Below are 249,114 nucleotides of genomic sequence, written 5' to 3'. Positions count from 1 at the left end.
CTTCCAAGTAAGGAGTCAATCTTAATCTTGATCTGAGACAGTTCTTGCTTGATTGTCAGGAGCTGATCGGATTTCACTTTGAAAAAAAAAACAGAAAAATAAGGAGGAACGATATTTATTATCATGATATTTAGTTCATTGTATAGCACTTTACACTGTTAGACTTTGCTGTAATTTTTACAGTTACAGTACTTACTACAAAATGCCCAGTAAATTACTATAATCTTTCTTTTTTACTGTTAATTACTGTAATATGTATTGCATTATGGGTATTTTTATGATGTAACATTGTAATTTACATTGTCATACTGTATTTTTGGAATTTACAGTACTCTACTGTTGACACAATCGCAGTAGTGCTACTGTATTTGAAGACTTTTATAAGTGAAAATATAAAAAATGTGTCACTTAAAATTTTGCATATAGAAACATTTTAAAAGTGTAATTGGAAACTGTTTAAGAAACAGGAAAAGGATAACTAAAGCCTGCGAGCGTGAAGCCAAATTTGAACTGACTACTGGTAAAGCGTATTTTAGTGTAAAAACCGCGAAGCTGGCAATCCTGGCCTGAGCACGACCGTTGGTCGAGCGACACCTGTGGGAATGAGCGGCTGACAGAAGGTAAGAACTGCTAAAAAAAACGTGTTTTCTGTTAAATACCTAACGAAACGTTAATAAGTCGGGTGTACTTTTAGTTTCGCTTTGTTAAAATTTCACTAAATATTAATGTTGCTGCTGAGGAGAATATTTCCCAAATTTAACATGCAACAGTGGAGCAGTAAAACTGCCAAAAGTTTGATATTACTGTCACAAAATGCAGTTTTAAGACATTTTAGGCGAGAATGTATGTTTTTAAAGTTCAAATCTGCAGTCGGTTAATAAAGATAATTGTTTGGACGAATTCGGAGATATGAGCTCCAGGCAGTCACCGGGCGCTCAGAGCTCATGTACCCCGCCCAACGCAGCCTCACCACGGCAAGTGCTTCTTTATTCACCGCTGGCTCTGTTGTCTCTGTAGCGGTTAACCATGAGATAAATTAATGAGATAATTAATCATGCTTATTTGTTTATGACAACCACAAAATCATTCAGACATTGCTACATGTAATATCAGGGTTTGTGTGTCTAAGTTTCGGGATTTTAGACGCTACAAATGAGTGTTTTAATCATGTTTTCATGATCGGTTTAAATCCGCTGGCTAAGCGGCTAATGTTTATGCACTTTATTTCGGTAATCTGCTGCTACATATAATAAAATAAGATATCGTTTGTGATTATTACAGGTCCATATCACTAACACAATGTGATGTCTCAGTATTATGCTGCTGTATTTATACATTTATTTGACGTTACATATTTATACTATACTAGTGGTGTTCAAACGGTTTATTCATTTGTACATTGTTGTATTGTTTCCAGAAACTACCTCAGATGCTCACAAGTGTATGTGGTCTTATGCTGCATAATAAAGGCAAAGAATCATCTGATGACTCCACTCCCTGACCGGAGTTCTGGCAGTCAGTAATATCCAAAACTTGCCTTCAGTGGGGCAATCCCCAACAATAATTCTAATATTAAAAAATCACATTATAACTATAACCCAATTTTTTGTTTTCAAAAACAGGAGCCTGAAATGGAACATTTAAGACATTTAAGCCTGCTCTGTGACATGGACTGTGAAAGCAGAGGAATATACAGTACAACTACCAGGTTGCAATCATTGCCATTCTTCTGTTGATGAGGTAGCCTACTTCAAGAAGAGGTACAATTCTTTATTTTGACAGCTGTAATAGCCCCTTTTAACTGTTTCTCTTAAATAGAAATGACTTGCAATATCTCATAGGCTTTACTTTTTGGGTTTGCAGCCAACATCCACCAAGATGCCTGAAGTGACAACACAGACCAAGTTATCATGCTAGGTATGAAAAAAAGTTAGTGACTACTGGTAATGTGCTGGTTTGTTCATTTTCATGGTGTATTTTGATGACTGCAACCTACATGATGGTCAGCGTTGAGGGCTAGGTCTTCTATGAAGCTATCCATCTGTATGTCTTCGTCAGTGCTTTTGCGGTCTTTTCGTCTCTGTTTGTGTTAATCTGGAGTATCAGCATGCACTATGCGGGTGATGGTACAGAGGTGAGTAATTCAATGCATAAACTATTATAGGTAATGGTACATATAATATATATATGAGTGATACATACATTGACTAATAAAGAGACAACATTCAGAGTAAAGTGTATTGCACAAGTCTCCTATGGCGTCCATATCAAGTGTCACATGCAAAACCTGCAGTTAACATTTGAGCACTTCTGGTTCCATTGCCCCAAATTCAAGGTTTTTTTAATGGGGTAAATGAAATAAGGTATGTGGTTAACAAAACCTGTAAATATTTTCACATCTTATTATACGGCATAGAACACACCAGCTCGCAATTGTTTAAAGCTTTACCTTACTCGCTTATTAGGGAACACGTTATTTTTGACGTTAAGTTTGAAAGTGTTGCTGAAGGCTTGGTGGTGGTGACATTGATGTTGATCAACTGTGGTATAGTCTGTTTATGGGTAGTTGACAAATTATTACGCAAATGTGTCCTATAGAGTGATGGCAAAAATCAAGAAAAAAACAAACAATGAAGATAAATCTCTCTTATACTATTTTATATTATAAATATTAATATTAATAACATAAAATTATGTAAAAAGTTTGTTTTCAAATTTTTGCTATGTCACACCATAGGACACGATTTATTCGTCAACTACTGTACCCGTATATCTTCATGTTAGCTTTTTATTTCTGCCGATTGTATTTAGGCTTCATATATGTGGTGTTATACATGTTATACATCTCTTTCATACATGTGGTGTTAATTTGTAAAGATGATCCTGATAGACAAAGCATGTAAGTGTCAAACCTTTGTTAATCACAGATCTAATTTTTTGCAATCTTTCAAATGTCTATGTAAAAAATCCAGTGGCTCTCGGTCGAGGGAACCAGTGCGGCACTAACTAAAAAAACATCATCCATGTGAGACTCTATTTTTCACACATAATTATTATTTTTAAAATATTAACAGAAAGAAAATGTGCTATGTTTTGTCTGATTTAAAGAATAACACAAGTTTGGTTCATATTCCAACTAATCACAAGTATGTGATAAACTGTATAAAGTTGGTGGTTTGAAGAAAATAAAAGAATATTTTGATTGTTGTATTTTATGCTGTTGCATAAATTGTTAGCCTGTCTGTTCATCGACAGTTTAAATGAGAGAAATCCATGACCATTTCTCACACATTTTCTTTTTGTTTCTCTTTAGATCATCTGTCTAGCAATGAACCGGTGCCAGTTCAACGCCAGAACAGAGATAAGCCTAGAATGGATCTCGCAAGCTTTGTGCCTGTAGTCTCATTAACATCATCCTGGTGTGTTTTGTTGTAATAGATTTTGAACCAAAATATTGGCTGTATTTACAGTGTTCAATCTATTGTTAGATTATTCTTAAAGATACTGTTATATTGTTATGATTTCATCAGTTGTCATCAGGCATTGTTGTATCACATTGTTCAACAAGCCATTATTAATGTATGTAACACATAATAATGTACTGAATAAAAATATTGTTGTACATGGACTTGTGTCACTTATTTTGAATTTATAAAATTTAACAGTATTCATGTAAACCAATCATTGAGATTTTGTACTGCTAGTGGCACATATTGTAAAATAATATGAAATACAATTATTATAAAGGAATGCATTTTACAATATTATTTAGCAAGTTATAATTGCAGTAAAGTTACTGTAGAGTTATAATACTGTGAAGCCAAATTGTGGTAAGGGTTTTATACTGTACAATGACATTACAGTATGGATATTATACTGTAAAAAGAAGTTGCAGTAAAGTCATATTACTGTAAGGTACATATACAGTTAAGCTGCTGTAAGGGGGAACTTACAGTAAGTCACTGGCAATAGTGCTGCCAGTGACTTACCGCAAAATTACAAGGAAAAATCTAACAGTGTAGTTATTAGTTTTAAAATGACTATGGTTGTCGGCAGACAGAAGCGTCATGGCTATACTCAAATGTTACTTGTGATTAAAAATGTATAAAATCTTTGACGGTTCTGTTACATGTTTATTGTGAGTCAGTCCAAGTGAGATCCTTCTTTCAACAGATCAATTTTTTAAACTTAATATTTTTTCTTTTTTAACTTAAATGGTTCTAACAGTTGAACGGAAATGAAGGACAAACCCATAAAGCAAAAAGAACCTGAAGATAGCCTTGTTATATAAGAAGAGCAGCTGGACATCTTTGGCTGGAAAGAGTTTTTCGTTCTGCGTGTTGAGAGAGCAACCACACGAGAATGTTTGATGGGTATGATAGCCCGAGGGGATGGTGCTAATCGCCCATGAATGTCAAAAACCCTGAAGAGAAAAGCAAACAGATATACATGTATGCATAAGTGTATTTGGGAATATGGATACCCCAATAAAATGAAACCATCTTTTGTAATAAGTTTCTGTACACAAATATTGAAAATGAAATATACATTACGCTGCATGTGCAAGATTTCATTCGAATACATTTTCATATCAAATGAGAGAAAATCTTAATTCTATATGCAAGAAAGTTTCGCAAAAGCGCACACCCTGTGCCCCAAAATAAAAAATAGCATTACAGTTTTTCCTTTATATTTTCTTATAATTGTAAAGGTGTTTGCTTGATCCACAGAGAACCAAGCTCTTTCAAATGAGCAGTAAAAGCAAACACATGAAAATGTCAGAGGAAGGATGGGCGACACGTCTCTGTTGCTCGGTTAATGACCCGGCAGCTTTCTGACATTCAGCTAATGTCTCACTGGAGAGGAGTGTTCATCATTAGCCTGAGCAAAGGATTGAAGTCAGACCGATTTGAACCATTAATTATGGTTACTAGCGATATCTCTTCCTCCAGTTTTTATTTTTTGCACAGTATAGGTCATAAGGGACTTAGGGGATCTAACTAAAACTCTAATGAACAAAAGCTCCAGCATTTACTGAAATACCAATGCAATGCTCTGAAATGATCCGTGTCTTAATGCATTTTCGTAAGTAAATGCAGCGTGCATACCTGTTATAAAAATCATCCCTGTAGAAATCATAATCAAATTCATAGCCACTGTAAAAAAACACACACACAAAAACATGTTACGGCAATTCACTGTTTACAATGGAGAAAATGCAGATGCATGGCTAAAAGCTTAACCTGTATAAGGAAAAGGGGTGTTTGGATCCCACTTTCGGCCTATAAGGACGGGACTCTCCAGCCATGTTAATATCTGTAAAAAAAAATGATTGCAGAAGAATTGTTTCCTTTTGAACCATAGTCTCGTTCTCGTAAATGCTTAGCACTGGCTGGTGATTATAATGGACTTGAAAAGCGTTAGAACTGCATAGGTACAATGGCACAGAATGAATGAATGATGGCTCTCATCATCCGACAGAGAGATGCTATCAGAGCAACAGCCTCCATTTCCCTCACTCAACACACACAGATGCACAATCATTCCCTGGTATCTTTCAAGGACACCCGGCACGTTATCCTGAAGGACGGGCTGCCTGAGTCCCTGACCACATCACAATTCAGAGCTTTAAGACATTTACAAGCAATTTCAGCCTTCACTCTGATGAAGCACAAAACAAAGCACTAAATCTGCAAGGAAAAGTAGTGCACTTTCAGAGTTTAGATTAGTCTCTGCCTGACTGAGCCAAATTCATTACGGAGGCATACGGACCTTTCAAGTGGACACATTCATGCTTGGAATGTATTTATAAGGGTGAGGACTCAAAACATTTGGCGAGCGAGAGGGTCAGAGTTTAATTAGAAAAGTAGACTGACATCAGATATATTGGAAAACAAAGAGAAAAGAAAAGGCAGGAGACGAAAAGTACAGTTCAATTTGTGCCATGATTTGGTTGTATTTTATGGGAACATGGCAGTTATACAAAGAGTAATTAAAAAAGGGTTTTAAAGATGGGGTAACATGCTATTTCTTTACACTGTTAAACGTGCTGGCTTCTCATGCTTAACATGGTCAACTTGTTAAAAAACGAGTTGGATTTACAGTATGATGTAGTATTTCTATGCTTGATACACTGCCCCAGCAATCCAACTTGTTTCGGAAAGTTTTTTATAAGAACTGGGATCCTATTCCTTTTATTGGGCAATTCTCCCATAAAAGCATGCCCACGGCAAGGCGAAAGAAATCGCCCGCCCACGCGCCAATCGACGAGCGATAGGAAGACCTGCTTATCAAGATTGACTGTGCTGTGGGCCGTTTCTCATGCGATAGTGAGAGAAGTCAGTAGTTTGTTTGTTCACGGCATTTCAGTGATGAATGTTATATAAACGGTGGATATAACGTTGGATTTGCAGATCGTTTGAAAATGATAGATGGCGCGGTCCCAGTGCTAAAAGATGCCGGACATGAACTGCACGCGGTAAGTCAAACTAAGTCATATGAAAAAAGGATTTATATACAGTATAGTGCCTCTTCTGCTTGGAATAATTTACAAAACATCTTAAAGCTGACTATGCTTCCGTCTTTAAATGAGTTCAAGACACTTTTAACAAATGATGTGTTTTGTTCCTTGATAATTTGTTGTTGTGAATTATGATTGTGTAAGGTGTTTTGTTGTATATTTGTTATATGTAGCTGCCGTCCTGGCAAGGTCACTCTTGTAAAAGAGATTTTATTCTCAATGAGTTTTTTACCCGGTTAAATAAAGAATGAATGAATATGTCTGTGTTTTGTTGGCAATCGCCGTGTACGTGCATAATGTAAACAACATGAAGGGATAAAACGATAATGTATTGTGTGCTAGTGCTGTAGTTCCGTCCCCCCTGCCTGCCTCTAGCAGCTCGTGTTTTTCCGGAAATAATCTTACAGCTGTATCTCTCTTTTATAAATTTAATCAAACTAAATACTCCTATAAGATACGACATATGCAATGAGATTGGCAGAAACTGCGTGTGTTACCCCATCTTTAATTACATTGACTAATAGTGTTTGAGGTTCAAACGTAGTACAAGTTTTCGTTAAACTAATTACTAACATACACAATTTAACATTTTTGTTGTGTTGTTATTAATATTTGTGTAAAATGTTCTAAGATAAGATAAGCCAAAAGTAGAAATAGATGGGGATAGTTCACCGAAAAATGAAAATTCTGTCATCATTTACTCACCATCTTGTTATTTCAAAGCTGTATGACTTTCTTTCTTCTGAAGAACACAAAAGAAGATATTTTGAGGAATATTGGTCACTGAACAACGGTGGTACACATTCACACTATTGTACGGACACAAAACCAATCGAAGTCAATGGGTACCGTTGTTGTTTGGTACCAACATTCTTCAAAACATCTTTTGTGTTCTGCAAGAGAAAGTCATACAGGTTTGAAATGACGAGGGTGAGTAAATGATGACAGAATTTTCATTTAACTTTCACTTTAAGGTGTAAGTTTTTTTTTTTTAAAGGACATTTTTATTTATTTTTGAATACTTTTATGTTCTGATATACTTCTGAATTAAAGTCATCTGCATTTTAGTTTTTAAAAACACCAAAGTGATTGATCTTCTTTGAATACACTAAAGAAAGAAAACGTGATTCCTGTCCCTTTAAATGATAATGCATTTAGGAAATCTAAAAATGATTTCTTTAGAGATGAAATGACCCAAAACACGATGCATTGCATCCTTCAACATTTCCAATCAACAAATGGTCCAGTGGCACGCCAGTATTCATTTAGTATGCCAACCATCTATATTTTATACATGGGCCATATCAATATGTTAATCTCTGTTTATCAATGTGCCTCTCTTAGTTAGTTCCTCTGTCAGTGCTCTGTCAGCGAGAAGATTGGCGTTTCTCTTAGTAATAGCCTCCGCTTAATGTCAGTGTGTCTGCCTGTCAGCTAAAGGGACTTTGGGAAGAGGCAGAGCTGAGTATTTAGAGTGATTCATTTGACAAGACATAACTGCCTGTGACAAGTCAGCATCTCTGGGATATAACTCGTGCTTAAAAGCTAAACGCGAATGAAATATCTGTTCTGATAAATCTCTGCGTGCACAGTGACCCAGGATATACCTGACTGAGATAGTAAGACCTTCAAGGACTTAAAGAGTCAATTTCTTCTGTTCAACACCAGCACTTACTTTATATTGTATAACACATTAAACATATACTGTAGTTCCATAGCTGATATCACATACATCCCATTGGCATTTGTGCACAGTACATTGTGGCATATCTTCCTTATGATCGTGTTTTTCTACACAACCTACTTATCAACCATTTTTTTGACTTTTTTTATTCATTCCTTTTGTTATGATGTACAAAGTAATTCAGTGACTGATCTACGCAACTGCCTGGAACTGTTTGTACTCTTGAGGACAAGTATCACATCCATTTGTAATGCAGCTCATTATCTCTAGTCCTTGCATGTGCACAGCCACAGAATTTTAGCTTGGTAACTTTGATGTGTCTTTTTCAATTAGCCAAATTCAAAACATTGATCATTATAGAGAACCGACAAAAACTGCAACATATACTGGGCAAGTGTGATTCTCAATGGGTGTTAACAAGTTAAAGCAGACAAAAGTAGTCAAATTTGATGAACAGCATAATAAAAAATAAGCGCACACACACGCACGCACGCACACACACACATGTTGGGTTTCCATGTTTTATGGGGACATTCCATAGACGCAATGGTTTTTATACTGTACAAACTGTATATCATATTCCCTACCCCTAACCCACAAAGTCACACACAACTGTCTGATCTTTTAGATTTTCAAAAAAGTTAATTCTGTATGATTTATAAGCTTGTTTCCTCATGGGGACAAAAAAATGTCCCCATACCGTAGGGTTTACCCTTCCCACACACACACACGCACGCACACACACACACACACACACACACACACACACACACACACACACACACACACACACACACACACACACACACACACACTTTGTCCTTTAAGACAGGTTACCATATCAACAGGAGTACCTTAGTTTACTTTACCCATTCAAAAGCTTTCAGTGTGGTTGAATAAAAAAAGTCCCTACTTAGTTTTATTCAATGGTTTCATTACAGAAATGTTTCATATGACTGACATCTGTTTTAAAGTCATTTTTTACCTCAAATAGGAGTAAACACTACAACTGCACATTTTCATTTTCAATCCCGAAGAGTTCTTCTGAGTTTCATTCCCGAATAACATTACATTAGATTTTTTTATTTTGATTGCATTATTATTCATCAAAAATATTTGTCAAATTTAATTTTAATTTTATTACAATTATCATTTAAACTAGTCAAAAAATAATCATAGTATCATAAATATTTTGAAAGATACTCACATCTGTCCCTGTAGCGTTTGCCTTTTTGCATTGTTCTTCTGTACATGTCCATCTGGTAGTGCATAATATATTTTGAGTCAGAAATGATTGCTTTCTCTTGAACTCACTTCAACGTAGTGTCACAGTGAGAGACTGACTGAATTGAGTTAAGCATATAGGCATGCACCATTTCAGACTGTACCACTTACACAGTCATGGGGGTGTTTACCAATATGCAACTATTGATTGATATTTAAAATAAAATATAAGTATTCATTAATTGGCAATCACTATCCAATAAATAAGGGTTCAAAATGTTATTTTCCACCAGGGAAAAAATCATTACTTCTTTGTACATATTTATCATATGTCTAAAACAATGATTTGATTTCAAATGCTTAAAAGGATCCCTGGGTATAGAGCGATGTATGGCTGTCTATATGAACAATGGCGTTGGCTTTATAATTGTGAAATAAAAAAAACACATAACTGTCACAGTATTCATAAACTTTGAAAAAATATTTTTACTTGGAGGCCGCCATTTTTTGGGGTCAGAATCCGTGATGTCAAATGGTTGCGACCTAAACCTGTTCTCTTTCGCAACAGCGAAGCACACACGTTTTCCCCTATAGTAAAATATGACACGTAAAACATAAGATCAGATATACAAACACACAGGGACAGTAGGTGGCGGTATGTCCTCTTGACACAAAATACATAAAAAACATAAAAGAAGAACGCGTTCAGTATTAGACGTCTGTTCAAGGTGAGCGTGCATTAAATCGTAGCTTTAAACTACTGCCTTTGAGACATTTAAGACTAATTAAGACATCAGCATCCATCATAATCGTATACTTTATACATTATGAGAATATACTGATAAACACAATAATAATGCTTGCGGTTTGGTTATTTATTCTGTATTAGAGCACACGTGAATATTAGCCCCCGTCAGCTAATGACCGAGGGAGAGAAGACAATACCGTTAGCCTACTGATGTAGATAAATCAACATCAAAAAGTCCAAATCTGGATAAAATGCATTGTATAATGGCTTAAACATCGTGTATATGATAAATTCGAAATGATTTTGGTTATTAATATGCATGTTTGTGTTGTTTCTGACAAACAATATTAAAATGTAGGAAAATACACCAAATAGCGTCTTTATTTTCTTTCTTTCTTCTAGCATCTTATATAAAAGGAGGAGCGACAACCAGGCCTGGACTTTACGTTATGTTTTATTATGTGTGACCGGCAGTCGACCGTGAGGGAGCATTTTACTTTCGTTTTGTTGTTTGTTTATTTTATTAAAGTTTTGTTGTTCAACGTTCGCCGGTTCCCTCCTCCTTCTTCCTTGCTGTGAACATTGTTAAACACACACACGCACACACACACATATGTAATATATATATATTATCCTACAGAACCTTATATTTACTGAAGAACTCATTAGTGTGTCGGTGTTTAGTTTGGCTGCCTAGCTGTGCGTGAAACCAGGTTACGTCATCGAAAAAGAACATGGCGGCCTCCTTAGGTTAAAATGAGTATTACATTTAGGGTTTTTTTAAGAGCTGAAAATATTTGATGTGTTTCTAACCACAAATGCTAGTAGTGTAGTGTAGTGTTAATTCTTAACAAAAAGCTATCAACGGTAGTTCATACTCTTATATTAGATTGCTTTTGGACTTCAAAAGCTGAGCATCCCACAGTTGCTGACGTTCATTTGAGAATCCTTAATAAGGATCGTAGTTACTGACATTATGTCTGGAGGCTATTCAAGCAGGAATATGCTTTTTCCTTTGAATTAAAGACAGGCTCTGAAATTGAAGACACTGAAAAACATCTGTCAGAGAGGTTTCCGTCTGCTGAGGAACACAAAGGCTAATAATAGTGGCTACACACACAAATTCCCTTTTGTTGTGTGTGACATTGATCTTCTTGTAAGAAAATAGCCTAATTGAGGGCAGTTTTGTTATACATGTTTTGAAATAATTTATAACATAGGTTTACATAATAGGTTTTTATAAATCTTGCTTTTAGACTTAAACAAATGTTTAGATAAATTCAGTGATGTCATCGTGGCATGGTATTTTAGTATTTTCCAGCATTTTAGTTTCTGTTTGCACTTTTGAGAAAAAGTGTGACAATAAGAGTATTTGCCACAATAAGCTGTTTATTTCATTTATAGTAGTATTTGATTATTTATATAATTTTTCTAGGTACAACCAAATTGTGATTGAGTTTGCTTAACTTGATGAAAAATGTAAAATCATAAATTGAATTGCCTTGTAAAACAAATTTGATAGTACTTAGCAAATATATTTTACAATGTATGATCTTTGCTTACTGACGTTTTCGTCATTCAGTAAAATGGCATAAAATAAAAAATACTGCATATTGCACATTATCTCTTTTCCAGTATTCAAAAAAATTAAGCGAACAAGTGAAACGTTAAAAAGGTACTTGTGTCGAAAGACTTATTTTCTTTTGACAGCAGTTTGCTCACCTACACTTACTCTTGCTAACAGAAGAGGGCAGTAAAACATTGTGAATAAGGAAACAAAGTACTTATTCTCTCTCAAATCTCTCAATTGCACTCTTCAAATGCTAATTAATAATACTTTTATGATTACTAAGTATGTTTAAGGGTAAACTTTATTACGTTATTTACTGTACTGTTTCTAAACGATTTATTTTAATCAAAAACAGAATTTTGTACATTTTTATTTTTATTACCCTTCCTACATTTAAATGTTTTTAGCGAAAGTATGCATGTTGTGACAGATGGCTTGTGCCATATATTAGCCAGGCTCCTGACTGGAACTGGTGTAAGAAAGAAGCTGTGTCTTAAAAATGCATCTGTATCAGATAAAGCACACTCAGCAACAATTATTCAAGCCGAAGGACGCAGAATGTTATTTTCACAATTTTATACAATATGTTACATGGGATCCCTGTTCTGTCTCTTTGTTCACCTATAGGACCAGACAAGGGGAATCTAAAATATCTAAAAACACTGATATACAAAATAACAGTAACAACAAAGAGTATAACAAAAATCCAGCAAAGTAAATGACTGGTGTACAGTGCAGTTCAGTTTTTTGATGGATATTTATCAGGTAAGGAGAACTGCTATGACCTAAGATCAGAAGGTTCCCCCCTTCTTTGCTTTTCTCTTTTTACAGCTTTTCTCCTGATCTCATCCTCATCATTTCACCCTTCTCCTCCTGTTTCAGTGTAATACATTACATATGTAAAAAACAGACAAAAATGTCACATACCCAAGTTCTGTCCAGCAAGTACCCTGACGTTCTCGCCGGCCACAGCCGAGCGGGCGCACCTCTCGCTGGCATACTGAACGAAAGCAAAGCCCTTATGCACAGAGCATCCGTTGATCTTTCCATACTTGGCAAAAATCAGCTCAATGTCAGTCTTCTTGACAACAGCAGTGTTGAGGTTCCCAATAAACACTCTGGAATTCAGAGATCGAGGATCTGTCTTGTTTGTTATATTACTGGTTTGCATTCTCCCGGTCATCCTTCATTCAGGATGTCCTGAAACACACAAATAAACACACATATTAAAAAAATCGGTCTTTATTTACTATCCCACAAGTTGTTTGAAACGCATACGGCTGACTGATTCAAATTCAAAATTACGTTATTCCGTAAGGTTTTAAACTGAAACTACATTCCCATTACCTGACTAATCACCATGGTAACCGGCAGTGGGAATAAAACGTTTATGACCAAAAATGACGACAGATCAAAGTCTGCTTTATTGTCAATTATGCCACATGTACAGTACATAGAGGATTGAAATCGCGTTACTCTCAGTCCCATGGTGCATACAAATAACACTACACAGAATAAAAAAATATATAAAAATACAGACAAATACAGATTATTATATATATATGTAAAATACAACTTTTACAAGCAGGGATATTTAAAAAAAAGAAAAAGAAGGCTTTGTTTAACCTGTCAGAAGAGGTAGTTGAAGAGGGGCAGACCGATGCTGATTGAGGTAGTGAACAGTCCAATGCTGCATAAAGTGACTAGTGCCGGTCAGTGTATGTTGTGGAGGGGGGGTGGGGGGTGTGGGAGTGGAAGGACCATCGGATGAGGTCAGAGTTCAGTGGTGCATGGGGCAAGAGAGGGGAAGGGGGGCAGGGTGGGGTGATTGAAGCTTACTTATGGCTGTCAGACACATATTCTGAAAATTCACACCCTGTCCTAAACACAGCCACACACATAATGACACAAAATATAGACCTCCCCCCACATCCTCTGTATACATTTTCACACATTTTTCCTCCTAATATTATCCAGTTTGTCTACAAAAAATAAAAGGCATTGTTTGCCAAGCACTATTTTTGCATCTCAAACAACAACACTCACTTCACAATCCCTTCATATACATTAGGCTGGATGTCGATGTTAACAGGGCAGCAGTCAGGAGGAGCTGTGAGGAATCTACAGAATGTGAGAAATCTGTGAGGTGTGAAGAAGTTAAGACTTCACACTCGAAAAAAGTTTTAAAAAAAGAGGTTTCTCGCATTCACTGCAGGTGATAAAGTGTTTCATCAGGATTCCCACCTTCTCTGGCTTAATTTAGATACAATACTGTATAAGCCACAGGATGATAAAAGCAGAGAAGTTTCTGAGGCTCAGCTCATATATGGATCTGAAAGAAAGTAACAACAAAATTCAAGGAGTTTGTCTTAAAGGGATAGTTCACCCAAAGATGAAAATTCAGTCATCATTTACTCACCTTCGAGTTGTTCCAGATCTGTATAAATGTCTTTGTTCTGATTAACACAGAGAAAGATATTTGGAAGAATGCTTATAACCACACAGATTTTGCCCACCATTGACTCCCATTACTTGTTGAACACAAAAGAAGACATTTTGAAGAATGTAGGACAGCAAACTATTGTAATTTTTCCTACTATGGGAGTCTATGGGGGCAAAATCTGTCTGGTTACAAGCATTCTTCCAAATATCTTTATCTGTGTTCATCAGAACAAAGACATTTCTACAGATTTGGAACAACTCAAAGGTAAGTAAATGATAACAGTATGAAGTATTCCTTTAAAGTCTAGGAAACACGGGAGCGATCGATGCCCAACCTAATCTCACGAGACTTTGTACGCATTTTACGAGGTGGCTAATTCGTATGAGTTTGTATGATGTGAATAATTATAAGAAAAATGCAATATTGTAGCCCCTCCCCTAACCCCACCATAAGATGGTACATATTCATATGAAAAATAAAATATTATACGTATATACGTAAAATGTTGTGTTGTGATGCCAGCCAATTACAAAACTTTATTTCAATCACTAAACTCTTTGTCACCGGCAACATCTTATAATTACTTATAAAGCCTTAAACGGTTTAGCTCCTACCTACAAAACATAGCTTCTATTACACTCCTCTCCTACCCATCACGCTCTCTAAGATCTCAAAACTCTGGACTTTTGATAACAAAAAGAATAACTAAATCCACCAAAGGGGGTAGAGCTTTCTCATACGTAGCACCTAAACTCTGGAATAGCCTTCCCGATATTATTCGGGGGTTAGACACACTCTCCCAATTTAAATCTAGATAAAAGACACATCTTTTCAGCCAAGCAATCACTTAATGCATAATATGCTAAATAAACAAATAAATTCATGAACAGCAGCTACGCTAATTAGTCTCTTTCTGCCCTCCTTCCCCACCTCGGGATTCCCAGAGATTACGCCAGGTCCAGATGAACATCACATGCCAATCCCAAACTAAAGATTACGCCAGCTCCAGTTGAACATCCCGTGCCATCCTCCTGCAAGAGCCTGCGGACTGACTGACCATCCCAGCTCCGGCTCAGGAAATTCCCCCACCAACAGCAAAGAAGGACTACTTGTTGTCAAATTATTGCTGTACAGTATTTACAATACTTAGTATTTAATGCTGAATTTACATCACATGACAGCAGTTTGAAGTTATAGCACTCAGCTACATTATGCTATTTATATCTAATACAGAGGGGACCTGGCCCTCCCGGCTGAGACCGGCTTCTCCCAAGGTTTTTTTCTCCATTTATTTATCATTGGAGTTTGGGTTCCTCACCACAGGGCCGTGTTGCTATATTAGATTATTTTAAAGGTTCGGTAAATTCCATTAACATTGCTTTATTAGAATGATCTTACTTGTTCTACAAACACCTGTTCAACAGAACAAACAAAATTATAAAGTAAGTTTTCCTACTATGGTGGTCAATGGGTTCCAAGAACTGTTTGGTTATAAGCATTCTTCCAAATATCTTTCTCTCTGTATATCTGAACAAAGACATTTATACAGATTTGGAAGAACTCGAAGGTGAGTAAATTACAGAATTTTTATTTTTGGGTGAACCATCCCTTTAACACAAAATTAAAGGTCCACTATATGCAATTTAGCGTTGTGAATTGCACACTAAAGAGAGAACACTGCTCATTTACCACAGTAGCACAAACAAAAACTTTAGAATTTCAGATCATCCGACTGACACAGAATCCATTTAATCTCTGAAAATCAGTCAATCCCACTGACTCTCAGTGCACAAAATCATTTCTTCAGAAGCACTGACGCATGAACACTTTTCACTTCCTTCCTTGTGTTAACAATAACTTCTCACAGTGGGCTGACATGGCAGAGCTCAGGTAGAGTGACTGGGCATAACATTTCTATTCTCTTTTAAACCCCATCACTATAGTTTCACAGAGCCTGTGCACATTCTATTATTCTGTTATAAATTCCCATTCAGACCCAACAACACTCTGACTCACACTGTACAGCACATCACACTTAGGTCAGTACTGAATGTACAAGAACAAAGATTATTTTGACTTGTTACACTGAATCACATAAATATAATTCTTCAGATATCATATATATATAAAATGTATTCAGGCAATGACTAGTTAGTGGGTAACACAAAAGACTGAGTTGATAAGAGACAATACAGGGTCAATTCAAAGCTAATTTCCATGAATAGAACAGATGAAGCCTGAATAGATTCAAAACATCTTTTCAACTCCTAATGGTGACAAATACAATACGTTTTCAATTTATGTGTGCCAAACAATGGAGACAATTGTTCTGCTGACACAGAAGGGGCATTATGTGTAATATCAGTATATAAATGTTCCCTTTTGATTAATCATATTTTTGCCTCTCCAAAAACATCATAAGAAAAGATCATATAAGAGAAGATGTATAAAATATTTTGAACAGGCCAGAAATTTCTCCAAAATGTAAAAATTGACTTGTGCTCAATTTACTGTTATATTAGATGATGTTTTAGCTTTGAAGAAGACTCTGAAATTCTGTCCAGGTATCACATGGTAGATACTCTGGTCCCTCCTAGAATTTACAATGAGAGATAAGCTTTGCTTGGGGAAAGGATATTTCATGGCTGGTTTCTTCCACCTGCCTGTTGACTGACACAGTCTGAATAGTAAATCTTGCTTCTTCAGAATAATACACATCTTCCTCATTACAAGAATAATATTGATAAAAAAATAGTTTTGCAGCATCTTATCTAGCTGAGGACACAGACTGGTTTGTATGCTTCGGGACATTTTGCAAAAGGAATTTAGGACTGATGTCAAGACTAACTGCAACAGGATGAAAATTAAAAATAACAAAAATGATTTTAGAATTTGATGTTAAGGGGCTATAACCAAATCACGCATTAAAGGACATTTTGTCGAACTCACTGTAAGAAGTTTACGGTAGGCTACTTACGGTAAACAAGATTTTCAGTCTTCAGGAGAATGTCAAGTGTGAAAACGTGACTGACACTGTCGTGAAATAGCCAACATAACTTCATTACATAACAAAAGTTAGTTCATAAAATGAACATAATCACAAAAAGAAATTGTTTATAATGTCTTACATGACTATAATTTAAAATAAAATGAAATATCATCTAGAAAAACTAGCAAGGTTCAGTACTTTAAACTGTTGAAGCAACTCATGATTTAAAATCATGCTTACTGTTAAACAAATACTTTAGGCCCACAACGTCAATATAATCAAAAAAGTAGCAAAGAAGTCTTTTTTTTTACAAAATACTATATCATCTATAATTAAGAAATTCTGATAAAACGAACCGAAAGCAAAAACCTGATTAAAATTTTGAGATCTAGAGAAACATTTAGAAATTGGAAACCAACAGATGTAAAAATAATACACAGGAGTTACTTACCAGTCAAAGAGTCTGAGCATGAAGCGAGATGATGAGCAAGTGCAGAATGAACTGAGCTTAGCCTCTCGATCGCTCACATCTCCTCAGCCTCTGACTGCATCATGTGACATCAGACTGCTGCTCGGGCTATTACACACATACATGCATGGTCATTGTAAAATAAACTCATTTGCATTTTTTAAGCAAATAAAAATATATATTTCTTAAATATTTAGTATAAGAATAAGGCAGATTAATATACTATTATATTACAGGACAAATGGACCTAATATGTGAAATCAAATCATATCATATCATCACTTTCGTTTACACCACATTTCATAAATACTTTTTGTGATTTTCTTACCTTTAATACTTATAATGTGTTATGTTTATAATAAATGTTTATACTTTTACATTTACATTTAGTCATTTAGTAGACGCTTTTATCCAAAGCGACTTACAAATGAGGTAAACCATGGAAGCAACTGGAACAACATAAGGACAACAAAAAGCATAAGTGCAATAAAACTGGTCTCATATACCGCAGTATACAAAGCTACTTTTTTTTTTGAAAGAGTAGAAAAAAGATCGAAGATGGAAGAGATGTGTTTTCAGCTGATTCTTAAAGATGGCTACAGAATCTGCTGATCTTGTAGTAGCGGGCAGATCATTCCATAAATGTGGAACCGATCCAGAGAAGGTACGTGAGAGAGATTGTTTACCTTTTTTGGATGGCACCACAACACGTTGTTTGTTTGCAGAGCGTAGGGATCTGGTGGGTACATAAGTCTGCATTAGCGAGTGAAGATAAGGGGGTGCCAAATCAGTGGTGGTCTGGTAGGCCAAGAGCAAAGTCTTGAATTTGATGCGAGCGACTATAGGGAGCCAATGTAACTTAATGAAGAGAGGAGTGATGTGTGCTCTCTTCGGTTCATTGAATACCACTCTTGCCGCTGCATTCTGGATCATCTGTAAAGGTTTGGTTGTGCAAGCTGTAAATCCAGCCAGTAGTGCATTGCAGTAGTCTAGTCTGGACAGAATAAGAACCTGGACTAGGACTTGCGTAGCATGCTCGGATAGGAAAAGTCTATTTTTCTTAATATTGTAGAGGATGAATCTGCAGGACGGTGCTGGCAACCTGATCTGTGAAGTTTAGCTGATCATCGATCACCACTCCCAGGTTTCTGGCCGTTCTGGAAGATGTGATGGTTGATGGGCCCAGTTGAATGGAGAAATTCCAAAGATTAATCTTTGTGTCGGCCGGGATTACAAGCAAGGTTTTTTTGCAAGGTTCAGCTGCAGGTGATGGTCCTTCATCCAGAGTGAGATGTCGGCTAGGCATGCTGAAATGCGTGCAGAAACAGTCGGATCGTCAGGCTGAAATGACAGGTGGAGTTGTGTATCATCCGCATAGCAGTGATAGGAAAAGCCATGTTTCCGAATGACAGAGCCTAGGGATGTCATGTATACAGAAAAGAGCAACGGTCCAAGCACTGAGCCCTGAGGCACCCCTGTATCGAGATGTTGGGACTCAAAGACCTCACCTCTCCAGGATACTCTAAATGATCTACCTGAGAGGTAAGACCTGAACCATTGTAGCACCATTCCAGAGACACCCATAGCCTTGAGGGTCGACAGGAGGATGTGGTGGTTAACGGTGTCAAAGGCAGCAGATAGATCCAGTAGTATAAGTACAGATGAGTTAGAGGTGGCTCTTGCCAGTCTCAGGGCTTCAATGACAGAGAGCAGCGCAGTCTCAGTGGAATGACCGCTCTTGAAACCAGACTGGTTGCTGTCCAGGAGGTTGTTCTGCGTCAGAAACTATGAGAGCTGGTTACATACAACACCTTCAAGAGTTTTAGCAATGAAGGGGAGGAGAGATACCGGTTTGTAGTTATCTAACAGTGCAGGATTAAGAGTGGGTTTCTTCAGTAGTGGGGTAATACTGGCCTCTTTGAAGACTGTGGAAAATGTACCAGTGGTGAGAGACGAGTTGATAATGTGGGTCAGAGCAGGAACAACCAATGGAGAGATGGCCTGGTAGAGATGAGTGGGGATGGGATGTAACGGGCAGTTAGTTGGGTGGTTAGAAGACATGAACTTGGAAACGACATCTTCAGATAGAAGAGAGATAGAGGAGGGCGAGCATGTGTCGGGGGTTTGGGCGTGATCAAGAGGCAGCGGCACAGAAAACTGACTAGATGTAAGAGGGCATAAACTGTCTAAGCTGGAGGTTAGTGTGCAGCAAAGAGTGTCTTTTACTAAAATTTTCTAATAAAAATAAGTGCTAGATTTTTATTCATGATAAAAAAATCATCATATACGTATAATTATGAAAAAAGTGTGATATGTGCTTTAAAGGGATACTTCACCCTAAAATGAAAATTCTGTCATCATTTTCTCACCTTCCAGTTGTTCCAAATCTGTATACATTTCTTTGTTCTGATGAACACAGAGAAAGATATTTGGAAGAATGCTTATAACCAGACAGATTTTGCCCCCATTGAGTACCATAGTAGGAAAAAATACAATGGTAGTCAAAAGTGCCCCAGAACTGTTTGCTTTCCTACATTCTTCAAAATGTCTTTTGTGTTCATAACCCCAGTTTTATCATCCCTTCACTGGTTACCCATTAAGTATCGTATTGACTTTAAAGTTCTTTTAATTACTTATAAAGCCCTAAACGGTTTAGCCCCTACCTACATAAAAGAGCTTCTATCTTATTACAAGCCATCACGTTCTCTAGGATCTCAAAACTCTGGACTTTTGATAACACCTAGAATAACTAAATCCACCAAAGGGGGTAGAGCTTTCTCATACATAGCACCTAAACTCTGGAATAGCCTTCCCGATACTATTCGAGGGTCTGACACACTCTCCCAATTTAAATCTAGATTAAACACACATCTTTTCAGCCAAGCATTCACTTAATGCATAATATGTTAAATTAATTAATTAATTAATGAACAGCAGCTACGCTAATTATTCTCTTTTTGCCCTCCTTCCCCGCCTCGGGTTGCCCATCCTGAGGTATGGAGAGATTACGCCAGGACCAGATCTGAACATCCTGTGCCAACCTCCTGCAAGAGCCTGCGGACTGAGTGACCATCCCAGCTCCATCTCAAGCAATTCCATCACCACCCAAGAGCAAAGACGGACAACTTGTCTCATTAATGCGAAATTTACAATGATTAGTATTAAATGCTAAACTTACATCACATGACAGCAGTTTGAAGTTATAGCTGCACTCAGTTACATTATGCCATTATTATTTTCCCTGCTTATAACATTCCTCTGTTACCTGATATCGATAAAGAAATAAAAAAAGAACAAATTAGACCCAGTTTCAACAAATGAAACTTCCTAAATCACAACTAATAAACTCTCCCTATTCTTCATAAACATTTACTCAGTAACTTTTAATCAAAGTCACTGAGTGCAGCTGTGACACGTCAGAGGGGAACTGGCCCTCCCGGCTGAGACTGGTTTCTCCCGAGGATTTATTTATAATTGGAGTTTGGGTTCCATGCCACAGGGCATTGTTGGCTGGCTTGCTCACTGGGAGACTGCATTCATTAGATATTATTAGATATTATTTACAAGAATGATCTTGCTTGTTCAATAAAAAACACCATGCACTGTGCTGTGTTTTACATTTTCTGTGTTTTTCTCCTGTAAACTGCTTTGGAACAATCCACATTGTGAAAAGCACGATATAAATGAAATTGAATTGAATTGTGTTCAACAGAACAAAAAATGATAAAGTAATTTTTCCTACTATGGGGGCCAAATCTGTTTGGTTAAAAGCATTCTTCCAAATTTCTCGGAGGTGAGTAAATGATGAATTTTCATTTTTGGGTGAAGTATCCCTTTAATGTAGTAAAGTAAAACATTTTTTTACAAATAAAATATTATCAACCTCCGGACAAATCTATATTTAATTATCTTTAATAAATTAGGGCTAAGTGTAGGTTTCCCGGGTTACTAACTAACTCCATACAGTATGAGGGATTTTTCATTTTACTTATTTGCACTTTTGTTGTGGAAAGTGAGACTATTTTAGTCACATTATGGTTCCTGCATGATTTTTTAATTTACATTGTAAAATTTTCTATAACTTTATTATGCACTACTCCACTAATTTACAGTAAAAATGTAATTTAGAAATTCAACAAATTCAGAATTACATTTTTCCCTATATTAAACTAGGTCTTTAGAGTAATAATAAAAATGGATTCAGCCACTCTAACTTTTTCATAGATTCCAGAACAGCAACAAGACTACAACCTTATCTTAAATTGAATCTTTGAGAATAACCTGAAACTTATAAACCAATAGTTCAGAATGTTCCTTGTGGATTTTCAAGCCTGTCCTTTAAATCATGATTGTTACACTGTGTCATCACATGCTTCAGCAGTTGCATGAGGAAGCTGTGTGCATCTTTTATATACGCACAGCACTGACAATCTCCTCCATAAACACAACAGCATTTGAATATGTTGTAATGTCAACAATTTAACTTTAAATAAACACATATGTTAACTGATAAAACAATAAACAAATATCCAAAGATGCACGAATAGAAAGAAGTCATTTTAACATTTGCAGACATATGACCATCCCACCTTCAGGTGATTTTAAGATGAATGCAATATATAATTTCGAAAGGCTGCGTCCTTGAGTCCTCTGGAGGCTACATCATCCTCTTAAGGTCATCAACGAAGAATTAAACGAAGATTTCCAGTGAAAGTAGGACATAATCAAAGGTCGCAGAGTATCCTACTTGCTTTTCTGAAATAAGACAGCCTCAATGACGTATGCAGCCTTCCGGAATAAGTCACATCTAAGATTTACAGCAGGCAACATGTAAGACAAAATAATACAAGACACACTCATAATTATTTACACGTGACAGAAGCTGTGTCCCAATTCGGGTGCTGCAACCTTCTAAGGTCGTGGACTTAAAAACGAGCACGCAGCCTCAAAAGTCCAAGAACCGAACTGAAATGAGAAGGTCTAGCCTGGCAGTGGATTTCCTAATTGCGTCACCTGCTGCTCATGTTGCGTGGCGACAGCGGCAGAACAAAACAGCCCAACAGTATATTAAATTAACCAACCTAATCAATTTAAAACACAATAATGCACCAATAATGTTAATTAACAACATCATATATAATATTAAAACACTTAAATGGACCGTTTTTGTGAATTACATACTTTTATTTAACTAAAGTTTTGAATGATTATTTACAGCCGTTACAGGCGCGCAATGAATCTCGGGATAGCCGAGGCTGTAAAGGACTAAATCCTTGATGTTTCGAGTCAGATCTGTGGGCGTGGCTTGTTGGTTTTGACTAAATCTTTGGTGTTTCAAGTCTTACGAAACCTTTACCCTAACCCACACCCTAACCCTACCCTTACTCTAACCATCTAAACTACCTATGGTTGTTAAAATTGACGAAAAAACACGTTTGGGTGACGACGTCAGACTCGAAACACCAAGGATTTAGTGAGAGCCGTAAAGGCTGCATTCGTTCTTTCCTTAAAAACAACCCGGAAATAAGGTCGCATTTTGGGGCTGCATTTGAAGCAACCTTGGAATCGGGACAGCCTTACCAGCCTTCAGTCGCGCTGCTGTGGCGCAATCGGTCTTAAAATGCAGCCTTCGAAGCACGCAGCCCCCAGAGAAACATATTCAGGTGTAAGTGATTATTATCAGAACTCAAGCAAGAGCGCCCCCACATGGTTGGTGTTGGCATCATCAGCTTCCTGGATATAAAAGCCACAAGTTACAGGAGCAGCAGGTACTGTACTCATTTCAAACTGCACCACGACTTTGCCTGTGGGTTGTTATATCGAATTTTGAACACTATTAAACATACTATGCAATTTAGGAAAATTATATTCCTATTTACAAGGAGAAAGACATTTTATTCCTACTGGCCACATTTCACTTAAACCAATTGAAACAGTAAGTATAATTTATGGAATCATAATTTTGGTAATTCTTATTTTCTTTAAAGAATTAAGTTTTTGGAATACAAACTCAATGACAGTGGTCACATTATAATAAAATAACTGCTGAATACAACACACAAATTTCTATTTGCTTATGTAGAGGACATATTTACCCTCATTACTCTCATCCATTTAATGACATTCAGCTGGTCCCTCGGGTATGCAGACCATGCAGGTACAGTCAGCACAAAGCAGACTCATGCTGGCTGAGCCATTAAGCCCTAAGTCTCATAGCTTTTCCTCTAACCCTTTTTAAACACAGGGCCAATTAACATGAGCCATAGCAGATATGCCAATGCTATGAAGGTGTTATATGCTGTTGTCTGCACTAGAGACTCTGTTAGTCAAACACAAGTTACCTGACACAATGAAATGTGTCAATGTCCAAGAAGTATAATTTTTATGTGCTTGATAGTTTTGTCTCAATGTTTCTTATTTTCTGTTACTTCTATGTAAACAGGGCCTTCTAATAGCACAATATTTACAGTGGAACACTCGCAATTGTTCTATTGAAATTTGTTCATTGTGCTGAAAATAAATGATATTACTTTTCCACAAAGACTCGCAGAATGATTTTTCACTGTATGTTCAGGCTCAAATATCTACTTATTGTACTTGTAACTTGTCATGGCAAAAGCATTTAATTTGTCAATTACTCAGGATCTTTATACACATCATGACATTAGTTCCTTGCCTTGTTATGTATGGCTTAAAGGGACAGTTGACCCAAAAATAAAAATTCTGTCATAATTTATTCACCTTCTATAGTTCAAAACCTGTACATGACTCTTTCTTCTGTGGGACACAAAAGAAGATATTTGTAGAAATGTCCATACAATGGAAGTCTATTAGGGTCAGTGTTGTTTGGTTACCCACATTCTTCAAAATATCTTCTTTTGTGTTCTGCAGAATTAAAGTCACCATGCAATGAAACAGCTAAATTCTAAGTGTTTCACACAGTGTTGCAGTGATTATTATAAATGATTTATCCGTGCACGCCATTATAATTTTTTTATTCATCTGCACTTGTAATCTTTAATCAAAAACGTTAAGCTCCTCTCCCCCTTTCAAAAAAAAGAGGTAGGACTATACTCACTGTCCAATGGCCAGGCATTTTTAGCCCTCCCCTGCACTTACAACAAACCAATCAAAAAGGGAAGGGCAAAATAAAGCCCCGCCCTACATTTTTTTTCTAATTTCAGAAGCCGTTTCACTCGGATACACGTCACGATACGGAAAAGAAGTCAATCGCAACTTCCATTTCATGATGACTCACTTTAAAGAAAATGTTAATAATCATGCCCCAAAAAGATTCTAACAACACCAACATTCTAAATTTAAGAATTTATTTTTTTAGAATAAGGAAACAAAGCATACATGCAAATGGACACGGAAGATAGAGACAATGTTTTTTTTTTTAATAAAAGTGACAGAAATTACATTAAATACAGATCGTATAACATAAATTCATAGTCATATATACCCTGAACCAACTATATATAATACATAAATACACAGAATGCTTCACATTACCATCAACAGAACTCCAAAGTCTAACAAAGAATCTATCCCACAAGTTTCCCAACATCTATCACAGACAAAATGAACAATACAGAAATAATTCTTGGGTGATCCTGAATCGCTTCTCTTGCACCGATCTGAAGTTCAGTCTTCATAACCAGACATCTATCCTTGCAAGTGTTCATTCATTCTCATCCAGTTTATACAGGAGGGTGTTTGCTTTCTCATTTCTTGTAGCCACCCACATATCCCCTCAGGAAGTCCTCGATTCGTGGAAGTGAATGCTCAGGAGCCGCATGATCTTGTTTCTGCTGGGCTGGATAATCTTTGTGCTCCTCGCCTGTGGGTTCTGCTCTACGCAGACGGCAATTGAAATCGATTTCGGGGTCACAGTCAGGGTGGGGCTCAATGATGTCATCTTTGGCTGTCTTAGCTGCTCCTGGTCCGGTGGCCGGCTGAGGGGCAAACTGCCCACAGTTAGGGTCATAAGGGTGGCAGTCAAGTTCCGAACCGGCCCTCGGGTCCTGATTCTCCACTGGTGTGCAGTCCTTATCGTAAAACACGTAACAGTCGTAACCTTCCTTGGTCTTCCCACGGATACCCAGTTGGTGACGGCTCTGATACTGGGGGACGACTGGAGGGGGTTTCATGAGAGCGGCAGCCCCGCCCATCAAACAGTACGGATCTTAGCGAGGATCGCAGGCCAGATTGTGTGGTGCCGGCTCACCTTTTGGAACGTAGATAGGTGATGTGAGTCCTGATAGCTTGCCAGCTGTAAGGGGGTTGCAGCCCTCATCATACAGCGGGTTGCAAAACTTATCTTTTGGGGCCTCGCCCTCGGCCGTTTTGGCTGCAGGTGCGGCTACGTTGGCGACGCAGAGGGGGTCAGTGGCGGGGTTACATCCAGGATACAGGTGATACAGACCTGAGGGTCCTCTGGCTACCAGCTTGTGCCGGCAGTAGGGGTCCATGGTGGGATCACAACCAAGATAACCATAAGAAGGCAGAGGGCTGAGAGAGGGCTTGTAGCCGTAGGCAGCACGCAGGTGATACTGCAAACACTCAGTGTCTGAAGGGTTGCAGATACGCAGGAGCTCCGCCCTCTTCTCCGCTGACAGGAAAGGCTCCATAACTGGCCAATAGTAGTAGGGGCTGGGTGCAGTTTTCAGCGGGAGGGGGAGTAGAGGGCTCAGGATCTTTGGCTCATTTTCAGCGTAGATGCAGTAGGGGTCGAGGTACGGGTTGCACGCCGTCACCGCTGCATGCTTTATGGGTAAAGGCATGACAAGCTTAGCTTTGGGCTTGCTGGTAGATTCTGCAATGCAGTCTGGGTCGTCTGAGTTGGCACAGGCTTTATAAATTTCGCTCAGGTGAGTGAGGTAATGGTTGAAAGAACGACCCTCTTCTACCCTGTGCTTATTCTGCAGATAGGCGAGGTACATGCGATCCATGCCCTCGACCTGTGGAGACATTCACAGAGAAAAACAAAAGCCGAATGTGTCAAATGAGTCATTTTAACTTGTGATTTGTCAGAAAACTAAACAGTGTGCCTTTATGTGACATCTAAATGAGAATTATTTATTTAATAGCCCAAAATATGCCATCCTGTGTGTGAAATCCAGGCTAATATCTTGGATAACAAGCATGAAAGTTTGATTTCAAGCATTAATTTCACAATTAATTTAATCTGTGACATGGTTTTACTCAGTCAGTATTTAATATATCAAGATTATATTTTCACAGAATGTTCTTTACATTATGTAGTATGATTGTATGTGGAAAACACAAATCACAAAAATAATTCTAGATCGAATCTTTATGGCAACAGTTACAGGTTGTAGGTTTATAATTTGAGGTAACTCACTCCCTCCTGGTTGTTGGACTCCATGTAGTATTTATACCAGCCCCAGAAATCAGGCTGGCTTCTGTAGTAAGCAATGTTCCTCTTGTTGCGTGTCATCTTATTTAATGGAGATACGCTGTCTGTCTTCCCCTCAGCAGCACCTCCCATAACTGAACCAGTACAAGACAAAAAGCAAAACTTAAAAACATTTTAAACATTTTTTATTTTGTTGCATATGATGCTGTTTGAGGCACTAAAAAGGACTACAGTGGCGGTGAAGTGTCATACTCATTTTGCACCGTAAATAATATTTAAAGTCCCAGCGAAATTAAAAATAACAATTCCTATTTTTTCATGAAATATTTTTTTTAAATGCGTGTTCCCTTATAATATTCAGTTGAAATCTGAAAATGCACTTCTGTCCTGTAATGACTATCCGTCTTAGGTCACGTATATGTTAGACGGCTTGGGCGGAGCATCAGTTAACTCCTCCCCTTCAACTGTCAGTCTGCTTCCACTTCCATTTCAAAATGCTGTTTTTATACATCCAATCATATCGCAGAGAAAGACGAAAACCACGCACACTATTTTTCTCATTCAAAATTCCATTTCACTCTGATATGCATCAAAATACGGAAGTAAAAACGATCGCAGTACATGTACATTCTGTGTAAAAATATAATCTTGTCAATTTTACAGTAGTTATGTTTTAATCGCTAGGTTTAACCGTTTGGGGGATGTTTGCTATTTTTATAATATGGAGCAATAATAAAGGCAGGTATGTCCAAACTTTGAGAAGTGTGATAAATAATAACGACAGAGGAGTTTTAATCATCATGTTATAAGTTTTATATAAGATATGGCAATGAGAAGGAAGTTTTCACATGTCAGACTTACTAATAGAGACAATGAATCACTTCATGGTGCTGTTGTGGTTCCATTTTTAAAACGTTCAGCATAATGATTCATGTTTAATGGCTGTTGCTTTGACGTGAGTGCTGTTAACTACACAGCTGATGATATAATTATATAAAAAAATCATACTTACCATTCTTGTCATCATGGTGCCCTACAGGGCCAGCACTCAGAAAGTCTGTGTTGGACAATAATAATAAAAAAGTTAAAATTGTTATGAACCAAAACCCACGCTGCTCAAATGGAGAAAAATGCCAACCAGCTACAGTTATGTGCCCCTATGAGTGCAAAGCAGGCATTTTCCTTTCATTCTGCCGATTACCATCTCTCCTCTTTGAGAGTGCTTTTTTAAGTGCTTCAATTTCCGGGACCCCCTGCAAGTCTACATGTTAAACTACAAAGAGATTGAAAACTAGCCCAGGGCTCCTGCTGTAATTACCATAGTGCTGTAAAATAAAATGAAGGACGTAAAATGTTTTGTACGTGCAAGATCATTTTTGTAATGTATCTTTACCACTAGTGGGTCTTTTTTTAAACGTTTATAGCCCGCAGAACAAAGTACAGTCGGCTGAATATTGTAAGGTTTGTACCTCCTGTTTTTCTGTGGAAAATGTTTCACTGACTGACAGATTTTACTGTAGGCCTACTTTACAAAAGGGTTTATGAAAAGGGTTTATCTTATACAGTATAAAGAACCCAACTCATGTAACAAATACCTTAAGACTTTACACGTAGTCGGTTTCATTATTATTGACTTTGCGCATTTATTTTTTATTAATTTTATTTGTTTATTTCATCTCGACAGTAGCATTGAGCTGCATAGTATTGTCTAGCTGAATGCAATCATCTTTGCTTTGTGAATGGCCACTTATGGCTAAAAAATAAATATGAGCGAATATGAGAGAAGCTGCATATTCTTCAAATAAAGTAAAAAATTATACTCACCACCTAAACGCTATCAATTACATATAGAGTTTCTATAAGTCTTAATCACTTTCTGAGATATGAGATATGAGTTATGTTATAATTGTATTTAAGTGCATATTTTTTCTTTAGTTTAAGCCTACCTGGCATTAAGACGGCAAGGGCAATTCCACAGATCACAACGGATAGAGAAAGCCTGCCCATTGTTGTTCTGTTACTGGCACCTAAAAACAAAAAACATCAAATCACAAGAGTGATCTTAAATACTGAATATTTAAATTAGTTGTTGCAGACACATCCAAACCATCTTACAGTGAATTTAAGGTATACAGTTTATCAGTATGCAGTATGTGTCTCCCTGGAAATCATATCTATGGCCTTTGCACTTAAAGGTATATTTCACCCCAAAAAATGAAAATTCTGTCTTCATTTACTCGAGTTGTTCCAAATCTGTATAAATTTCCTGGTTCTGATGAACTCAGAGAAAGATATTTGGAAGAATGCTTGAAACGAAACAGTTCTTGGCCACCATTGACTACCATAGTAGGAAAAACGACAATGGTAGTCAATGGTGGCCAAGAACTGTTAGCATTCTTCCAAATATCTTTCTCTGTGTTCATCAGAACAAAGAAATGTATACAGATATGGGACAACTCGAGGACGAGTAAATGATGACAAATCTCTCATTTTTTGGGTGAACTGTTCCTTTATTGCAATGATACCAGCAGACAGAAACACCTCTTGCAATTGCAATTCTGGTTATACTCTTTGTTAGTGTAAACACATAATATATGTAAATTTGCCAGTTCTGACTCCATTTTACGACATTTCATATCCCTAAAGTATTTTCTTTTTTTTAGAATAGGATGCAAAAACGAAGCAATCGCTTGTATCTTCATTTACAAAATTACAAATACATTATGGAATATACAACAGATATGACAATATGGCAGTTTACCTGAGAAGCAAAATAAGTCAAATACCAGTCAAATACAATGGGATATATATACAAGATCCCAAAATATAATGGTAAAATATATACATATTTTAGTAGCACATTGAAAGATCTCAGCACCTGCCAATTAGATAAAAAGAGAGTCATGTGATGTGTTCCTACCTGTTACAGCAGAAAGTTTTGAAGATGCTGTTAAATGGGCTCTGAAGGGGTGTACTCAACTCTTTAGCCAGCCTCTGCACTCCCCTCCAAACCCTCTGAGGTGCTGCCGTGCAGCGCAACAGCTTTAAGGAGCTCCATGATCATTAAGAACAAAAAGGCATGTCATATGTCAGGAGCGTGCTGTTACCCTTATTGGGATTGGCTCTCTCTAAAATCAGCTCATCCACCAATGGGAGTCCTGTAATTAGGAAGAAAAGCAGCAAGATCCAACTTGGTAGAAGGGGCCGGAGGGATGTAGAAATATTCAAGGAAGTACTCTTTTTACTGGTTGATGAATGGGGTGCCATCTGTCATAAACCTGAACTCTTCTCCTATTCTGGCAAATATTCATTTTGTTTGAGACAACATGTGCTGAGATCACTGTCAGATTTTATCACCCTAGTTTATGTTCTAAGTTCTAAAAAATTCTGTGTTTCTGAAAATCTAAAGAGTGTAGTGTAATAAAAGTCAAAACATAGATAGCACAACAACATAAAGCATGAAAAGACCCCAGCTGTAACCCCCCCTAAAGCAAACAGATTCCTGTCAACAATTTTCAGAAGGCAATTTCTTCACACTCTCTAAAGATTCTGCAGCAAAGAAGAAAAACTGTCTGCCGTGTTGGAAACTGACAGCAACTGAAGGCCAGAGGCTAACTGGACATTATAAAAGATCATGGTTGGGTCAGCAATCTAACATTACCACTTTTACGGCCCTAACATGATAGTTCTGCTTGATGGCTTGTCATATATCATATCAGGTAGTTTCTTGCAAAGACACTTGATTGCAGTCTGAATCTATAGTTAAATAGTGGAGTTTTTGTTTCATATGTGACATACACTCATTCATGAAGTTGATTTGGTATTTTATGTCATCGTATCCACTGAGATTCATTCATCATCTGTCATGATGATGGGACGGCCGGATCAGCACATCCACTGTTACACATATAATTAAACTTCTTACTGGCTGCAAACAGATGTTTCACACAGCACATAAACCTGCAATCCAAGCTGGAAGCAGATGAACACACCAAAATGATACGGCCTCATAATTTTAACATACCACATGTAGAAGAATGTGAGGTTCTCCTGGAGAACACCTGGAGCCAGAGAAGACTTTAGAAAAAGACAAACATTAAAAACCGTTGAATGTACTGAATGTATTTGGTTCGATGAAATAAATTGCTGCTACTAGCGTTCAACTTTATATATATGTATTGCTTTACAGCTTATGTCCACTAGAAAAATCATTTTTGCTCTATTATTGCAGAGAAGTTGATTTTATCATTTCAGGAGACATACAACTTTTTGAAAGGACTTAAAACAAATGGAAGAGAAATGTTTAAGGTTATATTGGAATTGTCATTTCTCAGTGAAAAACATTTAAGAAAAGAAATTTGCTTTCATCAAGAAACATCAAAAGATTTCAAAGAGAGGGCATTTCTTTTGACTATGGGAATGTACATGTTTTTACTTACACTTTCCACATTTTACAATTCCAATGTTGCTATATTTCACAAACTTTACAAGTGAGGTTTTTTTGTAAAGTCTGTTGCAGGACCATGGCAGGAAGGTCAAGGCAATAAAACTCATAGTGGTTCAGTCATGTCTTGAGTTTACAAGATTTGAGACAAGCTACATGTCCACAAATGTTTTTCTTTAAGAAAAACATAGCTTCTGTAAAATTATATGTTTGTGTCTCAGCCAACAACACAAAGTTTGCAGACAACAGTACAAAAAAAAACCCTCAAGACTCAAGATTCATGCTTGCTTTTAAGTTTCAAAGTTGTGATGGTTATTCAGTTAAACAGATAAAAGCATAAATGGATACATTTCTTCTCTGTGGGTAACGTGACTCATAAGAAATTTCATCTATGTATTCTTGTGTACTGCTGTTTACAAATCAGGATTCTTTAGTTTAGAATATTTTTAGAACTGTCTCTCTATTACAATATCTCAAACATTTGGTGTACAAAATAATAAAAAGGAAGGATTTTCAACTACAGTTTGCTGTGCTGTAAACGTTTTGTCTCTTTTATCTTAGTTTGTAGGGAAATGAAAAGTATGTCAGACACATAAGGAGCGTTTGGCTTCTTTGATTTTTATTTTGGCCCTAAGCCAGATATAACACCACATTAAAGAACTCACTTCACAAAGAAATGGTTCTGTAGTAAAAACACCTCCTGCTGGGGCTGAACCCCTAGAGGACCACAAGACATGCATTTCTTTTTTAACCGTTTCAGTGTGTTTAACTTTTAAAGTAACAATCTCTAAATTTCTTTCAGAACTTAAAACGTAAAACCAAACACATTTTTCTTAAAGACAAATGTTGTCCTAATCAACTCATTCATCATGTGTCCATACAATGGAAGTCAATGGGGTCCAATGTTGTTTGGTTACAGACTGTCTTCAAAATATCTTCTTTTGTGTTCTGCAGAAGAAAGTCATACAAGTTTTGCATGAGGGTGAATAAATGATGAAAAGTTCTCATATGGTATAAACATTATACCCCAAATCCCACATAGTGATTTACAGTCTGAAGCGTTAAAACTTGACTATGCTGCTGACTTTAGGAAATGTTTAGGTGATGTATGGTTGGTGTTGTTTGAGGTGCTCCACGGTGCTTAAAATGGGCAGTTTTATGGGGACTGAGTCTCCCCTTACCTGGTAAACCATCAGTGAAAGTGCTCCATTGTTTATTAGCATCTGGATAAAATTTAATATTACCTGTAATACTGAATTAGGTAACAAGCTATAGCTATATATTTGAAAACATTTAAGATCTTTTCAAACAAGTCAATTAATATACATGTCTTCAACTGTAATCCTCATCCTCAGGAAAGAAACGAAAGAAGAAATTAATGTTCAATCATACGGTTTTTAATTACATTCTTGATATTGTTTATGTACAACCATATTTTGCAGTCATATAAGGCAATCATATGTGCATGGCAGCAATCTAAAAGGAGACACATACAGTATAGGAAAAAGTACTATATTTAAATAAAAAAATCCAACTGACATTAATTCATATTTATTTTTAGACAGCATTCATTATGAGTGGCAAAAAAAAGAAGTGATTTGTGAAACCCATGTTCATTTAGTCACAGTCGGAAAGTGGCTGCTGATCCGTGTCAAACCAAAATTCATCATTAATAATACATCAGTAGTTTGTTAGAAATAATACATTTAGATATGCATTAAACACCAATCTCACTGTGAACAGAAATGTGGTCTTGGATATATCTTTAAGTAAAGAGGCATTTACGAATAATAGGCCAGGTCTCTTTCTTACAGAAAACAAATGGATAGTTCATCAAAGAATAAAACTTCTGTCATAAATGACTCACCCTCAAGTCATTCCACAACCGTAAGACCTTCATTTATTTTCTCTGAGTTAATTAGAAAATTAATGAGAAAATTAATTTGTGTTCTGAAGATGAACAAAGGTCTTACGGTTGTGGAGTGACTTGAGGGTGAGTAATTCATGACAGAATTTTCATTCTTTGGTGAACTATCACTTTGAAATATTCCTTATCAGAAAGATAAACAATAGATTACAGATTAACAGTTCATGGGGATTTGATATATTTTTGGTTATTACATTTGACTGAAAATGAACCCTTTAAATTAAGAGAATTAAATTAACTTGCTTATGAAATCAAATCTGTTCAGCTTTGGTGTGTGTTTGCTCTAGTGCCTTGTATCACTCTAAAGTAAGGTGCAAATAAAACAATACAAATCTAACAATAAACAAAACAGAACTATCCATGCAAGGGATTACATTAGCTTTTCAAAAATCCTTCATGAGAAAATAAAAAATAGAAAACAATGTCAAATAGAAATTTCTGCTGATTGTCTATTAGTGGGAGGCTTTAAGATGAAGAGAAAAACAATTTGGCAGCAAAACATGAAATATTCTGCATCTACCAGCCTTTTAACAGCTAAACATTACTCTGGTCCATAACCCTCTGGTCTTTGAAAGGTTGATGGGAAACATCTACAATAACCCACTCAAATGAAGCCACTATACACCCCCCCCCCCCCCATACAAATAACCTCCCTCCCCAGATGACTTTTATTTTTTATAGCAAATTAATTGAATCACACCAGCACAGTAAAAACAGTGGATATAACTCTGGACCATTCCCTGTAAACCTTCCCACCCACATCCCATCACAGAGGGAAGCGGAAACCCTCTAAATAAGATCAGTTTCGTCCCAGTAGTTTAGAGAGAAAGCCTGAAGGTTTACTTGGCTTAGACTGATTATTGCGGTCTGCCCTGTCCAGGCCCAGCTCCCCCTCCAGCTGTTCCAGCTCTGATTGGTCCAACAGCTCAAAGTCCTCTGCCTCGCTGTCTGATTCCTCAGCCAGTGCCTGGACCAGCGCTGGAGGTACGGCGGCCTCCAGACGTTCCTGCATTGCTGCCGTGACTGCTGCCGTAATCATGTCTCCTGCTAGCCTCTGCATAACCTCAAGGGGTTGGACTGTAGGTTCTTCTTCTGACTGTGTGGGCCCATACCTGCTGGGATGGGACAGAGGGGTGGGCATTCCAATGCTCAGATCTTCATCATCCTCTCCATTTGTCCCCAAGCCATTGTCCAGCGAGGGAAACTCAGGCAGTCCACCTGTGAAGACCTCCTCATCACTTCTCCGGTCTGAGTCTACGTTAGAAAATAGAAAATATTACAAAATAAATGATAGAAAACATTGACAGTCAAAAAGAACAATGAAGACCTAAACTTAATTTTTTTGCAGTATACTTTATGGCAACATAAGGCGGTTAGTCACAACATTTGATTTATGACACGATTCACAAATAACACATTCAGTTTCACAAAAAAGTAAAACGTTATTTATAAATAAATGACCCGTCAGAGAGTCTGTTTTGTCATTTGCTGATAACACACACAATGGTGACTTAGCAACATAAAAAATGTAAAATTTAAATATGCTGTATTTATTCATATTTTGTAATTGTATTATATTTTGATTATATTTTATTATAACACACAGCCGCATTTAATCAGCATTTCTAGATTCTAGATTATGGTCATTCCAGTCCAGTGTCTGTTGAATTTCAACAAAATGAAACCTCAGGAATGTGAAAGACTAACAGATTGACAAGACACATGAAAACTGTGATAAAAATCAAGGTTATCACATAAAAAATGGAACTTTTCCTAAATACATGTACAAATATTACTGTTGTATTGCTTAAAAGAGAAAATGAAGAGTTTTCTTCGCAGTATTTGAGGTCTGACAAAATACAGAGCATATTTTTTGTTATTTTGACCTGTTTCTCTAGTTTTCATTTTCTTAAGATAAATGCACATAGAAATAATCTTTTTATTTTAAATGTGGGAGAAATATTGTGAGTAGTTCACAGAATAAAGCAAACATTATCATTTTACCTGAACACATACCTGTAAATAGTAAATGTAAAAAAACTGAAAATAATTTTGAAATCGTCTCCTATTTTTTATTTGTTAATAAAATGTAGACTATATTGATTATATTAATTAATATATATTTTAATCTATTCATATATTTATTAATCGAACATGTTAACCAGTGCCAGAAGGTGACTGCACCTCTTAGACTTGACAAATCATTAAACTACAACACATACTTCATATTCACACACTACTGTACATGGCAAAACGTATACCAGATACCAGGCAGGTACCAAAACACTGCCAAAAACATGTACATGTAGAACATTTCATTAAAAAAACATTGGGTATTTTCAATATAGCACAGGTCTGGGTTTTGTGCAGGCCATTTCTTTAAGGAGCTCGACCGCAACATTTGGATATTGGGGATTGCACAGCTGTGTACACTTGATTATATGTGAAAGTCTGTACAGACTGTAGCTGAAATAGCTAATAGCATTCTTTTGGCCATTTTGTGTATATTTCTGAAAGATAATAGCGTTTACCGTCTGAGTTTTCTGTCTGAGGCGTGTGTCCCTCTGAAAGGTTAAATGTACCATTGTCAGTCCATGTTACTTCAGAGACCTCTGTGTCTGATATCGACAGCTCTTTGCACACGGTGGAGTCCATCTGAAAGAGATTGGTTCAATATCAGTTTATTCTCACATAGACAAATTGGGTAATGCTCACAGTTTTTAGTGGCTAATCATAAACATGTGAGTAATAATAGCCAGCCAGTTGTATGATAGCTGACCTTTGGGAAAAGGGAAGACAGATCCGCTTCAATGCTCTCTTTCTCGACTTGTGACTGAAGTATCCTTTTCTCTAGGGTATGAAAGGATAGTGGAGAATGCAAATCCGACATTACTGTTATGAACTTTATGAACAAATTTCCCCTGGTGCTGGTTTATGCTAGTCACCTCATCAAGGAAATAATGTAAAATTCAGATTTGTAACTGCTTCGCATTTACCGTTGTGTCTCCGAGACGTACCATGATTCTCCTTGATTTTCTGAAAAAACTCGCCCACTCCAAAGTCCAGTTTCTGCAGAACTGGTTCCAACCACATCCCAAACTCATGTGATGACACCAAGGGCCAGAGAAAAATGCCCAGCACTGGAGTAAACAGATGCAGAAACTATTCATGTGCGTGTCATGCTTACCAGTGTGTTTATGAACCTGCTGACGGCTGGGAACCAGAGACTGAGTGAATGTCGTCATAGTTACACTATTAGGAATCCACTATCACATGTCAGGTGTTCTAGTTCATTCTTGTGGTAAACCCAGGAAAGGGTGTTCACTTTGCCAATAGCAGCACGGATATAATAATTCTTAAACTTAAAGAGCTGAACAGTGCAAATGTTATTAACGTATGTGTATGTCAAGAAAATACTAAGGCACTTTACATAAGATAATAATTAGCGAGTGTTTTTGAGTAGAACCAACTTGGGCACTTACCTAAGATGTATGAAATAACAACCCCTGGAATGTAACGGCCAAGTATTGCCAGAAACGAACACATACTGCATACCAGCAGACAGAACTGTGGTAAGAGACAAATACAGCGTTTAATATTCCAGCACTGCTTCATACTGTACTGCACAAAGAGTCCACAGTCAATCCATCCGTACCTTGCCTGGATTCTGCTGTTTAAAAGAGGAAGTCTCCTCAAGGAATAGTTTGAAGCTCATCCAGGAGTCTGTGAATGGAGATCCTGATGCAGACTTGCCCTCCTGGACAGAGTCAATGACCTCCCAGCTAAAATTAAACACACCACATGACATCAATAACCATATTTATGAATTTAGACTTTGCTCTTTTTTTTTTATCTTGAACTTAACATGTGTTCAACGGTATATTAATGTTAAATAAATCTTTTTTGCTATTTCTTTACTCTTTCTTGGTTTTTGGAGTCACAGGAACCATTTGCTTTCTTTTAGTAATAGCAAACTTGAGGAAACTCTGTAGTGTGGAATCTAGGGCTGCAACAACTGTTGTCAACGAATTTCATTATCGATTAGTTGGTCTGTGACGTCACTCACTTGCGAGCTGCGCAGTTATAAATCAAGCGCGTCTTCTTCACTTTTAAATGTCCCTCCGTGCAGCATGAACTGCACAGTTTTAAAGTTAAACTTCTCTCTCCGTGCAGCACGAGGTGCGCAGTTTTAAAGTCGCGTGCAGCACGAGGTGCGCAGTTTTAAAGTCGCGCGCGTCTCTCCGTGCAGCGCGAGGTGCGCAGTTTTAACGTGTCTCTCCGTGCATGCGTCTCTCCGTGCAGCACAAGTTGCGCAGTTTTAAAGTCAAACTTGTCTCTCCGTGCGCGCGTCTCTCCGTGCAGCGCGACGAGGTGCGCAGTTTTAAAGTCGCGCGCATCTCTCCGTGCAGCGCGAGGTGCGCGGTTTTAAAGTCAAACTTGTCTCTCCGTGCAGCGCGAGGCGCGCAGTTTTAAAGTCGCGCGCATCTCTCCGTGCAGCGCGAGGTGCGCGGTTTTAAAGTCGCGCGCGTCTCTCTGTGCATCGCGAGGTGCGCAGTTTTAACGTGTCTCTCCGTGCATGCGTCTCTCTGTGCAGCACAAGTTGCGCAGTTTTAAAGTCAAACTTGTCTCTCCGTGCAGCGCGAGGAGCGCAGTTTTAAAGTCAAACGTGTTTTGTATGCATCTTTTAAAGCCGCGCAGTTTTAATGTTTAAAGGGGAGTTTTAAATTACTAAATTAAAGATTATATTTGTAAAACCCAATTTGTGGCGTTTGCACTTTGCAAAGTACATTATAGGTGAAATACCCTGATTTGGGGGTTTATTTATATCAGAGGTGGTAAGTAAGGAAGTACACTTTTTGTACTATACTTACGTATTATTTTTTCTGGATACTTTACTGTACTTCACTACATTTGAATGACAAATATCTCACTTTAAATGATACAAAAACATTTCTTTGGCCAACCGCCCCATCCCTCCCACGTTTGGGAGAGACTATTGTTGGCTGCTTATAATATGACACACCTGAATCAACTCAGCCTTGGTGTGTTAATTAGGAGACATCCACAACATTTTTGGAGAAGGCAAATGAGTTCAGTTGTGTATACTTTTCCCATCTCTGGTTTAGTCATTATAAGCAAAAGATCTAATTAAACTTTTTATCCGATTAATCGATTAATCGAAAAAATAATCGCCCAACTAATCGATTATCAAAAGAATCGTTAGTTGCAGCCCTAGTGGAATCTATGCTATACTGTAATGTGCATTGAGTTTAAGGTCATTACATGTTTTGGAATGTCCATACAAGATGTGTAACTACATTTTATTAAGACAAAGACATTATTAAATTAACAATTATGTTATGCCATATGGGTTATCTTGCACTTGGAGTCTTCAATCATATGAATGCACAAACAATTAAGCAAAAGATTTTTCAACAGACACTCATTGAAACACATTCAATTTTAGATTTAACTAAATCAGTTGAATTAAATGTCTATAACAACAGCATTACAGCGTGCAAGCTTTTGAAGATACCATAAGTGTGTACGGTGCATGTGTGAGATACTTCCCAGTCTTAGTTGTGATCCAGTTACAGCAATGAGCAAGAGGATTGTTTTCACTTAACACAACAATAGATTCATGTGATAATTGAAATCAAGTCGACTTGGACATACCTGATTTATAAATGGGCGGTCCATGCATTGAAATTCTTGCCTAATTTGAGGACGCGCCTTCTTTTATTGTTTCTATGATGCAAGATTTTATAATATTGATGTGGTACGCTGCACGTAAAGACCCTACTGACAGCTTAAGCTTGACAAACATTTTCACTTCGATAAATCACATATCAAATTTTCTTTGGACCCTTTGGGTTTACGTTACATCCGATGTAACATGGGGTGTTTAAATATGTTTTGTTTTGGAAACAAGATCATTTTTTCTAAAAAAAGAATCCAGCAGTGGGCCGCTAATAATAACAAATAAAAATAGAGTAGATATTTCATTGGTCAAACCTTGATCTTTTGGCTTTGAATGAATTAGCATGACTTTTGGGATGAGGCATCTGAGACTTTCTTGGCACCGGGTAAGCATCTATTAACAGGCAGCCTGTTAATGCCCTTTATCTTGTATTATGCCCCCTCACAGCTGTTGCCCTGCATTTCCCCTTGTCAAAAACACAACAAACAACGCCCTCTAGAGTGCCTAAATGTGTTCAAAAATATTAAACACAAATCAGGTGTGTTTAACAAAACATGCCAAGCAATTCGATTCTAGTTGTGTTTCCTGCAGGTCAAAAGGCTGTCACCTCTATCATTGCTGTAACATGTTTCCCCACCGGAGGTTTCCTATTAACGGGGGGCACATGGAGCGCGTGTGACTATGAGGCAACAGAGCTCACATTAGCATTTCACCATCGAGCATGTGGCTGATACGGATTATTTAGGAAAGAGAGCTTGCCCAACTCGGACCAGAGCTGATGACTGGAGACCAATGAGGTGTGATACCCACATGATGCTGTTGGCCTTGTAAAATCGTGGGGGGATTTAGTCACATTACATCTTTCGTTACGAGGTATAGATGGCTGTTTGGAAAAACTAATAGCTGACTGGTGCCATGTGGTGTTTGATGGTCGACACTATTTGAAATCAAACTGCTTGCCATTTTTCCTATTGGTAGCTTCTAAGTGAATATGTTGCCGACACTCACCAAAAAAATATAATTTCTTTAGAAGGTTTAAAGGTATAGTTCACCCAAAAATGAAAACTCTGTCATCATTGACTTGTGTTGTTTCAAACCTGTATACATTTCTTTGATCTGACAAGAAGAAACATTTGGACGAATGTTAGCAACTGACAGTTCTGGGACATCATTCACGACCATAGTAGGAACAATTATTGTATATTTCTTTGTTCTGTTGTACACAAAAGAATATTTTGAAGAATGTAGGAAAGCAAACAGTTCTGGGGCACCTTCGACTGCCATTTAAATTTTTTCTACCATGGTAGTCAATGGGGTATTTGCATACGGGTCGATGACGTACTTCAACTAAAATCTCAGCCAACAATGGCGTTTCGCTTCAGGATGCACATAGGATTATGATCAACAATATCTTTCTCTGTGTTCGACAGAACAAATACATTTATACAGGTTTGGAACAACTTGGTGAGTGATTCATGATAGAATTTTTATTTTTGGGTGAACTATCCCTTTAAGACTTGGTTATGACTTTTGTGAAGCACCTACAACAGGTGACTGTAGACTGTCTTATCCTTAAACAAGCCAAACGAAAAGCGCACTAATATAACGCTAAACAAACAGACCGACAGGAAAAAATCCACATTCTCGAAATATTTGCTAAATCGCAACAGAAAATTCAACAATGTTTTTAACTTGTCTACGGTTGTGCCCACAGCCAGAAACACACTGACAGGTTCCAGCCTGGCATACAAGCACGTATCAATAAGGTCCTTGTGACAATCATCGTGAAATTCCAGCAAGCATATGTTCCAAAACAAGGGCCTGTCATGGAAACCGCTCGGCCCCTGATGTATCTGATGCATGACTGACATTTACAATAATTCAGAACATTCGCATATCAGAAACGTGACACATTTAATGGATATGTTGGTACAGTATTAGCTTTCAAAAGTGATGGGAATCAAATAAGATTAAAAAATACGTATTAAGTATCGCTTGTTGATCAAATCTTATTTAAAAAAAAGTTCTGAGTTCTACATCTCTAGATAAACTAGTTCTAGTTCCTCTGAGGTTCCATTCAGATGATCCTGCGTATCCAAGTATCCAAACAACAACCCATCAATATCAGTACCTATATTTTTTAAATATTATCGTTTTTTACCTCAATGTTGAGCTATGGTCTTCTGCGGTCATCTCAAAAGCTCTAGGTTTCAGCATGAGAAGTGTTTAGACTGTACTTGTTTCAGAAGGTGAGTGTGTCAGCTCGAATCACAACCGAAGTGTTGCATGAAGCCACACCAGCTAGTGTTAATGTTAAGCGTGGCCTGAGCTTCACTATTTCAACTGGTCAAGTCTAAAAATACCATAGTCACATAGCATTCCTCAAGCAGACATCAGACAGATAGCGCTGGACAAGCTGGTGGGGGCATGAACACACACACGTACAAACACTCGAAATAATACCTCCCTTTTCATAGAATGAGACCCTCTGGGAAAAGTATTTTAAATGGGGATAATTTTCTTACGCAAAATAATCTCTAGATGGGTACTCATCTTGGAAATGATCCCTGAACTTGATTTTTCACACTTTTCTCTTAATAATCATCTCTTATTGGTTGAAGGATATTTGGTGCTTGTGACAAGAGGAGGTATTACATTATTTATTTATAAATTAATTTGAATCTAAAATTTGTATTCTCTGATAAGATCTATGAATAGCTCCATTAGTACAAAGATAACCCTTCAGATCTATATAACTTTATTACGTACTTATTTCCTAACTATAGTAATAGCATTATCTATTAATAGTCTTTTTATTATTTAGTCATTTGACTGTGATGAATAGTCTATGCCTGGTCAGTTGGTCAGCAGTTAACTCGTGCCAGTCAGACTTCCTCCAATGAGCTGCTGTGTGTCTAGACACACCTTTTGTTTCCTAGATATGTGATTGGCTTCTTGGTTGGGACACTAGAAAATCCTACCAATGAAAACAGCGAGGAAATGTAAAGTAAGATTATGATAAATCCTAAACACACAAACGGCTGTGTCATTCTGAAGACCCAACATGCCTCTCATGGACAAGCAACAGACTGTGACACAAACTCAAGTTTCACAATACTAAAGTCAACACATGTAACCAAACACGTTAGCGCATATCACAATGTACTGATAAACAAACACTCATCACTTTTATAAGGTATAATTGTTTATAGTGTATTATAATTTTAAGAACTTCCAGTGTAGACCACTGGTCCAGAGGCATTTCCGGTTTCATTTTTACTTATTTTATTTTTAAATCTTACATACATAATTAAATATGTAATAAATATAATAAAATTAATATATTTGATTAACATTTTGATTCGGTGAGAAATGTTCTGTTGGTTGTATTTTGTTCAAACATTTGTGTAGTGTTAAAAAACTGAAACAGGAACTTCTTCTGGACCAGCGTTGAACCAGCGATTGTTTACATCACCCGAAGCGGTCTATACTTTCGGCTCTCAGACCCTTTGATTTTTTATTATTATGTATCATATTTTTTCTTTTTGTGTTATTTAGTAATCATTTTGGGGGAATTATTATTAATGGGGTATATGCACATGGGACGATGACGTACTTCCGCTAAAATCTCAGCCAACTAGGTCACTTCCGCTCTCATAGCACTAAGGGGATTTTTCACTAAGTGATAACGATTTCGTTTAGTGAGAAAACGTTAAAATTTCGGCAAACCGACACCACTACGGGTGAGAATTGTTAAATGGATAGTTCATCCAAAAACGAAAATTCTGTCATCATTTACTCACACTCATGTAATTTCATACCTGTATAAATTTAAAGATATTTGGAAGAATGTTAGTCATTTTCAGTTCCGGGACATCATTGCCTACCTATTATCTATTATTATTTGTAAAAAATTACATTTACTTTAAAGTACGGCTGTCACAATAGGCCTACTAAATTTTTCTACACGATAATCCTGGCCAAAAGATTCATGATGCCATTATTATTTATATCTATTAAAATGTTTTTTTTATAATTTTGTTTATTTTGGTGAATGAACCACACTTAAAATATGAGTAAGGCAGAGAGAATGTTTGTAACCATTGTGGTTCTTAAGGCAAAACTTTAAACAGTTGTTGAATTTATTAAAATATTATCATATGTGTCAAATTAAAAATAATCACTGTTATTAGTGATAATTGTGGTTTTTCATATCACAGTTGGTCAATACTGGTACATTGTGAGACCCCTACTTTTGAAGTTGTCTTTACATTTTCTGTTTTCTTGGTCAAGTCACTTTATGCAAAACATATTTTTTTACCTCAATATTAATGTTTACTGTTCTATTATTTAACACTTACTTTTCTCAAAACTATGGCCTTTAACAAGAAAACAGGACTACAAATTAAAAGTTCTTTGACATACACAAACACAAAAAGTAGGGCGGTTCCTTGATCCCATTACTATGGAAGGACAGGGGGCAGAGGGGTCAGAGCGCAGGGGGAAGACAACTGTTTAAGCACGGCTCACATCAACAGCAGCAGGCAGAAACAAACAAGCTTAGGCAATGCAGCAGCTGTTCTTCAAGCAGCCGATGTTTAATGACGCCTGCCTCACATAAACACCACACTGAGACTTACTGAACTGGCATGTCCTCCCTGACGCACAACGGTGCCACTGCATTTGTTTTCATTATAACTACATAAACAATGACAGGGCAACTCTGGTCAGAGTACAGCATGGCACAACAACCGGATAAAAATAATAGAAAGCCGAAGGCCATTGATAAGGAGTATTGGATAAACTGATCAAGCATTACCTTAATTCAATACGTATACAAAATTAGACTGGCCCTTGAATAATTTCACATGCAAAAAAAGTGAATTAAAAATGTGTTTGTACATTTAGACATAATTTACAAACATGATGAAAAAGTTCAGCGTAGTTTTACGTGCTTTGAGCAGGTTTGCATTGATGTGTTTTTTTCAGGAACTAATCTTGATCCTCACAGTACCATGTGAACTCACTGCCAAACATCTCAAGAGCTCACATGATTGGCTTTATGAAGTGCTGCAGGTCATCAATAATGCCAATTAAAAGGAATAGACCACCCTCTAGTGGCTACAGGACGAACTGCAGAATACCCGAGAAACGCTTTTAAAAATACACAAAATGTTATGAAATAAATATCTTGCATTACGTGAAGTAAAGAGGTGTGCATGCTTTTAACCTACCTGCTTGTCATACTCCTCCATAAAGCAGCTCCTATAAACAGGAAAATCGAAATCAATGGGATCTGGCAGTAATATTCCAAATATAAACAGCAATAAGCGCAGCAGCAAACGCAAGCATGGGCTATGTGAGCTAAAGACATATATGTTTGGCTAGGAGCACAATTTTTGAGAGACAACCCAAACTGTTTAATTATAAGACAAATAGCTTGTACTAAGAACTAGAATGAGCAAGACAATTACAATTTCCCCTGAGACTGGTGACCAACATATCTATACTTGCTGCCATTCTTATGAGTCACCATAGTCGCTTGACACACAATGATGCTGTTATGGTTTGACACAAATCCACACCTCTTGATCTAAAAAGTGCCACATCTCTCATTAGCTGTATCTTCACTAGAACAGCCAGGCACAAAGAGATGATGCTGAACAATCGACATGGACTGAGCGACACCAACCTGTATGGAAAATGAAAACATATATAGTCATTTATACTCCACAGAGACACAACTGAAAAACCTGAAAGAAGACAAGAATTTTTATCAGACATGAACAAAAGTTATAAAAAGCCAAGATTGCCATCTGTCATCACAGTTTTAACAGCATTAAACACCAACTACAAACTCATGTCTTTATATTACAACGTGTGAACAATCTTTGGCATTTAAATCCAGGCTATTGCTTTGAGAGTGAAACTAAAACGGTTATTTGCCTAATTCCAGAAAGGAACACCAAGTTATTCCTGTTAACCTAAATACAGTTTATCCGCATTTATTCAAGCTTTCTTTGACATAATTTAGATCACGTAAATCATTGATACACTGGAAACTTTGCACTTGCATAATTGTATAGAATTGCATTCTATACCATTTTTATTTAATTTTAAAATGATTTTTTATTTATATTTTTGTGTATTTATTTAATAACAGTCGCTCAGTCTTTGGCACAATATTTTACTTATAGAAAAAAGCTGCATTCTAGTCCATTTCGACCACATAGGCTACACAGAGAGAATAGTCTAGGGGAAAATGCCTTTAGGGCTAGTTTGCCAATAACAGTTAGGCCTAATACTGATTTAGTTAGACTTAGATGTGTTGTATATTTGAATACTATAAAATATAAGCCGTATTTTTAATGCAACATTTTATTCAAACTTCAAAATTAAGATGTTTTAAACGTACGTCTATTACCTGCGCATTTTGCATTCAACAATAAGTGATGTCATAGAAATAATTGCACAAGGGAAATTACGCTGCGTCATGTGTCTCACCAAAAGACAATATTTGTAGTTGCGAAGAAAGCGGAAGTCCATAATGGTCTTTTCCAGTTAATCAGCTTTGATATTCGACAGAATGGATTAGTGCCTGCAGAGTGACAGACGCCCGTGGGATGCTCTTCCTCCTTCTCCGCCATCTCTCCACCTGACTTGAGCCCTGCGCTTTTACCCACCGGCTCCACCTCTGAGCCAAGCACGTGGTCACATCCACCCCGATGAGCCATAGCACACGAACGCGCGCCCGGTACAAGCACCTCGCGCGCACTGCCGCCTGCCGTCTGTTTTGTTGTTGTTTTGTCACTGACGTCACTCAGAGGCAGCCCCGGTTCCCATGACGTCATCGCCCAGTCAGCTGTCTGACTCCCATCTGGCTGTTCCTACCTATGATATCACGTAATGCACGGAATTAAAGCCAAATTAACGTACTGTGCGTCATAGTATTTTATATATGATTACCGTTTTCTTAATGCGTTGTTTTCATCTATTATTCTACATTTCAGCATTAGCCATCATTTTACTTTACATCATTAAAGCTTGAATCAATCTTTTGAATCTATTATTCTTTATATGATTTTCAAGTCAGGTCTAAACAATCAATTTTTTTTATTTTACAAGAATATCAGGAACAGCATGTGTAGCTTCTTTAACCATTAGGGCGCAGTGTGCATTACTGTAAAGTACTTACAGAAACAACCCTCACTATTATGCCTACAATGGAACAATTTACTATAATCTGTTTACCATTTACATAGTTCCTAATGTAACTGATTTGTTTAGTGACTATTATTTCAATTATTATTATTTTAAGTTACAAAAAGCTTTTTGAGACCAGGAGAAAGCAATTGTATTCAGCATGACCTCAATGTGAGCCTGGGCCTTAAAAACTGCTGGTCTCCATTGATTTCTATTGCATGGACACAAAACGAATGCAATTCAATTCAAATTTATTTATATAGCGCTTTTCACAATGTGCATTGTTCCAAAGCCGCTTTACAGGAGAAAATAAGAAAAACAGAAAAACACAGAAAAGGTCAAACACAGCACAGCGCATGGTGTTTATAGAACAAGCAAGATCATTCTAGTAAATAATATCTAATAAATGCATCCTCCCGGTGACCAAGCCAACACGGCCCTGTGGCGAGGAATCCAAACTCCAATGATAAATAAATGGAGAAAAAAACCTCGGGAGAAACCAGTCTCAGCCGGGAGGGCCAGGTCCCCTCTGATGTGTCACAGCTGCACTCAGTGACTTTGATTAAAAGTAAATGTTTATGAATAACAGAGAGAGCTTATTAGTTGTTATTTAGGAAATGTCATTTGTTGAAACTTATTAGGTCTAATTTTGTCTTATTTTGTGATCGATATCAGACAACAGAGGAATGTTCCCTATTCAATGGGGACCGACGGTTTTCTATTACCAACATTCTTCAAAATATCTTCTTTTGTGTTCTGCATAAGAAAGAAAGCCAGGTTTGAAATGACATCTAAAATAATGAATGAATTTTTGTGCAAACTATGCCTTTAATGTTGGACTGGTTTCAACAGGGAAGACTTCATTTCTCCAGTAACAAGCAACAGTAATAAAACACACAAGCAAACTGCATTTGCTGTGTATACAGTATGTCATTACTGTAGCTTGTGACTGAACAAATCAAGTCTCCTCTGTTGAAAGTCATTTAGCTCAAGAAAGCTTTCTCTGTCCCTGTCATTTAATAAATCTTATAAAACTCAGCAATTAAAGCGATGGCCTAATTTTTGATGCACTGCTGCACTGGCTGCTAATCAAGATTCCAAACAAAATAGCCATTTAACTATAGGCCTACATAATTAAAGACCTAAACATGTTTATGATCATTCATATTTTGCTTACATTCATGATTCGTCTTGTTTCCGATGAATAGTTTTTATAATTTGCATAGAGCAAGCAAAAAATAAGTACTGTGTGTACCGGAAAGAAGTGTAGTGCCACTAATTGGACTGAATTTCAGTGGTAACAAAAGCTCTGGCTAGAAAATTCCAGCCCTGGTTTTACAGGGCCTGCTTTGTTGCGGTAGTGTTTGTTCTCTACTGCTGTGTTAACAGTTATCTTTTCGGCGGTGGCCTCTCCCCACCATTCCACAGAGTGCAAGAAAGGTTCCGCAGCGCAAACCCGTCCAGAGCTGCACAGGACACCATCCAGACACCAGACGTGACAGCTGCTTCGCCACCATGTTCCCACACAGCTTTGACTACAACCAGCCGATGAGAAAGCGTTGAGAGGAAGATGACATGATGGGACAGTTCCCAGAGGATGTGATGGGTGGCTTCACCACCGAAGAACTGGAATGCAAGATCTGCTACTGTGCTTACAGCCTGTCAAGTCGACGTCCGAAGGTGCTTGAGTGCTGTCATTATCTGTGTGCCAAGTGCCTTGCAAAAATCCTTGATTTGGGTGAAGCGTCTCCCAATGCAGTGGTCTGCCCATTTTGCCGCTATATCACAGACCTTCCTGGAGAGGCCGTGGACAATCTACCAGATGAGTACAACCTGGTGACAGCACTTTCCATCCAGACACGGAAACATCAGAACCTGCTTGAGAGGCCGGGCGAGGTTCTCCTCAGCCCCAGACACCTTACTTCCCTGGTGGGTCACTCTGCCTCGGCCTCCCCGACTTCCATTCGTTCCAATTACGTGGTCATCACCATTATGGAACCTCAACAGGAGGCTGTTATACCACCTCCACGTAGGGATTACCGCTCTTCCAGTCTGGACTCCATGGCCTCCGTTACACAGAGATGGACAGTGTGGAACTGTGCAGCTCTCCTATGCCAGACATTAGCACGGGCTCTGGTTTGGCTGCTGGGTCTGCTCTATTTTAGCTCATTGCCTTTAGGTGTCTATCTACTAATCATGCAGGTTACAACGCTGGGGGTACTGCTGGTCAGTGTGGTTCCTATCAGTCTTCTCATTATTATGGTGTACGGCCTTTGCCAATGTCTCTGCCGTGAGCTTTGGGACTGTGTTCCAATGTAATAACCAAAGCAAAACATTTATATGGTGGATTTTTTGTGACTGGATGTGCCAATGGTCCTGCAGGTTTGTGGAGACTCATCATAAACGCAGAGCATGAATGAAATCTTGAGTACATTACATGTTTTGCGTACATCAAATTGAAATTATGAACAATAAATGAAATAGAAAAGTGCATAGATTTAATACAACAAAATGTTATCTACTTTGACTAAATGATCTACCACATTATGTTTAATAACAGTCTGTATATAATTGTTAAGTGTGCCTACTGAGAGGGAAACGAACAATTCAGTAACTCTTTGTATACTGTAGGTTTACTGATGTAAACCGTTTCTGTTAAAGAAAATAATAAAAATTTGGCTAGATATGTGAAGTCATTGCATGTGTTAACCTACAGCATATACTGAATTGTGAGTGGGTCATATTTTTATGAAAACACAACATAATTCTGTTATGTTTGATATCTTTGATGTTATGTTGTTATTCTATTTTACTTTGCGTGGATGTGTCAGAAGGTTTCAACTATCATTGACCGTTAATTTAACATGTGAATGTTGAATTCCACAAGAATGTTGGAAAATGCACTTTACAGATACAGTTTCCAGAAATATCTTACATTCCAAGACAAAGGTTAAAGATATCAGACATATTTGTCATTATGTCTAAGATCTAAATCACCTGGTACAGATTCTTGAACACAACATTCACAAAGTAACGAAAATAACAAAAATATGGGCGAAAACCCAGCTAAAGTCATTTTTTTGTGACTTACGGTTTTCTATGTAAAATCATAATGTAAAGAACTTTCTGTGAAAATATAATCTTGATATCTTTAATGTTGACTGAGTAAGACCATGTGAAAAACTGAAATCAAACGTTGATGCTCGTTATCTCAGAATCATATTTTGAGACTTTAGACTGGTTTTCACAGACTGGGTCACAATAATTACATTCCACCTTTACACACAAAAAATCAAAAGACTTGTTATGAAAATACTATTATTCACACATTTTATACAGTCTATTTCAATAAATGTTTGCTAAATGTTTATGTAAATGTTTGATGCTGCCCAACCTACAATAGCACTAGGCCTAACCCTGCCTTTAGTTTGTTTACTAATTTGCATGCTAAATCAATAAAACAAACACCAATACACAACAATCATAGTGTATAGTGAATTGACTTGATTCCTTTTGCTAAAAACGACTTAAAAAGTCTGATAGGCCTGTTTGATGTGTGGAAATGTTTGTCCTAACTCGTTCCACACCACTAACGTCCAATTATAATTACAGCCTAAGTTCAAAAATCAAAAGCTGAAATATGCAATTGTCGTGGTGCATTTCCCCTGCCACAACCACCTCGACCACCCATTACAACCTAGGTGTGAAGGTAGCTTGTGTCTAGTCATGTACCAAGTCCTCGAGGAAGTGTGACTGGACCTTGAAAGAACCAATCAGATCGCAGGATTTCGCACTAACAACAAACAAAAGATCGGGCTTCCCTCTGCTGCTGTCATTTTATCTCTTTAACCCCAGTTAGTTTGTCTGATCTGCTGCATGTCGTCTTGAAAATCAAGGATCAACTTTCTGGATGTCTGTTGTGTCTTTATTAGCTGCCGTTTTGGTGTATCGGTGTGATTCATATTCTCTAGCGTCTTGCTAACTCTATCAGTTCGCCTGTTTGTGGCTAATCGCAGTTAGCCGACTGGCTATCCGATCCGAATTAAACCATCTAAAATCTCAGCGGTGTCTGACAGTGGTCGCGTTTGCCACTGGACACAGTTAGAAAGCTGCCCAGCTAAAGATAGCTGGCAAGCTGTTGGTATTGAGGACAGAAATCGGATCGCGATGTCAGGACCGTCATCGGGCTGTGGGTTTCTAATGTCCGTTGTCGTCCACGGAGACTTGGCTCTCAACGAGCAGGAAAAAGAGCTCAACCAGCGACTTAGACGCCTTTATCCGGCCGTCAACGAACAGGAGACCCCTTTGCCCAGATCTTGGAGCCCCAAAGACAAATTCAGCTATATCGGCCTGTCTCAGAACAACCTCCGGGTGCATTATAAAGGTAACGTTAACGATGCTAACATCAACCGAGGACAAACAGCAGAATAGCAAGTTGTTTACAAGCTACACATTAAGGTCATTAGCGAGGTTAGCTCGTGTCGTTTTGCACAGTTGATTTATGATATTTAAAAGAAAATATTATTGGCTACACTGTGCTCGTTTTGTCCTTTGATCGAACTGGTTTGCTTCCCTTTTATGCTTAAAATCGTTATGAAATGGGGACGATCTTCGATCATCGAGCGTACTAATAGCCTATGTCCGATCAAACTAGTTAGTAACGCAGCATCTTGTTTCAAAATAGCCCCCCTTTAGCATAATTTAGCCTCATTCCTGGGCTGTAAATTAATTTAGCAAAAGTTAATAATAAACTACTGCTTTTGTGTGTGCGCGCGATGTTGTTTTACGTATAATATAATATATATCAATTGACATGTAGCAGTAGGAGTTGAACGATCTTGAAAGTATAAACTTCGTATACTGTAGCAAAGAAATGGTGGTGAGTTTTAGCAAGCAACGAAGATGCTTCAGTCATTTCCGGGAAGCGCTAAATAAGTTTCACTGCCGAAATTCAGTCATTGTGTGCAAAGGCCGTGTTTTCATAGAAATTGCCGATCTTCCTTGACCAGACTGTCAGTGAGCAAGCCTGGTGGATAAGATCCAGCAAGGCCTGTATATGTGCGCCTGCAGAGGCAGATTGTCTGCCACCGCATTTGTGTAAGGCTGTAATAGGAATATGGCAGATAAAGAAGAGCTGTAACTCGTTTGTGTAATACATGTAGTTGTTCAACAAGCTTCTGTAATACACTGATTTGGATTCTTGATGGCGGTCAGTGAAGTGTTTGCCACTTCCCTTAGCTGAGTCATAAAGGCAGGCCACAAAATTATTGAGAGTGCTGATGACAGGTAGAGTTCAGGTAGACGGACTTGTAGGCCAGATCTATTAAAATATTTTAATAAATCTATCACCTTGTGTGTTTATTCATTATATGATTATGTCTAAACTGCATGCCACCAATCTGTTGGTTATTAATTACCATGCATATTCAGATGAAATAAGCTGTGCCATTTAAAATTTGAATGCAAATGTGCTTTTGCCTGGCAAAATGTCATCAACTCCTATTATACGGGTCTCACGGCCAAAATATTGATTGTATTGTTTTTGATGACGGTACACTGTTACAAATGTTCCACATGCTCCTGGTAAGTGATGACAACTATAGAAAAACTTGTGTTACTGTCATCCAGGTCATGGAAAGACTCCAAAAGATGCTGCATCTGTCCGTGCAACACACCCTATTCCAGCTGCCTGTGGGGTCTATTACTTTGAGGTCAAAATCATCAGTAAAGGACGAGATGGGTAAGTAAAGGATATTTTTACTATAGTTTACAATTTGATTTATGATGATGAAGAGAATAATTTGGCCATTTGTTTTACTTATCTCAGTGTTTTTCCAAACCTGTATATACTATAAACCGTCATTGAACAGAGAATACCTGGATATTTCGCTTTTTTGTTAAATGGACAAAATAACAGCCTTCGTTTGGAATGACATTAAAGTGGAACTGTATTTTCAATAAAAAAAGAGCATCTAAATTTAAATTTGCTCACATTAATAGTACCATGGTATAGTGTAATTCTACCTAGCTTTCTTTAAATGCATTTTGTGTCTCATGATCAGGTACATGGGGATTGGCCTATCAGCTCAAGGTGTCAACATGAACAGACTCCCAGGTACAACAGATTTCAGATTTTAAAGATTCATTTTTATTTGTCACGGTATTAATACTTACATTTACTGCAACATAAGGTATGTTATGGGGTCAAATTGTGTCTGAAGTATTTGAGACACATTTTCTTCCTGATCCATTGAGGGACAGGGTTAGTAGTTTGGAGGAAGTTAGTTGGCATGTTAAGCTTGATGACACTGGGTGGTTCCTCTGTGGGGCTGCAGCTTGCCAGAGACATAAGAGCTGAGAGAGAGCTCAGTGATGTCTTCTAGGGGTGGGCGGTGCAACCAAAATCTCATTACATAATGAGTATTTTTTTCAGATTTAAATGAAAATAAAATTAAAACCGTAAGACTAAAAAGACAGATGAATACTATTAAATGGGTTAAAATCTAAATTCTAAGGGCCAGGGCCCGGTTGCATAAAGCACCTTAAGTGTAATTTTCCCTTAAGTGTGTCCTTAAGTATATCTCAAGTTTTACTTAAGTTATTCTCCTATTGTCTTTGGTAAAGGAAAATCACCCCTTAAGTGTCATACTTAAGGGAAAAACTTAAGGTGCTTTATGCAACCGGGCCCAGATCTGCTAAACGGTGCAAAATAGCACAAGAGTGCAATAAAAAAAAAATGCGCAGATGGGAGTGGAAATTTCTGAGGGTTTTACTACCAAAACACCGATGCAATATCGAATTCCCATAATGACGAACGCAATCTACTAGGAGCAGCGCAAGTGCTTTGGGCGTTAAATAAAGCTGCAAATACCAGTACAATAATGAGCACAAAACCTTAGTAAGTCGCGTACTTAGTAACGTACTTCGTAGTAATTCTCCTCCCATAAAATTTGCGTCTGAAGAGGAAACTCTTACATATGCATATGCATTAAGGTCAGTCGCAAAAACAGCCGTGTCCATGCCTTTTCAGCGCTAATTTTCACTGCGTGTCTTTAGTAAATACCGACACTAGTTTCTTAACGCCAAAAAGGCATTTATGCTCTCACAAGCTGTTAGTAAATCTGGCCCTAAATGTGGCAAATCTAAATTTAAAGGCGTGTTATAATAGCCAATATACACATCTGTGAATTTTCTATTGATGCTATAATTTGCTTGGCAACTGTACACTTGGCACAGCATGAAGCACAATTTCACATAATCCTTAATAACACGTGATTCCTCATCGGCTCACTCTGTATTTTTATATTATTTCGTGAATAATCTCTGTCACATGTAAATAGCAGAAATCAGTCATGCCCACTAATAGCAGCACGAATCTGTCTTATGTAAAATAAACGGTATTGCAGTCTTGTCAGCTGGCACATTTCTGCTAGTACATCTTATATACTGTCATACCGCCCTGCCTTACTCTTAGGTTGTGTTTTTCTTCTTCATTGTTGTCCAGAATGCAGTATGTTTACAATGTTCTGTCCTTAGGTTGGGATAAACACTCATATGGCTACCATGGGGACGACGGCCACTCTTTCTGCTCTTCTGGCACTGGGCAGCCTTATGGTCCCACGTTTACAACAGGCGACGTGATTGGCTGCTGTGTGAACCTTATTAACAATACCTGTTTCTACACAAAAAATGGCCACAGTCTAGGTATTAAACATAAATGAAACTACTTTGGTGAATATGCAGCGGAATAAATTCAATACAACGGAAGTGGAAATTATAATTCAAACTTGAAAGTACCTAAAAATGTCAATGAAATGTATTTGTGGCTTACATATGTTTCAATGTACGGAGATTGGGTTTGTTGGAAAAAAAACAACAAACGGACATTAAAGCAATTTCACAACTGTAAAAGATGTCATAACACCTAATATTTTTATTTTGGGGGTGTAAACTATTTAATATTTTAAAGAACACTTTCTGGTTCTAGAGAAGTCTGGTTCTAGTTATCCTTTAATTGTTGTTGTCTGCACACTTGTGCACAGTTTGTTTAATCAATGTAATAGGAATAGTATATTTGTTATTTAGGTTGTTAGCTTTTTAGATGATATCCACAGATTACATAGGAGGTATAGCAGCAGTTTTGGTCTTAAGCACATAATGAAATCCCACATTTAAACCGCTTTAATTGACTTTAATGATGCAATTGTCTGTTGTTATTTTTTCAGGGATTGCTTTTACAGATTTACCGGTAAGTCCTCTTTATATCTTGTTATTGTACATAATATTAGTCCTATTGTCTGTGTTAAGGTCATAGGGTAATCTGTTATTTGTTTTTTTGTTGACCGCTCCAACACGCCTCCATTTTAGATATTGTAGGGGAAACCATTAGCTATTGTTTTGTCTTTTCCTTCCTTGCTTTATTTTTCAAGATGATGGACTGACGGTCCCAAAGCATTTCTCTCACTGAATGAACAGAGGCCTGTTTGGGGCTAAAACAATAATCCATTGAGCAGAAAACACAGTTGGCTGATGACCAGCATTCATGTTACTCGGAGTACTTCTGTGAAGTATGTCAGTTTAGCAGCCCTGACCTTTCTTTCTATTGAGCCATGAGCACAGACCCTTTCAGTTTTTTTATGTGTGTTTGCCCCCTGAGCTGACCGCTAAAAACATTTTAATTATACAGTTTTATCTTGCATCCTTGCCCTTTTTTTGCCCCTTTTCTCTGTAACATTACCTGAAGTGTTCGAGTGGCCAAGTTGCATATGGTCTCTTATGTGTTAAACCTGAGCAGAGGCACAAATTTGTCTTATTGTGCTGATGTGTACATCATTACTTTATCTAGCGTATCTAAGTCAGTTGCTGTTGACTACACTACTGTCTAAACAAACAGATCTGATTTAATCTGATTGCGAAATGTCTGTCCTAAAGATCAGATTGAAACCAAACTGGATTTAAATGGAGTGTCAACAAACTTATCTGAGGGTAGTATAGGTATTCCTGTATAACAAGAAAGAAAATTTTAAAAGTTAAAGATTGAACTTCCTTTAACTTTAGAGGAGAAGTTAAATAAGCCTGTAAATGTAATCCACATTATTTCCTTTGCAGCCCAACCTGTACCCCACAGTGGGTCTACAGACCCCAGGAGAGGTCGTGGATGCCAACTTTGGGCAGCACCCATTTGTCTTTGATATTGAGGATTACATGCGTGAATGGAGAACCAAGATTCAAACCCAGATTGACCGCTTCCCCATTGGGGAGAGAGAGGGAGAATGGCAGGCCATGATTCAGAAGTGAGTACTTTCACTTTTTTGAGTACTTTTTAGTATGGTTGACATCGATTTAGTCAACTGATTGACATTTTTCTGCATATCTCTACAGTTCATGGTAATTTATTCGCTCTGTTCGGTATCTCTGTTTAGAATGGTGGCCTCATATCTGGTTCACCACAGCTACTGTGCCACCGCTGAAGCCTTCGCTAAATCAACTGACCAGGCCGTACATGAGGAACTTGCTTCTATCAAAAACAGACAGAGTCAGTTACATAACTAAAATCAAATCAAACGGATCGCTTTTAATTTTACTTTTAGCAATCAGGGTTGCTAACACAAAGGTTGAGGTTTATTTCAAAGTCAGTGATTTTACATTTGCGATTGCAGAGATCCAGAAGCTGGTCCTGTCTGGCAGAATGGGAGAGGCTATAGAGACCACTCAACAACTTTACCCCAACCTGCTAGAGATAAGCCCAGACCTTCTCTTCATGTTGAAGTGAGTCGGATGGGTGAAATACCGCCATAAATACGCTATGCATTGAGAATGTATTTATGAAGAGCGTGTTTGTCCATGTTCTTTTCCAGAGTCAGGCAGTTTATTGAGATGGTGAATGGCACTGACAGTGAGGTCAGGTGTCTGGGTGGGAGGAGCCCTAAGTCACAGGATAGTTACCCAGACTCCCCACGCCTCTTCAACAGCCCAGTTCACAAAGCCAGCAATGCCCAGGCCTACCAGACAGGTATCATACCAAAGAAGTGCATATGCAGTGGCAGTACATTAAATGAACATTGAAATCTTCAAAAATGTTCAAACAGAGCAGTATAACTGCGAAAGGGAGATGTTGTCATTGGTTCTTCATTGATCACATGTGCTTCCCTCTGTCTGTAGGTTTTGATAGTAATTACTGTAATGGAGTTTCATCAAGTAAAGGTCACACCGCAGCTCATAGTCACAAGCCGTGTCCCACTGCCCTGCCGAGCACCGATCTTGGGGTCCTGAATGGCAGTCGGGGCCAGCAGACCAGCGTGGGGTATGTCTTTGTTCCGTAGTACATAGAAATGTACAGATTTCACATTTTTATGTTGAGCTTAACAGTTTACTTAACTGCAGTACTTTTACAATATTTAAATTACAAATGGATAGCACAGCGGGCAATTATTGTTCATTATAAAATAGTTTTAAGGAAGGGTTGGGCAATTCTGTCCAAAATGATTTTTGTTAGGCTGGTTGAAGGTCTCTCCACATCCTGATGGCAATCACTAAGCAAAAAGTGGTCTAAAGATATTTTTTTAGTTTTTATAGTCTGTAGGACCAGCTAGCTGTTTGTCCAGATAGCAGGCTACCGTTAGCATTTTCCGAGAAGACAGCCTTTAACCACAAATTAAAATAATTTTCTCCCTTTCACCCTAAGCTGTATGACACACAAAGATACTGAATGGCTTCAGAAAGCTTAGAAAGTAGTCATAGGTTTGGAGAACAGTTGCCTCACAGTTAAGATGGCAATTCCAGCGTTATTGACATGACATAAAATAAAATGCTCAGAGAATGTATTTGTTACGAATATATTGAACCATCTTGTTTATATTTTACTAAACCCTTGAAGATAGAGTTTAAACTTTAGAAAAAACGTCAGTCTATAGGGCTTTTCACACTTGAAATCGTTAACACCGGGTTATTCTAAACCCCAGGTAAATGGAGTCCTGGGTTATCTGTTTCACGTTTCACACTGCTTATAATTTACCAGCGGATAAGAGATAACCCTGGTTATTCATAACCTGACAATTCACACTGTACATCACTAAACCCTGGGTTAACATTCTTATTTGCATATTTGCGGTGTCAACAGTCATGATTGGATAAATACTGCAGCGTCAAACTGACTGAATAAAAATACTGCTTGGTCCCTTTAAATAACCAAATACCTTGTTTTTCCGCATCCGGGGGAAAATTACGCCTCGCAAATCCTTTTTGGCTGTTTTAAGCCTCCTAAGACGTTACTTACTCAAATATATAAAAAAACTCAAAGGATTGTTTACACTGCGCACGGAGTTTCTGTGATTGTGCATAGCTTGTGAAATGAGGTAAGCGCTGTTCAGTTTTTTGGGTGTCCGTTGCTAAGCGTCTGGTCGTATCATTCTACCCCTGCTTGGTTTCACACTGCACACGTTTGGCACCGCAATGCAGGGTTAACCCTGCGAAAGCGGTGCTAACCCCGGGGTTTAGAATGACGATAACCCAGGGTTAAGCGTAGTGTGAAAAGCCCTTATGAAGTATGAACAAATTTTCTATTTAAAAAAATGGGAAATAAACATGCGTTATGGATGTGACAAAAATGGACACAGTTTTTTGAGACAACTAATTTTGTAGGATTATGTGAATTAAAATGCACGAACATAAAGCAATAATACCCAATGAATGGAGAAGGGATGCCTCTTTATAGAACATAAAATAGTTGCTTTATTTATTACATCTGTCCATTTATGAGGAATATGTACCGTTTTGGATGTGACAATCCTGAAAATGGCACTTACCTAACTATGAAAAATCATGCACTTTACAAACAAATGCTTTACAAACTTGAAGAGAGACCTCACATGGGTTGATATCTCTGCTGTTAGCATAGTAAAACTTTATTTTTTAATTGTAAGGTTGAAATTTTCACAGAATTGCCCAAAACATCTTAAAAAAAAAATAGTGCCACAAGTTTAGTTTTCGTTGCCTGTTTTCTTTAAGGTAGATGATGTCGTCGTCATTTTTGTGTTTTAAAATGTTGAATCTGTCTCGCAGCACTGAGGTGGAGATGGAGGTTGATCACTTCTCAAATGGGGTGTCTGAATCCTCTTCAAATGGATTTCTGAATGGCAGCTCTACACCCGGGGCAGAGCTGGAGGACTGTGATGCAGATATGGGTTAGTCTTACTCATAAAACAAACATCTATGGAAGTACCTGTGTAACGACCTGTATAAGATAGGACGACCATATGTGCCATTTTTCTCGGATATGTCCTGGCCAGGATTTCTAAGCTGCATCTCAGTTCGAAGGCTGCCTGCGACCTCCGGAGGTGGCCTTTTTCGGGCGCATACGTCATCGCGGTTCTCATTTGAGTAAACATTTTTTATCTTAAAACGTAATCATTGTAGTTTCATTATTACCTTGAAATGTAACTGTTGCTTTCCCAAAATAAAACCTGAAATAATAGAAAATAGAAATCCTGGCCAGGACGCGTCAGGAAAAAATGGCACGTATGGTCACCCTAGTGTAAGAAATCTAAACCCTCTGGTTAGTTGTATTATACAAATAAGTCAGACTGAATGTATAAAACTGTCTTTGCACAGAGGTGGACAGCACACAATCTAAGAGGCAGTTGTGCGGGGGGAGCCAGGCAGCCATTGAGAGAATGATCCAGTTTGGTCGAGAGCTACAGAGCATGAGCGAACACTTGCGGCGTGAACGGGGCAAGAATTCGGCCAATAAGAAGATGCTGAAGGTACTGACATCATAATACACATGTTCATATAAAGGTGTAGTTTGTACTGTCATTGAAGATAATCTTACATAAATTGCATTTAAACATTTTTAATGATTTAAACCCAGTATAAAATGTATGTCCTAAATAAAGTGTTTTTATTATCTTCATTCTTCTTGCAGGATGCGTTCAGTTTGCTGGCATATTCAGATCCATGGAACAGCCCTGTGGGATACCAGCTAGACTCCATCCAGAGAGAGCCTGTCTGCTCCACCCTCAACAGTGCAATATTAGGTACAGCTTTAGTGTTTCTGTATTTAAGACATTAATGTTTAGCCTGTACTATGTGCATCTTACATGGATGTTGTTTTTTATTTCCCGCAGAGACTCATAACCTGCCAAAGCAGCCTCCTTTGGCACTCGCCGTCGGCCAGGCAGCCCAGTGTCTGTCCATCATGGCTCGCACAGGCAGCGGATCCTGCGCCTTTGCATCAGTGGATGATTACCTGCACTAGCCCCAGGAGAATCATCCTCTCAAAAGATTACATGACCATCCCAGACTCCCAAAAAACTGGGGCCAGCTTTGAAACCGTGGCCTGATGAACTGAGCCTCCATGTGGCCAAACCCATCCTGGCTCTCTGATAGACTGGATCTTCTTCACCCAGGCCCAACCCGGCCTAAAGACACATTGGGAGAAGAGGGATCCTTCTAAATCCCAAATCATTATGGTCTTTATTTTCCTTTTGTCTCTTTTATTTTGGGGGGGAGGAGGTATTGGGTGGGTGGGGGGGGTTCAGCAGGCTCTGATTCTGTTTCCTTATTTACAAGGCATGAGGAAAATTATGACAATGTTATTATCAGTAAACTTGCATATAAGATATATTTGTTCTTGGTTGAAAGCTGGCAGAGTGAGAGGCCGAATTACTAAGGTCCCAGTGCAGTAAAACCCTGCTATTTTCAGGTCTCAGCTTGTGTACTTTACCATTAAAAATGAAAAAATATTGAAATTATATTAACACAAGGAGTGGAACATTTAGTTATTTTATATTGAAAACCTAACACTGCTGGAGTCATTCTTAGTGGTGGTACTTAGAATAGAGCATTAGTGTGAGCTGTATGAGTTACGCCCTTATTTGTGCAAGCGCACCCTCCCTCTGCCAACTGCACAGCAGGATTGTTCACACACTTTGATTTGTAATTGTATTGATGTCTATGGTCTTTTCATCCACCTCATCTTTTAAAGGTTCCTCCTATTCAGTCATTCTTTTGTCATCGTTGCCTGCACTGTTTCTGTGCGGTTCGGACAGGAACGTGGTAATATAAGGTCATATCTAGTCCAGGAGAGGGCAAGCCTGCTCCATTGTTTTATCTCCTCCTGTTTAAGCCCTAAGATCATCAGTACTTTTAAAACAAGGAGAATGGTACAGTATTGTCATCAACGCTGTCTTATCATTTTCAGTAATAAAACATAAATACCCAGTTAAACAAGATATCAGGTCTGTGTTTCGGGCAAACGAGGAACTGGCTGTTGTTGTACATTAGTGATAGTAAAACCAGCGAGTTCCTGTGTTTTAAATCAGGATTACTTTGAATCATAGCCGTACTGAGTGGCTCTTGTAATATAAACCTTTGAATTGTTTTAAAAGCTCTTTAAGTCAATCAACTACACATATCAGTCCTTACCTTAGTTTACATTTATTGAAGTACAGTAAACATTTGTATACTAGATACAAATAATTGTTTTATCTTTTCATTGAACAAAAAGTGTTCATCTTAAACTGCTGTGCTTGTTTGATGAGAAACCATCACAGTGCAGAAATAAATCATATGATTATATTGAACTGCATAAAGAAAGTTTAAAAGGAGGGTTTTCGTGTTAAATTTTTTTTGATGGAAGCGTTCTTCGGACACGATCTCTACGAGAAACAGTTAAACCGTGTACAATCCATTAACTCTTTCTCCTGTTTCAGGTCTCAGGAAGGACCCAGTTTCTGTTTGTGTCTAAATCTTTTGTTGGACTTCTCTGCCTTTTCTTTAAGGTCAGCACCTGTAGATAAACAAAGACAGCTCAGCCTACTGCTTTCCACAACTAATTCATGCTAAAGACAACACATACGAGTTGAACATGGAAATGCAACACTCACCTAATTTGTTATTTACAAACTCCACAGCTGCACCTTGATTTAAACCTCTTTTTCGATTAAGGGATAGAATCTCAGAATCTGAAGACACAACAAAACATTATTATGATCCAGGATTATTAAGAAATCTGTTTGAAATAAGAGTTAAACAGCAAGTGTCATGTTTTCTTACTAGTTGTTCTTTGGGTTCCTGGTCCATAAAGGCGAGATTGAATGAAGTCTGAGGCATGTTGCTGCAGTGATCTGGCAGATGAGTTGTCCTTCAGCCTCATCACACTGTAGCTGTCCTGTAAACTAAATCACATGGTGCACACTCACCATCTGTTACACTTTCAGTAAAATTACACTAACCGGTAAATCTTATTATACCTTTTGGAGATGGCCTCGGCCTCACTCTCATTAACTGTCTCTTCGTCATCTGTAAGACATCGTACTGTATTTGTGCCAAGGTTCTTTCAAGGTTTTTTTTTTTTTTGAAAAGTGAAAATGTAAAATTGTACAAAGATTTATTTTTATTTTTACCTTTGTTGTTGTCAGATGCTTTAGACTGTCTAAAATAATGAAGACATTTTAATGACATGACAAATAACAATAAGATAATGACAAATAATATAACCAATTCCGCTAACTTGTTAGACTTACTTTTGAGGTAATGTATCAAATTCTTCCAGAACATCTTCAGGAAGACACTTTTTTCTCTACAAAGCAACACAGAATTGATGTATGATTTGGCTTATGCAAGTGTTTAGGTTTGAACATGAACATTGAATGCTTACAGTGTTATTGGCAAACCATGCCATTGCTTAAGGTATGCATTACTTCCTGACCTTTTTCAGATCAGATTTAGTCGTGCTCTCAGATGTTTAGTATATAATTAAATATGGATTATGTCAAACCGAATACTTTCAATATAAAAAAAGAGGGAAAAACTATATAGAGAAAACAATGTTTACCTTTTGCTCTTGGAAAAGCTGCTGTCTTTTCCTTCGTTTCTCCTTCAATAGGAGTTTTTCTCTAAAGGTAAAGTGACACTTTTAGGAAACACACAAAACTGAAATGAGACGGACATGCCTCTGCTTGGTTTACTTGGAGTTGGCAAATCACCCACGTATGCATGACCGTCACATGTATGGCATTTTTAGGCATAAGTAAGAGATTGTTTAAGACCCTGCATCAGCTCATGTGCTTAGAGTAAGCCCAAATCACATACCTTTTATCTGACTCCAGCGCATCCTTGACGCTTTTCAACGCAGCACTTTTGGATTCATCAAAGGCGACCTCCTCGGGCAGTTCATCTTCACTGGACTCAAACTGAGTCTGAATTAATTCAGACATTCTGTAAAACTGTTTAAACTGACAAAAACTTGACTTCAGTGCCCACGTTGTAAGTGATTTGCCATGTTAAAAGCCAACAACATTAGACACACATTAAAGACAAACAAACCAAATCAGAAGTATCGCAGATATAGATGCTGCCATCTGCTGGTTCGGATGTCTCAGTTATATCTGGCCGTAAACAAACTGACACAAACGGCGCCGTTTATTATAGCTCATCTCAAACAAGCTAAAGCTTAAATATACAAAGCATATATTTCAGAGAGACAATTATACAAGCATAAAATATAAGCATTACCCATTTCTATTATTTATAAATAAAATTATTAGTCAAGTCTTAATTATTAGTCAAGTCTTTATCACTACTCTTAATAATAATCTCAATGTTTATTGTAAATTCTCATGGTTGATTATAGATAACATTTTTAACGTTTTTTAAATAAGAAAGTGGGAAAAATAAAAAAACGATTATTTTTCAGGTCGGATGTTTAACCAATCAGTGTTACCGACGTTTTGTGACAAGCGTGCGTGCGTGATTAGCCTCTGGTCCAAACCTTGGCCAAAACTACTCCAATAATAGCAATCAAATCGATTAGATACTTTTATTTTCATGTGATTTTTGCCTCGCACCTATAGACATGTTAGGTTTCGTTGTATTTATGCTTACATTCATCTGGTCGGCGACGGTAACGTTACCCTGCCTGGGCTATCCCGCGTCAGAAGCTCCGCCGGTGCAGCCCTGTCTCGCTCCGTTACAATGGGAGGGTCGTACCGTTGAATATGACCACAGCACAGGCAGAAACACACGGGCAGCGGTCTCCTACGATGCTCAGAATCAACAAATTAGGGTCCTGGAACAGAAGACAGGACACACACCATGCAAGAAGTACGCTTTAATAAAACATTACGTGTTCTCATCACTGTGCACTTTTGTGTTGATGCAGCACAAAACTCGAGCTGCTCATATTCATCTAGTTAAATGCTTTTTATTAAGGTCCAATGTGCTATAGGTGTATGTATGTATTATTATTATACTCTACTCATTCCAGTGTTTTGTTGTTGCGTAAGAGATGACGTCATAACAGTCAGAATCGTGTGCAAGTTTAAAGCTTAATGTTGTATTCTTATTTCCTTTAAGGTTCTACGAGTACATCTACCTGTACAAAAGTGGAGTGTATTTTCAGATTGAACAAGTTACTAAAAATTGTGCAAAACTCGCTCTAACCGAGGCCTGGGACCCTTATGACGTCCCTCTGAACTCCACATATGAGGATCAGTACTTCATTGGTGGACCTGGAGACACGATTGAGGTCCAAGAATGGTCTGATCGTAAACCAGCTCGCAAAAGTATGTGTACATATCATTTGTGGGGCATTTATTTAATTTTAGTCAGAAACTAAAGTTTTGAACTAGGACCTCAATCCTAATGCACAAATGACCTTCTTTTATTTCTGTCTACCGAAATAATAATGTAAGGAGCAAACCTCGTATAATGGTTTTTATGTGTTTCTCACAGATGAAGCCTGGGTGGGTGTGTACACTCTAAAGGACTGCTATCCCGTGCAGGAGACATACACCAAGAACAGCAGTGTGACAACGTCCACTCGCGTCTTTGACCTTCAGATGGGCATCAGTGACCCTGGGGTGTTCATTCCACCCAGCACCTGCCAATCAGCGCTGTCTGAGAAAATGGTGCCTGACTGCTGAACACCTCATTTATCTCTGCTCCTTATTAATAAACACCAGGGCTATGCGTTACATATACTCAATATACTCTAGATTAATCATAAAAAGTAGACTTACATCTTTGAAATGTACTGATATTACACTGCAAGGGAATGATTACAGTCACATAAACATAATTTGGTGCAATTACATTTCCCAAGAATATTCATATTCTGGTTTTACTGTCAATGTCATTGTTCTAAGCACAATTGTAACGTTGAAATATGGAAATGGTGTTTTGCTTCACCAGGGTGAACTAATTTAGCACTTTAATTTTAGAATTAATTATCAATTCAACTACATATTAAAATGATTTTTATTTTAGAAATAATCAGTCCGACTACTTTATTTCATTCTTTCTTTGAAGCAGATTTACTGTGTGACTGCTGCTTTTACATTTTGTTTTCAGGTAATTTGAATCCAATAAAATGCTGTTGTTACTACTGTTGTAAGTTTTTCTGGTTGATGAATCACTATTTGCCTTATTATTTGAAAACATAGAATTTTGTGTTGTTTACAGACAGTGTAGCCTACATGGAGCAATAAAACGTTTAATTAAAACCTGACTTTTATCTTTACATGATGTTTACGTTGCATCTTGAATTACTTTATTAATAACATATTTATGCTAGCAGAATATTTCATTGTCAAATAGGGAAATCGCGCTCTTATTCATGGTATATAACTAAATTATGAGTGAACTTCTCTGCCAGATATTTGTGGACATTAATATATGTTACAAAGGAATCTAAAACGTTTGTTGTTTGAGTCTTTCTTGTCTAAATTTGGAGTTGTTTGTACACCTGCCACAGTTCCGGATTGCACTACATATCCCAGAATTCCCTTTCCAAAACAACATCGCACTGTTTCCTGTCCGACTGAAACGAAAGTCATTAGATGGTGGTGCGAGAGTTTGGTGAACACAGATGATCGTTCAATGATCGCCTAAATACAACGATTTGCATAGGATTACAAACCAAGGTAAGTAACACGATCGCAAATTGGCGTTGTATTTTGAAATCAAAACGTGGCAGCAAAATCTCGGTGAACCGGAGCTTGTTAACAAGGCTGAATCAATACAGCCAAAGAGGATTGCTTGCTTACAGGATTCGTGATTGTTCATTATTTTTAACAGTTTTAAGATTTTAAGACTGTCATCTGTGGTGTGTAATTATGGCAGTGTGTCAGAGATTTAACATTATAGAAATCTGCCCTGCTTTCCCTGTTGTACGATAGTGTCATGCTAGCCTCTAGTATGCAAAATACTAATCAACGCTCCGAAACAATCAGTACACGTAATACACAATAAACACTCATACGTAATCCATCTTGTACCGTGTACAAAGTACATTACTCATAATTACTGTACTTTCATATTTTTGTCAATAGATGAAACGAACTAGGCCCGCTTGATGCCCATAGATATTAAATGATCCATTGATAACACTACAACATATATTTATTCATGTAAAGTGTTGACCAGTTAATCATAATAATAACAGCATTAAAAAATGAATTGTTGTGTTTCTTTTTAAGGCAGAAAAATCCGGTTGAACCAGACATGCAGTGTGGGAATGCAAACAATGAAGTCTTAAAAATGCCACTGCTGGTCGTTTTTCAGTAAATGACAGCAATAGGAGGAACTTGGCTAACAACAGACAGTCACTGTTCTATTAAACCCTCTGCTATGTTCTTCAGGGTTTTCTGGAACTTGATGTCGGACTAACCGGGCAAAAACATAAACAGTTACTTCTCATGATAGTTATCAGTAGAAAAATTAACCATTTGTTCAATTTAGTTACCGATCTTCTAATCCGAAAAGGTTATTCTAAAGGCGCATTCATTTTTATGTTATATTTATCCTGGTCTTTTTCGATTCAATCTTCAGCATTAGTATTTCCTCATTTGGTGTCTTGAAAAATGTCCACTTACTGACTGTGCAGGTTTTATAGTGGGGGTTTCGTTATCGTGACAGATCATGTGACACCCATACCTTTAAACATGTCCTGCCACTGTGTGAAATGTCTCCACTATCTGTGTGTTTCTTCAAAGCTGGTCATGACTGCAGAGTCGGACTTTCCGGAAAGCGGAATGGAGTGACATGATTGGATGAGACTGAGGAGTCATGGCCAGCCAGTGCAGCAGCAATGTGGGGGGTGCGGGCTCCATTCACTCCACTCCCCTTTCTGCCCGCATCGAGTCATATGAAGCAGGAGAAAAGAAGAGCATCTCAGATATTCGGAGAACCTTCTGCCTGTTTGTGACCTTTGACCTTTTGTTCGTCACTTTGCTGTGGATCATTGAGTTGAACGTATGTTGTAGCATCTCGTATCCCCTGGCTCTTGCTACCAGTATAATGTCACGAATGTTTAAATGACATCGTGTTGTAGAAATATGCAGCATATTCCTACCAGTTCAATAGTGACTTATTTGCACTTACATTCTGGTTAGATGAGCACAGATGAGATGTTTCTTTGTTTTGTCTGTCCTCCTCTAGGTCAATGGAGGTATACAACAGCAGCTGACGATAGAGGTGTTGAAGTATGACTACCACAAATCATTTTTTGATATATTTGTAAGTACTGTGCAATACTACCCGACATCCTTTTTTGAACGTACTGTAATTTTTACGGGCATTTTACCAGCATCTAAACCGTAAACGCTTTCCTGTTCAGTAGTTTATTCTCTGACTTAAAGGAGTAGTTCACCTTCAAAATGAACATTCTGTCATCATTTGCATGCCCTCTTGTCATTTCAAACCTGTAGAAAATGAATCTAACTATGTTAAGCATTTGACTGTTACTGTATGTTAATATGAAGCATTTTAAAACCGCTACCCAACATCATTGTCTACATGTTAAATGCAACAAATCCTTCATGTGATGTTGATAAACCAGCCCTTACAAGTACAGTACAGCAGCATGTCTTCCCTATAAACATATACACAATATGTTATACTGTATTTTAGAACTACATTATATTACATTGCTTATATTACATTTCCTACCATATCACATTTTTTGCAATATCTGTTGCTGTGTCCTCAGCTCTTGGCAGTGTTCCGTTTTGCAGCCTTGATTTTGGCGTATGCTGTATGTAAGCTGCGTCACTGGTGGGCTATTGCGGTAGGCAGACTTCTCCTTTACTTCTCACCACCCTCCACTAGAGGGCACTGTTGCTTAACTTTTTAACAAGCTGCACCACTTGACTCTGTTTTTTTCAATGGGTCTTTTTCTTTCATTGTTCAAAAAACGAACTGCTTAATCTCTACTATTAGATAAATAAAGTAATGTATGTTTAGATGTACTCATTATTGTAATGGTAACCGTATTGCCACATTTCTATATTACAGATAACTACAGCCATCACCACTGGTTTCTTAATAGTTAAAGTGATTCTGTCTAAGGTATGAGATGGTTTTCATACTATTTTTTTCCTTTTGCATTTCACATTCTATTTAGTTCACAATTACCAAAAATTCTACTCGTTGTCCAGCTTCTGTCTCAGGGGGCATTTGGGTACTTGTTACCCATCGTCTCCTTCATTCTGGCATGGATAGAGACGTGGCTCCTAGACTTTAAAGTCCTGCCGCAGGAGGCTGGTGATGAAATCAGTGAGAGTCAAACTTCTAATAACACAAATTAAACAAACATATAATAATAACTGCTTATGGGTGATAGTATAACTTAGCTCACTTTCATTTTGCATTTGTTCTTATGTAATTTTCATGATATTTAGCTAACACGTGTGTCCTGTGTGATAGGACATCTTTCAGTGCAGCATGCATCAGATCAAGAACCACTCTTATATCCAGGAAGGGCAGTTTCAGAAGGCCAGTTCTACTCCCCTCCTGAATCCATGGCAGGTAATGACTTGACCCTGATCTCTGATGAAACACATGAGTATCTTCTATAATATGTATTGCAAGTTATGTTTATGAATGTTATATCTAGTCTAGCCTTTTGCAATCGTGCAACAAATGGTTTGTATATCAAATCAAAGATTTTTTATTTAACACAGTGTTTTTGTTTGTGCGTGTGCGTGTGCGTGTGCGTGTGCGTGTGCGTGTGCGTGTGTGTGTGTGTGTGTGTGTGTGTGTGTGTGTGTGTGTGTGTGTGTGTGTGTGTGTGTGTGTGTGTGTGTGTGTGACCTTTAATTATAACAGTTAAACTGAACTCATGTTCTCACCCTGTTCACGTAACAGTAACTGACATATTTCTGAGAATTGCCGCCTTCATAGTTCAGGTGCACTGTGGTCAATGGTGGAGATATTAATGGATAATATATCTTGAGTTTATTACAGTGCACTTCAGTACAGTGTACAGCTAAAAAAGATTAATGCATAGATTTGATCATTTTATATACATTTATTATTATACGGGACTGAAATGTATATGAATAGTTTATTTGCAAAACAGATAAATGAGAAAAATCATGTTTTTGTGTTTTATTGTGTTGGTTAGCTATTTTTTTGAGTTATTATAAAAACATGATTTTTAAAAAAGTAAAAAAAAACGGAGTTATTGGTTTTTGCAAATATAAATGTAATGTTAGAATACAGTTCTAAAATAATTCAGAGACCACTCGAAAATTCAGTTTTTCTGATTTAATTATATGTTAACTATTTTGTCATTCTTTGAACTATTGACAGCATTTCTCCCAAATTGCAAATAAAAATATTTGCAGAAAATAACTGGACAAACGGGTCAAAATAACAAAAAAAAGTTTCCTCAGATCTCGAATGCTGCAAAGAAAACAAATTCATATTCATTTTTGAATAACAACACTAATGTTGTCACTAATTTTACATGTATTTAATGGAAGATAAGATGTCTTTCACATTGCTGTAGGGTGACTATGTTACTCCTTAGGTTTGCCTTTGCCACAATTCAACAGACAATAAAATGAATTGACAACAATACATGTAGAAATGCAGATTAAAGATAAATTTGAAGTGATCTCTGAATTTTATCCAGAACTGTATATATTTATTTTCAATTATATAAAAACACAATAAGCTGTTTGAGTACAATTTTGTACAGCTTTGATAAATTTCATGTTTTAACATCTCCAAGGCACATTTGCTTCAGATTTTATATAATATCACTCATGACTGGGATCACTACTATATACTAAAATATTAACCCAGGTTTTAGTTTTTTAATAGACATCCTTTTTATCTTGCTCTGATTACAAAATATTTCAGACAAGCACATCCAGAAATATTTTATTTTTTACAAAAGGCCTCTTTCGTGTTAACCCAGAGGCCAATGATATTCTTGACCTGGTTGATTGACATCTTTACTACATTCAACTACACTTTACTACAATCTTTACATTTGGCTCAGGCTTTTCTATGTTATCATAATCTTTGGGTAGATTGATAGATTGGTAGATTTAAATAAGAATGAAATCAGAATAAGAATTAAACCAGTAATGACCTCTGAGGCATCAGCTCTTTTGAATTGCTTTATGTATCTGTCATGTTTTAAATTTATATTACCGCGGGGTTTTCTTTAAAGAGCTTTTTCTTCTTTGTCCACATTGGGGTTTGGGTTCAAAGTCTGACTGACACCCTAAATGTATAGGGTTTTATCTACATAATGTTGTAGTTATTTCAACAATTTACAGCAAGTGATGTGTTGTAGATTTGAATGATCATACTGCATCTGCATCACAGGAACTGAATATGTATAAATATTTAAATGTTTATTTTAGTTTCATTTTGCATTTCGTTGCAAAAAATATATTAAAAAATCTGCTCATTGGTACCTGTATATTTTTTGACTGTCAGTTTTAACAGTAAACAGACATGTTGAGTTGGCCTGCAGTGAAGTAATATGTTCATTTCTTTAACACTAATTACAAAAAAATTAACCCTTATCACTAAAAACCTAAAACTCATCTTCTGTTTCTGTAGACTCTGATGAAGACCTTGATGATAAACATGATCTGGAGAAGCCCATTGTCTAGTAGGTATTAAAAGATATTCTTGTGTTCAATCAACTTTATTTTCTTCCTGTAAATAATACGATTTCTTTTATCCTTTTTTAACAGAAGCTCAGACCACTACTCAGAGTTCCGGGGTCTTACAACAGCCGTGTCCGGGGCTACTCATCTTGTCCTTGCTTGAGTTTGAGTTAATTGAATTAACCCAAGTCAAAGCTCTTAGTAAAATTTTGTTTTTTGTTTACGTCTTTATTTTTACCACGGAACAAAAAGCATTCTGTTAATTGTGCAGTGCTTATTAAAAAAGAATGAAGGATTTTAATGTGAACTATACAGTGTGTATATGTAAAGTCTATAATCTAGGGATGATATCGGAGCTCATCGCGAGGTTTTTGTTTACATGTTTATGTTGTTCTCAGCTCTGCTCCTGCACAGTCATTGCAGACCCACCGGTTCATGGTGTAAAATCCACATGTCTGCATTAAGTCTATAAAGGTTTTTTATGTCTTTGATTGCATACGCATCACTGGACAGGACCTCAATGTGAATAACAGTTTAAGTCTCAGGTCAGCACTGCCACTGATTACTGTGTGAAGATTTGCTGTTCTTTCTTTGATTCTCTCATGTTTTTTCTGTTTTAATGCCTTGTCTATCAGTCACTATAGTGTGTGGAATGAACATTGAGTGACAGGAGGCTTGATTTAAATATGATTTTGTTTACTTCCAATATAAAGGACTCGCCTCATTTTGCACGAAATATTCTTAAAGGAGGGATTTACAGTGTACGCATGACTAGTGATCTGATTTTATGTTTGTTTTGGGGTCATATCAGAAAGCATTCCTGAACACTGAACATCTTATGTTTACTTGTGCCACACTTACAGAATACGGGTCTATGTACCTGGTGCAGGTCTGGGACCTCCGGATTGCTTAAAACAGTTATCAGATCTGCTATCTTCATATGCACCCATAAAGCCTTGTATGTTGGACAATGTTAGTCTGTATTTCGTTCTGTATTAAAACAATTACCGTTTTTCTTAAGTGTGTGCCTTCATGTTATGCAATTTTGTTCATCAGTTTAATGCATGCATAGATAATGGATTGCTTTGCAATGAATGTGAAGATGAGAAAAACAAGTGCATCGGAAACTGTCGCTAAGAGTCAGTTTGCGCTCTCACGAATAGTGCAGTCAAACCTCCTTGCCCACAAATAACCGCTTAGATGAGCAAGACAAACACCCTGCAGCCGCTAATACATTATCAGCAAATCATGCTGTGGTTAAACTGGTGCATGTTTTCTTTCCAGCAAGCTTGTACATACCCGACCACATTTTCCTGCCACAGCAGTTTCGATCACCGTGGTGATGTTTTTAAATGTATGATCATTAAAAAAAATGATAACAGAAATGTATCGTGTACTGTTACTAATAAATGTAAACCATACACAAAGTGTATCTGAGATATTTATAGTAGCTTTCTTCGAACACATTTTTTCTTTTTTTTAATTATTTATTGTTATTTGTAAGTTTTCATTGTATTTTTCTTTGATTGACACGTTTAATGCACATATAATGGGAATTTGACCAATACTATTTCTGTTTTACTTAATGTGACTTTTTGTGCTACTTTAATACATGCTATGTAATTAATTAATGCATTGTTTCCTAAAAACAACTTACTAACTAGCTAGTAACTATGTAACTAGTATTTATTTCAATTTCACTTCAAGGTAATCTCTCAAACACTTTGTATTAACCTGTCATTTATCAGGTTCATTAAGCGTAATTTTTCAAAAACATTTGTTGGTTTTTAAACATAAATATGATTTTAAAATGTTTAGTAAATGTTATATATGCAAAAATAATTATCAGACTTTATTTTATTTACTTTATCAGGTTTTATTTTGTGAGTCAGAGGAAAGTTTCAGCAGAAGGACTAAAAATAAGAAAACATTGCAAACAAAAAGCAAAAACGCAGATTTCGCAAGAATGCATCAATTCTTAAAATCCCAATATTTCATTGCCTATTTTAAAGACTGCTATTTAAAATAACTATTTTCAAAAGCTGTTGGATAAAATAATGTTGAATAATCCAAGCAATTATCCAAAAGTGACAGAGTACTGTATAAACAAATATGAGCAACACTATGAAAGACAAAAATAATTAAAGAAAGATGACAAAATGTATAGAAAATAATATGCATCATTTTCATGAAAGTAATAAAATACCAGTAATTATTTTTGCTTGATGTTTTTTCTTTCATTTACTTGGCTTTTGAGAGCTTTCATCTTTCTTTCCAGCCTTTCTCTTGAGTAGAAATATACATACAGCTGCAAAATATACTCCGTTCTTCATGAGCATTATACCATATGCATAGACAAACAGATAGAAACTGGGTGTTTGATCCAAGCTTTCTGTTATAGGAAAAAGCACATTTATTATTGTTATTATTATTATTTACACATATTGCACATATCTATTTTTTATTTAAGTATACGTTTTGTTTATCCTCGCTTTGGCGTTTAGGCATCATATGGTTAAAATTAAGAAGTTAGACAATCCCATTTTTACATGTACTCACCTAAATTCTGTTTTGTGTTCTCGCTGGGTGGACATGTTGGATTCGGAGTGTCATCCTCAGGTTTTTTCTCTGAACTTTCGTCTTTATCTGAAATATGAAAGAAAAATTACTAAGAGACATATAGCCCATTAAAGCATATACATATATATATATATATATATATATATATATATGTAAAAGTTAATTACCTCGTTTTACTATAGCTGTTTTGGTTGTCTTTTTGTTTCCCTCATGTTCAACAATACATTGGTAATTGTTATTTTTGGCCGTGTCTTTATCCACAATCACCATACTTGTCACGAAAATTTCGTTGTTCTTTTCATCCCTCTGTTCTACAACATGTTCATTTGGCACTTCGTTCCAATTTCCTGACGAGCTCTCCGTTTTCCATGAGAATTTCACAAGGTCAGGAAACATACCGCTGGCTTGACATAACATAGTACTTTTTTTATCATGTTTTTCTGACGGTGAATATGCCGTTAGATCTGGCTCCACAGTCGTTTTGTCTTCAGAGAGAAAAACAGTAATATAACATCAATAAACTGTTAACCTGGAAGTATAGGCCTGTTAAAAAAATCGTACTTTTAACTTAGCCTACAGAATTACGTATTTCTATAAAAAAAATCCACGGTTTTTCTCACGGTTTTCTTTAAATGTCCATTTTCACTCAACCACGGTTTAAAACAAACCAGTATTTTATGAGTGCGGCTAAAGCTTAGATTTTACATAAATAAACAAGAACAAAGTCTGCGACACTGTTTCCTGTAGTTGTGTTCCAGATCCATAATGTTTGATCCAGCCGTGTTCACTTAGATTATTATTTTACAAAAACTTCTGAATAACACAAAACCTATACTGCATTGACCTCACTTAAAATTGTGGGTTGTTTTAAACCAAGGTTGTGTAAAATAAGGATAATTTGAAGAGTTTGGTTCCAAAATGACATAACTCCGTTTTTAAAGATTTTCAAAAATCATGTTTTTTATTGTGCATTCCAATCAATATCAACCAAACTCCAGTTGGTTTGTTTTGATTTAATCTATAATAACTCTAAAAAATAAATACACCTAACCAACACAATAAAACACAGTAAAAACATAACATAATAAAAAACATGATTTTTGATTTTTTTTTTAAAACGGAGTTATCTCGTTTCGGAACCAAACTTTTCATTTCTAGGTTTCTTTAACCCTAAACTTTTGGGTTTGTCCATATGTTTACCAACCATGGGCTTTAGAGTACAAATGTCAATTCATAATTTACACGAGTTTATAAACAAGATTCTTTTTCCTACCGTTAACTATCAGTCGTGTTCCAGATCCAAAGTGTTTGATCCAGTTGCCCACTCAGATTAATTCTATTACAAATACTTCTGAATAACACAGAACCTGCTAAATTCATCTAAAAAAAAATGCTGGCCTAGGTGTTGTTTCAACCAATGGATGGGTAAAATATGGATATTTTCTAGCTTAATGTAAATCAACGCCAAAATTGGAATTTACATCATTCTATAAACAAGAAGAATGTCGGACACGGTTTCTTACCGGAAACAATCAGCCGTGTTCCAGATCCAAAACGTTTGATATAGTAGCCCACCTCGATTAATTCTATTACAATTACTTCTGAATAACAAAACCCATTATCCTAGTACATCTTGGACGGTCTCAGATGTAATGCACCATTTTAACAGAATTCTCTTTTGTAAATAAATCCAGAATGACTGTGATTATAACTATTACTATCGAGGTCACTCCCATTCCTGACTGAAGCACAAATCATTTGGAAGAATAATTTCAAAAACCTTACAGGTGTTTAAAAATGGACTAGCAAAGAATATTTATATAACTTTTCCTTACCTGTCACATATAGCCTGGTGCCCGAACCGAAAACTTTCCTGTCTCCCACAGTAACTTCTGCCTCAACAAAAAGATGCTTCTTTTGCAGAAAGTATAGTAGTTGCCCTCAGATCACACCGATGTGCAAAATTCCTGTAGAGTTTCTATCACTTACTGTAACTAAGAAAGTAAAAAAATAAACCATTGTGTTTATTTTTAAAGTGTTTTATTTTCCAAGTTCCAGCAATAGTTGTTCGCTGCATGCATTATCATATTGCTGCCAGTAGGGGCTGCAATAGTTTGATTGATATATTTATTAAGGCTTACAATATAAAGCAACTCTGTAGCCTATGTCTACTCAGGATGACAATTAAAATGGGCCCCATTCGTACAGACTATATATTCGTGCAGTATTGATGAGACACCACAATGGTGTCACAGACCCCATGATTTCAAGTGATGGCCCTGCATCCATTAATCCAAACCAGTTCTCCTGCGTTTTTGAAAGTATAATTCCTGTTGATTCACTCAATCTTATGGTATATGTGTTTTGATTGTTCAGCAGCATGAGTTTTATTTTGTTCAAGGCTGTTGTGTCAAACATGCTTTAATTCTTGGATCTTGGTGTACTGTATTAGTGCCAGTTCTAGTTGAAGAATAGTCTACGCTCATATTTTATTTTTTTAATGTAAATGTGGTTGTGGTTACTGGTTTTTGATGACGGCAGGAAACTAGCAGTTTTTGAACAGGGTTTTAGCATTAATAATCACTGTGTCGCCTAAGATCCAACAAGCGCAATAATATATTGCAGAATGCTCTTTCTTTGTTTCATATATTTTCAAAACCATATTTGACCCTGTCTTATCTATTTTAAATGAATCAGCATTAGCATCATTGTAGGCAGCTCCATCACTGATCGATGCATATAAAATTCTCTTTAATGTTTCTCCCTCTTTTTGCTGATACCAGTGAATGTAATCATAGCAGTCTGAAGGGAAATGACAGTCTATAGACACTGTCTTTCGCTCAGATTTCACCACTGACATGCTCTGTACCAGCTTCGCATTTCCATTCACTAGAAGAAAGAAAAGCACACATTACACTAAATGATGGTCAGAACCATAAGACATAGCGACCAGCATGACTACTCATTTTTAATTAAACTATTAATAATTCTTCAAAAAAGTTTTTGTGATAAGAGAAAATGATGAAACAGTTAAAATTAAGATAGATAAATAATTACACAAACAAATAAATAATGAGAACTTAGCCTACCTCTATATATATGGTAAAAAAGCAAGAGAAAGGACAGCTGTAGAAGAGCCATGGTCAGAGAGAAACAGTCTGTCAAATCTTCTTGATTCTGGGGTGCGGGTGAAATTCATTTCTGTGAGTAACAACTGGGAGGTTGAGTTTCCGCCCTTGTGCTCAAGTTTCATCATGTACTCAAAACAATATCATACTGTTACCAACAGGGGCTACTCTAAGTCTTTCCTGTTATATACACCTGCTTTATCAACTTTTTGGTTTTTATGTTTGTCATAATTTACATTCCAGCAAGAGCCCATCCAGTACAATAATATAATATAACAACTTTTTAAATAACCATTTCATTTGATTTTATTCTGTTTTATTTTATTTTAGGCTATGAAAATGTTCAGCTCTCTGTTCCTAGCTCTGTCTGTCAATGGATCACCAGCTTTCTGACAGACAGGCAACAGCTAGTTAGAATTGGTAAATTTACATCCAACAGTACCATCAGCACTGGTGCACCCCAGGGATGTGTGCTCTCCCCACTGCTCTTCTCCCTGTACACCAACGACTGCACCTCTACTGACCCCTCTGTCAAGCTCCTGAAGTTCGCAGACGGCACTACAGTTATTGGCCTCATCCAGGACGGTGACGAGTCTGCTTACATGTGAGGTTGAGCAGCTGGCTGTCTGGTGCAGTCTTGGAGCTAAACACCTTAAAAACAGTGGAGATGATAGTGGACTTTAGGAGAAACACCCCGGCACTCACCATCATGAACAGCACTGTGGCCGCAGTAGAGTCATTCAGGTTCCTGGGCACCACCATCTCACAGGACCTAAAGTGGGACATTCACATTGAATCTATTGTCAAAAAGGCCCAGCAGAGGCTATACTTCCTTCGCCAGCTGAGGAAGTTCAACCTGCCACAGGAGCTGCTCTTACAGTTCTACTCAGCTGTCATTGAATACCTCTGCACTTCCATAACTGTCTGCTTCGGCTCAGCTGCAAAAACTGACCTCCAAAGACTACAACGGATAGTCCGGACTACTGAGCGAATCACTGGCACAATCCTCCCCAGTCTACAAGAACTGTACTCATCCAGAGTGAGTAAAAGAGCTCGCAAAATCACTCTGGACACCTCACACCCCGCACACTTTCTCTTTGAACTGCTGCCGTCTGGTTGGCGCTACAGAGCACTGAGCACCAAAACAGCCAGACATAGGAAAAGTTTCTTCCCTCAGGCAATCTAGATCATAAAAACACGTGCAATACACAACTATATACTCATATTTATTATACATGTTGATATAATATTCAGCTATCCACATTCCCCTGCATAACTTGTATATAACACAGTATCATTTGTATATAGCACATCTGTACATACAATATACTGTCTATTGTCCTTTTTTCTAATTGTCCTTTTTGTCAAATGTGTATTGTCTCTCACATATTTATTTTTGACGTTTTGTTCAGGTTGTGAGAACTATCTGAAGATGCAGGACACAAAAAATTCATACAAATAACTGGACAAACAAGAAAACATTTGAAGGAACATAACATACACAAACTAAAAACAAGAAAAGACAAAGGGCAACTGAAAGACAAGGCTATATACAGACAACAGGCGGAACAAGTGACCTACAGTAACAAAAGACACATGTGAAAATAATTGGTAACTATGGTAACAAGTGACAAAACAACCTTAGCAAGAAATTACTTTAACAAGAAATAAAAAACAAACACAAGAAACAAAGAACTAAACCTAAATATGACAAGAAGACGAATGAGTAAATGTTTTTGACTAATAGTTTAAACTTTTAATAATGCCTTTTTAATAATAAAAGGAATAATAACAAACTTAATAATGTGGATGTTTGGTGTTCTTTCATCATTAAATGTATTCCCTGTTGTCTTTTTATTTGGCCCCAGAGTGTTTCTGGACTTGTTATGATTACAATAAAGCATATGTTTTGTTAAAATACCCAAGTACTGAAATATGCTATATACCTGTATTTGTATTTCTGTATTCCTGTTATACTTTTAAGGAACAGACGCAATGACCTGTAGATCAAGGGTCACAGAATGACGGTTTCCTCTCTTCTTTGCTCTTGTCCTGTGTGATCACAGTGAACACATATAGACAGGGGCCTTTAGATAAGTGTTATGGTTTGTTTAGGAGAGAGTTTTTGTTCAGGGTTTCACACAATGTGCTGACTGAGACCCAGCAATCACAATAATATGTTGCTGAATGTTGTTAGGTCAGGTGGTTGATTTTTAAAAAAAATTTTTGACTTGGTCTTTTCTGATTTGAAGGATTCATCCCCAGATTCATTTTGTGTGAATCCATCTCTGATTTTTGAAGTCAGAATTTTTTTCTGATACCAGTGGATGCAATATGAACACTGTTGGAAATCACAATCTATGATGGCTAGTTTTCCCACTGATTTGCTGAGTGAGATTTTCTGCCGCAGCTCCACACCTCCAACCACGGAGAGAAACACAGATGAACTGTTAATGGAGGTTAAAATGCTATAATGGTAACAGAAAATGGTGACAAGGCTAAACAATTCCAAACTTACCTCCACATGTCAGGTAAATAAGCGTCACGGCCAGCCAGGGGAGTGACAAGGACGAGAACCCAGATGCAGGCAGAGGTTAACGAACAAGACTTTAATAAATGGACCAAAACAAAAACCCACGATGGGGTAACAAGGAGAGGACTAAATGATAAGACAGAACAAAACACTACCCACGGGCAAAAACAGGAGAACAAGAAACTAAATAAACTTAACACGACTGGGAACACTAAACTAAATGAACACAGCAACAAGACAGGGTAATTTAGACAAGGCTAGGAATACTTCACCAGGTTGTTGCACACGGCAAGACAGACAAGGTGTAGAAGGAAAAACGAACAGCACAGGACAGCAGACACAAGGGCATTAAATAAGGGAACTAACAAGGAAGATAACAATGGGCAGGTGTGGCTAATGAGACACAGGCGGGAAGCTAAAGGAGGAAACTAGAGGGGCGCCATGGGGCCAAAGACGAGACCTGAGAGAACTTCTACTGTTTCTCTGGGATGTGGGTTGTCTTCAGTTCTAGAGGTAATAAATGGGAGGCTGCAATGTTGCTAATTTCCTGTAGGGCTTATTCTTTTTTACCTTGTAAACAATACATAGTCTTATTTTTCTTCCTTGTTAACGTTAATTTTAAGGAAGATATTTTGAAGAAAGTTGGTAACCGAACAGCACTATTATATGGACACAAAACCAATGCAAGTGAATGGGAGCCAGTTAACAACATTCTTCAAAATATCTTCTTTTGTGTTCTGCAGAAGAAAGAAAGTCAGGTTTGAAATGACAAGAGGGTAAGTAAATGATGACAGAATTTACATTTTTGGGTGAACTATCCCTTTAACTTTGGGCCAGGAGCATGCATCGGATGAGACCATCTATACAAACATGCCTTACAAAAAACGTAACTGGTGTGCATTTTGAGAAAACAATGGCACAGATATTAAGAGACCACTTAAAAAATATTTTCAGTTTTTCTGAATTTACTAGTATGTGTTTAAGTAAAAAGATCATTTTTGAATAACGTTTCTGACCAATTTTCAAATAAAAATATTGTTTTTATTTGCATTTACCTGCAGAAAATTAAGACGGAACAAACTGGTCAAAATAACTAAAAAAAGATCCAATGTGTTCAGATCTTAAATACTGCGAAAAGTTCATATTCATGTTTAAACAACACAATACTTATGATTTACATACAGTATATTGTTCAAAAATGAATAATGGAAAAAACAGATTTTTTCCCGCAACTTTTTTTGCATTCTCTTGGTCTTTCACATTGCTTTCACTTTGTCACTTCTGAGGTTTGTTTTTCTGTAATTTAGCAGACACTGGACTGGAATTACCACAATACATGCAGAATGCTAAGTGGTCCAAGAGTGGTCTCTTAATCAATTCCGAAAATGTATTGAAAGTAATTTTTAGTTAAAATAGCTTAAACATGCATTTTGGGGGGGCGGAGTTTCTGCAGTTTTTGTGATGGGTTTGGGTTTTTGTACTCACTGTGCTGTATGAGTTCCTGTACCAGCAAGCACAGTAATAAACTGCTGAATGATCTTTTGTAAGTTTAGTGATTTTCAAAACAAAGTGATTTGATGCTTTCTTTTCTGATTTTATTGACTCAAAACCAGCGTCATTCTTTGTGTCTCCATTAATGATATCTGAGTACAGCATTCTCTTGAGGGTTTCTCCATCTTTCTGCTGATACCAGTGGATGTAGCTCCAGCAGTCTGAAGGGAAAAAACAGTCTATAATGGCTAACTTCTCTTCCGCTTTGGTCAGTGAGATTTTCTGTCGCAGCTCAAAGGCTTCAGCCCCTACAAAATCAATACATCAAGCTATTATTTCATAGAAACAGTACATTAGGTAAGATGTAAGAGTATTAACATTTAGTTATTTTAATTTTTTTATAACAAATAGTATGATATAGCCACATTCTAAAACACTTACCTCTGATTGTCAGATGAATAAAGACTAATAACTTCAGAACGCAACTCATGGTGACAGAGAGAGTCTAAAGCTGTGTCTATTCTTTAAGGAAATTCATTCCTATGTGAAACAAACAGGAAGTTATAGTTCATGACATGTGACATACCATGCTTACCTATTGTTATAGTGACTGGTATTACTAACTAATCTAAAGCAGTCCAAAGCATAATATGAATTAATTTATTCATTAGGTGCAGATTTGATGAGACCAAGCTGATTATTGTCCTTTGTCCCTCCTGCACCTTTTAAAATGTTTCATTAGAGAAATAACACCACCAAGACATGTTGTTCACGGCACACATTTACAACAGCAAGTTGTATATACAGTAGTTGTATGTTAGTGTTTAAGAGTATGGCTTTACTTGATTTAAAGTATGAATGCTATAATTTCTATTTCAACAGACATTTTGCTTGCTTGCTTGCTTGTGTGACACTCTGGTGACTATACTGTTAGAACTATTGCATGTGTTAATAATGCATTTCCCACGTGCTCTGTGTTACACATATACATTTGAAGTATATTTCTCTAAACTGTCATGGAGATACTTCTACAGAGATTATAGGCAGTTTTAAAGGGAAGGATTTCTTCCTTTTAAAATGAGAGATTTCCCAGCTGCTGAATTCATACAGCAACCTGGCCAAAGCATTTTTGTTAATGTAGTTCCCTTATTGTTTTTGTCCTTCTGCTTTATACAAAACATCAGTCTTCAAAACCAAAACATACTGACCGCACTCTCCTCATACTTTGCTTTTATTGCCTTTTCAACACAATGAAGTTCTGCAGTGAATTGCGTGTGTGTTGCTCAAGCTATCCTTTATTTGCATTCTTTACATTCTAAAATAGCTTTTGTGTTATATTTGATATCCATAAACCTAATCATATGTTGTTTATTTATAGCTATATTTCAAAACTTTCTCCTGTGTTTGAATTGCATATTTTCTGTAACCATTGCTACATTAAACTGTTTGTGGTTGCTCTGTTCATATCTGTTATTACTGTAATAACAGTTTGATTCTGGTTTCCTGTTGTGAGTTTCTCTCTAGGTTTTTGAATCTGAGGTAATAGTCTCACTGTGGCTGGCATCCCAGGATGCACAGTAATGCACACTGGCATGTTCCTTCTTTATTTCAATAAGCTTTATGTCATATGAATCTCTATCTTTTCCTTTTTTTTCAGCTAAAAATTAAGCAAACCCAGACTCACTGATGTAGAGAAGTCTTTTAATTTTAAGTGTGCCTCCATCTTTCTTGTGGTACCACTGGACATAATTATCAGAGCCCAGCAGTTACTTCACGTGTAAAGGACACTGTTTTCCCAGTTGACTTTACCCAGATTTTCTTACTTTGTTCCAATGTCAAACCTTCCACACCTGTGATTCAATAAACAGAAAATCAGTCATTTTAAATTAACAGTTACATTCATGTTGCATTAGCCTGATTCTGATGTACTTAGCATAAATCATCAAGAGGATAACATGATTATTACGTGATTATTAGCATCCTTTATATAGCTCTGAAAGAGTTTACACACAGTATGTTTTGTGAAACGTCTTGTACCACTCCTTCAGAGGTGTAAAGAGTATCTGAAAACCATACTTAAGTAAAAGTACAGATACCTTGCAGTGAAAATTACTCCATTACAAGTTACAAGTCACCAATTCCAAAACAACTTCAGTAAAAGTCTTTGAGTATCTGATTTGAACAGTACTTGAGTATTTTACTCATACTGAATGTAGGCTCAAAGCAGCACTAGTCCTCAACACTTAAGAGACACATCAGTGAAAAACTAGAAACAGTTGATTTGTGAGGAGAGCAATCGCATTTATTTTCTTAAATCATAATAAGACTGAACACCTCAAAATTGCCACAAATCATGGTCGACACCATAACCTACGTCATTACAAACACCCTAAGTCTCATTTAAGCTCAAGTGCTCATAAGTAAACCAAACTCCTTCAAAAAGGTCTCTTCAATATAACAGATAAATAAAATAATGTTAAGTAGAATTAAAAAGTCAAAGCCTTTTTGCACTGGACATGCTGGTTTGGGCCTCATCGCCAGCTGCAGTCATGTCCTCATTTCACATACACTGTTAGCCCTTACCTGCCATTTCTACAGTAATACATTGGCAACACTGTTGCCAGCTAGTTACTGTAGGTGTTTTACAGTAAACTACTGCAATGGCTGTTTGAAGACACATTATAAAGAATCTATTAACGCACTTAAGTCACACAGTCTTAGATGAACAAGTGTAAATAACAGATGAACACAATAAATCTGTCAAGATTTCACCAGAGGATAATTAAACACAAACATCAATAACATCTTCACATATTACAGACACCACTTTCACTTTATTTCTGTCATCTGTGTAAGATCTTATTGAGATTTAACTCTAGTTCATAGTGGTTCAATTATGTTTTAAGTCACCATTATGGCGATCAGTGTTTGCTTTGGTTGGACTCTTTGACTTTCTTGTAGCTTTAAAATGTACACTTATACAATAACACTGAAAGGGACTTTACAGGAACCGCAACTTTATGTTTGCTTAGTAACTGAAGATACATCTGAAAGAATCCAATCATTAAATAATAATAATATAGCATTTAAGATTTATTAAGATATGTTTGGTAAAGTGATTACATGTTATAATGGAAAGATCTCTGTCAGAAAATCTTTCTTTGCAATTGAGACCCAGTTAGACACTTGACATACAAACCTCATCATGAATGAGTTTTGTACTATGTACCCAGCATGCATTGCAGCATGTAGCTGTTCAGTTGATTGTCACCATTGTTGAGATTCATATGTGGATTGTTCATTTCTCTGTGTCCGACTCATTCTATAGGTTAATATTTTGTCTATATAGTGTGAGAGCACTTTTGAAAATTGAAATACTATACATTCTTTTTACTGGTTTACATCACTTCATGGCAATAGTCCCACCACATGGTCAAATTTTGAGCAAACATGTTTAGAGCACATTTAGGAAGAGTTAGTTTTAAAAACAAGAGCTTTTGTAGATGTGTGACCTACAGTAACTAGCTGGCAAGAGTGTTGCCAATATATTACTGTAGAAATAGCGGGTAAGGGCTAACCATGTATAAACCGCCAGCGATTGACATCTACCTGATACTGCACTCATATTCATATAAAGAAGCCATGTTGACAAGTTTTTGTAAGTTAGGGCAAAATCCACAAGATTGTAGTACCTTCAATGCCCTGTGAATGGCAATATTAATTATAAGATAGGTGTCATGCAAAATGTAATGTGTAATTGCATTAGTCATTACAAATGTAGTGGAGTAAAGAGTACATATACTTGTTCAAAAATGTAGTTAAGTAGAGAGTAAAAGTTGCTAATATCTTTAATACTCAGTACAACTACAAAGTAGCCAAAAAGATACTTAAGTAAAGTAACTAAGTACATTTACTCCAATACTTTACACCACTGCACTCCTTACATAGTTTTGCAATGAAATTGTATTTCTGAAATTTTTCATTTACACTGTCATGATGTCATTTCCTGAGGTGGAGTTATAATAAATGCTAATGCGTGTTTAATAGCAATAAGGAGGTAAAAGTGACTTTAATATTTATAAAGGACTTTACCATACCAGATTGTCACATCAGATGTTTGAACTGGATTTTCGTGAACATTTTGTAAGTAATTTACAATGCACCAACTTGGAGAGAGATGTAATGTTGAAATCCTCTTTCACAGCTCAATAGCACCCCACGGTGCTGGATATGATCAGTGTGTCAACAAACTTTGCGCAATACATTGCACTTTTTTAGCCTTTACTCTAAAGGTTATTGATATCACACAAACCAATAAATAAAAAACTTAATAAAATGCTCTTTTACATTTTAGAGTTTATAGAAGTCTTATTTTAGATGATAGAAATGTGTTTTTAACGTGCAAAATTTGTACCAACTCATGTTTTATATGATTATTTTCATGTCCACTACAATGGACAATAAAGCAACATACAGTACATTCTGTGTATTAATGTGAAATTGTTTGCATTATTGATAAAAATGGGATGAATGCTTGAAAAATGTGAGTACAGTATGTGTATTGTATGTCTGATGTCTATCATTGTAATTATGTTGTAACATTCTCACACCAAGAAGAAAAGACCAAAGCAGAAAAGACCACCCAACAGAGACTTTCCACACAATTTATATCATTGATCGTATCAAAATTTCTATCAGGAATATAATTCAATACTATAGATTTTATACTTACAGTGAACATGTAACATTAACACCCCTATTAAACCAATTTGTAATTCCACGATGGAGTGTTTTTTTCTGTAATGGTTCCTTAATGAAAAAATAAAGCAATGAAATACTTACAGTATACTGAATATAGTGCTAAATCTTTTGGTCTTTTTGTTCTTTTGTTTCTCAGCTTTTTGGCTGTTTTACTGTGATGATAGTTGTTGATTGACTCCTGAAAAACATAAAAATAAATATTTTGCTTCATAAGCACGACCACATAAGAAAAAGAGCTTTGGAGGAAGAGATAGGGTTTCTGCAGTTTTTGTGAAGTGTTTCAGTTTTCATACTCGCCGTGCTGACTGAGTAAGACCAAGCACAGTAATAAACTGCTGAATGGTCTTTTTTAAGTTTGGTGATCTTTAAAGCTAAATGATTTGATGCTCCCTTTTCTGATTTTATTGACTCAAAACCTCAAAATCATTCTTTGTGTCTCCATTACGAATATCAGAGTACAGCATTCTCTTGAGGGTTTCTCCATCTTTTTTGCTGATACCAGTGGATGTAGCTCCAGCAGTCTGAAGGGAAAAAACAGTCTATAATGGCTAACTTCTCTTCCGCTTTGGTCAGTGAGATTTTCTGTCGCAGCTCAAAGGCTTCGGCCCCTGCAAAACCAATATATCAAGCTATTAATTCATAACAACTGTATCAAGGAACATTCGATAAGATGTATTGGTATTAAAATTTTGTGGTTTTATTATGACAGAGCATTATGATCACCACTTATACTGGATATGACTGGCATGTCAAACAAACTTCATAGAAAGAAATATTGCACTTTTGTTACAGTAGCATTTACTTTAAATGTCATTAAGCTCAAAACAAACATACAAATCAAATGTAAATAAAATGCTTCAAATTATTGGAACTTGTAACTGGGTATATGAAAAATTAGCTTTGAGAGTTAGAATATATATATATATATATTCAAGCCTATGGCTTGAGATGCTGAGATGCTGAGAAAGGCTCCAGCTCTCTTGTGATCCTGCAGATGAACTGTGAATGGATGGATAGATATATGACCCGTGATGCGTGACATGTATGATATACATTTTACAATAATGATTGTATTATTAGAGGGTGTTGCATTGGTGTGTTTGAGGGACGTCATGAAATATCCTAATAAAGAAAAAACACTCAAAGAACAGTTTTCTGTCTTTTTTATCACAGTCGGGACAGTTCTCACACTGAGGAACAATGGTTTCTCCTGAACAGAGAAGTTATTAATAAATGTATTTAATATTTTAATATTAATTATATGTATTTATATGTATTTATTTGTATATTCGTTTGAACAAACAACACACACCAATGGGAGGTGTACATGGTGACCCTGTAATTATGATAATAAGAGAGTTTAAAAAACTTAAGGAAATCTAACTCAACTTTATACCTAGAAGAATAATATAAAGAATTTAATCAGAAGACATCAGTATAATGTTACATTTTCCCTTACAGGGGCCATGTAACATTAATACCCATGTTAAACCAGTCTTAATCTGACCCTATGTTTTTTTCTGTGCTGGTTCATTAAAGATACAGGAAAATAAAAATAGTCATCATTTATTCATTCGCATGTTTATTTAAAGCATGTGTATGAGTTTATTTCTGTGAAACATTCAAAAAGGGTAAAGATATTTTAAGAAATGTCTCAATGGTTTTATGTCCATACAATATACATTTTAAATTGTCTTTAGTCACAACATAATTCAGAAATTACATATTTCTAAAGAGTTCGCTGTTATTGTAAACTGTGAAAAGAATGAATAAGTAATCCTAAATGTTCCTTTAAATCCTAAATGTGTATGCATATAGTGCCTCTCTAGACACTGATAATAACGTGTAGTTGTGATAATATTTATTTTCACTGTCAAGTGTTGTTGAATGTTTGGCTTATTGAAGTGTTTTTGGGAGATCATATGTCAGAAGTTGACATCCTCTTTTTGGTTCCAACCTTCCTGTTTGTCATGAAAAATTATTTAGTTGTCGTTGACCTATCTATTCTTCTATACTGTTGAAGTGATAAGCTTTTAGCTTTTAGAAAGTGCAGAAAGTTTTGGAGAGGGGGGATGTCTCTTAAAAGTAAAGGTAAAGGTTCTTCACAGCGATGCCATTGAAGAACAATTTTTGGTTCTTCAAAGAACCATAAAAGTCTGTATAATCTTTTTCCACTATTAAAAACATTTGTGAAGCAAAAAAGTTCTGTGGATGTTTAAGTTTCTTTATGGAACCATACAGACAAAAATCGTTCTTCCATGCTATTGTGTCACCATAATTCTTTTTTTTAAGAGTGCAGCTGCAGCATTTACAATTCATGACCATCAACCTGATGACCTCATTTTGCTTTGGGAATACATACCTGTGTTTGAATGTATATTTTTATTTCTGTAACAATACCTGTTGTAGTAATTATTGTATGGTTGCTTTGCTCAGAGATTAGCTTTTGATATCTGTTTGATTCTGGTTTCCTGTTGTGAGTTTCTCTCAGGGTTTTTGTATTTGATGTTATAGTTTTGTCTCACCGTGGCTGCCATCCCAGCTTGCACAGTAATACACACCGGCATGTTCCTTCTTTATTGCATTAATTTTCAGCTCATATGAATTTCCTTTTTTCTCAGCTCCAAAATCTTTTGCTTCAATTGTGGGTACCCCTGAGTTACTGATGTAAAGAAGTCTTTTAAATGTCCCACCATCTTTCTTGTGGTACCAGTGGACATAACTAGGGCTCCCACCAGTAACCTCACATTTGAAGGTCACAGATTTTGATTGTAACTTTATCCATAACTTCGGGTCTTGTTTAAATGTCAAACCTTCAACCCCTGTGATTCAATAAAAAGAAAATCAGTCATTTTAAATAAACTTCATGTTTTACATTTTAAATTCATGTTACATTCGCTTGAGTCTGAAATACTTGCCGTAAATCATAAAGAGGATAACAGCCGACACGATTGTGAGCATCTTTCACTCAGTTATGTAAGAGGATATACAGTATATGCTTTATGAATTTTCTTTACACCTTCCTTTTTTTGCAACGATTTCTGAAATTGTCATTTGCACTTTGCTGACGTCATTTCCTGAGGTGGAGTTATACTAAACGCCAATGGCTTTTCTATAAGTATGTGATATAATTTGTACTTGTATCAAGAAGTCAACCTTAAAAATGACTTTGATACTTAAAAAGTGTTTTAAAATGTATCTTTTTTTACTACACTTGAATGTTACAGTGAACTGGATTTTCTTGAACGAACTGTAAGTAATTTACAAACTTGTGAATTTTTTTGTCAGCTCAATAGCACCACTCACTGCTGGAAATCTGCTTATCAAACTTTATATAACTTGCATGATTCTTATAATAGTATTTACTGAAAAAGTATTTAAGAGCAAACTAATGAAAAAGTAAATAAAAATGGCTTTTTGCATTGCTGTTCTGGAAGTGTTAACACTGTTCAGGAATTTTGTCCAAAATGATTAAAGGTTTAATGTGGGCAAATACATATGAAACTCAGCTTTAAAGAATTGCAAGGATCCTCTCTATATCCAAACGATAAAAGCTAATTCATACAAACTAAATCATAATATCTGTCAGTTAATGTGCGGTATGTGAGTACATTTTTTCACTGTGGTTGCTTGTGTCCCAGTAGGCACAGTAATAAACTGCAGCATGACTCAGTTGCGTGTTGCTTATTTTCAGATTATAAAGCTGTGTTTTATCCACAGTGAAGTCATTTGCTAGGAGATTGTTGGTGTCATGAGTGACAATACCAGTCGCACTGACATAGAGCAGTCTTGACAGGGCTTTACCCTCTTTCTTTTGGTACCAGTGGACATAGTTCCAAGATTGTAAATCATTCACTTTGCAGGGAAAGTATGACGTTTTCCCCACTGCCTTAACCAAAACTTGTTGATCTTGTTGTAAAGTCACTCCCAGGACAGCTGCTTAAAAATATCAATTTCAAGATTTGAAAAATTAAACAATATTTTGGTGTTAAATGTGACATGTTATCTTATTTGTAAGCCGGTTTTTGATGAAAGTGTGTACTAAATGAAAAAATGTAAATGTAGATTCAAATATCATATACCCCACTATGTATAAAAGAAGCCTGGTAAATGTTTAAATGTCAAATGTAAATGTACCTGGGATCTCTGAGAGGAAGAAAATATAAATGTATGCCAACATAGTTCATCCGGTTTAATGAGATGTTTGAGATGTGAAGCTCTATTTTATTCTTACAGTACAGCCTTGTATGGGATTCAAATTTCCTGACGTCATTTCCTGAGATCGACTAACCCGATTATGTACATTATATTTACTACAGTGTTTCACAATTTTAATCATCCCATTTCTAAATGACCTTCACTGTAACTTGAAGTGACCTTATTTGTTCCTTTAGCTTTTTTGCAGGTTGCACATTTTGAACATACTCTACTGTTATAAACCACTGCTGCACAACTGTTATTCATCTTATGTAGCCTGTTTATTAAAGCATATAGAATGCACCTGATCAGAGGTATGTCTAGCCTATTGATTACTATACAATGGTACGGTTTGCCATAAGGTGGGTAAATAACGTTTAAGACATGGATACATTTATTGAGATTTCAAAACAATTCATAATTACACTGGAGTGCCTAAACAACAGCATTACAACTAATATATGTCAAAAGTCTCCTCTTGAGACACTGCTGCTGATGTCTCTCCATATAAAACCCTTTTGCTGATGTCAACAGGTTTTTGTCAAGATTTCCTCTCTCTGTTAACACTGTGGTTGCCTGAACTCCAGAGCGCACAGTAATACATCCCCGCATCGTCAGACTTGAGGGGTGAGATGGCCAGGGTCACTAGACCTCGGCTTACAGTTACTGATCCAGTGAATCTGCGATCAAAACCGGCATCGTTTTTGCCTTTTGTCTCTCCTGCCCCGAAATGCATGATTCTCTCGAGACCTGCTCCTGATTTAGTTCTGTACACGTGGATGGCATTCGACTGAAGTGTCGACTTATCCACAGTGCATTTTATCCTGGCGGTTCTACCCGCGGGTTGTATGATTTGACGATCAGGATACGTGATCTGATTCATACATTCATCTACAAAAATAAGAGATACAGCGTCAACATATGCAGTTTGTTTAGGGCTTGTGTCGAGCCTATACACACAATTAGTATAATTGTAGAACAATGACTACGAAGGGAATACTAAAATCTCACCTATTAATACAAATAACAGCCAAAATATAATCATCCCGGGCATTGTGACACTACACCCTGTGTCGTTCAGAAAATTAATAATGAACCACATCCTCCGATCTAATGGTATTGATCATGGGGCTGTGCTGTGGCTTGTGACGTCATTGCCGCCAGAGCACTTTTCACAAGGATCTTAATAATTTCTTTTAGTTTTATATAGTGAAAGATTTGGTCAATTTCATATGCATATTATAGGCTCATATGGCTAAAAATGGCAGATTTGTTTACGTTTATTAACTGCAGGCCAATGGTTGATAAAAATGTAGTAACTTTATTTACTTTTTGCTAAGAAGCTAAAACTGATTAAAAAGTACATTTTGGAAATTGTTGTCGTTACTTATCTACAATTATTTTTGTTTTATTTATTATTTTTTTATCTATTCATCGTTATCTTTCAAACCCTGTTCTTTTGAAAACGTGTTAGTATTTATTTGTTGTTTGTAAATGTAAATTTACAAAAATGTAAAAAAATGTAAAAATGTAAAATGTAGATTTGTTATGTAAATGTTTTCCTTAGCTTTTAATAAAAAAATGAATACCCAATGACGATAAAAACCTGTAGAAACTAAACTAATTATAATAAATAAATAGTATAAATAAAATAAACTATTAACAAATTAATAATAATGTTGAGCAATTTCAGATCAAATTCAACCTACAAAATTGATGCTAGAAAAAATGCGTTTGAGAGTTAGGCTACCTGATGCTATTGCACCAAAATATCAAATCAAAGGAAATTTGTAAAGAAATGATTACTGTTTTATTAATTAAAAGTTAAAACCAAATCATTTTTGTGAAACTGTTCTTATAAAATGTAGCCTAATATTTTAAGAAATACGGAATGCAAATATATAGGCGGACGTATGCCTAATTATATCGCTCTCTGAATCTGAGATGATTATATAAATGAGTAGGCCTATACATAAGTTTGTAAACAAAACAAAAAGTGAATGAAATAACACGCTAGCCTATTTGAAACGGTCACAAAATAACTGTCTCCCCCTTGCGGGGCAACAAACAATACAATGCGCTTTGTCATGCAATGTTTTGTCTTTAGGGATAAATAAAAACATATCAGATCTTACATACCATGAAAATATTACTGTTACTGTACTTATACAGCAGATGATTCAGTAAAATTGCATAGTTGTATTTGTGTAGCTGCTGAAAGTCATTCATTCAGATTCAGCAGCTGAATGATCTTTTTCAAGTTTGGTGCTTTTCAAAACAAAGTGATTTGATGCTCTCATTTCTGATTTTATTGACTCAAAACCAGCGTCATTCTTTGTGTCTCCATTACTGTTATCTGAGTACAGCATTCTCGTGAAGATTTCTCCATCTTTTGCTGATACCTGTAGCTCCAGCAGTCTGAAGGGAAAAAACAGTCTATAACGGCTAACTTCTCTTCTTCTTTGGTCAGCGAGATTTTGTGTTGCAGCTCAAAGGGCCTCTTTAAAACCAAATAGCAGAAACAATATGATGGAACATTATGTACGACGTAATGGTAATAAAAAATGTGTGATTTTATTTATTTTTATTACAAAGGACATGGCCACATTTTAGAATACCTTTGCTTATCAGATAAATACAGAGAGAAACAAATAACTTCATGTTAACATTATCTTATTGGAAAGAATTTGGTTTAATAAGGAAGTTGTAGTGTAGTTGAGTTTGCTCAGAGATTATACGTAACAAGATGTTGCAGACAGTTCTAGTACTATGGGGGAAATGCAATGCCCAATATGACCCACCTTTCAGTAAAATCAACCATCAATCCTTAAAGACTGATGATGTGTCGGGGGTACACTAGGTTTAAGAAACAGAATTTATGTGACAGTTGATGTCAGGTTTAATTGTTGGGGGTCTTATTGTGATGACAGGAAACATTTTATGAGTTAGTATTGTGATTCATGATACAAATGTGACAAACCATGAAACAATATAATCATTATTCAGGTAAAAAGCTTTTCAGTTAACTATTGTTGTACAGTCACCACTATTACTATAACTGGAAAGCTTTACAAAGCAATTTATCTGGATTTGTGTTATAGATCACAAACTAACTACTGTGTTTCAAAATGTTTCGTCTTTTGAAACTGCTGAAATATAACGAAACAGATGCTCATTATTGCTTTCAGTCTCCTGTACTTTTATTCCCTCTGTTAGGCCTGTCATTAGAATTCATGTAAGCATAAAGTCAAGAAAGTGACTTCATTTACAGTATAAAATAACTTTCCCCAACATTTCATGACCGTCAATCTAAATCCATCAAATCTTATGTTCATGTTGCATGCTTCTGTGTACATTAAACTGTTTGTGGTTGCTCTGTTCAGAGATTATCTGTCATTACTGTAATAACAGTTTTATTCTGGCTTCCTGTTGTGAGTTTCTCTTAAGGTTTTTGTATCTGATGTTATAGTTTTGTCTCACCGTGGTTGCCACCCCAGTATGCGCAGTAATACACACCGGCATGTTCCTTCTTTATTAAATTAAGTTTTATGTCATACGAATTTCTATTTTTCTCAGCTGCAAATTCTTTTGCTTCAATTGTGGGTACCCCTGAGTTACTGATGTAGAGAAGTCTTTTAAACGTGCCACCATCTTTCTTGTGGTACCAGTGGACATAATTACTGGCGCCCAGACCAGTTACCTCACATTTAAAGAACACTGTTTTCCGTATTGGTTTTATCCAGATCTTCTGGTTTTGTTTTATTGTCACACTGTCCACACCTGTGATTCAATAAACAGAAAATCAGTTGTTTTAAATGAGCAGTTACATTCATGTTACATTAGATTGATTCTGATGTAGGCCTACTTACCATAAATCATCAAGAGGATAACAGTGTATGCGAATATGAGCATATTTAGTTATGTAAGAGGATACACAGTATGCTTTATAAAAAGTCTTGTACTCCTCCTTACGCTGTTTTGCACAGTATGCAAATTGTTCATTTATACTTTTCTGATGTAATTTCCTGAGGCGGAGTTACTGTATAATAAATGCCAATGCATTTTCTTTATGTAGGTGATATTATTTGCACAAATGTAATGCTTAATGTTAACACTTTGTATATGATCTGTGTGACATAAACCATATCTCAACCGCTGGGTTGTTTCCACTCAAAGACTTGCTTGACTGACTGATTGATTGTACTGGATGGATGGATGGATGGATAATGACCCTGATGTAAAGCTCAAAATATTGATTGTATATAGAATTAAATAATTTTGGATCTGTGATGAACACATTTGCTACTTTAGTTCTTTTAAACATAATCTCGAGATGCTTTTGCAGTATTTACAGTATTTATTGTCATATTTCCACAACATTTCAGGACCATCGACCTAATCCTGTTTTCACTTTGCTTTTTGAAAACAGGCTTCTGGGTGAATTACATATTTTGTTCAGTAACCATCTGTTACATTAAACTGTTTGTGGTAGTTTTGCTCAGACATTATCTCTTGTTTGATTCTGGCTTACTGTTAGTTTCACTTAAGGTTTTTGTATCTGATGTATTAGTTTTGTGTCACTGTGGCTGGCATCCCAGCTTGCACAGTAATAAACACCGGCATGTTCCTTCTTTATTCCATTAATTTTTATTTCATATGAATTTCCATTTTTCTCAGCTGCAAATTCTTTTGCTTCAATGGTGGGAGACCCAGATTCACTGATGTAGAGAAATCTTTTAAGTGTGCCTCCATCTTTCTTGTGGTACCAGTGGACATAATTACCACTGTTCAGACCAGTTACTTTGCATATAAAGGACACTGATTTCCCAGTTGACTTTACCCAGACCTTCTTACTTTGTTCTAATGTCAAACCTTCCACACCTGTGATTTACAGTATGTTAGTAAAAATCAGTCATTTTAAAAGAACAGTTACATTCATGTTACATTAGCCTGATTCATGTACTTACTATAAATCAGAAAGAGGATAACAGCCGACGTGATTGTGAACATCTTTCACTCCTGTAAGAGGAAATTCAGCAAATGCTTTATGAAATTTCTTGTTCTCCTCCTCACACAGTTTTGCAACTATTTCTGAAATTGTTCATTTACACTTTGCTGATGTCATTTCCTGAGGTGGAGTTATAATAAATGCCAATGCCTTTTCCATACTGTATGTGACATTATTTGTACTTACACAGATATCAACAGTAAAAGTCAACGGTAAAAGTAACGCAGATGCTTATAAAAAATTTTTAATGAACCCACATTTGACTGTTATATCAAATGCCTGAAATGGATTGTCTTATAAATACTGTAAGTAATTTACACATTTGTGTTTTTATATCACCAATCACTGCTGGAAACGGTATGATTTGCGTGTCAAACAAACATGATTCTTATAGTATTAACTGAAAAGATCTTTAAAAGCAAATGAATAAAAAAATGAAAACGGCCTTTTGCATTGCTGCTCTGGCAGTGTGGACACAGTTCAGGAACTTTATCCTAAATTAATCTGTCAGTTAATGTGCAGTATCAGTATGTGAATACATTTTTCACTGTGGTTGCTTGTGTCCCAGTAGGCACTAAACTGCAGCATGACTCAGTTGTGTGTTGCTGTCATGGTTCCCTTCTGTTTCTCCCCGTGTTTTCCCCAATGACTTCACTTCCCACGATCCGTCACGCTCACGCACCTGTGTCTCATCTGTAATCCCCACACCTGCCCGTCATCAGCCTCATCAACAGGTCTATTTATACTCATTCTGTTTGCCCCATCGTTGGCCGGTATTGTTTAATGTCAGTGTTCGTGGTGCACGTGCTCCCCTTTGGATTAAATAAAAGATACCTTTTTGGATTATACTCCGTTGTCGTGAGCTTCTCTACACCAGCTACATGTGACAGTTGCTTATTTTCTGATTATAAAGATGTGTTTTGTTGTTATCTGACAATACAGTAGCACTGATATAGAGCATTCTTGACAGGGCTTTACCCTCTTTCTTTTGGTACCAGATATACTGTAGCTCCGAGACTGCAAATCATTCACTTTGCAGGGAAAATGAGACATTTTGCCCACTGCCTTAACCAAAACTTGTGTATTTTGTAATCAATTTCAAAAAATATGTTTGAGATGTGAAGCTCTATTTTATTCTTACAGTACACAGCCTTGTATACATAATTATCTTTGTGTATATACTGTATTTAGTGCTGCTCTACCGGTTTAATTAAAAGTGGTGGCAGCGTCAAGATGACCCTAATATTTGAAGCTCCCTAATGCCACCTAGTGGTGGCTGCGGTTTATTACAACACTAGTAATCTATGGTATGCCTACACTGAAAAAAGGTAAATATAATATATTGCTAAATGTTTATGTAGGAATTTACCGTGTTGATATTAAAAGCTGTTTTAAGGTTAACGGAAATGTTTAGCGATAACATTGTTGGATAATGTGCTGGCAGAAATGTACGTTTTCCGTTTAGTGTATCTAGTAAATACGTTTTAGGTTTCGTTTGAAAAACAATGTGCCTTAAACAACAGCATAGGCCTAATTTTCCTCCTCTTGAGGGTCAGCTGATGCCTCTCCAAACAAAACCCATTTGCTGATGTCAACAGGTTTTTGTCAAGATTTCCTCTCTCTGTTAACACTGTGGTTGTCTGAACTCCAGAGCGCACAGTAATACATCCCCGCATCTTCTAACGCTGCTGGGAAGGAGAGTGTCACTTGGTTTGCACCTTTAGATCCACGGAATCCATCGAATCCGGCCTCTTTTTTTGGTGTTTTGGACCCTGAATCGAAATACATGATCCTCTCGAGAGCTCCCCCTGATTTAGCTCTGTACAAGTGGATAGCATAGGATGTATCCACATTGCATCTTATCAAAGCTGTTCTACCCCTTTGTCTTATGATCTGACGATCAGGATACGTGATCTGTTGATTCATACATTCATCTACAAAAATAAGAGATACAACACAGCAAGTTTGTACGAGCAAATTTCATTCGAACAATGAATAGGGAATACTACAATCTCACCTATTAATATAATTACGAGGCAAAATATCACCATCCCATGCATTGTAACCCTGTGTCGTTCACAAACTTCATAAATTGTGAACAACATGTCAACAACATCAGCCGATCTAATGTTATTGACCATGGGGCTGTGCTGTGGCTTGTGACGTCATCGCCGAGAGCGCGTTCTTTCACACTGATCACTGAATAATGTCAGCTAGTTTCATAGTGGATCTCATGATTTTATATGGTCATTTTCATATGCATAAAAGTAAAAGGATTAAAAATATTTTAAGGTATTGATGGCTGAATTTGACATGCCAAATGACTGATAACATTAATTTAGGTGAAAAGTTAACAGTCATTTTTAAAACAGTTGTCTTTTGTGTTGGTATTTGGAAGTCTTCTGTAAATAACAAAATATAATTTTAATTCTATGCCTATAGAAACATTCGTGGTTCGTTTCATTTTCCCACCAAGGCACACAGGAATATGAATGGCATTTGAGTTTTTTTGCCTTCAATTTAGCTACCCTTCATGTTCTATCATATATCATATCAGATCAGATCATATCAGATCAGATCATACAATCTCTATGTTATGTGACTATATGCTTTAAAATAATATAATTTATTTTCTATACCTATTTGTATTTTTATTTCAAGTATGGGCCTGAATGTACTCTCACTGCATATTTTTTATTATAAACAATATTTAATGTAAAATACGGAAGCAGCGTCCTAAATCCTATCGGCTTACAGGTAAGAAACAGAATTTATGTCAGGTTTAATTGTTTGTGGTAAATGTGTTGTTTTATTGTGACCTTAGTTAGGTTTTTTTGCCTTTGCATGGATTTATGGACAGGACAGGGAAGGACAGGAAACTTTTTGGGAGAGAGAAAGGTGCCCCCCAAAATGCTTTAGAAATGTGGTTTATGATACAGATGTGACACACCATGAAACAAAATTTCCATAGAGGATTTTCGTGTAAAAAGCCATTCAGTTAACTACTGTTAAAGTAACTATTACTTATATACTACTATATATATTACTATAAGTAATGTAAAAGAAGTCCAAAGCAATTCATGTGGACATCTGCAGCTAATCAATAACTATAACTATTGTGTTTCAAAATGTTTAGTCTTTTTGAAAATTAAATTAGATGGATGCCCTTTATTGTGTATCTACAATCTACTACTATTATTCTCTCTGTAGGCCTGTAATAGGAATTCATGCACAAAGTCAACATTTCAGATCAAGATGTTTGTTACTTTAGGTTTGTCTCTCCAAACCTAATCATCAGTCATCAAAACCTACAAAACATACTGAGTGCACTCCTCATAAATGCTGTTATTGTATAATTGCTGCAGTATACCTTAAGCTGTTTGTGGTTGCTTTGTTCAGAGATTATCTGTCATAACAGTTTGATTCTGGTTTCCTGCTGCGAGTTTCTCTCAGGGTTTTTGTATCTGATGTTATAGTTTTGTCTCACCGTGGCTGCCATCCCAGTATGCACAGTAATACACACCGGCATGTTCCTTCTTTATTACACTAAGTTTTATGTCATACGAATTTCCATTTTTCTCAGCTGCAAATTCTTTTGCTTCAATGGTGGGAGACCCAGATTCACTGATGTAGAGAAGTCTTTTAAACGTGCCACCATCTTTCTTGTGGTACCAGTGGACATAATTACTAGCGCCCAGACCAGTTACCTCACATTTAAAGAACACTGTTTTCCCTATTGGTTTTATCCAGATCTTCTGGTTTTGTTTTATAGTCACACTGTCCACACCTGTGATTCAATAAACAGACAATCAGTCATTTAAAATGAGCAGTTACATTCATGTGAAGACTCTGAAGTACTTACCATAAATCATCAAGAAGATAACAGCAGACGGGACAGTGAACATGTTTCATTCAGTTATATAAGAGGATTTACAATATGCTTTATTACATTTCTTGTCCTTACAGTTTTGTACGGTCTTCAAATTTCTGATTTACACTTTGTTGATGTCATTTCCTGAGGTGGAGTTACTGTTAAATGCTGATGCCTCTTTCATTCTGTATGTGGTATTACTTGTACATCAATCAGGAAGCCAACAGTAAAAGTGACTAAGATTGTTATATCAGATGCTTAAACCTTTGTAAGAAATTTGTAAATCTGCCAACTTGGAACGATTTAGCACCACTTACTGGATATGACTGTCGGGTCAAACAAACTAGAAATATTGCATTTTTGTTATATATAAGGCTGTAGCTGGGTACAGTATACTGCATACATATGGAAAATGAGCTTTGAGAATCGTAGAGGTCATATTGTGTATATACTGTATATCCACATGATAAAACTAAATTATACCATCTAAATGACAATATACAGTAATTAATGTATAGTATAGTATGCTATCTTTTCAAAGTGTCGTCTGCCATGGCCTTATGTTGAGAAAAGGATCACCCCTTCTGTGATCTTGCTGATGAGCTGTGAATGGATGGGTGGATGGATAGTGATCAGTTCACACTCACAGTATATGATTGTATTATTATTAGAGATTAGAGATTGTTGCCTTTGTGTGTTTGAGGGAGGTCAGGGAAAATGAATAATTAATTACCTAATAAAATGAAAACACTCTGGGAACAGTTTTTTTGTTCTTTTTCGAGAGAAGAAAATGTAGGAAGGAGTTCCCACACACTAGAGCCGGAAGTTGCAGATAACGGATGAACTCTATTGGTTACATTCATTTAAACAAACAACACACGCTAAAGGAAATGATGACTCTATAACGATGATATTGTGATTTTTATTTGAGTTGGGATAATGGAATAAACACACCTGTATTTGTCAAACCAACGACAGTCATCACGATATCCTACACATTCATTTACAGTATTTCGTTGTCTGATTTCCACAACATTACATGACCATCAACCACGTTCACTTTATTTTTAGAAAACATGCTTTGGTTCTGGGTTGAATGACATATTTTTTGTCACATCTGTTACACTAAACTGTTTGTGGCTGCTTTGCAGACATTATCTCTTAATAACAATTAGATTCTGGCTTCCTGTTAGATTCTCTTAAGGTTTTTGTATCTGATGTATTAGTTTTGTGTCACTGTGGCTGCCATCGTATTCCCAGCTTGCACAGTAATAAACACCGGCATGTTCCTTCTTTATTCCATGCAGTTTTATTTCATATGAATTTCCATTTTTCTCAGCTGCAAATTCTTTTGCTTCAATGGTGGGAGACCCAGATTCACTGATGTAGAGAAGTCTTTTAAACGTGCCTCCATCTTTCTTGTGGTACCAGTGGACATAATCATCACTGTCCAGACCAGTTACTTTGCATATAAAGGACACTGATTTCCCAGTTGACTTTACCCAGACCTTCTTACTTTGTTCTAATGTCAAACCTTCCACACCTGTGATTTATGTTAGTAAAAATCAGTCGTTTTAATGAACAGTTACATTCATATTGATTCTGAAGTACTTACCGTAAATCAACGAAAGGAGAACAGCCGACACGATTGCAATCATCTTTCATTTAGTTATGTAAGATATACAATATGACATTTCTTGTACATGGTTTAGCAATTAATGATTGTTCATTTACACTTTGCTGATGTCATTTCCTGAGGTGGAGTTTTAATGCCTTCTCTATACAGCGTGTACAATTTTGTTCTTAAACAGAGGAAGTTAGCAGTAAAATAACTTTGATACCTAAAAAGGATTAAAAGAATTTAGCCTTTTTCACCACACTAATTTACAAGTTTTTTTGTCAGCTCAATAGCACCACTCACTGCTGAAAACGGTTTATGATCTGCATGTCAAACAAACTTTAGAACTACTGTTATATGATACGATATGAGATTCAAGATTTCTAAAAGTACAAAATATGATATCATACTTGTACCCCACTTTTGTAAGATGAATAGAATAGAATGTAAATGTACCTGGGATTTCTCAGAGGAGGACAATATAAATATTTTTTATACATTTATTATTCTGTTTTATTCTTACAGTACAGCCTTGTATGGGATTCAAATTTCCTGATGTCATTTCCTGAGATCGACTAACCCTCATAACCACATGTTAAGCACAATATATCGTTTTTTAGTTATAATTTTATCACTTAATCGTCACATTTTTAAATGACCCTCTGTACTTTTTAGTAATCACATCATCTGGAGTGTAATGGCTGCAAAATTTGTCCCGTCACCTTTATCAACGTTATTATTATTTATAACTTATTTTTATCTTTTTGTTTTGATTTGTTTTATTTTACTATTAAATGTACTATAGGGCTACTATAAATACTGTTCTTTTGATACTTGCAGGCTATGGTATGCCTACACTGAAAAATACGTAAATACAGATGTATAAAATTGTTGAATAATGTGCTCGAAGAAAATTACGTTATTCATTTTTACAGCGTGTATCTACAAGGTATCTTTTTAGACATATGTTAACATTTCAAGTTCAAGTTATATTTAAGTTCCTTAAACAACAGCTTTACAATTCAAAAATGACCCCCCCCCTTGAGGGGCTGCTGATATAGAACCTTTTCACTGAAGTCAAAAGGTTTTTGTTAAGATTTCCTCTCTCTGTTAACACTGTGGTTGTCTGAACTCCAGAGCGCACAGTAATACATCCCCGCATCTTCTAACGCGGCTGCGAAGGAGAGTGTCACTTGATTTCCACTTATAGATCCACTGAATCTTTCGAACTTGGCCTCTTTATTTGATGTTTTGGACTCGAAATACATGATCCTCTCGAGAGCTCCCCCTGATTTAGCTCTGTACAAGTGGATAACATTGGACGTATCCACATTGCATCTCATCCTAACTGTTCTACCCCTTTGTCTTATGATCTGACTATCAGGATACGTGATCTGTTGATTCATACATTCATCTACAAAAATAAGAGATACAGCGTCAACATGTGTACACAATTGCATGTGAACAATGACTGTAAAGGGAATACTGCAATCTCACCAATTAATACAAATAAGATCCAAAAAATCAACATCCCAGGCATTGTGGCACGAAACCGTGTGTCGTTCAGAAACTTGATAAATTGTGAGCAACATCAGCCGATCCGATGGTATTGATCATGGGACTTGCTGTGGCTTGTGACGTCATCTCCCCAAGAGCGTATTTCACAATGATCGCTGAATATTATTTAAAAAAAGCTTATAGGCTTTTCAATGTACTTAATTTGTACAATTTTTATTGCCTTTATGTCCTCTCCTTTTTTTACTGGTTTGTGTTTTGTTTTGAGGCATGCATGCACTGTAAAAAAATCCGTAAAAATAGGGCACAATAGGCTATACTTATTAATATGAAGGAATTTTCCATATTCATTTTTTTACAGTTGTTTTACCTGTATTTTAAATTTTGCACTGCATTGAATTACATTTTAGCATTAACGGAAATGTCCGTAAACTAAACGGATAACGTCGTTTACTACACTATACAAACATTACTACACTGTAAAAAAAATCTGTACATTGACAGTTAAATGACTGTATATTTTAACGGACATTTTCCGTACAACACGTGTTACAGGTGTTTTTCCGTTTATATACATTTTCGAATTGCATTATGGGACTGTGATCGCGCTTCCGACAACTTTTGATGGTCATGGACGTATAAGCACAGCCGTAACACAACATTTTACCCAAGTTTTTCCACTGGTAAGTACTCTTAATAAAATATTAACACGACAATTCAATTAAACGACTGCTTTATTACCATTATTACTGAACCGCCCATGTAAAGTACAACAGTGAATTTCGTTGGATATTGTTAACAAGAACCGATGTTTTATCAAGTACAAACTGAACTATGAGTGATTATTTGTAATACTTATTGGTTTTTACTTGTTTTTGCCTTCTCCTCATCAGTGAATATGCTATCTGTTAATTTACAGTTTATTTGTCAGTATTTTTAACCTGCTTGGTGCGCGGTAAGTAACGTCCCATCCCCCGCTGCACTGTGTGACAGACACGGTGAACTTCATCTCCGCTCTGTGTGTAAAAGGTATGTTTTTAATGGAAATATAAACTTACTGTTTTCTTTGTACTGTACAATTAACAAGGGCTAGCATTCAAAGGTAAGTTAGTGATATTGTATAGTTTGGTTGACAGTTATCGTGGTGTATTTCAAATGAATTTACAATGAACGCTATTTTAAACTTAGCATCTGGCCGTCTGTTTCTGTTTGCATATTAATAACTTATTTTATATTATATATAACGTTATATGCATCTATACAGTAGACACTGTGTAACGCTATATGGGGAATATACACACATGTAAGGTTAATATACATCCAGACGGTTATAACAAAAAACCTGACAGGATGATGATCAGACATCGACGCGAAGCGGGGGCGAGTGGGTTTTTTTATGCAACAACCACCGCAGGTAAGTTTACTTTAGTAAGGTTACGGTTATCCCGCTTAGACTGATTTCACGCCACGGCCATGTTGAAATCGAAAGCGAGGCAGAGGTGGGAAGAAAATCGGAAAGACCGATATCTGAAAGCGGGGTAAAGTTAGTTTTGTTTTCGATATTCCCGACACATTCAGCGATTAAACGCCAATACCTCCACAACGACTTGCCCTTCTAATATCGTAATATAATTACCGCTAATAGGACAAGGCTGATAATGTTTCACAACCTTCTTTTATATTGTTTTCGCTCGATGTGACAAACACTGCCCCGCTAAAGCCGTCGCAATGTGCATTTAGCCGGGAGACCTCGCTCTTTGCGGAGCTGTGAGTAAGGGACCGTAGGAAAAGTGCAAGTTTTCTTCGTTTAGTATCTAGCCCGGTGGGTATTTTTTAATAGCTTTTTTGTTACAGTGTATAAAGACATGAGACCAGTGTCGTTCTGTAGAGGGGGACAGTAGGCATATTTAACAACCTTTCTTTTTACCCCTACTGGTGCATAAGGGAATTGCACGTCCAAAAATAACTTTCTTTTTGTAATAGCTTTGTCCAGCAGGTAGACAGACCTATACAACCAGGGTCATTCAACAGAGGGGGACAGTGGGCATCTTTCACAACCTCTCTTTTTACCCCTACTGGTGCATAAGGGAATTGCACGTCCAAAAATAACTTTCTTTTTGTAATAGCTTTGTCCAGTGTTTTAATGGTATACCTACAATAAATAANACGAGGGTAAGACCGACCCAACGGTAATGCAGGAACTCCGTATCGCCACCGATCTCGCTCTACGGGCGACTAAGGTGACGGCACGGGCCTTGGGTCGGGCGATGTCCACCATGGTGGTCCAAGAGAGGCACCTCTGGCTTAACCTTGCGCTAGATGCGGGACGTCGAGAAGGTTCGCTTTCTCACGCCCCCATCTCGCAGGGAGGGCTGTTTGGTGACACGTTGAGGATTTCTCTCAGCAGTTCTCGACGGTGAAGAAGCAGACGGAGGCAATCAGACACATCCTGCCCCGCCGTGACTCGGCCGCCGTCAGGCCTTCGAGATCCCGAGCGGCGTCTGCTTCCCAGCAGCCTCGGCCCTCTTCGACTCCGGTTCCGGCTCCAGTGCCCCCTTCTCAGGCTGCCTCCCGGAAAAGGACGTCGAAGAGGAAACCGCCTCCCCAGTCAGCAGCGTCGCGGAAGCAGAAGTGGCCCTGACGGAGAGACCCCAGGGAGATTGAGACTACCACCGGGCCCGATTCCAGCCACTCCATCGCTGGGTCGGATAGGGACGGTTCCTGCCCCGTCCTACCATCAGCTGGTCCCCCCTGGGGGGCAAGCGCCCACTTGCCTCACAAAAAGAGCTTCCTCTCTCTCTGGGTTTTCACAGCCTGTTCCCACCCTCTGGTCGACGGTGGACGGCAACTCGACATTGCGTCATCGGCGAAGCGCAATGTCGAGTATAAACACCAGCCTTCAGCACTCTCAGACAGACGTGCGTTGAGCTGGACAATCGCCAGGCAGGAAAAACAGCAGAGCCGATCTCCTCCCCGGGGGTCCTCCCCCGGCAAGTAGTCCGTACTGCTAGCCATTGAACCACCCTCCGCGGGGGCGATGAAGCAGATCAAACCTCTAGTCCCCCTGTCTCAGTATCTGGGAGCTTGGGCTCAGCTTCCCAGACTGTCAGGCTGGCTGAGGAAAACGATCCGTCTCGGCTACGCAATTCAGTTCGCTACACGTCCGCCCAAGTTCCGGGGCGTCCTTTTTACTCTCAGTCAGAGGCAGAGGATGCCCCGTACTTCGGAGCGGAGGTCGCCTCCCTTCTGGTGAAGGGAGCGATCGAGCCCGTCCCACCAGGCCGAGATGTTCAGCGGGTTCTACAGCCCGTACTTCATTGTCCCCAAGAAAGGCGGAGGAGTTGCGCCCTATCTTGGATCTGCGTGTTCTGAACAGGCACCTACACAAGCTGCCTTTCAGGATGGTCACAGCAGAAGCGCATCCTGAGCGTCCGTCAGGTGTCAGGATTGGTTCATGGCAATCGACCTGAAGGATGCCTACTTTCATGTCTCGATCCTCCCTCGACACCGGCCGTTCCTGCGGTTCGTGTTCGAGGGTCGGGCATATCAGTACAGGGTCCTCCCCTTCGGTCTGTCCCTGTCTCCACGGTCTTTAGCGAAGGTCGTGGAGCCGCCCTCCTTCCCCTCAGGGAAGAAGGTGTGCGGGTACTCAACTATCTCGACGACTGGCTCATCTCGGCTCACTCGCGAGATCTGTTGTGTACACACAGGGACCTGGTGCTCCGGCACCTAGATCGGTTGGGACTACAGGTCAACTGGGAAAAGAGCAAGCTCTCCCCCGCACAGAGCATCTCCTATCTCGGTATGGAACTCGACTCCGTCTCCATGACAGCCGACTGACTACAGAGCGCGCCCGGTCAGTGTTACACTGCCTGAAGCATTTCAGGCAGCCGAGCGGTCTCCCTGAAACAATTTCAGAGGCTCCTGGGGCACATGGCATCCTCGGCGGGGGGGTCCCCCTCGGGTTGATGCACATGCGACCGCTCCAACACTGGCTACAGAGTCGAGTTCCTTGGAGAGCGTGGCACACCGGCAGCAGGCGTATGGTCATCACGCCTTTCTGCCGGCAGCACCCTGACCCCTTGGTCGTCTATGGCCTTCCTACGGGAGGGGTCCCCCTAGGGCAGGTGTCAAGACACTCGTGGTAACGACGGATGCCTCCCTTCAGGGCTGGGGTGCTGTGTGCAAGGGCACGCACTGTCGGGGCGGTGGACGGGCCCCCGCCTGCGTTGGCATATCAACTGCCTAGAGTTGTGGGCTGTGCTACTTGCACTGAAGAGGTTCCAACCCTGGTTGTATAGGTCTGTCTACCTGCTGGACAAAGCTATTACAAAAAGAAAGTTATTTTTGGACGTGCAATTCCCTTATCCACCAGTAGGGGTAAAAAGAAAGCTTGTGAAAGTTGCCCACTGTCCCCCTCTGTTGAATGACCCAGGTTGTATGGATCCGTCTACCTGTTGGACAAAGCTATTACAAAAAAGAAAGTTATTTTTGGACGTGCATTCTCTTATCCACCAGTAGGGGTAAAAAGAGAGGTTGTGAAAGATGCCCACTGTCCCCCTCTGTTGAATGACCCTGGTTGTATAGGTCTGTCTACCTGCTGGACAAAGCTATTACAAAAAGAAAGTTATTTTTGGACGTGCAATTCCCTTATCCACCAGTAGGGGTAAAAAGAAAGTTGTGAAAGTTGCCCACTGTCCCCCTCTGTTGAATGACCCGGTTGTATAGGATCCGTCTACCTGTGGACAAAGCTATTACAAAAAGAAAGTTATTTTTGGACGTGCAATTCCCTTATCCACCAGTAGGGGTAAAAAGAGAGGTTGTGAAAGATGCCCACTGTCCCCCTCTGTTGAATGACCCTGGTTGTATAGGTCTGTCTACCTGCTGGACAAAGCTATTACAAAAAGAAAGTTATTTTTGGACGTGCAATTCCCTTTACCAGTAGGGGTAAAAAGAAGGTGTGAAAGATGCCCACTGTCCCCCTCTTTGAATGACCCTGGTTGTATGGTCTGTCTACCTGCTGGACAAAGCTATTACAAAAAGAAGTTATTTTTGGACGTGAATTCCCTTATCCACCAGTAGGGGTAAAAAGAAAGCTTGTGAAAGTTGCCCACTGCCCCTCTGTTGAATGACCCAGGTTGTATGGTCCGTCTTCATGTTGGACAAAGCTATTAAAAAAGAAAGTTATTTTTGGACGTGCAATTCCCTTATCCACCAGTAGGGGTAAAAAGAGAGGTTGTGAAAGATGCCCACTGTCCCCCTCTGTTGAATGACCCTGGTTGTATAGGTCTGTCTACCTGCTGGACAAAGCTATTACAAAAAGAAAGTTATTTTTGGACGTGCATTCCCTTATCCACCAGTAGGGGTAAAAAGAAAGCTTGTGAAATTGCCCACTGTCCCCCTCTGTTGAATGACCCAGGTTGTATGGATCCGTCTACCTGTGGACAAAGCTATTACAAAAGTTATTTGGACCTGCAGTTCCCTTTCCACCAGTAAGTAAAAGAGAGGTTGTGAAAGATCCCACTGTCCTCCTCTATTGAATGACCCTGGTTGATAGGTCTTCTACCTGCTGGACAAAGTATTACAAAAAGAAAGTTATATTGGACGTGCAATTCCCTTTTCACCAGTAGGGGTAAAAGGAGGTTGTGAAAGATGCCCACTGTCCCCTCTATTGAATGACCCTGGTGATAGGTCTGTCTACCTGTGGACAAAGCTATTACAAAAAGAAGTTATTTTTGGACTTGCATTCCCTTTTCCACCAGTAGGGTAAAAGAGAGGTTGTGAAAGTATGCCCACTGTCCCCTCTGATTGAATGACCCTGGTTGATAGGTCTTCTACCTGCTGGACAAAGTATTACAAAAAGAAAGTTATTTGGACGTGCAATTCCCTTTGCACCAGTAGGGGTAAAAAGAGAGGTTGTGAAAGATGCCCACTGTCCCCCTCTGTTGAATGACCCTGGTTGTATAGGTCTGTCTACCTTGGACAAAGCTATTAACAAAAAGAAAGTTATTTTTGGACGTGCAATTCCCTTATCACCAGTAGGGGTAAAAAGAGAGGTTGTGAAAGATGCCCACTGTCCCCCTCTGTTGAATGACCCTGGTTGTATAGGTCTGTCTACCTGCTGGACAAAGCTATTACAAAAAGAAAGTTATTTTTGGACGTGCAATTCCCTTATGCACCAGTAGGGGTAAAAAGAAAGTTGTAAATATGCCTCACTGTCCCCCTCTGTTGAATGACCCAGGTTGTATGGATCCGTCTACCTGTATAAAATGTCCACTTTTCTACTATAGGTATACCATTAAAACACAGAAAATAACTGTTTTCTTAATATACAAAACTTTTAAATAATAGAAAATGTTTAGTTTTTTTACAGTAGTTATACCATTAAAAACACAGAAAGTTTCTTGTTTTTTTACTGTGGGCACACTGTCAATTAACAGAAAATTTCCGTTTTTAATTACGGTAAAAAGTCTGTGTAATAAGCTGCCAGTACTTTTTCCTTTTTTTTACGGAATTTTTTTTTACAGTGTATACATTTTCCGTAATTTTTTACAGTGTGGCATTGTTCTTTTCTATCTTTATTTTCTCTCTTTATTAATTTTATTGTTTCTTAATGTCATGTTCTGATTATGAACTGCAATGTTCAATAAAAAAAACTGATTACGGAATATTAGTTTCATAGTGACTCTTATGATTTATATTTAGTTTAGTTAAAATCAGCCTTACATATCTCTATTAGATAATGTCTATTTATCGGACATATTTTTCTTTAAATTTGATTTCCTGGATAGCCTAATGCCTGCTTTTTTATTTATTAATTCGTATTTATTTATCTTAAACTTGTTTGTGTGGAAAACATGCAACATTTGCAAAGAAATTAATCATATTTTATCTTCTAAAACCTAATAACATTGTTTTTGTGAATTGTAATTTTTGTGTTTAGAAAATGTACTTGGCTTTGATACTTCATGCAATGCAATAAAACAGCAAGCATTCGAACATTTGAAATGGGATTTAATCGGCCTAATACGTACACGTAATCTTTCTTTCTCTAAAATGCTGATAATATGATACACGTATGTACGCGTTTGTAAACTCAAACCTTTTGTGAATGAAATAAATTACACACTGCTCATGTAGTTGGAACAATAAAACCGACAAATGTCTCCCCCTTGCGTGACTCGAGTGTCATTACACATTAAGCTGTAATAAATCGGTTAAAAAAACACTACATTTACATTTTACATTAATGCAATTGGGCAGACGCTTCAATCCAAAGCAATTTATAATGCATTAAGTTCATACATGTCTTTTCTTGGTATGCAAATGTGTGTGAATGTTGAAGTGATATTCCTGAAGATGAACCTCCAAACCTGAAAAGATGAACCAATGAACCTCGTAGGAACTATTCTTTATTCACTTTACAGTTAAATTAGCACAGATATGTACATCACAGAAATGCTCTACAGTGAGTAACAATACAAACACAAGAGTGATGCTGTTTTTATCTCAGAACCAAACAATAATGACAATGACTCTATCAACCAGTTACATATATTGCATATTTTTTCAATTTCCCATCTTTCCCACTCATCATCATTGGCTTAAAAAATATAAAGTTGAATCAATACTCTTCAAACATAAAACACCCTTCACAGATTAATATTTCCATGTCCGTTCAAGAATAAGTTTTGCATTTATGTAGTTTGGAGTATAATACATATACAGTATTGTTTGTAATTATAGGGAGCTACATTTTGTGTTTTGCAAAGCTGTATTTGCCAGGTGCTTCTCAGAACATTTATCATGCTGTAAAATCAACATTTCCATCAGGATTTCGATTAATTTGGCATTAACACTGAAAGTCCTGTCCATAAACAACGTCAATATCAAATATGCCCAATGCCACCACCATAGCCGCGCACGGCCAGCCGTGAAACTACAGAGAACACTAACAAATTGATGCAAGGTAACATTTATATCTGAAATATCTCAAAGAAAACACCTACGGCTCGTGTAACACTTAAAATGGTTAAATAGATCATATCACTACAAATTCTCATCAAATTGGCTGCAGGGCAACAAAGTCAATACAATACACTTGGTGCAGAGAGGTTGAAGTATTTTTTTGTCTTTAGAGGGAAAACTCTCACATTAGATCTTCTTTAAACAGACAGAGATTACATGAGGTCACCAGAGTTCCAACAAAGCACACATCAATTCGTTGGTGTTCACAGGTAAACAAACAGAAAAAGGGATAACTTGGTTTTGCGGTAAGGGTTGACCATACTATCACATCATGCTTGGATATTTTCTTTATGATCTGAGTAGTTATTGTATCTCCACTTGCTTCGTTAAGTTGATCATTTCCTCTTGTCTCATCTGATTGACAGCTGTCATCAGTACATCAGACTTCACGGGGGGCAGGTCTGCCTCAAATGTCCAGATCCACACGCCTGCTCACGACACACTGAGGATGTTTACTCCAGACGCAGTGTAAAGTTTTCAGGAAACAGTCCTTTGTGAGCCGAAGTGCCCAGCTGTGACCATTCGCTCTCTTTAATGCCAGTGAGCCACCCAGCATCCTAAAGACATGCAATGCAGTGACCATTAAAAAACATTATTCATACGGCATATAATAAGTAAAAATACAAAATATAAAAAAGTAAGATGCCACATTGTGCAGCCTCTGGTGGTAAAAAAACGACCAAAAAATTGGGTAAACCTTACACGAGAATGTGAATGTATTAAAGGAATGGTTCACCTAAAAATGAGAATTCTGTCATCATTTACTCACCCTCTTGTCATTTTAGACCTGTATGACTTTCTTTCTTTAGCAAAACACAAAAGAAGATATTTTGAAGAATGTTGGTAACCAAAACCCTTGGTCTCTATTGACATCTATTGGATGGACACAAACCCAATGCAAGTGAATGGGGACCAACAGTTTTCTGTTACAAACATTTTTCAAAATATCTTCTTTTGTGTTCTGCAAACAGGTTTGAAATGACAAGAGGGCATGTAAATAATGACATAGTTTTTATTTTTGGGTGAACTATCCTTTTAACCTTACAGGTTTTTAATCTGTTGTAACTTTTAATGTTGTGTTTGTCAACACCTTCATCTTTTTGCATCGTGTTACAGTTTCAAAAGTCGAAAAGTAGTAAAAGGACATGTTGACAGTAGAATAAATATTGCTAAACCATCAAGATAAATCGCACCTGATCTTCGGCATGTTCTGTAGGTACTACCAAAACAATATCTCCCTTCTTCAACTCCAGCTCATCTGGGTTTGCTGCGTCAAAATCATGCAGTGTTTCCGCCTACAGAAAAACAAGACATATGAATAAATCTATACAAGAACTCTTCTTTATCGATGTTCTGTTGCTGCGTCTAGTGACCTTGAAAAGAAATCCGCGAGGCATTCCAGAGGCGTCTTTGGTTGTCTGGCATTCTGGTATCACCCCATTGCCACTGGACTCTATTGGAGATGTGATATCACCATCACGGTCATCATCACCCTCATTGCTAGAGGCAGGCTCAATAACAACAGATGGGATACGCATCTTCTCCTGAGGCGACAGAATAAACATAATCACAAATCTTATTTTCTCAACATTATGCAAGTATACTTTTGACCAAAACTACAGAATACACATTAAACACAAATAAGAGGACATTACTTGACAACATAACTGATCAAAATTATATAGACATAGAGACATCACATTGAGTTACAAAAATAGCAAGCAAGCAGATTTCCATTTAAGCATTTCAATTATCATTCTAATGAGTTCTCAATGTGTTGTAGTGACCCGAGTCTTTTCAATGGTCTCCATACCAAAGTGCAGAATCACAGCTGAATATCTACCTCCTCATTCCCATTGTTAGCCGCACTCTCCTCTCTGCCTTCATCCCCTGGTTGGGATTCAACATTATCTGCTTCGTCTGCAGGTTTGGACTCATTATCAGGAACATCCCCTGGTTGGGGTTCAACATTATCTGCTTCGTCTGCTGGTTTGGGCTCAACACTATCAGGTTCTCCTGGTTTGGCATCTACTGAACTGGCCTCTTCCTCTGGTTGGGCATCTATAGTCTAGAAGAGGTGGCCAGGAGTGAGAGCCAGTGTTTTAACACTCAACACAACCACTCATGTGGATGGATCGGTGCACGGCACCACACAGGGGAACACTTGGAGTGTCACGATGAAGGGCTACAGGAGTCAGTTTAACTGCTGCGGTTTAAACCGTCCTGGAAGGTGACGATAAGTCAGTTCTGCAAACGAACTGACTTGAGTTTCACCATCAGTCAAAGACTTTGACTGGGGAAAGATCAACAGATGGTATGAAGGACTGGGTAATCATGATTCATGGATGACTCTTATATAGTCTAGTTTACTCTTAGTATATTAATACCTATAAACGCTTAAGCCGTTTTTTAAATCTTAAAAATAATTTATTCACCCTCATGTCATTCAAAACCTGTATATGACTCTTTCTTCTGTGTAACACAAAAGAAGATATTTTGAGATTGAGAAATGGTTTTGTGTCTGTACAATAAAAGTCAATGGGGTCCAGTGTTGCCAACATTCTTCAAAATATCTTCTTTTGTGTTCTGCAGAAGATTCATACAGAAAATTAGAATGACATGAGGGTGAGAAAATTCTAATAAAACTTTTATTTTTAGGTAAACTGTCCCATTTACACCAAACCATGTACCTAGTCCATACTATTATTTCTAAAAGGATGTTTCACACCGAGCGGGAGCAGCGCGTGCCCATTGTCCTTTCACACCGGCAGCGTATGTGTGCTGTGCATCGTGCTGCCTGAGTGCCACAGTACACAATGCAATTTGCATTACGTTATGTTAAATACATCATTGAGCAAAATATCTTCCAGAACTTCATCAAAGCGCTTTTGAAGTAGATAGCATAACTATGTTTTGCCTGTTTCATGCTCTTTTAGATCCACGTCGTACAAGTTATAAATAAAAACCAATCGTGCTTTGAAGGATACGAAGTCACTAAAGGGTTTACTCACCATAGGAGAGAATGATTGACTTGTGATGCGATTGCTTTTCTCTCACACATACGCAATCTAATCATAAAACATGATGTTTATGTAGTTCTTGTATGTTTATGTAGTTCTAGTGCATCTTGTTGCTCGTCCAGTGTGTTCCAGTATTGCCTGTTCCTGTCGTGCTGTTTCAAGTCTTAGTAAGTGTTTGAGTTTAGTTTATGTCAAGTGTTGTTTTAGTTCAGTTTAGTGCAAGTTAGTCTTCGTCCCGTTTATCCTGTTTTCCTGTTACCAGTTTTCCCCCATCGTGGGTTTTGTTTTGTGTTTTATGTAATAAAGTCTGTTTTTGTTAACCCCTTCACTGCCATTGCCTGCATTTGGGTTCTTCCACCTCGTATTCCTGACAGAATGACCGAGCCGACCAGAACCCAGCAGGCAGCTCTAAAGGACGGCTCGGCGTCGTCCTCGCGGGCCGCCCAAGCCCACTTGCTGCTGGGGTTCCGTCAGGGGAGTTACGGGAACTGGGAGTTCGCCGGGGCATTCTCGACGGTGGCGAGGTCGTCTGAGTTTGGCGCATCGGAGAAGAGGCTGCTGGCTCCCCTTGGGTTCGCGGACATGGTCAGGTTCGTGGCCAACTGGGACGGTCCCGAGGGTGAGGTTCCACTCGGAGACCTCACCCCACGGTCGACCGCTCCGGAGGGCCTCGTCCTGGCTGCCGCTGCCCGGGGGGACTCGGTACCCTTCGGCTTGAGCTCCACAGTCCCCGGTTCTCCTGGCGGCACCTGTGGCGAGTGGGTGAGGTGTGACCCGGGGATGACGTCTGCGGTCTCCACCGACGCAGAACTCCCTCCGGTCCCCATGGTTCCGCCTAAGTTGGCTACAGACCCAGTGGTGCGGAGAAGGAGGGAGAAGTGTCGAGGAGGAGCGTCCACGCCGGTGCAGCCGGTTTTCAGTCCGGTGGTCCAGCCGGCGTCCGGTCCGGTGGTCCAGCCGGCGTCCGGTCCGGTGGTGCAGCCGGCGTCCGGTCCGGTGGTGCAGCCGGCGTCCGGTCCGGTGGTGCAGCCGGCGTCCGGTCCGGTGATCCAGCCGGCGTCCCAGCCGGTACAGCAGCTGGCCTCTTCCAGCCGGCGTCAAGCCCTGTCCAGCTGGCGATCCAGTTGTTCACCATGTTTGTCTGGTTTTTGTCACTGTCTCAGTCGGTCTTGTCTCGTCCGTCTACCCCTTGGTGAGCACCTGGAGGTGCTCATTAAAGGGGGGCTTCTGTCATGGCTCTGCTTCATTTAGTCATGTTTTTATTGGTCCTGTAGCAGAGCCATGACAAAGCCTTTGGTTATGTGTGGAGAGAAACATATTATTGTCCTTTTGACAATAATATGCGTTCTCTCCAGTGTCTAGTCATTGGCCCCGCCCCTCTCATTTCTTGTATTGCGTTCCTCTCGTGTTTTATGTTCCACACCTGCCCTCACTCGTTATCCCTCGTTTGTCTCTCCTTTATAATACCCTCATGTTTCATTGTCTTGTTGCTCGGTCATTGTATTCAGTGCGTCTTGTTGCTCGTCCAGTGTGTTCCAGTATTGCCTGTTCCTGTCGTGCTGTTTCAAGTCTTAGTAAGTGTTTGAGTTTAGTTTATGTCAAGTGTTGTTTTAGTTCAGTTTAGTGCAAGTTAGTCTTCGTCCCGTTTATCCTGTTATCAGTTTTCCCCCATCGTGGGTTTTGTTTTGTTTTTTATGTAATAAAGTCTGTTTTTGTTAACCCCTTCACTGCCATTGCCTGCATTTGGGTTCTTCCACCTCGTATTCCTGACAGTTCTACCTGTTTTTTTCAGAAGGTTAGGATGACAGTGGGGTTCAGACAGTACACTGACAGCGTAATGCAATCGTTTCCCACTCATTCATATGCAACATATGCATAACATTTAAGATATACTTGTGTTATAAATCCTTTTAATGTGCCGTTGTGGTTTTTGGCCAAAAAACTCCAGGTGTTTTTGAAAGTCATGGCAACTGTTAAAAACACAATAGACACAATTTACACGCTTTATAGGTTAAAGTGTTACTTTTCCCTGTCAATCCACGTGGATTTTGTCTGTAAAGAATGTACTGTCACTTTAATTGAGCATTGCGGCGGAAAAAATACGCACTGCTTACACGTGCGGTGTGAAACAGGCGTTACATTTCAAAACCCTCATTACATTCAAGATTATACTGATCCATATAGAATGTTATATTGACATCTAAACACAACGTTTGGTTATTTCTCAAGGAAAAGCATACAAGAAGAGTGTACAATTGCTGCCCATTATGGTGATGTGAGGGTGGGGTCACCATGGAAACCAAAAATGATCATTAGTGGGTAAGAGGGGTAATAACAGTCATCAGCTATTTAAAGGCACTATTAAAAGGTTTGGTAAGCAAGAGAACTGTGCGGATTTAACATCATATCTGTGTCATTGATATTATAGTGTGTGCGACTATAACACAAAGTTTGACCAACACAAGTCTATAACAGAACAGACCAGGGAAGAAACATGAAATGAAAAATAAACTTGTACAATCAGAAAGAGCTGAAACAGTGGCAGCAATTGTCTGCTAGTTTCCTCTGGATCTAAAAACAAAGCATTGGAGTTAGAGAAAAATTAACGCTTACTGTATGTGGGAAAATTGCTATTGCTGGAAGGTGTTTGTTTTTAGCACTTTAATTATTAGACTGCCAGATGATGCAACTTCTGATTGTACCTTCAACAACTTAAAAATACACATACACACATATACAAAATAAATGGGCTAGAGGTTCTGAATGATGACACAACACAACACAACACATGACTCCATCCACCAACAAATACTGTTCAAAAGACAAAAGAAATCAAATCTAATAGTGTTTACTATAACTGTAGCTACCATTCTGTTGCAATCTTTTTCAGGCATCAGTTTGGTATATAATAAGTTCTGTCGCACATGAAGCCAGATGATGTCTTTACACCAGACTTAATATCTATAGTATATCTCAATTATTTGGTCAAACACTGTAAAAAATGATGTTGATGTGAAAGCGACTTGTTTTACATTTGCATCATCTGCACTTAAAAAAAACACCTTTTTTGAAAGTTACAGCAAGTCATCACTAGTCAAGATTTAAAATGGTTAAGACAATGACTTGTACGGCCAATTTGATTACTTACAAATTTAAGGCAGTAACAATTTTTTACAGCGTAGAAAGTATTTTACAGCATCTAATACAAAATAAGGTCCATTTTTTTAAAAGAGACCTGACTTGTTAGTCAAGAAGTCATATATCAAGTCAGTTATTTTAATGAATATTTTTAGATATGGCTTCATGATAAGACAAAATAAAATAAAGTACAAAATAAAATCTTAACAGAGTTTTCTCAAAGTCTTAACTAGACATGTTGAAAAAAAAACAGTGATCCTGTTCCATCACATAACAATGAAATACATTTGATTTATTAAACGTATAGTTACCAGAGTCTCTTCAATGGGAGACTCTTTATCTTCTTCAGTAGCCTACACAAAGAAACGTGGTTATCAACATTAAACAATATATATATCACGAGGAGACTATACTTATAAATCAGCTCAATGTGAGACCTCAAGAAGCTGGTTGGGATTACTTGAAAAAAAATCTTGTTCACTATTTCTGCTGTATATAACACGTGATGTGATCATAACAAGCGTGGGGTTGTGGGATTTGATAACAGAAGTCTTTCATTGATAATGCACATCAATAGTGATTTAATATTGTGATTACCAGAGCTGTTTCTGCAGGTGACTCCTCTGTTTCTTGGACTGGAGGAGATTCCTACAGTACATACAAATAAAAACATTCATGCCATCTCTAGTTTCTGTCATACTTCCCGGCTGTTCTCTCATCACATCTTGTATTACATACAGTAAAGGATTATTTTGGTCACGTTGCAGCTGCCACAAGTGTAGGTGCTGAGAATGCAATAAACATTTCATGATACATGATTTTGCTGGATAAGAAACCAAGCTCATATGTGACAGTGCTGCATATGGCTTCTCTTATGCCTGGCATACGTTATAATTACCGGGGCTTCTTGGTCGGGTTGCTCCTTTTGTATGTCTTCAGTTGGGAGCTACAGAATGATGGTTGAGACCATTTTATCACCAATACAATTCACAGGCTCAACCAAAATGTTTGTGAAAATGATCAAAATAATGATACTAGTGTAAAGATTAACACTATAATTAAAAGTCTGACAAAAAAATCTATAATATATGTATATTGCTGCTGTCCTTCTGAAACCTTGTTTCTCCATATTTCGTGATTTTTACTTTTTTGTCATAAATCATTATTATTAGTCACCCTTTGTGTGTTACTGGGTTCTGCAAATATCTAACCAAAAAAAGTATTAAAATGTGCTTGACAACTTTGACAACACAGTATGTAATAATTGAAAAAGTACAGTGTTTTTTATGAGTTACGACACTCAATCTCGCCGCGGTGTGGTCACGTGGTTCACGGAGCCCTCAATAGTTCCAAACAAATCCGTGCTGTCAACCTATTTAAATGGATGTTAGTGGGACAGATAACAGCAACTGTATTTGCATAAATTTTGCTAAATATTAGCACGCTGTGTACACTGTTTACTACGTTGACTACATTTATAGCAGCATTTTATCTTGGGAGTAATATGAATATAAGATATAAGTCTTTGCGTTTAATTTTAACATTTAATTTCAACTTGCCAACTCGTTAAAATGTGAAAACATGCAGTTATTTCACCAGATGTACAGCAAATCCGTTTGGGAGACACTAAAGTGAATGGGCTTCAGTGCAATGTTTGTAACTATCGGAAGCTCCATGACGCGAGTTACTTCCGCATTCCAGTGTCGTAACTCTCATATTCAACGGCTAAAGTTGGACAGAGAGGTTTTGGAAGAACAGCGAAGATATGCAATCTCAAGCATTTAGTTTTAGCCAATGCAGAATAGCACACAATTGTAAAATCAGATTAAAAGTATTTGTCTGGGTACATGTTAAACAAAATGAAAGCAAAATAAAAGCACATTCAAAACAAACAAACAAATAAATAAAAAACAAGTCGTGTCTATCAACAAAAACAACAGAATAATAACCAAATCATATTTTGTAATAAACAAATGTGAATAAATAAAATATGCTAGTGACACAGAAAAAATATTACAGATAAAACTTGCAATGTATAATATTAAAAATAACATACAAAAAGTACATTAAATTAATTCTCACTCATAAAAAAAAAAACATGACACAGAACCAATAATCCAGCCTCTATCTTTCCTATAGCAGAACATAAAGGGATTTGTTATGATGGGTTTCAGACACATACCTCAGTCTGCTCAGCTGCTTCAGACTCAGCAGACACTGGAGACTCCACAGGATTCTTTATCAACAACACAGTACACAACATATCATCAATGTCTGCAGCTCTTGTGAAAACAGTGGTAATAATAATAATGTTTTAAGCCCCGACGGAAGATGATGACAATGATGGCGATGACAGTGTTGATGATGCTGAGATGAATATGATCATACATTGACGGATATAAAAAGACAATGAGAATAATGTTGATGCCGATGTTTCAGATGACGTCTGAAGTAGGACACACTTTACTGTCACTCACAGTGGTTGTTTCTGCAGGGGGGCTTGAAGCAGGGACCTCCTCTGGTTGGGTGTCTGTAGGGGGAGTTGTGACGGGGCTCTCAGGGGCCTCGGGGGCCTCGGAGCCCTCAGGTACTGTGACCGGAGCTGCTTCATCTTCTTCTTTAGCTATATCAGTCTCTGGGGCCTCAGCCTCAGACTTCATACACATTTACAAGAAGAAAATAAGAAAGACTGCCCACTGGCATCTTCCACAGTTGACCATACAGAAGCTAAGGTTCAACATGCAAGGACAGATGTTCTTAGTAAATTCAGCACTATACATCTCAGAAATGATGAGTGCAAAATTAATGATATAATAAACAAAAAATTGTAAACATCATATTTTTCTACAAGTGAATAAAAAATAATAAAAACGCAACATAAAAACAATAATAAGACAAACAATTATATTACATAAAAACATTTATGGCAAATAACTCTCATAAAAAATGAGAAGCAGTTGTGTTATTTCAGGGAAGGTGTTCAAAGGATTATTGTCAAAATCCATCCTTACTATTTAAAAATGACCAACTCACCGCCTTGTCGAAGTCAGCCGAAAATGTTGGGACTGATGCATCCGTCTAAACAAAAATAGAGACAATAAACGACAGGAAATCAGCAAATGAAATAAACTTGGAATTTGAAAACTTGTATGAAATCTAAAACATAACCAGCTTTTTTTGTTGTTTGTTTTAAATAATTCTTGTATATAGAAATATTATTGGTTCTTTTAGGGAACAGGAATTAGTAGGGATCATACAACAGGATTTTTTTAACAACATGTACTGAATGTTTATTTTTGTATAGTCAACCAGCGAAAATACTTTTAATTATGACTCGCATCACATTATATGATATCTCGGTTATAATTTAGAAATACATTTCAATTAAAAAGAAAGAGCAAATTGTGAGGTTTATCATTTAATCCTAATTTTAAATATAGTTTTAAAAGATGTATTTCTAATGCCTTCTAATTCCCATGTATTTTTAATTCCAGGTGTTAAATTTCATACCAGTAGCTTAATACAATACAATTATTTTCTTATGATGTTTTTAAACTATGCCATTTTGAATAGATCACAAATGAAGAGTTAAAAAAGGATTTTATTATATTATCATGTTTTTATTGTGTTTCATTGTGTGTATTTTGTATTATTTCTTAAACAAAACAACCCAATTGCAGTTTGATTGATATTATTTGGAATGTACAATAAAAGAATGACTATTGTAATAAAAGAACAGACTTATCTGTTTTTGCAAACAAACTCTTAAAATGTTAAAACTTATTGCAAAATAGATTCTGTGTTTTTTTTTAATAGATTCTGTAAAAAAAACGATTCCAATAATAATCTATTCTAACACAATCACTTTAGTCAATGTAGTTTTAAGTTTGTTCACATTGACAGTAATTCATAATGTAATTATGAATTCTCTCTAAATCTCTACTACAAAGTTAAATCAAGCTTTTTCATTTCCTAGTTACCTTAGAAAATCCGTTAAAAGCCTTGTTGGACGCCTTCAACCAAATTAAATATGTAATTAAACCCTCAAAAATATATCAAAACATTTTCTATTGTACAGACCATTATAACACAGAACATTCTAAATGAAACTAATAAAACACTGTGAAGTGAAAGCAAGCAAAGGAGAGAGAGGAGAAAAGGGGCTCTGGGCTGTTGACTGTGGGAGGGGATCCAGGGTCCACAAGGTTTCTGAGCAGGAAAATGCTACTTCATCTGTGGGCAGGAAAGGAGGGGGAGTATTCTCGCTGTACTCTACTCTACACTAAACTAAGCAGAGTGCCAGCAAGTCAGGTACCTCTTCCAGCTCTGTATCTATCTCTTGGTATAACTTTCCGTATCTCCGGTTTGCAACTTCGTCTTCAGACAGGTCCGAGTTCTCAGGCTCTTTATGACCAGCTTGCTCCTCTGGAGTGGTAACTTTGCAATCACACGCAGGAAAGGAGGCGAAGGGGTCCTGTGTCTGACCGGCCTCACCAGCCCAGCCTGACGTGAAGGTTCCTTGGCCATCGGAAGAAAAGAAACTACTGCTATCGCTCACCTCTTGCCAGGAGCCCTTACTGGAGCTCTCAGAGTCAGCGGGAGGTGCTGGAAAAGCAGTCCATCCATTGGCTTGTGCGCTTTGGTCATCATCTTTTCCTTCTCCAATTAACTCATTCGTCCCTGTGGTTTCACAAGAACCTGCCCACTCCTGGTTGTCCACATTGGTGAATGGATCCGCTCCACTTTCACTGACAAAAGGATCAGGTTTGGTACTTTTAGCAAATGGGTCCTGATTGATCTTCGTAGCAAAAGGATCCCATGGGAATTCACTGGCGAAGGGGTCTGATGCCCACCCTGCTTGGGACTCTGCGAATGGGTGAGAATCAAGCTCGCCTTTTTCCATCTCTGTTGTTTGGTAACCTTGAGAAGCAAAAAGATCACCAGGTTCTGAAGCAAAAGGATCACTCTGAGAAAAACAACTTGGCTCTTGATCAGAAGATGTCAATGAATCTGTCACACATTGTCCAAAAGGACCTTTGTCTGAGCTGGCGAAAGGGTCATTACCTGTACCAAATGGGTCGTCCCCTGTCCTGGCAAATGTATCATTTCCCGTTCCGAACGGGTCATTCCCTTCGGTGTTATATGGGTCTGAAGCTTGAGTAGGTTCGAGAACATCACAAGTTGTATTTGCTTCACTGTCATCTATGCTTTGGGCAGGATCTGAAACTTGCTTCTCTGAGCTGTTTTGTGTCTGGTCTGAGAAACAGGGATGATCCCAACTGGTGGCAAACGCATCACCACCAAATCCACAGTCATCGGCGGTAATCTGCTCGTGCGCAACGTCACCTGCGCTCCAGTCTGCAAAACCCTCCCGGGTCACAGGTTTGCCTTGTTCTGATCCCGCAACTAGATTCTCAGCGGATTCAAACTCATCATCAGCACTGACCCACCCCCCATTCTGTCCCAGGACATCTCCCCATTCTTCAGCGGTCTCGTACTCTGACCCTGATCCATCTAGATCAACCTGGCTAGACAGGCCCCATTTGGAACCGTCTCCCCCATCCTGACCTTGTCGTAGCTCTTGTTCACCTCCCACTGTTGCATCCTGAATCTCCTGACCAAACTCATTGGTAAATATGATGCCGGGCATGGATTGCGAGCCCCCCTCTTCCCTTTTCTCCTCTGACCCACAAACTGGCTTTTCTTCTGCCCAGTCTACTTGATTTGTGGCCCAGTCTGATTGCCCTCGGTCTACCCCCTCCTGCTCCTGTCCTGGATGCCGCTTGGCCTCGCCACCCCCCACATCACAAGGATCACAGTCTGGGTTTGGCTCAAGGTTGTTTTCCGAATCCCAGGCTCTAACCTCATCTGTGGCAGCTTCTCCCTGAGGCTGTGCGGCCTCCGCTGTAGGCCAGCCCTCTGCGGGTGGCCAGCTCTGCCCGTCCGCTGCAGGCTGAACATTTGCAGATTCCTCAGCACCCGCGGTGGAAAGAGAGCTGAAGTCAGCTGCCCAGTTGGCAGTAAAGCCAGCGTCTGTAGCCTGATCGGGAAAGACAGATAGAAAGCGATTACTGTCTGAACTCCCTGTGTGTCCCAATGACAAACTCAGTGGGAAGCAAAGAGAAGATTTATAACACAATTATAGACTAAAGCAAGTGGATAGGATTAGACAATCATGAAACAGTCACACTAGAGAAATGGCGAACAAATGTGTTTGTTTTAGTCTGTAACTGAAGGAATTTAAATGACCTCATTCTTTAGGAAGACTTTGATTGATATTTCGTAAAAACCTCATCTCATCATTTATTCACGCTCATGTCATTCACAATATGACTCTTTCTTCTGTGGAACACAAAATACTTTTTTTGTGTCCATACAATGGAAGTCAATGAGGGTCAATGTTTTTGATTACCAACGTCCCTAAAAATATCAGAAGAAAGTCATACAGGTTCAAAATGACACGAGGATGAGGAAATTATGAAAGCATTTTCATTTTTAGGTGAACTGTCCCTTTAAAGGCTAGTGGCTCATTCTGCCCTGAACTTTACATTTAAATTACAACCAGTTTTACCCAGAAATTCATGACATTACTTACGGGCTGTGCAGGCTCAGCATTTCCCTAGGAAGTAATGGACATATTCAATGTCAACTACATGCTTGTCTTAGATGCATTTCATGTCAGTATTGCTCTAACAGAAAACAAATCTAGTCCATTTTGTTTCACACCTGAAATCTTATTTCTGTCCTTTACACCAGCACACACAGATCAAGGAGACATATGATATTCAAAAACTAAAATAATATTCTGCCCTTGGAACACTTTAGAGAAAGTAGACAAGACGCAAACTCACCGTCCAAAGATCCCAAGGTAATGCCTGTGACAAAAACATGTTGTTAAAACATTAATGTTACATAATATTTGTACAGTTTAACAGTAAGAAAACCAGTCAAGTTTACTTTTAATAGTCGATCATTCTTTGAATTCATGTGTGAATGCAATACAATAAAGCATAGAAGAGCATGAAAGGGCACCTGAGCCATGGGTGACTGGGTTTGCCCGATAGGTATATTGGCATCAGGCTTGAATGGATCAAAATCCATGTCCAGGAGAGATTCTCCAGGTTTCTCTTTCGGCTAAAACAAGAACAAAAAACACTTCCTATATTTAAAAGATGTTTGCTTAGCTTGTTGTCTTTTAACCAAACTGTACATGTTGGTGAAAAAGTCAGACTCAAGTGAATGTGCACTCACCTGTGGTGAGGTAACACTGATCTCAGGAAAGCCTCCGTCGAACAGGTCGATTATCTGCTCCTGCTGTAGCTCCTTGGTTGGAGTGACTTTTGGAGGAGGAGGTTTTGGAGGTCCCATCTTGAGCTGATCATAACAGATGTAAATGGGCAAATTTAATCAAAAATCTATAACAATCATTCCAATGCAACACTTCACAGTTAACAAATACAATACGTTTGAATTGGTAATAAAGTTTTTAAGTTTAGATAACTTTGGCTATCGCAGATGTAAATATATAAATATACTTTTTAATATCCGCTCCTAAATCTCGCAAACCAACTATTTGGTCAAGGCAAATAGTTGTATCTACTTTCAGTGAAGGTTATCAATGATCTACAACTATTCTTTACTATATCTGGATAATAAGAAACAATGACGTAAAAAATGTTGATGACAAATATGAAAATGCAGTTCTTCTTACAGTAGGCTATTGTCAGTACTAGTTTATTTAAATGTAAATGAAGCATGCATATCGTGCGACTGTTGCATGGAGATGGGTAAAATTGGTGATTAGTTGTGGCGGCCGGACAATTCTTACAAATATCTGATGTGTTTCAGGCCCTACTTGTGAAGGTGATTTGGGTCGAGGTGGGCCAGGTGAGCTGGGCCTCAGCGTGTGGTTGGGGCTGGTAGCAGGGCTGCTATCTGGACTCTCGTCATCATCAGGAGGAGAGGGAGTCCTTGCTAATCGCAGTGGTCCTGAATCACTGTAAACACACAAGATTGACATCACCACAACTTACATTCTATTCATTACGCTTCATCACAGTGTCAGTGCTGTGTGTCATTTTTTGGAGCGTCTATTGACAGAAATGGAATATAATATACATAACTATGTCTTCAGAGGCGTATTAAGACCTAACATAATGAAGCCTTATGTTTTTATTATCTTAGCCATTTCTATCTACAGTACATACACCACGGATCCCCTAGCATGGAATTCACCATGTTGTTTCTACAGTAGCCTTAAACGGACAAATTGCTCTACAGAGTGCGTTTCGTTAATACGTTATCTCCTTCGGCAAAGAAGCGAGAACGTGACGACATCTTAGTCCTGTGTCAGCGTATGTAGTGTTTAGTAGTTACAAATAAAAATCTGTGTAGTGAGACTTACCTGGGTGCTCCTTGAATGGTGAACATTTTGTCAGAATGCTGCTCAGCGAGCCTATTCATCACCTCATACAGCTTGTGACAGAGCTAGATCGAAAACAAAGACAGAAGAACAACAAATATTGCTTTTGGTGGCCGTATAACACTGTATTCCGTTACTGTGGTACTATTGCTATTGCTCCTGCTAAGATGTTTCATTCTCTTGTCTTTTTATTGGCATAAACTGTGGTTCATATAAAAATAGAATGTAAATCATATTAACTGCCATCATTATAATTAAAAATCACCATTACATATAAGTGATGCTCTAACGCTCAGATTAAATAGCGGTTTTCTGGATGAGATGAAATGATCACATCATAGCCGACAGCATCATTCAGTAATCACATTATAGCCACCAGCAACAAGGTATGAAAGTTTATTATTGTTAATAATTGGAACTTTAAAAAAAAACATTATCTAAATTTCAACATGCAGATGGTTTCTCTTTCTTTTAAACAGTGATAATGCATAAAAGGAGCATTTTTATATTGCAATGTATTTTACCTCTAAGCTTTTAACCATGAACCTATCAAAACATGCCATTAGTATGCTAACTCATAAGCATCTCCTAATAATACAATACAGAAAAACAGAATATATGGGTAGTTGACAAATATACCATACATGTGTCCTATGGTGTGACATAGACAGAATTTCGAAAACAAACAGTTAACAATATAGTATTTCATATTATTAATATTTAAATTTAGAATATAAAATAGATGGATTTATTTTCATTGTTAGTTTTTTTTTTACTAAACTTTTGCTGTCACACCATAGGACACATGTACAGTACGGTTCATTTGTCAAATACGTGCATATTTGTTTTCCTTCCTGATCTCCAGGACAATCAATATTCATCCCAAACACAAATCTAAAGGGTGATGACACATTTCATAAGCGTTATTGCTTTTGGGCTGCAGTGATTTTTTAAAAAGTTGCCCTCCCACATTTGTGCATTCAGATGAGATTTCCTCCAGATGCACTGCATTGTTAGAGTTAAATGGTCCCATAAATACCCCTCAGCGGTTCATAAGTGTCTCGTTTGCGATTTAAGAAATGAATACAAATGCAAAGAAGTCTATCTGTCATGAGAAATTGCTGCGGCAGAACCGAGCGGCTCGAAAATAAGATTCAGACGAGGCATGAAAGCCACAGGTTTTCCTTGACTGACTGCCTGGATTAGAAACAAAGCTCATAATCATTATATAATCTTATGATAAATCACGCTTGAAAACACAGCAGTTTGTGACAACTTTAAAACCTTCATGCAGCAGACTGTCAATCACTATGTGATTGAAAACAATCATGACTCACAAGAAACAATTCCCTTGTCAAACTCTGTTTGACAGTTGTAGATGGATTTCTCTACATGACTTCAGACTTTCAGAGCAACTTGACAGTTAGGACACATGTGGTCCCCGGTGTTTTAGTGTGTGATACCAACCTTTTTCTGTAGTCGTTTATAAATTCATGAAAATGTGTAATGCATCGTATTGAGGTTTTAAAAATCATGTAGTGAAATCCAGCCTTTACACAAACATCCTGCTTTAGAAAGTAAACTGACTCACAAAAGAGATCTCCCTGTGAAAACCGGCTTCCAGGCTGGACACTTTCTTGAAGGTGCTTACATAGAACCCCACCCGACTGCAAAGAGAGATGGAGAGGAATACAGATTAGACTTTAGCCTCCAACAAGTGTGCAATGTTTTGAAGAAGCATCTGGAAAATTTTGGAGGAGAGAATAGGGAGTCAGAATATCCACAAAGTACGAAAACTGCGAAACAGGTGTTTAAAGATGCAGGGCCCTATTTTAACGATCTAAGAGCATGGTCTAAAGCGCACGGCGCAGGTGCACTCAGGGCGTGTCCGAATTCACTTTTAACATTCGCTACTTTAACGACGGGAAAACGGTCGGCGCGCCTGGGCGCATGGTCTGAACGGGTTGTCCCGATTCTCTTAATGAGTAATGTTTTTTTTTGAGACAAGTATGGTTTGAAGTAAACCAACCCTTTAAGAGCCAGTTGCGCTCGCGCCATGGCGGATTCGCTATTTACACGGCGGAATTCGGAAGAGCAGACACTTCTCCAGAAAGGAAGTGCGTCTGCTCTTGCGAGAGGTTAAAGCGCGCAAGCAGACTATCTACAGGACAAGCCGTATTTTTATCTTTATGTCCACAATAATAATCTTTTCACATTGTAATCTATTTATTTGTAATATCTGGCATTATTGTGTGCTGCTGCGCGTCCCTCTGTGTGTAATAAGCAGAACGTACGAACGCTGTGCACCCGCCTATAGGCGCATATTCCTAACATGCTCTTTAAATTATTTAAAAAATATTGCGCCATTGACTTTAGACTTTAGACCAGGTTTGAGTTGGTCTATGGCGCAGTCTATTTTCAGTTCCTCAAAATAGCAATGCGCCTGAACACACCTCTTTTTAGACCAGCACGCCCATGGGCGCGCAAATGCATTTGCTATTAAAACAACGTGGCGCTGGACGGGAAAATGAGAACTGCGTCGGGCTGAAACTGGCAAAAACATTGCCCCGGGTGTACGATAGGGCCCGCAAAGGCAAATAAGCAAACGTTTTTACCAAAGGTTTTTATCATACTGATATCTTGGTTTAAATATTCACGTGAGGTCTCTGTTAAAGTTTTTCAAGCATTTTTTAATGATTTTCCATAGTCGTGTAAGTGCAGCTTCATGTCCATACGTTTCTTCCTCATAACAGACACACAAAATTAAAACAATTTGTGAAGAGTCATCCCTCCTTGATTTGTTGGTATTATTGATTCTGCTTTGTGCCAAAACGCATGTTTATTTCCCTCATCTTAAATAGAAAACGTGTACAGACTGATCATTTTCTGATGTCTGAACTCTACCAACAGGGGTTTAGGAAAAATAAATAGATGTTCAATAGATTGGTTGATGTAGTGATTCTCTGATATTTCAAGTTGTGACTGCTAATGTCACAACCAAAACGCTGGAATTGCTCAAATGTTGTGCACTAAAAACAAACCTGTGGACCTTAAACAATGTACATTATACATTACATAACATTAAAATCGGTTAATCTTTATTAAACAATGAATTGATGAAATCATATCTACACAAAGATGGAACCACACATTCTGAATTGAACACCAAATATTGCAGCGAGGGTAAGGTTGTTTTCCCCTCAAACATATAGCGATATCTTCAAACCTCTCCTCTCAAATCCTGTGTGCTCAATACTTTAACGTAAATGTAGCACACACATAATACAAATCTAAATAAAACTGACCATTATTTTTAGGAAATGTTATGTATCACACCCATCTGTCTTTGTGGGCCTAGTTGAATTGAGGCCTGGCAGAGACAGGAAGCTGCCGACTGGACCGATTATGTAACCAGGCTGCTGCTCCAGTGAGCATAAAGACCCGCACAGCTCAATACAGCATACTGCTCACCGCAGCATATTCCTCAAAAACACCTGACCACAATTATACATAAACATTACTGTAGGGCTCCTGTAGCTCAGGCATGTACATAAGAAGTTTCAGAAGAGACCTCAGCAATGTCACAAACAGTTCTGCCATTAAAATTAACTATCATTGAAGATTTCAGTACACTTCTCATCAAATATACCCAAAATCCAGATTATTTGACATCTACAATCTATATTTTACACACCCATACTCCTAATTCATTTTAAAGGGATAGTTCACCCGAAAATGAAAATACTGTCATCACAAAGGAAGATATTTGTAAGAATGTCTGTAACCAAACAAATCTCATCTCCCATTGACTCCCACAGCATTTATTTTCCCTTTCTATGGCAGTAAATGGGGGGATATGTTTGGTTACTGACATTCTTACAAATATCTTCCTTTGTGATTAGCAGAACAAAGAAATGTATGCAGGTTTGAAACCCCATCTCATGATGGGTGAGTAATTGATGACAGAATTTTCATTTTTGGGTGAACTATCCCTTTAACAATTGTCTTGTTTATTTCCATTTTCATTTCTTCTAAGCACCTTTAAGAGAAACATCTGATATACTTAAATAAAACCAAACTTAGAACTACATCCTATCTCATTAGCTATAAGAAAGCAACCTCTGAGCAATAACATTTTCTTCTGGGTAACAATGCCAAGGTCAAGGGTTTGAATCTTATACAGTACAGTCATAAATTCATAAATGAGAATGTATTACATATAATCTACTCTCTATAAAATCGCAATATTATACACTGATGCTGTAAATAAACTGATGACTAATTCTTGAGACTATATGCTGTGCAACATAATCTTAATATCACACGGTCACAGTACACACACAGTGAACTATTACACTGCTCACCCATGTGTAATGCCAGCGACTTACCACTTACAGTATATCATATTTAACCTGTTATTATCATCATGAACGAGAAGATTGACTGTAACCTGTCGCAAAATCAGTTATGCAACACCCCACACCACCATACATTCATATCTACTTTATTAAGAGCTCTTTCTATACATTCCCATACATTCAGCTAGACAATCTACAATCTGCAGCACAAAAGAGCATCCACAAAAGCTGCTTTAGTGTTAATAAAATGCCACACCTCACCTCTTCTGTGTGCAGCAGCGGTGACATGAGTGTTCACAGCTAACATTCTGTGTGACTAATGGATAAATCTACAACACTGGGAAGTAAATGTTCATTCCAGGATAACCGTTGGTCTAATGAAATCAATATTATTGGCCAGAGCCATGCAAATTCAGGGCACCAGTCTGTAAGCATGACTGCTATCCCTTAGAGAGCACAATAATTACACTGGACGTGATACAACAAGTTATGTAAGACATCGACAGCTAATTATTGATCTAGCCTTGATCTACTGTAATGTTGCGAACACGGCTCAAACTGAGAGCAAACCAGCGAGAAAAGAGCTCTATCTGTTTAAATGATAAACCAAGTTAGCCTAATAAATCAAATTGACCCAGTATTAAAGACAGATTTCATTAGCAGTCAGCCGTAAAATATCTCACCTATCCCAAAGCATGGGGAGCTCATCCTGCAGGCCAACGTTGAGATCATCAAAAACCCTCTGGGCCTTTTTCAAGTCTTCGTCTGCCTAAATGCACAGACACATGGCACATAAAGCAACATCTCCCAGTATTTTCAAGCCTCACCAAGTCTGTATATATTGTATTCAAGATATTTCAAAGATAAATGCAATTCAAACACATTCACGCTGAAAAGACTCATGTACTTTTGCTATCTTCTTCTCGTTCCTCATCGTAGTAGTCTGCAGGGTCTCAAGATGGTGCCGTGCGCTGTCGTAGTCAATTAACTTTCTGCTTCTCTTTGCTACCCGCACCTGGGGGGAAGGAAAACACTTGTGGTTACTATGGTTACCCTTCAACCCAAAATACAGCCATTTATTTACAGCACTGGATCCATTATTGTGAACAGGCTGATGAGAAGGATTATAAATGGGTTTTCATGGGCACCTTGAGATCTGGGAACTGTGTCAGGTACATTTCCAGCGTGTTGAGCGTGGAGTCGACAAGCTTCTCATGAAAGTCCTCCCACATAGCATCACAGTTCTACAGAAGAGACAGAGCAGACATAAACAAGATCAACCGAGTGCATTTGACAACCATTAGCGACTCAACAGCACTGCGCATCACTACAAGAAGATCAATAGCACAATAACACACCAGAGAATCTATCATTTGCATAAATGTGATTCTGCAGCCCTGCAGCATAAATCCAATGGCTATACTCGTTCTTTTGTGATTCAGCAGCAGTGAAATTAAAACATAATGAGGCTCTTGCTCATTCACAGAGGAAGCTCGGCCAATCAGGGTAAGGAAACTAAATTCATTTCTCTCCCCTTGAGAGAGGTGTGAGTAAACAAAGCACTTGTGAAAAATATATGAACGTCGTCCTTAGGTAAATGAATATGAATCTCTCGGAGGACTGTGTCACAGCCCCGCTCTTACTCTAAACATGACATATGTCATTATACAGTGCACTATTAATAGCTGCCACCCTCAAACCACAACATCTGTCCGCAATGGATATATTATATTATGTATTTAAATATAAATTTATATTATGGGGGATGAAATAAATAAGCTCATCTCTCAGATTCACCGAAGCAAAATGGGGAATTGAGTTGTTACAGGGAAAGGGACACAGTTTTTAGAGAATATTTGCTGTTTGGCAATTTGTTTGCCATATCTATTACTTCTCTCAGTTTAATAAAAAATGATGAATAATTATTCCTCCTTGGCAACAAAAATGTCACCCTTAAATCTTTCTTGGAATATAAATACCTACAGGCTGCAATACATGGTATTACATTCACTGTATTTAATTTAAACAGCGTATAGATTAATATGGCTAATAAACGTGGCGCCTTATAATTTTTTTAATTATATGCATATGCATTCAAATGAGTGCATAAAAAACCATAACGGTTCCGTAATTTGTATCCCCTTTTCTTTGAAAGAGACACTATTTTAGCCTTGGCTCAGACACTGAGTACAAATCCCCAGCTGACAGCCAAAACCTCTTGCTTGTTTAACACACCAGATCTCTTCATCTCTATTTTTAGACAAGTGTTGTTGTTAATATTCTCAGTTTGTTGTCTTCAGATGAACATATCACAATTATCAGGGGTTACCAGAAGTCAAGTATTTCATTTTCACTCACTTCCTCAACAATATTTTAAGCACTTCAAACAGCACAGAAGAATTCAACACCCAGCCTTGATCCCCCGCCCTGTCACCACTTTTTAATATCTACTCTTCAAGGGATATTAACTCATTCCATACATCTTTTCAATCATACTAATGATGAATGGATATACGGTAGCTATAATTCTGTGTACCTTTCCAATGGTCATGACGTCATCCTTGCCGTGCCAGTCAGGCTCATACACTTCATGTAATGACTCTGTCAGGTTCATAGAAGCCTGCTGCATCCCTGCAATAGTAACAAGATGAAAAGTCAGTTTAACACTCAGGAAGCATGTGTATGTAGTTCTGCATGGTTTTTGGTTGGAACAATGGTTCACCTTTTACAGCTGCTATGTAAGCCTTCATCTCCCTCTGTAGCCTGGCACCCTCCGACTATGAATCAGAACACAAAAGAGGATTGTCATTTATTATTATTCATTACATCTTATATTAAAACCTAAAAAAGCATATAATAGAAGTAAAGCTTCAGTGCAAAACGTTGCTGTCCGTGGTGCTGAAATCACATCACATCTCATTGAAATTGCAGGCAGTCCAAAAAATGTGCCAGCCACTATGACACTGAGCTCTCAATTCAATGCTGCAGATGGAGGTCATTTCATTCTGAGACCGCAAGGAGCAGCAGGGATATATGAAAAGCCCAAACAGAGACCTCTATCAATTCTGACCATCTTTTTTCGCTGAATGTGGTTAAGTAATGCACTTCTCTCTATGCAGCTTTCAGAAATATGTCAGCTTTAAATATAAATACTCGTGAGAAATATCACGGACAGACAACTAACATTTGAAGTACCGGGTATTTGTTTTGCAAGACAACTTAATTAATGGCCTCATGTGGCCTCTAGCACACAGCAGTGCGTTATTTTGACTGGATATGATCATTTAAAGCTCACCGATGCGTGTCTGGTTAGCAAAATCTTGCTGTGTATTTTGTGGGCACTACAATTAGCCAGTGTCATTTTGATTAATAGTCTTTCAAGGGTGATGATGCACTGATGTGTAGGATACCTTAACCCTGCGGGGTGTTTTATAAGCGGTGGATGAGTCAAATTGGCAGCATATGCTGAGTGGGTTCAGTTTTGGCAGCAACTGTTATGATCTTCCTGTAATGCAGTGATTCTGACTCTGACTCAGCAAATGTGATGTTGGACCAATTCTTTCTGCATGTAAACCAGACAGTCCTTGGTGACTACAGGAAGTACAGACTACAGCGTTACATGGATACAAAAAAAAACTGCAAACCCGTCCAAAGGACGCTAATAGAGAGGAAGGGTGAGTAAAGGGGAAATGAGAGAAGATTGGGGTGATGTCAGAGGGAGGGATTTAGGGGAGAGTTTTTCCTAGAAGCACTGGTGCACTGGCATGCTAGCACATAAAGCAGACTAATAAGGATTAGTGGGGAGTCAGGGACAAGTGGGGGGTGGGATTAGACTGCTGTTTTTCTTCACCACTTCACCCCAAATTCCAGTTTATTTCATTCGTTACATCATGTCCATAATTCATTAGAAGCATGTAACCTCTTTTCAATAGGTGTGATATTTTGAAATGTGATTTTTTTGTAAGACATGTGCATAAATGCACTACGGCGCGGTGCACAGATTCTAAACAATCTTATCTATGCCAAACACCATGCAGTGCATGTAGTACTGCGGCATTAAATCTTTGTAGTGATGGCTTTGTAGGCTTGACACAAAACACAGCAAAGACCGTTTAGACAAAAGAGAAAATGTGGAAACATAGTCAAGATCTTTATCCCATTTGTACATAGAAGCCCTACAAGATAAAGAATGTGTGAGTAGACATTTTCTCAGCAATACTGACCATTTTCATTTAAAAGCAATATATTAACACAGAACGAAAGACAAATTTGGGCTCATTGAGCAATGTGGCTCTCTGCTGCTGGTGGGAAAATCAATTCAGCATAGACACCAGCCAAAGAGCCATTACCCATCCAAGAGCAGCAGTTCAGAAGATTGATCATACCTCCTGTCTTTTGAAGTTCTGTACACACTGCTCAAACTGTTCATCTTTCGTCTCATCTGCCTTCCCCAACTTCTGCAGAACCTAGAAGGAGAGAGCATAAGAGGTTACATGAAGTACAATACTGAGTGACATTAGCAGTACAGTCATGGCAACTCTCGGAGGGTTTGGCATGGTAGTGTACGTGACAATATTAATGTGTTTGGTCTTGGCAGAATAAATTAGCATGTAACCGCATGTAAAACATACAGTATATAAATAACCCCCATATAGCATACATGATCACCTTGTAGCAGAAATATACTGTTGGAGCTGGGGAAGGAGGAGGTTTCTGAAGCGCGTTGCACTGCTATGGCAAGCACTAGCCAAGATTTAAATGTTGAGCAGCAAGCTCATTGGCTGCTGATACAGAAAGAACCAATCAGCCATTCATCATGTGGTGAAGATTGCGCAATCTACAGTTTCATGACAGAACTTTGTATTTATTTTAAAATGTACTTCTTCACAATAATCACTGTAAATTACAACTATGCAGATGTTACCATTATAAGTTATAGTACCTCTTTACAAAGTAGTTGACACAATAGGCAAACTGTTCATATAGATCATATAACCTAAAATACATACTGTCCATCACATTGCACACTTGCACATTGCACATAGCATCTGGAAACTGTACATTGTAAGAAACAATATAGGTTAAACCTGTAAATAACACATTCTGTACACTCTTTAAAAAGATTAGTGTTTTTTGTCTATATTTTTTCACTTTTTGTATAGAGTGCATTATTGTTTTTATTTAATTCTCATTTTTTCTGTGTTTGCGCCATGTGTTTCAGCTCCTTAAAATCCTTGAACATTTGTCTCTCTGGACAGTACAGAAAAACTAAAGGGGGCTGAGCAGAAGCGGGGGGAGGAGGAACGGACATAAATTAGGTGTTCTAGACTGTCAGGTCTCTCTGCCAAAAGAGGACTGTCACATGACCATCTTACTGCCTACCCACAATGACAAACACTTGAAAAAACTGTCATCTGTTACTCAACTGCTGCATTTGATCCAAAAAAACTAAAAGGAATTTGGTCATCATTTACTCAGCCTCACGTTTCCAAACAATAAATATGAATCCTAACATTCTGCTGAACATCTTCAGACTGTGTCAAATAAATGTAAATGTTAAAATATGCAACTCTACACACCACCACAATGTACATAATGACTATATACTGTATAGTAAAAGTACATGAGGCGAGCAGGTTCTGTGCATTGAATATTATATAATAGATAATAGTCTTTATAGTGTATTACAAAAGCAATGGGTGTTTTTCTTTGGCAAACAAACACGTAGTGCTTTACCAACATCTTTCTGTGAATTTCTACAGTACCTCTACAATCAGCCCAGATGTTATGCCATCCTTTCATACACAAACAAATAAAACAACCTTCTTTGTGTACTTTATGTGCTATCAACAATTACCTGGTCTTAGTCTATATTCTATATTATTTAATAGAGTAGGACAACCTGACCATAATAGATTATGAAATAAAATCAGATAAACAATTGTAAAAATATACCATAAATACATCATTCATACTGCATGCCTTTAAAGTGTTTTGAATGATATTTATGGTGACTCATTTGTCATTTCGAAGCTGGATAGCCCCAGACCCCATTCATCTTTTGTGTTCACAGAAAAAAAAATTAGGGGGTGAGACACTGCTTAAAAATAAAAACTGCATATTAAATATGTTTGATTTTTTAACTTTATGAATACATGATGGATGTAACGCCCACCACATGTGAAAGTGGAGTATTTTGTGTGGGGCTAGGTTAGTAAACCACCGATGTGGCCCCCTGGGTTTATGAATAAGGTCACAAACAAAGGGTTGACTGTGCTCCTGCGTGATAATAACTAGCCATCTGTTTTCCTTTGTAGAAAACCCACTCACACATGTTCACTGGCACAGGCTTTGATATGGATCAATAGGTAGTGGTGTCATGCTAATATCCCATCATTAAAAGTCACAGAAGTTAATTCAGACACAATAATTGAACAACTAAAAAAAACACCATAACTTCAAAAGGAATAGTTCTAAATGTTGTTTACTCTGCTTAGAACAAACACCACGGTCTATTTTTGGATGAATATTGTTGTACATTTTGTGTATTTGTTTGCATATACAGTATATGTACAAGTAAATGTACATTACTCAACATTCTCTTATTTTTTATAGAATAATATTTTAAATACTGTATTGTAATTTACAGTAGCTATGTTGACTCTAAACATTTCCAAAACAAGCTGAAAAACTGGACTACTCTAAACACAATGCCCAGCCTGGAAACACTATACAACAGAAGCAGCCAGTCAATGAAATATTAACACAACTTTGGCCTCAAAAACAGACACTACTGCAGAACCTCTGCTCAGTCTCGTGCACTGAGGTGAGTGAAGGCCTTTTCTTCCTGTTGACAAATGATCTTTCAGTCAAAAACGATTAAATCAAATGTTGTGTATTTCTATTCTGTTGCTGATTAGCATATGTAAAAAAGAACATTCATATTCAAAGCACTACTTAATGTAGCATTCAATTCACTTTAATTGCTGCAATCAATACTGCAATGCCATAATCTTCATGTGACAGAAAGCAATAGGATTATAAGCGATCTCTGTTCATTGTGAGGTATTTTGTCTTTACCTGGACTCAGATTAAAGGATCTCTTACCCCTGGCCAGAATCATTCTAGAGGGAGTACACTGTATACATGCTGCTAAATGTACTCATCTCAACCCTCAAAATGGAATCAAGTAACGTTGATAGAAATAGTCTGTCAGACAGAACATTCCCGAACTCTATGATTCAATGCACTGACAAACATCACCAAAAAATTAAGTATTCTCTGGCTTTAGGTTCACCATCAAATGGTGGCACAAATATAAGCATGGGAATGGTTGTGGATAAACTAGAAATGATGATGGAATAGGACATATAAGGTTAAATATTGCATTTTGTTGGTATACAGATAAAGCTTTGACTTTAGTTATAACAATTTATTAATCTTAAAGAAAATCCCCTTCACAAGGTGTGAGAATGTAGCTCACATGAATGAGAATTTGCATTTTCAACGTGTCATGCCTGCTAGCCCTGAGACTGTGAGTTAACCATAGGTATTAAAAGAAAAACAATCCTCTTACAGCAGCTCGGTGGCTAGGGTTGGGAAAACCACTACTGCTCTGTGTCATGTTTCTCGGGTGAGGCGAAAGACAGAGACATATTTTCTGAAAATATTGCGCAGGCTGTTTAAGGAAAAGCTATGAGTAAAAGGAAAGGAAAAGGAAAAGCTACGAGTAATGAGATCATCAAATCCCAATCTCCAAATAAACAGCAAAGCATTGGCAGTTTTTTGTCAAAAACGACAATCGAGAGCACAATACACTTTCTATTCTATTTATATCACGTTTTAAAGAAATGGTCGCACGTCTCTACACGCACATGAAGCGCAGGCCTTCGCGGATCTCGTGGCTACTCGGAAATCTCCCTGTGCTAAGTATTTATACCGCATAGACGAGGGCATCCCCCACTCCCCCTTCTTCTGACCTTGCAAGAAAATGACAGTTTCATCCAACATCTTAAATAAATAATGCATTGCATCGTCAGAAATGCAAAGAAAACCGATACAGAATGAAACAGGTTTATCCTTGACACGTTTTAATCTACTGATCACACCACGCTTTGATCGTATTCAAATGTGGACAGAAGCTCTTAGGACCACCAAGTAGTGCTACAATTCCTTGCGTTGCGGGTTTAAGTGGGGTTGCTATCATGGAGCACATTTCCTGTAGGCGATTTTAAATGGCAGTGCTGGATAAGATCGTCGGCTGCCAACAAGCACCAACAACCGAGCGCATTTTTGACGCAGATGCTTTCTTTATAAAAAGCTGAATAGGAGATGTACTGAAAATGTAAAATCTGAATGTGCGAATGAACAAAATATTTTTTTTTTCTAAACTGAATTGTTCTAGGTTAAATCGCACGCCTGCATCTCAAACCCTCACCTGAGTCTTTCCATCGACAGCTACACGAAGACAAAATGCTATTGCTGACTTATCCTTCATTGAACGTCCTCTAACCATCAAATTATTTCTATCTATAGCGAAACGTTACATTTTTAAAATCATACCTTTTCTTGCGCACGACTGATCCTTTTTTGGACGTTTTTGGCAAAGATGCCCGTCTTTATTTCAGCCATGGCTGCTTGCACTGAAACGAGAAAGGCGTTTCAGCACCTCCAGATCAGCGGAAAGCAGAGGGGGAGGAGCGGCATTTAAAGACACAGTACACATTACCTGACCACAATTAGTCAATATACATAATTCTTGTCATTAACGCCAGATACCAAATACTTTTAGGAATTATATAAGCGATGTGTTGTTAATATTGCACATTATTTAGAAGCTTGAGCTACATATCAGTTCGTGTATAATTGCATTGCTTGTGTTCCTCTATTGTCTGTTTTGTTATCATTTTTATGCTTTAATCTTCTCTGTTGCCTACTCTAACGTCCGCGTATTGCACTGTGGTCACAGACACTAAATGCAAAGTACATTATGTTTTTTTCATTGTAAAATTGTATATTTTTTATATACATTATACTCCTATTTTATATGCACCACCACCATAAATGATTTTATATATTACACATGTTAAAGACGTAGCCACTTAATTTCGTGTGAAAACATGCATTAGTCGTACATGTAAGTAAGTGCTGTCATCTAGTGGATGGAAAACAATCTACACAAGTCGTGATTGGCTGGGGTTGCTATTCCAATATTCAAGCCTATGGTATTTCTTTTTTTTAACGTTTAAATCCAAACACACGCAACTACACGGCACAATACGAGTAGTTTCTATCATAGTAATAGACAAGATCAAAAAAACGAAATAAACAAATATTTCAAGGAAATTGAAACTTACAGCAATATTCGAAACCTTCATAAAACGATACAAAACAGGGATTTTATAATGAATATGAATTTTTATAATGAAGAATTAATGTTACTTTGAGTCATTATTTCACCATCAACAAATTATTGTGTACAGCTAAACAACTTTTATAACACGGTAAGGGACAGCTCTTCTGAAAACTACATTACCCATAATCCCGCAGTATACGGAAGTACTCGTAGGTGTTTTGGACAGTATTTTCATACTTTGTGTTCCGTGTTTTGAAGACCAGTAATAACAGGTAATTTATATTTATAAGGTCCCATCAAGTTTACAGCATTTAATCTGGATGTGGTTACTGTTAGCCTTGTTAGCACTTTGTGATGTAACGTTAGCGTGTAATTTAAGTGTCTGCTGAAATCGCAGGATGCGGAAGTGTTTTTGTTTTTGGTTCTTATGGCATCACTTGTTTCAGTTAAAGTAATGTGCTGAAGTGGTGTTCGCAAACGTAAATGACATCAAATCGTTACCTTTTATATTTAGTGTCTTTTCCCTTCACATCAGCCCATCATGCTGACACGCAGGTTGGACGTCCCTGCACGTGCGCCATGAGCCTGTGCAAAACATCCCAGTCAAAACCATGCATAAAAATGTGAACTCTAGTTGTGATTCTGGTATCCAGCGTCAGTGCAAAAAAGCCAAGAAATATGACGGGTATGCTAAATTTACATAGAGATCATTTTAAATAAACTGATGTATGTTTGCTATTTTGTCATATAAAATAATCGGTGTCCACTCTTAGATCAGAACTAAGCACACAAGGTCAGAAAGTAGATGTGAAGGACCAGGCAGTTGAAAAGAAGACTTACCCTCTTGGACCTGACAGAAGCACCGAGCTCACCCCCACTATGCATGGATGTGATCCAGAGGGAAGATCTACTCATGACAGTCATCCATCCCACCAACATCTGATGGGCTCATCGGTTGATGAAGATGATAAAAGGTATTCTTGTCAACCTAATTATTTACATACTGTAAACACGCACAGGACAATGCGACAGCATGTCTGTGTCTTAGATGTTTTTAAGGAGTTTTGTTTGCTGATTTGTTGCAGAGTTGGTCATTTGTGAGTTACACATAGCTGATTATTGCAAGTCTTATTATTTTGTAGTGATTTTGACCTGTACAGAGCAGAAGAGGAAATAGAAAAGGAACTGCGGCAGAAGTATCAGTCAAAGCCAGGTATTGCTGTTGGGAGAGATGTTTTCCTTGAGGTTTTACTTAATTGCTTTTGTCTTTAATATTATTGTCGTCTTATTTAGTGGTGTCTTTTGTTCCATCAGAGCCTGCTGGTGAAAGTCAAAGCAGTGTGTCGGCTCCTGAGGACATTCAGACCTACAGTGAGAGAGAGTGGAAAGGCAACACTTCCAAAAGTCGTCTTATCCGAAAGGTTAGCCTGTTGCTTGTCTCTCACATTGTGCACGATTTTGACTTGTCTTTAGTCAACTAGAAGATCACTTACATGTGCCTGTATTGTAGGGATATGACACTATTGCCAACAAATACACCCTACGCATAGTAAGAGGTGATAACTACTGTGCTTTGAGGGCGACACTCTTCCAGGTGCTCAGCCTGTCCAAGCAACTTCCTGCCTGGTTAGGAGAATCTGACATCACTGAGGTAATTTGCCTTTCGTGAACATTGGACACATTGGACTTCACCTATTGGTACAGTACTTACAGATTCTGTATTTGCAAAGAGATTACAACAGTGTGTCATGAAATGGACTGTTTATGTAAAACAAACTAAGATGGACGCATTATAATGTTATTCTGTGCGCTTTTTTAATGTTTTCTGTCATAGTGGCCAAAACGAGTGAATTCTGATGGGGATTTAATAAAGGAATGGCGATTTCCATTAGAAAGCAGGAAGAGCAAAGTCGAGATGTTGGAACAATGTTTGAACCGTCTACGGAAAAGGGTGACTTTGTGTTTTTCTCTTCTCTGCGTTGAGTTTGCGTATACTGTATGTATGTTACTGTTAATAATTTAGGGTCACTTTCTCATTTTTTTATTTAGATGATTTTCCACATTTTAAGTAATAGTAAAGTCATATAAATGAGTAAATAAGATCATGAAAAACATTTGAATCAAATGACCCTTAATTTTTTAAATGTAGTGTGTATATACATATTGTTTTGTGTTCAGTGGCATGAGGCTGTCGAGTGTAAAAGTCTCCAGGAGAGGGAACGCATGTGCCAGCAGGTGTTCGTCGGTCAGGAGGAGGAGTATGAGCTTCTGGAAGCTCTGAAGTTCTTGATGCTGAGGACTGCCATTCAGCTGCACGCAGTTATGACAAAGGGCTCTGATGTACCAGAGTTCTGCTGGCTTCTTTTTGCTCGTGACTCTTCCAAATGCCCCAAATCTCTCCTCACTAACCACCTCAGACACGTAGGCTTCAATGGCGGGCTGGAACAGGTTGGCATACTGCTACTAATCTTTATATAATCTTGCCCTCAATGCTTTTAAATGGTTGAAGTTTGTTGCTCACTAGGTCTTGTGATTTTATTTAGGTGGAGATGTGCCTCTTGGGTCATTCCTTACAACAGACGATCCAGGTCTATCGGCTCTACAAATCCGACACAGAGGAGTTCATCACGTACTACCCCAATGACCACCAAGAGGACTGGCCTTCTCTGTGCTTGCTTACGGAGGATGACAGACACTATAATGCACTTGTACCAAAAAGATCCACCAACTTTGATGAATGTGGTTGGCCAATATGGAGGCAACCTTCAGATGGACAATCACACGTAACTACACGTTTGTAAAGTCAATGGCAGCCCTTCACGGTTTCCACAACTCAGGAGTTACAATCCACTATGTTTTTTAGGTCTACTGGATTTCACTTGTTTTAGATTTAAAGATTTATTTATGAATATTATACAGTTCTGTGCAGCTCTGTGGTTGTTTTACAAAACATTTCTGTGCAACCGTTTTCCTGCTGCACCTCCAGCTGGTATGGGAGAAAGAATGACAAACTTAATAAATGCTTTGCATATTGTACAGTAATTCAATTAAATGGTGAATGTAGACTTTTTTTAAAGCTCTTTATGTCTTCACAGATGTCAGTATCTCAGCTTTAGTTTAACTCTTTATTTAGCATCTAGTGCAATTTTCACAGCAAAGAGAGGAAATGTATTCCTTTTATTTAACCAGGAAAAGTCAACTTTCTGGTTAAAAAATTCAGAAGTGTCCTGACCAAGATAGGCACCAATAGAAACTCACAAAATGACACAGTTTTCAAGACATACACATTATCTATACAAATTTAAAAACATTTACAACTTGAATCTTACTTCAAGAGCGCACGGATCAAAGATTTAAGACACATACGCATCGATACCAAAGTGCATCTTCAAATCATTTTGTAAAACATTCCAATCGTTTGATGCAGCATACCGAAAATATTGTTTTCCCAGATTTGTTCGTACAAATGGCACTGAAAAAATATGCAAGTTATGCAAACGTAAAGAATAAGAACCCTACATTTTTTTGACATATTCCATCATTATATACATAGCCTAATGGTGAATACTGACTAAAATGCGCATAAAAAGAATAAATCTGCATTTGAATACGTTGTTATATTGGTGAAAATACGGATTTTTTTACTTTCAAATAAGTGATTTGACTGCCCTGCAGCGCCACCTACTGGACTGCACAAGGTTTCATGCACTTATGTTTGAGTGTTATTCAAATTTCAGCTGATGGATTGCCTTTGAACGTTACTTTAATATTTCATCTTTGTTAATTGTGAATTATTAACATTTTACTTATAATCTAATATAATGTTAGACTCTTATAGGGAGGTGGTGGAAGACTGACGGGCATTTCATCTTTTATTTTGCTGGGACGGACCTCACATAGCTGACTCTTCCTTGAATTGCCTTTGGCTTTTTGTCGGACAGTTGTGGGTCCCGCGGTGTGTTTTGTGTAGGGAGATCTTTCTGCACGCAGCAGGTGACGTATACATGAGGAGTGGCTTTTATGCAGCATACCGTCCGACCCCCACGTGTTGTTAAGGAAGGATGATGACTTAAGTACAGTAAACCGAGTGGCCATCTACAGGAGGATAGCGACAAAGCGTCGCGGCCCCGATATCTGCCGCCGCGACTCCGTCATACCGCGTCATTCCCGTACCGCACTTAATTGCCTCGACCGATCATATGCATTATTTTCCTCTCCACCGATGGGCGAACAATGGAGAAGCCGTCAGCAGAAATTTCTAGTGACCCTCCTATTTTCCCATGCACGGGATCATTGTTTATGATGCTGTTGTTGTGTAGGAGGGCAGGGACGGACATCACCTCGGCGGATTTCTGCTAGAAAACGCGCACGACACGACGGGCTGTGACCGGCCTCGCATCCTCCTCGGTCCGTGCAGCTGATGTTGCTGCTCTCCTCCCGGCAAACATGGTGAAATTCCCAGCGCTCACGCACTACTGGCCTCTCATCCGATTCCTGATTCCTCTGGCTATAACCAACATAGCCATCGATCTCGGCGAACAGGCAAGTGTGAATCGTGCGTTAAATGTGAAGATACGTGTTGCCGAATTGCGACGTGATATTTGTTTGCCTCCTTACGCGTTTATCTGGGAGCTGCTGAACGCTGCAGCAAATCCTTTGACATGCGTAGCTGTTAAAGACATTAATCCAGTGGATTAGTGTATTTTACAGAATATTGTAATTATGTGTAGGCTATGTATTGCTTCGTTTATTCTGTTAGGATATTTATTCTTTGGGATGCCACAGTGGCCCTTTGTAAACAGAGCTCATCATCTCAAACACCATGAGCCGATCAGCTGTGTGTTCATGCACAGCTGGTCATACAGCCATCCAATAACGTGTTACGCTGAACAATGCAAAAACCCTTGACAGAGACGAATGTGCACTTTCAAGTGATTTTGCGTGAACTGGTCTTGTTTTATCAACCATTAACAAATATGTAGTGCGGTTTAATTGTGGTTTTATTACTGACATTACCTTTTTAAAATGGGTTTGCTTCAAAACCCCAAACCTTTGGAAAATGACGTTTGCACGTGAGTTTAATTCCAAACTCATTTTCTTACGTTTTTCTGGTCCTCTTTGTGTTATTGAACCAGACGGAAAATACTATAATAACCCTTTGCGCCCTCATTTTAATCTTTTAATGCAAAATCTAAAATTGAATGAGATCAATTCTAAACATCGGATTAAACAGAGTTTATTGCACATTTAAGGCCATAACATTATTAGTTTCACATATTGACAATTGTAATCTTACTAAAGAAAGTGTGCCGAACAATCTTTCGATTCTGCAAGTGATTTAATTTTCTAAATAAAGAACAATAAAACAAATATCAAATGTTGTTATTATTGTCACAACACAGAAGAATTCATTTGTTTTCATCAATCGTCTTTCACAATTTACTTTTGTTAGATGCACATTTTTCAGAATCAGAAAGTGGCAGAAAATGCGATCAGGGCCCACAATAGGCCAACTGCCTACTACAGTAACAGACCATCATTATCTCTCTGCACATTGTTGTAAGGCGTTGGACAAGAATGGTCAGACACAGTCAGAAGTAGAGGGCAGATAAGGAAAAGTAGTTCACATTCTCACGTCCGTTTTACAACAGCTTGCTGCTTTCTATGAATAGTTTGATGCAGGTGTAAAAGCATAGTCAAATAGTGTAAATAAATGAAGATGCTTTTTAGATAAAGTGTAAATACCAAAAAATACCATTTGTTTTTACTTAAGGGTAATTTGTCTGAGAAATGGTGGGCTCCGCTGAATTAGTTCATATAATATTTTTTATAAAGGTTGACTATTTGCATTTAGTCTAAATAGACATCATTTTAGGACTGACCATGTACCATGCAAATGAAAAAAAAAGAAATCATTAATCAAATTGTATAGTCTCAAAAGGATCCACAAATAAATTACTGAAACACAAATGACATCCAGTTCTACAATGTGTGCAGCAAACTTGGGAAATCAATGCTTCAGACCTGAATATAAATGAGTGTACAAAGTACAGAAATAATTCTGCCGGTTTAGAATCAAGGACCGGAGATCAAAGGTTATTCAAATAGTAAAGTACTTTCTCAGCATTTTCCATTAGCTGTGACATCTGACACATTTCCAAGTCATCCTTTCATGTGTTTAATGGAATATATACTGGCATAAGTGCCATTTGAGAGCAATGTTTACTGTTTTATTATGACTGTACAATCCGCCAATGGAATGCTTCACAGTGCTGCATTAATGTGTCGCAATGATGACCTGTTGATGAAACTTATAACCATTTACTTGCAGTGCAACGTTACTTGGTGTTGAATCTTTCTGTCTCCGTGTCTTGGGATATATCACACTTTAACAGCTTTGAAACGAAAGCAAAACTCTGTAAAGTGTCATTTCTGGGTTTGTGGTCCTGTGTGCTACGTGTAGTAAATGGCGATCTGTGGTTTTGGATCTTTCTCAGGGTGGCATTACCATAAAAGGCATTTAGTCAACTGATACCACGGTAGTTTATCTCGTGAATAAAACCCTCGTTGTGTATGGAAGAATCCCATGAGAAATAATAGCCCATTGATGGTCCATTAACAGTTCACAGTTTACAGGACCCCTAAGCATCTGAAAATAAATAATGTGGCGAAATTTAGATTTTAATCTTTTTTTTTCACTATGCAAAATTGTATTAGTATGATGCTTAAAAAGAGATCGTGGCTTAAATGAAGAGTCTGATCAATCGGTGTAACCTTTTTTTCAGGCTTTGAACAGGGGAATAGCGGCGGTCAAAGAGGATGCGGTGGAAATGCTGGCCAGTTATGGCCTGGCTTACTCCCTCATGAAGTTCTTCACGGGCCCTATGAGCGACTTCAAGAACGTAGGGCTGGTGTTTGTAAACAGCAAACGGGACAGAACCAAGGCAGTCCTCTGCATGGTTGCTGCAGGAACTGTGGCGATCATTTTCCACATTCTCATTGGTGAGTCTATCATATGCATCTGTTCTTGTCTTTTTATTTCTCTGTTCACTTCTTTATGGAGAACAACTCTTGTGGTTTTTATTGCAATGGTGTTGCATAATTTGCTCAAAGTGTGAGAGGAACACTGTTTTGTGGTTTTTTAAACAAATGGGTCATAATGAAAGAGTCTTATTGAGCAGTTTTGTGGTTTGGACCCATGTCTACTAGCTTTGAAGACATCAACTGTACATTCTAGCCATTCCTAAAACTTATAATAAGTATATTATAAAATAAGAAGACAAATCAAGCACACATAGATTTAACATTTAAGAAAAACTGTTACGTACCAACAGCCTATGAGCTGTTTTAGGAAAGAGATGATAATTTTATTACATTTAATTAAAATGTCTTGTTTTTGAATAGGAGACATGGGACTTAGGCAGTTGTCACACCAAATATTTACTGAGTTTTTGGTTAAAATATGCGAAGACATGACTCCACAAAGGATAAACATTATTTTGTCAAGTATGATTACATTCGCTGTGTTGACAGAAGGTTTTTTCGTCATACTCATGTCTGTTCCATGTACCCTCTTTGAATAGGTAGGCCTCTCTCAAACAAACTGTCCAAACTTTCCCTCACATACTTTATTTTCAGGTCTTTGTTCATCCGTATAATTATATAGTCTAAAACAAAGCCTCCTTCGCAGCAGAAAATAAATGCAGTTTCGCCGCCCATACTTACCAAATTACAAATATCTATGTTGATCGGACTGTGGTTAAAAAGTTCCAGTTATCTTAAAGGGATAGTTCACACAAAAATAAATATTTTGTCATCATTTAATCACCCTGTACAGCTTTCTTTCTTCTGTGGAACACAAAAGGAGACATTTTGAGAATTTTTTGTGGTTTTATCCATACAATGGACGTCAATGGGGGCCAGTGTTGTTTGGTTACATTCTTCAAAACATCTCTTGTGTTCTGCAGAAAAAAGAAAGTCACACAGGTTTGGAATGACATGAGGGTGAGTAAATAATGAAAACAATTATTCACATCTAAAATGATCAACAGTCTAAATCAGTGGTTCTCAAACTGTTTTGTTGTAAGGCCCCCTTTGTGTAGAGTGCATTTCTTTGCGGCCCCCCAAATAAAGACTTATAATCTTAAACTTAAAATTTTAATTAAACCAAGAAAATATTCAGTTAAACAATGCTAAAACATCAATTCTTTTGGTTGGTGGCGTTGTATAGAAGTAAAATAGAGACAAATGTGTTTGAAGCAAAAAGACGTGCTGAATAGCACTAACTGAAAAAAGATGCATTGTATTAACAGTGCTCGCATTTTAAGGTTCTGCAATTCAACATGGTTGCATATTTAAGATGTGAATTTTTCAAATGGAAACATTTCACACACAGTTTCACCGTTTAAAAATTAAATAATCAAAATTCACCTTTCAAATTTCATTTAAAAAATTCAACTTGTTATAAAATGCAAGCTTTAATATTCGACAGACAATTTTCAGTCCATATAATTTCGGTTTAAAAATTCGCTTCCACAAATTCAGTGGTTCAAATTCGACTTGAAATTCAAAGTTTCACATCCGGGAATCCCAGGAGAAGCAATAGAGCGCCGATTCCGCCAATGCATGATCTCTACCTGATGCCTGACCGCTTCACCAGCAGGTGGTGCAAGTCGCTTCTGACGAAGACCAAAGCAAGAAATGCAGATACTTTTTATATGTTTGCAGCACAGTCCACTCATCTGCTCGATTAAGTGAATTTATTTGATCTCATAGATCTCTTCTTATGCATCATCAAGAAAAAATGTATTGTTTCTTGTACTGGCAGCTTAGCTCACCACTATCAGCCCTGGAACGGACATGGAGCACGGGGACAATTCCAGGTGGCCTGGAATCAGTGGACTATTCATACATTTATAATATTAATTTAATTATTTAAATATCCTACCCGATCTACTAGTACTGCCTATCTATAGTAAGAGTTTATGTTTGTATTTGGCTTGCATTCATTACTTTTTACGTGCATATGATTACCCCTTGGTATGGTGTGGGTTAAGTCGGTATGTACATAAAAAGTGCACGCAAAACACATGCGTATCATATGCACGCAAAAGGTAATTTCTGTAGCTCACCAAATACAAACATAAAATCGTGCTTTTGATAAGCACGATCTTAAGTCATCAAATAATGGTTTGAGTTTCGAGGATGAGAAAATTGTATATGTTACAGTGAATTACTGAATCATACTGTGTTTTAATAAAATAAGCTAATTGCATGAAGCTATTTGAATGACACATGCAATGGTATCTGATTAAATGTGCCAGAAAACAAGACAAGATTTTAAATCATTACATTAGTTACATAACACCATCACAATAAACTTAACATTTAAATTCAAATAAAACATTTTATTTCGGTTTAAAACTAAATAGGAAAAATAGCAATAATTATACATTTTAAACAGACAATAGTAGTAGGCTAACTGAAATAGTAATGAAAACAGATGTAAGAACAAGCCATGAACAATTTTTCATCAGAACGTAAAATAATCTACAATATAAATAACAGTATTTTCTTAAAAACGTAATTGTAAAATATTTAGTAAATGTAGGATATAAATGTAACTTAAACAAACGAATAACTACACCACTTAAAAGAGAAATATCAATGGAAATAATTATGCCTATACTTTTCATCTGAAATCTCAGAACGCAAACAAAATAAAGCCAATTATAACCTATTGTATGAACGAATGGATAAAAAACAAACTGAAATACTGCAACAATAAACACACCTATACCTATTAGTTCTGATATTATGTGTGAAATACGGCGGGACATGCTAAAATTCTTATTGTGTCATTTTGTGCTTTTTGCATTCATATTTAGGGCTCTTCCGCATTTCTGTAGCCTACGGTTATTAAAAAGGTGTAGGCTATACTAATCATCTGGTCTGAAGATTAAGCAACATTAAGCGTTTTAGCACGGTACACCGGCCGTGATGGCGTGGTCCGTGGACGCTAATAGAGTAGGCTAAAGGCACTTAGCAAATCTTGCAAGCTTATAACGTTTTTGTTCCACCATGCCACCATACATGTTGTGGATATTCAGCTAAATGTTTAGCATAAGTTCAAAGAGGGTAAATTTGATCATTTAACTGAACTGTACACATGAGACATGTACATTACGTGCTTTCTCCAACGTGGTTTCAGTGTATTTCTGTCATTTAAAATGCATAAATTTAACAATATGTTGACTTATTATGTGAGCATATAGATTAAAAATTATTATACCAAATCGTAATATCGTTTTGATATAGTATTGGGTAAGCTAATTAAAAAGAAAGGCTATAGTCTAATATAAAAGTATACGAAATACAAGATAGTTGTGTATATTGCCATGGAGCACTCATATTGTTTTCTGACCAGTAATTAAATATATTTTTCACTGCTCGGCCATGCAAACTGACTTGCGTTGAGGTGTATGTTAGAGAGGTCCTCATGTGTCCCAGCGGCTTCGGGTCTAATACATTGACAAAATATGCCTTGGGCACAGGTCGTGTCCGATATGGCATCGGGTCTCTGGTAATTTATAATGAATGCGCTTTTACCAATCGCCCCGAAAGACACAAATTAAATACATTTTATGGTTAGGTAAACAACAAATATTTGTTACGCCAAACTTTACAAGACATAATTATATACCGTGAGTGATTGACATTTTAGCATTTAATGAACAGACAGCAACTCAAGCAATTAGCGTGTAGTCATACTCGCATGTTCGTGTGTGGCACATTATTGGGAAACGCACACAGCATGCAACAAAAGTTTTTATCTTTGCACGTATAGATCCATAACGCCGTGAGGTATCTTGCTTGGCTGCAGGCTGCACAAGACGTTTCGGGTCTAGTCGGGTTCTAAAGAAAGTGCTGTCTATTTTTATCTGGTCTATTTTATCTGGCCTGCTCAAGAAGTTCGCTTGGCTAAAATATCAGTTTTTCTGTCTCGTATTAACAAACGAACGTTTCCACAATTCCACAACATCCAGCATTTTCTGAGAGTCTCAAATTAAAACAAGATCATGCGAGGAAAATAAAAAGAATGTTTATTGAGATTGCAGCTACGTCATATAAACAGAAGCACATGGGAGAGTACGGGTCAATAAGCTCCTAGTTGTGATCTCAGTTATTTGACCGCTTCAAACACAATACATGTCCTGTAAATGCTGATGATGCATAGTATTTGTGAACACGATGTGCTGAAGTAAAAAATAACTTAATTCCTTCAAGCCTAAGGAAACCTACAATTTCTGATGTTCATGATGCATAAGAAGAGATCTATGAGGTCAAATAAATTCACTTAATCGAGCAGATGAGTGGACTGTGCTGCAAATATATAAAAAGTATCTGCATTTCTTGCTTTGGTCTTCGTCAGAATTGACTTGCACCACCTGCTGGTGAAGCGGTCAGGCATCAGGTAGAGATCATGCATTGGCGGAATCGGCGCTCTATTGCTTCTCCTGGGATTCCCGGATGTGAAACTTTGAATTTCAAGTCGAATTTGAACCACTGAATTTGTGGAAGCGAATTTTTAAACCGAAATTATATGGACTGAAAATTGTCTGTCGAATATTAAAGCTTGCATTTTATAACAAGTTGAATTTTTTAAATGAAATTTAAAAGGTGAATTTTGATTATTTAATTTTTAAACGGTGAAACTGTGTGTGAAATGTTTCCATTTGAAAAATTCACAGCTTAAATATGCAACCATGTTGAATTGCAGAACCTTAAAATGCGAGCACTGTTAATACAATGCATCTTTTTTCAGTTAGTGCTATTCAGCACGTCTTTTTGCGTCAAACACATTTGTCTCTATTTTACTTCCATAGTGTTGTTTTTCTGATGTTTGATTGCACAAAATTTATGATAAATATCTATATTTGTAAAATACCACAAAATCTGTGGCCCCCTGGAACCATCTTGGGGCCCCCGAGGAGGCCACGGCCCCCAGTTTGAGAACCACTGGTCTAAATCATCTAAACTAATAAATGAAGAAGAAGAAAGTTTTGTTGACCAACTGAAAGAAATTTCTACTAACACACGTGAGTTTACCTACTTGGGCCCAAATGCATTTGCATTTATTCAAATAACTTTTTGCATACTGAGTAAGAATTCAGAATCAAAGCCCACTGGTTTGAGTGCTTGTCCATGAACAAAATAGTGACAGAATTTCAGAATGTTGCCACGGTAACATGGGATATAGGATACAAATTAACAACCTGAATGGGGGCATGAATTTTTAACCAGAGTCACCACCACCACCACCTGTCCACTGTATTTAATGATGTGCTTTTAAATAGTGTGTTAGCATACCACAGTGACACTCCATCATCTTGATTGTGTTCTCAGAATGCCCCATACACACAGTTTTATGCCAAGTGAGCTCATTTGCACTAACAGTCAGTTTGTTAGAGCCGAGCCTTCCATCTGTCCACTGCAAGCATGCTAGATGGAAGCAACATACATGCTAACAGTCATATATTTCATGTTTGTTACTGTGTATTAAACTGTATTATATGTAAAGTATTAAAATAATGTCTTTTTTGTGTTGTGTTGTTTAGCCTATACAGAGCTGGGCTATTACATCATTAACAAACTGCATCATGTGGATGAGTCTGTGGGGAGTAAAACTCGGAGGGCGTTCTTTTACCTGGCTGCTTTTCCTTTACTTGATGCCATGGTGAGTGACATCACTACCCTCTTTGCATACTGTATATGCAGTTTTAAGATTTTCTCTCCTGACCATCAAATTGGCCCGACCGCCTGGCACAGATGGACAGAGAGAAGTGTGTGTGCAAGGCTTCAGAGCTTATTTAGATCTGGAAAAATGTCAAGCCCACACAGAACATCTCGGAAGTTAAACTGGCATTGTTTTGGAAAAAGATGATTGTTATACTGTTAATCTCTAAAGAGTGTAAATAAACGATAACAAAATTATCATATTAAGTACACTTGTCAAAGGTTCAGCTACATTTTCAGTGTCCTCCTGCTTAAAAAGGGTTAGCTGTGGTGCTGTGTGTAATTTTTTGAGGATCTGTTGACAGAAATGCAATCACTATGTCTTCAGAGGTGTATAAAGAGCTTAAATAATGAAGCATTACCTTAGAATGAGCTATTTCTATCTACATACACCGCGGGTCCCCTTACATGGTATTCGCCATCTTGTTTCTACAGTAGCCCTAAACGGACAAACTACTCTACAGAGCGCGTTTCGTAAATACTTGATCTCTTTTGGGAAAGAAGCGAAAACGTGATGACATCTTAGTTCTGTGTCAGCCACCGTAGTGCATCGGAAATAGAAGGGGGGGAGGGGTGGAGAGCCTTTGGTTGCAATTTGCAACCTCACCACTAGATGCCGCTAAATTGTAAACACTGTTCCTTTAAGTAAAATGTATTCTATAAACATAACTTTATTTTAAAAGCTTGCAATCATAACAACTTAAAAATATGAATGTGGTAATATGCATGCATTGTTGTTATAGACAGGGAACCCCTTTCCCATCTATCTATTCTGTTCCATCTGTCTTTGACCTAGAAACGTTTGAAGGCCTTTGATTTAGATCGAACTAAATGTGATTGTAAATCATGCCTGTGTTCTTTTAGGCCTGGACTCATGCTGGAATCCTTCTGAAGCACAAGCACAGTTTCCTGGTGGGATGTGCCTCTATTTCTGATGTCATTGCACAGGTAAACATCAGATTCATCAAATCAAGTTTATTTAATTTCCAGTTATATGACTGAAAAATGGTCAGATGACCTCAATTCTGTCCTACTGTAATAATAAAAGCTATATGAATTTAATGAGTAGCGAGTTAGATTTGAATTGTGAGTGCACTGTATGAGAATGAGATGTAGCATGTGAAGTAGTCTCAGTGGATTCTGTATGCGCCTTAAGAAGGGTTTTATTTATCACTGTCAGTCATTGTAATCCAGTTACACAGTAGTCTCTCTCTCTCTCTCTCTGTAGGTTGTTTTTGTGGCTATTTTGCTCCACAGTCATCTGGAGTGTGTAGAGCCGTTGTTGATTCCAATCCTCTCTCTGTATATGGGAGCCTTTGTACGCTTCACTATTGTTGGTTTGGGGTACTACAGGACCATCCATGACAACATCCCAGACTCCAGCGGGCCTGAGGTTGGGGTACGCTCAAACTGTTCAAATCTTTTATTCTACTTGCTTAAGTATCACAGCTACAATGATTAGTTTGTTTCTTTATACATTTCGTCCTGCTTTGCAACTAAAACGTTTGTATTGATGTTTATTTTGTGTAATAGGGAGATGCCACTATTAAAAAGATGCTAAGCTTTTGGTGGCCGCTGGCTCTGATTCTGGCTACGCAGCGGATTAGCAGGCCTATCGTCAACCTGTTTGTATCGCGAGATCTGAAAGGAAGCACCGCTGCCACAGAGGTTAGTACGTCCTTGGACAAACAAAACGCATATGCCTCTACAGTATGGTAATACCTTCATACATATAATACATGCATACATTTTTACTTTTGTTATATAGTCTTTTGCTCTCAGCTGCAAACAGGCATCTGTTTTATACAGTAAAGATTTGACCTATTTGGAATTTTTTAAGCACTAGCATAGATGGCAAATGCATATAGAGTGTCTATATTTAATGACGAATCTGTAAGTATACCTATTTTGAATGCATATTTGTTAAATTCAGATAATTTAGTCTTACCTGCATTTTTTTTATATGTTGCATTGATGAAACAATTTGCTGTACATTTGCTTTTCGTCCTTTCTACTACTAAGCCATGCATCATAATAAGTATAATTTTTATCAATTTCTTTTCTGCTTTAATCTTTTTGTGCCTGTAAAGCTCTCACGGGTCTTCTTGTATTTCACTGCAGATGACATTGTGTGTAATTAATGTAACTTTAATCTTGCTCTTACACTGTTTTTCAGGCTGTCGCGGTTCTCACGGCAACATATCCGGTGGGTCATATGCCGTATGGCTGGCTAACCGAACTCCGAGCTGTTTACCCTGCGTTTGACAAGGCGAGTGCAGCTGTTGTTCTCTCAAAAACTAACTTAACCACCCAATGTCTAATGTCTAATAATCATCCTTCGCATATATCATTATATCAAATTACACCTCTGCATCATCTCTTCCCGATATCCTGCCCAAAACCTAAGAAATGAGAGTCACTGCACCTTTTTATTTATACCAGGGTGTCTAAAGTGGTCACATAACCTTAAGGGATAACAAAAATGGTTTATATAGTTGCCATTTTAGTGTGCTGCTGATGCTGTAATATGTCTAATAGTTTTTTGGGTAAACGGAGTGGGTTCCCAAAGACTGTAATTACAACAGATGCATTGTGGTACGCTGTTATTTATGGATTTACTAACTGCAGGACCCACATTTAGTGAATCTACAGGAAGTGAGGGGATGTTCTCTAGCCAATCATATTTAATTTGTATAAAGATGATCTACATGCTAGATACCTACACTGTACACCTATCTTGCATTAAATTGTACAGTAATGTGCATGTTATAATCTAAAAACAATTTTCTGTTTTTGAAGGATACTATTTGAGTATTTTTCCAGTGTAAATTGCTTTTATTTCATCTGCTCTTTTTCTCTGTGTTTTCATACTTTAGAGCCCAAGCAACAAGTTGGCCAGCAGTGGTACAGTTGTGACAAAGTCCCACATCAGACGCTTCACTTTTGCGTGTTTGGCTCTTTCTATAACAGTAAGTTTATCATAAGCGATTTTGGTTTTTCTGTCTGGCTTTAATAACACAGGTTTCATATTTTAGTAAATGTTGTTAACACCAAATTGAAACGGAAAATGTTGTGAAGTAAATGGAAATGTGAATGCTGATTCCTGCCACCTTAGTTTAGACCAGGATGGTTTTACCTACAATAATCAATCGTCTTAAAGCGATAGTTCACCAGAAATGAAAATTCTGTTATCAGTTACTCACCCTCTTGTCATTTCAAACCTGAATGACTTTCTTCTGAAAAAGTCATTTTTCTGTGGTAAAAAGAATGTCACACAGGTGTGAAATGACAAGATGGTGAGTAATTGATGGCAGAATTTTCATTTTTAAGTAAACTATCCTTTTAATTATCAAAGTTCAAATACTTTTTTTGGAGGTTGCCTTAAAATATTAGCTCGAATGGCTTCTTTCTGTTTATTGAAACACGTGTTGTGCATGGCCTCCTGAGAAAACGTTATTTGTCCCTTTCTGATATTTTAAATGTATTATTTTTATCCTCTATATTCAAAATGCAAAAAAAAAACACACTGGGCATGTATCTAGCTAATAGTAATAAAAGTCTCATCCCAGGCTGAATTTAAAGGGCTAGTTCACTCAAAAATGAAAATTCTGTCATCATTTACTCACCCTCAGGTTGTTTTAAACCTGTATAAATGTATTTGTTCTGTTAAACACAAAGAAAGATATTTGTAAGAATATTAGCAATTTTCAGTTCTGCGACATCATCCACTACCATAGTAGGAAAAAAATATCGTATCTTCTTTTTGTTCTGTTGAAGACCAAGCGAAATATTTCGAAGAATTTAGGAAAACAAACAGTTCTTGGGCACCTTCGACTACCATTTAATTTGACCAATTGTGGCAGTCAAAGATGTCACAGAATTGAAAATTACTGACATTCTTCCAAATATCTTTCTCTGTGTTCATTAGAACAAATTTATACAGGTATGAAATGACATGAGGCTGAGTAAATGATGATAGAAGTTTCATTTTTGGGTGAACTGTCACTTTAAGGAGTGTGCGAGATGGTGTGTGTTGTCGTCAGGCTGAATGATTAATTGATGCTCTCTGCAGTAACAGGGTCACATCTTCCCTCCCTGACCTAGATTAAAACCTGGCTACTATTACACTACACTGATCATATTTATGCTGTCATTTCACTTGTTTCCCAGTACTCTTAGAGACAGTCATATAACTATATGAATGTGTGTCACTCATAGTGGGTGGGTTCGGTTTCATCCCTTATGGTTTTGTCCAGATGGCCCCCTCTATTGAAATACTGCACGGATACTACAGAGAAGAGAAGCACTGTGGTTTCTTAGGAATTCTTTATTCTAGGCATCTAGTTTCTGTGTCAGCATTTTGCTTAGTAACGGTTGCTCTTGATTGATGGTTGGCCTGTGTTGTTGATTGGTATCATAATGTTAAGTAGTTGTAGGATCTGCTCATGGGTTTTACTTGAAGCTCCTCGTGTCGACATGTCTGCGCAGTGCAGACACGCTTTCCATTCCAGCGCTGTTTTAGATTCCAGAGGCTCTGCTGATGATGAAGTGCACTCAGATGAATGTAAGCAGTACAAAATCAATATGCTCTTTAAGCAAATAAGGTAAACGGTTGTAACAGAGTGATGCTAAGTGAAGGATACTTGTTTACAGACGCATGCTAGCTTGATGATATGACTCCATTTTACCAAAACCAACTTTTTAACTTAAGATACTGCAAAATTACAAATGATTTAAGACTTGTTTTTATAAAAATTCTGTTGAATTAAGATGGCAAATATAACAAAGTTCAGTGTAGTTTATACTGGCAAAACTTTTAAAATGTGTTCCCTGAAAAGAAATGTTATTATCTTTATCGTCTTTTTATTTAAGTTGTTTGGGGATTGTAACATATTTTTAAAAACGCAACAAAAATACTATATACTGAAATGATTTCTTGTGGTGTAAAAATGTCGGTGAGATTGTTCTTCTGACAGTCACATTTACCTCTTTGTGTTGTGGTTTGCGGTTCAGGAATAATCACGGTAATCTCTGTCTTCATCTTGTTTTTTTTTTTGTTTGTTTGTTTTTGCAGCTCTGTTTTATGGTGTTCTGGGCCCCACACATTTCTGAGAGGATTCTGATAGACATCATAGGAGTAGATCATGCCTTTGCTGAGCTCTGTGTCACCCCGTTACGGATTTTCTCCTTCTTTCCCATTCCAGGTACAGCACTTTCTCTGAAAAACAATTCGTAAAACAAAAATGAGCTTCTTTACAGGACTGAGAAGCCTGTAGTTCTCTATGTTCCTGTATCCATTAAGTTTCATATTTGCTTAGCTCATTTTTCATTAAAGTCTCATGAGAAACAAAAAAAGGTTTAGGCCTCAGGTCTGATCTTGGATTAGACCAGTGTTTCTCAAAGTGTGGGGCATAGAAACATGACAAGTGGGGCACGACAAACGGGAGGAATTTTGGTCATTTTTGTGCCCATCTCTATTATTTCCTTTATTTATTGACCATACACTCAAAACAGAACAATGGCACATTTAAATATAACCCTTACTTAAAACAGCATAAGACTGCAAAGAAACTGTCACGTGGAACCATAGTAGCCTGTGAATGATTTCTCGTCGGAATGTTAATTGAAGCGAAACAAAAACTTTAAGGGCCCGTCCACACCTAGGCTGTGTCCCAATTTGGGGGCTGCGTGGTTTGAAGGCTGCATTTTAAGACCGATTGCGTCACAGCAGCGCGACTGAAGGCTGGTAAGGCTGTCCCGATTCAAAGGTTGCTTCAAATGCAGCCCTAAAATGCGACCTTATTTCCGCGGGTTTTTAAGGAAAGAACGAATGTAACACTAGCTGTGTCCCAATTCAGGGGCTGCAACCTTTAAGGCCGCGGACTTAAAAACGAGGACTTGGTTTTCAAAGCACGCAGCCTCAAAAGTTCAAGAAGCGAACTGAAATGAGACGGTCTAGCCTCGCGGAGGATTTCCTAATTGCGTGATTTGCGTCACCTGCTGCGCCTGTTGCGTGGTGCCAGCAGGACACAGCAGAGACGTTTCTGACTTTTTTAAACAAATACGGAGCCAGAAAAATTATATTTTATTTTCGAGAATATGTAGATTAAAACAGCCTCGGCTATCCCGAGATTCATTGCGCGCCTGTAACGGCTTGAAATGTTTAAATAATCATTCAAAACTTAAGTTAAATAAAAGTATGGCATTCACAAAAACGGTCCATTTCAGTGTTTTAATATTATACATGATGTTGTTCATTAACATTATTGGTGCATTATTGTGTTTTAAATTTGTAAGATTGGTTAATTTAATATACTGTTGGGCTGTTTTAATCTACATAAACGTGTCATATTCTCTAAAATAAAATGTGATTTTTCTGACTCCGTATTTGTTTAAAAAAGTCAGAAACGTCTCTGCTGTGTCGTGCTGCTGTCGCTACGCAACATGAGCAGCAGGTGACGCAATTAGTAGTGATGGCGAAGCGTTCTGAACCACTGAAGCTTTCAACAAAATTGTATCGGGAAAAGGTTCATTACTCGAAGCTTTTTGAACCAGAGCTCGACTATGACCTCTGCTGGTGAAAGTGTGGGAAAGCGCTGTGTCGCAAAATGTTTCACACTGGACCGACCGTTAATTTTAGAATCAATAATGATTGAATAAATGAATGAACGAATGCATGGGTAGACTAGTAAATTAATAAATCAGTATATTAAGTACACGACTGTTTCGCATACTTGGTAACTCAAAACAATAAACAACATTTTGTATTGTGGATGTGGACATTTTTCCTGTTTGTAAACGAGTCAAATTCATGAATAGAGGAAGTAAATAAATGCAGGTGCATGCACACAAAAAACACATGGGCTGCGTCCGAAATCGCCTATTTCCATACTATATAGTATGAGTCATGAATAGTATGTCCGAAAGCTCAGTATGCAAAAAACAGTAGGCGAGAAATACCCGGATGGTCTACTACTTCCGCCAAGATTCGTGAGTGTGGATCGGATGGACACTTCTCTATCCCACGATGCCACGGGAACTGAGCAACGGTCAAATTTCAAAAGTAAATCAAATAAATATAGCGGAAAACTTTAAGGCGGACGTCCGTTTTTAACGTAAGTGCCAATAAATGAATTTCTCGTGACTAAATTATGTTTTTATCAACTCTCACATGTAGGTTGTTGTTAATACGTCATAGGTCCATAAAACATGGCGGACGCAGTATGTCCGAAATGTATTCACACTACTCCCACTCATACTATATAGAACGTACTGTTTTGACGGCCGATAGGTAGGTACTTATTCAAATTCAGTACGTACTGTCACAGTATGTGATTTCGGACGCAGCCATGCACTTTCATACGATTATAGTAATCTGTTGCTGTAGAAACCCATGAGGGCGTGGCCTGTGTCGCAAATTTTCAAACCTTTTTTTAATCGAAGTATGAAGCAGTCACGTGGGTGTGTGTGAAATGAAGCTTCGGACGTAATTGGTCACGTGGTTTTGATAGAACGAATCAAGCATCGATACTAAGCTTCACTGAAAATCGCTTCATTTTTATCACTAGCAATTAGGAAATCCTCTGCGAGGCTGGAACGTCTCATTTCAGTTCGGTTCTTGGACTTTTGAGGCTGTGTGCTTTGAAAAACAAGTCCTCGTTTTTAAGTCCGCGACCTAATAAGGTTGTAACGTTATCCCCCGAATTGGGACACAGCTCGAGACGATAATCGCGCGTGTTTATCGTGGACGTTTAACGCGTCGTGACTAAACAAAGGGCGCCAATGTGAGCGTGCACACCGACGCGGAAAACGCCAGGCGTAAAAGCGTCTTTCTTTAACGCCTCGGGCTCGTTGTTTTGGTTAGACGCGCCGCGTTAAAAGCTTGCCTTCCAATGAGATTGCCGCTTTTCTTCACGTGCCTGGAGCTACTAAAGTTGCAGTAAAACACGACTTGGTGGCGCTCAAGCACAAAACGGTCTTGCCGAGCACTGACGAAGAGGAACCAAGATGAATTCTTCTTCTATGTGACAAGCGAGTGTCAGAACGTATAAAGTTGCGCAGCGCCACCTTGTGTACCGGGGTGTTTCTGTTTTTCATTAAAGGCGGGGTGTCCGATTTCTCTTAGCCGTTGTTGATGTTCAAATCCCCAAAACAGACATACCCCTACCCGCATCTTTCGCTTTCGTCAGAACTCGGCTCGGCTAATGTCCATCCTGTGCACTGTGCACCTTACTGCTGATTGGCTACAAGGTTGTTTTGGTACTCAGCCCGACTCAGTTGTCTAAAGCGTAATTCGGAAATCGGTTACCCCGCCTTTAAGCGCCATCTATGTCAGGGAGTGAATTTGCACGTTCACTCGGCTCATCGCCAGTGAAAATCGTTTGGGTATGAACGCCGAAAAACGCTGGCGATAAGCGCGTGTGATTATCATCCCGGTCTGTAGGCCTACCTTAATGCGGAGAGGCGGTAGTATAAAAGTTAGCAATGGATAAGTTTGTGACATGAAATGAAAAGAAAACTGGAGATTCTGCACCAGCAGAGAAAACCAAGACAAACAGTGGACCTAAAGTTTATGACCATTTTGTTGGGGCGATTGAGGACAGGTGGGGCTCGGAAACACTTCACTGCCTCCAAAGTGTTCTTTGAAAATGTCCATTTGACAAGACAAAGGATACAGTATGATGTTTCCAGTCTTACAGAAACTGAAAGAGAGAGAGCCAGAGCAACAAAGGAAATCAAAGTATAATCAAATTTAAAGTACTTTACATTTATTACAGTATTACAGTACTGCTGGCAGTAAAACCTAAAATAATCATCGGCTGTTTTTAAACTATCGGCTGATAGTTGATAGTGTGAAATTGCATCTCTAGGATTTATAACACTTTAGAGTTTTTACTTTGGAATATTTCACCTATATTTGAAAACACAAATTTACAAGGAAAACGTGAAATATATTTAAAAACTACAGCTGTCCAACATGTCTGTTGTATTCTGGCATTCAAATAATGTATAATCATAACCATGTACAATCTGGCATGTGAATGAAGTACTTAACAAATCATTCAAATTTGCTTTCCAGTTTTTGTAACTAGTGAAATAATATTCAGTCATTTTAAGCAAGACCTTTGTAAGTCTGCGAAAGTTTCTTTACTGTATGTTCTCACATGATTATCACATGAGTCTATATTTACATGAGCTGATGACTCTCTGTTGTAATCTTAACAGTAACGATTCGTGCTCACCTGACTGGTTGGCTCATGACCCTGAAGAAGACCTTCGTCCTGGCACCCAGCTCTGTTCTCCGCATTATTGTTCTCATCACAAGTCTGATAGTACTGCCTTACATGGGGTAGGTGTATTACATTTACAGCGATGTGTTTTGGAGACACTTTTATTCAGACTGACTTACGGTGTATTCAACATTTTTTGTCAGTACAAACTACCGTGAATCACACAGGTCTATTTTTTACCTCTCATATTTGACAGGGTACATGGGGCCACACTTGGAGTTGGATCTCTGCTGGCTGGTTTTCTTGGGGAGTCTACTATGGTTGCAATTGCAGCTTGCTATGTGTATCGAAAACAGGTAAAATACATCGAGTCCATAGGTTTTCTGTAAACTGACTATTGTTGCTAACATGCTTTCTACTTGGTTAGTAAATATCTTAAAAGATTACAGTGATGGTTCACGCCAAAATGAAAATTCTGCCATCATTTACTAACCCTCTTACTCATCCTCCTGTCATTTCAAACCGTTATGACTTTCTATCTTCCGGCGAAAACACAAAAGAAGATATTTTGAAGAAAGTTGGTAACCGAACAGCACTGGCCCCCATTCACTTCTGTTGTATGGACACAAAACCAAGTGAATGGACAGTTAACAACATTTTTCAAAATGTCTTCTTTTGTGTTCTGCAGAAGAAAGAAAGTCATACAAGTTTGAAATGACAAGAGGGTGAATAAATGATGGCAGAAATGTTATTTTGGGGTGAACTACCCCTTTAAGATTTATTCTAGATGCAGAGCTGAAACTTCTTTTACTTTTTTTTACTGTAAATATGACATCATGATATACTTGTAACTCGTGTCTAACTCTTTAGAATTAAAATAGATTTTAAAAGTTACGTTTTTTCTGTTTACAATATAAGTGGATTGTGACCGTGGATTGTTTACTGTATGTAAAAATAAGTGAATGAGGGAAAAAACGAACTAAAATGTAACTCCTTTATTTACAATTGATAATGAGTATAAAATTGGAAAAAAAAGCGATATCCATAACAGGAGAACAATTCAACTTGAACTTATTTTTTACGAAGATTTTCGAACCGATCAGGATTTTCATTAAATAATAGATTATGTTTTAGTTGGTTTTCACCAAACCTATTCGTTTGCCTTCGGGACGATTAAAATGTACGGCACGGTTCAAGTGGAGATATTTTATTGTGCCTTTTGAAGCTTGAGAAGAGGCTGTTACAATCCACTCCCATTGTAAACAGAAATAACTAGACAACACTTGATTGCCATAGGGGACAATGATTGCCATAGGGGGTTTGAATGACAAGAGGGTGGATAAATATTGACAAAATTAGTTTTTAGTGAACTAACAGTCTAAAATCACACATGCAGAAGAGACTGGCAATTTATCACATACGGAAGATCGTACATAAACAATATTGGAATAAAAATAAAGTTTCCAGTCCAATAACACAAATATAATAAATAAGTAAACACAATAAAAACACATTGGATACATTAAGGCAGGGATCAGCTGTCCGGGCAGGTTGTAACATTTTTAAAAATTTATATTTTTTAATGATCTTTATGGGAGCTTGAGCTTCCTATTTTCACAGCATCTAGTATGACAACCATGCTGTTGAAAGTCTTTCTTACTTGATTTGTGTTTTATGAACAAGACCTAGTCCGTTGAAAGAACAAACATGATGTGCAGTTCGGTTACTGTAAGTTTGTCTAAAAAGCCAATATTGACTTGTTTTTCTCTGTCCACATTGTAGAAGAAGAAAGACTCCGATGAGGTCCTGACCATGGACGATGAGGACTCCGCCCCCATGAATGAGGTCAGGGCCGGGACTCGCATGGATGACATCGCTGAGTTAAGAGAGGAGGATGAGGAAGAACTGGAGGAAGACTGAGCGGTGGATTCTGCGCTGAGCAGGATGCATTGTGGGAATCCGGGCCCTCTTGTTTTCTCGGGCAGTGTCATCATTGCTTGCTTTACCCCGCTGCTCTTTTCCTTCTGCCACAGTGGGAGAATGTCCAGTTTACCATTTCAGTGTGCACACAGTTTAAATAAACACACAGAGGGAGAGTTAGACACGATCATGATGAAGAGACCAGGTGTCCTCTGCAGCATATCCTTGTCGAAAAATCCTCCCAGTAAATACGCAGATTTATAAACGTGTTCATGTCTTCCAGCTGCCATCAGGAGATTCCCGTTGCAGGACAGTGAAGATATTGATTTGTACCAAAGCAATGTTGTCAATTAACTCTTTATTTTTCTGTATGCTGATCTTTATTGCGCTGCCGTCCTACGCATTTTGAATCGTGAAAGGAAGGACGATATTACATGCAAATACGTCATCCGCTTGGAATGTATTTCTTCTGTTTCTCTTTTCATTTTTTTACTTCTGATATTTAACAGATATTAACTGACTTGAAAAGACTTTTGAGAGGGCAGTGACAGTTTTAAGGACCAACTCACACTTTTTTTTGGCTTTTATCAGTACAAGAAATTAATATCAACGGAATATACATATTAATATATATGGAGATTTTTATTGGAATTAAGAATGAATTTGATGGACATCTTAGAAAACAACAGTTTCAGAGTGACAAATGGTTGACGTTTATGGGTCGTGTAGAGGACCTATTTTTTAAATATACCATGTGTTGTAGGTGTATAAAATATGATACATTTTGTACGAGTGATGTTGTGAACTGTGTATATGGTTGGAAACGGAAGAATTGGACTGTGTTTTCATAATTGTCTTTTGCAGTATTTTATTATTTATAATTTCATTTGGACATTTTTTTGTATCTCAGGATATTCGTGAAAATACACACATTAAGTAAGTCCAATTATTCATACTTCCCCTTTGAGATGCTTTTTTTTAACAATGCACAGCTATTAAGGATGCCATAAGCTGTTTGTTTAATTTAGATTGTAGCGAAGTCTGGTTAAGCTTGTTTTGTATAGGGTGTTCTGAACAATGCAAAAATTACACGATAGAACAAAACATTACAGTCTGGCAAAGAAACGTGTCCAGTCCTCTGTTATTAAACAGTGAAAATGTGGTTTAAAGTGGTCTACGGTGAGGTTCTTGTGTTCAAGAAAAGAGTGTGTTTGTCATTTTGACTGTAGTTGATCAAAGCCATTGTTTGCTGCAACACTGCAATCTTGTTGTGACCATTTTGACTTTCTAAAACATTAAAAAAAAACAGAAATGATACTTTAGACGCCACATATACCAGGTAGCCCTTCAAAAACGACAAGGACGTCAAAACCAAGCATGCCCTAGCGTTGAACATTTTTTAAACGCTGCAAGGACTCCCCCTGCCGTGGAATATTGATACTGCAGTGACTGATAAACAGGATTAAAGGGATACTTAACCTAAAAATGAAAATTCTGTCATCATTTCTCACCTTTGAGTTGTTCCAAATCTGTATAAATGTCTTTGTTCTGATGAACACAGAGAAAGATATTTGGAAGAATGGTTATAACCAGACCGATTTTGCCCCTCGTTGACTATCATAGTAGGAAAAAATACTTTCTGTTGAACACAAAAGAAGACATTTTGTAAAATGTAGAACGGCAAACAGTTCTGGGGCACTTTTGACTACCATTGTAATTTTTCCTACTGTGGTAGTCAATGGTGGCCAAGAACTGTTTGGTTACAAGCATTTGTCCAAATATCTTTCTCTGTGTTCATCAGAACAAAGACATTTATACAGATTTGGAACAACTCGAAGGTGAGTAAATGATGACAGAATTTTCATTTTTGGGTGAAGTATCCCTTTAAGGAAGGCGGGCTCTTTATGCATGATCAAAGAGCAGATCTGTCCCTATTACATATTATTTTTTCCATTTCTGGAGAAACAGACCCATTATTTTTTATATTTTAAAAGCACTTGAGTAGAGGTCGACTAATAGTGGATTTTGCTAATATAATAACCAATGTGGGAAAACATACAGATAAACCAATTAACTGGTCGATATTTTTTATATAATTTCAATTTTCACTCAATGTTAGCTTTATTATATTAAACTTTTTTATTTGTTTATTTTACCAAATTACTTAATCATGAAAACGTTTTGAATTGTCAAAAATTCATTAGAATAATTAGAATAAACAGTTCTGATACAGAAACAGTCACACGTTTAAAATAACTTTTCAAATAACATAGCCTGAATAAAAAGTTAAATAAAAAACTATTAAATACTTCATTCAACATAACAATCCCTACTTGTACGAATTAATACAGTAAATACTGTATGTATTGGCAGATGTCAACAAAATCGGTATTGACCTGTGGTTACAAAATTCCCCCTGTCATGATAAGATACTGAAGGTCCAACATTATGTACTGTACAGTGCTGTACATTCACAGGTCCCAGGACATTTTTTTGGGTGGACCCACTCCCCCCATTGGGCACAATCCGTTGGCTATACTGTTTAATGGCCTTAACTGCACTTTATTCAAATTCATTCAAAAGTAGCCACACAGAAAAGATGTGATTCACGTTTTGTTATTTTATTTTATTTTGATTATTACATAACATTAAACATTTAATAAATACGTTTAAATAAAAACACTTTGTACATACAGCTAAATTAAAGTTAAGTTCTCATCGCATCCCTAAGAAACAATGATAGATACTGTATGAGAAGCTCTATGCAGTTTATTATTTATGGCCACTAGAGGGAAGCACTACCCACAAATCGAGAGATGTTGGCCCCCTCGTCTATCGGGTCAATATTACAAACAGCCTTCTTTCATAATAAATATTACACTTCCTCTAATCTGATTTTTTAATAATAATAGTTATCGCAATGATGATACTAATGATGCTCAAACCATTGTTGTAATAAAAAATTGCAATAACAAATAAAATAAACATAAACATTACAAACAGAGAAAATAAGATGCTCAAATGCTCACACATAATATTCAATATTTGAGCAAAATCTTTTGGATTATATGGTCAGAAATTATTAATTCAAATAATTCAAAATGTTAACTGTTTAAATTTGTTTGCCCAAATTACATTTGAGATGTTTATGGTTTAATGTCAACTTTCCAAGTCTGACACAAACTATTTAAATTTACTGACAGCTGTGGAAGCACCTTGTAAAATGTGTAAATAAGAGGCGTTGCGTACCGCTGAACTCAGTGTGCAGTGTTTTTATCATAGCTCCGCCCCCCGCTGTACAAGCCATCTTTGATCACTCCGCCTTGAAAAATAGTACCACGTATAACACGTTTTTATTCAACAAAGACGCCATTTCATCACATTTATTCATTACCGCCCATATTACCATAAAGTCATGTGTTAATAGAATTGCAAAAAGAAAACATTTGTCTTATGTACATCTTACTACGCCACGAACATTTGGCGGGAAAGGCGCAAGAATATCTAGAGTAAGGGGAGAGAAAAAAACAATCCGTAGTATTAAAACCCGCGGGAGCAGCTGTTGGAAACCCTGCAGTAAATGACAAGCAGGCGCGAGGCTTTAACGCAGCCGCTCGAGTGTGCGAGACCAGACGCCGGTGCGACCCACTCCCACTTTGGACTTTACTTTCACTTGATAGTTCGCACACTGACATTTTAACTGTGTTGTCAGTTTTCATTCTTTATCACCAGGGCTAGGTAAGTTCCTCTGAATTACGTTTTTGATTATTTTTTTTCGTTTTTGAGAATTATCCACGTCAGGCTTTTGGGTTGATAAATAAATAAATAATGGTTTTGACGGATCTTAACTAATGTTAGATTGTACAACAAATGAATTGGGTAAAATGTGATTGGTTAAATCGGTATACGTTGACAAGTTTTAATCAAATAATCATTGCCGATCTTCTTTCGTGTACCTTAACCCAGTCTTGTCGCACTTACGTTAACCATTATCTCAACAACTTGCCAACAAAACTTAAGTTCCAGCTGAAGAAAACTTAGTTTTTGCCTAAGATGTGCGGTGTCATCGTTTAAAAGGCGAGAGAGTAACCATGCTTCTTCTCCACAGGCACTCACCATGCCGCTGAATTCAAGTATGGCGAGTAAAAATTACGATTACGACTACGATTCCTACCAGCCCTATTTCTATTTCGACAACGAGGATGAGGATTTTTATACCCAACAGCACGGCCAACCCCCGGCTCCCAGTGAGGATATATGGAAGAAATTTGAATTGCTTCCCACACCCCCGCTCTCCCCCAGCCGGCGACCGTCTCTGTCGGACCCGTTCCCCTCCACTGCCGACCAGCTGGAGATAGTTTCAGAATTTCTCGGGGACGACGTGGTCAACCACAGTTTCATTTGCGATGCGGACTACTCCCAATCTTTCCTAAAGTCTATTATCATTCAGGATTGCATGTGGAGCGGCTTCTCAGCCGCAGCCAAACTAGAGAAGGTGGTGTCGGAAAGATTAGCGTCGCTCCAGGCATCGAGGAAAGACTCTTCCAGGAATGACTCTACGGGTAGCTGTGAGTCCAATCCAAACGTCGGCTACCTTCAGGACATGGGCGCTTCTGCCTCGCAGTGCATTGACCCTTCAGTAGTATTTCCCTTTCCATTGACTGACAGCTCAAAAAGCTGCAGTCAACCCACACCGGCTTCCACGACACTGCCGTTGGATACACCTCCAAATAGTGGGAGCAGCAGCAGTAGTGACAGTGATTCCGGTGAGTACTATTATTTTAAATGTATGGCTCGTTGTGGTTAAAGCACTAATTCTGTGGTGTCAGTAAGGAAAAACTCCCCTCAGCCAGTTATGTTACGAGAGGTTTAAAGTGGCCACGAGTGTTAAGCTTATCCGTTGTTTCTCATTCCCTAAACAGATGACGAGGAAGAGGAGGAAATCGACGTCGTGACCGTGGAAAAGAGAAAGTCTGCGAGGAAGTCCGAGTCGAACACGACGCATCAAAGCCCCGTCGTCCTCAAACGGTGTCACGTTAATGTTCACCAGCATAATTACGCCGCCCACCCATCCACGCGAAACGAGCAGCCCGCGGTCAAAAGGATTAGATTCGAGAGCAGCAGCAGCAGCCGGGTGCTTAAACAAATTAGCCATAACCGAAAATGCACGAGTCCCAGGACTTCGGACTCGGAGGATAACGATAAGCGGAGGACTCATAACGTGCTCGAACGGCAGCGGCGGAACGAGCTCAAGCAGAGCTTCTTCGCGCTGAGAGACGAAATTCCCGACGTAGCCAACAACGAGAAGGCTGCCAAAGTGGTGATACTTAAAAAGGCAACGGAATGCATCATTAGCATGCAAGAAGACGAACAGAAACTCTTCTCGTTGAAGGAGCGCTTGAGGAGAAAATGTGAACTTTTAAAACAGAGACTCGAGCAGCTGAGCAGTTCTTAAGTTGTTTGGACTGTTATTTATGGACCGCACTTGTTTTAAGCAGTTGAGATCTTTGTATGGTTATGGTGTTCAATACCAAGATCTGGAGGGCGTGGCTCGTAATGACAGCACCTGAACGTTGCAGCACTCTGATGTTGATTTATACAATTACACTGCCTCAATTGAACGTTATAATGGAGGTTTATTTGTATTTAATTTTATTTTTTAGTAATGCAACGGTCTGCGGTTCCACTTACTGTTGGCCTTAACTTAAACGTTTTCGTTTTTTGTAAGTTTTGTACATGTTGCACATATGTATTCAAGATGTTGTTGATTTCTGAATTATAAAATGCGTTTCCCTATAAATTGTGTTTGGATGATCGTGTCTTTTCAGTCTTACTCTGTGCTTTTGCATCTGTTATGACCCATTTTCCTCAGCCATCAGTTAGGCAATTTAAGGAGACGCAGTAATGCACAATTGGATACACGGTTTTATAATGGATTTGGCATATGTTCAATGCCTTACGATTTGTAAGGCACTTATATTTAGATGACTAATGCAGAAGTCTATCCTTCATAGGCATGAAAGTCATTTACATGCTTTACATAAGGCACTTGGACTGAATCACACACACATCTAATGTAATATATTATCACATCTTGCAGGACTTTCAGCAGTTTTAAGTTGGAGGGATGCACTTTCTCTTACAAGAACGACTAATGCAATCTCAAGTGTCGACCAATACTAACTGATTTACAAGATTCCTGCCATTTAAAGCTGCCTTTTTCCCCCTATATATTAGCAGTGCATAAGTCACTTTGATTTTGAAGCATGCAGGAATATTTAGGGAGGCCGGCTTGGTCTTGTGGATTGGTGTAGAAGGAACAGGTAGACACTAGACCGCATGCATCCACCATTCAGAATTTTGGGGTTTCGTGTATTAAAGCGCCGAGACCCTATGTACTACTGTTACTTGTTCATTTAATAGGAAGTCAGGACACTTGTGGAATCATCCCTAGTAAGGAAGTAATCACAAAGATTTGATGTGTGCCTTTTCTCGTTTGCACGATGATAAAAAAAGCCTGTTAAATACATAAAACATGCAATAAAACTTCAATTGTGTCAGCCATCTTCAAAATAAACATCATACCCCTGTGCAGCATAAATGTCCAACGGGAAATGCTGTGTGGCCTTAAACATTTAGTAATTCAATAAGTTTTACTATGAGTTCACACCCATGGATACTTGTGTCTCACAATTTCAAGAAAATACACTAGGAATGTAGGAGTACTGTAATAACCAACCATGGATTTAAGTAGCAGTGAAAAATCGAGAAAAACATTTAATTGTGAAATGTATTATTGGTGTGTGTGTGTGTGTGTGTGTGTGTGTGTGTGTGTGTGTGTGTGTGTTAGTGTTAGTGTTAAACACTCTGTCATTAACAATCACGATGAACATGATAATAAAACTGAATAAACACGACAGAGTTACGCACCCGATTAAAAGTTAATTCATCATTTTTGTGCGGTAATGGATGAAGTTGCGCGGTGACGTCAAGCCCCTGATCTGACTATGCGGAGCGCTGCTGCTGCTGCTGAGAGCACATGGAGGAGAGAGCACGAGCACTTAGCAGCTTTGCTAATGGAGCCTTACTCGCTAAATATAAAGAAACCAAGAGAATTTACACCTAGAAAGTGGACGGATTTGTTTGAGGCGTCCAAAATGGTAAGATTCTTTTCCGTTTAAGATATATCCAGGAGTTGTGCAAGAAAACCTTAGCTTTAGCATAACAATGTGCTCAGCCTGCTGCTACAGGTGCAAGGATTTCATTCCGCGGTCAGTATTGTTCTTCACAGTTTTTTTTAATAATATCAAGGTATAATTGCGCAGAGAACCGTGATTTTATTCCTGTGCAGTGATTTGTTGTTCTGATTTATTCCTATTCATTGTGTGTCTGATTTTGTTTACAAGTAACGTTATTTGTTTTATGTTAACATGTTGGCTCATACAGGTTTTTATGTTACATAAACATTCAGTTTCAAGTTTATAGTTGTCTGGTCTTTAAGGATTGGATATGTAGGCTAGTACAGGCTGTGTGTACTTTTGTATGTGATGCAAGAAATATGGCTGTCACTCAACACAGTTCATGGGCTTTGCCAAAAGTTCTTTTATAACTTTGTCAGGCATCTAGGTCCATTGATAATTTTAGGATTCATTCGACATACCCTTGAACAACTTTGTGAGACTCTTTTCCAGGGAAGTTGAATGAAAAGTTCACCAAGAATAAAAATCCTGTCATCATTTATTCACCCACGTGTTGTGCAAAAATGATATTTTGAGAAATGTTTGAGTGGTTTTGTGTCCAAGCAATGAAAGTAAATTGGAGCCAGTGCTGTTTGGGTGCCAGCATTCTTCAAAATATCTTCTTTTGTGTTGTGCAAAAGAAAAAAGTCATACGGGTTTGGAATGACCTCAGGGTTAAGGAATAAAATAATTAGCTATGTCTGTATTCCCTTTACAGTGTCTTCATTTGTAAGTTGTGTTGACAGAGTTTATAAATAATTTCCCAGGGCACTATCATTGGACTTAGGACGATCCTGTAAGAGATTTGTGACCCATAGGACGTCACTGCGACATCAAGTCTCACGGCCCTTGTGATGTCACCCTGCAGGTTCACTGACAAGTCTGTCTCATGCAGGAATAGCGTCCCTAAACTATGCTCTCCTGTGCAAATCTGTTCTATCCCCTAAACATGTCCCATGAGAGCAGACCCAACTCAATTTCACTCTGTTAGGTTGTGGTAGAACTGTCACTATGATTTATTATGGCCAGGCTTGTTACTCTGAGCCCCTTTTTCAATGCAACTGAAATGTTGAGTTTGGATTTGATACCTACAGGATGTCTTGTGGTAAAGGGGGTCACCTGTGCTGACCTGAGGTCCGGTGGACGACCATGTTAATGAGAAGGTCCAAATAGGACAGCACCCTTAAGACCATTGACACGCCATACAGTATGTCTCTCATAAAAAGCTACTGCTGACTTCTTTATTTATTGGTCATGAAGCATGGATTCAGATGCACCTTGGGAGATGTAGCAGCTGGTGGAGCAGACAGAAGTGATTGCTGCAGCAACATGGCTGTATTAGTTTGGATTAGATGAGCACGAATGTGGAAATTAATATGTCGGATGGCACTTTGTTTAAGTTAATGATCCAGAAACAGAGCTGGCAGGTTCAACTCCCATATGTGACACAAGTTAGTGCTCACTGTTTGGTTCAGGGTATCACATTTCCACCTGATCACATTATATTGACTCCGTTATGCGTGTCAGCAGAGTTGAACAATATGTGAATGTTATTGTGATGTATAATCAGCCTGATCTGATTGGTCAGATGGTCTAGTCTGCTGTGATTGGTCTACTGCGTACAGCGTCGCAGTGTCGTAGACGGGCACTACAATCCGACCCAGAACTTAAATTAGTACGACAGACGACTCGAGTCGTTCGCGTGATTCAGAATCGACTCCTTTTTTATACTCCTTTGTTATTCGTTCACTTTCAGCTTTACAACTTGTCACACAGCAACATTACACACTGCATGAAATGTAGTTTTAAGGACATTGTAATAGTTTATCTTTAAGAGACCATTCCAAATTTTCATTTAAGCAACATTTCTAAATGTATTGTGGCCGTTCCAGCCCAGTGTCTGTTGAATTTCAACAAATTAAAAACCACAGGAGTGACAGAAAGTAATTCAAAAGCAATGTGAAAGAATGACAGCGAAATCACATAAAAAAATTTGTACAAATATTACTGTTGTATTGCTTAAAAGTGAATATGAACTTGTTTTCTTTGCAGCATTTGAGGCCTGAAAAAATACAGAGCATCTTTTCTGTTAATTTGACCTGTTTCTCTGTTTTTCATATTCTGCAAAAAAAATAAATAATTTGATTTAATAATTGGTAGAAATATTGATAGTAGTTCCAGGGCTTTACGGTAACTTATTTTTTTAGGAGCACTTTTGCTCCTTAATTGAATAATTTAAGAGCACAGTCAAAAATTTAGGCGCACAGACAATTGAAGTTAAAAAAAACCCATTAATTTGGCACTGTATAGCATGCGAAAGCATGATAAACTAAGCTTATTGGTTACTATTGATTATACCAAGGTGGCTGGTGTGAGATGTTTTTCAGGAAGCACACACATATAAAGTAGTTCCAGATCTGTCAACCACATTACAGTTTAATATCACTGCGCCAAGTTTATCTGAATAAACTTAATTTACTAGGGGTGTAACGATACTTCGTATTATGATATTTCGCGATGAAAAAATGTTACGATGCGCATTGTAGAGAGATGGGGATATTTTACGATATGTTTAATTCTATTCATTCAGCGCGTCCCGTGTGCTTATCTCACATATACAGTAGAGAGAGAAGCACAAGACACAATCTGTGTCTCCAAGTGGTTTACAAAGCGTCATATTTTCCTTCACAATCGCCGTTAAAACACAGCAAACTTGAAGCGTGACTGCAGGCGAGTCACCCCGAAACCTACAGAATACAGACGAACAGAAACATATGTCTAATTAATAACATTTGATTTAAGATTTACAAACGATGAAATCAAACTGCACATTAGTCTCGTGTGAACTTTTTGTATTGCCTTGGTTACAGCCAGCTCTCAACTGCAACAAAAGAGGGAGATCAGGCGCAGCACTTTAATAAATTGTTTTACCTCGTTGGGAATGTTTATCATATATAGTGGGCGGTCCGTCCGTTCCCAAACTGTCATTTGGGGAAAGTCACTTGGCTGTTGCGGTGCATTACACTTAAAAACAGTATTCCTATGTCTCAAAATATCATGTGTTTATTGGTTTACTCGTTTTTGTGCTTGGACACTGGATGCACAAGCAAGCGCCGCGAGCGCGGATGATGCACACATTTCATACTGGCCGCGTTTCTGGAGTCGCGGCTCTCTGGCTTTGGCAAATATAACATATAATATTTTTATCTATTAAAATTACTTGATGGAAAACTGACCTAACCCCATTTGTAAACTGGAGAGCTTGTTGCATAGCACACCTCTGTGATTTCATTAGGGCTGCAACTATCGATTATTTTGATAATCGATTAGTTGGGCTTTTTCGATTAATCGGATAAAATGTAATTGCATCTTTTGCTTATAATAAGTAAATCAGATATGGGAAAAGTATACACAACTGAACTCATTAGCCTTCTCCCAAAATGTTGTGAATGTCTCCATAATTAATACACCTGGTGAGTTGATTCAGGTGTGTCATATTAGAAGCAACTGACAATAGTCTCTCCCAAACGTGGGAGCGAGGGGAGGGTTGGCCAAGGAAATCATTTTTTTGTGCCATGAAAAGTGAGATATTTGTCATTCAAATGTAGTGAAGTACAGTAAAAAGTAAACAGAAAAAGTAATACTTAAGTACAAATACTCAAAAAGTGTACTTAAGTACAGTACTCAAGTAAATGTACTTCGTTACCCACCTCTGAATTAAATAAACCACCAAATCGGGGTATTTAGCCTATTATGTACTTTGCAAAGTGCAAACGCCACAAATTGGGTTTTACTAATATAATCTTTAATTTTGTCATTTAAAACACCTCCCCCCTTTAAACTTTAAAACTGCGCAGCTTGAAGAGATGCATGCAAAATACGTGTGACTTTAAAACTGCGCACCTCGTGCTGCACGGAGAGACGCATGCACCGAGAGACACGTCTGACTTTAAAACAGCACAACTTGTGCCGCACGGAGAGACGCATCCACTGAGAGACACGTGTGACTTTAAAACTGCGTACCTCGCGCTGCACGGAGAGACACGTCTGACTTTAAAACAGCACAACTTGTGCCGCACGGAGAGACGCATCCACGGAGAGACACGTGTGACTTTAAAACTGCGTCACTCGTGCTGCATGGAGAGACACGTGTGACTTTAAAACTGCGTCACTCGTGCTGCATGGAGAGACACGTGTGACTTTAAAACTGCGCACCTCGCGCTGCACGGAGAGACAAACTTGTGACTTTTAAACTGCGCATCTCGCGCAGCAGGGAGAGACGCATCCACGGAGAGACACGTCTGACTTTAAAACTGCGCATCTCGCGTTGCACGAAGAGACGTGATTTCATTATCGATTATTATCGATTTTATCGATTAGTTGTTGCAGCCCTAGATTTCATAACTGTTTTTTCTGAGTTTTTTCTTCCTGAGCATCAGGTTAAATTGGTCGCTTAACCACAGTCTGAACTCTTCTTTCATTTCCATGACCAGACAGCATGTGTTTGCCTCAATAACAAAGCCCAGTGAGATCTCTATCTAAACTTTTCATGCCCCTGCGGAGTGACTGAGTTGTAATTGCCTGTTGCGGTGGTTTTTGCTGTAGAGCCAGTCTCGGCTGCTCTTTGAAACGATGAGTGCGAGGTTGACATGGTGCTAATGTCAGTGAGTCTCATCCTGTGCTTTCTCGCTGGGGGTCAGCGGGGACACTGGCAGCCTCCCAGATACTGAGAGAACCGGCACAGCTCTATCTTTTGCTCTGTGCTAGTGCAGCATGCAGTGGCTTTTTAGGGATTGATATGAAACTCAATCTTTGGTAGCAGGAGGCTTCCAGAAGAGGCTGCAGTATTCAGCCAAGTTCTCAGCTGTTATGCGTTACATGGTTTGTGAAACTTGTCAGAGACCCAAGCTGGCCTGTCCTGTTGCCAGATGTTATAGGCCTTGTGAAAGAAGTTGCCTATTTCGAAAAACCCTGACTCTCTTCTCCCCAAGTGAAAAAGTTCACAAAATAGAGCACTAAACATTTAAGTGTATATTAAACACATACTGTATATTTTGTACTTAATACACACAAAATTAAACTGAAGTACTTTTTTAAATCAACCTAAGATCTCATTGTGCTGTTCTAATACTCAATGAAGAGCAGCACCAAAGAAGATTATATTTTTAGGATAGTAAATACAAACGTAATGTGTTAAAATTAGAGTACTAAGTATTCTTTGAAGTGTACTCAGTGTAATCAAATTAAGTGTATTTTAGTGCATTTTTATTGCCTCTGCTCTCCTCCTGACTGCACAATACTGAGGTAACTTGCTAAATAATGTGATACTTCGATAATGCAAATCTGTTCTGTTATATTTTATTATTTTAAGTAAGGTATAATTTACAGGCAGCCGGTTGTTATCGCAGAAATAAGCCCCGGCAGTGATTTCACACTGGAGGGGCTTATTTCGCGATAACAGCCTGCTGCTTGTACATTATCTTGCTTATTACATGGCTAATGCCACATAAGGAAAAAACTGGACATGAAATGTGAATTAGAAATATTTTATTAGCTCATTTTTACTGAATGCAGACCTTCCGCGAGGAAAAGATGTTTACTTTCCGCCGTGTAATAAAAACGAATAATGTAACCATTCATGTATCGTATTTTCTAGGAAAATAAATAAATCATTAAAACTTCTGAAAGTGGACAGTCATGTGTTATTGTTGCATAATATAAGTGCATAATATTGCAATATGCACCGTTTCAGTAAATTCTGCATCCCTAGCTCAAGTCATATAGAAAAATAAATTTCTTATGCGTTTCCAGACTTACGCTATTGGTTGAGCCAGAAATGGACATGTTCAACTTAGGGCTGGGCGCTATATATCGCGATTCACGTTAATTATACATGTCTAAATCGATTCTGAAATCGATTCTATGTTTTATGCACAGCTCGTCCGTGAACTACGGCTGTTTGATCAGTAGGAAGTACTGCTCGTCTGCTCGATCTAAAATCACTACGAGATTGAGTCGTTTGTAACTAGGGTTGGGAATCGTTTCAATTTTATCGATTCCAATTCCAATTCCGATTCTGCTTATCGATTTCGATTCTTATCGATTCCCAGTTTCGATTCCACAGTTGAAGTAAAACATTCAGATATCAACCTGTATGGTCATTTAGCCTGCTTATTGACTTGTTTGCAAAATATATTTATATATTTATGAGCACCGTTTTGTGTATATTTACACATAGAGACACACCTTTTCTGATTTATTACAATTTGTATTGTCATAGTTGAACTACATCATGGTTAAACTGCAGTTACTATAATGCAACTATGGTTAATTTGTGATTCCTTTGCTTTAATGCAAATTCTATAGCTAAACTATGCTTACTATAGTAAAAAATATCGATAATTTTCATAAGGGCTTTTATTGAGATATCAGCAGATCATGCAACGCATGTACTTTTCTGAAAATATGCACACAGGAATTGATAAGAGGAATTCAAATTTTAATCTCAAGTATCCGATTCCTATTCCTTTCGATTCCGATCCGAATCCTAGCCTTTCGATTCCGATTCCAAATTGGAATTGATTTTCGATTCCCAACCCTATTTGTAACGTGTATTTGATAAATAAACTTTAAATCAACTTTAAATATAAATCAACTTTATTATCATGAAAATACCTGAAAAGGTTTGAAGAACAGCGATAGAATATGACCACAGGCATTTCCTGGAACTAATTGCTCTTCTTCGGTTTTCTATATTCGGAGTTTCTTCGCAAGAGCGCCCTCTGGCTTTCGGATGTTGCGGCATTTAACCGTAAGTCATTGAGAAACTGAGAGCATAAGAATCGTACGATATATCGCCTTAGCCTTTACAGCTTTTTTGACAGGACAGAAAGAAACATTATGGGATAAGTGAGATGGGAACAGGAGCCAAAACTTGAGCTTGAGTCACTCGCATGTCCGCAGACAGTCCACTGAACCGCCAGCATCGACCGCTCGCACAATTTTAAGAGCACAGCATACTCTTGTACTATAGCTGTAATAGGAGACAGTACTTTAACATTGCACGTTAAGATTTTTTGTATTCGTTGTATAATACTTCAATAAGTTGTCCCAGCTTTTGATGAGGACAGGAACATATCAGATGGCACATATCTTCTAGCCTTTAATGGATCACATAGCAGTGCCTCAAGTGCAGGTTCTCCCGTCATGGCTGATTAAAACAGTAGCTGTGGTGAAGTGAGCGGCCTTCCCTTTCATGTTATGGGGATGAGTGGTTGAGGACTCATTGACTAGAACTCTTCTGCACAAGCCCTGCGTGTCCCCAGGGAGGCTTGAATTGCTCCGGCCGGCCCCTGTGTAAAGGAGAAGAGATAGCCGGCCATCTGGAGAATATGATACCATCACCACTGGTTCCTGCCATTTAAAGTGCCTCATCATCCCCCACCAAAATGTCTCGCTTGGGCTTGAAACATTTTCAATGGCAAGTTAGACATCAGCTGTTCACATTTTATAATATTAGTATTTTAATTTTAGTATTTATTAGTATTTTCATACCTGACCAAAGTGTAGAATGTAAGAGTTTTGTGATTTGCCCTCTGTGTGTAATATGTATATGCGCACGTTGAGTGTCGTAAGTTGGGTATTAGAGGGTTATCGTGTTCTTCTGCGCACACACACGATGTATAGAAATATTGCAGCCAAACACAATGAATAATTCAACCTGGCGCATGATGAACGCTTATTGGATGAACACAAGTCACATATTGTGAAACTTAATATTGAAAAATCAATTTCTATGTATGTAATCATCTGAGATTGTTCAATGTTCTCAGATATCGTAAGTGATGAATTTCCATTATATTAACCAATAAATGATACCACGGAAATGAAGATTAAAATGCAATAAAATATTTATGCAATAAATATTGAACTACTTTAGGTTGCATTGTTGTGTTTTCAGCGTTACGAAAGTCTATTAAATGACATTTCTTTTAATATTTAATTTGAAGCTATTGGGATTACATTTCCATTGCACGTAGTCACAAGGTGGACATTGTGAAATGAAAGAATGTGCCCGGGCTTGATTTACAGAGATGTCGTGTTATGAAAGGAGGAATGGTTTAAAAGGTGTTAGTTTAACTGGCAGGGGGCTCTCCAGAACAGATGGGACAGTAGTTGGAGATGTCAAGTTGTGCTATGGCTGTATTGATGCCCTCTTGAGTCCCACGATGTAATGGTGTGGAGCAGATGCCTGCATAGATATTGGTGTAGGAAAAGAGCCAAATGAAGAATGTTCTTGGCAGCCAAAGGTCAAGAGCTTGTAGTGAGAGAGAACAGGCCATGAGTGGCCCTGATTTGCAGACACTGATGAGTTCTTCTGTAGTGTTTAAAGCTGCAGTCCTTAACTTTGACCTCTTTGTTGCCATCTCAGTTTGAAACACAAAATGTCAGTTATATGCAGAGTTATTTTCTTTACGTGGGTTGTGCTTTGGCACTGCTGCTCTGCGCGGATGAATCCGAGCTCTGTGCTGAATGACTGACTGCACACACCGCATCAGATCACATCTGTACATCAACGTGATAGTAAAATGTGACCGTGTCTACACCAGATACAACGTGAAACGTTTAAAAACATCACTTATATAGAATCAATTGTTACGTTTGATATCGCGTCGCACCTGATGTAGACAAAAACTCTATAAAAAATTAATTAAAAAAAAAAGGAAAATACCGCCTACCTTACGTCCTACAAGTAATATATCTGAAACATGTCCTCTGAACACATACAATATCTGCCGCTTTTGTTCTGACTACATGAAACAAAGACTTTTAAATAATAATCACAATAGTGACGTCTTACCTGTTAATGCAATCCTTCAGATGTCAGAGCCAACTCTCAAAATCCCTGTCGATTTTAGCTTTTGGTTTAGCACGAAGCTGTCACTTTAGCTCTCCAGAGCGCGAGGTTAAGGGATGGGCATTTTTGATCATATTTCATTTCGAGTACTGGACTGGTTTGAAAAACAAGTACTCGATTAATTGGGGGCAGGGTATTAGGCGGCGGGGCGAGGCGTGTCCCCCATACCATGGGGAGAATGAAAAGATTTTAATTACAACATACAAAAATTCATGTTAATAAAACTAAGATTGAGTAAATAATTAAATCGACACTGTTAGATTATTAAAAATTCACTATCAATGTTTTTGAAAATAAAGTAAACATTTAAAAGAAATCTCACCTGACATTTTGTGTCCAAATATACTGGTGCGGAGCAGGGTGAGCGTTTTTAATCCGTTCTTATGAACTTCAACGCACGTTCACGTGGCGCTCGCGGAGAAGAGGAATGCTGGCGCAACGCGAGCTCAGCTTCCATGGGAATGGATTGAAAACGCTTGCCCAGCCCCGCGAGCGGCGCGAACACAACACTAATGCTTTGTTCTCACCAAACGCAAATTAAGCGTTTGGCTCGAGTAAATTACATACAAAGTCAATGCATAGACGCGAACTGACGCAAATCGGGCGGCGCGTTTGAGGCGTTCTTCTGCACAAGTAGAAAATTTTCAACTCGAGCTATGAATTCGCGCAAAGCGAGTAATAAAGAGCGTGGAACGCGATTGCTCGCGTTCGGTGTGAACACCGTATAAGCCATTATAAACATAAATTCTGTGCCCACTGGATGCAGCGCAAAGAGACGCAACAAACGTCCAGTTTCATTTTGCTTTCGCCATGTTGCATCGCGCCGCTCGCGTGCGGTGTAACGATGCACAGAACATACTTTAACAAGTTGTTTAGTACAGGGGACTGTGTGCACGCCACCACTCTATGATGTCAAAGGATGTTGAGGCTACTGTCAGACCACCCGCTCCTATCTGAAGTACACCAAAGTTTCCGACCGGTAAAGATGCTTTCATTCGGAAATTTACTCCTGCGCTGCAGGTTCCGTGCTGTGTCTTTCTCGGACACTTTAAAATGCTCCACATTCTGCTGACCGGTTTGCTGCATTTATTAAGCGCGTTTGACTCTCTCTGCGCTGGTTGCTGCTTGATCGTATCACATGCCATGTTCGTTAAAATTTATTCTGCCACTTCACTTAATTTCGGTTGCTGTACATTCAGTGCATCCCTATTTATTATCATTTTTCTTTATTTTTTCAGTACAATAATGGAACAGTAGCAAACTTATCAAACTATGGAATAACTATGGGAATGGTTTTGACTGACAAAAAAAAGAAATCAATATGGTGTACAGGGTTTTTCCTGGCTCAAAATGAGGCGGCGGTGGTGCCATCCTGATCTTGTACACACACACGTAGGCCTACCGTACCTTTAAGTGGCTTAACCAAAGTGACTTTGACATTAAAAGTTATAATAAAATTAGATGAAAATTACAATTATTAAGTTATATAAAACATTACTTTTATTCAACCTAACAGACTTTTTTTTAATCAAATAAAGCTTTTTTATCATTTTCAACTAACTTTTCAGCCCGCAATAGACAACTGAATTAACCAGTCTTACTAAATGAGCAAAGCTCATTCACATCTTGCATTATCTGTGGTTCACTTTAAATGATTCAAGGATCTCTTATATTCGCTAGTGACTGAAAAGTTCAATAGTTTAAATGAATTGGTTCAAATGAGTCATTCGTGTGCGAGTCGTTCTGAACGCAATGTGCGTTCATACTGGCGAACTCGCTGTGTACAGTATACGCTGATTCAACGATCCAACTGCACAGCTAAAGACATTACAATGATGTACGTCATGTTAATTTAAGAAATTTCAAGAAATGAAACGTACTTGTATGCAAAACAAACAGCTGTCAAACACAGCTAGCTCTTGTTCTGCAACTCTTTTTAGCGCCTCAGTGTGCTGATAACGAAAACAGCGCCTCCACTGTGGCGTAATGTCGCAACTGCAGTTACAAATGACAGTCTTAAATGCACGCAGCATTTCTTGTGAAGACACCCGACATAATTTTGGCGAGTCTGAGGCGGCACGACATTTGACGGAGGCGGCTGCCTCCAATTCCTCTATGCAGGAAAAACCCTGGTGTATTTTAGCATATGTAAGTGACTGTTAACCCCAAAATGAAAGTTCTGTCATCATTTACTCACCTTTTTGTCATTTCAAACCTGTAAGATTTCTTTCCTCTGTAGAACACAAGAGAAGATTTTTTGAAGAATGTTGGTAACCAAACAATGGCGGTACCCATTAACTTTTATTGTATAGACACAAAATCATTTTTTCAGGCTATTCTAGCTACTGTGCATGTGCAGAAGTTTACAACACTTTGTGTAGGGATCCTCACTCATCAGTGAATCATCAGTATTTGTGTAATCAGTAAGATTGATGATTGTTTTTTTTTTACTAAAGGTAGGAGTTTTGTGCCGTGTTCCCTGTTTAGTTTTAGTAAAATAACTTCAAGTATATAATCTGTGATTAGAACTCTTTAAAGTTGATGTTATATCTTCATTTTTCTCTGTGATTAAGTGGGTTTGAAGTCATAGCATGCAAACACGAGTGTAATGAAACTGTTCTGTAAGGAATCCGTCCAAGCAGTGAATTCTGAATATTAGACTGCTGCTTAGAAAACAGGCGAACAGTCAGATTTTTTCCATCACTGAAAACTATTTTCCTAATTATTCCCCCTAATTATTTTCGAATGGCATTCATGATACCCTTAATTGAATATGAGTAGTGTGTGATGTTTCCTGTAAATGTGAGCATTACTCTGCTGTTTCAGGCACAGATTCAACCATAATGGTTTTATTCAATTTTGAGGCTTGAACAAAAGGAACCAGCTCTCTGTTCATTACCAGTGCCTTGAGGACTGGTTTAGCCTGACTGATTCTGGAGCGCTGCCTTACATAGACTTTTCCTCTCTATAGACTGACACAGATGAGTCAAAGAACAAACATAGTCATCAGTTATGGTGAAGTACTTCACTAATAAGGAAGCCTGTTTGGTGTGTTTTGATTTGTATTTTTCTAGGTGTTAGTTTGTTTTTCTTTGTGACTTGAAATTGTACTTCCTCTTCGCGATCTTATAGACAGATCAGGGAGTCCCCCTCCAGTAACCGAATCTCATGAGTCCATCGCATTTGAATTTAGGGTGGAGGTTGAATTTAGTCCTGTAAGTGGGTTCATGAATGTAATTCTTAAGCATAAAATAAAAGTACAAATGAGAAAATATGTGCTCGATAGCAAAAAAGCATTGCAGCTGACACTGATACTAGGTGGCTACGTACAGATGCCTAGTTCCAGGTATGGCATCCCCTTTCATATGTGAGGAGTGATTTGTGGAGCTATTGGTCTGTCGTGAGAAGATCATTTGGTCCTTCAGCCCATGTACAGTTTTGCAGGGCCAAACTGCCTTGCCTGTCCTATATTGCCTTTTCTTGGAAGCAGGACTTGAGGATTTCATCCATGCCAAGTCTTCTTGGAATCATGTTTTTTTATTCTTAGAGATGCTCTTGGGAGTCTTGTTTCAGCCACGCGTCACACATGTCCTTGCGGGATGTATCGCGCTTGAAAGTTCATCTCAACATCTACACAACTGACATTGCTGTTGTGTTGGCCAGTGGCCAGTGTTCTGCATTATGTCAAAGTTGAGCTGGATGTTTCTGTATTTAAACGGGAGGCTTTCCTCTTCGTAGTAGAGCTCTTGGAAGAAGATATTTTGAAATCGTCTTGTCTTTCAGCTAATAAATCCTTTGATGCAATTCTTATTACAGCCTCCTCGTAAACCACCTACTTGGAAAAAGAAGGCCCTTCAAGTATTGTAGAGTGAAAATTGATGTTGTAGTATTACTGATGAGCAGATGAAAATGAAATCTCATTGTGTCCAAAGCCGCGTCATGACACATTTGCATTCATTCTTACGTACTGGGATTAGGTGGAAATAAATGGCTGCTTCTCTCAACCCCACTTGCATATTTTTTCCTTTACATTCGTCATTGTTGTGTAGGGTGAAAATCCTGATCATGGGGCTATCTAACAATGAAGCCAATATTCTGTGGAAAGAGAAGAATCTTAAAGTTTGGCCCGACTCCACTGTTTTTCCAGTAAACGCTTCAGTTTTAAACGCTCTTTATACTTGTGACTGCTGGCAACCAAAAGATAATTGTGTAATCACTTTTGAATGTCTTAATAACAGGAAAATGTCAGGAGGTAGTCAATGTTTATTCCAGTAACTACAGTTTTGCACAATAGGCCCGTCACTAATACTAAGGACACTGCATAATGCCATAATCGGATGCAGGAAAGCATCACTTCCATGATTTATTTTGTCCTAACTAGTGTTCATTTCGTTAACGAAAATAATGACGAAAAATATTCGTCAACGACTATTTTCCCAGGACGAAGACGAGACTATGACGAGACGAAAAGGCCATTAAACGACAACTAAGACTATATCAGCACGCAATATCGTTGACGAAAAATGATGAGACTAAAATGTAGTTATAAAATAAAAACTTACCCAAAAACTCTTTTTAGTCTTCATCATAAAAAATAGAAGATAAATGTTACAGATTTTTGTGCAAGCCTCTGCTGTACGAGCGTTTATGTTTGCGGTCTCCAGATAACAGGAGTTCAGATCCCAAACAGGGATGAAAGGTTAAAAAATGATACGTTTTCTGCCAGTGGGCTTATTTTATGCAATCTGGCAACCACATGCAAATGCTCTCGCTGTGGAAGCGCCGTTGAGGATCTTAAATAAAAAAAACAAGGGTTTTGCGATCTCCAGCCGGTCTGTGTTCTCTCATGAGCTGCTCGAGCCGCGTTGATCTCCACTACATTGTTTGTTTGCGATTGTGGTTTCTGAATAAATGCATCCCACCTCGCGTAGGAATTTGCGGGAGAACTTAATGCAGAGGTTGGATGTCTATGAATCCTATGCACTTATAAAACCTCTGTGCACATGATTTTACATTCTATTTGTGCTTATTGGTCAAAAGATGCTTATAATGAAATATAAAAACAAATTTGTCAAACGACAACGATCACTGTGATTATAAGTTTTAGCAAAATAACAATTTTTATCTTTTTAACCATTATACAGAATGATGAAAATGTGACAAAGTTTGTATTGACTACACCAGACGAAAATGCATAGACATTTAGTCAACTAAACTTGACTAAACGAAAACAGGGCATGGATGACTAAATAAGATAAAAACTAAAAAGTACATTTGGCATGGGACTAAAACTAAGACTAAAATAAAAAATAGCTCTAGTCCTAACCAGCCACAATGTGAACTTGTCCAGTCTGTTACTTTTGTACATTTTCAGTATTTTCAATATTTCATTCTTGTCACATCGCCCCTAGTCTCGCGTAGCCAGACCTTCATACTGACATACTGAAGGTCTGGAACTTATCGCCGCTTTCTTTGGCCAAGGCCCGCCCAAGAGGCCATATGACTGACAGGTCAAGCAACCAATCACGTTTCGTTTTGTGCCGCGTCATGTTTATAGGCGTGGAAATGTCCCCGCAGTAACAGACCGGTGTAAATTCACGAACGTGTCAAAAGTTAATAGAAACAACAATGATTATAACTTTATGCCGTGAACCTCGCATACTTTTACGAATTAAGCGTTTAGTCGATCGTGATGAATTCTTATAGCAACCGATGTAAATACGACAGCTTACTTCTTAGATCAGATGGCTTCATGTTGTTTCCAGGCGGACCGTTAAAGAACGCGACACGCACGTCTCCCGGAAATCCTGTGAAATTCAACCAATCAGATGACGACTTCGAACGTGCCGAAGTGTTTCCAGAAAAGTGTGCCTTATGCATCAGACGTTCAGCCAACGGTCCGTGGTCTGAGGCTGAGACTACATCGCCCCTGGTTAGGACAAGCTGTAAGCCACGCTAAAGGCCACAGCACCATTTTGGCTAGTTAGATCTAAGATTAAGACATTCAGAAAGTCCACTTGTCCTGCACCGCCTGTCATGCTACGTTATATAATCTAATTGAAACCAGTTCGTTTTTAAAAATAGCTACAGGCCAAAAGTACAGAAGTGCCCTACAACCGGAGAAAAATAATAGCAGACTCCAGACTTAGTACTAACAGTTCTCCTGAGGGTCTTTGGAAATGGCTAAAAATAGATTTGCGTTTCTCATAGTTGTCCAGCCAGTTCAGAAGTTTCTGAAGTGTGCAAGTGTCATCTTCCCAGCCTGTATTGTCTCTTTGATTTCTGTTGATTGTGAATGAGCTGTCGTGCTCTGTCGGTTTGTCTTTCCCACCATGACACAGTGATTTACTAATTTACCCCTTCCGTCCAGCTGTGCCTCCTGCCCGCTCATGTTCCCTTTCTTTTGCTGAGTCACGGCGTGTATTTAAAGTGCTGCAGTGGTATAACGGGATTCGCTTACACTGCGTGGAAGAATGCACGGCAGTCGTGTTACGGGCGGAAGATCTAAAGCAGGACAAACGGTGCGGTTAACTGTGCGTACTCTTAATAGCATGTAGCAAAAACCCAAAAGCCCAAACTAGGACAGAGTTGAGAGGCCGGTGGTTTCTATTTTTGATCAGCAGTCTGTAATGTACACACTTAAGATGCCAGATGTCTTAATATATTCCTTCTGCTCTCAAGCCAGTCCATAGATCGGTTCTGTTTGTTGACCGAGCAGGGAGCTCGTGCATCCCCTGCCCTTTATTTTCCTTTTGTTTTTTTGTATTTCATTCACCATCTCTTTAAATTCACTTACGTTTTCATTCTTGGCCCGCTTTCTGGAAGACATTGCTGATGCCAAGCAGGGCGAGTGAGGGAGGAATGAAGTTATGCGGAGAGAAATGAGTAAATCGTTATAGTTTAATTGGATATCTCGTGTCTTCGGTAAATGAGAGTGCTTAAACAATCGGTGGGCTTGGAGATTCCAGCTCTTAGTGAAAAACTATGCCAGGTCCCAACCCAGAAGGCCTCTTGCCAGCGCGGCTTAACGCACGTTTACCGTAAACAGGCTGGAATTATGGCGTCTGTGTGAACAATGCACAGACTAAGCTGCCAAAACCTTTACCCTGTGTTTATGACCAAACCCACTTCAGAAGCGAGAGTCTGTATTGTGTAATAGCATGACTGGCTTTACAGATGAGTAATTATAGAATCACTTGAATTTTGTCAGTGAAACATGAAGAATGATTCGGATTGTTCTGGCGGTGTATTTGTCAGTAAGGGCAGTCTGGTCTGGGCGGTTGAAATTTAAGCCTAAAGTCCTGCCATGTCCAGTCTTTATGGGGGTATAATCTTGGGGGTTATTCCGTTCGTCATAAATTGTTGTATTTGATTTAAAGATACGTTTAGAGAGAAATTGACCCTTTGATGTAACCAGGTTGATGGAAATTAAAAAAGCTTCTTTGAACACATTTCTTGACACATTTTGGCATATCTTCATTGAGATCTGTATGACAGCTGACAGCTTTCTTCCCCACTTTATCAGCTCATCCCTCTATGGTAACATGTCTGTTTAATGTTTATTGTGCAGTACAGTGTTTGGATTTCCACATTTGTGTTTCTTGCAAAGTGTTATTGAAGATATGAGCAAACTCAAGGCCCAGATAAAATCTTCAAACTTTCCTTATAATGGAATTCTGTCTGATTTTGGAAAATTGTCAGATTTTTATCTGGTAAAATGAGTTTAGTGGGCACAGATTTCATGTGGGGAATGATAAAGGGTTGTTTCGCTATGTAAATTTACCATCATTGTAGGTTTCTGCGTTCCTTCGAAAACACTTGTCTGTATGCCACATAGAATTAAAGGGATAGTTCATCAATCAGTTACTGATTACAAACTACATGACAAAATTTGTAGTCCGTAATATAATCTCTTGGATTACACATTTTTGGTAACGTAATCTGAATACTTGTGGATTACATTTAGATTACTTTTAACTTCAATCTTATTTGATGTCACATTTATTGAAGCAGGATAATTTTTTACTATTTTAACAGATACAAAGAGGAAAGAATATATTTAATTCTTTATCACCAACAAGAGCCTCAATATCAGTACAGTAAAACGGACAAAATACTAACACTGTATAACTTGCTGTTAGTGTTTACTGATAGTAACACTGAATAGTTTACCCATGAGTGTCCTTAAAAATGAAATGGTGTCTATTAGGGGTGTGACAAGATCTTGTGCCACAAGATCTTGCGAGATTAAAGCGTGACAGGGTTTCTCGTCGAAATGAATGCATGATAGAGTTTGATGGTGAAATTAGTATTGAACATGCCCTGCCACTTTTAAATCATATTATAATTCATAAAAATAGACGTAAAATGACATTCACTAAAGCTGATTTTGTGGTTTTCAGCTGAATAAAATGAAAAAAATTCAAATTTCATCATTGAAGATTTCTTAAAAGTAGTGTAAAAATTCTGGAACACAGTATTGTGTCTCATCTCATCTCATCTCGTGGGGTAGTCTAAGTGTCTCGTCACACCCTTAGTGTCTATACTACACACACTATCCGTTACTATACATCCAGCCATCAAATGCTGAGTGCTACTCTATTTTGCATTTCTGTGTGTGATTCCAAACCCCTTTCCTCTCTTCCGGAAAAAAAACTCAAAGAATCACAAACATATATAAGTGATAGGTTATGAAAAAGTTCAAGGGGAAAAAAACTGAACTGTAAACAACTTGCATGCCATTCTGTGAATAATATGTAATAATGTAATCCATAGAAAAGTAACTGTACTCTGATTACGAGTAATTTAAAATGTAGTTTGCTCTACTTACAAGTACTTGATTTTTCGAATCTGATTACGTAATCCAGATTACATGTAATCCGTTACTACCCAGCTCTGTCAATGGGTTTGTATTTTTTAGTGCAGATGCAGATTTAAATGCAGATGTGTATAGAACATCCTGATGCTTATTAACGTATAATATGTGTGCATTGTATTATGGCTGTCTAAATATGATGACAACCTAAATATTACCCTATGTGTTCCAGAACGTTGAGCTGCGGCACTCATTCTACGGTTGGGCGATGTCTACCAAATTGGAATGGGACGATGGCTACAGTGAAACATCGCGATGGACGATGACATCGTCCTGCGGCGTTATAAAGTAAGGCGCGTCAGGCACGAGCTGCGCAGAGACACATCTTCTTTATACAGCACGAGCTTTATACAGCGCGAGCTGGGCAGTTGTAAATTCAGACGCGTGTCATCTGTACAGCACGAGCTTCACAGTTATAAATTGAGGCTAGATTGTATTATTATTCTGATGTTATATTCAATAAAAGAGTTGTTGTTGAGAGGGGGAGAGGAGCTTAACGTTTTTGATTAAAGATTACAAGTGCTAATGAATTAATAAAACTAATGGTGTGCACGGATAAATCATTTATAAAGTAATAACGCCCAATCACTGCAACACTGTGTAAAACACTTTTCCTGTTTGATTGCATGGTGATTTAAAAAATTTTTTTAGGGATGCTTGATAAATTATCGGCCATATCGGTATCGGCCGATAAATGGTCGTTTTTAATGTTAATAAAATGTAGGCCTATATATTATAGCCGATAAATGATTAATAATTTCCTCTGGTTGAACCACTTCAGCTACACGCTGCTCACACTTCAAATCCTGTACAGTACTGTCTTTCTGTCATGATCATTCACTTACTGCTTTAAGCAAAACATTGTTCATGTAGTATGTAGATATTTATGAATGTGTAAATAATAGAAACAAAAGCAAGTAGTTTGAAGCCAACTGCTGTCTGAATGCTTTCTGTCTTGAGACCTGTTAGACTTGTGGCTGTTGACAACACCTTTCTGGGTTGCTCTAGAAGAACATCTTTAATTTGTTTATTAAATAAACATTATAGCAGAAAAGTTAAAGAATCTTTAGTTAGTGTAAAGTAGGCTTGGTACATGATTTTCAGGGGGGAAAAAAGACTTTTCAGCCTCAGAAAATGTTATATTACTATTTAGATTACTATTAACATATCGGTTATCGGCTTCCGATGTTCAAGAATTATCGGTTATCGTTATTGCCCAAAATTTACATATCGGGGCATCCCTATTTTTTTATTCTGATTGTTATTAATTCATATAATGACTATTATTGAACATCAAAATGGTAAATGTGTTCACTAAAATCGTGATGTGAAATTTTCACACCGTTGCATCTCTACAATTATTAACCTCCGATGAATTCTGTGTATGAATGTATGTCCAGTGTATTTTTTTTTTTGTCCGAACTTTATACAAGGATTGCCATGCTCTCCTGCAAGTTGACATTGAGAACCATTTAAATTAGTTTCAGTGTCTTTCATACGCCCTACAGTATGCTTCAGTTTCTTAGACATTGATTTCATTGACAGCCCTAAGCTTTAAAACCGTTTTTTTCGTGTTGCTCAGCGGGTAGAGCAACTAGTTTAGCATGGCAACAACAATACAAATGACATGGGTTTGATTCACAGAAAACACATGGAGTGATTAAATATATCACAAGTTGCATTGTAAGCAACGTTGGATAAAGCGTCTGCCAAATGCCCAAACAAAGGTAGCCCTAAATGAACCTAGGATTCATTTGTTCAGCATGGTCTGCTCGACTATTTAACACAAAACCACTGATATAAGACCAGCTGACAGAGGAAAGGTTTTGCGACGGAAGCGTGGGTAATTGAGTTTCCTTCCACTCCGAGCTGTTTATAAAGAGCTTTTTCTCGTTCATTTTTTGAAAGACTTCTGTGTGGATTCGCGAGACGCAGCGAAACAGAGGCGTGATTGTATAGGGAAAGGTTCGAGCGTCCTTTCTCTGCTTATGCCAGCTAAGATGAATATTAGTGTCCAGGAGCCAACACACATCGAGTCTGTTTATATAAACTCTCTGTTCTCCTTCTGTTCTCTCTCTGTTCTCTTGCTGACTCGCACACTGAGTCTATTCATACGAGCCCTCACACATACACACAGACGATATTTATGCGATCTCTCTCACACTTATGGCGCGCACGCTTTTTTTAGATGCGTGTCTGCTGCATCAGGGAACCAAAGGTTTGGAGGTGTGGACGTGAGTGTGTGCGATTTCAGTTGACTGCGATTGAGTTTCATGAGTGAAAGGCCAGCGGTCGGCTGCAGGGCCCTATAGTTCAGCTGCAGTGATATGTCAATGGCGATCTGTCAGATCGGACCCTTCCTCTCCGCACCAGCGCCATGTCTGCCCTCCCTGCCACTTTATAGACAAGCTCATTGGGCATGTTTAAATATTTTTTAGATGAACATATAAGCTTATCGTCAATATCTCATTGTACATTGTAAAGTGGCCGGCGTCTATTATTAGTGTTTCTTTATCAGTCTGGAGGAAGTGAATTTGAACTAATAATGGTTCACATGAGCGGTCCTTGTGTGGTATTGTTAAGGATCAGCCATTGAAACCCTTACAATAGCTTATTTTGTCATTGTTTATTTCCCATGGTTGTGCACAGCAGAAACTTGAGCTATTTATGCATCATAATATTTTGACCTCGTATTTGAATTTGTTACAGAGAACTGCCCTGATATAGAAGTTTTGTGTGATACGGATAGCATAAAAAATTACGTCATGGCTTCTATATTATAAAAACACATACTTGACTGTTCAATCAAAAGGCATTTAAATAAAAATTTAAAACCGAGACCATTCGAGACCATTTCAAAATTATTTTCCGTTTTTCTGAATTTTCTATTTATAGGTATGTTTTAGGTAAAATTATCATTTTTGTTTCATTCTGTGAACTACTAACAATATTTCTACCAAAGTTCAAAGAAAAATATTGTTTCTATTTGCATTTATCTGCGGAATATGAGAACTGTGGTAACGGGTTAAAATAACAGAAAAGATGCTCTGTATTTTTTCAAACCTCAAATACTGCAAAGAAAACAATTTCATATTCACTTTTAAGCAGCGCAACAGTAATATTTGTACATGTATTCAGGAAATGAAATAAATACAATATTTTTTATGTGATGATAACCTCGAGTTTTCGTGTGTTTTGTCATGCTGTCAGTCTCTCACATTGCTGTTGGATGACTTTGTTGAACATTCCAATTCAGAAGAACACAGCCCGTTTCAAACAAATGCAAATTCTAGCTTACTGTTTTGCTAATTTCACTTGGATGAAATGAAACATTCAGCACATTTTCATAAATCAGCCTATGTACTAGTTTAATAATTCAGTAACACAATTATATGGATTTAAGGGTTATCATGGGAGTTGTATTTGTTTTAATGAAAACTAAGTGTACACTGGTATTTGAGTTCTATTGGTGTGATGTAATCTGGCAGTTGGGAACCAATAGAACAACAGTAAATCCTATTTGAATAATGCTCAAATCACAAAAGGAATTTTTGTAATGGTTTTAATGGAAACAATTAGAATTTCTGTAATGGTTTTTGTTTTCTTTCTGCAGGGTAACAATACCCATACTGTGCTACACACTATTGACAATATTGAGCTGAAAAATTAAATCGCAAATCAAATCGCAATGTCTGTCAAATAAATGGCAATTAGATATTTTCCCCAAATCGCACAGCCCTACACACCGGCGTGCTTTAGCTTTACTCAGTAGAGCAGCTTTGAACTCTGTCATATGAGCAGGAGGTCCTGGCTGTATGCACGAGCACGTTCTCTGTGTGATGTCACCGCTTGCACGAATTCCTGCGGACCCACGTTAGAACCTGTGGATTTAACCCTGTGGCGGTACCTTTGCCTCCCTGCCGTCCCGCGCCCCACCGTTTGAATTTTTTTCCTTGAATAGGGGCCCATGGGAATAGCTCTTCCCATGTCGTAGATCTGATAGCAAAGCCAGTTTGTGTAGCATTGGAGCTGTGTTTCCATTAGCAGGAGGTTCCGCTCAGCTGAGAGGGTTAGCAGAGTACACACAGACAGGAAGATGTCACATTCATCCCCATTAGCTATAGCAGAGTCAGCTGAGCGCAGAGAGCGGTCGATGGGGGGAGGGGCAGAGCGAGGCGGAAGGGGCGGGGCCTGTTGAAGGAGGCTGATCTTTTTCCAAAATGGGCTTGAGAAGGTTCATTGAGTTCAGATTGAGTCATCACGCCGCAGATCTCTCGGTGTGCAGAACAGCGTAACGTCTGCGCAATGAAAATCTTCTCGTGCTGCAGTAGCATTCTCTGTTTACGTGTGAGCTTGGGTTCTTTGGGGGAATTTGCTGCTAACGTAAAGATTTGCTTTGCTTGGCGAGTAGGAAACGAGTGGTATGCAAATGAGACGGTTGTTTGAAGTTGCTTGAGGGGCATTCTTGATGAGAAGTAAATAGAGGGCTGTTTCTTCCTAGGGACTTTTTTTTAACGGCTTTACATTTCTGCTTCTATTGTTTCATTTATGAAATAAGAAATAATGAAATAAAGTTATCCTCAGATATTGCATTGATGTCATTTGATAATGTATTGTGCATCGTGTTTATTACTATGGGGTTATTTTATCCATATACATTACATTTACAGCTCTCTTCTCCAGATTTATTTCACACTCATGGGTGGGTCTCTTGCTTTAAAAATTGAATTAGCCAGATTAAACGAGTAGGTCTATTCAGCTTGTTGTACTTTTACGTTATGTTCACACTGGCCGCATTTCTGCTGTATTACAGTATCAGTTGTAGTATTCAAATAAACCAAATTTCCCCTCACATTCCCAGAAACCCGGGAAATGGTGGTGTTCAAGTCTGTTCTCGTCTTATTGTAGTTAAAATAGTTTGAACAACACTCTGACCGTTAACATTTGCAATGCAAATCTTTCCACTGTCATGTCATATTAATGTCTACTGCTTATTTTCATATCAAACGTTTCAAGTTTACAGGTTTATCAATAACAGTTTGCGGTTTTGTGAGTTCAGCATAAGGGTCATCACAGGTCATGAGTGTTTGAGCTAACTCTTTCTAGTGTCTCAACATGGAATTGATAGATTATTTTTTGTGTACGAATGGTGAGTAAACTGTCGATTTTTTTCCCATCACATCCTTATCATCAGTTCAAGTCTTATCTGTATGACCGTGGTGAGTACACTGTTCAAATAAACTTTGCATACTAATGTTACTTGTAAGGCAAAACAAAAAATCACATAAAACGTATAACTTTAAGAGGAGCAAATCCACAGACGTCTAACTCTATTCTTAAATGCTTGCACAATTTGCGTACTAGTCCATTGTTATGGAAGAATTATGAAAACAATGCACATATTATTTTCATATTTTCCTGAGCCAAGAAGACCCCATACTCTGACTCATGCATCCTCAATGTGTTTGGCATCACAGATTTCCGCTTAGTCACTTGTTTTGGCTTTGGGACACTTCCTCTTCTATCTACATTTACATTCATGCATTTGGCTGACGTTTTTATTCAAAGCGACTTACATTGCATTATCCTATACATTTGTTTCTAAGTATGTGCAATCCCCTGGGATCGAACCCACGACATTGGCGTTGTTAACGCCATGCTCTTACCACTGAGCTACAGGAAAGCTATTTGCCGTTACATCCCATTGTCCAATGTGATGGGACCTGAAAAGAACACATTGCTGTTATGGAATGAAAAATGAACACGGTTCTGCCATACAGTGAGGGAAATAAGTATTTGATCCCCTGCTGATTTTGTAAGTTTGCCTACTTACAAACAAATGAAGGGTCTATAATTTTTATGGTGGGTTTATTTTAACTGATAGACACAGAATATTAAAAAAAATCAGGGGAAAAAAATGTTATATAAAGGTTATAAATTGATTTGCATTTCAGTCAGTGAAATAAGTATTTGATCCCCAAGCAAAACATAACTTTGTACTTTGTGGAGAAACCCTTGTTGGCAAGCACAGAGGTCAGACATTTCTGATAGTTGGTCACCAGGTTTGCACATGTGTCCGGATACATTTAGTCCACTCCTCTGTCAATCTTTAAGGTTTCTTGGCTGTCGCTCAGCAAATTGGAGTTTTAGCCTCCTTCACAGAGGTTCTATAGGACTAGGGTCTAGAGACTGGCTAGGACATTTAATGTGCTTCTCCTTAAGCCACTATTTGGTTGTCTTGGCAATATGTTTTGCGTCTTTGTCATGTTAAAGGCTCATCCATGACCCATCTTCAGTGACCTAGTTAAGGGGAGGAGGTTCTCGTCCAAGATTTTACGGTACATGGGCCCGTCCCTCAGCCCCTCAATGCGGTGAAGTCATCCTGTATACCTGTAGCAGAGAAAAAGCCCTAAAGCAGAATGTTTCCAACACTGTGCTTCTCTGTAGACATGATGTTCTTGGGCTCATAGTCAGCATTTCTCTCCCTCCAAACACAGGAGTCCATTTTGGTCTCACAGCAGTGCCAGCACTTTCGCCAAAGCCTTTTCTGAATCATTTTTATGTTCATTGTCAAACTTAAGACGAGCCAGGCGGGCCTTCTTGGGCAGGAGGACCTTGCGGGTGCTTCAGGATTTCAGTCTACTGTGGCATAGCGTGTTACCAATGTGTTACCAATGTTTTGCTTGCTAACTGTGTTCCCAACTGTCTTGAAATCATTAACAGGCTTCTTCCGTGTAGTTCTGGGCTGATCTTTAACATTTCTCATGATCATCTTTACCCCATTGGGGAAATATTGCAGGGAGCTCCAGAACAAGGGCATTTGATAGTTATTTTGTATATCTTCTATTTCCAAATAATCACACCAACAGTTGTCTCCTTCTCACCAAGCTTCTGTCTGTAGCCTATTCAAGGTTTGTGCAGGTCTCCAATCTTGTCGCTGACATCCTTTAAAACCTATTTGGTCTGGACCATGGTGTTGGAGAGGTTGAACTGGAAGATACAGATTCTGTTGGCAGGCATCTTTTATATACATAACAAGCTGATTTAGGAGTACTTTCTTAAAGTGACAGGACTAATCTGTGGTCCATATAGGCACATAACCAATCTGTGGAGCCAGAATTCTTACTAGTTGGTAGGGGATCAAATACTTATTTCACTGACTGAAATGCAAATCAATTTATAACCTTTATATAACATTTTTTTCCCCTGATTTTTTTAAATATTCTGTGTCTATCAGTTAAAATAAACCCACCATAAAAATTATAGACCCTTCATTTGTTTGTAAGTAGGCAAACTTACAAAATCAGCAGGGGATCAAATACTTATTTCCCTCACTGTACATGCCACACAGAATGGAATTTTTTAAAATGTTTTTTCAAAGATTTTTCAGGGGTACAAGCAGAAGCCGTGGTGGTTTAGGTCTGCTTGTCTCTCTGGGGTTGTAAGATGACGGAGTGTGTAGTTTAGCCGCTGGGGTAAAGACTTCAAATAGAGCCTTGTCTTTTCAGCAAAAGTACATACTGTGCACATGCATCCGAATAAACCACTGAGATATGTGAGGAGGCTGCCAGTGAACATGCAAACAATGGCTTGCTGTTTGCTTGTACCTGATAGGTTTGAATAAGAGGAGCAGAACTAACTGGGCGTAATTGACAGAAGGAACTTGAGATATTTTTTGGATGTCTGAATATTTTATTATGGGTAACATCCTCTTTTCATATACAGTCTTCCCTTCTTGACTCATGTGTAGGTGATTAAATATTTTATTTTAAAATACATACGAGACTGTTGAAATCCTCTGGCTATGCCAAATCGTAAGATTCATCTCTATAAAGCTTCCTCATTTTTCAGCTCGTAAAGGAAGGGGTTGCATGGAGATCTGTGACCCTGGATCACAAAACCAGTCTTAAGTAGCACGGGAACATTTTCAGTAAAAGACAAAAATACATTGTGTGGGTCAAAATTATCGATTTTGCTTTTATGCCAAAAATCATTAGGATATTAAGTAAAGATCAAGTTCCATGAAGATATTTTGTAAATTTCCTACCTTAAATATATAAAAACTTTATTTTTGTGAGTGGATGGTCTGCCACAGTGCCCCTGATTAACAACTTCAAAGGCAATTTTCTCAATATTTTGATTTTTTTGTGCTCTCAGATTCCTGAGTTTTAAACGGTTGTATCTCAGCCAGATATTGTCCTATTCTAACAACTCATATATCTATAGAAAGTTTATTTATTCAGCTTTCAGATGATGTAAAAATCTCAATTTCGAAAAATTTACCCATAAGACTGGTTTTGTTGTCCAGGGTCGCAGTGTAAAGTGGGTATGTAGTATGTGTGGTGGTTGACACCGGATTTGATTTGGAGGTCAAAAAAAGCCTTATCAACCTTGATTCTCCTGTGTAGGAAATGAAGTGCAACAGAAATCCTGTTTTTGCAGACTTAAAAACAGCCTCTCTGGAAGATCTTCCACCTGCCCTTTGATGCAGGGGTTTTTGTCTTTTGTATGTTCCTCTTTCTGGTTTCAGCTCCTTTAAACTGCAGCGAGACTGTTACCTTTAAATGTGTGTCACAGACGTAAACGTCAGTGGTGTCAGAGGTTAACACCTAACTGAATGCAAGCATGCATCTCTAATGGAACAGAAGCCTATGTTTCTTTTGTGGGTTCCACTGAGGCCAATGACGTGATTGTTTTTTCTTGAGAAGTGGTTTACGACTCACGTGAGTTTTAATTGACTGAATTTAAAGGTGAGGTGTGTAATTCCATTTGTTCCATTAAAATATTTTGTATGCCAGGTGAATGTAATTTGCTTCTTTTTAGCATTTATTTACGATTACACACAGTCTTAAATTGTCGAAACATGCCCTGTAGAGCAGTTTGTCCGTTTAGGGCTAATGTAGAAACAACATAGCCAATTCCATGTAAAGCCGCAGGCATACTTGACTTTGCGCGTCCGTGTCCGTCTCGCGCACAAACACGTCCGCACAGCTTCCTGCGCATACTCATCACGGATTAAGCGCGGACGTCCGAGTTCAACACATGCACAATGCAAATGAGTACGTGTGCTCTACCAGACTGAGTCGCGTTATTCACAGACCCACTGCAAATTAATGATTGAGGAAGTGTTTTCACCATTGCGAACAATCTGAGCAAACAGCAAGACAACAAGAACAACAACCAAACAGTATGGAGAAGGATATGCTTCTAAGCTTACTGTTTTTGGTTTCAGCGTGTTGGTTTTGTATCATTCTTCTTCGACAACAGCACACTGCACACTTTCTGTGTGTGTATTGACCCCTAGTGGACTAGTGCACTTTTTCGCATATGCGCTGTTGTACTCGGCACGTCCGCGCCGTATGAAGGTAAAATCATGCCTAAAAGATTTGCATGCGCAGGATAACATTTGTAAAAGCGTACGTGACATTGCAAGCATAAAATAAATTTGCATTCGCAAAAAAGTTTTGTAAAGGTGTAAATCAAGCTGCAAGCGAAAGAAAACAAGTTTTGCAGCATTGTATCATTTTTCGTAATCGTAATTCATGTGTTGTGAAACTGCAACTTCATATTACGTCAAATAATTATGATCTGTATTCTTCTGACCTCCGTTTTTTCCACGCTTACACTTTTGACACGTTTTTTTGCGCTGAAATACGGCCAAAAGCATTGCGAGTCTGTAAACAGAGCTGTGCAAACACAATAGAAATGTAGATAGAAATAGCTCATTCTAAGATAATAAAAACATAATGCTTCATTATGTATGGTCTTAATACACCTCTGAAGACATTATGTATGCTATATTGCAGTTCTATCAATAAATCCTTCAAAAAATTACACATTGGAACTTTAATATTTGCAAACCTCTGCAGTTGTAGACCTTGCGCTAGATATGTTGTTAATAGGTTACAAGCAGGAAATTAAGTATGTTAACTTGCTCCTAGAAACGGCTTACTGTCTTGTGGTAATAAAAATCTGTACATTTGATTCATTGATCACTTGGTCAACAATAATTTATATTGTATAATTAACTGAATTATATGGTCATTGTGTTTAATGGATCATAAAATAAGAAGTCACTATTGTATCGTATTAGGTGCGTTAGGGTGAAGTATTGATAAAGCATGCATTGTAAAAACAGTCAATGATATGGGATTGGTTTAAGATCAGCATTGATGTTTGCGGTTTTGTCACGCTTTTCTATTGTTTTTCTCAGTTACCACATTGAAGGGTTTTATGTAGACTAGCTGTGTGTTACTCACTCTTTCCGTGTGCGGGGACTACCCCCTCCAATGGACCATGGGCAAGCATGTAATATACGGCCCTGCATCATTTGAATACAGTTTCCAAGCACACGCTCAACTGTGAACGCATAAAGTAAGAAAAAACCCTAGAATAAAGTAAGAAAACCCTTACAATACTGTTATTATTAGAATTAAGTATTTTCTCACCCTAAGGGGTTTCTTGCAACTGGGCCCTGATCATAGCTCTTTTAACGGAAAGAGAAACCAAACCTTACTATCTGATAGAATTAGTGTGTAACAAAAACCCCAGACAAACATTATTGTTTTTTCCAATTTAACAGGATGCTGCTTTTGTTAACTATGATTAGATAACCATAACTTATATGATCAGCCCACCTGTTGTTTCATAAGTGTTGTTTTCCCCTGTTTAAACCTTGCACGTTTATTATTTATGAAATATAGACTTTTCTATAACTTCTTGGACTTTCACTTTTCACACTTTAAGAATTACTAGAGCAATAATATTAGAGCTGCTATTCATGTTTACATTTACATTTATGCATTTGGCAGACGCTTAGCGACTTGCATTGCATTATCCTATACATTTGTTTCTAAGTATGTGCAATCCCCTGGGATCGAACCCACGACCTTGGCGTTGTTAGCGCCATGCTCTTACCACTGAGTTACAGGAAATGTTTAATATATAGTATTTTAACAATATGATGTATTTCACGTTAATTCCCACCAAAACGAGCGCTGGTAAAGCACATTTGCTATGGGTGAATACATTTACATTTATGCATTTGGCAGTACAGTGCATTTAGTCTATACATGTCTTTTTTTATCAGTGTGTGTTCCTTGTGATCGAACCCACAACCTTGCGTTGTTAGCGCAATGCTCTACCAACTGAGCTACACAGGAATACCACCCGGAAGCTTTCCCGCCCCCTGAGATTTTACCGGAAATACATAGGCAGCACTCCGTGCATCGAGTGCATTGGGCTTTCTCCCTGTAGAGTGAAAGACGACCACAAATGGAGCGGAAATGAATCGGAAATAGTCACTGCCTCGGGGTTTGGTTCTCTGATTCTCCTCAGCCCCCCATTTGGAATCTGACCACAGCTGACGGGGATAGGATCTCATGTGAGTGCTGTGTGTTAATGCGTGTGACGTAAGGCTGCTGCTCTTCTTTAACACATCGTCGCTGGAAGCCGGCTGAGAGGTCTCAGCCAGTCCCAAAATGGGCTTGGAGTGAAGCAGCACTCTGCTGGACATGACACAGCAGGTGGTCCTCCTAACATAGAGTTCACAGAGGGGAAAACGCCACACGTGAAGGTGCTGTAATGCTTCTGCAGGATCATCTGAGCCTAGATAGTGACGACATTCATCTCGCCCTGACCGTGTCCTTATATAGCTGAAGAATTTTGAAGAATAGTCATCATTCACAAAGTTTTACAGATTCATTTATTCTTGGCATGTTCATTTTTATACTGCATGTTGTGGTACAGAAAAATATAAAGTCACACCAAAGCTCCACAAATCAAAAAAATGATGATGGACTCTTATAGAAATGTGACGTTTTGAGCACACATGTGCTTTATTCGACTTATCAGACCATTTTTTGTGTTTTTGAAGTTTTGGTGAGCTTTTTCATTTACTTTTTTCTGTTCTGATAGTTCTCTTGGTCGAGCACACACCTTTAGCTAATGTACGTGCTTTTATTTTGTCATTGGTAAATGTAGTTGAAACATTATGTATTTGGAACATTTAGGACTTAGGATAAAACAAATATACGTAAGTTAAAACAACTAAATCTTCAATCATGTTGAAGGCATCAGCAAAAACAAAGGCCAGAACATTTTTTTCTACTTTGCTAAACTCTGTTTGCCATTTTAAAGTCACCATGCAGTCAAACAGGAAAATTATAAGTGTTTTACACAGTGTTGCAGTGATTATTATAAATGATTATTTATTTTAAATTCCATTATTTTTTTAATTTCCTTTGCACTTGTAATCTTTAATAAAAATGTTAAGCTCCTCTCCCCCTCTCAACAACAACTCGTCACCAAATGACGTCAGCAACAAAAAAGTGGTAGGACTATATTGACTGTCCAATGGCCAGGCATTTTTAGCCCTCCCCTGCAGGCCCAACTTACAATAAACAATCAAAAAGGGAAGGCCAAAATAAAGCTCTGCCCTACATTTTTTCTAATTTCAGAAGCCGTTTCACTCTGATACACGTCACGATACAGAAAAGAAGTCAATCGCAACTTCAGTTTCATGGTGACTAACTATTTGGCCGTAAAGGTCCAGTCTATGAAATTTAGTCCTTTCGAAGCACTACGGTGGCTGACACAGGACTTACTGAGCGTTCCCACCAAACGCGACTTGCGCGAATGAATCACTCTATTCGCGTGTAGTTGGACACTTGAACATTTTGAGTTTACTTGCTTTATTCGCGCGTGAAATTCACTTCAGAACAGACGCGAATTCACGTCATGGTAGGGGCTTCTGCCTGGTGGCTCCAGTCTCGTGTATATATATAGCTCAAATTGAGTAAAGATCGTTTTTTTGCAATTTACCAGATTGTCCGACCTCCTCACTCACTTTCTTCCAAGCAAGATCTTTTTTTATTCCTGTTTCGATAAAAGTAAGATGTATCGTACAGCTCCGGGTATCCACATACAGCAACGATGATTTTGTCCGCCATTGTTGTTTCGGATTTCTGCCTCCACTCGCTACGTCATAATCACGTCACTACTAGAGCAAGCTCCTGATTGGTTAACGCGGCGCGAATTTTCGCCAAAGTTCAGATTTTTCAACTCGCGCGAATCGCGTCATTCGCGCCGCAGGATGTCCTATCGTGTCTTTGCATTGACTTAACATGTAAATCACTCGCACTTAACACTTCATTCGCATTTGGTGGGAACGCTGCATAAGAGGTCTTCACGCTTTGTTTGCCGAAGGAGATAACATATTTACGAAACGTGGTCTGTAGAGCAGTTTGTCTGTTTAGGACTACTGTAGAAACAACATGGTGAATTCTATGTAAGGGGACCCGCGGTGTATGTAGATAGAAATAGCTCATTCTAAAGTAATAAAAACATGTTATGCTTCATTATGTAAGGTCTTTATACACATCTGAAGACATAATTATGTATATTATATTGCATTTCTGATCCTCCAAAAAATTACACAAAATGTCAATTGTGCAGATTTTGTCTTCGCCAAAGTATAACATTTGTAAACAAGTGTCTGAATGGTGACAGCAGGTATATATTAGATATTTGCTATTAATGAACGCAGTGTGCAGAACTAAATGTGTGTAATTGCAGGTTTAATCTAAGAGGGTGTAAAAGTGTTACAGAGAAACAAAAGGGAGTGTCCCAGGCCAGTCCAGGTGAGCATGGCATCGTGTCACTGTGTTCAGCTTTATTGACTTTCCCTTTGACCCAAGGAAATTTATAGACACTAACAGCCTATTGTCCTTTTCACTACACTTCCATACATTAGTCCGAAGGCATTAAATGGTATGATCCCTGTCAAACAATCGTTTTTGCTTTTGGACCTGTGTCAATAAAGAAGGTGAATAAACACCTTTTTCACGTGAGACCATGAGACTAAACCGCAGTGGTTAACCAAAGCAAACAAGGTATTTGTTTACAACATTTCCTGACCTTTCTCAAAATCGCAATCTCTATATTGGTTATTATTTGTGTCGTTTAAGTTTTCTTCTTTCATTGTTTCAATTTAGTTGACTTCTTATAGATTGTGAGATCCAGACAGATGTCTAGATACTATCCTCATTTCTTTCTCATAGCTAAGAAAAACACATTTTGGGGCCATTTCCCTCTACCATAGCAGGTTTTTCTAAACCTTTGTGTCTCTGGTGGGCGTCACTCTGAAGCCTTGCAGCAGCTTGAGGGTCTTGACCAATCTGACTCCCAGCTTCTCTCAGGAATACCAGTAACCGCTTCCGTTCCTAACATTCAGGTTTATCGTAGCACAAGGCTCCCGACTGATTTCACCTAAACCCTGAGATATTCTTGGAGGGGATTCTGGGACGAATCCAGGTTTCACTTTTCTTTGTTCTCTCGTATCAGTCTGAAAAGAGTAACATACTCATTCTGTACATCAATTGTAAACCCCGATAAGTTAAGATAACTCAAAAAATCTATGGAAACTTGTGACCTCGAAACTTTTAAGTCAATTCTTTTGAGTAAAGAACACTAAACGCATAAGACCAATTAACTCAAAATAATTAATTTTGAATAAACTTCATTTTTCAATTTTTTACATTTACTTGAGTTTCACTTTGAACAATTATCAATGTTGTCATGAAGGAACAACAGCCAATTACAGCTGTAACATTACCAATGTAATGTCTTTTTTCCTCCTAAGCAAATGCCCTACTCGTCTGCACAATGGTAATCTCTTAAAAGGACTAATGTTACAAAATCTCTTTAAATACTGAATAGAACAGAATACTAAACATTTTAAGCCTCCTCCCGTTGTAATCTTGATATGAATACATAAAATAACGCTTTTATTTCGAGATTTACTTCCATTATCCAGTCCACACAAAACTTTCTGGGAATCGCTCTGACGTCATTGGAAGATATAATTAAAATGTTTGAGTTAAGTGACGACTTATTTTTGTAGCCCTGGAACTCAAAATATCAAAATCATTAAACACACTTAGGGGCGGTTTCCCTGACAAGGATTATCTTAAATCAGTACTAGGCCTTAGTTAAATTAGGATATTTAAGTCAATTTAAAAAACTTATTTTACAAACAACTTTACAGGCCTGCATCTTAAGACAAAACAATCGCACTCATATATTTTAAGTAATGTGAGTGCAAGTTGTTTTCGATCAAGACACCTCTAACATTTAAGTTAGTCTAGGACTAGGCTTAAGCCCTGTCCGGGAAACCGCCCCTTAGTGTTTAAGATAAATTAATTTATTCACAGTTTTGAGTACAGTTCGCTCATTTTTATTAAGTAGATTATACTGTTCGGGAATACAGTATAGCGCATTTTACTGTCTTTTTTTGTATGCAGTATTGTCTTGTCAAGAGTGGCACTTGCTTTTGTTCAATGAGGGAATTCAAAGCGTTAAAGATACTCTTCCATGCCTGTCGCTCTCACAGGGGCCTCTGAACGTTGTCCCTGGATGTGCGCGCAGCTGCGACAGTCAAACCTCCTCTGTCAGCAGCTGATTGCGATCTGCGTTTGCAGCATCTGCATAATCTGTGTGCATGTCTGCATTCCCTGGGTAAGCAAGTTCTCTTGTTCAGACAACTTTTCCACTGGTCTTATTTCAACCACCAGCTTGGTAGACCTCTGAAGCGATTTCGGTTGTTGTAGAATGCCAAATATATCTGCAATATTATAATCGTTTACTTCTGTTAAATGAGCTATTTGGGCTTTACTGGAGCTCTTGTTTTATTTTATGATGTGACACTAAAGTGTTTATCAACATGCGCTGTGGCTCACCACCAGGGTGCTGGGTTTGCACAAGTGCAGGGTTTCAAGCTGTAGAGTTTCGCAGAAATTATGTATTTTTGAATGCAAAATCCGGAATCGAGTTAGCATTTTAGCACTTGCGGTTCCATCGCCTCAAAGTCTATGGGTTTTTAAATGGGTTTTTATCTAAATGCCTAAAATTTGGTTTGTGGTTCCTCTAAATATTGTTCATGTTTTATTCTATGTTATTGTTTATATTTTTCTAAAAAAAAAAACAGCTAGCAAATTGTTTAAAGCGACTACATACTTTGGCGAGGACATTAGACGTCATCTTGCATATAAATCTCACAAATAATTTAACATGGGCACAAATCACTAAAAATGTGGATGGGTATTAATTCAGAGTAATTACTTACCAGGAAAAAGGTTGAAAAAGTTGTCGGAGGCTTGGTGGTGGCGACGTTGATATCGAGTGACCGTGTTGTAGTCTGTTTGTAGCATCGTGTTAACTTTTTATTTCTGGCTATTGTATTTAGGCTTCAAAAATAGCAAATGTTGTGTTAATCTGTAAAGATCTTGATAGACAAAATGTGTAAGTATCGTAAACATTTGTTAATCACAGATCTTATTTATTGCAATCTGTCTGTGGGAAAAATCCATATATACTCTTGATCGAGGGAACCAGTGCGGTGCTAACTTCCGGGTTGGCCTACAAAAATACGTAATCTCTGCAATACTCAAATACTTTTTTGTGATTTAGGGTCTTCGGTAAAAATCACGTCGCCATGTTGTATCTTGAAAAGCATCCACAGGTGTGCATCAGGGTATTGATTTCAGACATACTGTAGAGCGAACCCAATCGATAACTGTCATGGTTTTGTTATGCACACTTGCGCTGCACACATGTAATACTGGCATACTGTTTACTGATGACAGATACGAGCAACTTAAAAGAAATTTGAGCAGCCAGTGCAAATAGAAAAATCTGAACAAACATCTAAAACTAGAGTCCAATGTGAATCCAGCTTATATTTTTTCATTCACGTTGTATTCTTATAATGTACGTAGTAGTATATATTTGAACAGTTTGCTTAATCCTAATTGAATAGGCATTATAAATATATTAATTACTAAATGAATTTGGTAGCTATTGCTTGGTTTGTGTTTGGTCTTCTAATGGACAAAATGCTCCCTGAATGTTACGTTCCAGCTGATAACAGTGTGTTCCCTGTATTCATCTGAACAGTTCAGTAGGTTATTGATTCACCTGCTTCTTTTGAATATTGCGGTTGAATTTGCTTAATGTCAATGTTTTGCAAATACGACGTAAATTGCCGTGAATGAAATGAGGTCATGGAGTTGTTGAAGCTTGCCTCTGGCTGAACTCAACACTTGTGTTTGTTGAAAACATCAACAGCACATATTTCACAAGTCTCGGCGGGGAAAGCTGTTTAAATCCCTTTCTTTTCTACCCTGAGATAAATGATGAAGAACATTAGAAGATCTTTCTATTGAAGGGTAATTGCCTTTTAAACAAACTCACAAATGGAGTGATTACAACATTTCAAATGTCATAGGAAAGCATTTACATTGACAAAGACCGCAGTTCTGCTAAGCACACAATGCTGTGAATGATTATTTGAATATTCAGCAGACATGCAGTATTTGGCCGTGACACCTTACTAGAAAACAACTCGTGCCCGTAGCGGTGTATCCGGGAAGACAGGATTTTCTTGGCTTTGTTAGATGAGTGTGACATTCTCAGATTTCATGCCGTTATTCAACAGCTGGTGGGTCGATGCCATCCTCACATGAGTCACGTGTGTGCACTGCAGTCACCTGACCTGTGTGCCAGTATTGTTGTCAGGGATTGACATTTAACTGAAGAAACCAAACCAAATCGTCTGTTTGTAGACTAAACAATAAGACCTCTGTATGTTGTATTTGCCTAGAATAAACTGTTATGCACGTGAATGTTTTTTTTTTTTTTGGCACAGTGTCTTACATTAAATGCTTCAGGCGGTTGAAACTCCTTTGTAAATAATATTGGTTGTGGACTTTGACTTCAAGATTTAATGACACCCTATTATGACTAATCAAATAAAAGGCTTTTATTTATGAGAGTCGTGGCCGCAATGATAACACTAATGATCGCAGTTGTAAAAGGGATAGCTGTTTTCTCCGTTCTGCCTGCAGGACTGGCTGTAAACTGCATGTTTTTCTGACCCCGGTTAAAGGATAAAAGAGATGCTTGACTCTCCACAGCACTATTACAAATTCCTCGAGATCAGTACAGACTGACTGTAAACTCTCACAACTATAGCTTTCAAATGGTTTATTGCTTTGTGCCTGTACTGATTTGTGTTTAGAAATGTTTTTACCTTTGGGTTTTTCCTCTTAATTACTCATGAACCATTTTTTGAATCGGTTATTGAAACCTCAGAGATTGGGGTTGATAAAAAGTTACCAGTAAGTTGTAAAAAGGACATGCATCTAGTGCAAATTTTTACTACAACATTGCTGTGTTTTCTGCATGTATAGTGATGTTTGTTTACACATTTATATAAGGTAATGGGTGTGGCGGTATGACCAAAAATCTTTCAAAGAATAAATCATTTTATTTCACAAGAACAATATTTTTCACGGTAACAATAGCCTTTTATACGTTATATAAATGCATCTCATACATATGAGATTATATGCATCTTGATGAGATTTAATTTGTTTTTTATTTATTTATTACAATTTGATTATATTCTCGCCATAGTTACACCTTGTCGGAGATGGTTTCTAATGCGTTCTATTGTCTTTTGTTGCATCGTGCCGGGCCACGTGTTAGATAAATATAGGCAAGTTGTTAAAATGCAGTGAAAATATCAGATTAAAGTTCTGATATAATCAAATATTTATTTATTTATATTTATCTTCTATGCTATATCATGTATATGCGTCAAGTATGTACAGTATAATGTTCTAATGTTTTGTTTAATTTTGTTGTTTTACTTCCTTCTGATGTTCTCTCTTTGGCTTTAGCTTCCATTGTTAATTTCATTGTTTCGGTGACTGATCAGATGCTAATAAAACTGTTAAGGTTTCGGAAACAAGTCTGCAAATTGATTTTAAGGGTTTTTTTACATTTTGCATAAAATGTTGTAATACAACAATAGTATGTTGGAACGTCGGTGTGCGAGACACAAAGTAACAATTTGTATATTGTTTGACATGATGGATTATCTTATCAATGCACTGATAGTGGGGTGAAGGTGGCCCTTGCTGATGGATTGCTTCATCCTCAAAGGATGTTGGCGGAAGTTACACATGACATGGATAGGATCCTTAGAAAATGTGTAACAAACCTGGATAGCTTGCATGACACAAGACATGATTGTGAAATTTTGTAAATACATCAGTTACGACGTTGGTGGCGTATTGTGTCTTGTGAAGCATTTCTTTGTCTTGTTGCATTGTGAAGCAGCAGAATATTTTTCCTTACACCCACACAAAATCTAACAATGTGCCAAACTTCCACTATGGGGGGGCATTTATGATGCGATGGGAACCAACCAGTCCTAGTGTGGCACAAACAAGGAGTCTCAGTGCATGAGTGCTGTAAAAATACTCCTCCCTGCTCCAGAAACGCTCTCTCTCTGAGTGTAATGGCTCTGGAGGATAATGGCTCCGATACACTTGCAACTTGTAAACCGATGGTTTTTCCCATTTGTGCTAACCATAGTAGTTCTCTGTCATAGATCAGTTTCTTTTGGCTTAAATGAGTTACATTCCTTCCACATTGCTTCAAAAATCTGTCCCTGTGCTACGTCCAGCAGCAAAGATATTGCATCCCCACCAAGGAAACACCCCTGTAGTGTGTAGGCATGGGCCAGATACCGTTCTCGAGGTATTCCGTGGTTAGAAAAGGCCACAGTTTTAAAACCACTAAAATTGTCTGTTATACCGTTCCCAAGGTATGAGCTCTTTTTTATGTCTCATCAATACGGAAAGTGTAGGAATCTATCAGGTTCTGTGCTATTTTTTGTTTATGCTTAATTTGTTGTTTGCTCATCTGCATTTACTTTGTTTATATTTATTTATGTAAGTTTAATTACTAGAAATGCATGTAAAAATGACTATAAAAGGGGTGCCGTGCTTTTAAAAGGTCTGGGAACCACTGATTTGACCTGACACATACTTTCCAAATAGTTGTTGCTTAAAAATAAAATATATTGTGTTTAATGTCTTTTTTACCCAGAAAACATTTCAAAGCTGCAATTGTAATACCGCGAAACCGTGACTTTTGGCTTAAGGTTATCACACCGTCAATCTCATGCCGGCCCATGCCTTTGTTCTATTCTCTTGAGATCCTGTATTTAGGGAAGGATTACTGAGGTCAGAGGTCTAACGTGCACGGTAATAATATTAAACGCTGTTGTCTTGGGTTTTATTGTACCCTATATTATGTTTGTGAAGTGTTTTGAGTTAGTATGTGTTATGACGTGTTTCTATGTGTTATAACCGGAGCTCGAATGCCTGCTGTACTTGTATAACAGTCCATTTTAGTTTTGCTCCCTAAACTCTCATAACAGTTGTGTGCAGGCCATATAGAAATGAGATAAGGGATTACAGTTGTGTTAATGAAAAACAAACATCGCTGACAGATCAACAGTCTCGTCATGTGATAAAATCTGCCTATGTAGCAGCGGATGGCTTTTAATGTTTGTGAGAAAGGAACATTTTGATGGAATGTGTTGAGCTTTGGTAGTAAAGTCCTTTGTTCCGACCAAAATTTCCCCTGGTTATGTTTCAAAACCCACAGCACTTTTTAGCTCCAGTTCTTTTATTAAGAAACCTAAGCGCTTAATAAGTGCTCTGCAGAATTCATTTTATTAACGCTAATAAAACGTTATGGCCGCGCTGTTTTTCTTTTCTCATTGCGGTTGCACTTTTACAGCGAGTAAAGTTACTATTTGTGTAACTATAATGACGCGTGCTTGTGTTAGTCGTGCTTGCAAACAGTATTTGTGCTACACACCAATCTGTATTTCAGATCTTGTGATTTGAGGAGAGGTGTGCTATTACTTCTGACATCACACTTCCATCCTATTTAATTTCTGAAGTCACCACCTAGCAACGACCCAGAAAACGGATGGCAACGCTCTGGAGACCTCCCACCTAATGGGTTTTAAGAAAACTCATTTTTTCCCCAAAAAAGTACAGATCTAGTTTTCATTTCCTTTAGACGTTAAAATGTTTACATTCAATGACAGTAAAATCAGAGGGGGCGGGGCCGTTCTCATCTCCTCCCACAAGAAAAAGCCCAGCGTGTTACTTTGTTACTCATCTGCTCCTCTTCTTGAACTCTCTGAGGTGAATCTTGAGGTGGGCGTCCTGTACTTGCCCGTGATCTTTTGTGCTACGTTAAAAATCTTGTGGCTTTAGGGGAATGCCCTCTTAATAAAAGTCTAGTATTTAATATTTGTAAATAAAAAAAATTACTGACAACATATAAACACACCAAATGTAATGTAACAATTAAAATACTCTCCTCATAAACAGAAAACAAATTTACTTACTAAATTAGCCTTTCCATGCCATTCCTACCAGAACTACTTCTATCTTTAAATGATTTCCCAATTAGATATGTTCCTGCTTGTGAAAACCCAGCAAGTCTTTTTACCCGGTTTACATAAAATCATCCTACACAATATTCTGTGAAAACAACAATATCTTCAATATTGACTGAATAATGCCATTTCTACGATTGAAATCTTTGTGAAATTAGTGCTTGTAGCCTGAGTTTTCACAGGGTCACAAATGTTTACATGCTGATCAATAATGCTAATGCTAAATGTAGATAAAAACGTTATGGTTCATAAAATATCACAAATCTGGTCAAAAGGTTGGAGACATAGCAAACAGTAAACCGACTGACGGATACAAATACTTTAATGTTGCTGCATTTAGTTTACTGTTTTGTGTCCATTTATCTGCTCTGCGTGTCTGCACTAGTGTTGTTAAAATAAGCACGTGTCCGCTGCTCTTCGTGCTGCTCATCTTTAGCGGGAGACAATCAGCGCGCGCAGAGCGGAAAGGGTTAAAATGAGGCGGGTTTTGCGCGAAAGAGATGTTCCTGAGAACGCATGTGATGCGATTCTCCGTTGTGTAGACGCGCAGCTCAATTTAAAGGTGTGATATGACACGGCTAAAACGAATATTATCGTTTGTTTTTGATGTATTGCAATGTGTATACACGATTTAAGGTTCAAAAACGTTGTATTTTCCACATACCGTGCATGTTTGTATCTCCTCTTTGCCCCGCCTCTCTGAAACGCGCAGATTTTTAACAAAGCTTATCGCTCTGAAAAGCGAGGTGTGCTATGATTGGCCAGTTCACCAGTGCGTAGTGATTGGTCGAATACTGCAAGCGTGTGACGGAAATGTAACGCCTCTTACCATATTTGGAACATCAGGTTCTAAAGCAATTGTACTGACAGGTGCGCCCACCTTACTTGCGTATACATTTGGGCGGTCTTAGTCAAATCATACCACGAACTGACGTAGATGTGTGGGGGTGTGGTTACACGAGGCGTTTCAGGCATAACTGTCCCTTTAACTCAGGGGATGCAATTCAACATCAAAAAATGACACACTTCATCCTAACGGTCATAAGAAAGCTTTAACACAAACGCTCTAAACCCCTCCGCTTTTTCTTTAAACTGCCGCCACCTTTGCTGCTCTCTCCTCACCTCTAGCCGTGAAACAACCTGCTGAGATTTCATTTTTCATCTGATGATGCATTGACCTCATTACATAGATCAAGCAAGCCTGAAATAGCATCGTAAAACCACTCGCATACCAGTGCCTAAAACAAATACTAATGGTATTTAGCTGGATCTCTTCATATCAAAATCATAAAATTTGATCAGTGGTGACTTGTACATTAGTCACTTGAAACATCCGGTCTTGTAGACCGCACAGATTTGACAACTTCTGCATGTACTCTCAATCACACAAGTCTCTGAGTCACATGTCTGCGCTTCTGCTCTGCTTTATGGTCTATAAATGGACGTCATAAGCAGGAAATCTAATCGGTGTACACAAACAGCTTTGAAACGGGCAGTATATTGGTTAAACATTGCACAGAATGCTAGTCACACACTTTGGGTAAACTGCCATTTCAATGTGAGCGGTCACTGTTGTTACATCTTGACCCGTGGCTTTTGAATGTGTGCCAGTGTGGCTTTCTAAAAGAGCAGTGAAAGTATCTTAGATGAGTTTTTGCCTCCAGTTTCTTTTCCAAATAATAGTCACTAACAGTTTTTAGAGTTTTCTCTCTTTCACGTATTGTTTGGTTTTGTTTTATATTTTTTGTTTTCCAGAACTGCCATTGGTACTATAAAGAATAAACAAAAGAGGCTGTTTGTTTGTTTGTTTGTTTATTGGCATGTCTTCCTCTCCATTGTGTACAGGGCTTTCATCTTAATATAAAATTGGTCATTATCTGTTATCGAGATGAATTCGACCTTTATTGAACTTTCAAGGGCAACCATGAATTTCATAGCTAGGTTTGTTTTGTGTTATAGAACTCGCGTATAGAAGAAACTAAAAGTGGATTTTGGTCAAATGAAAAAAAAGGTGACCTGTGAAACTTCAAAAAATAATTCAATGGGTTTTTTTTAGTACTGCAGCATAGTGATACTATATTTTTAGTGATTTGAAGTGTGCTTTGGTGTGGTGATGAGGTTCATAGGAAAAGAAACTGTAGGGGCTTATTATGAAACCAAGCTTATTGTTGACAGGTTGCATTTCCTGTGTGAGATCACTGTCACACATCCTGCGTCCCTGGCAGGTTATTAAGTTCAAAGCTATTTTCCAATTTAAGCACATGACCAAAATCCTTTTAAACACCCATTTCTTGTGTTTCTTCATAGGTGTAGAGAAAGCTGGTGAGGATGTTTGCAAGGATGTAAGCGACATCATCTTCATGGAGCTTGTGAGGTAAATCGCCCTATGCAGTGACACTCACACAAACTTTCCTCTTGTCACTCTGAAGGAAACATTGACAGCTCTGTCCTTATAGAAAGTGGAGTTTTCCTCTATTGGGCGTTCCATTACAAGAAACCACAGGTGTCTCAGCGTTGAGTGAAAAACCAAGAGTGAAAGTGTGAGACTGAGAACAGTTGAGCGGGGCACTCGCTGGGGGCCAGGGCCCGTTTGCATAAAGTACCTTAAGTGTAATTTTCCCTTAAGTGTGTCCTTAAGTATACCTTAAGTTTTACTTAAGTCATTCTCCTATTGTCTTTGGTAAAGGAAAATCACCCCTTAAGTGTCATACTTAAGGGAAAAACTTAAGGTGCTTTATGCAACCGGGCCCAGCTCTTCAAAAATACCCCACGCTTCCTGTGCGCTCCTTCACACATCTGAAACCTGAGTAATTCTGAGAATTACCACCACACCGTCACATTTTGTTTAGAAGGAATTAACCCCTTTGATACTATAAAAGTGTCCTATTATTAAACTCCTCTATTTGTTCATACTACACATCTGATGTCAAATTAGAGCGGATTTCTGCTGATGTTTGTTCAAACTATGTAGTCAAAATTTGTATGTCTGTTATTGTTATCATATAAATTACTTAAAGGGATAGCATACCAAAACTGAAAATTCTGTCATCATTTATTCACCATTTCAGACCTTTATTCAATTCAATTCAATTTTATTTTTATAGCGCTTTTCACAATGTGCATTGTTCCAAAGCAGCTTTGCAGGAGAAAATAAGAAAAACACAAAAAAAGTAAAACACAGCACAGTGCATGGTGTTTATAGAACAAGCAAGATTATTCTAGTAAATAATATCTAATAAATACAGGCCCCCGGTGGTTTATTTAGCATATTATGCATTAAGTGAATGCTTGGCTGAAGAGATGTGTATTTAATCTAGATTTAAATTGGGAGAGTGTGTCTGACCCTCGAATAGTATCGGGGAGGCTATTCCAGAGTTTAGGTGCTACGTATGAGAAAGCTCTACCCCCTTTGGTGGATTTAGTTATTCTAGGTGTTATCAAACGTCTGGAGTTTTGAGATCTTAGAGAGCGTGATGGCTTGTAGTGTGGTAGAAGCTCTGTTATGTAGGTAGGGGCTAAACCGTTTAAGGCTTTATAAGTGATTAAAAGAACTTTAAAGTCAATACGAAACTTAATGGGTGAAGGGATGATAACATTGGGGTTATGTGATTGTATTTTCTGGACCTGGTTAGAACTCTGGCAGCTGCTTTCTGAACTAACTGTAGTTTGTTTATTGATGATGCAGGACAACCACTAAGCAGTGCATTACAGTATTCAAGTCTTGAGGTCACAAATGCATGAATAAGCTTCTCTGCGTCAGCCACACATAAAATATTTCGTAATTTGGCAACATTTCTAAGGTGGAAGAAGGCGGTTTTTGTGACATTTGAGATGTGATTTTTAAATGACAGGTTGCTGTCTAATATAACGCCAAGGTCTTTAACTGTATTTGTTGGCGTAACACTGCAGCCTTCAATTTGCAGGTTATAATCCGAAATATTCTGCTCACGTGTCTTTGGTCCGATAAGCAACATTTCTGTTTTATTAGAATTTAAAAGAAGGAAATTACAAGTCATCCAATGCTTTATATCGTCGATGCACTCTGCCAATTTGGGTAGCTGGAAGGAATCATCTGGTCTTGATGAGATATATAGCTGAGTATCATCTGCATAACAGTGGAAGCTAATTCCATGTTTTCTAATAATGTTTCCAAAGGGCAGCATGTATATGGAGAATAGCAAGGGTCCTAAAACCGATCCCTGAGGTAATCCATAATTTACTTGCGTTAGATTTGATGATTCCCCATTTTAATGGACAAATTGATGTCTGTCTGATAAGTAAGATCTGAACCATTGTAGTGCCTGTCCCTGAATACCGGTATAATTGTGCAAGCGATCTAGAAGTACTTTATGGTCTACAGTATCGAACGCAGCACTAAGGTCAAGCAGGACTAGGAGTGAGATGTTACCTTTATCTGATGCTATAAGCAGGTCGTTTGTAATTTTAACGAGCGCAGTTTCAGTACTATGATGCGGTGTAAAGCCTGACTGAAATTTTTCGTGTATGTCATTATTTTGTAAGAAAGAGCACAACTGAGTGGACACTACTTTATGACTTCAGCAGAGCACAAAAGAAGATATTTTGAAGAATATTGGTAACCAAACAACGACGATACCTATCGACTTGCATTGGTTGCATTGTTAGAAGTGAATGGGTGTTGTTCAGTTACCAACATTCTTCAAAATATCTTCTTTTGTGCTCTGCAGAAGAAAGTCATACAGATTGAATATGACAAGAGGGTGAGTAAACAATGACAGAATTTTCATTTTTGGGTAAACTATCCCTTTAAAAGTCATAGCTACATGTGAGTACATATCATTATGGAAGATACAGAGAATTCATCTAGAAAGAAAGTAACTGTGTTTACATATTTGGTCACCATACGTTATATTTGTCAATTCATGCATTTGTTCTGCAGACTTCAAATAAATCTATAGATTTGCGTCTATAGAGCCAATTTTGTTGCCGATCTATAAATAACTAAAAGCATTACTTAAGATGAGCAAAGTATTATAATCTTGAGTGCAAATGTGTTTGTGTCTTTAACAGAGAGAACAGAGCGATGGATGGTCTGTGCTCCGTTGGCAGATAAAAGCAGGAAGTTGTCTCCACCCAGATACGAGCAGTACTGTAATGAGTTGACAGAGATAGGTGAGGCAGGAGAGTTTTGTAAGGATCGGTGTGGACTTATCTCGGCAACAGAAAATACTTGTGTTTCTGATAGAGCTGGCAGGTCTGTAGTAATCTCGGTCCGACTGAGCCGCTGGGTAACAGCCGTGGCTCTTTCCTGAGAAGCCAATCTCAGTGCTCCTCCTGCGCAGGCAAACCCAAGCAGGAGCAAACACTAGTGTTATCACTCTCCTCGTACAGGAATCTGTTGGGAAATAACGGACGTTAAGAAACATCCGAAAGTTTAACGTGGCTGTTTTGTTTTGAGAGCTGGATTTGCATATAGATGGAAGTTTGTGGTCACAAAAGAGATCCCTGTGTGCAGTTGTACGCAGGTACTAACGTGATGTGACAGCTTCGATATTATAAAGGCATCGATCATTTTAAAAGTCCTTGAATCAGTGCGGATCATGTCCTTTGTCCCCTTCTGTACTAGCATTGCCGTAGAAGCAAAATCACTGTGTAAGCTGCATTTGTATGACCTTTCAGGGTCAATATCAGTCATTCTGTCTTAATAATTTTCCAAAATTTGCCAAAAATGCATTTTTGTTGGTGTGCATCTACTACACAAATGACAGGGAAGGTCAAATTTAGCTTTGTGGACCAAGCCAAGGACTTAAGATAAGGTCACATTCCTTCTCAAGATTAAACGGTATCAGCAGGACTGGGTGGATGGGAACCCACAGTACATACTGTATTTTATAAATCAGAGTCTGTCTACTGGGCTGGAATGAACTGGAGACTAAATAGAAACTCAAGAACTGCATAACTTTTAAATAGTTTGTATCCAGTATTAAAGACGATGCATTTACATTTACATTTATGCATTTGGCAGACGCTTTTTTCCAAAGCCACATACATTGCATTATATTATACATTTGTATCTGAGAATGTGCAATCCCTGGAATCGAACCCATGACATTGGCGTTGCTAGCACCATGCTCTAACCCAGTGGTTCTCAACTCTGGCCCGAGAGGTCCATTTTCCTGCCGAGTTTAGCCCCAACTCTGATTAAACACCCCACATTTGGAATGACATAGTGGTGGTATTAAAAAATTTTTTTTTAGGTAAACGATTCTTTAGACTTAAAGGAACAGTTTTCACAAAAATGAAAATTCAGTCTTTATTTACTCATCCTCGAGTTGTTCAAAGTCTGTATACATTTCTTTGTTCCGATGGAAGAATGCTTGTTACTTAACAGTTATTGGCCACTGTTGACTAACATAGTAGGAAAATGTCTTTATTCTGTTGAGCACAAAAGAAGATATTTTGAGGAATGTAGGAAAGCAAACAGTTCTGGGGCACTTTTGACTACCATTGTCATCTCCATTTTACCATTGCCATTTTACAGATTTGAAACAACTCGAGCGTGAGAAAATGACGACAGAAGTTTTATTTTTGGGTGAACTGTCTCTTTAACCTGTGTCTGTTGTTGGTCATTTTGAGTTTTGTCTTGTACTGTCGTGTCGCACACTTGAGAAGTCTAAACATGAATTCCTCTAGTGAAAGCCTCTCGCTCTGTGTTTATTAGAAACAACCGAACAAGGAAGTCAATATTATGAAAAAAGGCTGTGTTTGGGTGCTGGGGTTTGGATGCGGTCAGACCTCTGTTGTTGTTTGCCCGCTGTGGGAAAACAGCTCTCGCAACGGTCACGGATCTCTAAATGTTGTGGTTTCTGCTACCTAGAAACGACAGTTTCTCTCCGCTTGTGAGATGTGGAGGGTTATGTAATCCCCTGATAAACTGCTGCTTTCACATTCCTGTGTAACTGGAATGCTGAGAAGGCCCAGAGCTTGCCTTGAGTCACAATGACCTCGTTTGTCTGACTTGATGTAAGAAAGAATGCAAAAAAACTAGAAACTATGTAGTACTTTTTGAATTTTTGGATCACACTTCCCTCGCAGCTTTCTCCCATGACAAACTGTTGTTATGAGAACAGCTACAAATCCAGACAAAGACGTGTGAGATTGTGGATTATGTCAATCTTAAAGGGGTCATATGGCGCGAATACGTGTTTTTCTGTGTCTTTGGTGTGCTATAAGTGCATGTATTAGACACTTAAAATTGCAAACATTAAAGTGTCGGAACAAAAGATGCATTCTATCTAAAAGCGAATGCTCACCCTGAAACGCCTCGTGTAACCACACCCCCACAAATCTACGTCAGTTCGTGGTATGATTTGACTAAGACCGCCCAAATGTATACGCAAGTAAGGTGGGCGTACCTGTCAGTACATTTGCGTTGGAACCTGATGTTCCAAATATGGTAAGAGGCGTTACATTTCCGTCACACGCTTGCAGTATTCGACCAATCACTACTCACTGGTTAACTGGCCAATCATAGCACACCTCGCTTTTCAGAGCCATGAGCTTTGTTAAAAATCTGCTTGTTTCAGAGAGGCGGTGCAAAGAGGATATACAAACATGCTCGGTATGTGGAAAATACAGCGTTTTTGAACCTTAAATCATGTATACACATTGCATTACATTTAAAACAAACGATAATATTCCTTTTAGCCGTGTCATATGACCCCTTTAATAATGTAAATCAATCTTTTGCACACCATTATATCTGATTTTCATTTAGTCTGATACATTTAGTGACTTCAATGATTTGGCTGAGGTGAATACTCGATTCTCTAATAAAGAGACTATCGGGTCTGAAATAAGTATACAGTATCGTGGAAATCTCGTAGGCCGCTGAATCCATGTGAATTCTCTGACGTAACCGAAGCCCAGATCTTCCTGGAGAAGGGAACTCTCTGGCCTGCGTTTGCTGTGAAACTTCTGCGCTACAGCTGGTCAGGCTCTACTGTGCTGTAATAGACTGTAAAATATTCTGCGGTGGCTGAGCATTTCAGGTCAGCGCTGCGATTAGCACATAAATGTGAAGTAATGTCTGAAAGGCTGACATGAAAATAAACAGACGATTTATTTATAATCAGTTACTGCGGGAGCTCATCTCTGCTGTTTCTTACTCTCTGTTAAGCAGACGCTGTGGTTGATGGGTATTTTTCAGGGCATTTTGTCAAACGACAGAGAAAAAAACCTTCTAAAACGTTCTAAAAAACATTCTAGGAAAAATCCTTCTAGGAAAAAAGTAACTCTTCACTGCGAGAGAACGGTTGGTCCCTCCTCTTTCGTTTCACCTGCCTCTGTTTGTGTTACTTCTGTCTGTCAGGCTGAAGGTTTTTTTTTGGAGGGTGGTTTATTATTTGCAGCAAGGTTTGGTTGGGGTTATAAACGGGTTGAGTCACTTTTAAGGTTTCCTGACACACTTGAAGGATTAATAGAGTTTTATTAAACCCTGTTAGTGTCCACCCAGTCTTTTCATTGGCCGCATTTGCACAGAAAAAAGGTCACATGGTCACTTAGATCACAAGCTGAACCGTATATTGTACAGTTTCTGGGTCATGTCTGTGAAATAATCAGCATTTATCGGTAGTTTCGGACTAATCTGAAAGCTAATACACCTACACAGTTTTTGTTATAGTCATTCAAGGAAACTATTATCATTATTTGCATGTTTTCGATTGAAAAAATGATTTAAAACAAGCCCTTCCCAACCTGAAAGAGCAAAGTGTGGTTACTTTACTGTAAATGTCAGACAGATAGTTTTCTGCTCTCTAAGTGGGTGGTTGAGCTCCAGTGAGGTCCAGACTTCATGCTGCAGGCCTTCATTAATCTCCCACGGTTGCTCGATCCCTCACCCCGACTAAGAGTTTGGATGGATGGGTGTCTTTCTACATAAGGATGAGATGGTCATATCACTGTTACTGAGATGGAATGAATTCATCCTTCAGATCCTCAATGCTTCATTTAGTCAGCAACGAGCTGAAGGTGGGATGATGGGAGCGGAGACTGAGAGCTGTGGAAAGTGAAATGAACAGGAACAGAGTGTGTATGTGTGAAAGTGAAACCTCTTCCCATGCGTTCATCGTCTGGTTTCCCTATAAACCGAGGTCTTGGGAGAATCAGAAATGAGAATTTACTTTGAGCATTATGGCAGCAGCTTAAAAGCAGTGTCACAGATTGATTTTAGGTGTCGTGTAAAATATTCCTTGAGAGTCCCTGAAAAAAATTGCTCTTTTCTAAAAGCTATTGAACAGATTTTTTGCTTGCTTTGATGCTTGTACTATGAATATTTGCACTATACATATACTGTTTTTAGTATTTAACTTGTTAATACTAGTGTACTTAATAGGGCTGTGCGATATTAAAGAAAAATGCATTAGCATGCTAAATAATCTGATATGCGATACGATATTTCTTTTTCTAAAATCAATTTAAATTGTTTATACAACTTATACAACCAATAGGGCTGCACGATATTAAAGAAAAATGTGATATACAATAACATTTGCTAAATAATGCCATGTGCAATAGAATAGAAGTTTGTAACTGAAAATGATATAGCCAACATTATTATTATTATTATTATTTTTATTTCAAGGCGCCTTACTAGACACTCAAGGACACCGTACAATGAATAGAACAACAATTCATAAAACCATTAATACAACATATGATCTGCTAAATGATGAATGAATAAAATCCCATTCGCACGACTCAATTTAACCTTTGTCTGTATTACTCTAACTTTATTTTTTTCTGTATTTTTAGGCATCTTCTTTTATAAATGTAAATGTCTTAAATTAATTTTACCATTTGCAAGTTTTAAAAAATCACCATACTCTATTTATAACCGTGAATGTACTGTATTTATGCATGTCCTTAAACTGACAGAGGGCAGCTGGTCATCCATCTTTGCTAAATGACATGATTCAGTGAATACAGGATTTTGTTTTCTTTCTCAATCCTGTTTACAGTTCGTACTTTAAGGTCGTGCACACACATTCATGTTTACTTGTTTTGTAGAAAGCACCATTGCATCAGTCACTCACCCTGCCAATGAGGAATGAGGTGAAGAGGTTGTGATAAGAGCATGCCGCGGGACGGCCTGACCTTCAGAGTATTGGACTGAACTCGGACAGCAGCGACACAGCATGAGCCGGGGAACACGAGGCACTTACCTGGGAGACGTTGTCCTGCTGAACATCGTGAGTCACACTGGCAGTGATGACATCAAAGTATGACGTCACCTGGACTGTTAAATGGGTCAGAAGCACCTGATGGTGGACCAGACTGATCTGAAATGGAGATTGTGTCCATGTTGTGTTGAGTTTTAAAATGTTTACGTCAGGGGTGTTTGGAGGGGCCTATCAGTTATTGTCTGATATATTTCTGAATAAAAATATTTACTAAAAAAAAATACACAGATTAGGCTTGTTTTCCATTCAAATGTTTTCGTGTTTTACTTACACAAATGTCATGTACCTCAATAATATGTAATATGCCAGTCTTAAAATGCAATTCTTAAAACTTAAAATGCAAAGTTTAATACTGTTGGCATAATAAAGGTTGAATCCCAATGTGTTAAACCCAGAGTGACCCGATTAAACGGTAATACTGACATATACTGTACGTTTTAATCTTTAAGTACGTTTGAAATGCATGACATCATAATGGTGATGATGTCTATATGTTAGATATATAATAAGATGGTTTGATTAAGTAAAGCGCTGGCTGGGATTTTCCAGTGCCGCCTCAGTAAAGCCCCAGGTTAATGGAATTGCTTCAGATCTGCTGTTAGGGATTGAGACGCATCCCTTTAAATTAATGAGCGAGAGCCAGATGGAGTTGATGGAGAATAACAGGAGGAGGGTTCAGTGGAGGACACGCCCAATCTGGCTAGACTGTTCTGTCAGTGGATTCTCATAATCCTCTTTCTCGGATGTGATTACCTCTAACAAAAAACGTAAAGCTCAGGCTTAGAGATTTATTTGATATAAACAATCTGATGTTTTTTGTGAATGGTGAATAAAAGCGATGCAAAGACACGCACTAGTCTCGGCTTGTGTATTTGTTTCTAGTGGTCACAAGACCAGCAAACGTGTTGTTTTATCTCACTTGTAGACCAAAACGTGCCAAAAATGTTCACCCTACGAAGTGTTATGTGCTTCCTCCTTACTCTGGAGAGGTTGTGTATCTGCTACCCCTGACTGTCAGCGCTTACAAACTAGATTCTTTTGTGAAGTGGTCCCTCGCCTCTATCACGGGTCGTTGTTACTGGGTGGTCCTGTCACAGAGGTGTAGTTCTTAGAACTTGCCAACTTTCCCACAGGTTTTTTTTCAAGCATTACATGCAGTAATTCAAGTTCTTTGCCCTTTAAAGAGCTCCCGCATGCGAACACCACATGCAACCTGTGTGTGTTTGTTTTTGTAAGACGCGAGCATTATGTAAAGACTGCTGTCAACTTTAATGTAAGTTGATGTGAATTTTGTCAAATGTATCCTACTTACGAACAAATTTGGACCTGCCTCCCATTTTTAATCGGTTCTTTTAAACTTTAGTGTCTTTTTTCCTCTGTTCTTTATCTAAGGGCAGCAGGCCAGAAACGTGTACCAGCGCTCAGAAGGCGGCCAGTTTAGTGGAAACCAGCAGGCAAAGGACACACAGACCCAATGTCGGCAAATATTTGGTCATGACTCCAAAGGGTAGCGACAGGCGATTTGAGGAACAGGCTGATGGGATTCCGAAGGTTTTTAGTTTTTTAAACTATGCGATTGTATGGCATTCTGTCCGCTTTCTTGTGTGTATCTGGTGTATATTTTTGGAGGCAGGCTGTGATGCGCTGCTGTCAACTGCTTGGCCAGCTGAGCTTATGGCTTGGAGAAGGGAAATAATGAAGGGCCTGAAGTGACTGTGATGTTGTGAATGCCGTGTAATTAGATGGATTGTTGGAGCATTTATTGTTTCTCTTCAGCTCTTTCACTGCTCATGGTGTTCTGAATTTACCCCACTCGATCAGTCCCTGTGGTCACAAATACTGTAGCGTAAATAGATGGTGAAATAAAAAGGACTGTCTGTTCCCACAAGGGATGTAGTTAACAACAGAAAACACTGTACCAATCATGTGAATTGGGGTGAATAGTTTAGTTGATGGACCTTACCTGCGATTTGGTATGCATTATTTGTTTTTATTGGTTTGTGACGGTATTCTCTGCAATATGCTCATCACACCTCCCAGAGCAAACATTGAACAATAACACATTTTTTACTTAACTCTTATGTTTTCAGAGCAAAAAAACGAAACATTACAGACCATTCAATCAAAAATCGAATCATCGTATCAACATAAATCGTGAAACATTTACTTAAAGCATCCAATTACGGCACATTATCGTTACATATCATCAAAACTTTCCATAAGTTCACAATTGTGAATATCATCAACGTATTCAGCATACCAGTTATTGTCCTACCTGGAGTCAAATGAGTCTTACAGTTCGAACCAGAAGAGGAAACTCGCGTATGATTCACAGCACATTCACAGAAGATTCAGTTCCACGTTGTTCCAAAGTTAGCTGTTAGACGAGTGTCTTTAGGATGTCTTTTTAGATTTTTCCAAAACAGTAAGCAAAAAGCTCAGGAACGTAACAATCCATCTCTTCAGTTCAGATCCATCCTCAGCCCACGCATCCGTACCAGTCGAGCGTCTGTCAGTTCAATGATGAACTCAAACACCCGTCTACCGTGCAGCTGATAAAACTCTCAGAGAGGTACATGTCTGCTCATTTCAAAACTCTGTTCGATCGCATTCACTCAAATTCAAACATTGCTTAAAAACTCTTTGTTTGCCTGCACCAACTTTCTGCTTTTTTCCGCCGCTTACTCCCATCATACCCGGCACATACACATACACACTTGCTTCACACACCTGTTGATTGTTTCACCCTTCCCGGCCAGGTTTTGCTGACGCAGTGCATTATGGGTAATGTAGTCTTTCTTTTGTCGCAGGTTGCTCTGGCATTTAATAGACAGATGGGTAGGTAGGTAGAGAGATAGACAGACAGCTAGATGCAAAGATAGATGTATAGACAGATAGACAAATGCACTGACAGACAAACAGATGCACGGACTGACAGATCGATAGATGCACAGACAGACAGATAGATAGACAGGCGGACAGATGCATAGACGGACAGACAGACAGATGCCTAGACAGACAGGCAGATGAATAGATAGACAGGCAGATGGATACATAAACAGACGGACACACGTGCATAGCAGTTTTTTTTTTTTTAATAAAAACTACAAATATAAAGGTGAGTTTAATTTATTTTTGTTTAATTTTACAATTTTGTTTGTGCTCCGGTCATACTTATTTTTATATTGATATGTGTTTACTGTTTAAGTTTAGTTTTTTATTTATTTTCGCTTAATAAAACAACAATTTTTCTGTAAATGTATCTTAGTTGTCAAATACTGTGCATGCCTATAGTCTGAACACATAATATGCATGCACATGTCATCACCGTTCTCACACGCATGTTTTTGTAGTTTACAAAACTGGTGTGTGTGCGTGCGTGCGTGTAAATGGCCCAAATTCACACATTTCCCCCTTTAGTTGAAAATTGTGTTGTGTAAACATATTCAAAAACATCTAAAACAATAAATATATATATATTTTTATTACACAGCTCGTTGGAATGCTTGATTCTGATTGGCCAGTGGCGACATTTGCAGGTTCATTATTCCTTGGTAACAACCTCGCAAAAATCATTTTGACAGGTTTTTTTTGACACATTAAATATAAATAAATATTTTAATAACATATATGACATTATATTTACAAATGATTAAACCAAATTTTTGACATTTGCCTTGACATTATCCCTTATATATGCAACAGTTAGTTTAAATGTAAAGTAAATGTTTAAATTTGGATTTATAAGCTGGATGTGCCGAGACATGCTCTTTTCCTTGTGTTATGTTGTTGATGTAAAACAATTTGTTCATTGACTTCATGGACATCTGGGCTCTCATTTATAAAACTATGCGTAGGATCCTTACTATGTGCGCTCGAAAGCCAAAAATATTCAGACTTATAAAACCGTGCGTACGCACACCTGTAAGCAATATTCGCTTTATAAATCACCTGCAAGTTTGCGTACGTGAATCATCCTCATTTGCCACCCTGCACAGTACACGCCCATTTTTAACCTTAAATAAAGCACCTCATGAATGCTGATCTTTATATTAATAAGCCTGGCATCCAATCCGCTTGTTAAGCCTCACGTCACGCACCACCATATATGAAAGTTCATACCATTTCCGGGTCCAACCGCTATCAGATGCCATAGGAAAATAACGAAAAATGAAATAAAACTGCCGAAACCCCCCCGATCCCATCCTTTATCTCCACAACGAAATCGCAAATGTCCACACATGCGATTCACTTTAATCACCATGATAATGTGGATCTAATGTATGCTATGGAGTGAAATTGGCGTGCGCACGTTTACAGCCCCGTTTTGTGCGTACGCAACGTTTATAAATGAGACCCACACACAACAAATTGTAACTGAGGCAAGACACTGTAAAAACCTTTACAGTCTGCGTTTCAAAACATAAAAAAGCAATTTTGCTGAATGAGGGTTCATCACGGGGTTTTCAACAGTCACAACAGCCTTAATCCATCTGGATTGCTTGACATTGCATCATTTATCTGTTCCTGTATTAGTGCAGATAATGTGAGGGAGACTTAGGAAATCCCCTCTGCCACGTGGGATTTGAACCAGTGACTCCAGTTTGACTCCCTTTTTTCCCTTGCAACATGAGAGTCTCGGCACGCTTGGCTGCCTGCTATATTCCTGCTTCTCTCTAACCACACACCTTCCCGTGGAGTCTGCCTCCCCTCATTTCCTCAAAGATGAATGTCCCTGTGGAGCTCTTGTGGCGTTTGAGTGAACTACAGCTGCAGACTTCCAGCCCTGTAGTGATTCACCCAGTAGGAACTAGGTTGGAATTTGCCGTGTCACATGTTGTTCAGCTTCTAAATTTCATATTTACACAACACATTCCTTTTAAGAGTTCATCTGCGGACGGATAAAGGATGTTCTCCTGAGAGAGATCCGTTATCAGCGTTTTATTTTTCTCTCTCTGTCTATCCGTCACCTTCGTCGTTCTTCCACAGCCTTGCACCACCATTTTCTTCCGTCTACCAGATTTTCTACCAGCAGTTTGTATGTGTAATGTCACATGCTTATCCGTCATTAAAGGTGACCTTGGTTAATTATTGATCGGGTCAGATGATTACAGTACTGACCTCTGTATTACAATGTGTTCTTGTCTGCCTCTCAGATCGGCTTTCAGATCCGCACTCTTCCTTTCAAAATCCCGGGACACCAGTGGTGAATTACTGTCTATAATTATTGTTAGGGGAATGTTGGCGCCTAATATCGTAAATGGACCCCCCCACAATTTTGCATAATTATTATTCTAACGTCCTTTGTCTTTATGGCTAATGTTATCAAGATGTCAAGACTGTTTTTAATAAAAAAGGTGTAGGGAATGATATATAGTAAGTCAGCCATTATTACAAATAAAGCCAGGTTTTTGTATGACCCTGTGGGGTAGTAATGTTTGTAGTTTGTAGTAATGACCAGCTGACTCTACATTATCCAGGTTATTGCATGCCTACTAACCAAATAAATAAATAAACGGATTAGAAAAACAAAAGATTTTATTTGGTGCTACGAGAGATGTAAAACAAGCACAGCTAAATACCAAATTCCTTCCCTTCCATTGATATTAGCAGTCATTGTCCAACGTTATTTGGCCATAAAATAATATGACTAAAGGGTTATTTAATGGCTATATCAAAGTAGACTGGTCCGCTGCTGTATCAGACATTCAAACTGACGCTATCAGACCTGGTCATTGTTGGCAAAATGAACGATTAGCATGTGAGAAACATCAGTCCTCCATCACCTTGACGTTTCCATGGCATTTCCCCATTACCCTGAGCACCCTGGCCTAAATGCTTTCATAACCCTTCATGTGTATAACATGTGCTGACTCGACAGCAGTCGCCACGTGTCGATCAGGGTCTTTCCGAAGCCACGGTTGAGTGAGGTCATCAACGAGGCACCTGTCACTTGTTTATAATTTGTGTAAGAATGATGGATGAGGCTGTAATGGTTAAACCCTAATGTACACAGGTACAGAATTAGCTCCAGTGATGAGTATGTATCGACATTGATTTACACCAGCCGCGTGTGTTGTGTTGCATTACACAAGCGTGTTTGTGTTTGTGTTTGTGTTTGACGCATCTCAGCCCTTGTGAAAGCCCTTGGCTATTTTCACTGAGTGATAGCAGAAGCTTTAGGAAGCGTATATGTTCTGTATACAAGTCCAAAGACCTGCGGCTTGTGTTGTGTTGGCAGTGAGAATGTGCTGACACTCGGAGGCACGCCGCCTCTCTGGGGTGGCCAGACAGCTCCTGCTGACTTGGCGCCAATATCTGGCCTCTTCGGTCTCAATGCTCAGTGATGTCTAGCTGCATCGAGAGAAACTGTGAATGATAGGCGTTCAGGTTGATGCTCCATCATTCATACTGTATACTGTGCCTTTAAAGGGATCCTTCACCTAACCATCGAGTTGTTCCAAATCTTTATAAATGTCTTTGTTCTGATGAAGATATTTGGAAAAATGCTTATAACCAAACAGATCTTGCCCCCAATTGACTCCCATAGTAGGAAAAATTACGAAGAAAAATTACGAAGAAGACATTTGGAAGAATGTAGGACAGCAAACAGTACTGGGGCCCTTTTGACTACCATTGTATTTTTTCCTACTATGGTAGTCAATTGGGGCCAAAATCTGTCTGGTTATAAGCATTCTTCAGAATTCATACAGATTTGGAACAACTCGAAGGTGAGTAAATGATGACAGAATTTTCATTTTTGGGTGAAGTATCCCTTTAAAGAGAAATCATACTTCAGAAAATTACATTTACGTGAAAAACAATTAGTTGTCATTTAAACCAGCAGTCTGTATCTTTTGTCTCTGTTTGAAAGGTAAAATAGCAGGTTAGTTCACACACTTATCTTTACATAATTTTAGGTCAAATGATATTAAACTTTCCCACAAAATTGTACTCAACAGCTCATTATTACAGTATAAGATGCTACGAATCTTGTGTGTTAATGAAATTTGGTAGACTGGTTTTCACACTGAGATTCGCTTAAATAATATTAAATTGTAAATTGTATATGTTTTAGTTTTTTTTTAAAGTGATTGTGTTGTGGTGGTACATTTTCCAAGTATTACCATGCTTTAGTAACAATATATACACTAAAATATGCAATATGCAGATGCACTACAGCTCCCCCTAGTGTCTTCTATAGAGATGTGCGATAATTGCGATGATCCGAAATCATCGCGATCGCGATGAGACGATTATTTAATAATCGTGACAGCCCTAGACCTAATCACCCAGCACTACCATTATTGTTTTAACTTTATTCATGTAGGTGTAACAATATATCAAAGTACCATTAAGATATGTATCGTGAAGCTATGGCAATATATTTTTAATGAAATAATTTAAATAGTCTTATTTTTCTGTGAAAGATCTATTCAGTTTTTATTAGTTTACATAAACAATTTGTTAATGTTTTGGGGAAAATCTGTCATTTGAGTGTCAGTTTCTTATTTTTACTTTTCTGCCAATATCGTGATGCAATCGTAAACCCAGTATTGTGTATCGTATTTTATCGTGAGCTGAACATGTCATTACACTCCTCATTGGTAGAGCGTACCAATTTGATTTCCAGGGAGCACACAAACTGATTCAGTTCACAAGTATTCGCTGAGTATTCACAATAACAATGTTACCGTGATATCTGTGGAAATTTTCAGATTTAATTTACAGTTTATTGTGGGGTTTTTTCTATTTTGGTTAATGAATCACACTCAAATCCGGTTGCATAAACTGCTTAGACTAGTTTTACAAGTTAGTCATCTCATTTTTTCTTCAAGACTGGACATAACTTCTTTAAGTCAGTTACATAAAAGGTAGATTGGTCTAATTGAAATCTGAAAAGTAAGACCGATTAGTCCTAACTAACTGCTAGTCAGTGAGACACATTGTTAAGACAACTTAGCGGCCGAGCAACTGCCCCCAGGTGACCTACGACATGATCATAGTATTAAAGGGATACTCCACCCAAAAATGAAAATTCTGTCATGAATTACTCCCCCTCTAGTTGTTCCAAACGTGTATACATTTCTTTGTTCTGTTAAACGCAAAGAAAGATATTTGGAAGAATGTTAGCAACTGACAGTTGTGGGGCACCATTGACTACCATAGTAAAAAAACAATGGTAGTCAAAGGTGCCTCAAAACCTTTTGCTTTCCTACATTCCTCAAAATATCTTATTTCGTGTTTAACAGAACAAAAAGATACCATTTTTTCCCTTCTATGGTAGTCAATGGTGCCCCAGAACTGTCAGTTGCTAACATTCTTCCAAACATCTTTGTTCAACCGAACAAAGAACTTTACACAGGTTTTAAAAAGCCTTCAATACTAATGCTCTGCGGTGTTCACCTTTCTATGTATCTTTGTTTAGCAGAGTATTGGTCCTCTGAGGCTTCTATAGGCGGAGTACTGATATTAACATTAAAGCAGTGGTCATATTCACCGATAACTCTTTTTGAGGCAGAAAAGTGATCAATGGCTGTATCAAACTCCAGACCAAACACTGCACGTATATTAGACGATGACAACAAAAGTACAGTAGGTCCATTTTTATTTTTTACAGAAGGAAGTGACTGTTGTCAGATGGGGCTCTTTCATCCCCATGAGATTGGTAAGGAGGATTTATTAGCCCTTCTGTTTGAGTACAGACAGTCAAACTGGTTCACCATCCTCAAGGTCATGTATTTGTTCTAGCCCTTTGAATTATGCGCAGACCAGCTCATTTAAAAGTACAGTGATTTCATCCTTAACATTTCCCTTGTTACTCCCAAAATATTTGAGCGGTCAACAAAGCCTCTGCACATGGTGGTATAAAGCTGTAAGGACACGGACTCTGGTTTCTAAGCGCCTTTAGCCCCAAGAGCCCATCATTTATCTAACATGTCCAGCAGGATGTGGAGCACCTGAGCCAGTTAGCATGTGATGGATCACTGTACCTTCTGCCTCAGCTGTTTCCTGCTGATCCTCAAACCAGAACCCTCTTCCTCCCCCGTACGGCTCTCGCACTCTGCCTATCTCGCTTTTCTTTCCCCTACCAACCTCCCCATCTCTGCCTATCTCCTCATCTCTCCGGTATTCCTGCACCCAGCTGGGACCAGTTCTTCCATCAAACCCAATTGTCTTTCCGAGCTGACAGGTCCCTCCACGCACCCGCAGTTGACCTGCTCTTTATTTGTGTTGCCTAAAATAGCGTATCTGTGCCAGTGTAGCGCGGTATGGAGTATTAGCTTCATCAAAGTCACTTGTGATGTCTCTGTACTTCTTGCGTCTGCCACTAGGTATTTCTCTAAATAAATACTGTGTGATGCTCGTTTGATGCGTGTGAGATCTGAAGTCTCTCTGGAACACTAAAAATACCAGCGCTTCTCTCACAGGTAAATTATAAAGACATAAACCAAAGCGTTAGAATTCATTAAACATTTTGAAATGCATTTGCGAGTTTCTAAAGCTTGACTATTTCTCTCATTTTATTTCAAACATGGAGTTTAGGTCCGTTTTTTTTATTGGCTGTGTTTCGTTATTTTGGGGTGATATCGTTTTATGATATTAACATTTGCTGTATTATGAATTATTTTTCTAATTCATTTTTTCTAATTCATTGATACTTTGAGACAGTTTGTGAATGTTGCAGCATACTTTGGCATTTATTCATGCAAAATATCTAGGAAGGGTGTAACCATTGATCCTTTTGACATTTTCTGCATAAATCTCCCATGCATGGTAAATCTAATAAAATAATGTTGCAACATTGTTGAACGCGGTTAGACTTACGTCATTCAAAGATCCTGCTGTGATGAAGGAAAGGATACTTGACTTCAGAGGAATCATCCAGAATGAACAAAAGTTAGTCTCTCTCTTTAGCAATAATATGAGTGCTCCGTGTGCATTTTCAGCATTTTTTTGCAGAAATATTGCCGAATATTTTTGTGCATAATAAATATAAAACGTTGCTGTGCACAGAAAAGATTGTTTAAAAGATTATTCATAATACAATTTCAATTCGGCACGATATGATCTCTTCTCATGGCTTTTGACTTTGGGTCTAGTACCAGTATAACGTTCCCTTCGATATTTCAACACTTGTGCAAGTCAGGTTTTAATTATATCCCTTTGGATAAAATTGGTGTAACTGCCTATTAACATCAGCGTCTGACGCAAATTAGTGTTCTATGCCAATTCACTGCACATTTGGTTTACATGAAGTATTTGTGGTTATGAAGAACTGAAGAAATCAAGGTTATGTGAAACTGAGCAGTACACAAAACGCAGACCAAAATATCTGAATATTCCAACATCTTTCTTCAAAGATCAACAGTTTGTGGAATGAAAAGAACGATCTGTGCTGCACATGGGCTCTCAGCATCCTATAAACAGCCTTTACTTGGACCGCTCAACACAGTTCAGCTGATAAAAAGCTGTTGTTCGCTAGCCATCAAAAGCCCTCTATTTCCATTTGGATCGAGGTTTCATCCGTTTAGAAAGACGTTAATTCTCCGTTTCTAAAGCTGTCCAGTCCGCGGCCACTAAGCAGGTGCGCGTCAGCTGGACTCGTCCTGTCTTGCGGCCAAGAGAGGGATAACAAATGGCTCGAGGGCAGTTGGATAGAGAGAGAGAGAGGCTACAGATGAAGGAAAACAAGAAAGGGCTACAATCCTTGCCCAAAGACCCTCATTAGGAGCAGAGAGGCATGTGAGGGAGTCAGCTGCTGGGTGATAAAGGCAGCTGGAGGGAGCCAGAAGAAAGCAGCACAGAGAGGCTTGTGTGGGACTGGACATCAGCCAAAGCCCAGAGGCCCTCGCTAGCATTATATAACCCTGCAGTGGAAAGAAAACATAGCAGCTCTACAGCTAGACGATATATGACCGGGAAACGGGTATGCTTTGAATTAAAAACAGCCAATTTGGTTAGAAGGGAGAAAGTACTTTTCTTGCCCAGAGAAATGTGTAAAGCAAAGACAATAATGACTCTCCCTGTTGCACCCTGTGAAACTGCCTTAAATAACTATTTTCTATATGCGATAAATTTTAAATGTACTGAGAGGGGATAGTACGCCCTAAAATGAAAATTCTTCTGGCATTTACTCACCCTCAAGTCATTTCAGACCTGTATGGCTTACTTTCTTCTGCAGAACACACAAGAAGATATTTTAAAGAATGTTCAACATTGATCCCCCCGTTGGACATTTCTCAAAATATCTTCTTTTGTGTTCTACAGAAAGTCAGGTTTTGAATGAAATGGGGGTGAATAAATGATGACAGAATTTGGTGCACTGTCCCTTTTAAATAATGTTGTTACATTACAAACTTATTACACGCATTTGCATAGTGACGCTACATTTTCTTTAGGGTTTCTTTCATGGCTGTTGAACCGAGTTGCCTTGAATTTAACCTTGAAGGATACTGTTGCTTCATACCGGCCTTGATGGACAATTTAGTTACAATGAGACTGTGGCCAAGGTTGAATTGTTTCCTGTATAACTCAGACAGCACATGCAATGTGCATTTATTCATTAGACCTAAAGTGATGTACTGAGTAGAAATGATTCACGACTCTTTTGTTCATGTTATATCCTTTTGAAACAGGACATTTGAGTTGGATATATTAAATGGTTCTGCCCTGTTCATTTTTTAAAAGAATTATGTTACAGTCATGAACAATGATTTGCTCAGTTACATGTTGTATTGGGGGAGGGACACACTCAAACTAGCTTGCATCTGATTGGGCATGAATCTGTGCAGTGCAACATGAGTCATCAATACTTTTACTCTGTTTCCCAAAAAAGGAAAACTACATTTTGTTAAAGGTCCAGTGTATGACATTTAGCAGCATCTAGAGGTGAGGTTGCGAATTGCAACTAACGGCTCACTCCACCCCTCCCTTTCAAAGTACTACGGTGGCTGACACAGGACACAAGATGTTGTCGCGTTTTCGCTTCTTTGCCGAAGGAGATAACGTATTTCCGAAACGCGCTCAGCAGTTTTTCCGTTTAGGGCTACTGTAGAAACAACATGGCAAATACCATGCAAGAGGACCTGCAGTGTATGTAGATAAAAATATCTAATTCTAAAGTAGTAAAAACATAATGCTTCATTATGTAAGGTCTTTATACACCTCTGAAGACATAGTTATGTATATTATCAGTACGTTCCAACAGGGATGTATCGCCCTCCGAAGGGGACACCACAAAAAAACATCACACAAATAAAGAGAAATTATGTTGTTTTTGCTCCTTTTGCCAAGTGAATTTTAAGCGGACACATTAAGAGATACAATTGCGTTTCAATAGATCCTCCAAAAAAAAACACACTGGTCCTTTTAAAGAGAATACTAGCGTATAGATTGATGAAAGCAGTGTCCTAAAAACAACACTTTCGTTTTTATTTTCTTTGCGTGTTCAACATAACTTAGATATATTTCGAGTTGGGTTCTTTTGGTTGTTTTGGTCCGGACCCAAAAAATAAAATAAATGTAGTCCTGGTTCGCGAAGCGTTCAGACTGGCATTTTAACAGCGAACCTAAATATATCGAACCTAACAGCCGCAACGTGATTGAACAGCTTTTATGATTTATATTTTAAAACTGAACTTACCGGACATCCAAAACAATGCTGTGTGCCGGGTTATACATGCTCAGTGTATGCCTGCGCATATGAGGGTATTTTTAGCAAGGCGTTAACTCGTGAAGACCTCATGAAGTGTTTAAAGCAGTCCATAGAATTCCTCCGCTACATGCGCGAGCACAGATCTAATAAACACTCCTTTTATATTACCAAATATCACTTGATTTTCAGCTCGTATATTGTTATCACTTCCTGTTTTTGGTTCGGTTCGATGTCTTTGGTCCGTGTTGCATTCATATTTCAATCAAACCGCGCCAGAGTTCGTTTGAAAGTGGGCCGAGACCCATCTTTTCAGCGGTCTCGGTCCGCTTGTTTGGTGCGCCCCAGGGTTCGGGTGGCAGCGTTCACATCTACACAAATAAACCGCACCAACAGAGCAATCGCACCAGAGAGCCTTTGAACTCAGCCCTTCACAACAGTCGCTTTACCTCTCAATAAACAGTGAGCATCTGAAAATAAAGGAGCGATTCACATGCATATCTAAGGTGACATTTCTGCTGAGCACATTCAGCCAGCCGTAGAATGACAATAGCAGGATTAGCATTAGCGCCCACCCCCACGTCACATCTCTCTGTCAGAATGCTGCGCTCATCACTTATCCACAGGCATGTCCAGACTCATCCCAATCCTGTATTGCCTCCAGTATTAAAAAACAATTTGTGTCCCATAAAATGAAATTCCCTGAAATGTGATGTCAAGACGTATAAAAGAGACATTACGAGTCTAAATGCTTTCTGTCACTTTCATCTACTGTTAAAAGTCTCTCACCAATTAATGTGGGGAAAGCCTTTAAGAGCTTTACGCAGTCTGTGTGTCTCCAAAGATGATCTGTACACTGTGCATTGTGTTCTCAGTCATCTAATGCATAGGCCTACATTTTCAAAGGGTAGTATTGTATGAAATGAACTGCATGTGAACGATCACTATTTTTCAGTCAAATGTGAGTGCTGTCCGCCACTCCTTTTTCATACAATCTGTGGTCAGATCAGCCTGAAACCCCCATTACTCCTACAGTATATAGCTCTAGTGTTCTCAACCCATCATCTGCAGTCACCTGTGTACTAATAGCGTAGAATAGTGTATGCCAAATGCAACAGAACGGAAGCATTTGAGCTCTTTTCTTGTATTGTAAGTATGCTGTGGCTCTTTGCAGAAGCTATGATTATCTGGGATGGCTGGTCACCAATCAAACATCAGTACACAGACACCAGTGGAGGACAAAATCTCTCCATTCACTGTAGATCTGAGATGAGCATCCTCCACCACAGGGCACACAGCGGAGGTTTCTGGAGGATGTTAACACACTTTGGATTTTCTTTGATTCAGGTTATCTTTGTTTTTTGTATTTCTTTCAATCGCTTTTTAAGCCTGACATCACACACCACCATGGAAGGTCATATACCGTTTCCAGCTCCAAACGCTCAGATGCCATATAGGCAAACAACAAAAATGCTGATATTTTTGCTGTAAAACTATCAAAAAAATATGTCCAGACAGCGGTTTATTAAAAAAAAGTAATAATTTCATGTAAATGTGTGTTGTGAATAAAAAGTGCTCATAAATGGCTGTTTAGCTGGTCGCCTCACTTGAAACAAGCTTGGACCCGGCAGTGTTGGGTAAGTTACTCTGAAAAAGTAATTATTTACTAGTTACTAATTGCATATTCAATAGTGTAATTAGATTACTGTACAAATTACTCTCTCCAAAAAATATTTAGTTACTTATTACTAATTACTTTCTATATCCTACATCAGCCTTGATTAGTTAAGTGATTTAAGGATAGACATGAAACGACTTATTTAATTCATTCAAATAAATAATATTAAACTACATCAAGTACTCTTATTACCTGACCAAAGTATTACAAATGTGAGAATTATACATTAAAGCAAGGATTTTAAAGTTAGACTTTGAATTTTGATGTCAATTCCACTATTGCACACACATATTACACAAAGTATTTAGTTTAATTACATCAGAAGTAACTGTAATTAAATTACAGAAAAAATAAGAGTAATCCCTTACTTTACTTTTCAAGGGAAAAGTAATTAAATTACAGTAACTAATTACTTAGTAACTAGTTACACCCAACACTGGGACCTGGAAACAATATCCCTTACATCACAACGAGCGGATACAGAAATTGTTGTTTTCACTCGAACATTTATGGTTTGGCCAGAAAAACTACATTAAGTGAATTAAGGATTTTAGGTGTTGTGTGAGTGAGTGAAATGGTGTCAGCATTAATCTATGTTTCTGTGTAATGTTTGTGATGAGTTATTTTCTAAGCGCTCTTTTAACAAAGCGGCTGTGATTTTAAATGTAATTCAGAATATTCTTCCTTACAACAAGGAATAGAATGCATCAAGTATACTTTTAGTTAATTTATAGAAAAGTATATTTTAAGTATATGTTATGTAGTGAGTATTCTAATATCAGTATACTAGTTGTATACTAAGTGTACTATTCAAGTGTAATAATACAGTACTTGGGTTTAAATTGGCCCACTTTTTAGATTTTAAATGTATACTTTAAGTGTAACGGTATGACTCAACTATACAACTGTTTTTCGTTTGGACAGCAGCCATACTACAAGTGAACACTGTAGGTTTACTGGTTTAATACTTGTAGTACAATTCATAGTTTATGAACAATTTGAAATGCACTCTTAGACTAAAACTACTATTTTAGTCATTTTTATACAGCAAGTATACTTGTACATTTTCTTTAGGTAAACTTAATAGAGTAATATATAAATAATGAACTAAAATATTATGTATTATTATATTGTTTCTATATGAACTTTTTAAGTTTATAAGACAACTACAAGCCAAGAAGACTTCATTATACTTAAGTAATAAAATGTTAATATTGGTCGCTTCGGATATAAGCATCTGCTAAATGAATAAATGTAATGTGAGTACATGTATAGGCCCGGTATACTTATACTTATACTACCGGTATAAATATACTTGGATGTCATTTGAGGTGTATTTAAGCGCATTAAAATTAGACTAAACGTGTACTGGTTTAAATAGGTATACTATAGCACGCTTAAATAAAGCTCTTTTTTGTAATGACTGCTTCATGGACATGTATTTTTTTATAGTAGAGATGCAAACTTTTGAAGTACAAAAATATACCAATCCAAAACGACACCATTTCCCTGTTTTCATGTATTGAGTGGACATATGGTGTACTTTCCCTCAAACAGCACTGTTATTCAATCATTTCATGACCTATAGCCTGCTGTCGTAGTGTGATTTGTGATGGGAAAAGATCAGGAATGTTCTGTTAATGGACTGTGAAGACATTCTGAATCTGTAGTGTGTAGTAGCTTGTGATGGTGTCAATGGGTTCATCGTGCCCGCAGCTAGTCTTTTTTTTCTTAGGGACTTAGTCAAAGGCCATAAAGAAGAGTCTGTGTGATCTCTCTGTTGAAATGAACAGATCTGGCACATGATGCATCTTTCAGACATTTGTGTTTACCGAGTGCTCAATTCATTGATAAACACATAACCATCATTCAACAATGCCATATATTTATTTCTTCTCCATCTTAGAAACGTATGGGCACTTAAGGGATTAGTGGTGCGTGTGTTTATTTCCTCTCAGATGCCATTTTAAGTTGGACCCTCAATCAGTTTTTCTTGCACTCTTGAGCCCTTAAGGGAGAGGATTTTATCATGAGTGGAACTCAACACAAACTGCTTCTCTCAGCTACAATACGAAGGAACACTGGTGGACAAAGAGTGTTTTATTAGCACAGACAGGTTTATTTCAAAGTGAAAATTTGAAATAGCTGGCGATCTATGCACTCTCTGACAGAGAAGTTTAGTGATCTTATAGTGAATTAATGAATGAAATAAGTAATGCTTCACTGATTAACCCATACAGTAAACATTACTTCAATAATGAATGAAGCTAGCTGAAATGTAAGGATTTTTTTATGTGTGTGTGTTGGTTAATGATTGACTATGTGCTTTAACAATGGTCAGTTCTGTAACACGTTGGTCCAAATGAACGTACTTTACTTTCCCGTCCCAAAAAAACCTACTTTTAATGCACTTATGTTGATTGAGTTGCAACATGTCCTTCACATTTTAATGGACCTTTTTCACGTTTCCGGGTTTCTCAGCAGCGGAAGTCGTCATAGTTGGGTTAACGTCTATAGCGGTGAATGGGAGGCTACCACAAATATATTTTTTGCATTCTCATTTGCTCAAATAGCAAAAGAAAAACTCCACGATCGTGTTTTCACTACTTTCAATGAAATGAAAAAAGAGAGAATGATGTCAAATTTACCTCGACTCCCATAGACGCTGTTATAAGAAACAATCTCGCATTAGCGTTAACAAATTTTTTGTAATTTGCTGCAAAGGTAATATAATGCCAAGTATAGTGTTATAAACATACATGCATTTTTTTTATTTTTTTTTGAGGATTTACAATGCTGATGACCGTTGAACGCGTCACCACAGTCTTGTGAAAAAGGTCCATAGGAGGATATAGTTACTGTACATGCAAAGGTTATTATCTCAAATAAATGTCTTCTGTGATCTTTGGCTAAATCACTCATGATTCGGCCATGGGCAAAATGAAACGAGAGGAATAGAGAAATACAGAATCTGGTGTTGTCCAAGATCTTGCATCTGCCTCATTCTAGCTGTATAAAGAAATAACAGAAGTTTCTTTCTATTAAAGACATGTAAGCGGTCTTTGTGGTGCAGGAATAATAGCCAGATAAGTGACTAAACATCAGACAGCTGCCTGACATACTGAGAAGGAAGAAAAAAGCAAAACAGGAATCTCTAATTTGGCGCCAAAATGTCTTTACAGAACAGCACTAGGAGTGAATAAAAGTCATTTTATCCTCGTTTTGGCATTGGCAGATTGTCTTTTGTTCATTCACACACAGTGCTCGACTCTGTAAGTCTGTTTGCTTACACCGCTTCCCATTGACCAGCTGCTCTTCTGGCAGACCAGCGTTACGGTCACCATGGCAATGCCCAGCCATGCCTGTGATGGGATTGGCTTGGCACACTGCCAGGACAATGAGGTAGCACTGTCTCATTTGTTTTCCTTGCGTTCTTCATCTTTGTTGACGGAGTGAAGAGCCAGGGGCCTTGAATTGATGAAGGGCACATTTGAGGTGTAAAAGCCATGTGCCAAAGCCTGTTAACTGCCCTCACCAGCTGTTGGTGAATCAGTGCCAGACTCAAACAGAGACCGAGCGTGTGTGTGTTTTGAGAACAAGACCTTACAATTGTATCTTACCGGGAAGGGTTCAATATAATCAACATCAGTCTTTTTAAACTACATTGGATGTCTCGAAACAGGGCATATGGCACATCTCGGGCACTTAAGTTCAATACCTCATCTCCTGTTTGACTAGAAAGGACACTCTTCCTCATGCTGTTAGTTAATCAAATAGAAAGTCTGTCCATGTGGAATTAGATGTCTCATCTAATACAGCATGATATTCGGTTTGATATCAGATGTCAGAGCGTATCAACATCACATGTGACTTCATCATTGATCACAGCTGAGTCATTATGGCCTTTTATAAGTGCTCACATAAGCTTCACACTGCTGATGCCTGTTAATACAATATTAACTTATATTAGGCTTTCTACGCTGGCCTTATCTTCATCTTAAACTCAGTTATTAACTCTTGGTATATAACATTTTACACTTGCAATATAAAAGCAGCATCAGCACAGAATTGAATGAAAAAAAAAAAAAGTTAGCACTGCTATCAGAATCAGAATTTAAATGGCACGTACCTCATATCGCGAGCTGTTTACAGTTACCAAAAACCCTGTGTGCTGTGCTGTGCTGTGTCAACAGTTGTTTCAGGGTTTGATGGGAACGTAAAAATGTGTCAAACAATGTAAAAAAACATCTCAGGTGGACTAAAACAGCCAAGAAAGGTTCATGTTCTGATAAGCAATCAATTCAATTTTAATTCAATTATATTTACAGTATATAGAGCTTTTCACAATGTGCATTGTTCCAAAGCAGCTTTACAGGTGAAAAGAAAAACACAGAAACGGTAAAACACAGTACAGTGCATGGTTTTTTATAGAACAAGCAAGATCATTCTAATAAAACGATGTTAACGGGATTTACCAAACCTTTATGCTAATAAGCTGATATATAACATCGGTAGTCTCCCGGTGAGCAAGCCAACACGGCCCTGTGGTGAGGAACCCAAACTAAATAAATAAATGGAGAAGAAAACTCGGGAGGAAGCAGTCTCAGCCGGGAGGGCCAGTTCCCCTCTGACGTGTCACAGTTGCACTCAGTGACTTTGATTAAAAGTTACCGAGTAAATGTTTATGAATAACAGGGAGAGCTTATTAGTTGTGATTTAGAAAATTTACATTTCGCGGACGCTTTTATGTGCAATCCCCTGGGATCGAACCCATGACCTTGGCATTGCTATTGCCATGCTCTAACCACTGAGCCACAGGAAACATGTTTGTTGAAATTGTTTAGGTCTAATTTTGTCTCATTTTGTAACCGATATCAGACAACAGAGGAATGTTATAAGCAGTGTTGGGTGTAACTAGTTACCAAGTAATTAGTTGCTGTAATTAAATTACTTTCCCTTGAAAAAGTAAAGTACGGGATTACTCTTATTTTTTCTGTAATTTAATTACAGTTACTTCGGAAGTAACTAAACTTAATACTGTGTGTATTGCGAATATTGCTTACAGATGTGCGTACGCACGGTTTTGTAAGTCTGAATGTTTTTTGGCGTACGCTATTTTTGGCTTTCGGGCGCACATATACTTTTAGTAAGGATCCTACTCACAGTTTTATAATTGAGACCCCAGAAGCAGGGGCGTAGCTACATGGTGGCCGTGGGTGGCCACTGCTACCCCTGAATGATGGATGGCCACCTATCTGGCCACCTCTGTTGTGCGAAGCAGTTTTAAGATGTGTGTCGGAGTTTATACGGAGTGCTGCGCAGATCATTTAGCGTATGCACTGAAAGTAACGCGAGAACATTACTCTCGCGTTAATGTGATGTCATACGCTGATGCACTGACGCAAACAGTCTGAGCGCTATTAGCTGAACAGCTGCTAACCGCTTCGTGACATTGTACTGTCTGTGTACCATTGAAGTTCATCGCGAGCAGAAGGATCAGGTCCTTAAAATCAGTCTTGTTTAACTGGATTTCATTCATTAATTACATTTTAATTACATTACATAAACTTTACAAGTTTAAGTTGGGGTACTGCAATGTTTATTTTCTATAAAAAATGCTAACCTAATGCAAATGATAGCTAGCAAATTATTTAAAAATAATGTTAGCACATGAAAGCATTGCAAATAAATTGTTTACTTTACGTTCTTTGTGTATGTTTTTGACCAGCAAACTATGTGTAATGAAGAATTGGTCTAAATAACAGTAGAAGTTAAAGAATTTCTGTCTGTAGGGATTTTTTGGTCACCCTAATAAAATCACTGGGTCTTACCTGGCCACCTCTAAAAAAAAAAAGTTCTGGCTACGCCCCTGCCCAGAAGATTACTAAACAAAAATTGCACTATTGTTATTTTTGAAGCATTTTTAAAAACTCATGTCGCTCAACTGTAAAGCATGGTGCTGCCAAGGCCATGGGTTCAAATCCCAGTGAATTCACATACGGATAAAATGTAAAGCTTGAATACACTGTAAGTACAGCATCTTTGGATTAACGAATCTGCCAAATGCAACAACGTCCATGTCATTTAATGCTTCTTAAAAAAATTCTAGGACCCAATGAAGTTGGCTGAGGTCATGCTTAGGGCTAAATTTTAAACAGTCTACATTAAAGACGTTGTTATATTAGAAATACAAAACTGAAAAAAGATATAGTCTCCAAACTTTGACTGGTTGTTAAAATCATGAAATTTTTGCGTGTCATTGCTTTTAACTTCTAACAGTTGCAAAAACATGAATATGTTTATGATAAATGTAGAAACAAACAACTTTCTTCTATGTACTGTACCTCACAGCATTCCTGTAAATGAGCCCATTAGAGTTTAGAGGGTTTGGTTGAAGAAAACAATAACAATATTTCTTTGTTTCACAGCTCCCTCAAATAATTCACATCTGCACGATAACCTGCCAGTATTTAGATGTAATATCAGATGAGAAGTTCATGCACTTTGATCTACTACTTTCTCTGCTTTATAAATGGCATCAAATCGCTAGAAGGGGAAACCTCAATATCTTGAGTGAGAGACGCGTGGTTTTGTTGTCTGAACTGTAACAGACACGAGCTTTTGTGGCACGGCTACAGACAGCTAGCAGACCGAAGCGACAGCGGGAGCTGTCAGATAAGGAAGCCTACGAGGGAATCGAAAAGAGTTTTGAAGCATCTGGCAACACCTGAATACTATAAATAGGGGTGCTGCTGTTTATTGTAATCTATTTGTATTATTAAAATTAGTTTGCACCTGATCGTTTTAAGAGCAGACAGGTGAGAGATCTAGGAATAACGCTGTCTTGCACCTGTCATGCACAAGTTTACGGAGAATCACAAAGACGATTATTTCTTTGAATCAGTTAACAATTTCTGTGTAATGCCACTAACTCTGTTTCAAGCTAAATGTAAAGAGACATTTATAAATAATGTGTGTAGTTGTCAAATAAACCGTAAATGTGTCCTATTGTGTGACAGCAACCATTCAGAAAAGAACTAACAATGAAGCTAAATCTCTCATGTTCTAATTTATATTATAAATATTCATAATATAAAATAATACATAATTGCCAGTTTTTTTGTTTTAAAAAAATGTAAAAAAAATCCTGTAAAAAAACGGAAGAAAATTACCAGTACATTTTCCTTTATTTTACAGACATTTCCGTAAATGCTAAAATGCAATTTAATGCAGTGCAAAATGTAAAATACAGGTAAAACAACTGTCATAAGAGACAACAAATATTTTAGGAATCTCTCAAAAACCAAAAAAATTTATTGTCATTAATACAAATAACAAACTTAAACAACCAAATAGTCTTTAATCGTACATTATAACCTAAAAAACATATTTTGTTTTGCATGGCCTCCTTTTTCCTTGATGACAGCTTGCATTGTTTTTATGTACTTTTCCACAGTCTCTGTTATTATTGACTGTAATTGGGCATCTAAATAAAAAATATAATGTGCTTAACTATATCTTCTAACTTTTTCCAAATGTGAAAATTCAAGAATACCAACTATAATAATATCTTAGAATTAGACATACAACAGTGACCAATGAGCTTATACTGTAAATACTGGTGGATTATCCATTACAAAAACATACGAATGATTTTGTAATCGGTAATACTGTTAGTTTAGGACAGCTGTGGCACAAACCTTACACTGGATTGTGGTGGTGTAATCATTTGTGAAGCACTGTCTATGTATAGCAATATACAGTAAGCATCCCTACAATGTGCCGATGGTCATGGCAAATGGCAGTTCATATATCCATACAGTATGTACTGAATGCATCTTTTTACGTGTCATAACAAGTACATTGTAAATATACCCCGAGACATTTTAATTGCTTGCATCTCAATACTCTTAAATGTTTCTGAAGAAAAGATTATTACTTGAAGGTTGTAGCACAAACAGTACGTTGAAATGCTACCGTTTTTGTTCATGGCATCTTTGCTGCACAACCTTATTTCGAACTGGTTATTTTCTATTGTACAACAGTTCAACTACACTATACTTTTCTACAGCCTCGTGGCAAGTCTGTTCACGCAGGTTCCTCCTTTAACATCTTATCCGTTTAAAATGTTTGTCTGTACAGCAACGTGCCAGTGATCTCCAAACTGAAAGGTTATCTGATAAAGCCCTGCAGCTGTTTACTAAAGGCCTTTCACAAAGGTGCTGTGAAAACACTGCCATGAAACCCTATTATAAATAAAGCAAACAGCATGTCACCGCATTGTGCGTGACTTTGATTGACGGCGAACAGATCGTAGAGCTCTGAAAAAAGAAAGCAAAGACAGCAGTTGAAGGAATGTAACTAAGAGTATTTGCACTGGCGCGAATCCAGTGTATCATCATATTACTCATCTATAGACCTGACACGGAAGATCATTCATCATTATATCCGTATGTTATGTCTGCATCCCTCCATTTGATTCACATAAAGACACTCAAAAGAATGCTGCCTACTGACGTTAGTCTGCATATGGCATACTCAGCACTTCAGCGTGTGAAAGATTGTGCCAAGCTGAGCAAAGAAAAGTTAATGTTACCTCTTAACTAAATGCACACAGGAGAAAAAATCCTTCATGGCAGCGATGTGGACGTTTATAAAGCGTTTACTCAGGGTGTGTCTGCCTCTGAGGAGCATAATGTGCCTGTGCCAGTGACAAATGGATCTTTAAATGCTCAGATCTAACAAAACTGGTGAGTCTTGCTTCAGTGTGCTAGAGGGAAAAGCTAAGGAATCTATAGGGTCATTCCCCGGACAGTTTCTAACTGTTGTCATTCATCATTCATATACTGTATGTGACCCTGGACCACAAAACCAGTCATAAGTAGCACGGGTATATTTGTAGCAATAGCTGACGATACATTGTATCGGTCAAAATTGTCGATTTTTCTTTTATGCCGAAAATGTTTAGGATGTTAAATAAAGATCATGTTCCGTGAAGATATTTGTACATTTCCTACCGTAAATATATCAAAACTTTATTTTGGTGAGTGGGCGCAGCAAAATCGAGAACAAAAATGGCCACACAGTAAAATCGCCAGTGTTAAAAAAGGTCAAATTGACACGCACAGTGTATATATAATCCACACTCTCAAAGTGTGGATTATATAAACACTGTGAGTGTTAATTTGACCTTTATTATGATGAAATTTACTAGTTTACAAATGAAGTAAGTGAAAATGTTCCGTAGTTCCCGTAAATTAAAGTTTTCCCTTTAGCTCAGTTGGTAGACCATTGCATTAGCATCACAAAGATTGTAGGTTCGACTTAAATAATAATAAAACATATAATGCACTGTAAATCTTGTTGGATAAAAGCATCTGTCAAATGCATATCTAAATGTTGTACAACTGTAAATGAGGTTGAAACGTTTCACAGCTTCTGATCAGTTGGATGGTGTGTTGAAGGAAACAGACCGAGTCATCTGTTTACTGCACTCCACAGTATACGGTGTAATAAAAACCAGCGTGCGTTGTATAGCACCACCCTCGTTCTTAAATATTCGTTGTTCAGAGGACTCCAAATGATGTGGTTGCTTGTGAATAATGCACTTTGTGGCAGGATGTTTTCATTGATTGCAGATGGCCGGGTCTCAACCGAAAAGCCACAAAAAAGGAGCAATGTAAAGATCTTTCTTTTTATGCACGGAGGAGCTCAAATCAAGGTGTTTTTGGTGTAATTAGTGGTTGGTCAGCCCTTCTTCTATCACTTCTGACTGCAGTCTTCGCTAGATTGCCACACAAACACTAGCTGTTAACTATCTTGTCTCCTTTTGAGGGGGAGTTGAACCCGGGCAGAGACAACTGCAGTGACTATTGTAATTATGTGTCAGATGGGACGCTTCCATTCGTTGATCGTTGTCGCTAATTCGGGCGAGTGCGTTAGATGTAGCTCATGTCGTTCGGTGCCTTCCTCTATTCTCCCTGAACACAGTCCTCTTTGAGGCTTTAGTTTGTCAAACAGTCAGTCTTTCCATACATCTCCCCAAACTGACTCCAGACGCTACAACAAGAAAGGAAATGTGGAGACAATGGAGGTCTTTATAGCATCCGGGGCTGTTGGGCTCAAACGTAGAGACGTGTCGGAGTTGGTGATTTATAAAAGCTCTTGGCAAGAGTTGTGAGGTCTCCAAATGTTAGTGGTGATATAACTCACGCAGAATGCACAAGAGCAAAGTGTCTTGAATTGGATCACGGGGAGATACTAGTATCCCGCTAAGGTGTCTCATTAGTCAATAGACCCTTGAGATCATAATGGCCCTGTTCCAAAACTAGCGAGCAACATATAGGCAGCATTTTGGGATGCTGTGCTCCTGATGTTTAGACTAAAAAAGAGACTCTTGATGGTTATTATAGTAATGTTGTATTAGGTTCACATTAGAAGGTGACACATTAGAACGGTGATTGAAAAACTTTACAGGGTCATGAGAGTGAAATTACTGACAGGGCCTATGGGGTAGAAAACACTGTTGGCTACAGAGTCGCTGTGCATCACGCTTGTTTGCTTCTTTTGGCTGCATGTAATAATATGTCCGAAACAAAGTTTTAAATGTCCTACCTCGGACCTACCTCCCCCATTTTAGTCAATCTCAAGTCGCAGCACATTGAAGAGCGCCAATATGGTGTTTATGATTTGAATTTAGGGATGTAACAATATCAAAATCTCACTGTACGATAATACCTCGGTATAAAGTCCACGTTGCGATAGTTAATCCGATATTTAAAATGACAAATGATGACTTGGAAACGTGCCATAAGCATCCTCTTTTCTTTATCCTCTAATCATAACTGTTGCTTAGAGGTATGAGTTATAGTATGAGATGGGTCAAATGACCTAAAAATCCCTTTTATAAGACAATTGCACCAGATGGACCTTGACAAAGGTAAATTTTTTCTAACATTCTCTATGTTAGGCCCGGAAGACCTATCGTTTCATACAGTCATGTGACCACGGTAATATTGAGATAATTTTGCTATTGCGATAACACAATATCGATAATATTGTTATATCCCTATTTGAATTTATTAATAAACTTGCAGAAGATACTTTAATATAATTTCATTTCGTGCTGTGAAATCTTTCAAGTTTGCTTTTGCGTTTGCGCTAATCTCACTGGAAGCATCTTGTACATGATGTCAAATCACGCCTCTCCTTGAGGTCGAGGTTCATTGAACTCGCCCAAGATCAGAGGTTGGATGTCTGATTTCAAACTTTGGTTTCAGACATTATTTTCAAGCTTGAGGGGGGAAATATCGTAAATTCAAGTTTTTTCAAACACAGCATAAGAATGTGGTTGACGACACATGATGTTATGTTGAAATGTCTTCATTTATTCTCTTTAGCCACCGTGGCTGGAAATGGGGGGGATGCTGGGGCAGGTACAGGGAGTGAATTCCAAGGGGGGGCGGAGTTCCACCTCAAAATGTAGCGATTTCCATCTTTGATCCATAAAAGAGCATCCAAATGCTATGCACATTTCATACATACATAAAATTAAATAAACCATCATAAAATATAAAAATGTCCATAACTAGAGTCCCCCCAGTGAATCTCATCCATTTCCACCTCTGATAGCCACTAATTCTAAGAAAACAGTAGAAAAGAGACAAATAAAAGCACCAAATGCAAGACTTACAAATCTTTCCCAGTAGCCTTTAAGAAATAAGCCTAAAGAAATAATTCGGCTGAATTTTTTTTTGGCATTATTAAGTACTTGAAATATAGCATACATATTGCACAGATTTTGTTGTAGTGACCACTGTATTGAAATGTGAATTTTTTGGTTTCACAAAAAAAGCAGACCGGAGTAAAGTATATCATAATTGCAATTCCTGGTTGAACTGTTGCTTTAAGCTATGTGTCACGCCGTCCTTTGTAGCTCGCCAGGCCGACTAATTCCCTTCAGCTGCTCACTTCTGCACAATGAGCAATATATGACACATCTTGTTACATGATTATAAACCAGAAGAGGGAAGAACAGGAAAAAGAAGAAGTGTGGGAAGACGTCAGGCTGGTACGAAGTGGAATTAAAAGAGAAGGAGATAGAGACGGAGGAAGAGAGAGAGAGACTGAGAGATATTTTTAGGAGTCTCCTCTCTGACCACTTCAGTTGCTCGGGCTTCATGCCTGGAGCTTCTGGTTTCATTGTGTAACCCGGCATCCACAGAGACGCCATTTATCCAACCAGAGACAGAGCGCACTTTGTCTGTGTGCACCACAGTGAGGGTACCTAAAGACAACTTCAACCTCCGCCACTGCTTCTCAATAAAAGGGAACAGCTGTATCGAGGCCGTGCTCCTAAAAATAACGTCCCCGGTTTAATTAGCGGACCTCAGGATTCCTCTGGATCCTGCCAACAGGCCAGAATGTGGACGGGAATCAGGTCAACCGTGACAACAAGAATGCACAAATGACCAAAGTTGTCTTTGATGTGCAGTCGTTCTTTTTCAGACATTTGAGTTGCTTTGACGTGTTATTGTTGTAATAAATAACGCCTTGGAAGGGTTTTAAGTTACTCTATACAATTTTAGATGGGTTTATGTTGTCGTGAGCGTGGGCTTGGTTGGCTTTTACATGTCTCGAGTTCCACTGTACACAGAAGAAATAGTTCCTGTGGGAATTACAATTAACAGGCCGGTCTGGAGAACCCTGGGACAATTTAACTCTGACTCCGCCGTGACCACTGTTAATAAATAATGAAGAACACATTACCTTTGTCTAATGATTCCATAAGCTCCTGATGAATATTGTAAAACTCTATATCCTCTGTGTGCTGCGATCGGTCCTGTGGGAATTGTAGCAGCAAAAAACCAGCTCGTGAAAGCAGCCATGTTGAGGTGACATTGCACCCGCTATTAAAGTTAAAGGCAACGTGTCGGTGATTTTGATGGGCACACAAAGACTCCATCATGGTTTGCTTAGTGTTTCAGGCTCTTGTTATTTATTTGTATAACCGTGAGACCATTCCTAACATATTCATTCATCAGCAACTTCCAAAATTACACTCATGACCTTTGTCTTTATTTGGTTGGAGTTATTCTTTCATTACGCTCTTATGTTTCTTATTTGTCTAAGTTCAGGACATTAAAAGGTAATGATTTCCCTCCACACTACACAAACTATCCATGCTTTTTACGTCTCCATCATAGTGGAAACTAGTCTCTTATGCATCTGCACCAGTGGTTCTCAAACGTTTTTGTTGTGGGGCACCCTGTAGAGTGCATCGCTTTGCGGCCCCCCCAAACAAAGACTTATAATCTTAAACTTTGAATTCTAGTTCAACCAAAAACATATTCATCTATACAATGCTGGGACATCAATTATTATCTGATGTTTAATTACATGTAATTTGATAATTTTCTATAATTCATAAAATACCACAACATCTGTGTTCCCCCTGGCTCCATCTTGGGGCCCCCAGTTTTAGAACCACTGATCTACACAACACAGCCTTCAATGTCTCACACACACTCGCATACACTCCCTTTCATTCTAGATGCTTATTGACATTTCAAAAGTCACTAAATGTCTTTTTTAGAAGACTATACACTTCTAAGATCAATAGTTTTTGCAATAGTGTAATGATGTGGTATAGTGGATCAATGAAAGTCTTGCTGTTTCAGTTGTCACTGCCCCTCGTGTTGATCTTCTATTTTAAGCAAGTCAACAATTGGCATCGATAGGAAGCAATTACGAGGGTCAGAGGTCAAGTGTTTAGTGGTAATTATGGGAAGAGGAGCTATTGAATGCCTTAACACGCTTAGATCTAATGTGACAGTCGAATGGCTTAGCTGCTTTTTGAGTTGCTGATTTAACGTGCATCTGCACTTTGGCAAATTACTAAATTCTGCAAATAATTTAATCAAATATTCACAAGGATATTTGGTTCTTAAATCAAGGCTCTCACAGCCATGCTTTTGTTAGTAATCATTAAACTTTACTCAATGCTAACAGGATTTCACCAAGGCAACCAGGCATGTGATGGTTTCTGTCTCCTGGTTTAAACTTAAAACAACGAGTAATGATTGTCTGATGTTAATAAAGCTCTCGACTGAAAGTGCTGGTGTGTGTTTGTGGCGATGTTGCTTTGATCAGTCAGCTGTGATTAAGGCACCATGTTAAAAAAATACAAAAGTTGTTATTCTAGCTGTATAAACCAACATGAGTTTATATTGGATCTTCTTAACACAGTAAATCAAAATTTCTGAATCTTTTTGTAATTTTGTTTAATTGCATATTTTGGAATAAAGACTATTTAGTTTCCATTGTGAACACTTTATAATAATGTTTGTGTTTCATTCAATCACATTAGTTAATGCATTAACTGACATCTTAATCTTTGTTAAAGGGGTCATATGGCGCGAATATGTGTTTTTGCATTTTTTATATTTGGAACCTGATGTTCCAAATATGGTAAGAGGCGGTACATTTCCGCCACACGCTTGCAGTATTCGACCAATCACTGCGCACTGGTTAAATGGCCAATCGTAGCACACCTCGCTTTTCAGAGCGATGAGCTTTGTAAAAAATCTGCGTGTTTCAGAGAGGCGGGGCAAAGAGGAGATACAAACATGCACGGTATGTGGAAAATACAGCGTTTTTGAACCTTAAATCTTGTATACACATTGCATTACATCTAAAACAAATGATACTATACATTTTAGTGTCTGGTGCGTTCAGCGCCACCTGCAGAAAGGGAGTGTTGAGCGACTGTTTCTGCAGGTTTTCCCTTTCTGCAGGTGGTGATTTAAGGTATGCCATCCGCCACCAAATACTACAAGAAGAAGATCGCAATCATCGCGATGTCACCTACATCCCGGATGGCCTGGGGGTGAGTAAATAAACAGCAAATTGGAGTTTTTGGGTGAACTATCCCTTTAATATGCAAATTTATTTTGCTTCTCAGAAGAGGTTGTTGTGATGATGTAATGCTGACGCCTTTAAAAGCACTAAAATGACATAAATAAGGACCAAGTTAATATTGGCCGAGTACTAAAATGTGTCCAGTAGTCCTCTACACCCAAGCTCAAACACCCAAAGTTCCAGTCAACACCAAATGACTCCTACTGTAAATGCCACCATATCAATTTCTAAAAACCAACCTTTCAAGCGAATCCCTTAAACTTAAAGATTAATTTCTTGCATTGCCTAATAAACGCTTCTCTGGCTCAGCGAGAGATCATATTTGTCAGAGGCGCTGGGAGGTCTTGTTTGTGATCATGGATATGTATGAGCACTGCTGTTGACAGAGTGAAACACCCCTCAGGACTTCCTCATAAATCAACAAGGTGCGCTGACCAATGTCTCCGTGGATATTTCTGCTTCCTAGAAGTAGGCAACACATTCATTTCCGATAATTTCCCATGCCTGACACTGTACAGAAAGTGACTTTTTATCTATCCTATGTGAAGTGCTTAAAATATTGAAGTTCCAGATGCAGTAATGCTAACAAATATGTACACTGTATACACAACTGTAGTACATTTCAACACGTAACACAGCATAACTGTGAGCTAGTGATGCATATTTTCCACCGTCTCACGTGTGCATACCGCCCGTTCCTGCTCTCACATGGATGCCGTATGTGTTCGCCACTTTCTCAGAAGAGGCTCTTCACTATGGTTGCTATAAATCATGCTTTGTAACCTTGTGGACCACACAGCAGTGATCTCAGCCCAGGCCACAGGCACAGAAGATGGGCCGTTGAACGTAGAGACGAGAAACAGGACAGGAAATGGACTTAATAGGGACTCTCCCAAATTCTTAAAAGAATTGCTGACATCATAAAGATCACAAGCAAGCAGCACATTAATTGTTATTAAAGTAATATTAAAGGATTTTCGGTCCAGCTTTAAATCAAGCTTAGCCTAATAAGTGTGCTGTACTCATGGGCTTTTAGGCCAAACCAGAGTGCCCAGAAAGGTGGATTGTACAACTTCAAGTAGAAATGCGAGGATATTCATGTATATTCCATTGAATGTCGTGACAGTTTATCCTATCACCCTGTCTGAAAGAAAAGCATCCTTCCATCCACCCTTTGCAGCTCTTGAGCTGGAATCCAGAGGCTTATATTGACAAACGCTGGTTGTGAGTAGCTTACTGCTTATGTTTGATGCAGTAGGGTTTATGAAACATGGCATGCTGTGACGCAGAGACAGTATTAATCCAGCAAGCCATTTATTCAAGATGTGTAGTATTTTGGTTTGGTGGAAATCCACAACTGTGCTCCTAGCTCACTTGGTAGAGCAAGGTCACGGTTTTGATTCTGAGAGAAAGCACGTACTGATAAAATGTATACCTTGAATGCACTCTGAGTCGCTTTGGATAAACTTGTCTATCAAATGCATACATGTCATTGACTAACCACATTTTCAGCTTTGAAAGAGTAAAAATTCAGATTTTATTGAAAATTTACAAATGGGCAATTTCAAGTAAATGTCAACCTTAAGATGAAAAAATCAAATGTTTACCAAAGGTTTTCACCATAGTGACAGGTCAGATGTCAATATTTGGAAAATATGAAGTCTCAAAGTTTTTTTTAGCTTTGTTTGTTTGTTTTTAAAGCATAGATTCCATAGTCAGGTAAGTGAATTGTCACATCCATAACAGTACATATTCCTCATAAATGGGCACCTTAAATTAAAATAACTATTTTATGCTCTATGAAGACCCATCCCTTCTCCATTTGTTGGATATTATTGCTTGTAGTTTGCGCATTTCAATTCACAGAAATCCTATAAAGTATGTTGTCACTCAAAAACATGCATCCTTTTTTGTCACATCCAGAACACACAAATTTTTCTCATTTAAAACCGAAAACTTGTGTTTTTTCTGATTCTAATACTGGACTCTATCTTCACGGCTTTAGTAAAATGTAAACAAATGGTTCAATAAGGGATGCACCGAAAAGAAAATTCTTGGCCGAATAAAAATGAAACACTTGGCCGAAGGCCGAATACCGAA

At 38.1% G+C, this 249,114-nt stretch overlaps 12 protein-coding genes, 2 long non-coding RNA genes and 1 gene segment (V, D, J or C); 8 read left to right on the top strand and 7 right to left on the bottom strand.

Annotated features, from left to right (window-relative positions):
- Positions 1 to 25,082: 25,082 nt before the first annotated feature.
- and2 (actinodin2) lies at positions 25,083 to 30,055 on the bottom strand. The gene is given in 5 exon segments (XM_057334763.1): positions 25,083 to 26,610; positions 27,015 to 27,163; positions 28,042 to 28,086; positions 28,976 to 29,056; positions 29,950 to 30,055. Coding segments are annotated over 4 exon segments (1,491 nt in total). The 5' UTR covers positions 29,037 to 29,056; positions 29,950 to 30,055; the 3' UTR covers positions 25,083 to 25,374.
- A 2,804-nt stretch (positions 30,056 to 32,859) lies between these two features.
- On the bottom strand, positions 32,860 to 45,892 carry retreg1 (reticulophagy regulator 1). Of its 4 annotated transcripts, none has more exons than XM_057334764.1 (9): positions 45,606 to 45,892; positions 44,687 to 44,793; positions 44,336 to 44,366; positions 37,056 to 37,182; positions 36,883 to 36,967; positions 36,397 to 36,540; positions 36,180 to 36,250; positions 35,932 to 36,055; positions 32,860 to 34,654 (listed from the first exon to the last, which is right to left on the bottom strand). In XM_057334764.1, the coding sequence occupies exons 1-9, from the start codon at positions 45,833 to 45,835 to the stop codon at positions 34,200 to 34,202; spliced, it is 1,374 nt and encodes a 457-aa protein (XP_057190747.1). In that variant the 5' UTR covers positions 45,836 to 45,892; the 3' UTR covers positions 32,860 to 34,199. The 4 variants fall into 4 exon arrangements, with proteins under 4 accessions (XP_057190747.1, XP_057190748.1, XP_057190749.1 ...); XM_057334765.1 differs by having other exon boundaries at positions 36,418 to 36,540; positions 45,606 to 45,891; XM_057334766.1 differs by having other exon boundaries at positions 45,526 to 45,633.
- A 1,895-nt stretch (positions 45,893 to 47,787) lies between these two features.
- rnf182 (ring finger protein 182) lies at positions 47,788 to 48,625 on the top strand. Its single transcript, XM_057335145.1, has one exon. The coding sequence runs from the start codon at positions 47,880 to 47,882 to the stop codon at positions 48,621 to 48,623; it is 744 nt and encodes a 247-aa protein (XP_057191128.1). The 5' UTR covers positions 47,788 to 47,879; the 3' UTR covers positions 48,624 to 48,625.
- A 1,441-nt stretch (positions 48,626 to 50,066) lies between these two features.
- ranbp9 (RAN binding protein 9) lies at positions 50,067 to 60,926 on the top strand. Its single transcript, XM_057334577.1, has 14 exons — positions 50,067 to 50,688; positions 51,933 to 52,044; positions 52,367 to 52,419; positions 53,841 to 54,008; positions 54,530 to 54,552; positions 55,413 to 55,597; positions 55,727 to 55,839; positions 55,964 to 56,072; positions 56,162 to 56,316; positions 56,466 to 56,607; positions 58,365 to 58,486; positions 58,914 to 59,065; positions 59,227 to 59,338; positions 59,429 to 60,926. The coding sequence occupies exons 1-14, from the start codon at positions 50,472 to 50,474 to the stop codon at positions 59,557 to 59,559; spliced, it is 1,794 nt and encodes a 597-aa protein (XP_057190560.1). The 5' UTR covers positions 50,067 to 50,471; the 3' UTR covers positions 59,560 to 60,926.
- A 51-nt stretch (positions 60,927 to 60,977) lies between these two features.
- On the bottom strand, positions 60,978 to 62,616 carry nol7 (nucleolar protein 7). Its single transcript, XM_057334578.1, has 8 exons — positions 62,397 to 62,616; positions 62,140 to 62,200; positions 61,829 to 61,884; positions 61,709 to 61,737; positions 61,556 to 61,604; positions 61,359 to 61,480; positions 61,190 to 61,267; positions 60,978 to 61,092 (listed from the first exon to the last, which is right to left on the bottom strand). Exons 1-8 carry the CDS (start codon positions 62,519 to 62,521, stop codon positions 61,019 to 61,021), a joined length of 594 nt encoding a protein of 197 aa, XP_057190561.1. The 5' UTR covers positions 62,522 to 62,616; the 3' UTR covers positions 60,978 to 61,018.
- Positions 62,617 to 63,011: 395 nt separating this feature from the next.
- Positions 63,012 to 64,938, top strand: epdr1 (ependymin related 1). The gene is made up of 3 exons (XM_057334443.1): positions 63,012 to 63,407; positions 63,660 to 63,868; positions 64,038 to 64,938. Exons 1-3 carry the CDS (start codon positions 63,160 to 63,162, stop codon positions 64,226 to 64,228), a joined length of 648 nt encoding a protein of 215 aa, XP_057190426.1. The 5' UTR covers positions 63,012 to 63,159; the 3' UTR covers positions 64,229 to 64,938.
- Positions 64,939 to 65,105: 167 nt separating this feature from the next.
- On the top strand, positions 65,106 to 71,581 carry stard3nl (STARD3 N-terminal like). 2 transcript variants are annotated; one of them, XM_057334047.1, is made up of 9 exons: positions 65,106 to 65,227; positions 66,299 to 66,557; positions 66,744 to 66,821; positions 67,294 to 67,371; positions 67,599 to 67,652; positions 67,742 to 67,859; positions 68,010 to 68,111; positions 70,167 to 70,218; positions 70,304 to 71,581. In XM_057334047.1, coding segments are annotated over exons 2-9 (669 nt in total). In that variant the 5' UTR covers positions 65,106 to 65,227; positions 66,299 to 66,371; the 3' UTR covers positions 70,305 to 71,581. The 2 variants fall into 2 exon arrangements, with proteins under 2 accessions (XP_057190030.1, XP_057190031.1); XM_057334048.1 differs by lacking the exon at positions 70,304 to 71,581 and having other exon boundaries at positions 70,167 to 70,219.
- Positions 71,582 to 71,771: 190 nt separating this feature from the next.
- On the bottom strand, positions 71,772 to 90,177 carry LOC130554415 (immunoglobulin kappa light chain-like). 2 transcript variants are annotated; one of them, XM_057334045.1, is made up of 6 exons: positions 89,918 to 90,177; positions 89,483 to 89,797; positions 74,632 to 74,673; positions 72,964 to 73,281; positions 72,776 to 72,862; positions 71,772 to 72,608 (listed from the first exon to the last, which is right to left on the bottom strand). In XM_057334045.1, exons 1-6 carry the CDS (start codon positions 90,006 to 90,008, stop codon positions 72,454 to 72,456), a joined length of 1,008 nt encoding a protein of 335 aa, XP_057190028.1. In that variant the 5' UTR covers positions 90,009 to 90,177; the 3' UTR covers positions 71,772 to 72,453. The 2 variants fall into 2 exon arrangements, with proteins under 2 accessions (XP_057190028.1, XP_057190027.1); XM_057334044.1 differs by lacking the exon at positions 74,632 to 74,673 and adding an exon at positions 74,070 to 74,118 and having other exon boundaries at positions 89,484 to 89,797.
- Positions 90,178 to 92,575: 2,398 nt separating this feature from the next.
- On the bottom strand, positions 92,576 to 94,051 carry LOC130554420 (uncharacterized). Its single transcript, XR_008962980.1, has 3 exons — positions 93,874 to 94,051; positions 92,776 to 93,787; positions 92,576 to 92,686 (listed from the first exon to the last, which is right to left on the bottom strand). It is a non-coding gene; the product is annotated as an uncharacterized LOC130554420 (long non-coding RNA).
- Positions 94,052 to 100,378: 6,327 nt separating this feature from the next.
- On the bottom strand, positions 100,379 to 100,968 carry LOC130554418 (Ig kappa chain V-VI region NQ6-8.3.1-like). The segment is given in 2 exon segments: positions 100,379 to 100,817; positions 100,901 to 100,968. Coding segments are annotated over 2 exon segments (366 nt in total).
- A 7,346-nt stretch (positions 100,969 to 108,314) lies between these two features.
- Positions 108,315 to 136,557, bottom strand: amph (amphiphysin). Of its 4 annotated transcripts, none has more exons than XM_057334035.1 (25): positions 136,447 to 136,557; positions 132,270 to 132,350; positions 130,607 to 130,661; positions 130,421 to 130,515; positions 129,033 to 129,128; positions 128,792 to 128,899; positions 128,568 to 128,653; positions 125,118 to 125,193; positions 123,509 to 123,591; positions 122,933 to 123,101; positions 122,356 to 122,478; positions 122,137 to 122,238; positions 121,956 to 121,979; positions 121,700 to 121,723; positions 120,968 to 121,144; positions 118,138 to 118,182; positions 117,582 to 117,758; positions 117,287 to 117,340; positions 116,003 to 116,050; positions 115,702 to 115,752; positions 115,416 to 115,457; positions 110,790 to 111,014; positions 110,320 to 110,490; positions 110,140 to 110,241; positions 108,315 to 109,503 (listed from the first exon to the last, which is right to left on the bottom strand). In XM_057334035.1, the coding sequence occupies exons 1-25, from the start codon at positions 136,513 to 136,515 to the stop codon at positions 109,399 to 109,401; spliced, it is 2,388 nt and encodes a 795-aa protein (XP_057190018.1). In that variant the 5' UTR covers positions 136,516 to 136,557; the 3' UTR covers positions 108,315 to 109,398. The 4 variants fall into 4 exon arrangements, with proteins under 4 accessions (XP_057190018.1, XP_057190019.1, XP_057190020.1 ...); XM_057334036.1 differs by having other exon boundaries at positions 122,960 to 123,101; XM_057334037.1 differs by lacking the exon at positions 116,003 to 116,050 and having other exon boundaries at positions 122,960 to 123,101.
- An 870-nt stretch (positions 136,558 to 137,427) lies between these two features.
- On the top strand, positions 137,428 to 140,333 carry otulinb (OTU deubiquitinase with linear linkage specificity b). Of its 2 annotated transcripts, none has more exons than XM_057334040.1 (9): positions 137,428 to 137,511; positions 137,775 to 137,924; positions 138,013 to 138,213; positions 138,382 to 138,452; positions 138,554 to 138,660; positions 138,750 to 138,890; positions 139,074 to 139,190; positions 139,418 to 139,687; positions 139,783 to 140,332. In XM_057334040.1, exons 2-9 carry the CDS (start codon positions 137,851 to 137,853, stop codon positions 140,038 to 140,040), a joined length of 1,239 nt encoding a protein of 412 aa, XP_057190023.1. In that variant the 5' UTR covers positions 137,428 to 137,511; positions 137,775 to 137,850; the 3' UTR covers positions 140,041 to 140,332. The 2 variants fall into 2 exon arrangements, with proteins under 2 accessions (XP_057190023.1, XP_057190024.1); XM_057334041.1 differs by having other exon boundaries at positions 137,455 to 137,511; positions 137,754 to 137,924; positions 139,783 to 140,333.
- Positions 140,334 to 141,155: 822 nt separating this feature from the next.
- On the top strand, positions 141,156 to 162,455 carry ankhb (ANKH inorganic pyrophosphate transport regulator b). The gene is made up of 12 exons (XM_057334039.1): positions 141,156 to 141,781; positions 144,025 to 144,241; positions 149,857 to 149,975; positions 150,899 to 150,982; positions 151,263 to 151,433; positions 151,568 to 151,702; positions 152,211 to 152,303; positions 152,911 to 153,003; positions 155,109 to 155,238; positions 159,260 to 159,383; positions 159,521 to 159,620; positions 161,047 to 162,455. Exons 1-12 carry the CDS (start codon positions 141,686 to 141,688, stop codon positions 161,182 to 161,184), a joined length of 1,500 nt encoding a protein of 499 aa, XP_057190022.1. The 5' UTR covers positions 141,156 to 141,685; the 3' UTR covers positions 161,185 to 162,455.
- A 1,773-nt stretch (positions 162,456 to 164,228) lies between these two features.
- On the top strand, positions 164,229 to 167,015 carry mycb (MYC proto-oncogene, bHLH transcription factor b). The gene is made up of 3 exons (XM_057334043.1): positions 164,229 to 164,922; positions 165,293 to 165,950; positions 166,107 to 167,015. Exons 2-3 carry the CDS (start codon positions 165,302 to 165,304, stop codon positions 166,637 to 166,639), a joined length of 1,182 nt encoding a protein of 393 aa, XP_057190026.1. The 5' UTR covers positions 164,229 to 164,922; positions 165,293 to 165,301; the 3' UTR covers positions 166,640 to 167,015.
- A 1,028-nt stretch (positions 167,016 to 168,043) lies between these two features.
- On the top strand, positions 168,044 to 218,690 carry LOC130554419 (uncharacterized). The gene is made up of 4 exons (XR_008962979.1): positions 168,044 to 168,344; positions 186,387 to 186,502; positions 209,850 to 209,916; positions 217,590 to 218,690. It is a non-coding gene; the product is annotated as an uncharacterized LOC130554419 (long non-coding RNA).
- The last annotated feature ends 30,424 nt before the right edge of the window (positions 218,691 to 249,114 follow it).

Source organism: Triplophysa rosa, linkage group LG5, assembly GCF_024868665.1.
Source record: "Triplophysa rosa linkage group LG5, Trosa_1v2, whole genome shotgun sequence".
In the NCBI taxonomy this organism is placed as follows: Eukaryota; Metazoa; Chordata; class Actinopteri; order Cypriniformes; family Nemacheilidae; genus Triplophysa; species Triplophysa rosa.
The sequence above is the reverse complement of the archived record's forward strand: the minus strand, read 5'-3'. Positions and strand labels throughout refer to the sequence as shown.

What these genes read in the sequence shown, in the direction of transcription:
- retreg1 (XM_057334764.1), bottom strand. Translation starts at nt 45,835, where the DNA reads ATGGCTCATCGGGGTGGATGTGACCACGTGCTTGGCTCAGAGGTGGAG. An exon ending in TACGTCTCGGAGACACAACG is followed by an intron (nt 36,251 to 36,396) that starts GTAAATGCGAAG and finishes TTCATACCCTAG; the next exon opens with AGAAAAGGATACTTCAGTCA. An exon ending in TCAGACAGAAAACTCAGACG is followed by an intron (nt 34,655 to 35,931) that starts GTAAACGCTATT and finishes TTTCTAACGTAG; the next exon opens with ACTCAGACCGGAGAAGTGAT.
- rnf182 (XM_057335145.1), top strand. Translation starts at nt 47,880, where the DNA reads ATGATGGGACAGTTCCCAGAGGATGTGATGGGTGGCTTCACCACCGAA.
- ranbp9 (XM_057334577.1), top strand. Translation starts at nt 50,472, where the DNA reads ATGTCAGGACCGTCATCGGGCTGTGGGTTTCTAATGTCCGTTGTCGTC. An exon ending in CCTCCGGGTGCATTATAAAG is followed by an intron (nt 50,689 to 51,932) that starts GTAACGTTAACG and finishes ACTGTCATCCAG; the next exon opens with GTCATGGAAAGACTCCAAAA. An exon ending in CAACATGAACAGACTCCCAG is followed by an intron (nt 52,420 to 53,840) that starts GTACAACAGATT and finishes TTCTGTCCTTAG; the next exon opens with GTTGGGATAAACACTCATAT.
- nol7 (XM_057334578.1), bottom strand. Translation starts at nt 62,521, where the DNA reads ATGTCTGAATTAATTCAGACTCAGTTTGAGTCCAGTGAAGATGAACTG. An exon ending in TTTGATACATTACCTCAAAA is followed by an intron (nt 61,738 to 61,828) that starts GTAAGTCTAACA and finishes TCATTATTTTAG; the next exon opens with ACAGTCTAAAGCATCTGACA. An exon ending in GCCGAGGCCATCTCCAAAAG is followed by an intron (nt 61,481 to 61,555) that starts GTATAATAAGAT and finishes CATGTGATTTAG; the next exon opens with TTTACAGGACAGCTACAGTG.
- epdr1 (XM_057334443.1), top strand. Translation starts at nt 63,160, where the DNA reads ATGTTAGGTTTCGTTGTATTTATGCTTACATTCATCTGGTCGGCGACG. An exon ending in GGACACACACCATGCAAGAA is followed by an intron (nt 63,408 to 63,659) that starts GTACGCTTTAAT and finishes ATTTCCTTTAAG; the next exon opens with GTTCTACGAGTACATCTACC. An exon ending in TCGTAAACCAGCTCGCAAAA is followed by an intron (nt 63,869 to 64,037) that starts GTATGTGTACAT and finishes TGTTTCTCACAG; the next exon opens with ATGAAGCCTGGGTGGGTGTG.
- stard3nl (XM_057334047.1), top strand. Translation starts at nt 66,372, where the DNA reads ATGGCCAGCCAGTGCAGCAGCAATGTGGGGGGTGCGGGCTCCATTCAC. An exon ending in AATCATTTTTTGATATATTT is followed by an intron (nt 66,822 to 67,293) that starts GTAAGTACTGTG and finishes CTGTGTCCTCAG; the next exon opens with CTCTTGGCAGTGTTCCGTTT. An exon ending in GGAGGCTGGTGATGAAATCA is followed by an intron (nt 67,860 to 68,009) that starts GTGAGAGTCAAA and finishes CCTGTGTGATAG; the next exon opens with GACATCTTTCAGTGCAGCAT.
- LOC130554415 (XM_057334044.1), bottom strand. Translation starts at nt 90,008, where the DNA reads ATGTGGTTCATTATTAATTTTCTGAACGACACAGGGTGTAGTGTCACA. An exon ending in GCTGTTATTTGTATTAATAG is followed by an intron (nt 89,798 to 89,917) that starts GTGAGATTTTAG and finishes TTATTTTTGTAG; the next exon opens with ATGAATGTATGAATCAGATC. An exon ending in ACTGTGCGCTCTGGAGTTCA is followed by an intron (nt 74,119 to 89,483) that starts GGCAACCACAGT and finishes TTAATCTGAGTG; the next exon opens with GGCAACTGGATCAAACACTT.
- amph (XM_057334035.1), bottom strand. Translation starts at nt 136,515, where the DNA reads ATGGCTGAAATAAAGACGGGCATCTTTGCCAAAAACGTCCAAAAAAGG. An exon ending in TACCTTGGGATCTTTGGACG is followed by an intron (nt 121,724 to 121,955) that starts GTGAGTTTGCGT and finishes ATTACTTCCTAG; the next exon opens with GGAAATGCTGAGCCTGCACA. An exon ending in GAGAAGCTGCCACAGATGAG is followed by an intron (nt 118,183 to 120,967) that starts GTTAGAGCCTGG and finishes ATTTTTGTTTAG; the next exon opens with ACGGATGCATCAGTCCCAAC.
- otulinb (XM_057334041.1), top strand. Translation starts at nt 137,851, where the DNA reads ATGCATAAAAATGTGAACTCTAGTTGTGATTCTGGTATCCAGCGTCAG. An exon ending in AAAGTCGTCTTATCCGAAAG is followed by an intron (nt 138,661 to 138,749) that starts GTTAGCCTGTTG and finishes CCTGTATTGTAG; the next exon opens with GGATATGACACTATTGCCAA. An exon ending in TCAATGGCGGGCTGGAACAG is followed by an intron (nt 139,688 to 139,782) that starts GTTGGCATACTG and finishes GATTTTATTTAG; the next exon opens with GTGGAGATGTGCCTCTTGGG.
- ankhb (XM_057334039.1), top strand. Translation starts at nt 141,686, where the DNA reads ATGGTGAAATTCCCAGCGCTCACGCACTACTGGCCTCTCATCCGATTC. An exon ending in TTTACCCTGCGTTTGACAAG is followed by an intron (nt 152,304 to 152,910) that starts GCGAGTGCAGCT and finishes TTCATACTTTAG; the next exon opens with AGCCCAAGCAACAAGTTGGC. An exon ending in ATAGTACTGCCTTACATGGG is followed by an intron (nt 159,384 to 159,520) that starts GTAGGTGTATTA and finishes CATATTTGACAG; the next exon opens with GGTACATGGGGCCACACTTG.
- mycb (XM_057334043.1), top strand. Translation starts at nt 165,302, where the DNA reads ATGCCGCTGAATTCAAGTATGGCGAGTAAAAATTACGATTACGACTAC. An exon ending in CAGTAGTGACAGTGATTCCG is followed by an intron (nt 165,951 to 166,106) that starts GTGAGTACTATT and finishes TTCCCTAAACAG; the next exon opens with ATGACGAGGAAGAGGAGGAA.